Source organism: Lytechinus pictus, chromosome 16 (genome assembly GCF_037042905.1).
Source record: "Lytechinus pictus isolate F3 Inbred chromosome 16, Lp3.0, whole genome shotgun sequence".
NCBI classification, from domain to species: Eukaryota; Metazoa; Echinodermata; class Echinoidea; order Temnopleuroida; family Toxopneustidae; genus Lytechinus; species Lytechinus pictus.
The window spans coordinates 2,189,939-2,407,801 of record NC_087260.1 but is presented as its reverse complement, the minus strand read 5'-3'; the positions used below and the strand labels follow the sequence as shown (position 1 = coordinate 2,407,801).

Sequence of the window (217,863 nt, the reverse complement as noted above, 5' to 3'; positions counted from 1 at the left end):
TCCATCAAAATTATTAGTTTTCAATTCGTAAGCCTAAAAAGGGCGAATTGTAGTATCAGTAATTTTGTCTAATCTTTTATATTGTAACTTTTGCAATTCGAATTACAGGGCTGCGGAAAAGAAAGGTGGGGGCTGAGCCGAAATTGGGTAGATTGACCATGCAAAAAATCACAATCAGATGGTCATTTTTATGTTTTGTACGCGATTTTGAATAAAAATGGGGGGGGGCGTGGCTTCAGCGGCCCCTGGAATATGAGTTATCGAGAAGAATACTCAATCTAGGAATGGCATTATAATATAAGAGGCATTTTGATTGCGTGAAATACATCTATATTATTGAGAATCTGCAACTAATGGAATAGTCTTCCTGAGCTTGTAGTAGAGTCTAAGTATATATATTACAGTTTGAAAAAAAGGATAGATTTTTGTTGGCGGACAATGCAAAATTAAAATTATTTAAATTTGATATTATAAGGCTCCTCCCCCGCGTACCGCGCCAATTCTTCAGACGTCCATGTTTATCACCAGGCCGGAGCAGGACATAGAGGAACAGAAGATCCTGCATCCAGAACTGAACCTTATGTATGTATTTATTTGTATTATTATACAATGAAAGAAGTTATTCCGCTCCGAAGTTTTCAAGATGGGCCTACGATTTTAAAGGCGCCAGCTATTAGGCCTACAGTGTCACAGTGGACCCCCCAAAAAAGTTTCACGACCAAGAAAAACAAGAGGGTAAGGAAAATTAATTCTACTAGGGCTTATGATTCTTTTATCAAAAACGTTTGAAAAATCGCTCGGTTATTTCACTCATCCACTCGCAGGTTTTTTTGTTTTTGAAATTTCGCCCCACACGCCATCTCTGACCCCCTCAAAATGTTGGCTCATCAGGCCACTATATGCTCCTCATATTAAGTGCCAGTTTTGCTGAGATGTTGTAATAAAAACTCAAATATTCTACATCTAATGACTATATATACCAGGTGCGGATCCATGCGGACCGAAGGGGACTTATCAGTCCCCTCCCAACCCCCCCCCCCCCAAAAAAAAAAAAAATTATAATAAAGAGAGAGAGAGAGAGAAGGGAACGCCAAAAGAGAAAGAAATTCAAGTTCCAACAGAGCAAAAGAATATTACAAATCATTTTTATGCATTTATAACAAATATTTTACAATACGAAACACTGACATGATTATACAACAATATTATCATTCAAAGACATAATGTTTATTAACATAAAAAGAAATTTACATTATATTTTGTAGATAATTATTGTTTAAATATAAAAAAAAAAAGTTATCCGTGGAAATAAAGGGAAGGGGCGAGGGGAAAGGAGAGAAATGGGAAAGGGTGAAGAAAAAAAAGAAGGAAAATAAGGGTCCAGAGAAAGAACGGCATTTCCCCTTTTCATTTCCGTTTCCCTTTTTTGAAACTTTCCGTGTGCTTCCTTTTTTGTCTCTCCCATTCATATTCCAATCCTTCTCTAACTCCTTTTTTCCTTTTCTTTTACGTCCCTTTCTTCTCTTTTTTCTACAGCCATCACTCTTTCCAAAATTACCGTTTCTTTTCCTTTCTTTTCTTTCATAATAATAATAATAATTAACATCATTTATATAGCGCTTATCACAAAGAATGTCTCTAAGCGCTTAAGGAAAACACATAGGAAGACAAGAAATTTCAGCTAAAATCAAATTATATATGTTGACAGTTGAAAGTAGACAGTTGAAGCAGCATATGCTAAGGACGATCTATTTAACGAAAAGATGAGTTTTTAACATAGATTTGAATTTGTCAGTGGAGTCTGCTTGTTTTATGCTCTGAGGTAGGTTGTTCCAAAGTTGAGGGGATGCTGAACAAAAAGATCGGGAACCAGGCTGGGTGTTGATGGCAGGAACTTCTAAGAGTGATTTTTTGCATGAGCGCAAGTTGCGGGAGGGTGAGTATTCTGATATTAATTGTTGAAGATAGACTGGAGCTGATTTTATCAAACATTGGAAAGTAAGCAAGAGGATCTTAAAATCAATTCGTTCACGAACCCTTAGCATATGAAGCTCTCTTAGCAGTGGAGTGACAGACTCGCGTGAACGACGTTTAGCAATAAGCCTAGCTGCTGAATTTCATTTTCATTTCATTTTCTCTCTCTCTTCATCCCTCCTTTTCTCTCCCCCTCTTCCAAACCCTCTCTCTCTCTACTTTCCCCTTTTCCTCTTTTCTTTCCTCTCTATACTTTCCCTTCTCCTTTTTTTCGCTTTCCTTCCTCTCTCAATTTCACTTCTTTTTCTTTCTCTTTCTGTCTTTCAACCTTCGCTTCCTTTCCTATCCCCTTTCTTTTACTTCTATTCCTATTATAAATTATGTACCTTTTATATCTTGCATTTCTCCCCCTTCTTTATCTTTCCTCTCTCCATTTCCTTTTCTCTCACTCCGACCTCTCTTATATCCTTTCCCCTTCTTTTCCTTCATTCTTATTCTCTTTTCCCTCTTTTCTTTCCTTTTCTTCTCTTACTTTTTTGATTATTCCTTGTCATTTTCTCTCCCTTTCCCCTTCCTTGAAGAGGGGGAAGAAGAGAAAAGAAACAGAAAGGCGAACAAAAAGAAGAGGGGGGAGAAGGGGAAGCGAGAGAGGGAGAAAATGAAGAAGGAAAGGGAAAAGAGAAGGCAAATAAAGAGGAGGAAACTAGAGGGAGAAATAGATAAAAGGAGTAGAAAGGGATCGACTAAGGGGAAAGGAAGGAGGGGGGGGGGGGCTGAGAAAAGGAAAAAAAGGGGGGAGGGAGAACAGGAAGGGAAATCGAGAGATAAAAAGGGAAAGAAATAAAAGAGATTAAGCTTGAAATAAAAACAAAAAGGAAAAGAAAGAAAAGAAAAGAGAAATTATGGAAAGGGGCGATGTAGATAGATATAGGAAGAAAGTGAATTGAAATAAGTGATACTGGAGAAACACACCAGCAAAAGCAGAGAGATAGAGGGAGAGGGGGAGAGAAGAAAAGAAGGGGAGGGAGAGGGGGAGACGAAAGAAAGGGATATCAAGAGATGGAATTAAGGCAAAAGAGAAATGAAAAAGGAAAGCGTAAATGAAGAGTGGATCGACGTGCCGTGCCGAAACTAGTCTGCATGCAGGCACAGACTCTGATTGAAACTTTGATCAACAAGTAAGTCTTCAGTACACAAAACATGAGTAGGCTGCAATTCAGACCCTTTACTCGAGTGAAGGGTTTGCACAGCAGACTATGCTGAAACGTCCCTGCATCCTTCTCATATAGCATTAGCATATCTTTCCTGTCACTAAAACAAAATGAATATTCCGCTCCTATTTCTCGCCCATAATTATGTTAAAAGGATTAGGCCTAGATGGACCTCAAGATCATGGGCCTACGCAACATGTACAGAGGGGGGGGGGGGCAGAAGAAATTTTTTAAACTTACATTTTCACAAAACTCATCAAAAGTATGCACGAAATCCTTCAATTTCACTTTACAAACCGCAAGAGCCTCAATGACAAGCTTGGTTGCTTTGTTTCCTCGCTTTCAAGTTTTTCCCGGAAAATTTTACGGTGTGCTGCCCGCCCGCTCGCCCCCCCCCCCCCCCCCCCGGAAAAAAAATGCTGCGTATAGTATACGATCATGCTTTTGAGAAAATGTACAAAGTTTTATTATACCGAGGTTTTTTACCTGACTGCTAAGAAAGCATGAATGCCTGTGAACAAGAAACCAGGGGACCAACGGCTTAAGGTCCTCTCCGAGGGACCTGGTAATGAGGATAAATGTGCCCCTTACCAAAGGGCACTAGCGCACCACTTGGGAATCGAACCCGGGTCACCGGAATCCGAAACCCCTGCTCTACCGACTGAACTATCGCACCTCGTTACACTTGGTGTGACGTCAGGAATCACTCAAATTTGACTCTTTCAGATGAGTGAATTAGTATTCACTTGATCTAGATGGACTTCTTATCTAACGTAGAGAAGAATCGTAGAAAGTATTTCATTTTTGATCAGTCATTTTGGGGATACAAGACCTTGAGGTTTAGTTGCTTGCTTCTAATTGCTTATTGGTCGCACACAATAAACATTGAGGTTAATAAACTCTCTGAGGATTTATTATTTGAATGCGCTAAAGCCGCTATGCAGAAGTTTGTGATACGGTCTGCTGCTGTTATTTGTTAAAAAGCTGCTTATGATCCATAGGAAATCCTTATTTCATAGAAATATGACTGATTTTGTGAGCCTCAATGTCGGAGGGACAATATACACAACATCCCGAGCTACCCTGATTCGTTTTCCGGATTCTATGTTGGGATCAATGTTCAGTGATCGCCTCCCATCCACACAAGATGATAAGGGGAACTACCTAATTGACGGTGACGGGCCATTGTTTCGTTATGTGCTGAATTTCCTGCGGCGGTCCATCCTTGTCTTGCCCGAGGACTTCAAAGAGCTGGACATGCTCGCACAGGAGGCCGATTACTACCAGATTAAGGAGTTAATTGATGCTGTGTCTCAGCTCAGAATCACAGTTGCCATGGCTAAGGAGGAGGAGACAAGGGCAAAGGAACGCATCCAGGAGCAAGAGTTTCTTGAGGCCGAGTTTGAATGTGCAAATGGTCGTTGGATTATATTTGGAAGCTCTGACACCCTTCAGAAAATCCCGATAGTCATGGAAGGATTTGGGAACCATCTGCGGCTGGTCCGCAACCAGTTGGACCACATTTTTGGTCCAGAGGAGAATGGGTTGATTGTGCCAAGGGAGCAGCCGTTGTCCCGTGTTAAGCTTTTCAGGCAAATCACTCAGTTGGGTTTCAAACTTGCATCAGTGTCCTCAAGTGGTGGAGATGAGAGGTCAACAGATCGATGGGTTTTTACAAGAGAGGTTAAATCGAGCAGTACTACCTGTACAACTCCGACAAAAGCAAAATAAATTATTAAAGTAAAGACTAATGAATGGCTGGATTTGTTGAACAACTTTCTCTTTGTTCCATTGGGCTATCTTTTTTTTCACCCTGGGCTGGGGTGATTGAGGAATTTTAGGGGCTATTTCTTCCATGTTAAGGGCTATTTTTTAGGGGTAACAAGCAATTATACAGTCAAAGCAATGTCATTATTCTGCCATTTTATTATTACAAATATTGATTTTTTTTTTGGGGGGGGGGTGTCAGATCTTGGGGCAACTCTAGAAAGAATGGCAGCCCAAAAGAATGCATTTGGGAGAATCTTTAGGCCCTGGTGCAGTCATGAGGGCAAAATCGTCTGTCACCGTCAGGTATTTCCTATGGCTACGCTGCATTGTTCCATGATTATTGAATCTTGGACTATGTTCTATCTATGCTGAAAATGTAATGTTTACTCTGGATAATGAAGTTATGTACTGTAATGATGTAAATAATAATTATGATCATGATGATGAACAGAACACATGTTATTTATGAACTTATGAAGACCATGTAATTGCAAAATGATCCATTTTTCAATTTCCAGATTTATTTACAACTACACGTAGACTTAAAAACATTTGTGCTATCATATTAGGGGAAGTATAAAGCTTAAGCATGAGTGGATAACATTTTGGTTATCACCTACATGTAGTTATTAAAACAAGCCCAAAGTGCAATCCTTAATAGCTTAAATTCCCCCACTTTGGAAGTTATGCTATGCTGATGGGGATGGTCGATACTTGATTCTTAATCTCAGAGATGTGTGATTTGGCTATTAAAAATCTTGAGGTTGAACAAAATGAGCAAACTCCAAATAGAGTAAACTCCGGTTTATAGAAGAACCTAACGTTAGTCCTAGAATTCCATTTTTAATTAAAAGCCTACCATATTGTCAGCTATTACAGGACTTAAGTGTGGAGCGTTGTGGCCTAGTGGATTAATCTCCTGACTTTGAAACAGGGTCGTGGGTTCGAATCCCTGCCATAGCGTAGTTTCCTTCAGCAAGAAATTAATCCACATTGTGCTGCACTCAAGCCAGGTGAGGTAAATGGGTACCTGGCAAGAATTTATTCCTTGAAATGCACTGAGCGCTGGAAGGCTGCTAGAGCTACAGCCGGGGTAATAATATCCAAGTGCATAGAGACGTTATTCATAATGTGTTATGCGCTAATACAAGAACTGACTTTTATTATTATTAAGTTCATTACACACCCTTGATTGATATGTGTGACATTGTGTGTTAAACAACAGTGTAGATATTGAAACTGAAGCTTAGAGCTTGCAGAGCAATGGTGTCTTGAGGTAATCGTTTTGAGGGGTTGAGTTTTGGAAATGTGTTGAATCTTGAAGACAAATTCCCGAAATAGGTTTTTTATGCTCATTATGGTGATTAGACAAAAGTCAAATTTACCAGATATCATTTGAATTCTGTGAAGTTTAATTGCAAACATTGATATTCACCCATAGTAGTGAATAGCTAGCTATTCATGTTGAAATTACCAGGGTACTACATGTCAAATAGTCACATACTGATCATTGTGTATTTTAGTCAACTTCTGTACTACTGTTTCTAATATAAATGTGCTTCTTTATGCCGATGCAACAAGTTGATTTGTGGTAATTTTATATTGTCGATTGGTACATTGATGCGCGCTGAAGATGTCCTTATCCTCATTTGAATTTTCATACAGAATTTATAGTGTTATTTGTATTTTGTTATTTTTATATATTGTAGTGTAATGGCAGTTCATTTATTCTATCAATTCATATTTTTTATTTGCATCAAATATTGATGTGTATCACTATTATATACCAAGTTATTTTGATTAGCAAAATCTAAAAGAGTCTAGATGGTGTTATTTCTTGCACAAATTTTACATTGATTTAAAATACTTCATTTATGTTGTTTTGTACAGGTGTACATGTATTGTCATTATACGATTTAATGCCATGATTCATGCCACAATCTTGATAAAATTTTATCCACACCATAGATGTAGCCCCTCTGTACATGTACGTACCTTAACATTTTGTTGATATCCAATACAGGTGTATGTGCCAAACTTATATCTTTTAATCTGCCATATCATGATCAGCTCATAATTTAAATATTTATTCAAAATTAAGTGTGTTTTTATAGCAAGTACAATCATTAACCGATTTCTGCCACATTAGATTGTATTCAGCAGCTATCACCTGTAAAGTTGATCAATAATTTATCTGCTATTCTAAGAAACCCTTTATATTTTTGTACTTCTGTATATATTCCTTCTTTCAGTCTTAAACCTCCAAGTGACATTTATTATTATGTCTGGGTGTTTTTTTTTAGTTATCATTTTCAGTCTAAATTATTACTCTAGTACATGTCATGAGAGAAAAAAAAATGTATACAAATGTGCCTCATTATTTAGTAATGATAATGCAGTATCTGCAATTTTCATTTTATGTAGAAGATATCGCACAAATAGAAGGGACAGGGTTTTGTGTCGAAATGTACATGTGATGACTAGTTTTAATGTTGGAGTGGTCAAAGAATGTGCAATTAGGAAATGTGTGTAAGTTTACAATTTACATGTGTTCATATTTCTTCTGATATTATCCATGATCTAGAAGGTTTAATTTGACTGCATTCCACAATTTTGTTTCTAGTATATAAAGTGCAATAGATCTGTTTGTGTGTTAGTGTTCATGTAGTGAATCCATAATTTGCTAATTTTCTTTTAATTGCTTTTTTGAGAGAGAAATGGTGTTTTTTTTTAAACCATCACTAATTGGATATCTACATGTAGTGAGAAACATGTGAGGATTACTCAGGGCATTTCATGAACAGATTGTGATGTTTGGCATGACAGAAGAATGACTGGATTTTTAAGTGATGGTAAATTTATTATTATGCGAGTCCATAATTTTTTTCATACAATTTATGACTGAATTTCAAATGACTTTTTTTATAGTTTTTACACACCGTATCTTATAAGGATAACAATGTTCTTTACTTTACATGTATAAAGCAACATAATTCAGTTTTTTGGGCTACATTATAACCAAGATTAATTGTTATTGACTTTGGTGTGTTCTGAGTTAAACAGCTCTAGGTCAACAACTCTAGGTGTATGTTTCATAAAGATCAGACTTTGTCAAATTGCCATCTACCATGGTAACATGACTCAACAGCCAATCAAAATCAGGGGTTATCAATACCACCTTACCATGATGGCATAGTTACCAGAACCCATTACCCCCCCCCCCGGCCCCCCTCCCCCCAAAAAGGTATAGAACCAATCATGTGATCAATTGTGATACACAGTAAATGAAAAAATATTACAAATTAAGTTGTTAAAACCTTTCTTTGGTAATTTTGGTAATTTTTATAACTTTTTAAAAAACTTGTTTAAAAATTTCAAACAGTTGTTTAAAAAGTATAAACAACATTTGTTAGAGTGACAGGCTTTAACTACTTGCTTAAAATTTTAAACATTGTTTTTACTGTGTAAATTCTGTAACAAATCATGAAAATATTTTTTGTAAATATCAACTTTGTACAGGGATCGGGTGGGTGTTTCATAAAGCTTTTCACAATTTATGAATGACCTTAATTAACAAATGACTGGTGATCATTTCTTCTAGTAAATTCCCCCAATTCCCATTGGTGTTGATTAAATTCCAAGAAAGGGTCCCCAGTTCATAAAATCGATTGTAACTTGCAAACAGCTTTATGAAACACCCACTAGATGATCTCTGAAATAACACAGCAAGTTATGTGTATTCAGGGTTAGCACTTTTTAACAAAAGCAGGAATTTCAGGGTTTTTTTTCAGTATGTATTTTTGTTCAAATATTTGCTTTAAAGGCCCTTACAGTTTAGATGGTGTCCTATATTTCACATTAATTATGATAATTATTATAATTCTTGTTGATTTGATTTGATATGATCTTACTTGTCTTGTAAAAGTTGCAATTTATAGAAAAAATTCGTTTTGAAATATTCTATGCATCTCGTGAATGAGGATTTCAATCAAGGTTTGATTGTTGATTTATTGATAGAAATGCAATATAACTCCCTTGTGCTTTTGTATTGAGACAATCAAGTACTATTTTATCGATTGTATTCAAGTTTACATACAATATACATGTATCATAGAATTTCTGTCTGATATTTATATATATATGGCTAGTGATGTATGTATTATATTGAAATGACACGTGATCTACAAATCAAATTATACAAATAAACTGCATATAAATTATGTTTATATGCATTTGTAGCTGAGCACTAAATAACTGCTTGCATTGTTGTTATTCATCTCAAGTTTTTATTTCTAATACCAGTATTTAAAAGGATGATAAATCAAACGCTTTGAACAAGGAAGCTTGAATTCAAAACAGAAAAATCAAAGAAACATATCCATGAAAGTCTGAGAAAAAAATGAACAAAATATAAAAAAGTTATGAGCATTTGAATGCTGAGATCACTAATGCTGTGAAGATCCTCCCAGTGGCAATGCGATTATGATGTCTATAAAAGGTGGATCAAATAAGCTCCACCTCTTTATGGGATTGACATGGTATCGTGGATTTTTTTTTCTTTACCATATCTTGATTTCATACTATATTTCTACTGTAACAAAATAAGAAAAATTTGCATTTGACATAACAAAACAAAAAGCGGCAAAAGTATAGTTGAATAATATCAAATCTAAGTAGGCACCGTATAAATCTATAGCAAAATTACGCTCTTCGATCTACTATGAAATTATACAACTTTGTTATTTTTAACGTAAACGTATTTTTCAACTGAGCGTTTAAGTTCAAAATGAATTTAAAAGCGTTTAATCGTAATGCACCATTTTCGCATTTCTTGTATTTAATAACATTGACATATGTTACATTTAAATTCCTATATTTCCATAAAATTCGAATAAAACAATTTTTACTAAAATTAAAGTGGATTTTTATCATGATCATGATTATCATAGCAGATCTCCAGCCACACTGTAAAAAATGAAGTGCTAATTTAGCACTTACAGTGCTTGTATAGTGACTGCACTACGAGTGCTGATTTTCTAGTCTAAATTTGAACTAGAAAATCAGCACTCGTAGTGCAGTCACTAAACCATCACTGTAAGTGCTAAATTAGCACTTCATTTTTTACAGTGCACCAACTCATTATGTGTATACAGTGGCGTAATGAGCCCCAAACTTTGTATTTGATTTTATTTGATTCATGTATTTGTTGACGGTAAAAGAGCTAAAATACTATTTTGTCAATTTACAAAAGGGATGTACAGAAGAACAAAAGCATGAAATATTCGTCAAAATTAAACAATATGCAGAAATTAATGGAATGGAAGTAATGATGATATAATGATAAATTACAGAATTAACTTGTGTACATGAAGAATAAAAACGTTTGTTTTAATCACCCACTATGAGGTACCGTATAGATGATACCCCCCATATATCTTTATGACATAATATTTCGAAATATTATACAAGTTACTTTATATAATACCATGTAATATGCATATATGAAAGAATTTAGGAGAAAATGAATGCGCAATAGGCGATAGAATAAGCATTATATATATGTAGTAATAATTTGCTAGATGAACACCATAAAATAAAACGGAAAGAAATGATAAGAGGAGGAACGATTTAAAAATCAGTTTGCGTTGTAATTATAAAATGAATAATGTATTAAAAAAGCAAAACAAAATAAAATATAAAATAGATAGAACATATTTGAATTTTACATTCAAAATATTTGTCTTAGGTGTACTTACAAGCAAACTATTCAATTCACGTTAGCTATACTAGCTTTACAAGTAATAGAAGAACTTGTTGAAATCCCAGTGTTCGTCGCCCTTATCTATTGCCTCTCTCTCTTGATTCGCTTCGTACCTCTTCAAAGCAGAGAAAGATTTAATGAAGTCCTTTCCCAGGGCATCGCAGATGACCTCATCGTCAAGGAGTGCTTTGAGCGCGTCCTCCATGTTGTCCGGGATAGATGCTGTCTTTGGAGGGATGTTTTCAGGCTTGTAAGCGTTTCGGGTAACCGGTGGTGGTAGCTTCATTTTGTTCACGATACCATCAATACCGGCAGCAACTGTTGCCGCCAGAGAGAGGTATGGGTTACACCCTGAGGCGCCTGCTCGGTTCTCAAGATATGTTCCAGTGTCACCATTGATCTTGACCCGAACAAGGCAGGTGCGATTGTCCAAACCCCATGTGACATTGATGGGAGTGGCCATCGGTTTAACACGTTTAAGGCAATTAACAGTAGGTGCCATCAGGATTTCAGTAGCGCGAGCATGAGCAAGGATTCCTGCAATCCACTGCTGACCAATCTCCGAGAGATGCGTCGGGTTGTCATGGTTGTACAGGAGGGGAAGCTTGCCTTCGACATCCCACAAAGAATGGCAAAAGTGACTAGAGGAGCCAGCTTGCTCTGGGTAGGGTTTACTCATGAACGATGCCACACAGCCGTTGAGCAGGGCTATTTCCTTGATGGATGTTTTGTAGGTGTGGGCATTATCCGCAGCACGCAAACCAAACGCCGGTTTGTAAGATATCTCGACTTGACCAGGCCCCATTTCATTTTCGACACTTTCAACCGAAACTCCAACTTTCGGTAGGTATTCGATGAACTTATCTATCAGGTCCAGGATCGGGGTATTACGAATAGTGGCGAAGATGTTTGAGTCATCTCCGTTCATCGGCTTCAGCGTTTCTTTTTCCACGAGGTAGAACTCGTGCTCGTGAGCCGATAGAAGAGACATCCCCATTTCCTTCAATTTCTCCAATTGCCGCTTCGCAATTACTCGTGGATACCCGGGAACGGACTCGCCATTGTACGTCGGTTCGACCAGGATTCTTCCGGTGCTTTTCAACCACGGTAGCGGATAGAGAGTATCGAAATCCGGAAACGCCACCGCATCGCCGAATGACACCTCTTCTCCGTAGCCAGTATCCTCGACCAGTTCAACCAGCTCACCTTTGACATCCAGAGCTCCTAGTGCGAGCAAAACGAAGTTGACACCTTTGGTTGCTTTCTCCTTGAAGTGACACGCCGGGATTGTCTTACATCGTGCGATGCCATGCATATCGGTCTGTTCGAATCGAATTGCTGTTAGATTGAGGTCTTCAATCAGCTTCAAAGCACCCTCTACTTGTTCTAAGCTCATGGTGACGGCGTACTTATCTATGGTTATGGGAAAAAACGAATTAAAAGTTTTGGTCACCATGGTCACCGAATCATGATAAAGTGAATCCACTCTTTTGAACTATGAAGACTTCTAAACACTGGCTTAAATCCGGTCCGAGGGGAGGGGGTGATTAAGTAGTAATAATAATAATAATAATAACGTCATATTTTACCCAGGGTACACTTCAGTTTCGCCAACTGTTCTCACAGCGGGCCCTGCTTAACATGATTATTGTTATTGTGATTGCACTATATCTGAACATTCAAAATTTTGGGAACACCCCCACACCAAGGCTATGTATTCGGGGGTATATTATCATGTCCATAATAGGTCCATGATAATACCATCTTTCAGGTAAAGGCCTCAAACAATTTTTTTTTTCTAGAAAAGAAGTTTTATTCAGAAAAATTACAATCATATAAAAACGATCTTAAAAATACATGGAAAACAAAAAATGGGGCTCTAAACAAAATTAACAAATCTAGTGCTGTTAATAAATTACGTGTAGATGGAAATAGGGGTTGAAGATAGGCCTATTCATTCTATAGCAAATGAATTTAATACACATTTCTCTCAAATTGGACCAAAGTTAGCTGGAAATATTATGCCTGTAGAAAATTAGTTTAAGGACTTTTTGGATAAACAAAATGATAGTTCAATATTTCTTACTCCAGTTCATAGACAAGACTTGAGATTATATTTAATTTGAAAGCAGAAAAGACTCCTGGTTATGATAGCATTACTAATAGAGATGTGAAAAACCTTATACATTCTCTTGATGATCCTCTGCTTCATATATTTAATTTGTCATTGCATGCAGCTTAGTCAGGTCCCAAAGAAGATGAAAATAACTTAAGTTATACCCATTTTCAAGAAGGGAGATCAATTAATTACTAGTAATTACCGCCCAATATCTTTGTTAACTTCGTTCTCAGCAGTTCTTGAAAGGATAATTTATAAAAGGACAATTGCTTTTCTTCAGAAATATAGTATTATGTGATAATCAATTTGGTTTTGGGGAAAAACGTAATACAACTCATGCTATATTGACATTAATAAATAAAATATCTACTTCTTCTGACAATTCTGATCATACCGTAGGGTTGTTCCTCGGCTTCTCAAAAGCGTTGATACAATAGATCATGAAATACTATAAGCTATCAAATTACGGTATCAGAGGGACAGCTTTACAATGGTTTAGGAGTTATCTTACTGATAGAATTCAGTTTGTTACAGTAAATGAATCAGAATCTCCAACATTGAGGCCAGTTGCCTGTGGAATTCCACAAGGTATAGTATTCCTGGACTTTGCTATGTGTACTTTGTTAATGATATGAAAAATTCATCTCATGTTCTCTCATAATTCTCTTTGCTGATGATTCCAATATTTTCTACACACATCATGATCCTGATTTACTTGTGAGCACTATGAATGCAGAATTTAAAAAAGTAACAAACTGGATTAAAGCCAACAAACTGTCATTGAATCTGCAAAAACTAATGCTTTTTAGTCATACATTGAAACATCTGCCGCATCAAATACTTTTTGCATGTTTAGATGATACTGAAATCAAAGAAGTGCAAACAACAAAATTTCTATATCTTACTATTGATAACAAACTTACATGGAATGCTCATATCAACAATATTTTTGTAAAACAGTGGCAAGAAATATTGGAGTCATCAATATGTTTAAACACGTTCTTCCAGCACAGGCGCTATCCATGTTGTATTCTACCATAACATAATTATGGGATTATGGCATGGGATAATGCCTCTCAAACGAGACTAAACAAATTAAGAGTTGCTACTTCAGAGAAAAGTACTGAGAATAATATGCAATATTTCCTTTAGAGCTCATATGGATGAATTGTTTCGTCAGAAACGTATCCTTAAAGTCAGTGACCTGCACCGCTTACAACTATTTCAATTCATGTATCAGCTAGATAGAAACAGTGTACCTATAAAATGTCCTACAAAAGAAATTTATGAGAAACAATACTTTGCTTTCATATAATACGAGACGGTCAAAGGACTATCACTTACCTAAAAGAAGAACAGTATTTTCTAGCAAAACTGACATTTTCACAGGACCAAAACTCTGGAATTCTCTGGACAGAGTAATAAAAGAGGCTGCTAATCTGAACCGATTTAAATTACTCATCAAAAAGTTTCTTGTGAATTCTTATTGATTCAATCAAATATTTTGTGAACTTCATACTTATCCAGGTAGTGTTGATTATTTTAAAGTAAATATATTATATCGATATAAATTTATAGAATTTTGCTGATTATTTTGACTCTACTTATATCAGATATAAGTAGAGTAAAAATAATCAGCAAAATTCTATAAATTTATATCGATATAATGTATTTACTTTATACAGATTCTGTATAAATTTTGATAAGGGGTCTACATCTTACAAGCTTTGCTTCAGTATAGGCCCATCCACTTTTTTCATTTCATTGGTACGTTTCAATCCTGCTTGTGTTATGCATTTGATCAATATTTTTATTGTTAAAAATGATTTATTACGAAATATACTTTGAGGATTTGTGGAATATGAATATATCAATAAATAAAGTAATGAATTACAGTTAGTATTAATATGCGAGCGAGCGAGCAAATTTTCAGTTGTTGGAAGACAAAATGATGTCCAAAATTATCACACCAGCATGGGCAGTGTTGCGTCCTGTAAATGTGTATCACTTAATTACCGTCTTTAAGTTAAAGTCATATCTTGATTTTTTTTCGATGGCTATATAAAGTAATGAATTACAGTATACCTATACGCGTGCGAGCGACCAAAAATCTTCCTTCACAAGGTGTGTATGGCCAGGGAGAAATGCAGTGAGAGAGCCTCGATCGTGGGCGAGCCTTGACAAAGTTCCTTCAGTCGTTTAAACTGATGTGCATACAAAGGATGATAGAAAAGGAACATGATTATAGGGATAGAGAGTGCTTTATGAAATGAGTATAAGCCTCATTCTCCTTATTCACATTTTCGACATTTTCTTTCTTCATACCTATAGGTTCCAGCTTTAATCAATAGGGAGAGGGGCGAAAATATTTTCATTCACATTTGCCCCGTCACGGCTGCCCAAAGTGATTTTTTTTTAGAGGGGTTAATTCTAACACATTTTTCATTCTTAGAAGCAAGATAAGGTATTCACGTGACCTGAATATATTGTATAAATATATTACCGCGTGCTCCAATTCTTTAAAAAAAATATATATTTAGACCTGAACATTTTGAGCAGATTTTGTATCCATGAATTATAGAATATTGAAATACTGGCCTGCAAAAAGACATCTTAAAGACAGTTCGGAGTGATCCATCATGAATAGAATACATATCTCACACTGATCTAAGAATTGGGAGCGCGAGGCATGAGCTGAACATTTTTATATTTCGACATAAGAAATCGAGTGTAATATATTAGAGGATGGTGCGAGCGCGAAGATTAAGCTGAAAATTAGATATTTTCTATGAATAATATGCTTATATATAACTAAACAATTCATGCAAGAGCTAGCTGAACAAAAATTTGAGACATTCGATCTGAAAACTAAAGATGTTTTTAATAAAGAACCCGGTAAACAAGCGCAAAGCGCGAGCTGAATTTGCTTCAGATTTAGAACTAAAAGCAAGGAATCCGAAGCAAGGTAACCATAAAGAGGGGGGCATAGAACGAAAAGCAACTGTTGCGAGCGCGAGCTGAAATTTTCTTCATTTAAAAACCTGAAAATTTGACATTCTAAACAGTTTTTTCAGTCATGAACACGATAGGTATCTAATCAAACCATTAAGTGCGAGCGCGAAGCGCGAGGTGTTTTTTTTTTATAGATTTGGAATTAGGACAGTACGTCCTTGCAGTTTTTGTAATCATGAAAAGGAAGGGTATCAAGGTATGGCGCGAGCTGAAAACTTGATATTTCAACTTGAAAATTAAATGTGTTACACGTTTCTATATAATAATAATAATAATAGCTGGATATAAAGAACAAACTCGTACACAGACGGCTCGCGATCGTGCAGCCGCATCGTGAAGGGATGGTCCGGGCTGAAAATATTTATATCTAAAAATTCACAAAGCAAAATGCTGAAAATTTCATCAAAATCGGATAACAAATAACGATCGTTCTTGAATTTTGAATTATTTTGTGAAAACAGTTATATGCACATCGTCATGAATATTCATTAGGTGGGCTGATGATGTCACATCCCCACTTTCCTTTTTCTTATGTTATTACATGAAACTGTTTCATTTTTTCGTACATGTGTAAATGTGTCTCCATTATGATTAAATAAGTTGCGGCAATAGATAACTAATGCACTTAACAGTTGGCAATCCAATTGTTTTAGTTCTTGGTAGAAAATGTTTGAATAAACCTAATTTCATATAATAAAATACAAAGGAACAAAGTGGGGATATGACATCATCAGCCCACCTAATTAATATTCATAAAGACATGCCTAGAAGTACTAGAACCGTTTCACCAGAATAATGCAAATTATGATATGGGGATCCATACTGGCCGACGGACACAAAACGTATTCAATAAGGTTCATAGCGGATCACAGACAATCAAAATTTCGGAGTGGCTCCATCCGTTTTCATCCACTCCAGAAAATGAACAAAATGGGCGAACAATGAAATCACAGTGGACGGATGCTCGATTGATAGAGAGCGTACGAAACACGTATGCAAAGAGTATACACAACGGATATATACGTTTTCCAATTAACGGATGGCAAGATTTTTTCCTTCATCCTCTCTGCATCCGTATTAAGTGCAAGCCTTTAACGATGTGTTGGCAGTTCAATTAGCAAGTTGCATGCAAAATATTTTGGCAAGAATATTCGTTTTTCGATTATTACCCTCACATTTTAGATTGGGACATAATAAGGAGCCCTCATGTACTGGCTGCCGTATGACTGTGGTCTCATCTTTTGGTAATCTTATACCCGGAATCTATACAGAAACAATAAGGGTTGAGAAACGAAAATGGACCCTTACCTAAAATTACCCGGTAGTCAATCCTGCATGGCTTCATATAAAAGATAGCGTATTAGTTGTGGAGAGAACTATATACAAGCAGTCCTACATAAACATGATCTGCCGATCCTGGGCATGAATTCAGAAAACATGTGTAGTTCAGCTATAGGGCGCTTATTGTGAAATTAGAGTACAAAGGTTAACTTCCATCGAGGAAATTAGAGCTAACTTTTTCCTAATCATGATCGCCTATGACACCGGCCCCCCATGATAAGGCTATATAAATTCCGAAAACAAAACTGTTCAGGTATGCCATATCATGCTTATAGAATACATCGATCATACATCGGTGGAGAAGAGAGCTAATTATTATATGCATGGGCTCTCCGAGCTATAATACCCACCCACAACTCATCCATTTGTTGTGAGCTCTTGAGTCTTTTGCAGTTCCACAGGGCCCTGGGAAGCGATCGAGGGTGCTTTAATTGCTGGTGCTGCGTATGATGGGCACCATAGCACACGGCTTCCCCTGGCATGCTCAAATTCTTAAAAATACCCTTCAATTCTTAACGAAACCCTTTTCATTTTTTTTGCTTGTCCAATTCTTTCTGACCCAAATTCCCTTAATTTGGAAATGAAAACCATTTTTTTTTTTTGGGGGGGGGGCTTGACAATTGTTTTCTGACCAAAAACATCCTTCATTAATAGGCCTATTTGTTTTGTCCCAGCCCCTTTTTTCTATATAAACATAGCAGCACCCCTTCTTTCGAATCGTTCGCAGGCCCCTGATTCCATATGGGCAGGGGAGGCCTTCTCCGGTCAATGTGACTGGTCTAAACGTGGGCGGATCCAGATTTTTTCAGGCCCCACCCCCCCCCCCCCCCCGTCACCCGCTCCGAAGAGCTTAAAGCAAATACGAACCATATAGCGCCATCTCGAGACGAGTCCTCAACGACCCATACCTGGCCAGTTTTCTGACCCATAATGCTAGTGTAGTCTAGTAAAATAGACCCACTTGACGATAACATGTTAATTAACCACTCAATACACTTATACCGCAATCATTGTGTTACCAAGTTGCAAAACAATTACTTTTCCTCTCAAAACGCGATAGCTCAGTCGGTAGAGCGGGGGTTTCGGATTCCGGTGACCCGGGTTCGATTCCCAAGTGGTGCCTAGTGCCCTTTGGTAAGACATTTATCCTCATTGCCAGGTCCCTCGGAGAGGACCTTAAGCCGTTGGTCCCCTGGTTGATTGCTCACAGGCATTCATGCTTTCTTAGCAGTCAGGTAAAAACGTCGGTATAACAAAACAGTATAGTCTCTCTATATACAAATACAATTATAGGTCAATTTATTCTCTGTAGTATTCTGAAAATGTATCCAGTTTTCAGCCCTTATAATATCAACAAATTTCGCGCTCTCAGTATTAGATTGATTAGAGTAGATTAGTTTCCTGAATTCCTAATAATGAAATCGTCCCTTTTTTCAGAATGGAATATCAACAAGGGGCATCTCGCGCTTAGGAAGAGGAATAGGAAGATATTCGTCATTTTCATGTGATGACAAAATTATGTCCTTACAATGCCCCAGTGCTAGATCTAAATAATAATTCGGCTCGCGCTTCGCGCTCGCATCATTTGTTAAGTACAATCCATATCCATTTTCCTGCACAATTATAGTGCTTGAAATAGTGCTTACATCGACCCTTTTCAGATCGTTGTATCAATTTTCTTCAGTTCGCGCTCGCGCATTGATTTTCATAATAAAAGAAATGTATTTATAATGCCCAGATTCTATGTCTAAATCTCAAAACACGCGCCCACATGTTTATTGAAATAAGCAGTTTGTTCTTTATTGAAAACGTGCTTAAATTATACAGTTTCATATCAGAATATTAAAAAATTTCTTCTCGCGCTTCGCGCTCCTATTATTAATGTAGGAAGATACCCAATCACTCATCTTTTTCATGATTTATAAAACATGAATAGAGTGTCGCGTTTTTAGGTCTAAATATCATTTTTTTTCCCGCTCGCATTGTGTTATACACTTATTCTATGATCATTATTATAAAAAGTGCTGCCAATTTTTAGGTCAGACTGTCCAAAATTTTCATGTCGCGCTTCGCATTAGCATTATTTGATTGCTGAACATATGTATCGTTTTCATGGGTAACTGCAAACAGTCCTTAACAATTCCTTTTCGATCAGGCAGGTCGTATATAAAATTTTGCTCGATTCGCGCTCGCATTAATTATTTTTTACATACACATCTTGTTCACGATCACAAACATTGCTCAGAATGTTCAATTTTTAGGACAAAATACATGAAATATCAAAAATATTCAGCTCGCGCTTCGCGCTCGCACTTTTTAATTAGGGCTTATATGAGATTTTTTTAAATTTATGTTTTGTAAGAATAAAGCTAAGAAGTGGCTGTTAGGACTAACCCTTCAAAGAAACAAAAAAAAAACCAACAACTTTGAGCGGCCGATCGGGGAAGATATGGGTAATTTCTTTGTCGCCCACCCCCCTATTGGCGTAAGCTGGATCCGCCCCTGAAACTCACGCATCCCTTTCATAATTACAAGAGTAATTAAAATGTCAAGTTTTCAGGCCTTTATATTCATACAATTCGTCGAAGGCTTAGGCTAATAGATATATAAGATAATAACATTTTTATGAATTCCCAATAACTAAATTGTCCCCCTTTGCAGTATAGAATATCAAAAAGTTTCACCTCGCGCTTATAAATAAGAGGAGGAATAGGAAGATAGTCATTATTTCATATGATGATGGGATTTCGTCCACGAAAAAAATTGACAAGCAGTAAACAAAAAAAAGGGTCTTCACTTTTAAAGGGGGGGGGGCGGGGCACACTTCTGTTTTAACGGCATTTTTACATAAGGGGGGGGGGGGGCACGGGCCGGCTGCGCCCCCCTGGATCCGCCAGTGGGTCAGTTTAAAGGTCAAGTCCACCCTATAAAAATGTTGATTTGAATCAATATAGAAAAATCAAACGAGCATAACGCTAAAAATTTCATCAAAATTTGATGTAAAATTAAAAATTTATGACATATTAAAGTTTCCCTTATTTTTCACAAACCAATAATGCACTAATCACTGACATGCAAATGAGAGAGTCGATGTCCCCTCACTATTTCTTTTGTTTTTTGTTGTTGAAATATATAGAATATTTCAATTTTTCTGAAGCACAAAATGTTGAGGCAATGTTAATTCCACGTGTACTAGCTGTTCAGGGAGGAATGAAACTTTGTTTCAAGAACAGTTAATTCCACGTGTACTAGCTGTTCAGGGAGGAATGAAACTTTGTTTCAAGTACAGTGAGGAGAAAATTTGAATAAGTCATATTTCATAAAATGAAATACAAAAGAAATAGGGAGTGAGTGATGTCATCAGTCCCCTCATTTGCATACCGGCCGAACAGGATGTGCATACAACTGTTTTGTGAAATTAAGTGAAACTTCAAAATGTCATAACTTTCTTATTTTACAACCGAACGATGAAATTTTCAGTGTTATACTCGTTGGATTTTTCTCTTTTTATTCAAGTCAACTTTTTTTGGGGTGGTTTTGTCCTTTTAGTAGACGGAGTAATCATAGGCCTTCTGAGAATGAACCGGATTTTCTATATAAAAAAAACCAACCTTTTGATATTGATGCAACAAAATTCTGCCTGCCCAGCGATTTGTTTTTGATAGTACGCCATCAACGTTTGATACAGTGTAGTCCGTCAGCTGTATACCCGACCGTCGACAAAAGTGACAAAATTTTCCTGTTGTAAGTGAGAATTTAGTCATAATTTTGTGTTATTATAATTAATTACCCATCTTTTTCGTAGAATGTCATATGTGCTGTTATATTGATCGAACCTGTTACATTTTTTAGTTTGATAAAATGGAAGGAAACTGATTTACCGGCACGTATATTTTTAAGTCTGCTCAAGCTTGTTCCTTGCACTGCGTTCATCACACGTGTAAATGAATCGCGACGTGCAGGATATTGATTGGCCAATATCATTTGCCTGGCTTGGACTTTCATGCAGTAGATCTACGACTACGGTACCCTGTCATATCGAGGCGCCCCTGCTGCCGGCTGCGCTGTTCGTGGGGGCTGGGTCTGAGCCGCGGGCTGGGGGCCGGGGGCTGAGAATCAGAGAACTCTGATTTTCTAAATAATGTTGAGGGCAAAGAGACATACACTTTCTTCAAATTATTATCATGAGAATTTGGTCTAACTTGTTTGTGCCTAGGCCTAGTCAATATTGACTATTATTGTCTTCCGCTTGGCGACAGCACGCAAATCGCGCGATTTGCGCGTTGCGTGCTGTCGCCAAGACAAAGTCAGATTCAGAAATCAAGATGGCGACGTAAACACGGCCGTAAGCTCTTCCCATCTTTTCATAACATTTTTCTCGTTTTTTAATGAATTCTTCTTTAAAAATGAAATCGATATCGCAGAAATGTTGGAAATGAAGTTGAACCCCATGTGATGTAGGCCTAGGCCTACATGATTTAGGGCTAGATCTTTTAGAGGGAAAGTAGAAATCTCGGGGGCGAAAGTTTCAGGTTTTGTGGCCGTACGTGCATGACTACATGCAACGTTCTCGCCAGTGTAGAACACACGCGTCGCATGCGACGCACGTAAATTCCACAAGCTCTATATGCGTCACGTGCAAGACGCGGCGACACAGGCAAAAAAATAAATTAAAAAAAATCATAAAAAGTGGGGAAAAGTCATCGGAAATAATTGTTGCATCATTCATCATCAATCCTCAAAAGTAATGGATGTTTCAGAATCATTTCGGCAACAAACTACGATGTTATTATTGATGACCGGAAAATATCCATGCGTAGAAACTGGCGCATTTCCACTTCCAGCCGGCCGGCGAGCCAGCCAGCCAAGCCTGAGCAGCCACACTAGCGTTGCCAGCGCGCCTAGCTGAGCCGGACATGCATGCTACAGTACGTTAGAACTGAATTGTCCGCGGTGCGACCTGGGTCCGACGTAGCCTTTCATTTTTACATGATACCGTTTTCCGATAGTTTTCAAGAAATTTTTATCATAAAATGAATTGTTCCTCATAATTTTCCCGCTAATTACTTTCTAAGTAATATTCTTAACGTTCATTCTCAATTTCTCATGTCATCTGCTGTCATGTCACAAGTTACTCACAATGAGTGTTGGCTAGCTTGCTGGAAATGGGGCTTAGTTAGGGCGACACGTGTGTGCATGATTTTGTCAAAGGAGAAAAACGAGATCCTGGGCGCGGGAGCGAGATGTAAAGTTAATGTTATTTGTTTGACGGCTAATTGCTTGTTTTTAACGTTTATTTTTCATTCTTTCATCTAAAACAGACTATAATTTCTTGTATTGTTTTTTACATGTGTGTACAGTTTCTTCTATTGATTAATAATCTAGTGGCGGGGGGGGGGGGGGGGGGTTGGCATGAGACCGCATGATCGACACATCGATTAGAAATATCTAAAAATATATTTTTAGGTATTTCTAATCGATATGTCATGCCAATGTGTATTTGGAAAATCTCTTTTTTATGTTGATATTTGACACTGGAAAAAATCAATATGTTGAATTTATTGTAGAAGTTTTTATTCTTAATGCATATTATAATCATCATCAATGTTATTTATAATTATGTATTGGAAGATGTCTGACATTGTGTTTTATTGTAACACTAAAGGGGAAAAAATTGTGTTAAATTTATGAGTTGTCAAGGTATTTATCAATTTGTAAAGACATCAAACTTCTATTTCTTATATGTATTTTATTTTTTATATGAACTGAAGTTGTCAAATAAAAACTACCATACAAAAAAAAAACTCCCCCGCCCCTAGATCCTGCATTGTACAGATCAGAAATATCCCTAAGACTTTGCAACATCTTTCTAAAGGGAATTTGAATTACAAAATGATGAAAATGGTCAAAAATACTTTTTCGAAGTCTCAATTTTCTTTAAAAAATAAACATGGTAGAAATAAACGATAAGTGATTTTGCAATTTCCAAATTTTCCCAACTGAAAACACGTTCATGATACGTAGGTTTCATTTCCAAGTGACCAAACATTAAAGGGGGAGTTCACCCTGACAAAAAGTTTATTGTACAGATAGGAGAAAAAAAATGATAAATATTGGTGAAAGTTTGAGGAAAATCCATCAAAGATTTAAAAAGTTATTAGAATATGTATTATTATTTTTTATTTGTAAAGTCGCTGATTAAAAAAGAAATCAATGAAATGTCCATCACCACCCAAGGCAATTATTGCTCGCGTGGCTCATGTTTTAAAATCACCTCAGTGGCTGCCCAAATGAGTCCCAAGAGAAACAATTTTTATCTCATGTTTACCTGATTTAATGGTTCAGCAAATCTCAACAGATTATCTCAATATGTTGTCGAGTGTCTTGATGACAGACTTGGCCCAGCTTGGTCATCCAAGGTATTACGTAATGTACCTTATGTCGAAGGAGGTATCACTTGCTTTGGCTGTGAGCTTCATTTTGGTTTTCGAAGAATGATTTTATATCATAAATCATGTCGTTATCACATCAAAACTCTTTACAAATATATTATGAATCATCAACAATTTTATTAAAGACTATCATTTATATCCAGGTTTATACCTCCCTATCAAGCCGAGACGCTTCACAATCCAAGTGATCTGTTTAGTGATATGTTTGTGAATTCTGTTCTATTTTATTTACATTTCCGCTGTTGTCAGAATAAATGTGTCATTTATATTTCTTAGAGAGTTCATATAGCGAAAGGTATATAAATATATTTTAACTCGTTAGGACCTCAAAAACAATTTTAAAACATTCCCAGATCGATCATTCATTAATCTGAGATGTTTGTGACTTCTATTTTGTCTTACAGTATTTTCTTTTTCGCCGTTGTAAGAAATTTAAGAATAATGTGTGATTTATATTTCTTCTCGGAGAGCGGGAGTCCGTAACGAAAGGTATATCAAATATATCTTAACTCATTAACACCTCAAAACAATGTTAAAAATGTCCTGATAGATCGTCAATTAATCTGAGATGTTTGTGACTTCTATTCTGTTTTATAATCCTTTCCACCGTTGTCAGAATAGTGCATTTCGTAGAGAGGTCATAGCGAAAGGTATATAAATTTATTTCAACTCGTTAGGACCTCAAAAACAATTTTAAAACATTCCCAAATCGATCGTTCATTAATCTGAGATGTTTATGACTTCTATTTTGTTTTATTTTCTTTTCCGCCGTTGTAAGAAATTTAAGAATAATGCGTGATTTATATTTCTTCTCGGAGAACGGGAGTCCGTAACGAAAGGTATATCAAATATATTTTAACTCATTAACACTTCAAAACAATGTTAAAATGTCCTGATATATCGTTAATTAATCTGAGATGTTTGTGACTTCTATTCTGTTTTATAATCCTTTCCACCGTTGTCAGAATAGTGCATTTCGTAGAGAGGTCATAGCGAAAGGTATATAAATTTATTTCAACTCGTTAGGACCTCAAAAACAATTTTAAAACATTCCCAAATCGATCAGTCATTAATCTGAGATGTTTATGACTTCTATTTTGTTTTATTTTCTTTTCCGCCGTTGTAAGAAATTTAAGAATAATGCGTGATTTATATTTCTTCTCGGAGAGCGGGAGTCCGTAACGAAAGGTATATTAAAAATATTTTAACTCATTAACACTTTAAAACAATGTTAAAATGTCCTGATATATCGTTCATTAATCTGACTTCTATTCTGTTTTATAATCCTTTCCACCGTTGTCAGAATAGTGCATTTCTTAGAGAGGTCATAGCGAAAGGTATATAAATTTATTTCAACTCGTTAGGACCTCAAAAACAATTTAAAAACATTCCCAAATCGATCGTTCATTAATCTGAGATGTTTATGACTTCTATTTTATTTTATTTTCTTTTCCGCCGTTGTAAGAAATTTAAGAATAATGCGTGATTTATATTTCTTCTCGGAGAACGGGAGTCCGTAAAGATGGGTATATCAAATATATTTTAACTCATTAACACTTCAAAACAATGTTAAAATGTCCTGATATATCGTTAATTAATCTGAGATGTTTGTGACTTCTATTCTGTTTTATAATCATTTCCACCGTTGTCAGAATAGTGCATTTCGTAGAGAGGTCATAGCGAAAGGTATAAAAATTTATTTCAACTCGTTAGGACCTCAAAAACAATTTAAAAACATTCCCAAATCGATCGTTCATTAATCTGAGATGTTTATGACTTCTATTTTATTTTATTTTCTTTTCCGCCGTTGTAAGAAATTTAAGAATAATGCGTGATTTATATTTCTTCTCGGAGAACGGGAGTCCGTAAAGATGGGTATATCAAATATATTTTAACTCATTAACACTTCAAAACAATGTTAAAATGTCCTGATATATCGTTAATTAATCTGAGATGTTTGTGACTTCTATTCTGTTTTATAATCATTTCCACCGTTGTCAGAATAGTGCATTTCGTAGAGAGGTCATAGCGAAAGGTATATAAATTTATTTCAACTCGTTAGGACCTCAAAAACAATTTTAAAACATTCCCAAATCGATCGGTCATTAATCTGAGATGTTTATGACTTCTATTTTGTTTTATTTTCTTTTCCGCCGTTGTAAGAAATTTAAGAATAATGCGTGATTTATATTTCTTCTCGGAGAGCGGGAGTCCGTAACGAAAGGTATATTAAAAATATTTTAACTCATTAACACTTCAAAACAATGTTAAAATGTCCTGATATATCGTTCATTAATCTGACTTCTATTCTGTTTTATAATCCTTTCCACCGTTTTCAGAATAGTGCATTTCTTAGAGAGGTCATAGCGAAAGGTATATAAATTTATTTCAACTCGTTAGGACATCAAAAACAATTAAAAAACATTGCCAAATCGATCGTTCATTAATCTGAGATGTTTATGACTTCTATTTTGTTTTATTTTCTTTTCCGCCGTTGTAAGAAATTTAAGAATAATGCGTGATTTATATTTCTTCTCGGAGAACGAAAGTCCGTAACGAAAGGTATATCAAATATATTTTAACTCATTAACACTTCAAAACAATGTTAAAATGTCCTAATATATCGTTCATTAATCTGAGATGTTTGTGACTTCTATTCTGTTTTATAATCCTTCCCGCCGTTGTCAAAATAGTGCATCATTAATATTTTTTAGAGAGGTCATAGCGAAAGGTATATAAATATATTTCATTTCGTTAGGACCTCAAAAACAATTTTAAAACATTCCCAAATCGATCGCTCATTAATCTGAGATGTTTGTGACTTCTATTTTGTTTTATTTTCTTTTCCGCCGTTGTAAGAAATTTACGAATAATGCGTGATATATATTTCTTCTCGGAGAACGGGAGTCCATAATTTGCGTGCTGTCGCCAAGCGGAAGACAATAATAGTCAATATTGACTAGGCACAAACAAGTTAGACCAAAAAGGTATATGAAATATATTTTAACTCATTAACACCTCAAAACAGTTTAAAACATATCCAGACAAAAAAAACCCCCTAAATTTTGAGATAAATAACAACTTAACATTCCAATATTTTCGCCGATATCAGTTTTAGGTTGGTGTCCGCCGCCGATTAAAACAGCATTACATAATCTATTGAACTTCGCGGATCGGCAATGAAACTTGACTTTGGATCGGATCAAAGCGCAGCGCATGTGAAAATCAAAACATCACGTGCAAATTTGGCCACCGCCGAAGCGTCCCAGGCTTCGTGGGGAGTAAGCCTACGTAGAGTAGATGACTTTTACTCCCCAGAAGCCTCCAGTCCAGGCTATCCATGGGCGCTAGCCTAGATTGTGCTGTTGCGTGTTGGGCATGTGCACAAATAGTCATGCGTTAATTTGCTCCAAGTGTTCTTGCATATTTTGAGTGGTTCGTTTAGTTACATTTAGCGGTATCTTCACATTAGCTGGCAGCCGAGTTGATGGTCTATCAATTCAATGTGACATGTTTCCACGGCTCCTCCGGGAAGCTAAACACAGTGGGCCGTATGCATAAAAAGTAGAAATTGCTTGTGCTAGCCTTTTACTTGAATCCGTATGCATAAACATAAGCAATTGCTTGCAAGCAAATGCTTTTGCTAGCAAGCACAAGCAATTGCTTGATGTCCGCAAGCAATTGCTTAAAGATCAAGCAATTGCTTTAAAACGTATGCATAAAACGAACCTTTTGCTTGTTCTTATAAGCAATTGCTTACGTTTTTTCAAGCTCCGTCATAGCAGCTCGAGCTCTTGCTTAATCGGGACGTTCGCGGTTAAGCATCATGTTTATGCTCGTTAGAGAAAAAACAAAGTTGTACAGGAGTAGAATAAATCGAGAAGAAATTGCTCCCGAGACCTATCGGAAACTATTCCGTTTCGACAAAGAGAACGTTGAGTGGTTAGCACACAGGTTCATACCTGAACATGATGAAAATCGGGGAGGATGTCTGACAACGGTGGAGAGCATGGAGGCCACGCTCCACTACTTGGCGGATCCGGGTTACCAAACAACAGTGGGGGAAGTGATGGGGATCAACCAGACCACTGTTTCTCGACATGTGGCTAAAAACATTGACCTCATCGCAGCGCAGCACCCTACCTGGATCAAGTTTCCCACTTCAAACGCAGACGTGACACATGCAAAGGAACGATGGGCTGAAAAACTGGGGTTTCCTTTCACTATCGGGGCGATTGACTGCACCCATGTGCGGATTGACAAACCGCGCGGCCAGTTCGGAGATGAGTTCATCAACCGCAAAAACCACCCTTCCTTCAATGTCCAGGCAACATGCGATGAGAACCATATCTTCACTAGTGTTGACGTTGGCTGGCCCGGATCCGTTCACGACTCCCGGATATTTCAAACGTCGGACCTGCGCGATGTCGTTTCAAGAAATGTTCGCGGCTGCCTTCTGGGGGACTCTGGATATGGGATATCACCATACATGATGACGCCCTTCGCTGATCCAGACACGCCAGTCAAGAGGTCTTTTAACAGGGCTCACACAAGAAACAGTGTCGTCATCGAGCAGGGTTTTGGGCAATTCAAACGGCGATTCCCGATCCTCAGGTATGGGGTTCGCCTGAAGCTCGAGAATATCCCCAAGTGCATCGTAGCATGTTTTGTGCTTCACAACGTGTCACGCTTCCTCCATGACCCGGACGACGACTTGCGTGGCGATGACGAGGATGAAGAAATCGCTGGCGACAATGGCAACCATGGTGGAGTTGTAGAACAAGGACCTCGGATACTGCGGCCGCGAGGTCAACAAAAGCGTGATGAAATCGCCAACCATATCTACGAGAGACGCGACCAATGAATAACAGTCGTAAATAAACTGGAACTACTGGCGAAATAAAGACAAGAAAACAATTCCTTCAACTTGCAGATTAACGTTTATTTTTATTTTTCAACCTGTCTTCGCAGAGTATATTTGCTATGTTTATAGTAAAATAATAAAATCGCTTACGATTGATAACTACAGATGAACTAAAGAAAAACACTTTTAAACGATAAATAACTAATAGCTACTCTTTCTATAGTCTTGTTCGGCTTTGCTTTCTTGCAAGTTACGCATACGTCTTGGCTTCGTTATTCAGCATGTTCAATGGGCTGCTGGCTCTGCTCGAGACGTCTTATTTTCATTCGGGTGTACTTGAGCTACTCGAGGAGAACCAGCCTTTGCAGCTCCGATGTTGACAGGTTGATGGTTTCCTCTGTTTCGCCTGACAACACCTTCCTCTTGGGACCTTTGACAGGAACAGGCATGGGTGATGGCGTGTTCGTTTCAGAGGCTGGCCCACGCCGACGATTCGTCGCATTCTATGAAAAGAAAATAACATTATGATGCATTATGTATGTCTTCATCATATCCATGTTAATCGCAAATAAAGATTCACGATTGGCAACGTTAACTAATTTTTTGTTACATTTGTTATTATTCATGAATGTCAAGAACACTACGTTTATATAGAGACCCTCTCTGGCAATCTGAACTAGATGTCTACAACTGTCTCCCTTGGACACTGACAATTTTCATGAAGCTTGGATGTATGTTGATGTTTAAGTAGTATGAAAATCATAACACCAATGACAAAAGTATCAAAATGCTAAATGTTTTAGGAATTTCATTATGAATTATTGATATGATTTATCATTTGAAATTGTTAATTTGCCTACCCTTGGACAAGGTGCACTGGGTGATGCTTGACTAGAGCACGATGACAGAGAATCAGTGTTGGTGGAAACGCCAGCAGAAATGGAGCAGGGCATTTTTGTTACCACCGGGTTTTCATCCCCATTAATGTAGAGCTCCTTCTCCCATGGGCATAGGGTCATCTTGCGATTCCCTGTTTGATTAGTGTCAGTCTTCTTCTTGTTGGCAATTTTTTTCATGATTTGTTTTTCATCCATCCTCTTGCCAATACTGGCCATGATCGTGTTCTTTGCCTGCTGTAGAGCTAGGGTTTTCTTTTCCTTTGCTTGCGGCAGCTGACATTTCTCCGTCAATATGGGGAATTCTTTGATGATCTTCACCAAATGGGTACTAAGATCTTGGTCAGTTGTATTAATTTCCTCACCATCTGACGCCATGTTCTCACTTGTAGGCCTATCAGATTTAGCGGAAAATTAGACACACGTCTGCCTTACTTGTAAAATCCCTTCAGTACAGTCACGTGTATTATACGTATTTTTCTTCTTTATAGTATATGCATGCCATGTGTGTATGTGTATTTGGGTGTGCGCGTGTGTGTGCATGTATCGGTGTTTTTTTTTTTTCATTTTGTTCTGAAATATGTCATCCTGGAATGTTATACTGCCATGTCAGGAAAGGCTACCCCACACGCATGACATTTGAATACACTACTAGTATGCGAAACCCGCCTTTGTTCTCCCATGAATGATGTTCGCACTGGCGTGACGTCGCTATTGTTGAGATCGTAAGCAATTGCTTGCTAGAGGCAAGCAAAAGGTTTGAGCACAAGCAAAATGTTATGCATATGGATTTAAGCAATTGCTTGAGCTTGATCTTTTGCTTGACAAGCAATTGCTTGTGCTTGAAGCAATTGCTTGCAAGCAATTGCTACTTTTTATGCATACGGCCCAGTGTCAGGGCAGTTAAACTAAGCCTATTTTGGGCCACTGGCCTATAGTAATTAGTGTACAGTGAGGGACCATTTCTTCTGTGTATTTTTTGGCACACAAACACAATCTATTTTGCTATTTTTTCAGAAGTTATAGGGAATTTCTGTAACTTTTAAGTAATTTTTATTATGTTTTAGGACTTAATCATTTTTATGTGTTTTGTTTTTACAAATTAAGAGCTTTCTAAATTTGATGGTCCTTTGCCATCAGCTTGCCTTGCCCTGGACTTGGCAAAGTTGCCTTTGGCTTTGCCTAAAGTTTGGCAGTTGCCTACTTGTTAGGCTTTGCTAGGCGTGGCCTAATTTCAACACAAAAGTCAATGGAATGAATTAACAACTAACAGAAACATTATTAAGTCTAAGTTAACTAAGTTAGATTCTTAGGCTAAAATAGATGATAATACACCGATCAAGATAATAATTTGCAACACATAGGCCTAGATCTACCCACACTAGTGCAAGGTTATTAGTATACTACCTCAAGTGATGTTCGTGTAGGCTCCACTCTATTTCTCTACTGCTACACTAAGCTACACCTATCAAAACATCTGTACAAATGTCGCTCGGGTAGTCCGAGTGACAAAGGTGTCACTTTATGGGTGGGGGGGGGGGAATCTAAAACTCATGCATAAAAATGACCATACAATTCATTTATTACAACTCAACTTACATTTCACAAAGTTACACTTTTCCACACTTCTATCAGTCTCAAAATTGGGGATTTAGAGCCAGTTTCGGTTTCCTCACACGTATGAATTCACACTGCCGATTCCAAAACATCGCAAACCCAAATTGCGCATGCACAGAAATCGCAGCTCAATTCATGAATATTCATGATAGGATTAGACTTGTATATCGGGATCGTTTCGCATTTGCATCAGATGTCAATCTATAGTCCTACTCATGAATATTTAAAAAATTAATAACTTATTGTTTGTTTGATATTGTTCAAACTTTCACCCATCAACTTTTCTGATTTTTCTTTGTCCTTTAAAAACAAGTTTTTATTTGGTTTGGAGTCTAGTTATCTCAATTTTAAAGCAGCCATAACTTTCTTATTTCTTGTCCAATTTTTTTCAAACTTTCACCATTCCGTTTTATTATTTTTCTATCCTTTCCAACACAACAAGTGCCTGTCTGCGTTTTGTTTGCTGCTAAGCTTGTTAATGTTTCGTTTTACATTCAAATCCTAATGTGAATCTTAATGCCGTAACATTCTGTACATACGTTATGCATTTTGTAAATATGTTTATTGTTATTCAGGGCCCCATGGAAGACCACTACTTATTGTTGAATGGGCTACCCTGTCAAAATATCAGAAATAAATAAATAAATAAATAAACAAGTACAATGATACACCAACCTGGTGGGCTGTACTTTAACGGATGATGATGATGATGAGTTATGACCAAGTGTGGATTCCCCTTTACAAATGAGATAATCTTGCCTTATTTCTGTCTCGTCTCTCTCTCTCTCTTCTACAGGGCATGGATAGCTTATTCAAGTTCCTCTTATTACTGTGGTGTGTCCAATGTGCGCTTGGTGCATCAAAGTCCAGGCCTATCACCACAACCCTGGAAGCAAAATGGACAAGGCATTCAGTCGCCATGGAAACCAGTGAATTCATAGCAGAAAAGAGCGATGCAGCCTTCTGGAAATTCCTGGAACAAGTGTCGGCTTATAAAGAAAACTTCAGTGAGTAGATTAAAGGAGAATCGACCACTTGAAACCAGTTAAATAGTTGCATTGTTTTTTTTGTTGTTGTAGATCTATATGATATAATCAAAGATACCAATGAATGAAAGTTGAGAAAACTTAAGAGAGAATAAGTAAGTTATAAGCATCCGAATGATGCGACCACTAAATCCTATGGAGATCCTCTCCTTGGGAATGCCGCGATATGTGTGATATCATACATGAACAACTTTGTCATATATTTGTGTTTGTAAATGTTTCACATAAACAGCATAGGAAATACATGAGGGCGACAGGTGATTTCACCCCCCATGACTGCCCAAATCGCTTTTCTTTTAAAATTCCTCCAAAATGCATGCTTTTGGGCGACAATTCTTTCTAGAGTCGCCCCAAGATATATTCCAAATGACATTCAAGATTATTTAGAAAATCAATATTCTAACTGGCAGACGAATAATATTTGCTTTTACTGCACAATTACTTTTTACCCCTGAAAGTAGCCCTTCAAATGAAAGAAATTGCCCTCAAACTTCTGAAATTGCCCCAATGTGGAAAAGAAAAATAGCCCCTAAAAATTATTTCCTATCCTACATATAGATATTGTCAGTGTCCAAGGGAGACAGTTGTAGACATCTAGTTCAGATTGCCAGAGAGGGTCTCTATATAAACGTAGTGTTCTTGACATTCAAATGTTCATGAATTTATTTTTGCTAAATCAGTAAATCTTATTGTTCTCAAACTCTTGACCTTTTTCTTGTTTTATACCAGCTGCTAGTATCTTTTTCCAAGAGTTTCATTTTCCTTTGTTTATTTGGGATGATGATGTGTCCCGGTATCTGGTTGTGCAAGGAATAAGTTTGCTTACGGGTAACCAAATTGTTTAACATTTTTGGTCATAAGGGAAAAGCTCTGGGCTAATTTCTGTACAGTCCTATGATTTTATCTACTAGACGAAAGACTTTGTGCGTCAGTCTTAAAAAAAGGTGGAGCAAATTGCTGTAGAACAGATCATTCCCTGTTTTATTAAAGATTTTAGATGGTTTCTTGTTATTTGTAACAAGAAGTGGTGTAGAATCTTCTTTGTTAGTTCTAGCCATTACAAAAAATAATATTCTGCTCTTTTTGCCACTGTTTTCTCATAAAAGAAGGAAGAGAAGATAAAATCATGGTGAATTCATGGGGGGGGGGGGCAAAGTGGCTGTGGCCCCCTGTTGGCAGGGTAAGTAAAGAGGAGAACTAAAGAGTAGAGAATCGAAAAAGACAAAACAGTATTTTTACTTGAGAATTCCTTAATGTTGTAACCCGCACCCGTTGCGGTACCTGCCGGTATGCCCCCGATCGCGGGTTGCGGGCCTGGCCGAGTTCATTCTCAAACCCGCAGACCGTCATACGAAAAAAAGGGAGAAGTAACAACGCATAATAAAAACATTAACAATGAAAGTTGAGTTAGGATCATGTGCTTCTTAAGTGGCGGATTCTTTTAGAGACGTAGATATTTCCTTTTAAAAAATGCCGGCGTATTTTTGTCTTGTGAACAGTGAACAGGACTGAGACAGTTCGACATAATACATCGAGTTGCTCTTTCAAAGGAGCGCCAGTGCAGCGCAGTCAGAGAAAGGAATGTTTTACGACTGGGAGAGGGGGAGAGAGAGAGAGAGAGAGAGAGGGGAGGGGATGTGTTCGGAGAATGTAAACAGAAGCCAGAATACATTGCGTAATCATGTCTGGCAAGGAGCGAGTGATAGGCCACGTGGCAGAGAGTGGGGCGAGTCGAGCCTGTTTCCACGGCAACGCTCGCTGTTTGAGCTCGGAGGGATTTGCAGTGCAGGCAGTGAGACAGTTGTTTGCTTATTGGATTACCAAATTAGGTCATGACCTGATAGAGCGTGCCGTCAGGTCAGAGTGTTAGCTGCCCTTTTTTGAAGACATGCTAAGCTGGTCTAGTCTAGTGGCTAACTAACCCTCCTTTTCGTTATTTCATACATTTACTGATGAAAACTGAAGCCCCCGCACCCTGAATGCCCAGATCTCTTAATTTTTCCGATGTACAATTGATTGAAAGTCTTTAAGATTTCTGAAGATGTAAAATTGGATTGCAATGGATTGCAAGTTTCTTGAAAATACCTCTCTCTTGACCGATCGATCGAGAGAGATAAAAAATAAAAAATAAATAAAAGCCTAGCTAAGCTAGCTAAGCACTGTACTAGTAACACGAGCTGTTTACGTAAGTTCATGGGCGCCCTCGTGCACGTTTGTATTAGTTTACAAAGAATTGGAAGAAATACAAAAACAGAAGGAAATAATATGGAGATATACAAGAAGAAAAAATTGACTGTATCATTATCCTGGTATTTATTTCAATTTTGATTACTTTATAGACGAGGTCCCATAGAATTGAATATTGTAATTATGATTGTTGTGAGTCGTCGTGTCGACTGACCTGGACTGAAAAACAACATTGCCGATCTTTGCTGGGCAGCCTGGGCTAGCTAGCGTGCGCTGAGCTGCGGCTCCAATCAGAGGAGTTAATTGCGTAATGCTTTCAATTTCGAGATCAGAGCGGACCCATTTCGTGGTACAAAGTCACCCAAAAAACATTTTCTCTCCGGAATAAAAGGCGAATTTGCAAATTGTAAGTAAATTCACTCTAGGCTAGGTTAGTAGTTGGCATATATTTTCCTGATTTGAGCCTGTATAGTGTGGGGATTGCAGAAATAATATTTTTCATTTTTCAAAGATAAATTGACTTGCGGGTTAAAACCCAACGGGTCAGCGGGTCCCGCTTGCAAATTATTGGATTATACGGGACGGTACGGTTCGGGTCTTCACTTGCGGGTTACAAATTCAATTCCTATATCTGATCATTTATATGTTTGTTTCCTTTGATTAGGTCATGACGAAGCCTTGTATCACTTCACACTCAAGATGGCTAATCGTCACTTGTCAAGCATGGAACTGGACTTGCTGAAATGGGCCCTCTCCATTCATGCCTACGCTCCTAAAATTGAGATGTACCACCAGGTGAGCTATAACAACAGATAGGTGTGTCATAAAGCTATTTGTAAAGTTACGCACAACTTGTTCTTAGGTCATAAATAAATTATACAGGGATATCATTTAGCACAAGAAAGGATCACCAGTCTTGCGTAAAGTCATTTGTATCTTATGAACAGCTTTATGAAACACCTACATGTACCTGTAATTACAGTCAGAGGCGGATCCAGGTAAGGGCACATCCAGCCTGTGCCCCCCCCCCTTTTGAGAGACACCCCCCCAAAAAAAAAAAAATAATTAGAAGGGAATATTTAATGCATACTAAAGTCAGGACTTTTTTTTTGCTTGTCAAATTTTTCTTGGAACAAAATGACCACAATTTGGTAGTGAAAAACTTGATCCCCTTGTTTTTTGCCTGTCAAATTTTTCCTGTACAAAAATGCCCCCCTCCTTTGGAAAATCGTGGATCCGCCTCTGATGACAATAATTGTGACTGTGAGACGAATGAAGTTTGTGGTGGTGGTGTTAATAATAATGATGATGATGATAATACAAGTAATGGTAATTAATCTCATTATTTATAATGTGATTAAGACATTGTATGTATCTGATCGCTTACAGATTTGATATAATTGGCATTTGTGTAATGCAGTCTAATCTACTTTGGGGTGTACCATTGTTACTGTGATGGCGATGATGAGGATAATGGTGATGTTGATGGTGATAATAGTGGTGGTAGTGATGGTGATGATGGTGATGATGATGATGATTATGATGACAATATATGTTGAAGACCTTGGTTTTTATATCTATTTTTTAACATTGTAGATATATTATACCTTTTTTCTGTATTGTCTTTTGTAATGACTTAGTAGGAGGTTCTTCTAGAATCTTAGTTTTTTGTATATTTGTACTATTCTTTTTTATTCTGATGTTTTTGTGATTTCCTAAGCTGTTGATGATGTCTTTGACATCTTTTATGTACGAATGTGGAAATGAACTTTATGAACTTCATGAACCCTGGTGAAGATGTTTTTGATGATTGTATGATGATGATGGTGGTGGTGGTGGTGGTGGTGATGATGATGATGGTGATGATGATGGTGATGGTGGTAATGATGATGATGGTGATGATGATGATGATGGTGGTGATGATGATTATGATGATGATGATGGTGGTGATGATGATGATGATGGTAACAAATTTGATGCTTTGCTTTCTTTTCACCATTTTAAGATCGCAAGGAGCCTCGCGGTACCAGAAAATTGTGATACTTTCATCGATGTGCATGGGAAATTTACCTGCTCACTTGACAGACTGGATGAACTTATAGGAAACGTTGGTGAAAGGTAAAACCGTTTGTATGGAATAATTTTGATATGTGTTATAATTGTGTAATATACTCAATGAAATAATGCAAGAATTAAACAGCTCCAAAAATTATCTGAATTATAGGACAAGGTACAGTGTACCTGATTTGTAAGAAAGCACAAAGGCTTGTAAAACTTTGAGAGAACTCATAGCTTTGAGTCCTTTCTGAGGGACCATATTCCTGATAAGCATTTTTCGTCCTTAATAGGGTCCTGCTTAAAGTTTTAAAGGCAGAAAGTTCTCTGCTTTCGAATGATGTTTTATAATTTCAATGTAGTTTGGCATGAATTGTAATTATTGATGTTAGAATAAATTTGATTGGTTTGAAAGTGAATAATAGGTACTACATGAATGTGAATGATTGGTTTGAAGGTGAATGATAGATATGAATGCGAAAGGAATGCAATTGCAGCAAACAAGGATCTCATGAGAACATTTTCAAAATCCATCATATCATATCATCATCTAGATCTAGTATATTTACATTTATTCTGTGCAATCATGGAAGCTAAGCTGAAAGAAACAGTTCCACTGAAGATTACTAACACAGATAAACATATGTGGGACAGTGTATTGGTGTGCAAGTATTGCTTGGCTAACATCTCGGCCCCGTAACACGAAGGTTAGTGAGTAATCGCTAAAGTGAAATGGCCTAGCTATCAAGATCATCGATGCTCAGTAGACTGACTAGGAACCAATCAGAATTGTCCTTCAAATCCTGGTTTGAATTCATCATTTATACAGTACATACAAACACTTGGGTCATCATTTTATGTGATTCTGTTTGAACTCATTGGTTTTTATTGTCCATTGTTTTTGTTTTTACATCAGGCGTAAACCTGACATCTTTAAAGTTGATCATGAGTATAAGCGATCATCTAATGGATCAGTGGTGGCAGTCTTGTACGGTGACATAAGTGATTACAAGTCAAATGTTGCAGAATTCCACAAAGCCCTCGCAAGTAAAGCTGCCTCTGGAGATATCCAGTATGTTTTTAGACATTACCAAAGGGTAAGAGTCCATTTTTGTCTTGCCTGCATAGCAGGAGCGAGATACAGCGATGCGGCAACAGTGTCATCAACATCAAATCTTAACAAAGTTTAATTTTTTTATGACCTCGAAACTTGGAAAAGGAGGTGGACCTATTTCACAAAACTCACTTATCATTTAGCACAATCTTCAGGTCGCATTATCAAGGTCATTTAGGGTCAATGAAATTTGACCATATCATGGTATCAACACACTGAACCTAGATTAATATTTTTAATTTTTGGAGATCATTTTAAAAATCCTGTGGGCGAGTGTATTTTCAAGTCACATGTTCCAAGCTCATTCGGGGTCAATAAAATGATATCAACTTTCAGAATTCAACCAAAAACAAATAATAATATCCAAGACCTTTTGAAGCGCATAGGGACGTTATGACATGATGTGATATGCGCTATACAAGAACTGCATTATTATATTATTATAACAAAAGTTAAACATTTTTAATTTTTAAGATAATTTTTGAATGGTTGGTCCTTGTTTTGTAAACTTGAATACTTAGTGTTAATATCAGATGCCATAATTGGTAGGCCACTGGGTCGAGGTCAAAAGTAATTTTTAATCAGTTTACTGAAAATGCTTAAGAAGTAGGATAATCAAATTAACTGTAATAACTTACAATATTATGGTTGTTTGATATTACAAACGATATTCCATGAATAATGTCTTTTAAGGTCAAGGTCAAAGTTACTCATCTACGTTGTAAGCCATTTAAAAAACTATTACTCTTTTAATTCAGTGAGTATTATCTAATTATGGGATTGATTATCTTGTTTGTATTGTCAAAGATTCTGCAATTCAGCCTCTGGCAGTGAATTCATTAAAAAAAAACCATATTACCTTTATGAACGTTTACTTGCTAACCTGTGAATTGTCATTTAGGAATCTTCTGGGGTCAAAGTTCGTCTTTCTGGTTATGGTGTGGAACTGGCCATCAAGAGCACGGAATACAAAGCAGTGAATGAAGATGAGAACAAAGACGGCTCTGCCAAGACTGAAGCCAGTGTTGATGATGGGCCGGATGAAATCGAGGGATTTGTCTTCAGTAAACTGAAGTGAGTAAGGCTTTATTTCTGTTTAGTAATTGAGTGCGTTATTGGTCCCATGTTCTGGAGGGCATCTTGATATTGAGGAATTTGACTTTTGTTAGCCATTGTTTAAAACTTACATTCCAAAGATGTTATTTCCAAAAAATATCCCTAATCTTGGTGTGTGTTGTATTTGATATTGTTCATATTAGTGCTGTTATTGGTAAGAAAATTCTCTGTTGATATATTTCACTAAATATATCTTACCGATATCGATAACTATCGACAAAAGATCATAATCAATACGCATTTTTTATGCATTATAGCATGGAGCTACTGCTCCATGAATATAGCATTGTCACAATACTTGCGTTGGTCAAAATTTGTATCTGCCACTATACCAAGAACGCTTTAAAATCCGCGTTCACTGGATTCAAACGATTACATAACATCTTTTAACAAACATATAAATTAGCATAAATACATCTTCACCTTTCACGTTATTAGCCTTATTTTAGGGTTGGATGAAGTTTTCTCGATAATTTGGGTTTTTTTGGACATTGTTCTGAGCAGTCAACGACATTCGCCTATCCGCCATTTTTATATCGTGCTGTACATTTTCGAACGTAGAGGGCAGCAACACACGGCCATGTGCTGCCTTCTAGTTGGTTAGTTGGTACTTCACTAAACTTGAGCTTGCGCTTGTGAATGTTTCGATACATTCCGAATGGAGTCAAGTGCAGTCATGATGTTTGGATTGTCATGATTATAGTGTGGTGAGATCGTGTTTTGTGGCTAGTAATTATTCGTACTTTGTTCAGACTTTAGAGTGATTTCTGTTGCTGTTCTGTGCATTTTGAGGAAAAATATGTTTCGTGATTTTCTGATTAAAAAGCCACTTTCAAAAGGCCGTTTCCGTGAATTCCGTCTGTTTTCCGTAATCACAGTCATGTCCGTACATAATAGCAGGTATTATCGACAACGAGAGAAATGTTATCGATATCGCTAGGTGGCAAAAAACAAGCGATTATCGACAAGACTAGCAATAAAGAGGTGATCGATAACAGCACTAGTTCATTTGGTAAAAATCAGCAAGGAAAAGGTGGAAACAAAATCAAATTTGTGCCCATACCTTCAAGATATATGTGTCTGAAAAGTCACCGTTCAATAAATCTCCCAGGGAGAATGATGTAATTCATGTTATTTTGTGGAATTAAATTGGGATGATGTTTCCGGCCACTTTAATTTTCACTTTTTTGAAGCACTAGATAATAATTTTGGGGAGCATTTTTTTTTAAACGGCTTCATTTGTACAACACATCACAGACACAGGTGAATGAGACCTAGCGTCTCAGAATATTGCAAGTCCAATCAATGTTATTTAATGCCTTTCAGTGTTAAAGATAGGGAAAGAAATACAAAATGCAAAGCATGAGATGAATAGACAAATAAAATGAGAGGTCGAAGGAAACTTATTTAAGATGTCATCAAAACAAAGTCCTACATTATCTTACTTCAGTAAATGACTGTATGGAAAGGAATGTTAATTTTATATTTTCTTTTTGTGCTAGGGAACTCCACCCGGATTTGACCGAGGAGCTTACTCAATTCAAACAGCATTTGGTGGACAACACCAATATAATGGAGCCCCTCAAAGTATGGCAACTACAAGGTGAGATGATCCCAAATGACTTTGTTCTGAATTATGTTTTGCACATTATTTCAATTCTATAACCCTAATTTTAACTGGGTTATTTCACACTTGCAACAGCCATACAGAAACATTGTTGTGAAGCGTCGTGCTGTAGCGGTTCTGACTCTCGCCTTGTATTCAGAGGGTTGTGTGTTCGGATTCCACCACGGCCTAGCATCCTTTGGCAAGGCGTCAATCCACACTTCGCCACTCTTCACCCAGGTGTTAAATGGGTACCGGTATGAGAAAGCCTCTGTAGTATGCCTAGCGATTGAGTCTTGGAACTCTTGTTGGAATGCTCCCCAGGGAGTGGAGAAAGTACATACATTGTGTGCGGGCATGCCAGGATCCGATGACTGGGGTAATAATAATTGCAATGTATAAGCGCTGTATAAATGTAATTATTATTATTCATTATTAACAGAGAACTAACAGTGAGCCTAGTCATATTTTTCAGATTGTGGTATCACACGTTGATCCAAGATGCAGGCCTGCCAACCAGTACGTTTTAGCCGTATTTAGTACGTTTTTGCAACCAAAATACGGCAGTACGTTTTTTCTTTGAAAAATACGTTTTTTGTAAAAAAAGAAAAATAATAATCTCTATATGTCTCTATTTCATAAAACGTACACAAATATGGTTATTAGATCAATGTAATTTCAGGTAACTTTTTTTTTTTTCAATCATTTTGTTAAAACCAGGGTGAAGATGTTTTAATGGTTTTTTTTTCATCTGCAAGAGCAGTGCGCATTTTAGCTTGCATGCAGCTTGAGCGCCGCGATGAGCGAGTGCGCCAAGCATTTTGTTATGAAATACACTTTTTTGGGGGAAAAATACAGTTTTTTTATCACAGAATACAGTTTTTCATTCCCAGAGGTTGGCAGGTCTGACTTTGATGTGTTAAGTTCATTGTGGAGTGTTCAGTCTTCAACACAATTGTTTACGTGTGGGGCGCAAATGTAAGAAGTGATCGAACTTTGCCATTATGCATGCATATTTATCTCACACGGTAAAAATACTGATTTTTTGTCAAAATACTGATTTTGGGGGATAAGAATACTGAAAATGCAAAATACAACTTGGCAGCTCTGAAGATGTAAAATAGACGTGTTACTGTGACATTAGGCATCGCTGCGACATTACTGGTTGTAACAGGGCCTCTGTTAGCACATTGTTAGCACTAACAACGTTTCTGCATGACTGGTCCAGGTTTTTACTCCAGATTTTTGAAATCTAGGAAGTACTTGGTGGTGACATTCAATATCGCCCTTATGACAACCCAAATCAACCCCTAAAATGTGCAAAATGGCATGCTTTGGGACGAATATCTTTTCTAAAGTTTCCCCAAGATCTGCCACAAACAATATTCAAGAATAAAATACAAAATCAATTTTTTTACAGCAGAATAATGAGATAGGCATTTGCAACATCATTGCTCGATGAGAAAACAAGTAGCCCTTGAAATGTAAAAAAAAATAGTTCCTAAAATCCACCAGTCGCTCTGATGAAGCCAAAAAATAACCCCCTAAATATCAAAATTATCTTCTACCCTGATTTTCATGTAATGTTATGTTGTATCATGCAATCATAAGTCATGTTATACTACATTAGGTCATTGTATCTTATTGTCAACAATTTTTGTAATTTGGCTACATGCTGCACTTCAAGTAACTAATTCTGTAGAGGTATTGTGGATCAGTGGATCAGTCTCTGGACTTTGAACCACAAGGTTCGGGGCTCAAATCCAACCGCAGCACTCGTTTCCTTTGGCAAGGCATTTATTTACATTTGCTGCTCTCCACCCAGGTGTAGTACATGGATAGCCATGCTAAACCCAGGGTAATAGTATGCAGCTCTTGGAAATTGTACTAAGCGCTCTATAAATGTTGCCTATTATTATTATCATTATTTCAAATTGAATTGAATTTTTCTTTATCAGACATCGCCTATCAGGCAGCGCAGCGGGTACTGTCCACCCCTTCAGAGAACGCTCTTCAGGTGTTGACGGATATCAGCCAGAACTTTCCTCTTCTAGCTCGTTCCTTGATCAGAACGCCGGTGAAGAATGAGGTCCAGAAGGAAATAAAGGAGAACCAGAAAGTGAGTTGGAATTGGTAGTATGGTAATAGTAATTGTAAATGGTAGTGGTAATTTATTTGTGATTGGTAATGTCAAAATAATGATGAATGGTTATTATGAGTGGTAATGGTGTGTACCAATGAATCTTAAATCGTGGTGATGGTAATGTAATGGTGAATTGTAATTGTGTTTGGTGATGGTAGTGGTATTGTAACGGTAATTGTAAATGGTAGTGTACTGGTGAATTGTAATTTTGTTTGATGATGGTAGTGGTAATGTAACAGTAATTATAAATAGTAGTGAATTAAAATTGTGTTTGGTGATGGTAGTGGTAATGTAACAGTAATTGTAAATGGTAGTGTTGTGGTGAATTGTAATTGTGTTTGGTGATGGTAGTGGTAATGTAACAGTAATTATAAATAGTAGTGAATTAAAATTGTGTTTGGTGATGGTAGTGGTAATGTAACAGTAATTGTAAATGGTAGTGTTGTGGTGAATTGTAATTGTGTTTGGTGATGGTAGTGGTAATGTAACAGTAATTTTAAATAGTAGTGAATTAAAATTGTGTTTGGTGATGGTAGTGGTAATGTAACGGTAATTGTAAATGGTAGTGTTGTGGTGAATTGTAATTGTGTTTGGTGATGGTAGTGGTAATGTTACAGTAATTATAAATGGTGAATTAAAATTGTGTTTGGTGATGGTAGTGGTAATGTAAAGCAGACCTTCATTTTTGAGGAGCGCGATCGCGCCGGCGCTCCTACCGCGCTCCTTAAAAAAAATAAGGAGAGCAAAAAATCGCGCTCCTAAAAAAAAAAAAAAAAAAAAAAAAATGAAAAAAAAAATTGCTAAAATTTCACATTTCACATCTTTAAATCTATGAAATGGTCTTCTTTTTTCCATAATTCCTTGAAATTACTTTGATTTAGTTGAAAACTATCAGAAAAATTAAGAATATTCATCTCTTTCCCGACTCTGATTTTAATTCAAACTCGGTAAATATTTGCAGTCCCATGTAGTCCCATATGTAGATTTTCATGGCAGCACCATGAAAGTCTACATGTGGGACTACAATATTTACCGAGGTAAGTTCAAATCAGAGTCGGGAAAGAGGTGAATATTCTTCATTTTTCTGATAGTTTTCAACTAAATCAAAGTAATTTCAAGGTATTATGGAAAAAAGAAGGCCATTTCAAATATTTAAAGGTGTAAAATGTAAAATTTTAGCAATTTTTTTTTTTTTTTTTTTTTTTTCAATTTTTTTTAAATAATTTTTTTTTAGCAGTAGCGCATACGACATCTTGTAAACGTATTGACGTGACCCAGGCCTAGTTTCACCACAGATTAATTAATAGCTAACATAGCTACTGCATATATACAATGTTAAGAAAAATCTACAATTTATCATACATGTATTGTAATGAATTGATTTGAGCTCCTCACGGAAAGCGATTCTGAGGAGCTCAATTGAGCTCCTCAGAAAAATAAGGAGAGCGATTTATTGAGCTCCACGAAATTATAAACGTGAAGGACTGGTAAAGGTAATTGTAAATGGTAGTGTACTGGTGAATTGTAATTTTGTTTGATGATGGTAGTGGTAATGTTACAGTAATTATAAATAGTAGTGAATTAAAATTGTGTTTGGTGATGGTAGTGGTAATGTAACAGTAATTATAAATAGTAGTGAATTAAAATTTTGTTTGGTGATGGTAGTGGTAATGTAACGGTAATTGTAAATGGTAGTGTACTGGTGAATTGTAATTTTGTTTGATGATGGTAGTGGTAATGTAACAGTAATTATAAATAGTAGTGAATTAAAATTGTGTTTGGTGATGGTAGTGGTAATGTAACAGTAATTATAAATAGTAGTGAATTAAAATTGTGTTTGGTGATGGTAGTAGTAATGTAACGGTAATTGTAAATGGTAGTGTTGTGGTGAATTGTAATTGTGTTTGGTGATGGTAGTGGTAATGTAACAGTAATTATAAATAGCAGTGAATTAAAATTGTGTTTGGTGATGGTAGTGGTAATGTAACGGTAATTGTAAATGGTAGTGTACTGGTGAATTGTAATTTTGTTTGATGATGGTAGTGGTAATGTAACAGTAATTATAAATAGTAGTGAATTAAAATTGTGTTTGGTGATGGTAGTAGTAATGTAACGGTAATTGTAAATGGTAGTGTAGTGGTGAATTGTAATTGTGTTTGGTGATGGTAGTGGTAATGTAACAGTAATTATAAATAGCAGTGAATTAAAATTGTGTTTGGTGATGGTAGTGGTAATGTAAAGGTAATTGTAAATGGTAGTGTACTGGTGAATTGTAATTTTGTTTGATGATGGTAGTGGTAATGTTACAGTAATTATAAATAGTAGTGAATTAAAATTGTGTTTGGTGATGGTAGTGGTAATGTAACAGTAATTATAAATAGTAGTGAATTAAAATTTTGTTTGGTGATGGTAGTGGTAATGTAACGGTAATTGTTAATGGTAGTGTTGTGGTGAATTGTAATTGTGTTTGGTGATGGTAGTGGTAATGTAACGGTAATTGTAAACGGTAATGTAGTGGTGACTGCTAATGGCAAGAATGTATGGTAATGGTAATAGTAAGCATATGAACAAATTTAGGAGAGTTACAAAGTCTCTGCCTTTGTTTTCTTGATATTGGCGTCTGCTTCTATGGGCCATGGATTGTTATTCGCTGACCCTGATCTTTGTGAAAAGCATTGGAAATTCCTGTTTTAGACACTTCTATGGGGGTAAAGCAAAATTGATGTACATGTACCAGCCAGAAATTTTTTCTTCCAAGCCTGCATGGTGTTGGTGAACTGTCTGGCCTGGGAAAGTGGGTTGATGACTTTATCCTTAGGCAATTTCTCAGTGGCCTCACCCTCCACTCAGGATGATTGGTATTTGAATGTTGTCATGCTTCCCATGTGGCTTTAAAACACATTATGTGGTTTAGTGGTTAGAGCATTGGACACATGATCTTAAAGGTTGTGAGTTCAAATCCCTGCTCTTCTATTGCCTCCGATTTGATCAGCCACTGTGTATGATTAACTTGGAAATATGTTTCCTAGTTAATGGTTTATAAAAAAAAGGCTGTCTCGCCGAGTTCCTACTGGAGTTACCATAACAGAAAATGTCTATTTTATACCTCGGTTGTTGAGATGAATCAAATTATCCCCTTTTGAAATGTTTGTTTTTCCTCAGTTATTTGGGATGAATCATAACACAGATCAAGGAGAAGCTATCATCATGGTGAATGGTTTGGTCATTGATACAGAAGTAGCTGATCCTTTTATGTAAGTATATGAGTTTTCCTTTTTTTTCTAACCCATTAATTCACAAAGGTGGTTTTATATCTGTAGTTTCAAATCATGGCATTTTTTTTTGCATTGATAAGGTTTCAAGCTACACTGACTGCCTCCTTCAATCCTGAAGATTCTTGCAGCATTGTAGTACCGGGGACTGGCAGGTGCAATACACCGGGTGAACACCCTACTCTTTGACGAATAGTGTATTGGTTTTAACGTGCATAGGTTGTGACTCTCCTATACATACATGTAGGACCAATATTTGCGTCCTTTCCGATGGACGGAGTGTTTTCCAACTGCATTCACACCCGCACTGAACACAGCGTTGAGGCACGCTAACACACAACGCTAGCATCAGATTTCTTGTTAGACGTCTTCGGGCATGCTGCGGGACTCGAACCCATGCACGTTGAGATCTACGATCTTATCCAGAACAGGCTCTCTAACCCACTGAGCTACGCTGCCTCCCTTACGCCTAGTTTATTGCATATGTTGAGACATTTTCCAATAATAGTGAATGCATTTTTTTTCCACAGTATGCTGAATTGATGCTAATTACTATTAAAGGTTCATGTATTAATTAGGAGTTCATCAACACACACATTGTGACTTTTGATGGTCCTTTTCAGGACAAACATACTTTATGTCCAAGAAAGAATGCATGGCGCTGTACTGTGAAACCACTACACTCTTCTTCGCCATGGATAACACACAATGTTCTCATTATAGTGGGCTCATCAGTACTGTAAATAAATTAACTAGACTAAATTTAATGCACTGTTATAAAAAGTATGTATTCACTATTCAATGTTTTCTCATTATATTTGCTGAATTAAGCAAAATCAATTGATCAAGAAATCTGCATTACCATGGTTTCAAACAACAGATTCAAAACCACCTTTATTAATTTTGGCCATTGAGCCATATCGTTCCTGATATAATTCAGGAGGGGTCTGTGGAAAATGTGTATTATACTGATATAGTTTCAAACCGGTTAATAAATCAACCTGACTTTTAACAAAATTGGATTTTGCAATTTAAAGATGAAAGTTTAAATAGAAGGTGTTTTTAAAGGTTACTGAAATAACGCAAGCCTGATGGTCAGATAATAGTCTAAATTGGCTTCATTTCTCAGCTGATGGCAACACTACTGATGTAATCTGGGATTGAGTTATTTTTTTTTTTTACTACTGGGAGGCTTGCAATAGTATGGAATTCAATTTTGACATTCATACCACTCTTGTGGACATTGATCATTGAGATATACATCTACACAAGATCATTGCAGATTAGACAGTTCAACATTCTTTTTTTTTCGGAAATGGGATCATTGCAAATGGATTAGGTTGTGCCGGGCTTTATAGAGCTAAAGCTTGTAATGCCGATTAAAGTTCCCTTTTTTTCTGTTTCAAACTAAATCATTTAGCCCTATACTGATTATAGCTCTGGCTCAGTTTAAACTTTTCACTGCACAATATTCATATTATTATTATTATTTATTGGTATATACAGTATGCACATAAAAATTGACCAGCAGAACATGCTGAAAGGGTCGATTTATAAAAATTCATGAAATACAATATAACAAAGCAAATGATCAAAATTACAGTATTATATATCAAAACTTAGATCCAATTAAAGGATATATCTCATTAATAGGAGATAGAGGAAGAGATAAATAAGCAAAGGGCTTCGAAGAGGGAGAGAGAGGAAGGGAGAGAGAGAGAAATGAGAGTAATGGAAAGAAAGAGAGGGAGAGAGGGGGTATGATCTCCAAATAGAAAGAGAAAATTGAGTGAGGTAGAGAGAAAACAGAAAGTGGTGAAGAAATATGTTGATAATGAGTGTGAAGGTCATAATGTTCCACATAACACATCCTCACCCCCCCCCCCCCCGATCAGGATCAAATTGCTACATGATTGCAGTTTGTCCCAACAGGCCTAATTAAATATCCGTTGTGATTTTATTATTTTAAATGAGTTATGGAATATTCATAATTTTGTATTTGATAGGCTTCTTGATTTGTTGAAAGCAGAAGGAAAGCTTTTAGAAGGTCTCCATCAGCTTGGTGTACAGGTAATACTTTGAATGATTTTTTACTCTCTGTTCAGGCTAGGTAAATTACTTTCATTTGTCTTTCTCTGTTCCTGTTTATTACTACATTATATTAATGCATCTGTCCAAAAACTGTGTTTGCATGGATGATATGACATCAAGTGACATGTTTAAATGGATGTATTTATGATATTACAGGAACATTTACTTTGAACGGGTCTTTTTATTTTCTTTTATATCAAACCACTTCACAAGTATTGAATGGGTGTGGAACATGCAGCTTTCTCACATTGAATTTTTGAATTCATAAGTATGCAAGTGCTCAAAAAAGCCGCTTTTAAAGAAAAAAATATAAATAATGAACGTAACTGGGAGAAGGCATAAGAAAAAACTAGATCTATTCCAGTCAGTCCGCAAGCCCTGAAAAAGTAGCTTCTTTTATCCAAGTGATATTCATGACAAGAGGGTTTTTGCATAGTTAATGAGCTTGGTGCGAACCAAAACACCTCTTTTTATTCGGCCATTGCTGCTCTAAATATTGACCAAATTTCATGTTTTTGGTATCTTTGTAAAGAAGAAGAATCATTCTTTTAGGTCATGTGTTTGGATTTTTTAAAGAATGTTGTAATATAGGAAAAACTTTTGATCTAAAACATGAAACAAAATATTTTTTTTCATGCAACAAAAGTTGTTGTTTTCACACTTAATTTCTGTTTAGGCACAAATGATTTTTTAATCATGATTAAGCTGAAGATCTAAGCTTTAATATGATATATTTTTTATAAGAAGATGTATTTTAGATAGGTCAGCAGCCAGCTTTTCATAGACCAAGTACATTTTGCAGCTCAAAAACAAGAATACTGCACTCTGATTGGTCATAGACCACACACCCACGCAAATTCCAATGTTCCCCACACTGGGCCTCTGCAAGGTCACACTCACCATGTGGTAATCTCTTCAAATTACCCGCGCCTGTTTGTTTTGAAAATAGTATTCAGCCAATCAGAACTCTGGATTTTATGTTACTCAGAAATTTCAGAAATCTCGTCTTGCATCTTGATGGATATAACTGGCTGCTGACCCATCTAAAAGATGCCACATATCAAGAGTGACATTGTAAGAAAGTATAGAGTTTGAGCTTTCTGATGATATAAATAATGTTGGTGCCTAAAACACAAAATGTTACACAATTTGCAAGTGAAAACAGAGGAAGAAAATTCTGTTTGATGCATCTTTTCAGGTAAAAAATTCACTTATTTATCAAAATATTTCATTCAAAAGAAATGACCAATATAAAAGGGTAACATTTACTCTTGCCCATGGTACAAAAATAATCAATATTACTCAAGGAGAAAGTGGTTAAATTCTTTGAGAAAGAAAGTCTCACAATTCACAAGATTTTGCAGGGACATGAATTCAGCCACGAAAGGACTTGAATAAATCTTGCTCATTTGCTCATTAACACAGTGGCTTGCGGACTGACTGATTCTCCTAGCACAGCAGTGATATTTTAAATATTTTGGATGGAGGTGTACTTGTTCTGTTTGGAATTTAATCATTTCCTCATTTTCTCTTTTCAGGGTAATAGCCTGACAGATGTTATGAAAACCAAGATAGAGTCATTGCAAGACAGTTATGCTGTAGACATCAGAGATAATGCAGTCATTGTGAGTATCATACATACATGTAAACAGGCATGGCAAAACAACTGCACTGTGTGATTTTCAGTTGAAGAATATTAAGAGTGATTCTGGTCAGAATGGTCAAATTTCAGTTTTTATCGTTTTTTGAAAGAGTACTTTTTTGTATGCTCATGAAAAAATGGATGAATTGAATAAACTCAGGGTTTTTATTTGGACCCATATTTTGTCCCTTTTTCTTATGCTACAATTTGTTCTTCCTTAAAACCAACGTATTCTCTTTTATCATGAACAGGATGTATTAGTTTGGTGACTTTGAAGCTAATTTCATGAGATGAAACCAAATTAATATAACACCTCAAATAAAAATAAATGAAATGAATTGAAATGAAATGAAATAAAATTTGAAATTGAAATGAAAATAAGTGAATGAAATTTAGTGCATTACTTTTTTCACGGTACATGACTGATATGGAAAGTGATAACAAGTACACAGCTTGGGCGTCTCGTATTTAAGAATACCTTTGACCTACATCAAAATTGAAACTTGAAATGAAATGAAAATGAATGTAAGATATGAAATGAAAATAAATAGAAATGAATTGAAATTGGAACTGAAATTGAAATTTGAATAAAAAGAAATGAAAGTGAATGTAAGATATGAAATGAAAAGAAATGAAATGATACTATGAAAGTAACGTTGTTCATTACTTTCTTGACAGTACATCAATGATCTTGAGAGTGATACGAAGTACAAAGCATGGCCGTCTCATATCCAGGAATACCTCCGACCGACATTCCCAGGAATGCTCAGACATGTTGCCAAGAATGTCTTCCATATTGTAAGTCTTCCTAAATATTTCAGCTTTTACTACTTGCGATGGTATACAAATAGCGAATAGGCATGAGTGCGATGGTGAGAGACTTCGCATGAGGTGAAAGAAAGATGCTCTATTCAACGAGGCGTTAGCCGAGATGAATAGAGCGTCTCTTTCTTTCACCGAATGCGAAATCTAGCACCATTGCACGAATAAGAATATTCGCTATTTGTGTTGTACAAAGCCTCAGAAGTTAGGGAAAATATGAAAAAACCAAGAGTTTTTTCCTGTAGTAATCTATGAAAAGGAAGCAAAAATACTGAAAGCGAAAAGCAAAATCCCACAAGCGCACATGACCTTGGGCAGCATTGCGCATTTAGCCAGCAAGCTTATACGCGTATTGCATCTTCATTTTTACTGAGCGCAATTAATTAAATCGTATTGTGACGTCACCTCCTAAAGCCGTGCAATGGTACATTTTGGATGGTACGTCTTGTGTTCAACGGTACGAATGTTTGACATTCAGCCTCCCATTTGCTCGCGTACAACAAGCTAAGTAGGCGTTGTACAATAACTACCATTGCTCATCAGTCAGTCAGAATCATGAAGTACAGGAAAGTTTTATGTGACAGACCCATGATTAAAGATGCTTAAATTGGGAAGGGGTTATGTGGTCAAATTGTAACATGTGCAGCTCTTGAAAACTTTCATTACTCTTGTGGATTCTCACACATCTTTTTCAGGATACACAGTTACAAAACTGGACAATGAGCTAATTGCATGAAAAATAGTGATTGTTTGCCAGCTTTTTATACGCTCGTCCTAGATGGGATGTATTATGGTATCACGCTCGATGTCCGTCTCTGTCTGTCCATCCATCCGTTAACTTTTCCTTGTAAACGCGATACATTAAACTTCAGTTTAGAGGGATGCTCCATGCTGAAAATAATATGATTTAAACAGATAAAGAAAAATCAGACAAACAAAGCACTGAAAATTTGATCAAAATCGGACAATGAATAAAAAAGTTATGGCATTTTAAAGATTTGCATTATTCTGGTGAATCTCGGCATGTCTTCATGAATATTCAATGAGCAAATTGATGATGTCATATCCCCACTTGTTTTGTAATTTTATTATATGAAATTAGGTTTATTTAAATTTTTTTCTACCGAGAACTGAACAAATTGGATTGACAACTAATTAAATGCAGAAGATATTCATTGCTGCAACTTATTTTAATATAAAGTAGACACAGTATTCACACATGTATGAAAAAATGAAACAATTATGATTTCATGTAATAACATAAGAAAAGGGAAAGTGGGGATGTGACATCATCAGCCCACCTAATGAATATTCATGATGACATGGATGTAACCATTCTCACAAAATATTGCTAAACCTTACAATTCAATAACTTCGTTATAATTTGTTATCTGATTTTGATTAAATGTTCAGCATTTTGCTCTCACTGTGAATTTTACTTATATTTATTTAGATATAAATATTCTTAGCCCGGAGTAACCCTTTAACGAAACTTAGGCTCATAATTTGGTGTGTATGATACTTGCATGGATCCCAGGAAGCCTATCGATTTTGAGGTCAAAAGTCATGGTTACAGTGACATGATTTCATCTTACCCTTCTAAGTCCTTGTAAACGCAATAACTCCAATTTAACTTAACCTAGGCTCATATAATTTGGTGAGTATGATACTAGCATGGATCCCAGGAATTTTATTGATTTTGAGGTCAAAAGATCAAAGGTCAAGTCGCCACCTTCCACTTTTCTTGCTCTACCAATCACTCAATTTTCTGCGTTACAGGTGGGCGTTTTATATGCTTGCCTCAGCGACACTCTTGTTCTTAAAAAGTGGTCAAAGTGGTTATGTGGCCAAATTCGTAATGGGTGCAGCGCTCGCCATGTTTAATAACTGTCTCGTGCACCATTGGGACCAAATTTGCTGCACATGAATATCTGGTTGAAAAGGTTAGCAATGGACTGAATGCATAAAGATAGTGATTTTGACAAGTGTTTATGTGATTGAGCTAAAAATAAGTGGCAAAAAGGATGGTAGAAAATTTGTGATGACTGAGAAATTGACAATTTGATAAGCATACATGTAACATTCCAGCCAGATGTCAGATTTTGTTTTACAAGCCATAATAGTAATAGACTGTCACACGTGTGCTTATCTGTGTTGGTGATCAGTGTGGCAATTTTTAGCTTAGCTTTAATAATAATAAAATAGGATTTGTACAATGCACATATCAACCTTATAAGGTGCTCAATGCGCTCCTATATTAACTGGCTATTAAAGCTAGTCTTCCGATTCTGGTGCTCACAGCTTTCTTAGGAATTACTTCCTGCTGGTACCCATTTACCTCACCTGGCTCGAGTGCAGCACAATGTGGGTAAATTTCTTGCTGAAGGAAAACACGCTATGGCTAGGATTTGAATCCATGTCCCCCAGATTGAAAGACGAGAGTCTTAACCTCTCGACCATGACATCCTCACATGATTTCACAGAATTAGGAAATGTAGATCTACCTTGGTGCAATGTTAAATGACGTTGATTTTAAATTGTTCCTGCAGCTACCGGTACTAAGCTTCAAAGATTTTGTTCTCTCCGACATAGACGCTCATCTTAGATCCAACCAGCCCTGACTCCATGCTCCTCCTCGACCAAACCGAGATGCTTTACCTCAGCGACGTTCCCTTAAGGTTTGGCTTCGTCTTTGTCGTCAACGATGATGACAACGTGTATGGAAGGGATGATGCCGGTGTTGCCATGGTGAGAGCGTTTAATTTTGCCCTGATGGAAGAGGATGGTGGGAAAGCCATGGATCTTATCACAAAGGTATCGTTACGAGTGTCCTTGCTTTTTTGGGGGGATGGCGTTAGTTGTAAAAACATTATGCTGAAATTATTCTAGGATGAGACTCCTGGGGCAGTTTCATAAAAGCGGTTCTTAAAGTTTGGCACGATTTTAAGCACAACTGGAACATGTTCTTGGGCGCCAATCAGCTCCATAGGATATATCCTGTTTTTTGTGGGGAGCAGTAAAATGTTAGTTTGAAATGATTCTAGGAGAGACACAACTTTTCGCACGATTGACTGTTGACCCTTTCTTCTGCTTGGTGATATATCACTTTGTAGGCTCTGGCTTAGCTTCTAAGTTGGTGTTGCGTGAAACTTGCAATTTGTTGGATTCACAAGACGGTGCGCCACCTATCAGTTGCAGCGGACAAGCCAACATTCGCAGTGCCTCATGGGAAAAAGGTTGACATCTTCTGCGCACACTAGTGCATGCATACGATTATGTTGCGCTGGTTGACACTGCTTGGCCAGCTTGCGTAAAATTATGCTGCTTACCAGGGTCTAGGAGATGGGAGGGAAATTTGCTGCATATTTCTTTGCGAAATTTAGACCCTTTATCGATGAATTCTTCCTCTGCTTTTGCCATATGGTTTCCATATTTGAAGCATCACAGTCACATTACAGTACACTAGCACTGTGCGTTGCCGACCATGAAGTTAGAAATTGGCCTGTCCACTGCAACCGATAGATGGCGCACCGTATTATGAATCCACCGAACTGATCAAAGTCAGTCTTAGGTGTCCAAATTAATGTAAAGTCCTGCATCTCATTCCAGATTTGCGTGTAATTGATAGTCTGTGTCTTGCATAAACAAGTATGAATTGATTTGCTTTAGTTAAAATTGATTGATCACTTGTAAATTTACAACTGAAATTTGCAGTTGATTGCAAATATTTTCCTGCAACACCCCTCTTTAAGTTGTACGTAACTTTCAATCAGTTTTATGAATCACCACCCTAGTATGTAGCCAAGTGTGAAGGTATTGTTAGAACCATTCTGTGCTTTTTAAACAGTCCAAACGCCCTCGGCTGTACCTCTATGGCGTTAAGCCCAGGGCACATCATACGATTTGTTGCAATCTGAATTTCAAAGGAATTATAACAACATTTGACATGAGCATTCCAACCAATAAAATCTAACGATCAGAGTTCAGAATAGTGGACTACTGAAATGGAAATTCAGTCTAGCTGAACCTCCCTGTAGGAAAAAAAATTCAATTCCAAATTGTAATGACGTCATTGACTGCAACTTCAAGTCGATTTTAACTTTATTTTGACCACAGGGCTTGTTGCAAAGCAAAATTATGATTTTATCTATCCTAATATTATGCCGAACCTCAAAATAACTTTGCTTCTTGGAACTTGCACATTTAATGCAAATGTGATTTATTAAAACATCATGTCGTATCACATCACATAGTGTGTGCTTGGCTTTGGAACTGTTGCAAGCGTACATCTACCTTTATATAAAAGCCCTCAATGATATGTGTGAATTATTTTGTACTATCTTATTTATTGTGTATTAGATCCATAGGGAGGCTGATGATGTGGTTCAGCCCGGTGACGTCATAACAGTGATAAAGCAGATGTTCCCTGGCGAGGATGTTGATGACATCATCGGCCCTGATACAGACTACGATGATCACAGACAGGTAAGAAAGCGGAAAAATGCAAGCGCCTCCATGGCTTCTAATTGCCAATATTCCTATTTCATTGTAGACAAAATATTTGAGAATGCATAAAAGCTGCTATGACAAGAGTGTCTTTTATAGAGGACTCCTGCTAGAAGTTATGTCACAGACTTTCTTCCAAGGTACCTTCCAATAATATTGATCTGGGGATAGGCTTTTTAGAATTAGTCCCCAAAAAAAGGAACTATGTGTAAATAAAGGGGAAAATGGTAGCATGTCTATGCAGCAAATTTATTATGAAAAATCATGACAAGATAAATACAGTATTGTTTTTCCCCAAGTCCGATGTTTGAGGACCACGCAAGTCTGGTCATGATAAGATATCAGCAGACCTGATTACATGTATGATGATCACAGACAGGTACATGTAAGAAACAAACACAGGGGATATATATGTATCAATACCAAAGTGTGTGCTACCAATATTAACTTATCATATTTAATCAATGTTGTAAGTTAATCGTTTTATCGATATATATTTTTATTTTCATTTGGTAACACAGGATGGCAAGGCATTCTTGAGAAAGACGGCTCTTCGTGATACGCCTCAAGTTCTAATGAATGGTGTGCCATTGTCCAGAGATGAGGTCAGTATGACAACTGTTCCTTTTTTCTTTCATATTTTTTTTTTTTGGGGGGGAGGGGATCGAATAAGCCATTCCTTTTTTGAGTGGAGCGTTGTGGCCCAGTGGATTAGTCTTCTGACTTTGAAACAGAGGACCGTAGATTCGAATCCCCGCAGTGGCGTAATTTCCTTCAGCAAGAAATTCATCCAAATTGTGCTGCACTCAATCCAGGTGAGGTGAACGGCAGACCTGCCAACCAGTACGTTTTAGCCGTATTTAGTACGTTTTTGCAACCAAAATACGGCAGTACGTTTTTTCTTTAAAAAATACGTTTTTTGTAAAAAAAAAAAAAAAAAAAAAAAAAAAAAAAAATCTTTTTTTTTTTTTTTTACAAAATCGTAATTTATTGAGAAAAATCATCTCTATATGTCTCTATTTCTTAAAACGTACACAAATATGGTTATTAGATCAATGTAATTTCAGGTAACTTGTTTTTTTTTTCAATCATTTTGTAAAAACCAGGCCGAGATATACACATTTTTTTTTTTTTTTTTCATCTGCAAGAGCAGTGCGCATTTTAGCTTGCATGCAGCTTGAGCGCCGTGATGGGCGAGTGCGCCAAGCATTTTATTATGAAATACACTTTTTTGGGGGAAAATACAGTTTTTTGTATCACAGAATACAGTTTTTCATTCCCAGAGGTTGGCAGGTCTGGAACGGGTACCCGGCAGGATGAATTCCTTGAATGCACTGAGCGCTGAAAGGCAGCTCGAGCTAAAGCTGGGGTAATAATAATTATAAACAATGCGCCTCAGAATAGATTATTTCGAGATAGATGGCACTATATAAATGCCTATTAATATCATTATTATTATTATATCTTTTTTTATATAAAATTCATTTGTTTCCTTAATTTGGCAAAGAACAAGGAATACCTTTTCTGTGTTTTTTTTCTGATCATGGAGTATGTGCCATACATGTATGTATTTTGCATAGTCTGCTTTCCATTGACAGAGCCGCACTGCCTATGGTTGGTTCGGGGCCTGCACTATCCTTTAAAGTAATCAGGTGCATTATCACTCTCGCCCCTTGCCATGTCTTCTTAGACAGTTACAGGCTGTCGATGTTACAGTGAGAGGAATTTTATTCAAAAAATCCTCTTTTTGTCAAAATAGTCTTTTCTTTCTAAGAATATATTTTTTTTGTTGGAGACTGTTGGTATCTCTGTTTATAATGCTATATGAAGCAACGCCTCTTTTAATAGGTACATGTAGCTTTGGATTTGCTACTTCTTTGACGCATTTGGCTTGCTTTCTTCTGTCATATCACATCCATTTTGGGGCCAAGATGCTTTAATATAATGATGCTCTGAATGTGGGTGCATAGATGGAAGCAATGCATAACAATTTTCTACAAATCACAAATCTATATATGGTAGACATGTCCCTTGTAAAAAGGTGTAAAAGTACTACAGTATTTTACTGCAGCAATCTATCCAGTTTACCAACCAAAATGGAGGTCTTTTCAATATTATTATTCTATGACATTATACCATTCAATGATAGTTTTATCGCCTGATACTTTATCTTTTGACATAATTTGTTGTATCCATGTTCATCTTGGCATCTATTAAGGGAGAACTTTGCCTTTCAACTTGCTGAATCAGTTTCTAGCTGTGTTCCAACCAAATGTATTTCATCCTATTTTTATAGCTTGATCCAGATGTATTTGAAGAAGCAGTTGTCACAAACATCTTACTGAATACAGCCGACTTTCAAAGAGCAGTTTACAGAGTGAGTATGATTCATTCTTCTGTCGGTCCTCTTATTTGGATATACGGCAGTGAATTTTTTGTGATTAGTGAAGATGATGCTTTGTCTTAGGCTGATTAACAAACTTTTTCAACCAGTCGAATGGTACAAGGTTCTGTTATGAGTTATTGAAGTGCTAAGCTTTTATTGGTTGAGAAAAGATTTTTCACAGAATACTGATGTTATAGATATTTTTTTCATTGAAAAGAAAGTTTATGAAGCAGATTTCGGAAGTATATTCTGATATTGTAAGTTATTTGTTTATGTTTTTCATTGTAACAGAACAAAGTTGGAGAGCACACAGATCTGCTGGAGTATGCGATGACCCAACCTAATGTGATGCCTCGTCTCAATCTCAAAATTCTTAAATCTGACAATCCCATCATTGACCTCACGGGGTCTCCAGGTCAGTACAGGTCATTAACACTATTGTTACAATCATTTTGTTTAATGAAAATATTTTAGTGGCTAGCTGTTGGAGTTAAAGTTAAATATATGAAATGCTCGATTTTGTTGATCAGTCATGCAAAGGGTCTTTGGTAGCGATTCGATAGCTAAGGTGGGGAATCTATGAAAACACATTTGTTTAATGAAATTATGGGAATTCAAGAATTATTATAGAGAAACAGACCTTTTTCATTCGGGTATATTACCATGCCTCCGTCCACCTTAGGTGTCTAGCAGAGGCATTATGTTTTCGGGTAGACCGTCCGTCTGTTTGTCTGCCTGTCCATCTTTCCATCTTCATTATCACGATAACTAAAGAACTGTTTGATATATAAACTTCAAACTTGGTCCACGAATTTGTATAGAAGTGATGTTCAAATAAGTTGTGTGGTCAGGAGGTCAAAGGTCACAGAGTTTGTTTACCTGAAAGTTTCTTGTCCTCGCGATATCTTAACCCTCAATCTCCCGGGGTATTTTTATTCTTGTCATTCCCCGGGGGGGGGGGGGGGGGGGGCATTATGGCCCCCCTTAAGATCTCAGCCGTGGATTGCTCGATCACAACGAAAATTTGCATGATGGTAGAGAATGACGTAATCTACGCAGTTGCAATGGTAAATTTCACTGAATTCATATATTTTTATTTTATATGAATTAATTATGCTAATTTATTCATGAAATCATACTTTTTGTGCTGATTCACTGAATAAAGCTCCTAGAATGCTATTTTTTGGTGAAAATATTCTTTATAGCATTCCTAACAATTGTGAATGAAAAAAATTCTGGTACCAAGACCGATTTCTTATGTATTTTATTTTTTTTTCAATTTCTTACATGTATGTATTTCTTTGTTTTTTTACTTTTTGTTTTTTTATTGTTTTTTCGATGGAAATCGTTCCAGACTTAATTCTGATCATAAATAAGGCAAAATTAATCAAGTTTAATCAGTAAAAGTAGAAATAATGATACATTTATGAATTTTGGCCAAATACACAATTTGCATTGGATTTGTACATGAAATCATGTTTATGAGCAATTGTGGGTCTGACATGCACTTACATAATGTTGCGTAATGTCGTAACCGCGTACCCGGGCGTCACAAATTTGGTCTCAAAATTTGCGCGAGACTTGAAAGTAAAAAGTCAGTGAGCGGCGAGGTCAAAAAATTTTGCGCAGCAGATATATCGCGAAAATTGTCGAGGGGGGGGGGGCCATAATGGCCCCCCCCCCGGGAGAATTAGGGTTAAGAAACGTTTAAGCATTCAACTTAAAACTTGGCTCATGTATGCCTATAGGAATGATGATATTATCAAATTTGGGGGTCATAAGGTCAAAGGTCTCAGATGTCATTACATACATTGAAATATCTTGTTAATGTGATAACTGGCAAACTGAGAGGTCAATTTAAAACTTGCTCGTGTAGGCATATGGGAGTGATGATGATGTTATTAGACTTTGGGTCACATTTTCTCAGGTCAACGGTCACAGACATCACTTATCTGAAAATAATATAACATTCTTGTGACAACTGAAGAATCACTTGGCAGAGTTGTTGTATGTATGAATATTTAATATTTGATAATTTGTCTATTGTATTTGTATTTTTAGAATGTAATTATGATATTTTATTTTTCCCTGGAACTGTATGCACTGTATGTGCACATGAAGAATCATTTGAGAGTTTAACTTCAATCTTGGCAGAGTTGTTATGTATGCATATTTAATATTTGATCATTTGTCTATTGTATTTGTAATGTAATTATGATATTTTATTTTTCCCTGGAACTGTATGCACTGTATCTTTTGTTTCTATACTGTATATTTAGGATATTTTCTCAAAGTTTTCTTGTCGCTTGAAAATGTTGATGATGAATTTTTTTTTTCTCAATCAGGTTCAGCTACCATTGATACTCCCTTAGACACCCATGGACTCTCTTCAAGTCAGTTGACAGGACTTCTAGCAGATTCAATCAAGTATCTTACAAAGAAAGGTACGTATAGTGTCTGAATGTGTCATATCATAGTCCAATTTTTATCAAAGAAAGTTACTCACATTGTGTGAATATGATGCTTACATCAAATAATGATAAACCTGCACATGGCAACCTTCCCTATTAAAGTTTGATACATGCCCAAGTTGAAGCAACTTGTTTGTACAGAATATGCAAAAAAAAATCTACCTCTTCTAAACCAGATTTCTCGTAAGTTGAAGAGATTTCTGTTCCATTTCAAAAGATATGAATTATGCAAAAGTTACCTGTAGATGACAAAGAAATGTATAGAGTATTCCTACGAGCAGACATATTGGATGGCAAGCAATTGAAAACCTGTGAATCATACTCTGATAGATCATAGTTTTGTGGTCTAATGCACAGGTTTGCCATTGTTATATCCTCCAATGTAACATCATCTGAAACTACTGTGGGTGCATCGTGGTCTAGTGGTTCTGACTCTCGCCAGAGGGTCGTGGGTTCGAATCCTAGCCATGGCATGTGTTCCTTCAGCAAGAAATTTATCCACACTGTGCTGCACTCGACCCAAGTGAGATGAAAGGGTACTCGGCAGGATTATTTCCTTGAATGCACTGAGCACCGGTGATGGTAGCTCAAGCTAAAGCCGGGGTAATAATAGCAGCGCTTTGTATCTTCAGGCAAAAAGCGCTTTATAAATCCAGCTATTATCATTATTATTATTATTGTTATTATTATTGTTATTATTATTTTTATCATTATTATTATTATTATTGTTATTATCATCATTATATTGTCTGATTTCATATTCAACTCTTGGAGAGCATGTTGATTTAGATTCTTGAATTGTACTTTTCATCTGTCTCCATCTCTCTCAATCTCTCTGTATCTCTCTCCACCTCTATCCATCTCTCTCCATCTTTCACCATTTCTCTTTATCTTTATCAATCTCTCCCCCTCTATCCCCATCTCTCACTGATCTCAGATGATGATGCAATAAGACCGGTATCCATGTGGGTTGTTTGTGATCTGGAGGCGGAGGAAGGCAGGCAGGTTGCGAGGGATACTCTTCAATATGTGGTGAGACATATCTTCTACCTAAAATTACTTCTGGGACCCCTTACACAAAATTTGATTTAATAACAAATTTGCAATAACATTTTAATCCTAATTTAATTGGGCTATTTCAGACCAGGATATGCCGGGGGGGGGGGTCAATTTGACCCCCTTTAGATCTAGGCTGGTGATTGCGCGATTGCCACAAAAAATTCCATGTGTGTAGAGCTGGATGTAAGACTGTAATAATTGTTTTGATTAATTAATTGTGCAAATAAGCGCACAAAATTTGCGGTACATATTTCAATTCTTTCAAGATAATTGGCTGGTGGTTAAACTCGACATTATGCATTTATTATTATAACACATCATAAAACCAGACCCAAGTTTTGAGCTTGAAATGTGAAAGACACTGTCTCAAAGCAAAATTGAAGCTTTCTCTGAGTGTATCTGAGAATCGTTATTACGCTTAGATTTCGGATTCTTGAAAAGAGAAAAACTACACTTTTATTCAGCTACACTTTTATTCAGAGTCACATGTACTGCACATACTATTACATGTATAGGACTATCCACGATTCCTTAAGACAAATATTTCAGATTCTCTTTGTCATGCTACATGTATGAATGTGAGAGGATTTGAAGAGCAATCCTTGAGATGGTTGATGTCAGTGTCCTCATCAATGTCCTTGCCAATGTCAGTGTACTTTTTCAATGTTCTTGTCCATGTCAATGTCCTTGCTAATGTGACAGATTTTTCAATTTCTTTTTTGTCTATTTCCTTGTCCATTTCCTTTGTTGACAATGTTGATCATCTTCTTTTGGTTACAGTTTACATTATACATATTTCATTATACCATGTGTCATTCATAAAGTGATAATGTATAGGTTTTATATATTTGGTGTGCAGAAAATATCAAACAACGTACGACTAGGGTTGGTCTACAATGCCCCACTTCCAAAGGACGATGCCGCAGCCTTTTGGCTTGTTAGGGCCATCCAAGCTGCTTTGGAGACACAGACGAGGAACTATGCCAAGAATTTCATCTTTAAGCTCCTCAAGGAAGAGAATTTCAAGAGCATTCAAGAAGGAACAAAAACACCCCAGGACTTTGAAGTCAATGTAAGGAATTAGGTGTGGTACTAAAGATGTGATGATGATGGTGATGACAGTGGTGGTGGTGATGATGATAATGGTATTGATTATGACCATGATGATGATGACCATGATGATAATGATGATGATGAAGATGTTGATTATGTATGGTTGTTTTGATGGTGATGGTGCTGCTGCTGCTGATTTTGGTAATGATGATATTGAAGATGATGATCGCAATGATGATGATGACGATCTTGATGCTAGTAATGGAGATGATAATGATGAAGATGATAATGAAGAAGAAGAAGATGATGATGATGATGTTGATGATGATGATGATGAAGATGATGATGAGGATGATGATGATAATGATGATGGTGATGATGATGATGAAGATGATGATGAAGATGATGGATAACGGTGACTATGATGATATTGATGATGATGATTGCGATGACGATGAAGTTGATGATGATGATGACGGTGAAGATCTTGAAATATCTTACATGCCTACTTGTTAATATGTCATTCTCTTTTGTCTATCTATCGTAATGAGACAGAAGTATTGGTTAAATGGAAAATCCTTTTATGCTCTTCCTTTGTAGGGCATGGATATGAAAGCCTTTACTGAAGCTTACAACAAACCTCGCAAGGCATTTCTAGAGAATCATAGGGCCTTTGCTTCCGACGTTCTAAGTCTGGGGCTAGGAGACAGAACCATCGTAGCAAATGGAAGGGTGAGGTCTTGCTATTCATTCATTTTTTTTTACCGATTCCATGACATTTGCTCTGGCGGCAATTGCTCCACTCTGTATAACACACACTATTCGAATAACCATCTTCAACCCTGGGTTTAACACTATACCCTACCCTAAACCCGACATAAAACCTTATTGCAACAATGACCTTAACCCAACATCTTAGATGAAATTAAGCCTTGTAGCAATTGTCGCAGGAGCTAATATTGCGTCACCTTTTACCAGCCACACAAGAACTACATATACCATTGAGTCGCCACTGAGGGTTCTCTGTAAATAGACAAATAGTAATTTGGTCTCAAAATATTTAGAAAATTTGGAAAGGGAATCTTCTCCTTCATGCTGTAAGAATTGAGTTGAATAAAAAATGAGATGCAAGAGTTTTCTTTGACACCAATTTTTTAAATTGAGATTGCACAGTGTGCACATCTCATGCTTGAGTGAACTGCGAACTTCAAACCGTGTTTTCTCCTTATTTCTTAAAGCTCTCGCAGGATTTTTTCTGCATTCAATCAAGTAGCTGTGAGAGTTATTGTTGAGGAATTTTGACAAGTTATATATCATTTTAAAAGCTTGGGATGTGTTCTTATTTCAAGCTTAATGAGAATCTCAAAATCAATTTTTTGCGACTTATTGAAGAATATATTCTCGAGCATGAGTATACCATTCTATAAATTATATATATTTTGCGTGCTCTGGCAAAAAGTGCTACATGCATATGAATCAAACTCATTATTTTTTTTACAGATATTTGGACCATTTTCGCCTGATGAGCCTATAGAAGTAGCTGATTTTGAGCTTATAGAAAAATTGATCATGAGTAATTCTGCTGCCAATGTGAAAAATAAGGTAAGATTTAAAATTTTGTCTGATTTTCACAGTTTTTTTTTCTGATACATATACCTGATTTTTTTTCTCCAGAAAGTAAAGACATAGACTCTTGCAATAGATTTAGCATTTGAATGTTAGTTAGAAACTGTGAATGATGAGTTACTTATAGCTATAAATTGTGCTATCATACTAAATGTAGATGTACACGTAAAGCCATATTTTATTTTATGCATAAATTGAAATAATTCATAGAGAGTAAAATAAAAAGATTTTGTGAAATTTAGAACATAATTTTCTACCATTATCCAAATGTTTTTTCATTGTGATCTGACTGATCTCACAATCTCTGCCTGAGATTTTGTGGACCCATTGCCCCCCTCCCTCCCTCCCTCCTTCCACTGACAAGACACATTCTCCTCCCAAAAGGGGATTATTATAATATTTCTAGTGAAAATTATGACATTTTACATGCAAATCATAGATTCCTTATTTGAATGTTTGACATTTTAAGCTGAAATTAATGAATTTCACTTTTTTTTCCACCAAACAGCTGAAGAACCTAATATCTTCTAAGGACAGGAGGAAAGACTTTGCCAGTGACATGGTGATGAAGACAGACGCTCTACTAGCATCTAGTTCTCAATCAGATTCAAGGAAAGATACTCAATATTGGAACAAAAAACATAGGTTTGTATTAAAGCTGTCATGATTTGTGAGTTTCTTGATAAAAGCGCCGCCAGCGTTCACTATCGTTGGAGGCTTTTTAGTGGTTTATTTTTCTCCTGAAGGCATATAAGATAGCATCGGCTGTGAGTTAGAATAAAAGAAAATCAAAGTATTGATCAGTAGAACCATTTGTTTGATACAAGGAAAACTTTAAAATGAGGATTTTAATCACTTTGAAAGAGAAACACAGATCAATGCATAATGTTGAGTTCACCAGGTAGGTGTTTCATAAAGCTGTTCGTAAGTTAAGAGCGACTTTAAGAACGACTGGTGAACCTTTCTTACGCGCTAAACCATCGCCAATGAACATTTTGATGCATATACCATTTACCACAAGAAAGGATCACCAGTCGTTCTTAAAGTCGCTCTTGACTTACGATCAGCTTTATGAAACTGCCCCCACTACCTCAAGGTTAATTGTATGAGTGATGTCACAAGAACAGCACAACTTGCACGCAGGTATTATGAAATTCATTAGTGGTCAAGGATGGCAATATTTTGGGCAGGTACTCAGATCATAGTCAGATGGGGGATGTGGTTGAGAACTCCTATGTCTAAGAATTTTTTTTTTTTTGGGGGGGAGGAATTAACCCATTTCTAAAGACTTTATACTTTGAGTTTCTGTAGCTGTAATATAATGCAGTGGCCAAATAGGATTTAAAGCATTAATATTACCATGCCACCATTATAGAAGCTGACACTATTGCCTTGCATGCATTGGTTAAACACAGCATCTCTGACAACTCAATTTACACATGTTCCTATGTCCTCTGAGGATTGACATGCATGTAGTTCATTATGACATCATTGAACGTAATGCCATGATTCTGCTCTATGCTGCGCATCTCATTGCTTTCATTGTTAGACGCGTTGTATATTTCGCGCATGCACGCTAGACTGTTGAATACGGTCTCATATCCAATGGCAACTTTCGTACAGGGGCCTATGGGATATTCGTCGGATTTCGGTCCTTTTTAAGGGATACGCTCTGCACGGGCAATTCATGCAGACCAAGATACACGTTTTTAATGTATTGCTAAAATACTCTTAATACATTCTGATAGAATACATTATCGAATACTTGTTCAAACCTATAAATCTCTGTCAACTACACCTCCTTCTTTCATTTCTTCATTATTTCAGCAACAAAATACTCTCTTCGTTCTGCAGCTGCTCCTTCCTATGTCATTCAAAAATCCAGAAAACAGGCCGGTTTCAACTCTTTTCAATCTCTCCCCCCATGTCTTTGGAACAAACTCCCTCCATCTCTTCGAAACCTCTCTTCTCTTGACCTCTTCAAAAAACATCTCAAAATACACTTATATAACCATAAACCTTAACTTGTCTTATGCCATCAACAGCGCTTTGTATCCTCTGGATAAAGCGCTATATAAATCCAATTATTATTTTTAATTATATGTTTTATTTTCTGTTTTGCAGCATGATGAATATTCCACCAAGAAATTCTGACCAGGCTAGCTATGATATTGTGGCCGTCTTGGACCCCTTATCAAGGGCAAGCCAGAAGTGGAGTCAGCTTCTTCATGTGCTTCACCAGGTGTTAAATGTGAATATCAATATCTACATGAACCCAAGGGCACAGCTTTCAGAGCTTCCTCTAAAGAGGTAAGTATCCACCTTGCTCTCGCTGTGTCATCCAAGCCTAATGAGGAGTCATGAGAGCTCAGTTGGTAGAGCAAGAGTTTTGGATTCCAGAGATAATTAGATAATAATAATATAAACATTTATTAAGCGCGTAATACGTATTGTTTCTAAGCACTGGATACATAGACAAATAAGGATAAGTTGAAGATTTGGATAGAATTAATTAAATACAAATTAATATAAAATTCAGAATACCGAAAACTAAAGGAAAAATGCATGGAGGATAATTTAATAATTACGTGGAATAATGTTACAAATAGCAAGAAAAGTAACTATGATTTATTACTGATTAAAGAGGAAGATTTTCAATCTAGTCTTCAAAAAAAGGGTCTGGGCTTGATTCTTACTTTTTTTCACTTGTGCCCTTTGGTAGGGCATTTATCCTCATTACCATGTCGCCGGAGAGGTCCTTAAGCCATGGGTCCTCTGGTTACTTGCTAATGGGCATTCAACTTTTTATAGCAACTTTTTTATATCTTAAATTGTGTCTCAAGAAGAAACATGCTTCGTGTTAAAACATAGAATCCAAAATCAAGCTCAATCAGATGGTCTCTGCCTGATTCAAGAAGATGCAAAGGAACTGCTTGAATTTTGCTTTGGGTAGAGACATGGCATATCAATGCAAGTGGACCTTTCAAATTTTGCTTTGATTCAGAGCTGTGAAAAATTGAGGTATTGACTGGAAAGCATGCATTTTAAAACGGAGTCTTAAAAGATATCCGTAAAGAGATTCATCTGATTGGTAGAACTCTAGTAGAACAAATTTTAGTCTTTCCACAATCAATTTTGTTTTTTCCTTGTGAGCTTTCACCTACTGGTTCTGCAGGCTTCTTCAGACTAGCGATGCTACCCCAACTACGGCGAGTCAGCGCTATTCTGAAGAAGCCTGCAGAACGAGTAGGAGAAAGCTCACAAGATAAAAACAAAATTGATTGTGGAAAGACGAAAAAATTGTATTCTTTAAGTCTTAAAAACTGATGCTGTTTTTCCCCTCTTATACAGCAATTTTTAAAGGCCTGATGAGGATGACAGCAACATTGATATTCATTATGCATTTTCTTTTTTTTTCCACAGTTTTTACCGATATGTTTTGGAACCAGAACTGGTCTTCAGGGTGGATAGCAGGTATGTTTATTCATTTTCTTCTCATTTTGAAGAAGTGTATGCCTTCTCTTTACCGGAGTCGGTATGTTTTTGTGTCGTCTATCTGTCAGTCTGGCCTATTTCTGTTCATTCCGTTTTCGTTCTCACAATAACTTTGGAATCATGATAGACCTTGGGCAGGTTGTAACTGTTTGAGGTCAGCACCTAATGTCATACAATCTGGCAAGAGCCCCGTCCTACAAAGAGCTGCGATTGATCCAATCAATCATAACTATGGACGGCCCGCAACGTCAACATCTAAAATTCAGATTTGTTCAAAATATTTTCTAGATATGATGTCTATTCATACATTCATCATTCCCTTGAAGATTCAGTGTGATTCTCTTTGTTTACTTTTAAGGAGATTGTGCAAATTTCCTGTAGAAAAAACGATGTGTGGATGGATTTCCATACAGTTGAGATTGATTGGATCAATCGTAACTCTTTGTAAGATGGGGCCCAGATATATCTCCATGTTATCTTTCTTTGTCTTCTGTGATTAGTTTCACTGCAGGACCATCGGCTAAGTTCCTAGGCATGCCCTTGGACACCCTACTTACCATGAACTTACTCACCCCAGAGAGCTGGCTTGTTGAATCGGTTAGGACATCTAGTGATCTGGACAACATCAAACTCAGTGAGGTCAGTCACATGTCCATGTCTTTTTAACATAAGGGGTTCAAGTAAACATCTGTTGTAGTGACCATTTCTTTTGCAGAATATATCATTTGAGTTGAATACATTGAGAACAGTTGAGGCCACCACTACGGAAGCTTAATTCTAACTTTGTATAGACTTTATCAGTCCCCTCATTTTTATACCGACCAGGATGTGCATATAACTGTCTTGTGAAATTAAGCGAGTCTTTAAAATGTCATAACTTTCTTATTTTACATCCGATTTTGATGAAATTTTCAGTGTTATGCGTGTTGGATTTTTCTCCTTTTATTCAAATCAACTTTTTGTTAGGGTGGACTTGTCCTTTAAGGCCTGATCTTTTGTCCCATTGCGATATCTTTAATTAGCATTTACTTGTTGGGAATATTGCTTTGGAAAGAAGGCAGCTCAGCCTCCTATAAGCCTTCTGTTCACTCCTGGCACTGTTGCATTCTATGATCACTGTATATGTTTCATTCTCTCTTATCGTTTAGGTACCCGGTGGAATCCTTGCCGAGTATGAGTTAGAGTACTTACTCCTTGAGGGACATTGTTTTGAACAGAACTCTGGACAGCCTCCCAGGGGCCTTCAGTTCACCCTTGGTACCGTCACCCAGCCTGTCATGGTGGACACCATTGTTATGGCAAACTTGGTAAGTTTGGTGGTGCCTCTTCAATAGCAGGCATGATATTCTCCTGATTAAAATCTGAAATCCAATTTGTTTTTAATAATTTTTTTTCCAGATTTTTATTTTTAATTTTTAATTTCTTTTTTTTATTTTATAATTTTTTTTTTTTTACATTTTTTTAATGTGAAATCCTTTGCCCAAGAACATTCTTATGCTGTTTTTACTGCTTTTTAAAGTCAAATGATAAAACTATCGTGCAGACTTACCTTGAAAAATCACTTGGGATTTCTTTGCTTTATTAGATGGGAGTTGCGGTGCTCAATCATCATCATCAATCCATACATTGTACATGTAGTTTTAAATCCGATTATATCCCTGTGAACGCAGGGGTTGCCGGATTCACCTCACACTCACAGCAATCACCCTTACCCCCTTCCTCCACTTTGCATAATTCAGTACATCCTCCATCCTCAAGTTCCCAACCCTCCTGCTCTCCTAAACTTGCCTCTTACATGTCTTCTTTGGCCAACTTATTATTGTTTACAGGGTTATCTTCAGTTGAAGGCCAACCCAGGAGCCTGGTTGTTGCGTCTCAGACATGGACCTTCTTCAGATATCTATGAGATAGCAAGGTTAGCATTATTTGTTCAAGTTGTTGAAATGAAATTGAAAGGTATTGTAGTTATGAGAGAAAGACAAAGAAAGAATAAACAGTAATATCTAACCTTATCGTGGCTAAAAAAAAGGGGAGATACCGGTAGACAAAGAGTTCCTCATATCCTCCTCATCTTTTCTGGGTCACCACACAAGTCCTGTCCACTAAACAGTACAAGATCAGGCTTTGGTGTTTAAAGTCTCAGGCATGAAGCCACTACATAACTTTAGTAGGAGGGGCCAGACCAAAAGGTGTTGCAGGCAGTGTCTTCATTCCTATTATAGCCCATTTCTTTATGCTTACCTTGCATCGCCCTATTCCTCTGGAAAAGCTATTTACTTTGTCTGTTTTCTGCTCTTAATTTTTTTCTAATTCTTAGTCATGAAGGTACGGATTCCTCTGAAGGAAGCGAGGAGGTTCAGGTCGTTATGAGCAGTTTCAAGGCTAAGATTGTCAGGATGAAGGTAAGAATTTTTAGGATTATTGCTTATTAAGCTGATGATGATGATAATGGTAACTATGACAACAGAGCCCCGTCTAACAAAGAGTTGCGATTGATCCGATCAACCATAATTATGGACGGCCGGCAACGTCAACTTCTAAATGCAAATTTGTTCAAAGTGTTTTCTAGATATGATGTATCTTCATACATTCATAATTTCTTTGAGAATTCAGTGTGCTTCTCTTTGTTTACAAAGGACTTTGTGCAAATTTCCTGAAGTAAAAATTATGGTATGGATGGATTTCCAAAGAGTTGAGATTGCTTGGATCAATCGTAACTCTCTGTAAGACGGGGCTCAGCTATGACAGTGGCAAGGATTTTAATAAGGAGTAAAAGTGTTTTCACTGGTGCTTCGATGACAGCTGAATAATATAACTGTTCCGTGAGGTGTTAGTTGTCTGTCCTGCAGATAAATTAAGATTTTTAAGACAAGAATGTACTTGTGTTGATGTACGGATAGAGTATCAGGTCATTGTCATTTCTGCTCAACGCTGATTTGCCCTAAAAATGGTTGTAAAAACTGGAAGACTGACAAACCTCAAGAGTTCACCCATGCATGTTCCTACATAAGTAAAGAAAGAACTTACCTAAAAATAATCGAAACAGAAGATTTTTGGTTCACTACTTTTAATGTGAAAAGTCATTAAATTGAATTCTTTTGTACATTTTCTGTGACGAATTTTCATTTTAGATCATGTTTGAAGTGGAATTAGGGAATTCCATAAATGAAAATGACAATTTTTTTTAAACGTAAAATTACTGTTTGCTAAAAGAGTTCACCGAATGTGGACACTGGCATTGTGACCCTAACAATTCTCTGAAATGGATTTAATGTTGATGAGATGAGATGAGGTAGGTGAGATAGGGTGGGGTTGGGGCAGGTGTGGTTAAAGTGAGGTAGGCGGGATGAGGTGAGGTTGAGTGAGGTAAGGTGATGAGGTGAGGTGACGTAAGGTGGCATGTCGTTAGGTGAGATGAGATGGGGTGAGGTGAGGTAAGATGATGAGGTGAGATAAGATGGGGTGGGGTTAGATGAGATGAGATGGGGTGAGGTGAGGTAAGATGATGAGGTGAGATAAGATGGGGTGGGGTTATGTGAGATGAGATGGGGTGAGGTGAGGTAAGATGATGAGGTGAGATAAGATGGGGTGGGGTTAGATGAGATGAGATGGGGTGAGGTGAGGTAAGATGAGGTGAGATAAGATGGGGTGGGGTTATGTGAGATGAGATGGGGTGAGGTGAGGTAAGATGATGAGGTGAGATAAGATGGGGTGGGGTTATGTGAGATGAGATGGGGTGAGGTGAGGTAAGATGAGGTGAGATAAGATGGGGTGGGGTTATGTGAGATGAGATGAGATGGGGTGAGGTGAGGTAAGATGATGAGGTGAGATAAGATGGGGTGGGGTTAGATGAGATGAGATGGGGTGAGGTGAGGTAAGATGAGGTGAGATAAGATGGGGTGGGGTTATGTGAGATGAGATAGGGTGAGGTGAGGTAAGATGATGAAGTGAGATAAGATGGGGTGGGGTTATGTGAGATGAGATGGGGTGAGGTTGAGTGAGGTAAGGTGAGATGAGGTGGGGTAAGGTGGGATGAGGTGATGCTCTGAGGTGAGACAAGGTGAATATATCATAGTATTTACATCACAATCAATTTAACAGGTGAAGAAGAAGCCTGGTATGCAGGACGTTGACCTCCTCTCGGGTGATGGAGCTAAGGAGGAGAATGGTGGAGCAGGAGGAGGTGGTGGAGGAGGAGGACTCTGGAACTCCATCTCAAATTCTATTTCTGGTCTTACTGGGGGAGGATCAGGAGGAGTAGCTAAAAAGGGTGCAGAGACCGGCAATGGGGACCTGGATAATCAGCTGAATATCTTTTCATTGGCATCGGGTCATCTCTATGAAAGATTGCTTAGGTGAGGGTACTTTGGTGCTCAAAGTATATGTGTGTGTTATTTTGTTTTATGTGGCTGAGAATCCTTGATTGTAAATGAGTCAGTGAATAACATTTATGTTATGTTTTGGGGTTCATCCAGCCGAATAATGACGCATTAAAGTCTCAAGTTTTGCTTCACTCAAAATGTCTGTTAACTCTCTATTGCTCCTTCATTGTACAGTCCCCCTGTGCGTATTGTGCAATGTCCACTTATGCATGTGTATACATAATACAGATTCATACATGTTGCTAGTCTGTACATGCAGACCTTATTACACATTTATGTTATACTTTCTTTCAAACCTTCATATATATATATAACAATTTATTTCATGAAATACTTTACTGATGACTTTCTTCAATCTGCTTTGTACAACAATGTGTTCCCCACTGTTACATTGTGGATATGATTGGGCAGCTACATGTATGTATCATAATCACCATTCTCATTAATACTTTCACTTTCTTTCTTTTTATTCATTCATTTTTAAATTTTGTCTTCAGAATCATGATGTTGAGTGTTCTCAAGCACACAAAGTCTCCTGTCAAATTCTGGTTCCTCAAAAATTACCTTTCACCTTCATTCAAGGTAAATATGTTACAATACAGTGTTATTTTTGTTTGAGCCCACTGCACACTATTTTTTTATGAATGGCATTTTACATTCAAATCAATATGAATATTCAAATGAGCAAAATCATCTTATTTGGAGTTCGGAATAAGGCTTTAGTACGAGCCTTGTATGTTTCCATTGTTATAACTTTGATTTTGATTGACTGTCAAGCCAAACTGTCAAGGTACAGTGGTTTCCATAATGGCAATATTGACAATAGTTGCTACTCTTTATGAAACGTGCCCCAGGTTGGCTGCTGAGCTGATAAAAACTTCATATCTCAAAATTTAAACATATTGAGCTCAGCATTATAGAAAAGGCTGTATCTTAAAATTATAGCAATGGTGGCAGTCTCATGTTGTCTGAAAACAGTCTCCTGATACCTGTGAAGAACCCTTTCAAGGCAAAACCAGGTTGCTACCATTGTTATTACTCTAAAATCTACTTATTCTGAGCTGTCATCAAGGTGTTTACATTTTTACAAGGTTTTATCAGCCCGCCAGCGACATAATTCTACACTGTCTTATACTCCATCCACCTTCATTCATTACTTTGCTCACTCTTTGTCTTCTCTCTCTAACAGGAAATAATACCAGATATGGCTAAGGAATATAATTTTGAATACGAGTTAGTTCAGTATAAGTGGCCTCGGTGGCTCCATCAACAAACAGAAAAACAAAGGATGATATGGGGGTGAGTATCATATCCTATTAACTCTTGATCCTAATCATATGATTGGCTGAAATTGATCACATGACCCCTCAAAAATGTGGTAATGACTGGTAGTATTGATCAGTCCTAGTGACTGGTCGTGGTTTTGAGATTAGGATGGTTTATCAAATAACAAGGATCCACATCTTTATTCTATAAAACAACATAAAACATATCATTTTGATCAGGCATAAAAATACTGTAAGTGTACAACACACTTAACCAAGTTTGAAACGGTCCAAATGCCCTCGGCTGTGCCTCAGGCGTGTTAGGACTGCTCCAAAGGTACCCCTGGTAATTCTTACTTATGCCATCAATGACTCGTATTATTTGTATGATATCTTCAGTTTTGACGTATCCACAAAACGTACCAGTCCAGTGGCCCAGTTCATGAAGAGTTATAACTACATGTATGGTAATTGCTTGGTAACAGGGCGGATGTCAGCCAATCATAATCAAGGTTTACATGGTAGTTACAATAATTATGTGAATTACCATTAATTAGGAACTTTTGTTTGTGAAATGGGTCCTTGTTTTCCATCCAATTTAAGATATTGCAACCACACTGAAGATCACTGACACGAATAAACATATGTGGGACAGTGGACTATTGTTGCTTGGAAAAAGGCCAGACATCTGGCTGGAATAGCATGTTTATTTTGCTCATTTCTCAGCAATATCATAATAATAATAATAGGCATTTATATAGCGCTATCTATCTAGAAGTATTCTATTCCGAGGCGCGTTGTTATTAGTATTACCCCGGCTTTAGCTCGAGCTGCCTTTCAGCGCTCATGCATTCATCCAGATATTTGGCAAATAATTTTGCATATCAACAGGTCATTTCATTGGGATTTGTTGGAACTTCATTTTAAAAATTGTTACATGTACCACAAATACAGTATCATTAGTTTAGTTTAGTTTATTCAAGCTGTCACCAGAAAAAATATTGAACCATTTTGTTTCATTTTACTTTCACAGGTACAAAATTCTTTTCCTTGATGTTTTGTTCCCGCTCAACATCAAGAAGATCATTTTTGTGGATGCTGATCAGATTGTTAGGGCAGACATGCAGGAACTGGCTGACTTTGACCTCAAGGGGGCGCCCTATGGTTATGTGCCGTTTTGTGACAGCAGAAAAGAGATGGATGGTTTCAGATTTTGGAAATCGGGATACTGGGCAAACCATTTAGCAGGAAGAAAATACCACATTAGGTACGCTATCACCTTGTTTTGGCAGTATTATTGTATGACTTCATGTGCATTCAATTCATGCATATTGTTCTCATACTCTCTTATTTCTTGTCTCCTTTAATCAAACTTTCTTTTCAGCTTTATCAATTTTGCTCTTGATTCATCCAGTTGTGTTTGTTTGTGTACTAATACACAATACTTATTCACAATAAATCAAGAGGATTAATAATGATATAAAAAAAATGGTTAATGCTCTGAGATATGCTTTTGCTTATAATGTTATGTACAAACATTTTTACAGCGATTCCAATTTACAATTTCAACCAGGATGATGAGGCACATATTTTTACTGTATTCATACAAACACCTGTGTGGTTATTTTAGTAGAATCTGTTCTAACTCATTTTGATATTGCTACAACAACTGGCATTAATCTTGAATATCTTCTATTGTTTTATCTTTTGTAGTGCCTTATATGTGGTAGATTTAGTGAAGTTCCGTAGAATAGCAGCAGGTGATCGCCTGAGAGGACAGTATCAAGCTCTCAGTCAAGATCCTAACAGTTTATCAAATTTAGATCAGGTAAATACAGTATCATATATCTGCAATCTAATGTAGTCAAGATCCTAACAGTTTATCAAATTTAGATCAGGTAAATACAGTATCATATATCTGCAATCTAATGTAGTCAAGATCCTAACAGTTTATCAAATTTACTGTAGATCAGGTAAATACAGTATCATATATATGCAATCTAATGTAGTCAAGATCCTAACAGTTTATCAAATTTAGATTAGGTAAATACAGTACCATATACATGTATTTGCAATCTAATGTGGTCAAGATCCTAACAGTTAATCAAATTTAGATCAGATAAATATAGTATATTATTACTTGAACAACGTATTTTGGAGACAAGGCACAGAAGTGCATATTTTGTATATATCTAATTTATTAACTCAAGTACATTACAGTGACCCTGCCAGGGTGTAGGTGTATGATTGGAGACTATAATATTCATACACTCCTCCTCTGCAAATATGTCATTTTCCTATATTGCGTCCCTGCAATGAATTGTCGGTCTATAATACCATTTTTGTCATTCATCAAACCCAAATGCAAGTCTTGTGTACGTATTAAATGTATGCATGCCATGCATGGTGCTTGCCTGCGCTGTATACAACTTACATCACAATGATAGACAGGATTACTTCATCAAACTGAAATCAGAAGTACAAGCAGACAAACAGACATAAATTGCCACAAGTAATAGCTTCGTTTACATGTCTTGCAGCTGTAGGCTGTAGGTAATGAGTAATGCGCAGTCAAATATTGAATGCGCATGAGTATGTCAGTGTTAATTATCATTCCCGAAGGTACATTTCATACTCGCCCTTCTATCACCCCGAGGCCTTGGCCGAGGGGTGGTATGAAAAGCATCGAGGGAGTGATGATTTTCACTGTCATCCGAATACAGAGCAGTCCATATTTGTTTTATATACCTCATCGATAATCACATAAATCTATCCCCAATCGATTAAATTTTAGGACCACTAGTGTAACTCTAATCTCAATTTGATTTGCTAAATCACTTGTAATTTAAACGAGCTGCACTCCTGGGGCTGCTCTGCTGCATGCTGGCCTGGCAACAGGACAACCGATAAATCCAGTTGGCCAGCGCCAGCCAGCGCACCGTTGGCTGCACATACATGACCGAGTAGCAGCAGTGCAGCCAGTGAGATCGAGCCAGCTAGATGCGCGCGTAGAAACATAACTTGTGGCCCCGCCCTCAGGGGTTACGAGTACTATCAGAGGGTTTGATAGAAGAAATTTACAGTAAGTCAAACCTCTTAAATGATGATAGACGGAATAGCACCGTGTCACATGATGCAGTTTTTGACCAATCAGAGATAACAATCTTAGTATGAGGTATATGAAATAATAATATTGACTGCCTTTGAGGGAGATACCACATTATATTACATAGGTTATGTAGATTCGAATCAGTGATAGGTCAATACGCCATCACGTGACCATAGCTGCGAGGATCGCATTTGTTATATTCTCGGTTTTGACGTCACCTCAGTGAATATAACTGCGTTGTATTGTCAATTGCGGCGTTATATTCACTAAGGTGACGTCACTCGCAGCTTAAAAGTTGCGTAATCAGGTAGTTTATATGTACACGCGAGTGTTAACGCGTCGATTGCATGAAGAACGCGTTTGATGTATTTTCCAAAATATTTCTATTATGACGTAGATGGATCAGAGCTGCAGCAAGAATTTCGGGTTTATCAGAGAGCGAGAATGATGATGAATGCAATCTCTGATGGCGAATCCACATAGACTATATAATATAACAGATATTGCCTGGTCTATCTTTTTAATAAATAACATTTCAACTCCCCTCCGAAGCTATATTTTTCCCTCGGGAGAATATTTTCCCTCAGCGATGTGCGCTTCGGGCAAAATATAATCCCTTGGGAAAAATATAACTTTGTCGGGGAGAGGAAATGTTATATTAAAACTCTAGGTAGGCAGTATCTGTATAATATTTCCCTCAGTAGACTCATATTTCCCTCAGTAGACTCATATTTCCCTCAGTAGACTCATATTTCCCGCAGTAGACTCATATTTCCCGCAGTAGACTCATATTTCCCGCAGTAGACTCATATTTCCCGCAGTAGACTCATATTTCCCGCAGTAGACTTATATTTCCCGCAGTAGACTCATATTTCCCTCAGTAGACTCATATTTCCCTCAGTAGACTTATATTTCCCTCAGTAGACTCATATTTCCCGCAGTAGACTCATATTTCCCGCAGTAGACTCATATTTCCCGCAGTAGACTCATATTTCCCGCAGTAGACTCATATTTCCCTCAGTAGACTCATATTTCCCGCAGTAGACTCATATTTCCCTCAGTAGACTCATATTTCCCGCAGTAGACTCATATTTCCCTCAGTAGACTCATATTTTCCGCAGTAGACTCATATTTCCCTCAGTAGACTCATATTTCCCTCAGTAGACTCATATTTCCCTCAGTAGACTCATATTTCCCTCAGTAGACTCATATTTCCCTCAGTAGACTCATATTTCCCTCAGTAGACTCATATTTCCCGCAGTAGACTCATATTTCCCGCAGTAGACTCATATTTCCCTCAGTAGACTCATATTTCCCGCAGTAGACTCATATTTCCCGCAGTAGACTCATATTTCCCTCAGTAGACTCATATTTCCCTCAGTAGACTCATATTTCCCTCAGTAGACTCATATTTCCCTCAGTAGACTCATATTTCCCGCAGTAGACTCATATTTCCCTCAGTAGACTCATATTTCCCTCAGTAGACTCATATTTCCCGCAGTAGACTCATATTTCCCTCAGTAGACTCATATTTCCCGCAGTAGACTCATATTTCCCGCAGTAGACTCATATTTCCCGCAGTAGACTCATATTTCCCGCAGTAGACTCATATTTCCCGCAGTAGACTCATATTTCCCGCAGTAGACTCATATTTCCCTCAGTAGACTCATATTTCCCGCAGTAGACTCATATTTCCCTCAGTAGACTCATATTTCCCGCAGTAGACTCATATTTCCCGCAGTAGACTCATATTTCCCTCAGTAGACTCATATTTCCCTCAGTAGACTCATATTTCCCTCAGTAGACTCATATTTCCCGCAGTAGACTCATATTTCCCGCAGTAGACTCATATTTCCCTCAGTAGACTCATATTTCCCGTAGTAGACTCATATTTCCCGCAGTAGACTCATATTTCCCTCAGTAGACTCATATTTCCCGCAGTAGACTCATATTTCCCTCAGTAGACTCATATTTCCCTCAGTAGACTCATATTTCCCTCAGTAGACTTATATTTCCCTCAGTAGACTCCTATTTCCCTCAGTAGACTCATATTTCCCTCAGTAGACTCATATTTCCCGCAGTAGACTCATATTTCCCGCAGTAGACTCATATTTCCCTCAGTAGACTCATATTTCCCGCAGTAGACTCATATTTCCCTCAGTAGACTCATATTTCCCGCAGTAGACTCATATTTCCCTCAGTAGACTCATATTTCCCTCAGTAGACTCATATTTCCCGCAGTAGACTCATATTTCCCTCAGTAGACTCATATTTCCCGCAGTAGACTCATATTTCCCTCAGTAGACTCATATTTCCCTCAGTAGACTCATATTTCCCGCAGTAGACTCATATTTCCCTCAGTAGACTCATATTTCCCTCAGTAGACTCATATTTCCCGCAGTAGACTCATATTTCCCGCAGTAGACTCATATTTCCCTCAGTAGACTTATATTTCCCGCAGTAGACTTATATTTCCCGCAGTAGACTCATATTTCCCTCAGTAGACTCATATTTCCCGCAGTAGACTCATATTTCCCGCAGTAGACTCATATTTCCCGCAGTAGACTCATATTTCCCGCAGTAGACTCATATTTCCCGCAGTAGACTTATATTTCCCGCAGTAGACTCATATTTCCCTCAGTAGACTCATATTTCCCGCAGTAGACTCATATTTCCCTCAGTAGACTCATATTTCCCTCAGTAGACTCATATTTCCCTCAGTAGACTCATATTTCCCGCAGTAGACTCATATTTCCCGCAGTAGACTCATATTTCCCGCAGTAGACTTATATTTCCCGCAGTAGACTTATATTTCCCTCTACAAGACTTTGGCAATATGAGACTGCTTGGGAAATATATACATGTATGGTATCTCTCTCAAAGAAAAAAATTATGACACCTATGGATTCCCTTAGAGTTACGATTGATTGGATCAATCATAACTCTTTGTAAATAGCCCAGTCCTTGTAGGGTTAAATAGGATTAGGCCATTTGATGTTTGACTACCTGAAAAGAAGATCAACTGCTTGTCGACCAAAACCTTTATGATCTCGGTCACATTTCATAAAGGCTTGTTATAATAACAAATGCAAGATTTATATAACTTATTTACTATCAGCCAATCAGAGTGAAGGATTTCAGTGGCTTATAACTGTTATTGTAAATTTGTCATCGTAACAAGTTTTATGAAACAGACCCCTTTACACTTTCTTTGACTCCCACCCCTTCAAGGATGAATATTGATTAATCCTTTCATTTTTTCCCATGTTTCATTTTCAGGATTTACCTAATAACATGATACATCAAGTTGCTATAAGGTCGTTACCTCAGGAATGGCTCTACTGTGAAACGTGGTGCCACGAATCAGAGAAACCTAGAGCTAAGACAATAGACTTGGTGAGTTTATTTTGTATGTTTTACTCTCATTGAAAAAAAAAGTTACTAGCAAGGTAGATTTGTGACCTTTCACCCCTGAACCTTGGCACGGATCGAGCCAGATTAGACCCAATACGGTTTTAGGGGCTGTATAGTTTTTGCAAAAAAGCCGACCTCTCAAAACTATCGTGTCTAATCTGGCTGGATCTGCGCCTGTGAACCAATAATAGGTAGTTTTTACATTTACTATGGGGAAACTTCTTACAATGCGTCGATTCCTTTGAAATCGCAATTAGAATCATAATGGAGAGCTGAGAGGCTTTTGTCGAAAATTAGTGGACTGGGACAGCAGATCATCCAAAGATTTGCACCGGACGAACAATTGCAAATACATGTATGTCATCGAGAGTCATGAGATTCCGATGTCGTCCTGGGGCCCGTTTCATAAAGGACTTGCAACTGTTGTAACTTTGCCATTATGGCAGCTACCATGGAAACCTTGATCCTGATTGGCTGCTGAGCCCTGTTACGATGGTAGTTGCCATTATGGCAAAGTTACAACAGTTGCAAGTCCTTTATGAAATGGGCCTCAGGTCCACCAACTTTCAACAAAAGCCTCTCGGCTCTCCATTGTAATTTGACTCGCATTTTCAAAGGGATTGGTGTGTTGTAGAGAGTTTCCCCGTAGTCAACACGAAAAGTCTGGAGTAAGTCGCCAGGGAAGTTTCGCTGTCAGTAGCACTCCTGGGGGGCGTTTCATGAAAGGACTTGTCGGACGTTTTATCCGACAAGTCCCATTTTATCCGACAGTTACCATAGTAACAGTACCTCTCGGCAAATCAACATCAGAGAAAGATGTCAGATCTGACAACTTGTCGGATGAAAATGTTGATGAAACACTCCCCAGGTCTTCAAAATGTGAGATTTAGAAAATTATACTATTTCAAAGAGTAATTTTCCTTCGTATGCTCAAAATTTGAAGTTTTCAAGTTTAATAAAGAATGAGAAAGAAGATTTACACCATTTTTCCAGAGTACATGGAACTTCACTGAGTATGCATGGTGTGCACATCTATATGCTTGAGTGAACACTGAACATCAAACCTTGTTTTCTTTTTATTGTTAGAAGCTCCCTCTGAATTCAATCAAGTACTTGTATGGTGTGTTGTTGATCAATTTGACAAGTAACATATTGGTTTATAGCTTAGGAGTTGCTTTTTAAAACTTATTATTATTGTTTGGCGTCACCTGTGCCTGGGAGCGAAATTATTTTTCCCACCGAGTTCTGGACCAACATATGAATATTCATGACTTGCGTCTTTAGATTAAGAGTACGCATGCGCGTGGACTTTGCCTCGACCAGTGCCGGTCGTAAGCATTCACGTTGCTCAGAATGAATTAGCATCGTCAAATTACCGGTACCCTTACATAGTTACATAGGCCTTATAGGCTTAGATCTATATATCTATATATATAATATATATATCCAATTCTTAAACACTTATCAAACTAGCTGCCATTAATGACAAGACATGTGCTAGGCTAGGGCTAGCTTAAGCTAGCGAATTAACTTTACCTCAAATCTGGACCTGTCTAATGCCTAATACTAATAGTAATAGCCGACTAATGCCATGGTTAACTTCGAACCGGTAAATTCCGAACTTTACGTTTGATTTTATTTACCATGGTTTAATATGTCTAGTCCGTATACAGAACCAGTCCTAGATCTAAAAAAAAATATCTTAGTTCTAGACTAGTCTCTAGATCTAGACTCTGATCTACGCTGTATCAGCATGGAACAACTAGTGTACCAGGGGGGGGGGGGGCAGACTGCCCCCTGACGATTTACAACTAATCCAGGGGACGTGCCCCCCCCCCCCCTTTGAGAAGCCAAATTAATAATTTGTAATGTCAAAATGCAACAAAAAAAGACCTATGTCCCCTCTTTCGAACGTGAAGATCTTTTTTTTTTTTTTGCTTGTCAAATTTTTTTTCAGCTAAGAAATCCTTAATTTTGGGTGAAGACGGGGATCAAGATCACTGACGTTAGAATACGTTCCATGCACTGCAGTGGCGTAGCTAGGATTTTTTTCCTGGGGGGCACTGGGGGTCCTTGCTTTTTCAGAAGGGGGGTCGCGCACCGGCCATTTTTCCCGATGTGTGTGTATGTGTCACAAGGGCGGATCGGACTTTCGCCAATAAGGGACGGGGCCCGAAATTATCTTCACCTATATTTTCCCCGATCAGTCATTTAGTTTTATTCTTATAAAACAACATAAACATGAAATAATCTCATAAGCCTAATAAAAAGTGTGAGCGCGAAGCGCCAGCGATTTAAAAAAAAATATTATGGGCAATGGTATGTGTGATCCTAAATAAGATTCATATGTAACTAGATGATTGCTGCTAACGCCAAGCGCGAGCGGAAATTTATATTAACTGTTCTAGCATTATCGAAAAGGGACCTGTTAACTAACTGCTTTCAGTTACCACGACGACGGTATATATATTTCAATAATGCGAGCGCGAAGCGCGAGCAATTTTTGACATTCCGACCTAAAAAAAATGGTCATGCATTCTAAGCACTTTTTGTATCAATAAATGTGATAGGTATGTAACTAAACAATGATGCGAGCGCGAAGCGCGAGAGGAAGAAAATTGAGATTTTAGACCTGAAAGCAGGACACTCTATTCATTTTTGTAATCATAAATATGATATAGTTAAGTGGGTATCATTAATAATGCGATTGTGAAGCGTGAGCAGACAATTATTGATATTCTGATGTGAAACTCGATAATTTAAGTACATTTTAAATAAAGAACATGCAGGCTATCGCGCAAGTTTTAGATTTAGACCTCGAATCTGAGCATTCTGAATATATTTGTTTAATGGAACATTATGGAATACACGTAGACATTATGAACTTGGCAAATCAAACAATGTGACCACGCAGCGTGAGCTTAAAATGCTGATAGGTAGACCATAAAACGGACATTTTACAGAGCACTTAAATTTTTAAATGAAAAACAAATAATGAAAGCTCGAACGAAGTCCGAGCTAAAATATGTTTTGTATATTGACTTCGAAACCATATCAGCCTATTGAGCAACATATAAATCTCATCGAACAGGCAATTTTGGCGCGAAGCGCAAGCAAAAATTTTATATAGCAACATGAAAGATTTTTTTTTTCAAGTCTTCCCATCACATTATTTCATTCACTCGCCTTCCGCCCCTTATTTTCCTCTTCTTCTTTTTTCTTCTGTCTTTATTCTTCTTTTCCTCTTTCTCCCACTTTTTTTTGCTCTTGTCAGTTTTCTATTGTCAGTTTTCATATTTTTCTGCTTACAACCACTTTTAAATTTCAATTCTCATGTCTAGTATCTTCTACACTTATTTTACCTTAAAAAAAACATAATAAAGAATACTAACAAAATAAAGTTATATTCAAAAGGATATAAAATAAACAGGGCGTACGCCATACCCTCAGTTGGTAGAGGGTAAATCTTAATTATTTCTTTAAACAGTTAATCAATCATTAATTATTAATACTTATTGATGATATTAATAATTATTAATTATTCAATCATTATCTTTTTATTAATTATTGTTTCTTGAAACCATATTGACACAAAAACAAATACGTTATTTCCTTGAAACTGTAGAGAAATGAAATTCACTGTTGAACGATATATGATTAAAAAGAAGTAAACATTTTTCCCCTTTGTTTTGTCAATCTGACCTAAAACAAATATACAATTTTGAAAAGAGATAGAGAGAAGAATAAGTTCCACCACCAAGAATAATCTTAGACAAGGGGGGGGGGGGGAAGGGATAGAAAAGATTGAGTAAATGTGATATTATTTTTTAAACAATCTATGACAAAATTAGCTCTTCCTATAGAAAGAGGGGGACAAAGTTTGTTCACTCGCTCGCTTCAATCGCTTTCTTCTTTTCTTGACAGAAATTTTGCTCTATATGCCATGCTTGGTCCCGCAAAGTTTCTGGCTCATCATGCCATTGACATAACCCATTTGGATATGACAAAATTGAAGACTGTGTTAAAGTTTACCAAATCTTTTTCAGAATATCATTAAGTCTTAAAACACTCTTGTTGGCCAAAGAAAATAATACAAAGAAAATCCTAATGGAATAGAAATCAACCTTGTTATCGTTCTTTAGAGTTAGCTATGTTTAAAGTATAAAAATTATTGTCAAAATTGCAGTGAGATGTCAAATTTATTCTTGCCATCAAAGGACTATTATCTTGATCATGATCATTATTATTTACTGTCATTATCATCATTAGTCATGATTACAACACATTACCAATACATAACTTATACTAGTTTTCATAATTGATGTATTCTTTGTTTGAAAATTCTTGATAATGGTGACAATTAAAATTGATGGCACTGCTAGTACACTTACTACTGCTGCTGCTAATGTTACTGGTGACTGGTAGTATTGACCACAATTGAAACATTCATAATTTCTTATTTAAAACAAATGAAAGTACAAAATACAAAATGCCTTGAAATTTCAAGGCTCAAAATCCTCAAGGCCAAGGCTTGAATGTTCAAGGCCAAGGCTTTGAAAAAGTAGGCCTTAACCCTAAAAAGACTGGGGGGGGGGCTGATTCAGCCCCCCCCCCTCGACATTTTTCGCGATAAATCCGCCGCTTGAAATTGTTTGACCTCGTCGCTCGCTGACTTTTTATTTACAAGTCTCGCACAACTTTTGAGACCAAAATTGTGACCCCAAGGTACGCGGTTCCGAAATTACGCAACATTTCGTAAGTGCATGCAAACCCAAAATTACTCAAAAACATGAATTTGTGTACAAATCCAATGCAAATAGTGTTTTTAGCCAAAATTCATAAATGTATCATTATTTTTCCTTTTAATGCTTAAAATCAATTAATTCTATTTTTTTTATTGTCAAAATAAAGTCCCCGAAAATTTCCATTGAAAAAACAAAAAAAAACAAAAAGTCGAAAAACAAAGAAATACACAAGAAATTTAGAAAACAATAGAATACATAAGAAAATAAATGTGATGTTGAATTTTTTTTAAATGAATTTGATCAGATGCATATCTAGAGTATGTGGAACAAAAATTTAAGGGGCATTATTTATTAATTAGAGCAAACTTATGATTGTACGCATAAATTAGCATAATTAATGAGCAATGAGATTTTTTGCAGAATTTGATATTATAGTTTTGTAGATAATGCCATGGGTAACGCGCGTGCCAATTTTCATCGCGATCCCGCGGTCGACGGCCGAGATCATAAGGAGGGGGGGGGGTTGATTCAGCCCCCCCCCCCAGTCTTCTTAGGCGTCTAAATAGCCCAGTCTATTTAGGGTTAAGGCCGAGAATCAATGCACGACAACACTGATTAGTACTAGGCATTAGACATGCAGGTCCAGATTTGAGGTAAAGGGGGTAAAGTTAATGCGCTAGCCTAAGCTAGCCCTAGCCTAGCACATGTCTTGCCATTGATGGCAGCTAGTTTGATAAGTGTTTAAGAATTGGATATATTATATATATATTTATATATATATATATATATATAAACAAAAAAGGCCTATGTAACTATATCAGGGTACCGGTAATTTGACGATGCTAATCCATTCTGAGCAACTGAACGTGAATGCTTACGAACGGCACTGGTCGAGGCAAAGTCCACGCGCATGCGTACTCTTAATCCAAAGACGCAAGTCATAAATATTCATATGTTGGTCCAGAACTTGGTGGGAAAAATAATTTCGCTGCCTGGGAGACGAAAAGCCAACTGAATCACTATGACCCGCAGGTCTCTGCTTCCGATATAACTGATTGGGGGGAGTGTAGGTGGACCACTAGACTGGGGTTTCCCCCTACTCTTATACGAATAGTGCAGTGGGTTCTTAACATGCAAAGGTGGTGACTCTCTACACGGGGCCTCAATTTAACGTCCTATCCAAGGGACGGAGTGTTTTCCACTGTAACATAGCCTGCATCTATGGAGCAGGGGAGAGAGACGTTTACACACAATACACTGGCTTCAGTCATCTGCCTGGGGTGGACTCGAATCCAAGATTTTTGGTTTGACAGACAGACGCTGTAATGACTGAGCCAACTTCGCTCTCAATTGAACAGAAATCTCTAAAAAAAAATTCCCACTCCCCACCCAGGTGCAGTAAATGGGTACCCAGTAGAAAGGAAATCTTTGATTGCTTGACTGCCTGATCAGGGTAGTCATGCTAAAGCCTGGGTACTATTAAGCAGCTCTAAGGAACATTGTATTAAGTGCTACATACATATATATATATATGTGTTTATATATATATATATATGTATATGTATATATGTTGCATATTATTGTTATGATAACTATTTTTTTTTTTTCTTTCAGTGCAATAATCCCCTTACAAAAGAACCTAAGCTTACAGCAGCAGTAAGGATAGCACCAGAATGGGTGGACTATGATAATGAAATCAAGAATCTATTAGAGAAAATAGCTAATGCCAGCCAAGAAGAAGAATTAGAAGAAGAAGAAGAAGAAATTTTTGACGAACCAGATACGGAAAAAGGTGAGTGGTCATGAAGAGAGAAAGCCCACCCTGACAAGTTGATTTCAATAAAATAAAGAAAAATCATCAGATATACAGTGTCTGCAGGATTTATATATACACTGTAAATGAACAACACTATAAAAGGGGAAGTTCAACTAAACAGAACATGAAATAACACTTTCAATCCTGGCTATCATAAATTCTAGTGAATTGTAAATCATGTGAAAAAGAGAAGTATTACCTTTTTCACCTTGTTGTTAATTGTGATCATTCATGCATGAATGATAAATTATTTCTCAAATGCAATGCATAGGCCTTTTTTTTAGACCGTGCTGCAATCATTGAAGTGTTACTCTGAATTCTCCGTTGATCATGATTTATGTTTTATATTTTTTTTTAGAGATGAAACCACATCTTGTCTTATACAAACCTTCATATATGTATTTCACTCGGTATCCGTTTTTGTCCAGTGTATCATGTATTATGTGGTATTCAAGTCAATACTTCGCCATACTTTTACTCTGTATTTTGCTGAAGTAAAATATTTACCTACCTTTGGCATTCAATTGTCTTTTTTGGCTAAATATTTTTTGCTTTAATCTAAGTCTGCCCCCTACCTGGCTCAAGTGAGGCTTGTGTGCAGTTTACAAACGTACATACATGAGCATGTACAGTGTATGCCCAGCCATACATAATGCACACAGATGGATACATACATTGCGCATTATTTGGCTTTATATCGTAAAGTGAAATAATTACATGTGATGTAAATATGAGCTTAAGCATGTTGCTTAGCCGAGTAAAATGCTACGTAAAATACCTTCCTAATGAATACATTGACTTGAATAGCGGCCCAGGTGTATTTATATGCAGTATATAACCTTTAACATATGTGTGTATCTCTCTCTCTTTACTATTGTTTTCAGATACACATGAGCACATAGATTTATGATGAAAGCTTTTCTTAGTCAGCATATCTTCTTGGTGGGGGAGTATCTTCTAGGATAACCTTGTAACAGAACTGAGCACAACCTTGTTGCTTCATATGGACTTGTATAGCTCTTCATCTTATTTAATGCAGTCAAACCTGCTTTAGCGACCGTCTGTATAGGACCACTGTCTCTAAGGACCAGGGACCCGTCTTACAAAGAGTTGTGATCAATCCGATCAACCTCAACTACATGGATATCCATCAATGTCATAATTTTTCCTACAGGAAATTTGCATAATGTCCTTTTGAAAACAAAGAAGAGCATTCTGAATTGTTCAAAAAATGATGAATTTGTGCATATTAATTATATCTAGAGAACATTTTGAACAAACTTGCATTTTAAATGTTGACATTGCTGGCTTTCCGTAGTTGTGGTTGATCGGATCAGTCACTGGTCTTAATAAGATGTGGCCCAGAAGATTGATTTTCTTGGTATTGTACTTCCCATTGAAATGTGTATTACAGGAACCTGTTAATAAAGACCATCTACTCATAAAGAATCACTTCCTACTCTCCCTTGATCGGTCTTTATGTACAGGTTTACTTCGTAATAAGAACCTGTCCATAAAGATCACTTTTCCTGTTTCCCTTTAGCGGTCTTAACCCTATCTAGGCCGGGGTATTTTGGGAGTTCATATGGCTGGGGGGGGGGGGGGGGCTTCCCAGGCCCCCCCTTGAGATCTCGGCCGTCGACCGCGCGATCGAGCCGAAAATTGGCACGCAGGTTGTCTGGGATATAATCTACAAAATTGTATAGTAATTTATTTCATGCGAATTGTTATTAAGTAATTAGGCTAATTTATGCGTAATTAGTATGCAAAATCATACTTTTTCCTCTAACTCTATAAATAAAGCTCCAAATGCTCTAATTTTTGGCACAGAAACTCTTTGTGGTGTCCTTAGCAAGTTTACATGAAAAAAATTGTGATATCAGATCAATTTCTTATGTATTATATTGTTTTTTGGACCCTTTGTTTTTCATTTTTTTTCAACAAAATTCTTTGGGGACTCTTCTAAGATCATAAACAGCATAAAAAACATACATTTAGACCAGCAAAACAAAAAATAATCATACATTTATGATTTTTGGTTGAAAACACAATTTACATTGACTTTGTACACGAAATCACGTTTTTGAGCAATTTTTGGTCTGACATGCACTTACATAACGTTGCGTAATTTCGGAACCGCATACCCGGGTGACGCAAAATTGGTCTCAAAAGTTGCGCAAGACTTGAAAGTAAAAAGTCAGCGAGCAGCGCGGTGAAAAAAATTTGCGCGGCGAAAATATCGCGCGACTTGTTGAGGGGGGGCCTCGGAGGCCCCCCCCCCGGCCTAGATAGGGTTAATAGACAGGTTTTACTGTACTAAGTAATTTTTTGTTTGTTTCATTTCCATGCACTTCATGGTAGTGTGTGCATGGGTTTGGATACACTCTGAAGAATGGCTTATTATGCTGAAACACATTGGTTGGTACAGCTTCATGAGTTCTAACAGATATTCATGGAGTAACAGTTGCTACATTGTAACTCATTTTGAGTTGGATAAAAAAAAAATGATGGTCATGATATAAACAACTCAGCTCAACAAAAAAAAAAAAAACAGATTGAGCAAACATAGACCACAGGCTTCAATGTAAAGCCCCAGTTGCTCTTGTGAATGTGACTCCAAACTGACTTCAGCTGCATGTACATGTGTTATGGTATTTCCAATGACATACCATTCGTTGGTTTCGAGTCGGCTTCATCAGTGTCACTAAGGCAGTAGCAGTAGCATAAGGTACATGTATGATGGGATATTTGCGGGATTCGACTCTTTACAACCAATAGACTACCAGGGGTAAACGTACACATGAAAGTGATTATCAAAAGTGGGTGAGGAAAAAAGAAATATCTCATCTAAATATCTTCAGAAATTTTACCTCAAACCATAGAAATGTTATAATGAAATATTGACTGCTTATGAGGGCAATAGTAAAAATTATTGCCCCGAACTGATCTTGAGACTATAGGCCTACTATTTTCCTGAGCCTGAAGATCGACGGGAAAAAGTAGGCTTATTAGTCTCAAGATCATTTATAGATAATGGTTTTTATCATTCCCTGAATATTAGTTTTATACACTAATTATTTTTTGACAGGGCAATAGTAAAAATTATTGCCCTGCTCAAATCATGCCAGTCAGTATATGTATTTATGAATCTTCAGGTAGTATTCTTACTGATCAGGTGCTACATGTATTTATTCATTTTGTGAATAAGAAGAATGAATCACTTACTACCCAAACTCCTTGAAATATGTTCTGAATCAGCACCGTTTTATCACAGAGATAAACATTAAGTCTACTCGAATCAAATCCAGAATATAGTTAAGCCCTAATATCTATATAGTTTCTTTATCAAAGGTGTTGATAAGACTACCAAAATCTTTAAAGAAATATTTATCTCTCTATTTGGAACATGAAAATGATGAGGGGTCAGTAATGTGGAAGATTTACTTCCAGTTGAGTTTGAAATGGGGATAGCTTGATGGCATATTATTTTCAGTGTTCATGAAGAATTTCACACCATTCGTATATATATCACACAGATTAGAACAAGATTTATGACCAAAAGACATGTAATGCCTCTACAAATTGCCTTATGGTTTAAAGTCTTTGTCTCACTAGTTCCCTGGCCCGGCAGTTGCCTATTAAAGGCTATAAGGCAGTCTTGATCGTAGATTCTCACTGATCCGTTGAGTTTTTTCCCCATAAAATAAATCTCTATTGCAGGTATGTCCAATAATATGCTTTGCATGTTTAGTGTGAGAATATATTCCATTCCCCATTAAAACTGGCACCCATATGACTCAGCTAGTTAGCGATCGTAATTATTCTAAGAATTACCCCCTCTCTATTTCTTTTCTTCTTGGGAATTATTCAACGGTGTACATAGAGGGAAATAGATTTATATTGTGTTGGTGAGTGTAGTTACATGTGGAATATAATGATCCAGTTCATGCTTGGTATAATTGAAGGTTTTTTGGTATCTGTCGAAATTGTCAATGTGTAATCAGTATTGTATGTGTCAGAAAAAAAAGAAGAAAATGTGGGATCAGTATTGTCACTATTTTATATCAGAAATATTGCTATATGAAATTCTTTGTCACTAACGACTTGTTATTTCATGACATCAGTAGCTATGGTTGATGTACATTATCAAAGTTTGAAGGAGAAAAAAAAAGGACTGCACAGTATATGTAGTTATCATGGAGTGATAACTTGTATGTGATATCGACCTTTATCAAATAAGGCCTGTTCACATTGATACATTTGGGACTTGTTACACGAAGTGACTATCACATTTATTTTCAATGGTCATTATGATAAAAGGTAGATTGGGATATGAATGTTTCAACATGAATTCCAGTGTATATTTACTTGTAAGATAGTTTCTGTATATGTTTATTTATTCAAAGATATAATAACACTCCTCAGAAATTAAGTTCCAGGTTACACAACAGTAATCAGTGCCTTCCATACGTTCCAGTAGATTTATGAATATATATTTGTATTACGGTTAAGCAGGGAAGTGGGACCTGGTTTAAGTCCAGCTGGGTCTGCATAAGTTGATATTCTGCAAGTTTAGTAATTGCACTTGGTTGAATAGATTTCTGGAGCCCCAAGAGATTCAACTTAAAAAAAAGACAGACTTAGCAGGCTTAAATGATTCATTGCTTGTTTGTGATATGAGCTAATGTTAAAACAGATGATGTAAAATGGTGATATGGATCCGAACAAATGATTGGTTGAAATATATCATGTGACCAGTTAACTAATTTAGTAACGGGGAAATTTGCTAGTGGCTGGTACTAATGACTCGTACTAGTAACTGGCCATGTTTTGAGATATGGACTGTTTCACAAGGATCCACATCGCTATTTATAAAACAAATAATGCACACCATTTGCTCTGGCATGAGTAAAAAATTACACGGTTGTTTGGACTGTTACAAAGATGTCGTTTCTGTTAAGTTTGGACTATTACAAAGATGTTGTTTCTGTGAAGTTTGGACTGTTCCAAAGGAAAAAAAAAAGTTTGGGTAAAGATTCTAATTCATGAGCAAAATTAGATGCATTGGAAAATAGTGATGGGGTCTTCTACATATATTTAAAGGTCAAGTCCATCCCAACAAAACGTTGATTTGAACAAAAAGAAATATCCAACAAGCATAACACTGATATTTACATCAAAATCGGATTTGGAGTAAGAAAGTTATTTCATTTTAAATTTTCACTTAATTTCACAAAACAGTTACATGCACCTCCTGATCAGTATGCAAATGAGGAGACTGATGACATTACTCACTCACTATTCCTTTTGTATTGTATTATATGAAATATGAAATTGTCTAATTTACAAGTGAAATAATGGTTAATTTCTTCCTGAGCATGTGGAATTCTTTAATTCTATATGGTTCATTTAAGTTTTTCCTTATTGTCATATCTGTAGAAGACGAAATATTGTATCATTCAAACAATAAAAAACAAAAGAAATAGTGAGTGAGGGACATCGACTGTCTCATTTTCATGTCACTGAGTTGTGCATATCACTGTTTTGTGAAAAATAATCAACGTTTTTCTGGGGTAGACTTGGCCTTTAATAAACCATCTTTCTGCCAAAACTTAAAGGAAAGATGTGATATGTAACAGAAAGTTAAAGATTTTAATGTGTTAACATTTTATCAACTGTTCCCTTCTTCCAGATAAAAGATTTAAAAGAAAAATACAGCCGGTTAGATATATTGTTGGCCCTAGATGAAAAATATTCAATTAACTTTAAGTTAACAGTTGTAAAACATGATGCAAAGTATAATTTTTGCAACAGTAATTTTTTTATTTGTAAAGTCATGAGGTACTTGACAAAATTGCTTCACAGAATCTACCCAGTGCCAATTTTTTGAAATAATTATCTTTTCATTTTATCTTCACTCATAAACAAGCATAATACTATTTTGAAAGGGTTCTCTTGAGGGTGTTAATTCTATAAATTTGTGTCCTTGGAGCATCAGTCATGTCAAATTGTGCTTGTACATGCAGGCCAAACACCACATCCAATTTCCTGAACAACTACCATAAAATCAGAGAAATCAAGCCCTGATTACAACTGCATTTATGTTGATGAAATGGCTCATTGATATTGATCTTTTATTAAAGAATACTTGTGATATTTTGCATAGTTAATATGCAAAAACGCAAAAAAAACCCAGATTGTGCAGGCAGAGATGTAAATATTCTCTTATTTTATTGAATGCAATCATGTGAATTGTACTATTGTATTTCAAGAAAGTTGTTGGCAATTAAATATGATTATATTTCTCAAAGTCTGTATTGTTTTTTACTATTCCTTTGCAATATCTATATAAATTATATTGCTTATAGTTATTGTATGCAAATTTACATTGAGAAAAGTTAACAAATCTGATGATAGCCAAACAAATAATTATACATAATAATACATATCTATAGCAGACTATTCATGAAATACAATCAATGTGATATAAATTTTAAAATTAAGATTAAGGGGAAGGAAATTTGACATAAAAATTATATATTTATTACAATACTGCTTTGTTGTTTTTTTTGGGGGGGGTATACAAAAGTTGTAGAAAATAATACAATGATATGTGAACTGATTGTATTGACCTTGTTGCTTCTTTAAATCAAATAAAAAGTTTCTCTCAAACCTAAAATATAATTTCTTCCTAATCTTTCAAAGATATGAGAAAGACTCATATTTGAATTAGAATGTAGATGTATTGACTGAAATATATTTTTGACAAAGTACTTAGTTATTGAATTTATATTCATATTTTCTTCTAATTTAATTGTTTTTCAGCTTCACAGATAAACAAAAAAAATGCTCTACTTGATAACAGATGTTCTATAGTCCTGGGGCTTTTAGGGGCCAAGTACTTGCAAGAATTGTACTTTGTAGCCATCAGAGATCTTGTATTTTATGAAAAATTGTCTTCCCCAATCTTCACTTGCAAAGTTTATCCCATGTTTATAAATGTATATACAGTACTTGCGAGCACGCACAGAGCATTAGGCATCCATCCTTGACTAGAGCATCTTGGGAGGAAGTGATTTCAGAGAGGGTGCTCTTCATGTGCTGATTTTCAGAGGTAAACAAAATGAATGCCAATATTTAGTTGAACCAACACCTAAACCCCTCCCACGCTCGACGAGATCCTCGGCGAAGGTTTGGCCATTGTGGATCGACCTCGCATCCATGGACTGTCCCGAATCTCCTTGACCCCTGGCCGTTGACGAGGGTCGTACGTCAAGATGGCACAGAGGAGGCGCTGGACCTCGATGCAGATGAGACGACGTCGAGTGAATTTGAGACGGTTGTTGTGCATGTCTTCAAGAGCCTCTCTGATGTTGCTGTCATCGAATGGCATTCTACCTGTGATCTTTGACACAAGACATGCAAGATCTTTTTAAAAAATCTTTTATTGCTTCATCAAAACAAACACACTTATACAGTATTTATGTCATTCGTGGATGCTAAGATCCATCAAATCCTATACATGCATTATAATCAATACAATATAATCTGCAAGATACATCAACAATAAAAAAGAAAAAGAAGTAAGTAATTTCATTAAAAAATTAGTATAAGGTTTTTTGCAACGTGTGACTTCTGGCTCTTTTCAAATGGAATGAACGTGCCCCAAATTTCAACTCATTTATGAACAAAGTTGATGATAGATGCCCTTGACATTTTATTTTGAAAACAAAGAAAATGAAGGATATACAGTTGAAAAAATTCACTAGCATCTCTATTAAAACAGGATGATTGGACGTAAAGGAATATTCTTTTAAAAAGTATTGAGCCATCGCAAGTCGATCTTCTTCCTCTTTAATAGCTTAGTTTATTGTCTCGCTTGCATAGCAGAGCAAGACTATAGGCGCCGCTTTTCCGACGGAGACGGCCGCAGTGTCGTCAACATTGAAATCTTAACCAAGATTAAGTATTTGAAATGTCATCATAACTTTGGAAGTAAATTAACCCAGTTGATTAAACTTGGACATAAGGTAAATCAAGTAATACTGAATATTCTGCTGGAGTGTCAGGTCACATGACTAAGGTCAAAGGTAATTTATGATCAATGAACTTAGACCATGTTGGGGGAATCAACATCAAAATCTTAACCAAGGTTAAATTTTTGAAATGTCATAACTTTGGATCTAGTTCATGAAACTTGGACATGAGGGTATTGGTATAACACTGGATATCCTGTCTGAGCGTCAAGTCACATGACCAAGGTCAAACGTCATCATGGTTCAACAAACTTTGGCCAAGTTGGGGTATTAGTTGAATTGCCATCATAACTAAAAGTTTATATATATATATTATATATCTCTGCTTAGATGGAAAGTCAGAAATGTATTCCTAGCTGAAATTATGTAATTAGTAAAAAAACTACACAGGGTCAATTACATTTTAGATCAATAATTTCATATACATACATTAATTGGTTATGATATTTCATTTCGATGGGGGAAAAAAGACTTGCCGAAGATTGCTAAGTTCATTTGGTTGGTATTCATTATTCTTAAAAGGAATGGGACAATGAAAGAAAAAAAATCTCACCATGATATAAAGCACAACCCCCAAGCTCCAGATGTCTGCCCAGTGCGGATCGTAAGGAATTGCTTGAAGAACCTCTGGTGAAGCATATGCAGCACTGCCACAGAAAGTCGAGCAGGGTTTAAAAGCCTCGCACCACTCCCTCGCGAACCCGAAATCAGTCAATTTGGCCATGATCCCTGTCGGCCCCCAATCAAGAAGGATATTCTCACATTTCAGATCTCTGTGGAAGACACCATGCAAATGAAGATGCTCTATGGCTGATAAGATCTGACTGAAGACGGTTCTTGCTTCGGAATCCCTTAAGGCGTTCTTCTTCTGGACATACTCCAGAAGATCCCCATGCCTAGCCAACTCCATGATGAGGAAGATGACTCCGTTGCTTTCGAACATCTCCAGGAGTTCAATGATATGCGGGTGCCGCATGGTCCGCACGATCTTCAGCTCTCGAGGAAGGAATTTCTGCTGGAAGCGGGCGTTGAGGCGGGAACGAGAAACGATCTTGATGGCGACCCGGCATCTTTCGTTGTAACTGTATGCTCTTCTGACCTTGGCGTAGGTCCCCTCTCCAAGTTTACCTATCAGAAAATCAAAAATGACGTAACAAGTTAAATCATCGATGTCATTGCTGTATTATCTTTACAATTTTGGGAACGATAAGATCTTTATTATTGAAGCCCCTCTTGTCTTTTGAGTAACATCCCTCAAAAATCAAATCCAATTTTTTCTTTTTTTGTCCTATGTAGCGTAAATCAAAACTTTGGAAAACTTTTTGTTTGGAAGACTCAGTATGTTTTGCAACTGTTTGTGAATTTAGAAAGGGAATCAAAGAAGTTATATGATACAACTGAAATTAAACTCCAATGCTTGATGAAATATCACACATGATCGAATCGAATAGGCAAATATTATCAAAGGTCATAAGGTCAAGTCCATCTTAGAAAAATGTTGTTTTGAATAAATACAGAAAAATCAGACAAGAATAATGCTGGCAATTTCATCAAAATCGGATGTAAAATAAGAAAAATTTGGCATTTTAAAGTTTCGCTTATTTTTCATTAAAAAGTTATATGCACAATCTAGTTACATGCCAATGAGAGAATCGATGATGTCCCTCACTCACTATTTTTTTTTTTTTTTTTTGAATTATACAACATTTCAAATTTTACAAATTTGACAACAAGGACCAACTTGACTGAACCATAAAATGTTAATCAATGGTAATTCCATATGTTCAGGGAGGAATAAAACTTATTTCACATGAAAATGAGGAGAAAATTAGAATATTTTATATATAATACAATGCAAAAGAAATGGTGAGTGAGTGATGTCATCAGTTCCTTCATTTGCATATACCGACCAGGGTGTGCATATAACTGTTTTGTGAAAATAAGCGAAACTTCAAAATGTCATAACTTCCTTATTTTGCATCCGATTTTGATGAAATTTTCAGTGTTATGCATGTTAGATTTTTCTCCTTTTATTCAAATCAACAGTTTGTGAAGGTTGACTTGTCCTTTAATAGTCTATATGACATTGTAAACGAAAATAGTTATATAGGATAATATATTCTGCTACTCTACGAGGAGTGGCCCCTAGGTGAGGGGCAATACGACCTGCAAATTAAATCATTTTAAAATCAAATTAGGGTATTAAAGAGTTGACTATAGGATAAAATGGCAGAGGTTTGGCTGGCGACCTGGTTATTGATATCAACCCTCTTTTTTGTTATGACCTTACTTACGACTGGCGAACTCCTTACTTGAATATGACTAAAGCGACCATTTTCTTCGAAGCGATAGCTTGACCCCCTAATTTGAAAAAAAAAAAAACAACAAAGACTCGCGAAGATAAGGGGAGAACAAAAAAGTCCAAAATACATTAGTCCACCAGTGGCGTAATGTGGTAGAACTTTTGGAGGGGCCCATCATGGCAAATGGGATTTAAAAAAAGGTGCAAGAAGCTGGCGAATTGAACGAACGAGGATTTTTTTCCAATTGAAAATTTATTTCTAATTTTCAACAAACTATTTCTCAGGGAAAGTCAGGTCCGCTTTTTTTGGGGTGATACAACCAGTTTTATTATTGTACAGATGGGGTTGGGGTCATGCCCCCCCAAAAAAAAACCAAATAAACAAAAATACAAATCACGACCTGGAAATCTGGTTGGTGTGCTAAAATGTCGAAATTTGACTAAAATCAGTATTCTGCAGCGAAAATGTCTAATTATTATTATTTATTTATTCATTCATTTAATTTTTTTTTGATGGGGTGTCAATTTTTACTGACCAAAAATCATCATCATTTTTTCGTAAAAACCTTTTTTTGTTTGTTTTTTGCTTATAATTTTTTTTCAAAATTGATTTCCAGGCCCCCATTTTGTCCGCCATATCTGCCCTCTGTAAACGTGGTAAGATTGTGGCTCATCAAGCTACTTCGCAGTATACTATTGGGGTTTAATCAACTGAAACCTAACAATCTTGTTTAATATCAGGTCTACCTTCTAAGATATAACCACGAGCCTTGAGAGTCTTAGCTGTCGAGTTAACGTCATCTTCTGTTGGGAATTGAGGCGGTTTGGAAGGCTTCTTTCGACTGTTCTCGTGCAGTTTGGCTTTAGCATCCTTCTTTACAGTCGAATCTTTATCCGACTTTTCAATTTGGCGGGATTTATTGCGAACGTCTTTCGTTTGACACGACTGACCCGTTTTTCTATCGGCAGCGATCCTTGTAGTTGTACTGTCTCCTTTTGGTTTGTTGACTTGAGGGGTTTTAGAAGGGCGTGTCGCTTTTGGTTTCGTCGAATGCGGCGAAGGACTTGGACGATGTCGGGTAGGAGAATGTACCTCCTCTTGATCACGAGAACGATGACCCTTCCCAGGTACGGATTTGTGCTTCAGGCAATTCGTTCCCGAAGTCGGAAAGACAACATTGGCGACGTGGACGTCTTTATGGTTAGATCGATGTAAACTGAAGTCTAAAGCTTTGGTTGCACTCTGTGTCGATAGTTCCCTTAAATCCTTCGAATTTTGTAAGACTTTTATATTGATGGTTTTACTCTTGTCGTTTGCGCTTTTGCTGAAAGAGCGAATTTTTGTGACGGTTCCACTTTGGTGACGTTTTTGTTTTACTACTGTAATCAAATCAGACTTAGTAGACAACTCCAAGTGGGGCCCAGAATTTTCCATTATGTTACCGAAGTCTTGTTACCCCCTTTGTAATCATGATTATTCGGGATTTCCAAGCTGCTTTTTGAGTTTATGTCTGATGTAATTTTTGTTAAACACTCGAGAAAACCTGGACTACACGTTTGTTTTGTTGCTCAAGAAACATGCGCATGACTTTGCAAATTATTTTAGTGCCTTAATTATTGCGTCATACGCGTCGGCAACGTTAAGTATGATATAACAACTTCGCTCCATGGGTAGGCGCCCTTGAAAAAACAAGAATTTAGAAGAGTTACGAATAAAATGAGTATTATAAACTATAAAACTTCTAGCAAACTTTCAACCAATCACATGCCGTGTTATCGTCATGGTTTCATGACGTACAAAAACACGTGATAAGCAGTTCAAGATCACGTGATTGTGATCGAAAACTTTTTGTTGGATTGCTGTCTGATGGCGTTGCCTGCGTGAGGTCCAACTCAAAATTCCACAAGATGATTTTGATGTTATCTTTGTAAGTAGAGCAAAGTTGTGGTAATTTGAGATATGGTACAGAATGATTGATTTAAAAGTTTGATTAATGTAATTGTATAAATAATAAATAAACCCACGATAAACCCACGCGAATGCTGCACCAGCGCATCGCCATCCATCGGGGCACGGATCGGGCAGTACCGCCCGGTACCGTACTCCGTCCGGACGTGTCTTCCAGCAGTTCCAATCCGCTGCGCTGCCGCCGCTGGTCTTTGCCTTGGAATTGGCTGCAATTACCGACCCGTGTTTGCTGCCCGAACATTTTGGAAACCAGTAGTAAGTTACAGCGGGTGCACACCCTTAATCTGCGAATTGTGATGCCTCTGGCTCTGCTCTGTCGCTCTGACCTCTTTATTCACTAACGTAGATTGAAATAAAGCATTAAAAAAAAAAAAAAAAAAGGATGGGAAATAAGGAAGGTGGGGGGGGGGGGGGGCATTGTCATTGAATATTGATGGCATTCTACCTTTTAAGTCAACTGTCATGTAAGTGTACTAAAATGTATTATCTGTTTTTAAATATCTCTAGTTCACCAACTCTTTCAAATACAAGACTTGTCTTAGCCTGTCTGAAGCCACACTGAAATAAAAAGTGTCAGCATAAAACAGGCTGATTTAGGGGAAAATATGGCACTTTTTTCGAGAAATTCAGGCTGCTAAAAAATGTGATCTGAATTGATTTCTAACTAATGTTTGAGATGTATGGAAAGAAAAAATTCAGGGACTTCTTTTGACAGTAAGGACAAGTTTATATGATCATTTTAAATAAGGATTTAGAGATAAATTGCAAACCCTTATTTTTGTGTGTTTTAATTCCCATGCGTTTACTAATATACCCAGTGGTTGTGTGTCCGGACGGGTTGGGTGTCCGGACACATGACTTTTACTCTCAATTTTGAAAAGTTTACAAGCAATGTCTTTAATTTTTTTTAGCACAAAATATAAGAAAATATTATAAAGAAGAAATATTGATGGTGAAAAAAACTATTCAACCTATATTTTTGGTTTATTCCTGAGATAAAAACAAGGCTTCATTTCTGTTACGTGTCCGGACACCCAAACCCCCATCCTACTATGTGAAAATGAAATTTGTTTGGCACAAATTTTTTCACTTTGTCGCAATTTTTCTTTGTGATCTGATTTCCAAATCTTTTAAAAAATCATATGGCAAGTTCCCCCAAGTCTGGGCAGTCCCCCTTGTCTGCGCAGTCGCGTATCTGCGCGATTCTATTAAAAGAAGATACGCAACAAACACAGACTTAACACATGCAATACATAGACAGGTATTCATAAAAAATTTTGACTCAAAATAGTGGAAAAATAATGAATTTAGGGCATTTCATGTGACGGCCTCAAAATGCAGCCTTTCTCATCAAAATCTCTGAATCGTGTGCAAAGTGAATGAGTGCGCAGACGTGGGGTACCATTTTTTTTTAAATTTGAAAATGACTGCCCGAGGTTTTTTTTTAAAAATCCTATATTTTCTTTCATTTTTCATTGAAAAATTTGGTACACTTACTCATAATAATATAAGGAACATTATTAACTGAAAGATTTTGTGAAATAAGAAATTCATGTTAAATCTTAACTCAAATTGTTAGGTGCGCAGACTTGGGGCCCACCATAATACCATCAGAGAGAGCATCAAAATTCCTATTAGGCACTTTATGGACAAGTTTTTGGCATCAAGAATAAATTTATAACAGCTCTCAGAAGCTAAAAATTTGGATTTGTGTGTGTCCATTTCTTAACTACACAGTCTATGGCAGGAAAATGCTGAAAATTGACCTGATTTCATTCTTCTCTTTTGCAGGCATTAATTGGATTTTTCACAAAATTGTACATTTCTGTCAGTCTGAAGGTTGTTTCTATTCAAATTCACAAAGAAAATGTGATATTTTCTTGAAATAAGAATTTTTTTTCTCCAGACATCGTACTTACAGTCATGACTGTCTTCCCCTAAACTTGTTATGAATTCAAATTAAATTGAATTGAGATTGACCTTGTTTATGAAGATCATTTGTTTACACCTCGCTCTGTTTTTTTCTCATAAAAGTTGATTCTTTGTCATAAAATGCCCCTGGTGAACTGCTATTATTCCAGACTCGGTGTCTCTATAATGAACTTGTGTGAAAACGGGGTAAATGCGCGACCACAGCCACAGGCACAGCTTTTACAAACCCACCCGAAACAAGTTTTATCATTTGGTCAAATCTATACCCTGTTTGAGTATTTTCACGTGTGTTTTGGACAATTTTGCCCCCTAAACAGTACCGTACAACCTGTAAAATATATACATGTTTTCCCCCTCAACTACTTGTATACCGTTTTTGCCCGATACTTGCTTTTATGACACGCTAAATGTGTTATGCACATGATCTCAAAAAGTACCCTTTTACACATTTTTTGGTCGTGCGTGTGTACTCCAATAGGGTATATAGTTGAGGGGGGGGGGGGGAACTGACCTCCACACTCGGTGAGAGACAGCATTTTACTGCTTGATGAAATTTCCAAGATGTGACTGGAGAGATTCTTAGAAATGAGGACAATCCTAGAAAAATGGGGATGGCATTTCTTTTCTGACTGTATTGTGGACCTAGATCTGGGCCTTTTTGCATAAAAATTACCATCAGGGATAACTATGCCATGCAGTGGTAACTTGCATGGAATTCTTTATTCTGATTGGCTGTTGATCATCGTTACCATGGTAGTTACCATTGGATGGCAAAGTTAATCTAATATCTTAATAGTAACTTTTATGCAATGGGGCCCTGGCCTAGTTTGGTCCTACCCTTTCACAATGCTCATACAAATGGAATCTGGAACATCATTGTCCTTAAAAAAAATATATATGAGAATGGGATATTTTTTTTTATACATTACTTCAGAATTCTTCTGGTAAATGTGGTGATCAGAGCTGAAATACTACCACTATGGTCTAGCTCTCTGCTAGATGGAATAAGTGATGAAACAGTTCCTCTCAAGTACCTTGGCCCTACCCCGCGGCTCTTGTCTAATTGTGAAGAGACTGCTCAGATGTTTCTCTTGTGAGTATCCACTTTTGGCCTGTTTCTACAGAGAATTGTTAAAAAATGTTTTATCTTTTCTAGAATAAAAAAAACGTATCGCCCTTAAAACAACCTGTGATTATACAGAGCGAATAATCCGATTAACTCACATTCCGCGTCGCAAATACCGCTTCAATTGGGAATTCAACCTATGACCTTGCCATGTATTGTGGTATTGTGAGTGATTGTATTACCGACTGGCCTTGTATTACCGAACGCGCACATCGTACGCGTCAGAAAATAATTTCATACGCTCAAAATTTTGTAACATCCTTTCAAAGGGAACTTGAATAGAAAGATGATGAAAAATTGTCAAAAACACATTTTCAAAGTCTTAATATTCTAAAAATAATAAAATATGCTCAAAATAGCTCATCAGTAATTTTGTTTTTTTCACAACTTTTCCCATAGAAAACACACGTTCGGTAATACGATACCTTTTTCAAGTAACCAAAATATTTCACATGCAAAGAGGGGTCCGATTGGAAGCTTATATCATAAAAGGGACAAACGATTTTGGCAAAATTTTTACATATTTATATTTTGTAGGTAATTGTGTATTTATGGTGGAAGTTTGGTGAATTTTATGAGAGTAATGTGTTTGATATGATTGAATTCATGAAAAGTGTTCGGTAATACGATCCACGTTACCATATGTCATCTGGCGAGATTGAAAAGGCCAGAACGTGCATATATACAGTGAAATTGCACTTCCGGGTTCATGCACTTCCGCCAGACACGATGTTTTTTCGCCATGTGTTTAAAGTTAAACAGATTAACACGGCAATAATCATCTCCCATAGGCGGTGGCCATGAGAAACCGAATTTGCGCGATGCGGTTTATTAATGAACTGCATCGCGTCTGTTTCTACAGGGAAGTTTTTCCGGAATTCTGGATACTTACGAGGGTAATATAGTTTAACAATTCTCCTAGAAACATGCCGTTTGTCTAAGTACTATCAGATGGTCTAATTCCTCAGATCCTTTGTAACACCATCATGGCTAAACCTAGTTGATCTACTATCAAATGTGACCCACCATCCAAAAATTCACTGAATTTCTAAGACATTCAATAAAATCCTTGTGTGGGTTATTCTTAAAAATAAATTTTGACATGTAACATATCTTTTGAAAGCTTAATATATCCATTTAAGCTCAATAAAATATTTAACTTTCTTTTGGATGATTTTTTGTTGGTTTTGGGGTGGCAGCTAGGTGCCAGATAGTGTGCTAGTAACTCTTGATTCTCAAGTCATTGTCTCATTAAAATGGGCGCCATTTTAGCACACAGCCTGTAATGAATGATCTTTGCAAATAATCTATTGTAAACTCATTGGTTGATAAGAAAACTTAATCAAGAAGAGACAGTGCTAATGGCAAAGTAACTAGGAACATGATATTGCCGAGAAAAATCATGAAAATACCCAAGTTCTTGAAGATGATTAGAAATGAATTATACACACAAGTATAGTCATTAAAATTTTCTTTATGGTTTTTTTTTGCAGTGAGTATGCTTATCTATCCCAGAATGCATTTGTGACACCAATGGCTCCAATGAGAATCCCTGCTAATCTGCTTCATGTAAGTATTGTTAAGCCTGAGCTGCCCTTTGTACAATAGCATATCTAGCATCAACTATGAAAAAGAAATGTATGGGCCCATGCACAAGCATATATAGTAGAGTCACTATTGTTCCAGACAAATGTGCTATGAAATGCTTTGTAGAATCTGATGCTGGATACGTGCCTGTTGTAGGTTGTAATTCCCAGAGGTTTTCTGTTTGGGGATTGCCCTTCCCTTCCTTTCTTACATTAACTTAAGAACCGTTTGAGGATACATCTTCAAACTTAGTGCACTTATGCACAGGAAAAGCGATGATGTCTCTAGAGATATTGGTATCACGAGATCAAAGGTTGCAGAGGTCATATTCTTGAAGATATTAAAGGGGAAGTTCACCCTGAAGAAAACTTTGTTATAAAAATAGTAGAAAAAATAGTAAAAAATATTGGTGAAGGTTTGATGAAAATCCGTTAAAGAGTAAGAAAGTTATTAGAGTTCAAAGTTTTGGATTTGTGACGTCATAAACGAGCAGCTGCCCCATGTGTTATGTAATATAAAATGTATGAATTTCAAATTTTGTATAATTTTGTAAATAATTGAAATTCTAATAACTTTTTAATTATTTGATGAATTTTTCTCAAACCTTCGGCAATATTTTTTATTATTTTTTCTGCTATTTTTACAATAAACTTTTTGTCAGGGTGAACTTCCCCTTTAATCTCATTCTTGAGCAAGAATCGTTTGAGGATGCAACTTCAAACTTAGCTCATGTATGCATGTGAGAAAAGCAATGATCTGTTTAGATTTTGGCATCATCATGAGGTCAAATTTAACACAGATTATATTTGTGAAGATATCGATCTCATTCTTGAGAAATGAAGAGCGGTCTGAGGGTACAACTTCAAAATTAGCTCACGTATATGCATATGGGAGCAGCAGTGATATGATGACATTTGATACCATGAGGTCAAATGTCACGATACCATGAGGTCAAATGTCACTGGTCACAGAAATCATATTTCATAGATATCGATTCCATTCTTGGAATAACTAAAGAATCATTTGAGGGTTCAACTTCAAACTTAAGTCATTTGCATATGAGAGTGACAGTGATCAGGATAGATTTTACGGCCATGAGCCTAAATGTCATTATAAAGTTCTTGCAGTAACTAAAGAACTAATTGAGGGTTCAACTTCAAACTTCATTCTTGCGTGCATATTGGAGTTTATGCTATTGTTTGATTCACAGGTTGATGATCCTTTTGTCCAAAGTGCTGTAATACGATCAGAGAGTATAGCCCTTCTCATCAATGGAACAGTCTTCATATACACTCTTCAAACTGGAGAATATCAAGAAGTAATTATACCAGCTGATTACAGAGTGGCATCACTGGAATTCTCGCAGTACTGCTGCCAACACACTTGGTGTGAGGTATGTAGGTTATATTCGGGGTTGGTCTATAACACTTGGTCTAATTTCCAGATGTGGATAAATTTGAACAATAATAATCACACTGACAACAATGATAACATTTTATTTACCCAGGGCAGCCTCTGCTCTTCCAGCTCTGCATAACATAACATGCTATTATTACCCTTCTCCAATCTAAATGCTGAGCGCCTAGCAAGAATGCAGGAGGCCGATATTGTCTTGCCTGCAAAGCAGAGAGATGCTTTAGGCACCGACGGCGGCAGCATTGTCAACACTGAAATTAACCAATGTTTATGTTTTGAAATAATAATGATAATAAAATAATATAGGATTTGTATAGCTCACGTATCCCCCTTGCTAGGTGCTCAAGGCACTCCTATATTACCCCGGCTAAGCTAGTCTACTGATTCTGGTGTGCACAGCTATGTGAAAAATTATTTCCTGCCGGTACCCATTTACCTCACCTGGGTCAAGTGCAGCACTGTGTGGATAAATTTCTTGCTGAAGGAAAACACGCCATGGCTCGGATTCAAACCTACGACCCTCTGTTTGAAAGGCGAGAGTCAAACCACTAGACCACGATACGCCCTCTAAAATGTCATCAAATTTTTAACAGAAAGTACATGTATATAGACCCAGTTCATGTAACCTGGACAGAAAAATAATCAATTACTACTGATGATATTGCATGAGTTTTAGGTCACATGATCATGGTCAAAGGTCATTTAGGGTAAATTAACTTTACACATGCTTTGGTTATCAACATTGTAATCTTAAACCAGTCATGCATGTAGAAGAACCTTCTTCCAAGCACTCTCTTGAATCTGAACAGTCTTAAAACATTCCAATAAACGTTATCTCTTCTCACAAGCATATTAGAGAAGCCCTTATACTTTCTTGATAAATGTTTATATGATTCTAATTCCCTGTGTATTTGTTTATTGTACATGTAGCCCCTTTATAGATGAATTGTAAGAAAGTGTGCAGTAGAAATACCTTTTTATCATGTCAAAATGAAATGTATCTTTCCAAGGATTGGAGTGATGCTGTGTTTGCCATAGGGAAACGGACTGTACCAGATGATGGCTTGATCAACATATTTGTCATAGAAAGAGGAAAACCTGAACCCGTAGGAACACCACTACCACATGATCTACAGGTAAGCTCTTCCTCTAAAAGATTGTCATTTTTCTACGTGATTCATTAACCACTTGAGGTTCAGTGTCTTCTTAAGGAGGCCCTTTTGCAGGTCCTCTCTATATACCTTGAAATGAATATGTAGAGGTCTTGTGGCTCAGTGGATAATCCCACCACAGCACTGGCTTCCTTGAAAAAAGCATTTATCTACATTTGCCACTCTCCACACAGGAGTAGTAAATGGCCGGATACCCCCTAGGAAGAAATTCCTTAAATGCTCGAGCGTCCGATCAGGTTAACCGTGCTAGGTAATAGTATGCAGCACTTAGATACAATGTATAAGTGATATGTTAAAAAATGTTGCATATTATTATAATTATTAATATTATTACTACAATGTATTATATGGTTAATAAAAAGAGAAACATGTGTGAGAAAATAAAAATTCACAGTACAGTATGGTGTCATTCTTGAGTAAAAGCTGTTTTAACTTGAGCTAATCGTTACATCTCTAAATTGGAAATGTGATGAAAACAAAATTACTATTTGAAATTGCAAATTGGCAAATCTTCTGTATAGTTTTGTTGACTTGTAATATAAAGGTGTGAAAATGAGTAGAAAATTCATTATGATTGGCAATTTGAAGAACAGAAGAAAAGTAAATTCTAACTTGTGAAAGTTTTGTACCTTTGTGTGTTAAACTATTTCTCAGAGTGCTATTACACTCAGTATCAGAATGGAGGGTATTAATTTAAATGAAGTAAATGTAGTTTTGACCCATTCGGTAACCATAAGTACCTGTACTGATAAGTATGATATTTCATGAAAATTGTGTAAATTTTGTAAATTGATGATTAATGGTTAAAGCTCAAGCAGAATACTGACAATTATGCAAGGGCCCTGTGTCCATCAATCTTTGATTTGATTCCGTGGTTTTCCCCAAATATGGAAAAAAAATCATGCGATCCAGGAAGAACGCAGTATTAACATACATTTTTTAAAACACAATTTTCCAGGCCATGTAAAAGATTGCACAAATATGGTGACTGTCATGAAAACAAAAGCAAAACTGCATAATTGAAATATCTGCTCAGCAAACCTTTTATGAGTGTTAAGCATGTTTGCTATCTGCTCTGGGGAGTGTTTCATCAACATTTTCATCCGACAAGTTGTCAGATCTGACATCTTTCTCTGATGTTGATTGGCTGAGAGGTACTGTTACTATGGTAATTGTCGGATAAAATGGGACTTGTCGGATAAAACGTCCGACAAGTCTTTTCATGAAACGCTCCCCCTATCTATCTGATAGAAACTCAATATTTTTCCTAAGATTTTCACCATGTACAGAAGCTTTATCAACATGTTTTTTTTTCATGTCACAGAAGATCACAGAATGTGATGTTTAGAACACCCAAGAACACAGAATGTGGTGCTTAGAACACTGATGAACAAGGTATTGGCATTTTAGAAAATGGAAAACTATGGTTTTAATTGAACTTTGTCTTCTTTGTGTAGGATCATGAACTGTTGGCTGCTGTTCCTCTCTTACCTTGGCATTCTGTGGCTCTTCTTTTAATGACTCAAAACCAGGAAGACCATACTCAAGAAGCTATATTTTACTACTTACATGTACCATTTGAAGGTAAAACAACATTTTCTTTACAATTTTCAGAGTCAATACTCATCGTGATTTCTATGAAGGAGGCTTGGTCAAGGCAGGGACTATTGTACAACTTTAGCTTTTCTTTACCATTACTATTTCTCAAGTTTCTGTAATTTGTGTATTATTTGAAAGACATTAGAAGCTAAAATTCATTGTTTTTGTCTCACCTGCATAGCAGAGTGAGACTATAGGCGCCGCTTTTCCGACGGCGGCGGCGACGGCGGCGGCGGCGTCAACACCAAATCTTAACCTGAGGTTAAGTTTTTGAAATGACAGCATAACTTAGAAAGTATATGGACCTAGTTCATGAAACTTGGCCATAAGGTTAATCAAGTATCACTGAACATCCTGCATGAGTTTCACGTCACATGACCAAGGTCAAAGGTCATTTAGGGTCAATGAACTTTGGCCGAATTGGGGGTATCTGTTGAATTACCATCATAACTTTGAAAGTTTATGGATCTGATTCATGAAACTTGGACATAATAGTAATCAAGTATTACTGAACATCCTGTGCAAGTTTCAGGTCACATGATCAAGGTCAAAGGTCATTTAGGGTCAATGAACTTTGGCCAAATTGGGGTGTTTGTTGAATTACAGCCATAAATTTGAAAGTGTGTTGGTCTAGTTCATAAAACTTGGACATAATAGTAATCAAGTATCACTGAACATCCTGTGCGAGTTTCAGGTCACATGATCAAGGTCAAAGGTCATGTAAGGTCAAAGAACTTTGGCCACGTTGGGGGTATTTGTTGAATTGCCATCATATCTCTATAAGTGTATTGGTCTAGTTCATAAAACGTGGAAATAAGAGTAACCAAGTATCACTGAACATCTTGTGCGAGTTATAGTAGTTTTCAAAATCAGCACTGCTGCTATATTGAATCGCGTGATGCAGGTGAGACGGCCAGAGGCATTCCACTTGTTAATGGTAGAAAATGGTTTGCATATGATTATGTAATGAGTTGTGGTGCTGATCCTTACCTTGCTTTTTGTCTCACCTGCATAGCAGAGTGAGACTATAGGCGTAGCTTTTCCGACGGCGGCGGCATCAACATAAAATCTTAACCAAAGGTTAAGTTTTTTAAATGACAACATAACTTAAAAAGTATATAAACCTAGTTCATAAAACTTGAACATAAAATTATTCAAGTTTTACTAAACATCCTACCTGAGTTTCAGGTCTCATGACTAAGGTCAAAGGTCATTTAGGGTCAATGAACTTCGACCATGTTGGGGGAATCAACATCAAAATCTTAACCTAAGGTTAAGGTTTTGAAATTTTGTCATAACTTCGAAAGTATATAGACCTATTTCATGAAACTTAGCCATAAGGGTAATCAAGTATTACTAAAGCCTACTTGAGTTCCAAGTCACATGACCAAGGTCAAAGGTCATTCAGGGTCAAGGAACTTTGACCAAGATGGGGGTATTTGTTGAATTACCATCATAACTTTGAAAGTTTATGGATCTGATTCTTAAAAAACTTTGACATAAGAGTAATCAAGTATCACTGAACATCCTGTGCGAGTTTCAGGTCACATGAACAAGGTCAAAGGTCAATGAACTTTGGCCTTGTTGGGGGGAATTGTTGAATAGACATGAAACTTAGCCATAAGGGTAATCAAGTATTACTAAAGCCTACTTGAGTTCCAAGTCACATGACCAAGGTCAAAGGTCATTCAGGGTCAAGGAACTTTGACCAAGTTGGGGGTATTTGTTGAATACCATCATAACTCTAAAGTGTATGGATCTAGTTCATGAAACCTACACATAAGAGTAATCAAGTATCACTGAATATCTCATGCAAGTTTTTAGGTCACATGTCCAAAGTCAGATGTCATAAAGGTCAATAAACTTTGGCCATTTTGGAGTTAATTATTAGATTGCTGTTATAACTTTCAAAGTTTATAGATATAGTTTATAAAATGTGGATATACATGTAGGGGTAATGAAGTATCACTGACAACTCTTAGGTCGCATGATCAAGGTCAAATATCATGTCTTTTCAATGAACATAGTATTGTATCATTATATGAATTGTGTTTTTTGTGAATTATTATGTTATAGTAGTTTTCAAAATCAGCACTGCTGCTGAATTGAATCGCATGATGCAGGTGAGACTGCCAGAGGCGCTCCAATTTTTTTTACATGACATCGTAATAATCTAATTTTTGCATTACTACATGTACCTTGAAAATATATCCGTTGTATGGTTATATGAAAGCTAAAATTAATTATTTTTGGATTTTGATTATTTTTTTGGGGGGGTTTCTTTTGATGCTGTTTAGGTAGAAACCCAGAGAGAGAGGAAGATCATACTGAGCAGTCAATGAAGGCTATAGTTTACTCTCACCATGGCGACATCCTCAATATTGTCCATCTCAAAAACAAGTTTGGGGAGTTCTTGATGTGGGGCCCTAAAGAACTATTCATCTCAAAGACTGGAGGTAAGGTCATCTTCAACTTGCAGCATACAAGGCATTACTATCTATATGTCACAATCTTCATAACATACATTTCCACTGACATTTACATTTTTTTAAATTTCACTTTGCATATTACAATTTCTTTCTCACCTGCATAGCAGGGCAAGACTATAGGCGGCGCTTTTCCGACAGCGACAGCGTCAACATCAAATCTTAACCTAAGGTTAAGTTTTATAAATGCCATCATAACTTAGAAAGTATATGAACCCAGTTCATGAAACTTGGACAGAAGGGTAAACAAGTATAACTTAACATCCTGCTTTGGTTTCAGGTCACATGATCAAGTACAAAGGTCATTTAGGGTCAATGAAATTTTGACATGTTTGGGGTATTTGTTGAATTTCCTTTGTAACTTTAAATTTTTATGAACTAGCTTCTTAAAACTTGGGCATAAGTAATCAAGTATCACTAAACATCCTGTGCAAGTTTCAGGTTACATTACCAAGGTCAAAGGTCATTTATGGTCAATGAACTTTGGTCATTTTGGGGGTATAGTTTTTGTCTCGCCTACATAGCAGAGTAAGACTATTAAAAGGCGCCGCTTTTCCGACGGCGGCGTCAACATCAAATCTTAACCTAAGATTAAGTTTTTCAAATGACATCATAACTTAGAAAGTATATGGACCTACATGTAGTTCATGAAACTTGGACATAGGGTAATCAAGTAATACTGAACATCCTGCCTTGGTTTCAGGCCACATGACCAAGGTCAAAGGTCATTTAGGGTCAATGAACTTTGGTCATTTTGGGGGTATAGTTTTTTGAATTGGCATCATAACTTGAAAGTTTATGGATCTAGTTCATAAAACATACTAGACATAAGGGTATTCAAGTATAAATGATTGTTTTGCACACATCTTAGATCACATGATCATGGTCAAAGGTCATTTTGGGTCAATGGACATAGTATTTTATTATTTAAATGTTTTCTTTTGTGAATAATTATTCAATAGCTGTTTTCAATGTCAGCACTGCTGCTATATTGTTTGTGAATAAATCAAAATAATGATTTATGTTTGTACATGTACACTCTGTTTATTCTGAGTCATGCTATTGCAATGAATGCATGCTTTATAGTTATTTTGCATTGCTTTCTGATGTAATGAATAAACAAATTTGAATAGTATGGAAGATGTTGATCATCGTGGTAGTATAGAATTGGTAAAGGAAATAATCTGTTGTCTCACGATGCGACAAACTGAAATTGCGACATTTCGACTGCACCTGCTGGTCTTCGTCAGGTGATGAAGTGGACAATCTCGTCGTGAGACAACTGATTATTTCCTTTACCGAAACAAATTTGAATTTGAACATCATCTTCATAAATGTCAAAATTTGAAGTTGTAGAGTTGAATAAAAGAGAAGAAACAAGAGTTTCTTTGACACCATTCTTTGGACTGCTTGGAAGTTTCACCCAGATTTGATAGTGTGCAAATACCATGCTTGAGTTAACCCAAACTTCAAACCTTGTTTTTCTCCTTATCTTTTGAAGCTTTCACTGAACTACTACTGCATTCAATCAAGTAATTGTGTGGAATTAATATTGACAAGTTATTTATCATTTTAAAGATTAGGATGCGCTTTTCAAGCTAAGTAAAGATCTTAAAATTCATGTTGGGTGACTTGGTTTTGGGGTGGCTGGTCTGTTATAGAACATCTTGCTGATGATGTTATCTGTTGGTTACTCCAGGTCAGTCTGTGTTTAGAGCCAGTGAATATCTAATGGAACATCTTGAAGATGACCATGGTGAATATATCCAAGAACTTATTCCAGGTGAGGAGTTAACCTGACAAAAATACATGTATGTCCAAGGCAGGAAATAGTCAAAATGTATACTATGATAAACTTGCTACACTTATGCAAATATTCTTGATGTCTTCATTGACTATATTTCTATATTTAGCATAAAACCATATTGAACGTATATGGACATGTACAACAGTGGGTGATTTCAAGTATGGAGTTGAAATCTGATGACCTTTTTTTATCACACTTGGTTTAAATGATCGATCGTTGATACCACATATGTGTTGTTGAGGATGATGGGGTCAAAGGTCATCTAAGGGTCAAAAGCTCAAGATTTTGTTCAATTGCTCTCATTTTTATTTCTTCATCAATTATGTTCACACTTGGTACAAACGATCTTTGGGTAATACCACATGTGTGTTGTTGAGGATGATGGGTCAAATGTCATGTAGGGGTCAAAAGGTCAGGTTTTTGTTCAAACTGTGCTTATATTTTTATTTCTGCATCAACTTGCACTTAGTAAAAATTGGGTAATACCACATGTGTGTTCATGATGATGATGGGGTCAAATGTCATTTAGGGGTCAAAAGTTCAAATAATATAAGGTTCTGTCTATCCTTTTTCAAGTTTTTGTTCAACTTACTCTCATTTCTTTATATCTGAATCAATTTTGTTTATAATTGGTACAAATAATCATTGGGTAGTACCACGAGTGTGTTTTTGAGGATGATAAGGTCAAAGGTCATCTTAGGGTCAAAAGATCTTGTTGCATATCTGATCACAAAATCATGCAAGTCTCGTGGTTCATAAAACACCTGGGGTGGAATTCTGAGATCCATTTTATCTCAAATAAAATAAAATATCTTATCTCCGTTAAAATCAGTGAGATAAAATACCCTTAAAATCTCTCCGAATTGGTATTCTGAGAACAATTTTATCTTTGTAAGACACACCTACCTTTAAATCAATATCCAATTAGAAACGCGCTTTTATAGCTCTCTCATATCACTCAACCAATTGAAATCCATTCCGCCAGGAGGTGTGGAAAGGGGTGAGATCGCGTCAATTTATTGACTTCAAATACGCTTGCACTATACGCTTGCGCGTCTTTACAGAGATTTCTTTTTAACAAAAAGGACAATACTCTCATCTTTTTTCGAAGTCTATATCGCATCTTTTCAAACAATATTAGTCAAGACAAGTCTTATGAAATACTTTCTGATTGGACAGTAATAAGGTTAAGGTGTTATTCTCAATAAATATATAATTTTTCTTCATTTTTATGTCAACATTTGGGGTTAATTCACCTAGAAATATTGGTGAAATCAATGTCGCGGAGATAAAATAGCCCCTACCCTTTTTTAAGTTTATTTAATATTTTCTTCAAAGTAACTTGGGCGCAAGCACATCATCCGCGTTGCAATACCCAGATACGCGATGGGTATGTCTACGCAGGCACTGTTCTGTTGCGTATCATCTATAGTTACGCAAGATAAAATTTATATGCAAGATAAAATTGTAAATTTTATCTGAGAGATAAAATGTCATCTCAGAATGCCAATTTCATTGAAAGAGATAAAATAAAATATTTTAGATATAAAATGACCTCAGAATACCACCCCTTGTTATTTAATGGGTCCCAAGTAAATTTTTACCAAATATATCATAGATAAAATTTATGTGGGGCTTTTTCTCTTCAACTTCTTCCGTCCATTCCATACTTCTTTTGTGTGTGTTAATCCAAGCAATTATTCATTGTCCTTGGCTAATTGAGAGGATTTATTTTTTTTGTTTTGTTGATTATAGAGTAACAAATGCTCTCATAATACTTTTGAATTACTAGAGAGATCGCTTGATGCATTTCAATTGTTGAGGGAAATTACATATTGCATCTGTGTAGTTTTGTGGCATACCATAATTCACCTTTGTCATTGATTATCTGATTACCCTAGGTGCCAATGGAGATTTTGCTTTCTTGACATCAGAAGGAAGACTGTTCTATGGGCGTAGTAATCTAGAGACACATTTGGTAGAGGTAAGAAATGCTGTAAAACGGTTCCTTTCTAGAACACTACACTGTAAGCATTTACAACCCCCAAGGAAAATAGCAATAATGTTAATGTTTGGTATATATACTGTGCACATATCCACCTCGACATAGCCGAAGTTGAATAAAGTGTCTCTTTCTTTCACCGAATGCGAAATGTCGCGCCATTTCACAAATATGTTAATCTTTGAAAATGAGAAAGAATTATTGAAAGCGAAATTCCTTAAACATGCATCTGATCTGCGGCAGTAGTGTGCATTTAGCCAGTAACCCTATGCACATTTACTAAGCACAGTTCATTTTAATCTTAATTTTTTTAGTAGTGATATCACCTTTTGGACATTTTGGACAGTGCGTGTGCAACATTACAAAAGTTTGGCATTCAGCCTCCCATTTGCTCCGGTACAACAAGCTAAGTAGGCGTTGTACAACATTTTCAACATCGACGGCAGCATCGTCACCATTGAAATATTAACAAAGGTTAAGTTATTGAAATGTCATCATAACTTAGAAATCATATAGACCAAGTTCATGAAAGGTAGACACAAGGGCAATCAAGTATCACTGATTATTTTGCACAAGTTTGAGGCCAAATAATGAAGGTCGAAGGTCATTTAGGGTCAATGAACTTGGACCATGTTGCGGAAATCCACATCAAAATCTTAACCAAGGTTAAGTTATCAAAAATGTCATCATAACTTTGAAATTATATAGAACTAGTTCATGAAACTTGGACATAAGAGTACTCAAGTATTGCTGATTATTTTTGATGAGCATCAGGTTACACGATTAAGGTCAAAGGTCATTTAAGGTCAATAAACTTTAACCATGTTGGGGGTATTTGTTGAAATGCCATCATAGCTTTGAAACTTTGGGGATCTAGTTAATGCAACATGGACAAAGGGGTAATCAAGTATCCCTGATCATCTATCATGAGTCTTAGGTCACATGATTAAGGTCAGAGGTCATATAGAATCAATGAACCCAGTATTTCATCATCATAGAAATTTTTTTTTTGTGGATAATTAATCATGTTATCAAAGCCAGCACTGTTGCTAAACATGTATTATAAATCACACAATGCAAGCTAGACTGCCAGAGGTGTTCCACTTGATTGTTTATGTATCTAGCACTTTAAAAAACTGTGTATTATATTATATATAAATATATTATTATTATTATTATTATTATCATCATTGTTATTATTATAAGATAATTTAACATACTAGAATGATGAATATTATCATCATAATCATAAATAACGTATATTGCCATACTATTAGTTCAATGCAATAAGCGTTTTTACCTAATGGGTAAAACTTCAGTATATGTAATGATGATAATTTAATGATAGTCATTTTAAGAAAATCAATCTTTTCAAACCAATTAAATCTCCTTCCATTAGCTCCATGCCGATGACTTGGTCAGCCCTAATTCTGCTATCAGCTTTGACAAACAGAGCAATATCTTCATCATGAATGCACAGCATTACGATATGGATTCCCATGGTGCATCAACAGACAGCTTGGTTTATTTGACTTCAGAGCTCATCTATCCATCAGAGGTCCTAGAAGAACAGGACCATGACCTACCCAGTTGTCCAGTAAGACTCAATTCTCATTTAAAGGGGAAGGAAGTACACCCTGACAACAAGTTTTGTGTTGAAATAGCAGAAAAAACAATTTTAGAAATTGGTGAAGGTTTGAGGAAAATCCATGAAAGATTAAGAAAGCTGTTAGAATATATATGCAGCTGCCCAATATGCTATGTGATATAAAATGCATAAAGTTCAAGTTTTGATGGTTCGTGATGACTAAAAATTCTCTTCTTTCAGGAGCGGGTGTGAAATAATTGGCAATGTATTAAGGCCACCGCACACCTTACGACCCGACTGGTCGGCGACTGGCTTGCGACTGAGTGAGGGGAAATGAATCGCAAGGTAGTCATAAGCCTCGACACCGCACACCTTGCGATCCGATCTGCGACTCACGCATGCGCTTTTTGCTTTTTGGCATAGCAACTGAGAAAGTGCGCTTACTACTGCGTATGCGCGTTGTTTATCATATACGCGTCGTGCAATTCTACTGTATGATTGGCTGGAAGTTGGATTGAGCTTGCGATCCAGTCATAAGGATTCGACATGTCAAATCCTTCCGATTTTCCTTGCGACTTGTCTTTGACCGGTCTGCGACGCACTAGCTGACAAGAGCCGTGACGTCACATCTCCCCTCACTCAGTCGCAAGCCAGTCGCCGACCAGTTGGGTCGTAAGGTGTGCGGTGGCCTTTAAAGGTACAATAAAACCCATATTCAACATTTTTGAGAAAATGACAGTTCTATGCATGTCTTCATGAATATTTAATGAGCAAACTGATGATGTCATATCCCCACTTGTACCAGTGTGTTGGCTCAGTTGGTAGAGTATCTGTCTCACAACTGGGAGGTCGGGAGTTCAAACCCCGGCTACGTCAAACCAAACAACGTTAAAAGATGGGAATACTGCTACCCTGTTTGGCGTTTAACGATTTGAGGGATAGAGCAGTGTCAATCTGGTGCTGCACAGTGGCTGCCAGGCCCACAAGTAGTTTGGCAAAAAAGAATTTTCTATTTCAGATATCTATTTCGAACAATAAAATACAGATATTTCTCATCATTTGTACTGTAATAATTGAGAGTTTCCTCTAGAAAGGTGAGTGTGCAGTAAGACATTCAAACCTCTTGCATGACAACCTGTTAAAATAATGCCTATGCAGGGACACTATGCAAATGAATGGTGCTAACTAAGGGACTGGTGTGAAAAATGAAACAAAAAGCATGATACAATTCAGATTTAAGGAATATAGCAACGTCGATCTGGCGCTGCACAGTGGCTGCTGGGACAATGATCAATTGGGGCAAAATGAATTTTTGGAGTATTTCTTTTTCAGATTGTATTTCGAATAATACAATACAGATTTTCCTTTTTTTATTGTATTTTATTACATGAAATTATGTTTATGCAAATTTTGTCCTCTAAGAACTAAAATAATGGATAAAAATATGATTTTATGTGTTAGACATTCATTGCTGCAACTTATATTATTATAAGGGAGACATATCATAAACACATGTATGAACATATACAATGTATAGAGCTGTTATCGTTAAGAAAATTCTCTGTTGAGATATATCACTAAAAATATCTTAACGATATCGATAACTATCGAAAAAAGAACATTATCAATACGCATTTTTTGTGCATTATAGTGATGTCACATACTCGCGTTAGTCAAAATTTGTATCTGCCACTGCACCAAGAATGCTTTAAAATCTGCGCTCATTGGATGTAAACTATTACAAAACATCTTTTAACAAACATTTAGCATAAATACATCCTCGCCTTTCACGTTATTAGCATTATTTTAGGGTTGGATGATGAAGGTTAATCGATAATTTGGGGGTTTTGGGACATTGTTCTGAGCAGTTAACGTTTTTTGCCTATCCGCCATTTTGATATCGTGCTGTACATCTTTGAACGTAGAGGGCAGCAACACACGGTCGTGTGCTGCTTCTACGTTAGTTGGTACTTCACTTAAACTGATCTTGCGATTGTGAATCTATTCCATACAATCGAATGGGGTCGAGTGCAGACACGATGTTTGCATTGTCATGATTATAGCAAGCAAAGTGGGGATGAGATCGTGTTTTGTGCCAGATAGTAAGTATTCATATTTTGTTAAGATTTTGGAGTAATTTCTGTTGCCGTTCTGTGCATTTTAAGGAAAAATATGTTTTCCGCGATTTTCTGTTTGAAAAGCCTCTTTCAAAATGCTGTTTCCATGAATTCCGTGAAATCGCAGAAAATCACTGTCTCGTCCCTACGTAATAGCGGTTATTATTGACAACGAGAGAGAGGTTATCAATATCGCTAAGCGGCAAAAAACAAGCGATTGTCGACAAGACTAGCGATAAAAAGGTTATCGATAACGGCACTAAACATGTGAAATAATTATGATTTCATGTACAGTAATAACACAAGAAAAAAGGAAAGTGGGGATGTGACATCATCAGCCCACCTAATAAAAATAGACCAAAAATAAATTATAGTTCAATTTTTTATTTTGCTTTCCACTCTAGTTTCTGCTATTTACTGCTGATTTTGGAACTGAATTATTTTACATTGATATTGGAGACAGTCTGACGTTACGAGCATCATACATACCAAGTCTGTGGCAGAATAGTAACATTATGGTAAGATACAATATTTGGTCATTTTCATTTTTGTGCTTTGTAGCACTACTTCACACCGTCACTTGAACTGCTCACAGTCAATTTGTGCATTTCATGACACATGTATGCACAGGAGTGAAAGACATTTGCTCCTGTGTAAAACCCAGGATTGAAGTTGGTCATTTGATTCGTGAGTGGATTTGTGTGTGGAATTGGCAACAATTGCTCTACTCTAAAGTGTCACTTTGGTTTCGACTCAGGGTTGGATGGAATGATTTGAAGCAAGCAGTCTGTCAAACTCCATTCATTAAAGGAAAGAAGATTAACCCTCATTTATTCTGAGTTCAACAACTGGAAGTCATAAATCAGTGATCCGCACTGCCCATTATCTACATAAGAATAGAAAATTCCTCACTTAGCAAGAAAGGTGGACTTTGTTTTAACCTATCTTACGCTTGGGACAAATCATTGATTTGTGTTAGACACATATTTTCAACTCCTGCATCCATTGAGGGAGCACCATAGTTGTACTCTACCATAATAACCCAAAATTTGATTTTATTTACATGTATGATTTTTGTCTTGCCTGCATAGCAGAGCGAGACTATAGGTGCTGCTTTTCCGACGGCGTCGGCATTGTCGGCAGCATCGTCGATGAAATCTTAACCAAGGTTAAGTTTTTGAAAATTTGTCATAACTTAAAAAGTATATATAGACCTAGTTCATGAAACATAGACATAAGGGTAATGGTGTATCACTAAAGATCCTACTTGAGTTTCAGGTCACATGAACAAGACCAAAGGTCACTTAGGGTCAACAAACTTTGGCCGTGTTGGGGGTATTTGTGGAGTTGTCACCATAACTTTAAAAGTTTATGGATCTAGTTCATGAAACATGGACATAAGAGCTACCATGTACCCCTGAATATCATGTGCGAGTTTCAGATCACACGATGAAGATCAAAGGTCATTTAAGGTCAATGAGCTCTGGCCATGTTGGGATTATTTGTTGAATTGGCATCATAACTTAGAAAATTTATGGATCTAACTCATGTAACATAGACATAAAGGTAATCAAGTATGAATGATTGTTTTTGCATGCGTCTTAGGTCACATGATCATGGTCAAAGGTCATTTTGGGTCAATGGACATAACATTTCATTATCAGATTAGTGTTTTCTGTTGTGAATAATTATTCAATAGCTGTTTTCAAAGTCTTCACTGCTATATCAAATCGCGTAATGCAGGCGAGTCTGCCAGAGGCGTTCCACTTGTTTTTTGTTGTAATCTTTATTCTGTTTTCATGAGGTCATCAATGAAAAACAGCTTTTTGCTGATCTTTTGTACCTAACTGAATATATTCCAAGAGATAAAAACAAATGAATAAATGTGATAACAGGAAATCTCAAAAGTTTCCCACCCTCGGTCACACAGTTGCCTTCAAAAACCTGGCAGAGAGACTTCTACTAAAGAAGATGGATATCCCAGTCAGAATGTAGTAAGTGCTAGGCCCCATAACACACAGGCTAGCAATTAATCGCTGATTTGAAAGAACAATTCTGATTGGTTACTAGTTATTCTACTGAGCAAAGTGTGCATGCAATGATGCTCTTGATAGGCCATTTCATTAAGCAATTAATTGCTAACCTTTGTGCTACGGGGCCTGGATCTTTGATTCATAAATTTTTCAAGTTGTGCCATTCATTGAAGTTTGTCATTTTTTTGTTGTAGATCTATGCATCTAATCCTAGCATCATTACTGCAAACACCAGCCTGACGGCAGCAGATCCTATCGGCAGTGGACTAAAAAAGATTGAAGTAGTAAGTACATGTAGTTATAGCCTAGCAAGTTAGCAGATGATTACAGTCTATGGAGATACATGGATGGTACATCTTAGATTTTTCCAAAATGCCTTTGTAGCAAAACCAAACTGTGATGAATTTCTGTGATTGAATATAAAATAGTTGATTCAAAATTATTAAAAGAGTAGTGAAATAGGAAAATGTAAATTATAATCAAATAGGAACATTACTTTAGTAAAGCATTCCAAAACAGAATCAGACTTTTTAATTCAATTGGAATTCATGTTTTTATGCAACACTACCGGTTGAGAAAATATTGATTACTTTTGACCTTAATGTCCATTTACAAAGAACCTTTTTACATCTACTAAAAATCATATTTTCTATCAATTTAACAGGTACTAAAGATATTTACTACAATAACATCTGGGAAAAAATCTAATTTACTACAAATTTAATATCTACTAGCGATCAAATTTACAGCAAATGTACTTAAAATCTACTTAAGATCACATTAACTACAAGCTAACTTAACATCTACCATAGATCACATTTACTGCAAACTTAACATCTACTAAAGATCACAGGTACGACAAATTTACTTTACATCTACTAAAGATCACATTTACTGCAAACTTACTGAACATCCACCATAGATCACATTTACTACAAACTTAACATCTACTAAAGATCACATTTACTGCTTACTTACTGAACATCTACATGTACATGTACCATACATCACATTTACTACAAACTTAACATCTACTAAAGATCATATTTATTGTAAACTTACTTATCATCTACCAAAGATCACATTTACTGCAAACTTACTTAACATCTACTAAAGATCATATTTACTACAATTACATCTACAAAAAATCTCATTTACTACAAACTTAATATCCACTAGAGATCAAATTTACAGCAAATGTACTTAAAATCTACTAAAGATCACATGTACTACAAAGTAACTTAACATCTACAAAAGATCAGATTTACTACAAACTTTCTTAACCTCTACCATAGATTGCCTTTACTACAAACTTACTTTACATCTACTTAAGATCACAATTACTGCAAACTTACTAAAAATCTACTAAAGATCATATTTACTACAAACTTACTTAACATCTATTATAGATCACATTTACTACAAACTTACTTAACATCTACAATAGATCATATTTACTACAGAATTACTTAACATCTACTAAAGTTCACATTTACTACAAACATTTACTACAGACTTACTTATCATCTACCATGGATCACATGTACTACAAACTTACTTAACATCTACTAAAGATCATATTTACTACAAACATACTTAACATATACTAAAGATCACATTTACATGTACTACAAACTTTCTTAACATCTACCATAGATCACATTTACTACAAACTTACTTTACATCTACCATAGATCACATTTACTACAAAATTACTTAACATCTACTAAAGATCACATTTACTACAAAATTACTTAACATATACTAAAGATCACATTTACTCCAAACATTTACTACAGACTTACTTGACATCTACCATAGATCACATGTACTACAAACTTACTTAACATCTACTAAAGATCATATTTACTACAAACTTACTTACATGTAACATCCATTATAGATCACATTTACTACAAACTTACTTAACATCTACAATAGATCATATTTACTACAGAATTACTTAACATCTACTAAAGTTCAGATTTACTACAAACATTTACTACAGACTTACTTATCATCTACCATGGATCACATGTACTACAAACTTACTTAACATCTACTAAAGATCACATTTACTCCAATCATTTACTACAGACTTTCTTAACCTCTACCATAGATTGCCTTTACTACAAACTTACTTTACATCTACTAAAGATCACAATTACTGCAAACTTACTAAAAATCTACTAAAGATCATATTTACTACAAACTTACTTAACATCCATTATAGATCACATTTACTACAAACTTACTTAACATCTACAATAGATCATATTTACTACAGAATTACTTAACATCTACTAAAGTTCACATTTACTACAAACATTTACTACAGACTTACTTATCATCTACCATGGATCACATGTACTACAAACTTACTTAACATCTACTAAAGATCATATTTACTACAAACATACTTAACATATACTAAAGATCACATTTACATGTACTACAAACTTTCTTAACATCTACCATAGATCACATTTACTACAAACTTACTTTACATCTACCATAGATCACATTTACTACAAAATTACTTAACATCTACTAAAGATCACATTTACTACAAAATTACTTAACATATACTAAAGATCACATTTACTCCAAACATTTACTACAGACTTACTTAACATCTACCATAGATCACATGTACTACAAACTTACTTAACATCTACTAAAGATCATATTTACTACAAACTTACTTAACATCCATTATAGATCACATTTACTACAAACTTACTTAACATCTACAATATATCATATTTACTACAGAATTACTTAACATCTACTAAAGTTCACATTTACTACAAACATTTACTACAGACTTACTTATCATCTACCATGGATCACATGTACTACAAACTTACTTAACATCTACTAAAGATCATATTTACTACAAACATACTTAACATATACTAAATATCACATTTACATGTACTACAAACTTTCTTAACATCTACCATAGATCACATTTACTACAAACTTACTTTACATCAACCATAGATCACATTTACTACAAAATTACTTAACATCTACTAAAGATCACATTTACTGTACTACAAAATTACTTAACATATACTAAAGATCACATTTACTCCAAACATTTACTACAGACTTACTTAACATCTACCATAGATCACATGTACTACAAACTTACTTAACATCTACTAAAGATCATATTTATTACAAACGTACTTAACTTATATACTAAAGAACATTTACTACAAATTTTCTTAGCATTTACCATAGATCACATTTACTACAAACTTACTTAACATCTACCATAGATCACATTTACTACAAAATTACTTAACATATGGGTCATTCCACGGGGTTGGGGCAACAGCACTTTTTTGTGTTCCCTATGAATTGTTGGCTTTATCCTGAAAATGTGTTTGGCGTTTGGATGTTGCAATGTGGTTTTGTTGGAAGGCAGTTATGTAAGCAATTACTTGATGCAGAAATAAAAATGTTGAACCTCAAATATTTTTGATGGTGAGACTTTAAATGATGATGTCCAGACTCTTTTTTGGGGTACCAAGTGTGACATCCAAAATGGTAATTTTCAGTTGAAGATATCTAATTAAAAGATAAACTTAGTCAAATTCAAATGGCCATAATTGATAAAGCAACATTTGTTTAATAACAAAACAGTAATGGGATAGCAAATGAAAAGAGGCTTCATATCATAAATCATTCCTACAACATCGCATACCACCGTTACATGCGATGTCCGCGTTTATTTTTTTCTGTAACGGCGGTAAAGTGGTAAATAACTAAAAGTCAGAAATCATTCTTTCCAAAGTTATGTGTCAGAAATAAAGGGCAGGCAGTAAGCAACTTTTCATCAAAAGATTAGCTTTGAAAACCAATGTTAATGTCATATAAATTAATCGAGGGTCGCTGATGTTTTGGGCGATGTCCGGGCCAAATTTGTAACGGTGGATCACATTTCATCGCATATGTAAAAAGGAGAGACCGGAGAAGAGACCGTCGTTGTATCAGACGGACGGGATGTTAGCCGAAATCCACGTGCACATGAACGGCTATGATATCGGGTGTTTTGCAGCATTGCAATTGGGAATCTTCCCGCAATGTCCGTGTAACGGTGGATTGGATCTCCACGATGTTTTCCCTTTCAAAGCGACGTAAGTACGGAGATTTATCACGATACTCACATTTTTAAATCAGTTAAACCTTATCTTAAAAATGTGAAACTATATTATCATGCAGAAAGTGTTTTTCAGTTTGAAAAATCTCGCTAATTTTCCATAATCTTTTACTACAGTCCCACATGTATTTTTTCGTGTAAGTGAAATATGTGATTGAGACATCGCCATGTTTGTTCCAGATTTGCTAAACGGCCCCAAAGAAATAATGTTTTTATTACTGTGATTCCGTGCAAACATGTTTTGAATGTTAGCTGACATGATTCAATCGCAATTTAGTTGAATTTTTTTAAACACCGAAATATGTTATTTCAATAGGCCAATGGATACTCAAAACTGCTCCATCACCGTACCGATGATCATGATGACATCTCAGATTTGGTACAAAATCTCGCCTTGTTTAAATTGGCTCCTACTGATTCTACGTATATGGGTATAAAAGACCCGATGATCAAATTTTAATTTCCCCCAAAAATGAGAATTTAGAACCAGTGGCAGCTTGTCAGCTGATCCCAATCCGAAAGAGGGGGGGGGGGGGCAAAATGATTTTTCTGTTACCCCCTACACATAGTACATGTGCTTTGTGTATAATTACTAGTAATTCTTGGCTGTAGGCCTAACCTTCCCAAAACTTTTCATCTTGTTGAATGTTATACTTTTCAGCACATTCTTTTTTTCTCTCAATATTTTTTTAATATTTTGTATTTTGATTTCTATATATTCAATTGTAAGGAGGGGGGGGGGTTCGTTTTATCAGAAAGCAAAAGCCTGTGTGATTGTTTTCAATGTGATTTTTTTTATTGCAATATAATGAGATTTTTAAAACATGTACAAGTGAACAAAAGAAAATGTGACACATTCAAGTTTGTTTCACAAGAGTTTATTTGCTGTATCAGAAGGTAAATTGCAGATTTGAATTCCATTAATTCATTTAATTCCAATAAAACATACATATATTATGTAATTGCTTGAACAATTAAACTTCAGCGATGAAAATTAAATAGGATGGTCATAAAAAACTAAATGGAATTGTCTAGATAACCACCCTTGATTAGAATGCAGAATAAAATTAGATTAAATTAATCCATTGAGAAATGAAATTGAAGTACAGATAATTTATGAAAAGGTAATGGGCAAGTAATTGTATTGTGAAAACAAAGTAGAACACAACAACACAAATACAAAAACCTTCTATAAAACGTAACTTTATATTTAATTTATGAACTATGAAATGATGAATTCTATTTGCTATGAAAAAATACAAAGTGAGGGTTCCTGTGTATTTTGCAAGAACAGATCAGATTCATTGTCCCTAGTACTCCACCCCCTTTAATGAGAAAATGTCAAGACATATAAATAAGTAAATGATTTGATACACAGCAAAAACTGTGGTGTTAACCGGTGTACATAGAGGACCACACCAGTTATTTTACACCGGTGTTAAACTGGTGGTGTTAGTTTTATACCTATAGGTGTTATTACAACACCTATGGTTGTTACATTTACACTCTTTGGTGTTATGTTCAATCTCTAGGGTGTTATTTTAACACCTCAGGGTGTGGTCCTCTATTAACACCAATTGGTGTCAGTTTTAACACCACAGTTTTTACAGTGTATAATATAAAAAATATTTGCTTATTGCTTAAAAATTATAGTCAAACTTCCAAATACTATTTTTCTCAACTACAGGTAGCCTCTGTTCAAGGTGAAAATGTATATCTTCAGTACATGAAGTGTCAATCTGGTGACCTGTACTCCTGGCCCGATGGCGAGGCACAATTCTACCTCCATCCACTTTGTGACATTGACAGAATCCTCTTCCAAACTGAAATTTCTTATTGGGTCACCAGTCTTCTTGAAGTTCATAAACTTGTAACCTGAATGCAGAGAGAAATATTGCATGTTAATTTTAATAGTCAGGTTTAGTGTACAGTGTAATACATTTTTTTGCATTTGCCAGTAAGAAGTTTACCAAAGAGTTCTTGCAGTTTTATTTTTGAACATTAGAATAGCTTAGTACATTTTACTTTCTCGCTTACAACTCTGTTAAAAAAACAGAAGATACAAAGGTGGTGAGTTTTTTAAATTTAATTTGTCCACTAAGTACTTTACAATTGTCCTTTTCGCATGTTGGAACTGAATGTTTTATCTAATGTATGTAAGTTCCAGTGATGACATGATTATATTTTAATTAATGTCACTTCTACACTACCATTTTGAGGACATGATGTCCATGTAACTGAGGTAAAACAAATTAGAGTTAACAAATTGAACAAGTTTATATGTGTAAGGTATAAATGCGTTGTCCATGTCTTCCATGCCAACTTTGTCTTGTTTTGTCTTGAAAAACCATAGCTTAGAAGAACTAAACTAGTACCTTTTACCTACATCTTTTTCACCTGAATATTGTATCAAAGGTATCAAAAAATTTTATAATTGTGTATGAATAAAAAAAACATTTTACCTGTTCATTGATATGCATTTCAGAAGCTTGCTTGTAGATGTTGTATTTGTACACTTGAGTAAGATGAGTTAACTTGCATTTAGTGTGTTGATACTAGAAAAATATGTCAAATATTCAAGTAATGCTATTCAATATGACCATTACAAGGACATGATGTCCGTGTAACAGAGGTATCTACATTTGAAAGTAATATTTTGAAGGAGATATTTCAAAGTAATAAAAGATTTGGAGATCGTAAGATAGCACTGTTTCGTTTTTTCCCCTTTAGACAGAAACATAAATGTTTCCAGAGACAGACGGAAGTGGAACCTTGAGGATTAGTATGATTTAAAATATAATGTCAATAATTTTGTACATTTTTCCTTGTTTTAAACTCTAATTTAAAGTGCTTTTACTTGCAAAGAATTTGACATGCAAAATGTTTTTCTTCTAGTATAATCAATTGATCTTGTGTAAATATTCTAAGGCAGAAAGGGTAATTTGGTATGTAATGACCATTAATGGATTTTAACTTACAATACTTCAAATTATACCTCTGTTACAGAGACATGATGTCCATGTAACGGTGGTAACACCAAACAAAAATAGAAGGTTAGGCCAGAGAGAGTAGTTAAGTTTTTCCAAAAAGAATATTCCATTCTGTTGAGGCATGACTTCTCTCAACTATTTAGTTCTACATGCCATCATAAATTGAATTTTCTTGACTGGTGAGAAAAAAGAACGACACATAATTTGTCAATAATTTTGTACATTTTTCTTTGTTTAAACTCTAATTTAAATTTCTTTTATTTGCAAAGAATTTGACATGCAAAATGTTTTTTTAATAATATAATCAATTGATCTTGTGCAAATGATTTAAGGCAGAAAGTGTAATTTGGTATGTGATGACCATTAATGGACCTTAACTTACAATGCTTCAAATTATACCTCTGTTACAGAGACATGATGTCCATGTAACGGTGGTAACACCAAAAATAGAAGGTTAGGCCAGAAAGAGTAGTTGAGTTTTTCCAAAAAGAATATTCCATTCTGTTGAGGCATGACTTCTGTCAACTATTTAGTTCTACATGCCATCATAAATTGAATTTTCTTGACTGGTGAGAAAAAAGAACGACACAGAACATGGCACTGGTATACACACAGAGCATCAAGTTCCATTTATTGATGCTAAATCTTTCAAAATATATATGCCATGTTGGAAAATGTGGAATAAAGTGACTAAAAATGTTGTTAGCAAAATATTTATAGAGAGGAATTGAGATCAACCCTTTTATTTTGACAGTGGGAGAGTATAGTCTAAGTAAGGATGATAAATGATGTCCGTGTAACGGTGGTATTTTGTCAAATCTTGTTTCTGAATTTACTCAAATATGCAGGGTGGTATGAAATGCCTGTAAGTGGATTTAGTTGAAGAATTGTCCCATGAAACATATAAGAAAAAAAACTTTTCATTTATTACATTTCTATTTTTTGACCCTGATGTCACAATTTTTGCCCCAACCCCATGGAATGACCCATATACTAAAGATCACATTTACTACAAACATTTACTACAGACTTACTTAACATCTACCATAGATCACATGTACTACAAACTGAACATATACTAAAGATCACATTTACTACAAACTTTCTTAACATCTACCATAGATCACATTTACTACAAAATTACTTAACATCTACTAAAGATCACATTTACTAAAAAATTACTTAACATATACTAAAGATCACATTTACTACAAAATTACTTAACATCTACCATAGATCACATTTACCACAAAATTTCTTAACATATACACTAAAGATCATATTTACTACAAACTTACCTAACATCTACCATAGATCACATTTACTACAAACCTAAACATATACTACATGTAAAGATCATATTTACTACAAACTTACTTTACATCTACCAAAAATCACGTTTACTACAAACATTTGCTACAGACTTACTTAACATCTACCATAGATCACATGTACTACAAACTGAACATATACTAAAGATCACATTTACTACAAACTTTCTTAACATCTACCATAGATCACATTTACTACACAATTACTTAACATCTACCATAGATCACATTTACCACAAAATTTCTTAACATCTACCATAGATCACATTTACTACAAACTTACTTAACATCTACCATAGATCACATTTACTACAAAATTACTTAACATCTACTAAAGATCACATTTACTACAAAATTACTTAACATATACTAAAGATCACATTTACTACAAACATTTACTACAGACTTACTTAACATCTACCATAGATCACATGTACTACAAACTGAACATATACTAAAGATCACATTTACTACAAACTTTCTTAACATCTACCATAGATCACATTTACTACAAACTTACTTAACATCTACCATAGATCACATTTACTACAAAATTACTTAACATATACTAAAGATCACATTTACTACAAACATTTACTACAGACTTACTTAACATCTACCATAGATCACATGTACTACAAACTGAACATATACTAAAGATCACATTTACTACAAACTTTCTTAACATCTACCATAGACAGGCCTGATATTCCCCCGATATTTATCGGGTTCCCGATATTTTTTCACCAACATAGGTGGTCTCTGAGATCGATGTAATTCCGGTATAAAATTAAGGGGGGTTAGGGTGTCTATTTTCAATGCCTTATTCGCAAAAATTGATAGAAAATGAAGGGCACATTGCGCCCAAATTCACACAAAGTTATAAGTTCTAGCAACTTGCTGTCGTTACTTTTTATGAAAATTGTCGTCATGCATTCGAAAACTTGATTTTTCGACGGCTATTTGAAGTTTATCGCACACGGTCGGTATTGATCATGGGCGCTGCCATTTTGTATTACCCATCAGACCGTTCGCGCGTTGCAGTGGAGGTGCGCTCGCGATGGCTGCATTCAATTCATGCATGCAGGCGCTAGGCCGGATAACCCGGGGAACTCTGGCCGCGCCCGCGAAGCGGGCGCAGGAGCTCCATAGCTGGGTTAGCTATGCGTGATTACGGTGAATTGTCAATACGGGAGATCTTTCGTACGAGCGATAAAATAAGAAAAGTTTGTGAAAAATTATGGCTTTCCAACGGAAATTTCTTGATCGAGGTGAAGAGGTGAGGGTTAAAGCGATCGACGCTTCAGTTCGTGAGAAATGGACTTGGAAGTGGGTTGAAAAATCAGTGGATGGAAGGGTGGCAAGTGAGTGCATACGGAAAATTGAGGAACCCGGTAAAGCTTACTGTACGTGGTGTAATAAGGAAGTCAAGTACGCGAATGGCGGCTGGAGCATGATCAAGCAGCACATGGTCAGCCAATGCCACAAGGAGAAGATAGAATTGAGGAAAACCAACTATAAGCTTTCAGGTAAGCGCAAGTATATTTAAAGCTTATTTAAAGAAAGATGATAATGATTGAATCTAAAATATGAATTAAAAAATAAATCTAAATAAAAATCATAATCTAGATCTAGATTATAGATAATAAAAACATGTATCAATTTTTTATTTTAGTTTAGACTAGATCTACCGGTATGTAGGCAGATCTAGCCTCACTTATCCAATGATGTACAACTACAAGGTTATGATTATAACCTTGTCCTCAATTAGAAACCACTGTGTGGTGAAATTACATGAATAAGATTGTCAATGTTTGCCTGTTTTTTTCTCTTGATCAATGGATAAATGTTTGATTTTTTTTGGTTCAGTCAGATTTTACTACACAGTTATTTCATTACAAAATATGCCTTAGCCCAAAACTAAATTGAATTCTTGAAATTATTTTTTTCTAATTAAAAAGGGAGTCTGTGGAGATGAAGGTCTGCATCAATTTCAGTTTTCCACCAATAGAGGTCGTCACAGAAATATGCTCAAAATGAAAGTTTTTGAGCGCTCTGGTGGATATAAAAAAATGATTCCTAAGTCTATAGATCTAATGAAAACGAATCATAACTGAATGGAACTGCTAGTTTTTTTTCTTCTCATTAACACTTTTTAAAGTGTTTGTTGTATGTTGCATAGACTCGCCACAGACGGGGTGTAACTTCAATGCAGTAGCGTGTACACAGCGGAAATCAAATAAAGTGTTTGATTAAATTGTGACATTGAGGGAATTTTAACCTGCGTTTCTACACAGTTTTGGTTCTTTTTTAGACCTACTAATCTTTTTTGTTGTTGTCTTTTTTAATGTTTCAGCGGAGTTTGGCCAATCTACATCATCCAATGCTACAACCTATGGTATGCATCCATTTTTCAAGCCCAAAGCAAAGCCAATTGAAGCACCAACACAACCAACAGTTCCATTATGTGACAGGAAGGTGAACCAGGAAGCCATGCTTCTTGGTTTCATGGCTGAGAGATCAATGCCTTTTACAATGGCACCGGACCTTATTGACTTAAGTAAAGCATTGGCAAGTGACCCGAAAGCTTTAAACGAACTCTCAATGGATCGTACAACAGCGTCGTACAAAATGCGCCTTGGCTTGGCCAAAACTATGGAAGATGAAGTTGTTCATGACTTGCAAAATAATAAATTCTCCATGAACATTGATGAAGCCTTATCAGATAATAATAAGAAAGTATTATCTGTGCTTGTTAGTTATTACTCACCTGTTGCTGAAAAAGTAGTGGTCCACCATTTGGCATCGCTCAGTTTACTTGTAGTAAACAGTGAACTCTTGCAAAATGAACTTGATGCTTTGTTCGAAAGACACAACATTCCATGGGCCAATTGCATATCCATTTTGATGGATTCCTGCAACGTAATGCGTGGATCTAAAAGTGGACTTGAAACTAGATTGCGTGAAAAGCAAGCACCACACCTGGTTGATGTGGATGGTGATACATGTCATCATGTTCATAATGCTGCAAAAAGATTTACGAATGAATTTGATGATTATCTTGAAACTCTGTTCTCAGCAGTTTATGTAGACTTTAAATGGTCACCTGATCTGCGAGATAAACTTGAAGAATTGTGTGAGCTAGTGGGAGTTAAGTACACGGTTCCTCAACGGTATGTGGCCACTCGCTGGTTAAGTGTGTACGATGTTGCTGTGGATACTCTGAGAATGCTTGATGCTTTAACTCTCTTTTACTACGCGTTTCTGCCAACAAGTGATCGGACACATTACTCACATGTATGTGGTGAAATTTACATGAGAAGAGCTCTAGAGCAAGAAGCCAGGGATGCCATTAAAGACATTCAGCGCAATCTCAGGTGCAAAAATCTGACCAAAGAAGGAGCGGCAAGAAAGGAACGGATTAATGCCAAGCTATTTGTCAAACGCACATACACAAACATACTACTGGAGTTCTATTGCAGCACCTTGCCACTTCTGAAGAAGTATGTACTTGTGTTCCAAAAGAAGGAAACACAAATACATAAGCTACATGATGAGGTTGTTGACCTAACAAAGTCATTCTTGGCATGCTACTTGAAACCAGAAGCACTCATGAGTGACAGCCAGCTGAAAAAAGTAGATGTTGCCAGTGAAGCAAATTTTCTCAATCTGCAGGACATGTTCATTGGTACAAAGACAGAAACAATACTTTCAAAACATATGAAGAAAGAGGATAGGAAAGACTTTCTCACTCAAGCTCAGAAAGCCTACATCGCAACAGCGAAATGCTTGCAACAGAAACTGCCTTTAACGAACAAGTTTTTGATGCATGTGTCAGCGCTGGACCCCCTTGTCAGAGGTCATACCCAAGCACAACGGTACTTGAAAGTTCTGCCAAGGCACTTGCCCACAGTCTTGGGAGAGGATGAACTGGATGCATATGAATTGGAGGTTCAGCACTACAATTCTAATTCAAAGCTTCCAGATGTAACAGCAGACACAAAAATTGATGACTGGTGGAGACTGAACAGGGAGAAATACCCAACAATTTGGAAATGTGTCCAAGCAGTGTTGGGATGTTTCCATGGTCCTGCTGTGGAAAGTTCCTTCAGCATTATGGGAAATGTAATAACAGCACAAACGTCTAGCATCAAAATCTGCACATTCTCAGCGATACAGACAGTCAAATACAAATTGCAGGCTGGGAATCAGTCTGCTGTGCAGTATTTCAGGAGGAAGGATGTCACCCATGACCCTGTTCCACAAGCCTTGGTGAAAAACATGAAGACTGCGTACAAAAGGTACAAAAATGAACTTGATGAAATACAAACTGCTAAAGAAGCCAAAAGAGCTAAGATGAACTTGAAGAAAAAGTCTGTAGTGGCCAAAAAGAGATCAAGAGAACTCAATATGTTAGCTGCCCAAAAGGCACGTAGAATACATAAGGAAGCAATGACAAAGAAGTATATAGCTAAGCCCAAGTCCAAGACCAACAAAACGTTCAAAAGGCTTCAGATTTAGCCATGCAGGTATGCCAGATAAAGCAATTACTAGTGCTATGATCATCTAATAAATTTCAGTCATGTAATATGTTGTACAGAACTTTCATGTATGCTCAGATTTTCATGATTTTGTACAGTATCTTGAATACTTTGGTCCAAGAACACTACTTTAAGAAATGCACATGTATGATGCTCACAAGTTTTACTATAGAATTATTTAATGTACGTATTGTGCATTTGATTCAGAAATATTGAACTCACAATCTCATAAACCTCTAACATGTATAATTGAGAGGTAGGGGAGACCGGGGTTAGGTGGAACATGGGGTAAGTTGAAACCTTGTAATTTTCTTTAAGCCTGTAAAATAAATTTATGCAATACTGCCCTCAATTTATTGCTATTAATGATAAAAGTGTTGAATTATTGCAAAAAATTGAGGGCAGTATTGCATAAATTCATTTTACAGGCTTTAAAGAAAATTACAATGTTTCAACTTACCCCATGTTCAAACTAACCCCGGTCTCCCCTATTGTTGTATGCACTACCAATGAAAGTATATTTCCTGGTGAATTTAAGCACTTTGTGCCTCAGAAACACAATTCTTTCCCTTTTATACAGCAAAGTCCAGGTACTTCATGGTGTTGAGGAGATGCCTTCTAGATCCTCTGAAACCCCCCAAATCCATGACCTTTGGGGGGCTTCGCCCCCTCGACCCCCTCCGGGGCGTTGCCCCTGGACCCTCGGCAGTTAGGTGCAAGACTCTGGTCACTTTGCTCCCTACGTTCACAAAAAACAGATATTTTTGAAAAGGGCCACTCTCAGGCCTGACCATAGATCACATTTACTACAAAATTACTTAACATCTACTAAAGATCACATTTACTAAAAAATTACTTAACATATACTAAAGATCACATTTACTACAAAATTACTTAACATCTACCATAGATCACATTTACCACAAAATTTCTTAACATATACACTAAAGATCATATTTACTACAAACTTACCTAACATCTACCATAGATCTCATTTACTACAAACCTAAACATATACTACATGTAAAGATCATATTTACTACAAACTTACTTTACATCTACCAAAAATCACGTTTACTAAAAAACATTTGCTACAGACTTACTTAACATCTACCATAGATCACATGTACTACAAACTGAACATATACTAAAGATCACATTTACTACAAACTTTCTTAACATCTACCATAGATCACATTTACTACAAAATTACTTAACATCTACCATAGATCACATTTACCACAAAATTTCTTAACATCTACCATAGATCACATTTACTACAAAATTACTTAACATCTACTAAAGATCACATTTACTACAAAATTACTTAACATATACTAAAGATCACATTTACTACAAACATTTACTACAGACTTACTTAACATCTACCATAGATCACATGTACTACAAACTGAACATATACTAAAGATCACATTTACTACAAACTTTCTTAACATCTACCAAAAATCACATTTACTACAAAATTACTTAACATCTACTTTAGATCACATGTACTACAAAATTACTTAACATCTACCATAGATCACATTTACTACAAAATTACTTAACATCTACCATAGATCACATTTACCACAAAATTTCTTAACATATACACTAAAGATCATATTTACTACAAACTTACCTAACATCTACCATAGGTCACATTTACTACAAACCTAAACATATACTACATGTAAAGATCATATTTACTACAAACTTACTTTACATCTACCAAAAATCACGTTTACTACAAACTTTCTTAACATCTAGTAAAGATCACAACTTACTTAATATCTACTAAAGATCACATTTGTATAGGCTTATTTCATTAGACATCACATTCCTTCATATATTTTAACACCCTGAACAATGCATTTTTGTACGTTTTTTTGATACATTTATGGGAAAGTAAAGTCACAAAACTGCTTACTTGCTTGATTTTTTTTCGGATGATGAATTTAAAGGCCCGTATTCTGAAGTCGGGTCTAACTTAAACTCAGGTTAAAAGTTGTAGTTTAAGTATGGGAAGCCAAAAGTATCAAAATTTTTATCAAGTTGTGTGTTTCTTATGTTTACTGTGCTCTTTCCTGATTCATCGATGGTGAAGACGATAATCTTTTTATACTTCCCAGACAATTATGAATGATTTGAGAGCCAAATTAGCTGAAGTATGTTATCTCTACTGTTAGTGATTTATGTAGCAATTGGTTCTCCATACTTAAACCACAACTTTAAACCTGAGTTTAAGTTAAACCCGACTTCAGAATACGGGCCAAAGTGTCAAACTTCTTATTTGTCATTTGGCTGCTTAAGTTTGTTTACAAATCATTCATGAAATAAAGTATTTGAAAATCAAATTATACAATAAATAAATAGAAAGTGATAACAATAGGTACATGAAGTTATTTAAATTATCAAAAGCTACAATGTTGTGTAAACTGAACTACATGTAAAGGTCATGACCAGTTAATCATAGACCTCTGAAGCTTGAACAAAAAATGCCTCATAGTGCATAAATTTGGCGAGAATGAGTTCATGATTTATTGTCCATTGAATTTGGGGATTTTTTAATTTTGTTTTTGTAGGAGGCCAGTCTTACTTTGACAGGAAATCGGGAGGACACGGAGCAGTAAGTTATGTTAAGAAAATATATGTTATTTCATTCCAAGTGGGAGGGGGGGGGGGTGGGTACATGTAGATGGTGTCTCGCAATTTGTTTTCTCTTCAACTCTTGTAGGATTACGTCTTTACCCTGATTCTCAAAAAGATTTTGCTGTGCTGTCTCTTGACCTTTTTATTAGGTTTAGTGCAAATTTTGAGACCAAATTTCAAATTTGCGATTTGCGGTTCCAAAGTTACTTAACGTTTTGTGAATGCATGTCAGACCTAGAATTGCTCAAACTGCTAGTTCTGTTTCTTGCCAAAATTGTAAATGTATCATCTTTACTGCTAATCACTTAAATCAACTAATTTTGTTTTGTTTATGATCAGAATAAAGTTAGCGAAAATTTCCATCGAAAAAAAACAATAAAATGAAAATTTTAGAAACTAAAAAATAAATAAGAAAAAAAAACAAAAACACAGAAGAAATAAATTTTCATATTAGATTTACAAATTAGGCAACAAAGAGTGTCTGCATGGTCACAAAATTATGTCCTTTACTTTTTTATAGCAGAATTCTTAGTTTATGCATAAATTATGCTTAAATCGGCATACATGTAATGGAATCATATAATAAAAAAAAAAAGAAACGTACTAGCAATTTTGTACATTATGCCGTGGACAACGGCTGAGATCGTAAGGAGGGCCTGGCAGGCCCCTTCCCTATTTTATAACCAACCAAAATAGCCTGGTGTAATTAGACTGAATTGACAACTGGTTGATTGCAGTTATGCCTTAGTTTCAAGCATATCAAAATTTACATCGCAGCAAAGAATACCTACTGATCATCCAAGCATAAACCTATACTGCATGAATATGGAACCAAAAAAGCTTAGGAAGAAAATACTCTCTAAGCCATAGTAATTGTGTACATTACATATTTTTCCCTTAAATTATGTATTTGTAAGGTTTACAGGTTTTCTGACTCACACAGTATATGTATTTTACCCTGTGATGAAGAGTATAGTATTCGGAAGAAAATACTCTTTAAGGCATAATAGTTGTGCTTCCTTGACATATTTTTTTCCTTCAATTGTTGATTTATGAGGTGAGAATTTTTTTCTGACTCACACAGTATGTTTGATTTATCCTGTAGCGGAGAATACATGTTTTGTTAAAGAAAATACTTATTAAGGCATAATCATTATGTGTTTATGGCATATTTTGTCCTTACATGTAAATTGTTGATGTGTAAGGTGTTAAGATTTTCTGACTCACATGGTATATTAATTTATTCCTGTAGTGGAGAGTATAGTGAGGGGTTAACTACAGTGACATTTACTACAGCAGAGCCGAGTCTCACCTGTCTCCCTAACCCTAGCATTGTAAGTCAAATTTCACATTTCTTGTATTTTCAGAATATATTGCTATTCTTTCTATATTCCCCCAATTTTCTGTGAATATTTTTCCATGCGTATTTGTCCACTATTTGTCCATGTAACAAGATAATATTTGTGTATCATTTCTTTATATACATGTATATATATATATATATATAACAGAGTTTGATTGATCTGTTATATTCTCCGCGATGACGAACATCTTCAGAATTATATATATATATGTACATTTAATTTGATTAGTTTAGGTGTGGAATCCATATCAGAAAGACTAGAAAATATGGATTACAAAGTACATGTACATAATCATGCCTGATTTGATTATATTTGTTTTGCTCGGACACTTTCACAATTTACCTGGCAATGCATGTTGCAATTTTGTTTTTGAAATTATTTTTACGTGTGTATTAAAAATTAAAAATTGTTTATATTTTTGAAAGCTGTTTTGTGGAAATTTCCCTATTAAATACCTCTTCACAATCTACGTTTAAAGAGCTATTGTAATAACTTTTCAAAGCAAAATGTGTTGGTGTCTGACGTATTATTTATAATTTTTGTCTCGCCCACCAAAGCTGAAGGCAAGACCGAGGGATCCAAATGTCGTCCGTCACAAACATGACACATTTACTCCGCAACCGTTTTCAACCAAACTTGTATAGTAGATTACTTAGGTGACTTGCATGTTATGCTGCAGTTAGAAATTACATGGTAAGGTCAAAGGTAATTTTCAGGTCAGCTTTAACCCTAAACAGGCCGGGGGGGGGGGGTGAATCAACCCCCCCTCAACATTTTGTGCAATCATTCCGCCGCGCAAAATTTTTTGACCGCGCCACTCGCAGAGTTTATACTTTAAGTCTCGCGCATCTTTTGAGACCAAATTTTTGACGCCCGAGTACGCGGTTCCGAAATTATGCAACATTTTGTAAGTGCATGTCAGACCAAAAATTGTTCCAAAATGTGAATTTGTGTACAAAGTCAATGCAAATTGAGTTTTCTCATCTTATTCATAAAGATATGATTATTTTTACTTTAAACAGCTGAAATCAATTGATTTTAGCATAATGATGCTTCAAAAAGGTTGTGCAATAAATCTGGTGAAAAAAAACAAAGAAAAACAAAAGGTTGAAAAACAGAAATACATAAGAAATTCATAAAACAATAAAATACATAAGAAATTGATATCTAAACCGAAGTTTTTTTCAGTTGCAATTGTTAAGAATGCTACAAAGAATATTTTTACCAAAAATTAGCATTGTAGGAGCTTTATTGAGTGAATTAGAGCAATAAGTATGATTTATGCATAAACTAGCATAATTAATTCATATAAAATAAAATCTCATTATTTTGAAAAATTTTACCATACAGCCTTGTAGATTACATCGCACACTACCAGCGTGCAAATTTTTGCAGCGCTCGCGTTATCGGCGGCCGAGATCTCAGGGGGGTTGAACCACCCCCCCCTCCCCCCCAGCCACAGAACAGCCAAAAAAGCCCGGCCTAGTTAGGGTTAAAGTTTACGTGCAAGACCCTCTAATGACACATAAATCCACAACTGTAAGTCACTTTTCACCCAAACCTGGGTTGCAGATGTACCTAGGAGACCTGCATGTTGTGTACCAGTCAAAGGTCACATAGTAAGTTCAAAGGTCATATTCAGGTCAATGTGAAAGTTTACTTGCAAGGCTCTCTTATGACACCCAACTCTGCAACCGCAAGTCTCTTTTCACCCAAACTTAGGTTGTAGATGTAAGTAGGAGACCTTCATGTTATGGTGCAGTCGTATTGCACATGGTATTAAAGGTCAAAGGTCAATTTGAGGTCAAAATTAATTTTTATGTGCAAGACTCTTATGACAAATGTTATTCCATCCCAGTGATTTACAATGAACTTTTTATACAATTCTGTTGCGAGCCCTCGCAAATCACAATATTTCTGGTTACTTTCACAAGTGGGCGAGGCACAACATCTCTTATGCCTTGTTCTTATTTAAGATTGTCCTTTTATTTGTTTGCATGCTATATTTTTACCAGTGTTCCCATTGCATATTGGTTGGTTTTGGCAGAGGGACCATCAGGTCACAATGATTAAGTTTGCTTTCTTCTTCCCTGGCCGCTAACTGATGCACTGGGCAAACTGCTACCAAATATTGCATTTCTATCAATGATTTTCTATGTAATTCTATGCAATGCTATTGATATTGTATTAATTGATTTTTGAAGTGCCGAATAAAGGATGAATAACTAAAATATAACAAACTTATTTTTTTATTTTTTTTTATTTCAGCATGCGTATGTATCTGCAGGGTGTTCACCAGAGAAAACAATAAAAATAAGAAAGTATGTTCACTTTATTGATACTGTAATATCTCATAAATGCTACTGTATACTAATGGCAAATAGGCATGAGTGATGAGTCAGGTGGTGTGAGGTTGCGCATAAGGTGAAAAAAGGATGCCCTATTTGTGTTGTACAACGCCTTGGGTGTTAGCAAAATTAGGAACAATAATCAAAGTCTTCCTTTTGTTAATCTATGGAAATAAGAAAGAACGATTGAAAGCGAAAAGCAAAATTCCTCAAACGTGCATCTGACCTGTAGCAGCAACGCGCATTCAGCCAGTAAGCCCTACGTGTATTGCACCTGTATTTACTAAGCACAATGCATTGAATCATAATTTTCATAGTAACGACACCTTTTCCTGACCGTGCATTGGTACATTTTTGACGGTACATTTTTGACGGTACTTGTGCAACAGTACCAATGTTTGACATTCAGCCTCCCATTTACTCGCGTACAACAAGCTATAAAGTATGCATTGTACAATTCTAGTTGGTAAGAAGAAATTAATAGTGCAACATCCATATCATATTTTGGATTTAATAAACAGTGATGTGACCAAACCAATTCGATATTAAAGGTATTACTTGAAAATTTGTTGGCATTGACCAACTTATATATATATATATATACAGTATAAACGTTGTAATACTTCACATATTAAATTTATCACAAAAATTACCAAACAATGAATATTTTCATTGCATAGCCTAGTAGTGTTCTACAGGTGTTGTTTATTTCAATGATATATGACCTTCTACTTGTAGTGTGTATCAGACTGTTGTAGAAACTATGGATAATTTCATATAATAATCATATGGACAACTATAATTTTATCTAATGACCTCAAGTGTGTTCTTTCAAATGATAAAAAGCTAGATATATTTTAAAAAGTTAGTATAGAGTCCGCCCTTTTATTTTTGTCTCGCCTGCATAGCAGAGCGAGACTATAGGCGCCGCTTTTCCGACGGCGACGGCGGCGGCGTCAACATCAAATCTTAACCTAAGGTTAAGTTTTTGAAATGACATCATAACTTAGAAATTATATGGACCTAGTTCATGAAACTTAGACATAAGGTTAATCAAGTATTACTAAACATCCTGCCTGAGTTTCAGGTCACATGACCAAGGTCAAAGGTCATTTAGGGTCAATGAACTTAGACCATGTTGGGAGAATTATTTTCAAAATCTTAACCAAAGGTTAAGTTTTTGAAATGACATCATAACTTAGAAAATTTATGAATCTAGTCCATGAAACTTGGACATAAGGTAAATCGAGTATTAGTGAACATCCTGCCTGAGTTTCAGGTCACATCACCAAGGTCAAAGGTCATTTAGGGTCAATGAACTTTGGCCAAGTTGGGGGTATTTGTTGAATTACCATCATAACTTTGAAAATTTATGGATTTAGTTCATGAAACTTTGACATTACATGTAGGTTAATCAAGTACCACTGAATATCCTGTGCGAGTTTCAGGTCACATGACCATGGTCAATGGTCATTTAAGGTCAATGAACTTTGGCCGTGTTGGGGGTATATGTTAAATTACCATCCTAACTCTGAAAGTTTATGGATCTAGTTCATAAAACTTGGACATAAGAGTAATCAAGTATCACTGAACATCCTGTACGAGTTTCAGGTCACATGACCATGGTCAAAGGTCATTAAAGGTCAATGAACTTTGGCCGTGTTGGGGGTATTTGTTGAATTACCATCCTAACTCTGAAAGTTTATGGATCTAGTTCATAAAACTTGGGATATAAGAGTAATCAAGCATCACTGAACATCCCCTGTGAGTTTCAGGTCACAAAACCAAGTCAAAGGTCAGTTAAGGTCAATAAACTTAGGCCATGTTGGGGTAATTGTTGAAGTGCCATCATAACTTTGAAAGTTTATGGATAGAGTGAATGAAATGTGGACATGGGTGTAGTTGACAGTCTTAAGTCTCCGTTCAAATGTCATTTATGGTCAATGAACGTGGTATTATGTCATTATATGAATGATGTTTTTGTGAATGATTATTTTATAGTAGTTTTCAAAGTTAGCACTGCTGCTATATTAAATTGCGTAATGCAGGCGAGACTGCCAGAGGCGTTCCACTTGTTAATATTTGGATTCTAAGTTTGAATATGAGTGAAAATTGACTTGATTCTTTTCTGTGCTTTTCCAGACAGATCAAACGAGATTCATGTGAATATTTAAAGAACTATGTTTACACTTTTGAAAGGTGAGTTTAATATTTTTACAATAATAGATAATAAAATCACATTAAATCTATCTCTAAGTATGCTTCTTTAATAGTGTATATCAATTTGACTATTCATTTAACTTTATTCTATTTTTTGAAATTATTTTATCATCACCAGATCTAGATATATGATAATATGGTAACAATTAACATTGATTTAAGGACGTTCCATTGTTAAAGTGAAATCTATGTCATTTTCAAATGTACAAAAATTAACATGGGTCCATGTGCTTGATTTTTTGCTAAAGACCTTCAAAGTTCACCCAAATGGATGTTTTCAAGAAATGCGCATTCAAAAGAATTTGGTATTTTTAGACGTTATGAGATCACTACAATGCGTTAAAACCTCTATTACTGTGTCAAAATCTTTTAACATTTTATCAAATCTCGCAATGTTTTTAATAATTGTATCCTTAAAAAGGAGAATGTCTTTATATTGCTGTTTGTTTGCTCTTTAACAGCACTGTCAGTTCATAAAAATGGTGTGAAAGATAACAAAAACCCAATCTCAAAAAATTTGAAATTTCGATAACAAACATGAGAAGTACAGTAAATGATGCACTTTATTCAAAACCCATGTCACTTTCACCAAACTTTGAAAAGTTATAGATGAAGGTATAGGTAAGAGGAGTAAACATTACAAAATAGGGTTCATGTGCTTGTTTTCAAACTATCAATGCTTTCATTAGAGCAAAGGGCTTTTAAAACACACAAAAAAAACACGCACAGAATGCTTTGTATCTATGTGAAGAAAAATTCAAAACCACTCTACCATTTATTCAAACTCGGGGTCATATTCGTCATACTTTGCAGCACTGCAGAGTATTTTTATTTTGAAATTGTAGAGGTATCTAAAAAAATAGTCCATGGAATAATTCCACTTGATTAGCTTCTTGAAATAACACATCAGATCTGCAGTTAGAGTGCAGATAAGGAGAAAAATCAGCTTGTACTTACAGCTTATTAATCACCTGTTCGTCCATTGTGACGTCAGCGCGCAGAGTGTAAAATATGCGCAGATCATGATGCCCACAAACATAACTGGAATGTCCTTTAAAAGACTTTCTCATGAAATATTTTTTTTGCAGCAATTACTTTCTTTTACTTTTAATACACCACTGGAACATGTTCTTAAACTTGGGTACTAAGTCATTTACATATAGGGACATATATTTAGCACAAAAAAAGTTCACCAGTCATTCGCTAAGTCATTCTTATCTTATGAGCAGCTTCATGAAATCGCCCCGTGGTATCTGGTAACAAGCAATCAATTAAACATTGAAGCGACTCAAATGATTTCAGGTTGATACCATCACTCTGAAAACAGCAGTATATTTTTATTTGGTCTAATGCCAATTCGTCCAATTGCCAACTGGTCTACTATCATTTGGTCTACCATCAGTTTGTCCAATATACACATGGTCTAATTGCCATTTTGTCCACTTACCGTTTTGTCTTATAACCAGTTGGTCCAATAGCTATTTGGTCCATGTACAAGTACCATTTGGTCCAATTAGACTAAGTGTCAATTGGGCAAAATGGATGGGGGAAAAATGGATATTAGACCAACTGGTTATGAGACAAAATGCTCAAACGATCTGGTGATTAGACAAAGTTATGATTGGACCAAATGTTTATTGGACAAAATTGTTGTTTGACAAAATGTTGATCGACGGAATGGCATTAGACTAAATGAAGGTAGACCATGTGGTGAGTGGATGAGTTTGGCAGTAGACGAATTGGCAATTTACCAAAACGGCTGATACCATGTGTAAGTTATAATGTTTTATAAAGGCAGATCAAGTATTTTTCATGGTTGCATTTTTCTTAGAGATGAATATGATCCTAGTTTTATGGAGGGTACGGAAGGCATCGCTGACGACCAAGGAATCCTCAGCATCCAGTATGACTACGGGAGACATGGATGCCCAGATAGATCATACTATAGTGATGGATATAAACCACAGTTTGATTTGTAAGTTTTAGACATTCAATAGCATTAATGTCGTACATGTACCTTAGAATTGTCCTCACTCTTCTTTCCTTCTCTTCCCTTTTCTTTTCTTCTCTTCTAACCTCTCTTATCTTCTCTCCTCCTCACTTTTCTCTCCCTGTTTAAAGTTCAAAGTTTATTTCCACATTTTTATAAAAAAAATATACAAACAGTTCATGATATAAGCACATATCAAATCATAGCAAATATAATGTATATACAAAGGATAAAAAAGGATAAACATAGAGAATACAAAATGCATTATAAAAATGTGGTGGGTCAAAAGAATTCAATCAAAAACTTAAAAGATTTACCCTTTTCTTAGTAAATTAAAGTGGGAGAAAATACAGTAATATGTAAAATATGAATGATTGAAATGATTAAAATATTGTAAGTAGGTCAAATTATTTTGTGATTTCCGATAATCCAGGAATCATGATTGTTTGAACCTGAACCTCGTATGCCAAATAGGGTATTAGTTCCAGACCTACTTTTAATCTCTTCTTCATTTTCTTTTTCCTTCTCTCCTCTTCCTTTGTCTTTTCTCACTTTTCTTTTTTTTCTTCTCTTCTCTTCTCTTCTCTTCTCTTCTCTTCTCTTCTCTTCTCTTCTCTTCTCTTCTCTTCTCTTCTCTTCTCTTCTCTTCTCTTCTCTTCTCTTCTCTTCTCTTCTCTTCTCTTCTCTTCTCTTCTCTTCTCTTCATTTCTCTTCTTTTCTTTTCTTTACTCAAGTTTTTCCCTTCTTTTTCTCTCCAATAATACTATAGTGAGGAATACAAACCACAATTTTTATTTGTAAGTCCAAGAAACATGATATCCCAGGTGTGCCTATGTCTCTATTATTATTCAAACTGAACCAAGTAAAAGAAATGACATCAATATGAGACATGAAAGGCAAACTGTACTTGCAGCTATCCTGGGGCCCATAATACAAAGCCTTGCAATCATTGTACAACACATGTTTAGGATTGAATTGACTACAATGTACAATCAATCATGAATGTCAATTGTATGGTTAATCACTAATCTTTGTGTTGTGGGGGTCTGGTCTTGCAGACACAAGATATCTCCTTTTTGAGACAGAGACTTAAGTGTAGACTATTTCAAACAAGACACAAAACATATCTTGAGACCAGGATATGTTATAAGACACCCAATGCTTGTTTTTATTACTTAGTAATTATACAACTATACATTCACATTAGATATGATGTTTAATGGAATCACTGTATTTTACACCCTTAATGTAGAAAAACATTATTTTTGAAAAAAAAAGAATATTAATTCAATTTTAAGTTTTGCTCACCATTTATCCTCTCTTGTCTGTTTATTACCTGTAGGTATATGGGTGATGAGTTCATTGAAAAGATGGACACCGACTATGCCATGATTGAGATACACGGTGTACACAACTTTCAATACCTCATGACTGCTCAGCAGGTAACAATGGAAAACACAGTTAATATTTACTTGGTCTACTAGCAGATGGTATAATTCTCAGATCGTTTAACACTGTCATGGCTAAACCAACTTCTTATCAATTTTATCTCATTGCCATTTGGTCCAATAATTACTTAGTCTAATACTCAAGGGCTCTGTCTTTGGTCCAATTTCCAGATACCCTAATTCTATAGAGAAAGAATTGTTCCCCATGGCAATGCATGTATTTTCTGTTTCTGTAAATTGCTGGGGTGGTATTCTGAGATCCATTTTTATCTCAGATAAAATAAACATTTTATCTCCCTTAAAATCAGTGAGATGAATTGGTATTCTGAGAACAAATTTATCTTCATTTTATCTCTGTTAGACACACCTATTTTTTTAATCAATATCCAATTAGAAACGCGCTTTTATAGATCTCTCATATCACTCAACCAATGGAAATCCATTCCGCCAGGAGGTTTGGCAAAGGAGTGAGATTGCATCAATTTATTGACTTCAAATACACTTGCACTACACACTTGCGCGTCTTTACAGATATTTCTTTTTAAAAATGACAATACTCTAATGTTTTTTTGAAGTCTATATCGCATCTTTTCAAGCATCATTTCAAAGACAATATTAGTCAAGGAAAGTCTTGTGAAATACTTCCTGATTGTACAGAAATAACGTTAAGGTGTTAATCTCAATAAGTATATAATTTTTCTTCATTTTCATGTCAACATTTGGAGTTAATTCACCTAGAAATAATTATGAAATCAACGTCACGGAGATAAAATAGCCCCTACCCTCTTTTAAGTTTATTTTATCTGGCTTCAAAGTAATATGGGCGCAAGCACATCATCCGCGTTGCAATGGCCAGATACGCGATGGGTATGTCTACGCAGGCACTGCTCTGTTGCGTATCATCTGTAGATACGCAAGATAAAATTTGAAATTTTATCTGAGAGATAAAATGTCATCTCAGAATACCAATTTTATGTTAAGAGATAAAATAAAATATTATAAAGATAAAATGACCTCAGAATACCGCCCCTGGTCCCTTACACTTGGAGACTTTTTCATTAGGAGGATTAGTTAAGGAAATATAGAATGCTTCACTGTTGATGCTATCTTTGCCAGGGAATGTTCTCTGTAAGTAATGATTTGTTTTTCAAAAGCCAAAATGAAAAAAAAAGCTTATCTGAAAGAATATTTCTTCTTCTTGATACTGTCAAAATTTTAAGTTGTAAAGTTGAATAGAAACTAAGATACATGACTTTCTTTGATACAAGTATTTGCAGACTGCACAGTGCACAGATTGCACAGTGTGCACATCTCATACTTGAGCGAACCCAAAACTTCAAACGTTATTTTTTCCTCTTATACTTTGAAGCTCTCACTTAGTTTCTTCAATCAAGTACTTGTGTGGGTTACTCTGGATCAATAAGCTACATGTAAATATATAGATATTTCATATATGCTTGTGATGTGCATACAATGTATATACTCTCAATAAAAATCTCAAAAATTAATTTTGGGCAATTTATTGTTGGTTTGGAGGGTGGCTGGTCACAAAATATCTAATTTTATCCATGTAACATCTGTGACTCATATATACCCTTTCCATTCCATCTGCAAGTTTTTATTCTTTACTTGGTAGGCTGGATGTAGACAGCCCCCTCAGAGTTGGGTGGATATGTTGAGATTACAGGATACATCTAAGGATCCAAACACAGCTTGGACTAGATATGTGAGTTCCTGTTTTATTTAGCTGGAGAGAAATGTCCTTAAAGGGATGGTCCGGGCTGAAAGTATTTATAGCTTAATGAATAGTTTACAATTCACTGAGCAAAATGCCGAAAATTTCATCAAAATAGGATAACAAATAAAAAAGTTATTGCATTTTAAAGTTTAGCAATATTTTGTGAAAACAGTCGTCATGAATATTCATTAGGTGGGCTGATGATGTCACATCTCCACTTTTTCTTTTGTATTTTATTATATGAAATTAGGTTTATTCAATTTTTTTCCTCCAAGAACTAGAAAAATTGGATTGACAACTGATTTAGTGCATTAGATATTTATTGCTGCAACTTATTTCATTATAAGGGAGACATATTATTCACACAAGTATGAAATAATGAAAAAATTATGATTTTATCTAATAACATAAGAAAACGGGAAGTGGGGATGTGACATCATCAGCCCACCTATTGAATATTCATGACGACTGTTTTCACAAAATATTGCTAAACTTTAAACTTCAATAACTTTATTATTTGTTATCCGATTTTGATAAAATTTTTGGCATTTTGCTCAGTGAATTCTGCTCTATGTATTAAGATAAAAATATTTTCAGCCCGGACCATCCCTTTAAAGGTGCATGCTCACAGGATTCAAGAAGGCACTTTTGAACATACATACGCGCTGCAGTCTGTACTAGCTACTCATTCACATCAGGCTTGTATGATGCTCATGCAGATGCTATGTTCTGAATGCCCAAACTCTCACGCCTGAATTCACAAAGGTGGTTTTGAAAACCCACGATTGAGTCCCTGGTTTATGCAGATTTTCTATATAAATTACACTTATTTACTGCGTATATTAAAAAAATGTCCAATGCTAATGCGCGCTGTTGTTACAGTGTGCCAAATCGACGCCTGTTGCCGTGGTTATCCATGTATGTTATTCATGAGTCCACTGTTTTGAATAATGAGTCCACTCTTCAAACAGTGGACTCATGAATAAAATAGCGTATCTTACCATGGTAACAGGTGTCCATTTGTCGCACTATGACCAAAGCGCGCATCAGCATTGGACATTGTTTATACACGCGCCCGATACGCGGTAAATTAAGCGTAATTTATACAGGAAATCTGCATAAACATGGATTCAACAGTGGGTTTTCAAAACCACCTTTTTGAATTCGTGCCTCAGTGTGCATATGCTTTGGCTGTTGTTTGAAGATCTTGGCAGGTTGGCTCCGCCGCCTACTGCTGTGTGAAATGAGATTAGCAGATGTTTGGGCCAATGTAGCCAATGCAGCGCAGCGTATGTGTGCTGTTCATGTGCTACGCGACTGGCTGATGATTGACAGCTGCATGCAAACTGTGTTCATGATGTTCGTAATAATAATAATAATAATAATAATAATAATAATAATCCGCTTTTTTATAGTGCTTTATACATCGGAACAACGTATCTAAGCGCTTTACAGATATATTATTACCCTGGTCATCGGATTCAATCAGTCATTTGTAATGAGGATGGTGGCAAGAACAGCATGTAACAATCCGTTCTACAGCGCCCTCTTGAGTCCTGTGAATATGCACTCTGAATATATTCCTATATCCAGGGTTGTATGTCATAAAGCTGACAGTAAGATGTGAATGACTGGTTACATCTTTCTTGGTAAATCCAATATTCAGTCTCTTTTTTTTTTAAATATACCATCAGCTCCAGTTGAAATCCAATTTGTGTAGACATTTTGGGCATGATTCATAAAGTCTTACAACTATGATAACTTTGCCATTTATTGTAACTCTTGTGGAACCCTTGATTGTGATTGGTTTCTTAGCTGCATAACCATTGTAGTTGCCGTAATAGCAAAGTTACCATAGTAACAACTCTTAATGAAACGGCCATATTGATTTAAAAAAATATATATCTTTTAAGTCTGATTAAGAGCCTAGAAAATGCACTACCTTTATATTCAAACGGAAAAATATAAGTACATCTATCTCACTTACATGTAGCACAAAAAATGGTCACAGTAAAGTCGCAGCTTTAAGAAGCGCCCCCTTGAATGCAAATCATTCAAGCTGCGCTTCAGATTTTATATTCAATTTTTTTTTCTTAAATTGTCATTTGGGAATCTTTATAGGCAATATAATTATATGGTTATCATCTCCATCTTTCTCCCTATTTATGAGTATTATCATAATGCTGTTGGGTATAGTATACAAATGTTTTTTTTTTTTGAGGATCTAGCAAAAACTATTGGTAATGAATAGATATAAAATAGTAACTTTTTCCTGGGGGCAAGTTTCGCCGAGGGTATAGTAAATTTGATAGAAAGTGGCCCTAAGGGAAACAGTTACTATTTTATCTCTCTTCATTTCCCATTTGCTTGATCCAAGAAATGCATGGTGTGTTTGTTTTATATCCCTTCTATATATTAGAACTGTAGATCTGGATCAAGTTCACCACATAAATATATATAATCTGAACCAATTCAAATTAAGTCTAACCAACGTTAGATGGTCACTAGCTAGACCTAGGCTCTAGTTCCTAAGTTTAATGTTAGCCAGTGTGTAGGCCGCACGTGGCGTCTACCCATCTCCAGTTAATGAGAGGTACATGTCTGGCTAGCTAGCGCGCTGCTGCGATTGCGCCGTGCCGCTGCAGTTTCACTCAAGGTGTAGCGCGAAGGATTATTGGCTGGATCTTGACTCACCCTGTTTTTCTTCTTGAGAAGTATTCCGTTTGAAGGTGCTAAATATTATGATAAAGCGATCGAAACTTGATCATCCAAACAGATGGCCATCATTTGATTAGAATTGTATCTTCAGCATGAGAATTCATAAATGAGAACTAATACTGCCGCGCTGGTAAGTCCCGACTTTTTGCAGCGCATGCAGCGCTGATATGCCGCACTGGGCACAGCCCGGTCGCATGCACTCACTGCCACAGACCGTTATGCTATACCGGCTGCACCCCGCCCGCGCACAGGTGAGTACCACACACAGAGCTCTGTGCTGGCGCGACCGGGAATTTGATGGATAGGATAAATTACTATATCATGGCAAAAGTCACTTTTCTCACGCTCTCAGCTTTTGTAGTGGAAACTATACCTTTAAGATTCGTCAGAATTTTCTTTATTATTTATTTATTCTTAGCACCTATGTTTGTTGCCAACTTTTCTCCAAATTGGCTGATTTTTCTGTCATATATAGAGTCTATCTTAGAGACGACATACTAAGCTTTTCAAGGTCATCTGGTCATGATGACGTCATCTACGCGCCATTTGGTAAAATTCTTAATTTGATCATATCAACATATAACGGATCATCAATAATCAATTATATTTACATCAAATAAACTTTAGGTCAAAGGTCGTCTGTCAATGTCATCAAAGGTCATGTAAAGGTCATGACGCGCGTAGGCGCACGTCAAAGCTAAAAACATTCTCAAAATGGCCTATAAAAATTTTTGGGTACGTTTCAGGTCATTTTAAGCATTTCAACAGTGTTACGCAGCATAAATTTGCTCTTTTTTCTATGCTTATCTATTATTGATATAATTCTGATCAAATTGATACCTCGATCAGCTCTCGACGATCATTAATCAGGGAAAGAGCACCCATTAAAGTTTGCAGCACGCGTGCGCGCGAGCTCTTTCCATAGGCTCTATATGGGCAAAAACATGCCTATTAAAAATTCACTGGAGCTCTTTAAATAGTCTGTTGACCCCCCATTTTTTTTCCATATATTGATTATGAGTTGTAGATTTGATTTCATGTCACCATTGTCCCTCAATTTGCTCATGATGTCATCAAAATCGCGCCTAAACTGAAAATTTCATTTTTTCAAAAAATGACGTCATCAAATTTATGCAAATTTGGCTCTAACTCCTTGAATATTGGTAAAATTTCGCCCAATTTTGGATATGCTGTAGCTTAGGTCTTACTCTTTCTAAATTATTGCCTTTATCTTTCATTTTGATAAACGGATCATCCTGAAAAATTGCAAATAATAAAGGCATGTCATTTTTCCTCATTTTGCGTGTAATCTCTATGGGACATGACTTTTTCTCAAAACTGGATTCTACATTCCTCTATTTCGTGAGCAATATCTCCACAATTTATCGTCAGTTTTGGCTGAGCTTTAAGTATGATGTAGCTGAGCTCCTTGGCTATTAAATGTATATACTCCATTTTTTGATCAGATGCCGGGATCATGCCCGTTTTTTGCTTGCAAAATTGGATTTGTAATTCTCAAATTTGCTTGCGTGTAATCTCTATGGGAACGTGTAATCTCTATGGGGAATATCGTGGCTGAATGGATAACGCACTTGACTTGCGTCTTTGGGGTCCCAGGTTTGAGTCTTGGGGTGAACAAGATTTTTTTTTTTCTTTTTACCACCTCGTACATGATCCTTTATGACAATTTAAACGTATAACAGTTAAAATATAGCAAGATAAAACTGAAAAATGGCAAATTATAAAGGCATGTCATTTTGCGTGTAATCTCTATGGGAGATGACTTTTTCTCAAAACTGGATTCTACATTCCTCTATTTCGTGAGCAATATCTCCACAATTTATAGTCGGTTTTGGCTGAGCTTTGAGTATGATGTAGCTGAGCTCCTGAGCTATCACAAATGTTCCCTCCATTTTTTTATCAGATGCCGGAATCATGCCCGTTTTTCGCTTGCAAAATTGGATTTGTAATTCTCAAATTTGCTTACTTGTAATCTCTATGGGAATGTGTAATTTCTATGGGGAATATCGTGGCTGAATGGATAACGCACTTGACTTGCGTCTTTGGGGTCCCAGGTTCGAGTCTTGGGGTAAACAAGATAAATTTTTTTCTTTTTTTTTCTTCTTTTTACCACCTCGTACATGATCCTTTATGACAATTAAAAGGTACATGTATAAAAGTTTAAATATAGCAAGATAAAACACATTATAATTACTTTTTTTTTCATATCACATGTATTGTCATATATTAAAGAGACCTTTTTCACAGTGCTTTATCATCTCCCTTCTTTCACAAGTATTCTATCCATAATGAACATTCAGTTGTCATCATGATGATCATATTGATCTGCATGAACATGGTGATAGTGATCATGATGGTGAGAATAAAGACAGACCACCTAATTCGTCCGCATGACGAATTAAAATCTAGTTGTTATTATTTTTAGTATTATTCCTGTTAGCCTTCCGTAATTCTAAGAAATAGGATTGATTCAAATCAAAATTAGATAGCGATTGATACAAATTTATGTCCTTAAAAGAAGAGACGTTAAGATCAATCACAATCTACCATAAGGAGAGTTGCAAGAAACTTGCAATTGATCGCAAATCAATTTTAGGTTTAAAAAATAAGTTGAAATTCAAGCATTTCTGTGCAAATTTCGTAATTGATTAACGGTTTGCTTGTAGAATCAGGAAGTGCCTTAGTTAAGATTGATCTATCACTTGTAAATTCACGTCTGAAATATGCAATTGATTTCAAATATTTCATTACAACCCCCCTTAGTGAAATGGGCCTCAGCTTCTGCAAAGAATGTGCATTCTTCTAGGTCAAATTTTCCTCATAAATAATGTATTCCTGTAGTCCCCATAACTTTGACTTAGGAAGAAGCTGGCTATCTATATGAGCTTTTTTTTGCAAAAAACGGATCTGAACAGACTTAAGCTGTTACATTCTCATTTTTTGTTGCTTTCTGAATCAGAATTATCATGACTGTCTTGAAGGGAACGGAACCGAGATCACAGACCGGTCTCCATACCAAGTCTTGAGTTCCAGGTCTCGGAACATGGTCCTATGGATAGAGAAGAAGGCCATCTATGTCTTCAATGTGACTGTACTGGATCCACAATACAGGTTTGCCTCATCTTAATTACTTGAATTTCATGTAATAATAAAAAAAGGATAGTAGTGGTAGTAGTGCTACAGTAGTTGAGTAGTAGTAGTAGTAGCTGTTGGCCATGGTGGTGGTCTTGGCGTTGGTCAAAATAGCAGCAGTTGTAGTAACAACAGAGGACTGTTTCATGAAAGTTATCGAGTTGTCTTTCTCCGACAGTTACCATAGTAACAGTCAGAGGCCAGTGCTTTTCAGCCAATCAAAAGCAGGGATTTCACTAAAATAGTCAGCACTGACAATGTAGTCAGTGCTGACAACTTTTATGAAACACCCACCTGTACTACATGTAGTAGTAGTAGTAGCAGTACATAGTAGTAGAAGTAGTAGTAGTAGTAGTAATAGTAGTAAAAGTAGTAGTAATTTTATTCATAGAATTAGTTGCAGTCGTAGTAGTAGTAGTAGTAGTAGTAGTATAGTAGTAGTAGTAGTAGTAGTAGTAGTAGTAGTAAAAGTAGTAGTAATAGTAGTTATAGTAGTAGTAATATTAGTATGAGAAGTAGAATGCAGACCAAATAAGGAAAAGGCTGTGTATTTCTTCATTGTAACTGTACTGGATCCCCCAAAAGTTCACCTCAAAATCTTAAATATTTGAATTATGATAAAACTTAGTAGTGATGTTAATAGTAGTAATTATAGGAGAAGTAGTAGTAGGAGTAGTAGTAGTAGTAGTAGTAGAAGTAGTAGTAGTAGTAGTAGCAGTAGTAACAGTAGAAGTACATGTAGTAGTGGTTGCAGTGGTAGTTATTAATAACAGAAGTAGTAATGGTAGTAGAAGTTGTATGGTAGTAGTAGTAGTAGGAGTAGTACATGTAGTAGTAGGTAGTAGTAGCTGAAATGATAGCAGTACATGAAGTAGCAGAAGTATTAATAGTAGTAGTTGTTATTGTAGTCATAGGTGAAAATACCGGTATGCAACATGTTTTAAAGTTGGTGTGGGGATGAAAGAAATAGTTCACCATCTGTTCCTACCCCTCCCAATCTGATTGATACTTTTGCAGCTTGAATTTATTCCAGTAGTTTAAGTATAATAAATTTAGTTCTAGTAGTTGTTGTAGTGGTAGTGTTGTAGTGTTGATTCTGTACCTGATTGCTAAGAAAGCATAAATGCGTGTAAGCAAGCAACCAGAGGACTGATGGCTTAGGGTCCTCTCCAAGGGACCTTTGAAAGAGGATTAGTGCCTTTCCAAAGTGCACTAGCGCACCAGATGGGAATCGAACCCGGGTCACAGGAATCCAAATTCCTCGCTGTACCAACTGGGCTATCGTGCCTCCTCTATGTGTATTTGTCGTGATGATGGTATTTGTGTTGGTAATGATATTTATGTTATTAATAATGGTTGTTAATATGAATTTATTTGCCACTCACAGCTTATGTTATTAATTCAATCATTAACATCTTATAATCTTATATTTTTCTCTAGCCCCACCTCTCTCTCTCATCCTCTATCCCACCAATTTCTCTTAAGGGACCGCACACCTTACGATTGGTCTGCGACCCGATTTCAGAATAAAATGTAGTAGAATTTGATGCCAATATTGAGACTTGGAATATCTTATTGTGTAATGCTCTAAATCATCGTACGAATGCGTGTTCAAATCTACGACTATTTCATCATCCTTCTTAGAATAAAAACAAATTTAATATCTAGTCGTAATGACGTCATAGCAGTCGTATGATTGGCTACGATTTGAAACTAATTTGGCCTTTACTCAAAAATAAAGGCTTGCAATCTTTCAAAATGGTTATATTAGTATTCTTTTGATTAATTTTAACCTTACATAAAATGATATGTTCCATTCACATTTTCAGAAAATGAGCAAAATGCGATTTGTTCCAAAATTGGATCGGGAACAGTCGTAAGGTGTGCGGTGGCCTTTAATCTTTTTTCATATACAGTATATATAAAAGAGAGCCTTTATCCTACAAGCTCTGCTTTATACTAGTTAGTCTTTGACTCGGCTTGTCAGATGGCGACCCCCTTTTATAAGTACATTTTATAAATAATGATTTAAAAAAATTACAAAACACCTCATTTTTTTCTCTCCATCTGTACCACTAACAGTTACTGTAACCTTCAAACTCAGTTTGCTGTTGAGGTATACGGCGCCCTCCCCCCATCCGCAGTCTCCGCTATCAAGGTCATGCTTATTACCTGTGCTCTGGGTTTAGCTGGTGTCGCCTTTATCTTCATCTATTACCTCATGCAGCAGAGAGAAGCAGAAGAGGAACAGCGAACGCAGAAGATCCCTCAATTTCCTCATTAACAGATACTTTAATTAAAGCACAATTTTTTATGATGATGGTGGTGATTCACTTGGTCTATACATGTACCTGCTGTTTTTTTCCATCTGGGCCCTGTCTTACAAATAGTTGCAATTGATCCAATCCATCTCAAGTATATGGAATTCCAGTAATGTCATTATTTGTCATTAGGAAATTTGCTCAATGTCCTTTGAAAACAAAGAGAAGCATACTGAATTATCAAGAAAACAGTGAATGTATGAATATACATCATTTCTAGAAAATATTTGGAACAGACATGCATTTTGGATTTTGACGTTGCTGGCTTTCCATAGTTGCGATTAACCGGATCGGTCGCAACTCTTTGTAAGGCCCCCTGGGGTCCGTTGCAGAAAGAGTTGCGTATAAACGCAAGTCAAAAAATCAATCGCAAGTCCCAAATGCGCGCTGTTGATTGGTTGAAAATCAAGTTGCGCTTGATCTTTAGAGTTGCGATTGATTGCAACTCTTTCTGCTACGGGACCCTGGTCACAAATTTGACCCTAAGCACGTCGCTTTGCTAGTGAAAATAGATACCCCTTTTTTCATTATTTTAGTGTTTTTGACACCTTTATTACGTTACGTACGTAACATGCCCTATCTTGAAAAAGCCATCCTTTTTACATGTTTTTTGGGTCGCGCATGGTATCTACTCGTCAATGTAAGTGCCCCCCCCCCCCGTTTAGCAATGATGATGTTTTACAATATGTGACTTGGCTGCTACCCCAAAACCAACAATAAATTGCCGAAAAAGATTCTCGGTAAATGCCAAGATAGTAATTTGGTATTCAGAAAAGCAAATTTAGAAAATTAGCTTATTTGCAAAAGTGATTATTCTTCCTATTTTCAAAACTTGAAGTTGTAGAGTTTAAGTAGAAAACAAAATACAAGAGTTTGCCTGATGCCATTTCCAGTATTCCTACTTGAAAGTCTCAATGAGATCTGTACAGTGTGCACATCTTATGCTTGAGTGAACTCCATATGTCAAACTTTGTTTTCTCCTTATTCTTTAGAGCTCTCACTGAATATCTTCTCCACTCAATCAAGTATTTGCGTAGCTTAATCGATCAAGTTTGACAAGGTATTTATCATTTCAAAGCTTCGGATGTGCTCATTCAAATTCAATAAAATTAATTTTATAATTATTTGATGGTTTTGGGCTGGCAGGTCAAATACAAACCTGCCAACTACTCACTTTTTTCAAGGAGTTACCTCATTTTTAAGATTTGTTATCAACCAAAAAGAAGAGCTCTCTGTTTTCCATTTATTTAAGATAAGTAAACCAGCCCATTATGTGTGATGGGGTATGGGTGTATGAGTAATATAGTTTTTCAACACCTGTAATTTCTCAATGTTTAAATATAAGAATGCTAAACATGTCTTGATAAAAAAAAATGAGACAGACTCGCCTGAAATCGAGCAGAAAAATTGGCACCGCACGATTAGGACTCCTTTTTTTATTATCAAATGTTTGCAGGCCTGAGGTTTAGACCATCTACTAGTACACTGTAGACCAAGTTGATAGACACCAACAATTCACAGCATTTTTATGGTGTCTTATCTCTGTTCACGAGTGAAGACCTTTTTAAAAAAAAAATAGATTTAAATGTCTGGCAGTTATAAGATTCTACATCAGCATGCAATGTATGCACAGTAGCCCACCATAAGCTTACATACTGTAAAATCCCTCAAAGTTTTATGAGGTTATAAGATGATTGTTTATAAAATGCATTTTCTTTTATATTCAAAAGTACATTTCTATTTCTACTTTTTAAAAGCATATTATGTATCCTTTTTTTATATAATGAATAGTTTCTTTATTATTTAGATGTATTGTATACACCAATATCTATCCTAAAGTATGACTGTTTAATTAAATTTGTGTCCAGTTCTTGCCTTGAATTCCATAGAAATTCCAAAGTGTGATCAGTTTTCTATTTGTTTTTAGTAAATTCCTGTTTTTTATTTCTATTTTGGATTATGTATTTTATTAATAAATTTGATAATATTGATTTAACCCTAAAAGCATTGGGCCTCCCCACTTCGCGCGATACATGTATTTCTAAAACGCCAAAAGATAGTGCTGCAAAATTTTATGGCTTTTTTCTTTGAAGGCACAAATTTTAAGACCGACTTTATGACATATAGGTATGTCACAAAACCACTGGAAAACAAAAGATGAAACAAAGAAAGACATAAGAAATTCTAAAAACAAAGAAATACTTAAGGAAACAAAATTGCTTTGCAATTTTTCTTTGTGAAAGTCTTTTAATTGAATTACAAAGATGACATCTGAAAAAGAAGAAAATTTGAAATGAAATTGGGTGTTTTTCACGAATAAATTTGCATATTAAAAAAAAAAAATCAGATTTTTTTAAATACTGGCTAGCAGTTTATGTACTAAAGAGATCAGAAGGGGGGGGGGGTGCATTCATGCCCCTCCCCGTCCTCAATACATCTCAAATAGCCCGGTCCTTATAGGTTTAACAACCAAGATGTAAATACAAAAGTGGTGGAGAGTTGGGTTGAGGGCTGAGGGTTATGATAACAATCCATCTCTTGACAATTTGTAAATGTTATGATTATTTTTAAGTGTACCATTTTTATTTGGAGTGATATTTGTTTAGTAATAAAAATGATAATTCAATTCAAATAAAAATGGTCTTTCATTTCACAAACTTCTACATTTTAAGTAAACAATAAATTCATACAAAATTCAGTTGGTCACGAAGAATACAAATATGTTCATGTTATGTTTGCAGAAGAAGGCGTCAGACTTGTGGCGGGATACGCCTGTATACATAAATTATACCAACGTGCTTATACAGCACATACTGCCAATTGCATCCATATGCGCTCTATGAAGAACAAGGAAAAGAGAGAAAATTGCTGGCAATAGCGGCACAAACTCATTCAAAATTCTATTTAAATAAGTATGATTTCAAAGTGGATTTAAACTTGGGTGAAAAAGAGTTCTTTACAATTATGGTGGGGTGGTGATCCAAAGTGAAGAAGCAGCATGCCGAAGGATCGCTTCATAAAAATTGGTCTGAAAATCAATGTAAAAGATCCTTTTCAGCTGATCTAAATTGCGAGCTGGTACATACTCAACTAAACATTTAATAAGATATTTGAAGGCATTTCATGGAGACACTGATCAGTTAAAAGCATTACTACAGTGAGTGATTGTATTACCGACCGGCCTTGTATTACCGAACACGCGTATCATACACGTCAGAAAATAGTGTCATTGGCTTAAAACTTTGCATAATTCTTCCAAAGGGGACTTGAATAAAAAGGTGATGAAAAATGGTCAAAAACATAATGAGTCTTTATAATCTCAATACAATAAAATATGGTTAACATAGCTCACCAGTGATTTTGTCGTTTCCTCAACTTTTCCCATAGAAAACACACGTTCGGTAATATGATACCATTTTCAAGTGACAAAATATTTCACATGCGAAGAGGGGCCCAATTGGAAGCTTTATGTAAAAAAAAAAAACGATTTCGGCACAATTTTTAGATATTTATATTTTGTAGGTAATTGTGTATTTATGGTGAAAGTTTGGTAAATTCCATGAGAATAATGTGTTTTATATGATTGAATTCATGAAAAGCGTTCGGTAATACGATCTACTACCATACTGAAGATTAATGCCAGAGAAATAATGTTTAAGGCAGTACTTAAAACATTACATTAGTACACTTTAATCTATGATTCATGCCAATGAAATAAACACCATAGTGTTTGTTATGTGAATGCTACATGTACATGTATGCTAGTTAAAAGGGCACTGGGAACGATTTTTTTTTTTAGCTGGGGGTGCTGATAAAGGAAAGTAAAGGTCGTTTTGGTCCGAAGAAATTTTACGAGCAAAAAAAAAGGGGGAGGGGTCGCTCCAAAATGAAGGTGGTTTTGGTCCAAAAAAAATTTGGACAAGCAAGCAAGCAAAAAAAGACTCTAACACAAAGTGTTGGTCATTTTCCATGCATTTCTCCAATTTTACACACCTACCAGAATTCCAGGGGTGCTTTGGAAAATAATACACGCAGCACCCTGGGAAAATCTTTGGGATACTTCAGCACCCCCCTCTTCCCAGGGTCATGCTTGTTAAACAAACGCGAGAACGCATTACCGATGAAGGGGGATCTTCAGTCAGTTCTTCCACCCGTCATTGGGAGTTTCGGCCCGTTATAAACAATACTCCCTCTTGGTGGTAGGCCAGCAGTGAAAAGCACCACCTTCCCCTCTGGTAACAAAAAAGAAAAAAAAAGAAGAAAATATTGATGGTCTGAAAGCAAAGGGAAACATGAAATTAAATCAAGAACGGGGGGGGGGGGCATTGAATGTTGTAAAGTGAAAAGAGGTGGGGGGGGGGCTACTTAGTGCAACACAATGTAAGGTAAGTCTGTCCACCCCTGTCAATTTAGACAAAATCACTTTATAATAATAATGATAATAGTAATAAATAAGGGACGTTATGTTTTTTATGTGAATGCTACTGTATATGGTGTCTTTGGCTCTGTGCCCCGTATCTGGAACTCGCCTCTCAAACCGGTCAAATCTCGTCATCTCTTCAGTCGTTCCAACAAACTTGAAAACTGTATCTCTTATAATGTCCCTTAATAATAATGATAATAATAATAATAGTGATAATACTAATAGTACTAATAATTTTAATCATTATAATAACAATCATAATAATAATGATAGTAAAAATAATACATGTAATAATGATAATGATAATAATATTTTGTAATAGCGCTATATAAATGCAAATATTGTTATTAATATCATTATTACTATTATCATTGAATAATAATAGTGACGATAATAATATTTTCATTGATATAGCACTCTTACAAAATAACAGTGTTACAGTGTTTTTTACACAATGATAGGATAGGGAATATAAAAAGATATCGAAAGATTGGTGATTAAAAAGCAGATTTTTGAATTTTTTCTTAAATACTGAATTACTTTTACTTATATACTTATTATCTTTATCATTATCAAATTCTTATAATTTATACAGGGTAGCCCCATCAATGACACAGACCGTTCTTACTGGGGACCTCTGCTTCAAGTAATACACAAAGATATCGATACAGTTCTTATCAAATTTGGAATATTATCGCATAGAATTGAAAACCATGTACTGATACCGTCTTTCTCTTGGCCAAATGTGGCTGCTTTAAATATTTCAAATGGTTTTTTGACGATATCTTCAGCAAATTTTTAGATGTCATTTTCTAGTAAATTGTTTAATTCTTCTCACAATATCTCGCCATTGTTTGCATGCGGTCATTGTGTGGTTTTTAGTGTACTTTATGACAATGATGGTTCATGCCAATCGGCCGGCCTACTATTACTACTCTTAATTATTTCTAATGGTTTTCTGACAGCATTTCCCCCCCAATTTTTAGATATCTGTTTCAAGCAACTTGATTATTCACTCTCAAAACTACTCGTTATACTCTTAGAATTATTTTTAACCAAACAAAGACTTAGTTAAAATATATGAAACGGCCAACTGTTAGTTAAAATGAATTCCCAAGTTATTCTGCTTGCAATATTGTTTAAAACCCATAATTCTGAGAGATTATTCTTGCATGTAGTCATTGCGTGATCGTGGAGATACCAAGCATATAGCAAATAATATGCCTATTATCATCAAACACACGCGACAATTTGGCTTTATCTCCTAGTTATATTATGATATATCAATAAAATAAACACTCGGCCTTATCTGTTCTAATTCTCTAATAACTCAGATAAACTGTATTCATTTTATCTATTTGGCTATCCATATACAGTGTGTCTCACAAAAAAGGAAACCAAATGTTTTATTTATTTTCTCAGTATGAGCAAATGTTATTTGATTTTTTTTACATCTTCACCAACTACAGCCTTTCTTCTTTATTCTGATGCCTAATACACATAACGTTCAAGCATCGATAAATACATGCGTATGAGTGTCCCGTCCGCGTCAGACCAAAAGACATTAAAAGATGGGAGTTGCTGCTACCCTATTTGGCATTCAACGATTGAAGGGGTAGAGCCTTTCAGTTAAGTTTCAGTTCAGTTTGGTTTAGTTCATTTCAACTCAAGTCAATTTAACAGTAAAAGAAATCATTACAAAGATATAAATGAATATATGACATAGATAACTAAATATTTACAATAGACACAAAAAATATGATAATAATAACTGTAATAACTGCCTCGTCGATCTGGCGCTATACCGTGGCTGCCGGTCACACGATCAATTGGGAAAAACATATTTTCAGAGTATTTCATTTCTGAGGTCTATTTCGAACAATGAAATAGGATGGATGGAAGAGTTTGAAATCCCAATGTAAAATCAAGTGGCACAGAAAATTTGACAATATTTATTTAGAAAACAGTGATCTTAAATAAGAAAAGAATCGTTCAATAGGAATTCTTTTTTGAGGTTTCCTACTCTCAATCTGTAAATGAGAGTAAATGCAGAATAAAAAGTGAATTTCTTTGCAAATTGTTTCTGTCATTCATCAGTTTTGACAAGTTATAGGCCTAACATACCATGCGTAACAGATCAACTAAGGAATGTATCTCAAATTAGATTTCACTTTTTTTATTAGTATTAAAATTTAAACCAAAACAGTTAGGATATTTTGCCATGAAAGTGACTTTTCTTTTTTTCTGGTACACACTGCACTTTATCCCTATTGCAACTGTGACAATAGACATTGGGCTCAGTGGATTAGTCACCAACCTTGAAACAAAGGGTCGTGGGTTTGAATCCCAGCCAAAGCGTAATTTTCTTCAACAAGAAATTGATCCATATTGTGCTGCACTCAACTCAGGTGAGGTGAATGGATACCTGGCAAGAATTAATTCGCGAAATGCTTGTCTTTGATTTGTGGTATAACATACGAGCAGCAGCGACATATGCTGCGCCATAATATAAACTGCATAAATTTCTTTTTTTTTCAATGGTTTATGGTAACTCAAATTGTTTTCTATCAGGAACTGGTGTAAAAATATTTTCTGTTAATATAGTGAAGGGACATAAAAACAATTTTTCATTTCCTCTTTATTTTTTTGTTCAGCTACACGATATATGCTGAAGCTCCTTGCATATTATGTAAAAAAATATATATATATAATTCTGATATTTTTTATAATTCCTGATGGATTTCTCTCAAACCATGTTGAATCTTAAGCTTAATTCTTAGATGTGCAGACATGCCCCCCCCCCCTCGCTCATAATGACATGCTTTCTCGGCGTGACATGAATTAATCTCGGTAAACTTTTGAAAAAAAAAAGATTATCATTTGGCAAATATACCCACGCGACACCGCACCAGGCTTACCGTGTAAATATATTATGTGTTTCCTATCTAAAATGCAAACATCGTCTCTTTCTTATCTGTGCTGTATTGACAAATATTTTGTCAATTTATATATTTTTTGCACGCTACATCTTCCTATTATTTTGCATTTAACCTATATAGTATCCCGTAATTAGTAACCAACTGGAATAAAATTATTGGAAATGGTTTTTTGACTGATTTGAGTAGGTATGGGTGTCAACATTTACCAAAAAAAAGTTAGAAGGAATACGGGTTGGGGAAAGTACTTTTTTTCAAGGTCAAAGGTCAATGACCTTTTTAAATATACTGTATCATGGTATCTCCCAGATAAAATATTACACGTTGGTGATCATGGTGTCAAAATGCACAGATTCGTACAAGAAGATCAAATAAAATCAAATCAAGTACCTACAATGCTCATTCACCCATGAAATTCAAGGTCAAAGCCCTTCAAAGTTCAATGACCTTTATTACATTATATACCATATACGGTATAATGGTATCTCTGAGATGAAAAGGTGCAGGTTGATGATCTAGGTGTCAAAATGCAGAGGTTCTTACAGGAAGATCAAATAAAATCAAATTAATTACCAGAATGCACATTAAACAATAAAATTCAAGGTCAAAGCCTTTCAAAGGTCAATGACCTTTTTTCTACATCATATACCATATACGGTATAATGCTATCTCTCAGATGAAAAGGCGCAGGTTGGTGATCTTGGTGTCAAAGTGCACAGATTCTTACAAGAAGATCAAATGAAATCAAATCAAGTACCTACAATGCTCATTCACCAAATGAATGAAATTCAAGGTCAAAGCCCTTCAAAGTTCAATGACCTTTATTACATTATATACCATATAAGGTATAATGGTATCTCTTAGATGAAATGGTGCAGGTTGATGATCTTGGTGTCAAAATGCAGAGGTCCTTACAGGAAGATCAAATAAAATAGAATTAAGTACCCAGAATGCATATTAAACTATAAAATTCAAGGTAAAAGCCTTTCAAAGGTCAATGACCTTTTTTACATTATGTATCACACTGTATAATAGTATCTCTGAGATGAAACGGCACAGGTTGGTGATCGTTGTATCAAAATTCGCAGATTCTTTCAGGAAGGTCAAATAAGATAAAGTTAATCACCTAGAATGCATACTAACCCATAAAGTTCAAGGTCAAAGGTCAGTGACCTTTTTACATAGGCTATATATCGTATAAAGGTATCTCTGAGATAAAACGCTGCATGTTGATGATTTTGATGTCAAAAAGCAATTTTTGCAAGAAGATAAAAAAGACTCAAAATAATCCAATATCCAAAGTCAAAGGTCAAAGTTGATAAATATTTATATATCCATGCATGATTCCCCCCAAAAAGAAATTTATCCATTATATTCACATTTTATTTGTGAATAATAGAAAGAAAGATAACTATTTGTAATGAACACTTGGAAGTCTAATAATTTCACTCTGAAAGAAATAATTAAGGATAAAAAATGGCCATGGAAAATATATTTAGGAGTTAAAGGTCAATCAACTATGTCAATAGCGTCAGGGAATTTAAGTAAATAGGTCGATATAACGTGATTGTGGCATGTAGGTATAGTGATTCTGATGGGAAAAAGACTGACCTGCGTGGAAAAAGAACACAAATTTAATAGTTGAATCCTTGACCAATGATGATGTCAAAATACAAGTTCGAGGTAAAATTGGATCAAATAGCACTTTTTCTTATAATATACTGTAATGCATTGACAAAAGTGTAAAAAAAAATTAATGTGTGATATAATTTGAAATGGTGACAATTGTGAAGTTACCTTTAGTAGCAGCATTTAGATATGCATTTTATAAATCTAAATCAAGGTGCTAATTTCTCTGTAGCAATAGGTCACTAACCTCAAATGCTACAATCAATACTATAACGCTATAACTTAATCTGTAAATGGAAAGGATAGGCCTAAGTCTTATGGCAAGCATCATCCGAGAACATTTTCATATAGCCAGGGACAATGACGAAGAATTAAAATAAGGCAATCATTAGAGCTGCAGCTTTTTTGTCATAGATGAAGTTAAGTGTCTCAACTTCAGCAAAGAGTAATTGAACTCTTGAAAACGGCTTATTATATTCACTCGCGTTCGTAATCACTCGCGTCGCGGTGGTAATCACACGCGTTTTTGATTTTTGGCGATTTTTTTTCATTTCGGTGCGATTTTTTTTCTAACGGTGTCTTCAATGGGACAAACACGCTGGGAAAATAAAATGAAATTGAAATTCGAGTTTCGTTTTAAGCCGGCAAGTGCCTTAAATAAGATGTACTCGACTACTGTTTTAACATAACAAACAAGCAAATCAGCCATGTGGCTCAACTAACTTAGAATAGATCCGGACTTCTACTGTGTCTTATACGAGGACTCCGAGTCGGAACTTGCCATATCTGGCACATCGATATTACATCGTATCATTCCCATATGCGGACATGCCTGCATGCAATGGCCCCAAGGCGGCCGGATCCGGCCGCGGTCGGACACGACGTGCATCGGTAGCATGGAGCAAGCTAACGTGAGTCGAGCTGAGTTAGATCCCACGTTACATATGAGGCGCCGATTGTACCAATATTATATAGAACAATTATTTGTTACATAATCATTATTCATTAAATAATAACTATTATTTATATATAATTTACATTCTATTTGTAAATAATTAATATTATATAAAAAAGAATTTCTAATTATTTATATATAATTCCAAGTAATACTTCATTATTTGTAAATAATAATAGTTCGACATTCTATTATTTATAAATAATGATTATTTGACCTCTGACCCCTAAATACATTCTCCATGGCCTTCATTATTTCAGACCGAAGTTATGAAACCTCCATGTTTTCATTACAAATTAGTCATGGTTATTAACACTATTCAGATATAAAATATGAACACAAAAGATATTTTTTTTGGTTATTTTTGACATATAGATTATATATTTCCTCTGATCTAGGATTTCAAGGGTGAAAGTTTATTCTTTATACTTATTTTAGTGTTGTTTAATCTTCTTGTACAAGTCTTTGGATTTTGGCACCAAGATCACCAACCTGCGGTGTTTTATCTCAGAGATACCATTATTATTATCTAATGTTAAAAAGGACATTGACCTTTGTCATTGAATTTTATGGGTGAATGTGCATTCTCGATGCTTAATTTCATTTTATCTTCCTGTAAGAATATGCGTGTTTTGACACCAAGAACACCAACCTGCATCGTTTTATCTTAGAGATACAATTATATAATATGGTATATGTAGTATAAAAGGTCATTGACCTTTGGCCTTAAATTTTATGCGTGAATGTGCATTCTAGGTACTTAATTTTATTCCATTTGATCTTCTGGTAAGAATCTGTGCATTTTGACACCATGATCACCAACCTGTGCTTTTTCATCGCAGGGATACCATTATACAGTATGGTATATAATGTAAATAGGTCATTGACCTTTGAAAAGCTTTGACCTTGAATTTTATTGGTGAATGTGCATTCTAGGTACTTAAGTTTATTTTATTTGATCTTCTTGTAAGAATCTGTACATTTTGACACCATGATCACCAGCATGTACCTTATCATCTCAGAGATACCATTATACGGTATGGTATATAATGTAAAAAAGGTCATTGACCTTTTGAAAGGCTTTGACCTTGAATTTGATAGGTGAATGTGCATTCTAGGTCATTAATTTTATTCTATTTGATATTCTGGTAAGAATTTGTGCATTTTGACACCATTATCACCAACCTGCGCCTTTCCATCTCAGAGATACCATTAATACAGTATGTACGAAAAGGTCATTGACCTTTGACCTTGAAAAAAGCACTTTCCCCAACCCGTATTCCTCCTAACTTTTTTTTGGTAAATGTTGACACCCATACCTACTAAAATCAGTCAAAAAACCATTTCCAATAATTTTATTCCAGATTGGCTCTTTTGTGGTCTAATTTAGGGACACTAATATTCTGAATGCATGACCCTGGCAAGCGAGGGTGCTGGGGCAGAGTTTTTTGTTATTTTTTTAATTACGCAATCAAAAGCGAGGGTCTTTAATGACCAATTCCAATGAAATTTTGGAAACTCGAGACTCGAGACTCGAAGTTTAGCAACACACTAGTAGTAGTAGTAGTAATAGTAGTAGTAGTAGTAGTAGTAGTAGTAGTAGTAGTAGTAGTAGTAGTAATCTATCTGTATTAGCACTTTCCCAGAGGATATGAAAATTGCAAAAGTAACTTTTATTCATAAGAAGAAAGATAAAACTGCTGTTGAAAACTACAGACCTATCAGTGTTTTAAGCATAGTATCCAAAATTCTAGAAAAGGCGGTATGTGTTCAGATCAAAAAATATTTTTGAGAAAATGATATGATTTACGAATATCAGTCTGGTTTTCGACATGACTATTCGACTGAGACATGCCTTATTCACTTGACTGATTATCTGAGAACTAATATTTCTAAGGGGCATTTCGTTGGGATGGTACTCCTAGATCTTCAAAAAGCATTTGATAAGTTAATCATGGCATCTTATTGAAAACATTACAAATTATGGGTTTTAACCAGGCTACTGTAGCATGGTTCAAATCATACTTGTCGAATCGACATCAAGTAGTGGCTATTCGCGATATTTGTTCCAAAATTATACCTATAACGTGTGGAGTTCCACAGGGAAGTATTTTAGGCCCAATTCTATTTTCAACTTGTATCAATGACATGTCTATTTGTATAAAAGCTGACTGTAAATTATTATTGTATGCAGATAATAGCGTACTACTTTGTTCAAATTCCAACCCAAAATTTGTTGAGGAAAACTTAGCGAACAGCTGTCTACATGTGTCGATTGGATGACTGATAATAGATTATCGTTACACTTAGGCAAAACCGAGAGCATTCTGTTTTGTTCTTAAAGTAGTTATAAAACGTCATTTGAATTTGAAGTGACATACAATAATAAGATAATTCAGAGGAAAGAATCTGTATTAGGCATTGATCTGACCAGCTCCCTTTCATTTTCATCTTTAGTAGAATCAATCGTAAAAAAGGCGAATGCCCATTTGAAATTTCTGTACAGGTATCAAAGGTGAATAATCGGATGGTCTAATACCACTTGGTCTACTTATCAGTTCGTCCAACTTCACATAGTCTAAACTCATTTCGTCTACAACCAGTTCGGCTAATATCCAATTCGTCTAATTCCCTCTTGGTCTAATATCAAATTCGTCTAATTTCCATTTGGGTTAATAACCAGTTGGGCTAATTCTCACTTGGTCTAATATCCAATTCGTCTAATTCCCACTTGGTCTAATAGCCAAACGATCTAATGACCACTTGGTCTATTATCCTTTTGATCTAATGACCACTTGGTCTTAGCCCAGTTGGGTTAATAGTCACTTGGTCTAATTTTTCATTTGGTCTAATTCACACTTGGTCTAATGTCCATGTATTCTAATGTAACATAATTAATTATTATTTATTTGATCAAGAATTAACAAATATGGTACGTAATGGATAAATATCATGCATCAGTTAATGTCGCCAGGATCCGGAGGGTATATAGACCTGGGGTAGGGCTGCTGGGCGCAAAACCTCACCGTGAAGGACTATCGATGACAAGATAGTTGCTCATCAAATGAATTATTCTAATCAAATATAATTCTTATAATTAGGCCTATATATCAATAATAAAGATAATGATGAAAACTATATCATACTCATCATTGCACATTTACAGAACAATAAGTTATTTTTTTCAGAACACATCTGTTTAAGTTTTTGGTTAAACCATGGTTTATGATTTTTCTTTATTTTTAAAATTCTGGGAGGAAAACATATATTATAAGTCTCAGAAAAAAACTCCATAAATTGTTTATACATACAATTTGGCTCTTCCTGATATCTGCAAAGCAGATTGTCAAAATCAGTTGAAGATAAAACATTCAGAAAACGGTCAATATTGATATCATCAATTTGATGTTTATATGTAACAGGTTCATCTTCATATACCTTTAAAATCAAACATGGCAAATATTGGCAAATGATTAGATATGTCACAGGTTAGTATTCCTGTGGAAATATTGCACATACTATTTGTAAATAAATTGTCTATCAATGAAGCTGTGAAGTTAGTTATTCTTGTTGGTTTTGTAATACAAGGAAAAAAAACAATATGAGTAAAATAATTCAAGCAACTCATTGCAAGAACTCTGTACATCTAATTTCATTAAATTAATATTAAAGTCTCCAAGAAATATACATTCTTTTTTCTCATTATGAACTGTAGACAAAATATTTCCTAAAGTATCAATAAAATGTGCATGTGATTGATCAGGTGGTCTATAGAAGACACCAACAATAATGTTCTTTCCTGGTTTTAAAATTTCAATAAAAAGGCTTTCACAATGACAATTAAATATTGAGATGTCATTTCGCATGATGTATCTTACATCATTTCTAATGGCAAATGCAACTCCTCCTCCTTTTCTATTATTTCGTGATATACTCTCAGTCTTATATCAATCAATATTAATTCATCTTTTTTACCATTGTCCAACCATGTTTCAGTAAATGCTAAAAGACCAAAAGAATTATTAAAATGTGACAGTAGAGACGTTATATCATCATAGTGTTTTGGCAAGCTACGGCAATTTAAATGCAGGAGTGAAAAACCATGTGTTTTACCTAAGTTTTCATTTGGAAAGTCTTCTGGTGTTACATATATACAGTCATTATCAGCCTCTTCCTGTAATATACAGTGCGTCCCAAAAAAAACTATACACTTTTGAAATGGCTGCCAAATAAAAAATATATAACTTTGGGGGAAAACACTTACATACATGGAAGCTAATAAAGTCAACTTTAAAATGACACCAAAAAGTTGGAAAACTTTTCATGCTTGAGCGAGCACTGCCCACTAAAACAAAGGGTATGGAAATTAGGGTGGGCAGGAGTTAGCCTTCCAATTTCTTTCAGTTTTTGAGATGCGAGTCCCTTGGAACTTGCAAAGTTGAGGATGTTTTGATAAATCAATGATCAAGCATTATCAATTTAGGTTTTTAGAGCAAATTTTAAGAATTATTAAATTGAAATTTAATGTATGAGTGAACATGAAATACAATTTTTCACTTTTTAAGTGGATCTCAGCAATGTGTTCTTGGAAGTCAGAATAGGGATAGGACTTAGGTGGGGGAAGTAGGTTGACGGGATATGGGTCAACAGAACACTTAACCCCCCCCCCTCTCTCTCTACCCCTTTCACCCCTCCTGAGAGACTAGCCTTTGCTAGGGTGAGCAGGAATTAGCCTTAATTCCATTTTTTTTTTAGGTGAGTCCTTTGGAACTTGCAAAGTTAAGGGTGTTATGCTAAATTACTGAAAAATGGAGATCCGTTTTGGTTTCTTAAGCAAATTTCACGAGTTACTAAATTGAAATGTAATGCATGAGTAAATAGGAATTGTAATTTTAGTGTAGCATTTTTCGTTTATTATGTGGATCTTAGCAAGTGTGCTTGTGAGAGTCAGAGTAATGTGATGGTACCTGTTACATGCAAGGGGATGAGATAGGGTAAGACTGGGTTAAAGGGGCATTCTTCTTTGTGTTCTCTTACAAATTACATGTCATGTACTCACCCCGCCCTCCACCCCTTTCTTTCTCTTGGTTGGTATTTAAAACTTAAAATGCCAAGTGACTGATGGTTGATGGGTCTTTCTTTTCCATTGAATGATTTATTAAGAACTTGACTAATTATGATAATTTATGAAATCATTTATTGAAAAAGCTGAATGTTTGATTGATAATTTATTGAAAAAGGTGAATATTTTATTGATGACATTGATTGAGTTTATTTACTAACAGATTGTTGATTGAATGTTTGATAGATAAAAGTTGATGATCTAATTTTCAGAATTTATTATCAAATTGACAGTCCGCTTTGCACTTAATGCGTACATGTAATAGCAATCAGTCTCAATCTCAACAGGAGGGGGGAGGGACGGACCTGTAGGAGGGAGGCTAAACGTTCTGTTGACCCTTCTCCCATCAGCTTACTTCACACACTGAAGTCATTTCTTACCCCTATTCTCCTGACTCCAATGAACACACTGCTGAGACCCACATTGTAAGTTAAAATGCTTCACTAAAGATTGCAATTCATGCTCACTCATGCATGGAATTTCAATTTGATAATTCATGAAATTTGCTCTAACAATTTAAATTGATAATGAATGACCATCAATTCATCAGAACACCCTCAAGTTTGCAAGTTCCAAGGGACTCGCCTCTCAAAAACTGAAAGAAACCGAAAGGCTAATTCCTGCCCACCCTTATTTTCATACCCTTTGTTTAAGCGGGTAGTGCTCACTCAAGCATGAATAGTTTTCCAACATTTTGGTGTCATTTGAAAGATGACTTTATCGGCTTTCCATATGTATAAGTCTTTCCCCCCAAAGTGATATACTTTTTATTTGGCAGCCATTTCAAAAGTGTATAGTTTTTTTTGGGACGCACTGTATAACTCTCATCGTTCACAACAGGTAATGACAGAGCAAAAAGTTAGATACAACTAACTTCTAATAGAAGAATAATTTACATAGATATACATGTAAGCAATAATGAATAATAAAAAAAAATGCAGTGGCCAACTATCGTAAGCCAAATGCTTGAGAAATAGCAGCCAGGGGAAGGGAGCTACATGAAAACCATTGTAAAGAAAACTTTACGGGTCTGTAAAAATGATGTTACTTAATTATATAAAATGTTAAGAAAACAGGGGGAGAGGGTATAAGGGTCAAGTGAAGTAAGTGAGTGTGGATGCACGTGCAGGTGAGATTTTACAAATACTTTGATACAAGAAACATCTTTAATAAAGCTTTAAAGAAAAAAAGAGATGTTGCTTGTTTGATGTTATTAGGCAAAGTGTTCCAAACTTCAGGACCGTGATGACGTATTGTTTTGTGAGCAATTATTCGTTTTGGATTAGTTAGGTGAAAGTCAGATGATTGTCGTGTAGGGTATGAATGAATGTCTCTGTTGTTAACAAAAAAATTACGGAAGGATGCTGGTATAGTGTTGTAAAATTTATACATGAAAATAGCAGTTTGATACGTGTGAATATCGTAAATTTTCAATGTTTTTAAATTATGAAATATAGGATCAGTATACATGGGCGAGATAATAAGAGTGATAACAAATACGAAGATTCAAGATTCAAGAAGTTTATTTCATTTCCATGACAAATATAAATCAAATACAGATGCAAATCAAAGTACGAGTACAAGATCAATTTTACCTTAGCATAATTATATGATAAAAGGTTGTATAAAATAGTATTAAGCGTGTATGGAAATGAGGGGATCCACTAAAAAGCATTGCTTGTAGAGCGTGGATCCCCTATAGCGAGTTGAAGAAATAATTTCTATTAAGCAATTGAGAAAAGGCAAAGTAATAACAGTAAATTGAATGTGGAAATTCATTCGATTGTACAAATACAATACGTGTAAACTGAAATAATATAAACTGCGGATACCCAATGGGGAGAGAGAGCAAGTTGCTTTGAAAAAATAGCTAAAACAAGTGTATGGACCTACTTGGCCCGGCATATCTTTATATGCCATTCAAACTGAAATTTTACGGAATGTGATTAGAATTACAATGACATGTACAATCAACGTCCATAAGGTTTATTTTCTTTTCTTTTCCGTTAGGGGGGGGGGGGGGGTATTTACAAAAAAGCGTCTGCCCTTATAGCAGTGGATTCAAGTTAAAAGAATTAACATATGATCATTCAGTTGATGGGGAAAATATAACAATAATTTCCTTTAGATTTTTTAATACATTACACAAGGTGTATTGTAGATGAATTCATGAATTATTTTAGGTTCAATTAATCATTACAATTCTGACAAGCAAATAAAGGGTTTGCTATGGTTTCAACGCAACTTCAATCTATAGTTAGTACTATAAGAACTCAGGGCTAGCGTACTTATGTCACAAAGCACTATCGAGGAATAATGATCACGCCATATATATCATTTGGAACAGAGCTTAATTTGAAACAGTTCTTTGCATTATCACAACATTGAGAGAAAGTTGATTTTCCATGGATTTAGGCTGTGGCAAAGCATGTCTATCGTCCCCTATATACAAATGTGTTGAGAATGATAAATGTTTAATGAAATTTCATTTGTCGTATTGGCAAAAGAAAGTTGTCGCCAAAAGAGCTTTCTTTCGAAGGCGTAATATCGAGTCTATTTTTATTTTGTATACTATTTCCCCATACTATGTTACAGTAAGATATGTGTGATAAAATAAAGGAGTTATAAAGCATTAGTAATGATCTTTGAGATAGATAATATTTCAATTTGTAAAAAAAATACCTATGCCTCTTGCAATCATCATGCTAATATTACGAATGTGACTACTCCACGTTACGTTAGAATCGATCAATACACCTACACATTTTGTTTCCTGTTTTTCGTTAATGGGCACATCATTGATATAAATGATATCGCGAAATACGTGTTTAGAATTAATATGTTTAAAGTACATGAAGTTTGTTTTATTTATGTTAAGGGGGAGTCTGTTTGATTTCAACTATAATTATAATTTCTCTAATTCTTGATTTAGAGTTTCGACAAGAATGTATAAGTTCTGATGTGAATAAAATATGTTAGTGTCATCTGCGAATAAAAACATATGTAAGTAAAGGTGATGCATTTACAATATCATTCATATATATTAAAACTTATAAGAGGCCTAGGATTGAACCCTGAGGTACTCCACATTTAACGGGACATATATTACATGATTTGGATTTAAAATTAACAAATTGACGTCTATTATTGAAATAGTCTTTAAACCAACTCAGTGAGAAAGAACGATTCCTCTAATTCCATATGTCTTTAATTTACACAACAAATTATGATGATTCATGGTATCGAATGCCTTCGATAGATCCATGAAAACCCCAACGGTGTGCTCTTTTTTGGAAAGTGAATCTGTTATTTTGTCATATAATACAAAAAACAGCCATTTCAACTTTTGCTTACCAGAAAGGGTAGGTAGTGTTGGTAACTCCTTTTATTACAATGCTATAAAACATTGGAATTCTCTTCCTGCCAGTGATATAAAGGAAATAGCAAACTTTTTGCATTTTAAGAGGAAATTGAAAGAATATCTTTCACTTGAGAGTCAAAGAGAAGATGCAAATGATATGTTATACGGTTGATTTAGACTGAATACTGACCACGTTCTTTTCTCTTTTCTACCAGGTATTATTATTTATTTTACATAGTTTGATTCAAGTTTCGATATGTCCTTTCTTTATTTTCTTTCTATGTCTTTTCTCTCTTCCGTCTATTCTTCTCTTCGTGTTGTTATTGTTGTCGCTGTTTTTGCTGTTGTTCTTCTCCTTATTCTTTTTCTTCCTCATCCTTTTTCTTGCGTAATTCTTCTTCTCCTCCTCTTCCCCTTTCTTCTTCTATTCCTCATCCTTCTTCTACTTCTTTTCTTCTTCTTCGTTATATTCTTGATTATATATTATCTCTATATCTTAGTTATTGGTAATAGTAAATTCTGATTTTTTTTCTTCATTTTTTTTAAATATGTAAATAGCATAACTTTACCATTTTATTATCTTAATTCTATATGTCGAGGACCCACTGGAAATAAGCTTTCGTGCAAGTCTGTTGTTTTTTAATGCTACTCTATATGTGTTATGGTGCCTTGCCAAATACAATCAATCAATCAATAATAGTAGAAGTAGTAGTAGTAGTTAAAGTAGTAGTAGTAGTAATAGTAGTAGTAAGTATTATTATTATTATTATTATTAGTAGTAGTAGTAGTAATATAGGCTTAATCATCTTCATCCTCTTCATACCATCTGTATCATGGTACATTTTCATTGGCAGAAACAGAATGCTTCGAACTATCACCATGTCTTCTGTTCGTGATTACAAAATTACTTTGTGAGAAGGGGAGGGTCGGAGGGAGAAGAAATTCTGGAATTTTCCATGTCACTCATCTCATATCTATCCAGCATTTTTTTTTACTCCGCCCCCTCTTCTCCCCCTCCTGACTCTTAAGGTTAATGTCCTCTGTCAGATCACTCCTTCTTTCTAGAACATGCTTCAATGATAACATCCACAATATGGATGGCTTGTGAGAAGATTCGTTCTTAAGACACCTGTTGAATGGTATTATCTCCAAAGAAATATTGATATTAATTGATAACGTGTAAGTTTCATAACGAAATGTAAATACAGGTAGACCTTTGGCTTTCAAGGTCTTACAAGTTTTTTCAACCCAAACTGTCATGCAACAACCTATTAGCAGAATTACTAGGCAAAGCGAGATTCTTGATTATATTTTTTTATTTCTCTCTAAATAAAAACTTTGAGTTGGATAGATTTGTGAATGAATAGAATAGGCTTTACGACAACTAGGCATGTCTTAGTAAGAAATTTTGGAACAATTACTTGTATATTTATAATGATTTTCCACTTTATGATTGCTATTGCTGATTGAGATGGGGGTGTTCAGCAAAAAATGTCATCACAACCTTCACCACCATCATTATCATCATTCATCTTCATCATTTTTGTTATCATCATCGCAATTCCCGTCATCATAATTGTCATGATGATGATCATCATCATTAATGATGATCATTATCATCATCATGAACACCACCACCATCATTATCATCATCATTACACCATCATCATCATCATCATCATCATCATCATCATCATCATCATCATCATCATCATCATCATCATGAATCATCAATCTCTGCGAGTCTTACGTCTTCATGCCACATGGTGAAATGAATTATCGCAAAAAAAATATCGATACCGATAGATATCATTTAGATTTCATAACGTAATGTGCATGTAAATAAACAAAAATGCAACCTTTGCCTTCAACAGTAGCGCTTCTATACACGCTTACCACCTTAAACTTTAACATTTTCATGCAAGGGAATTCTTTTCATGAAGTTACCTTCCAAAGATGATTCATCCTCAAAGAAATGAAACAATCAAAGTAAGAATGAAAAGGTACCGAGCTGCACAATGTGCCAAAATAATAGCATTTTAAAGAAAACAGAAATTTTGGGGTCTACTCTGAGATAGATTTATTTCGGTTCACAAATAATTGAGCCATACATATAGAAAAGACGATTATTCTTTTTCATAAACAAGATAATGCACACATTTTGGTTGTGTAGAGTATTCAAATAACCAGTGACTCATCCCTTGATAAAAAATAAAATGGGCCTTTTGGGTTATAAGGGAAATAATTTGGTTAGGAGAGGTTCTTTGGTGAATCCTCCCTATAACATGTGCATGCGGTACATAAAATGAATTTTGCAACATGTATTTGAAAAAAACATGGACACGAATATAAATTGGTCATGAATAGTTATGTATAATGTAAAAAATTTAATTACATTTTCTTAATCACAGCCATAGTAAGTAGATCAGCTGAATATTAAAACGTTCAGTTAATAACAGTGCTGCGCCCCGTTGCAAAATCACTTTGCCATCCAATAGTAACTTTCCTGAAATCCTTGATGATTCTAATTGGCTTATTAGTATTGTTACCAGTGGCCTACCGTGGTTCACGGTATGGGAGGGGGGTCACCAGCAAATTTTTGTTGAGTCACTTAGTGAGCGCGCGAAGTACAACAAGATTATATGTCGCGTTAAACAGACAATGCGAGCACCAGGAACAGTGAAGACATAGGCCCTGAGCAAATTATGTTTCATAATGTTATGAATTTTGTTAAATGTAATATAATATAAAATAATTATAATATAACATTATAATGAAAAATAATTTCTTCTTTGCCTTTACGCTTCTTTCCCTTTCTCCCTCTTTTTCTCCTTTTCCCATTTTTTTGGGGGGAGGGGGAGGGCTCCCCCGTATTTACGCCACTGATTGTAACAATGGTAGTTTCCATTGGATGGCAAAGGTACTATAATTGTAACTTTTATTCAATGGACCTAAGAAACGACCGATTTTCAATCATTTTCAAGCACAGGATAAAAAAACAGGAGTAAAATAATGTATTATAGGCCTATTTATTGCATTGAAATAGAACTCAGGACTCACCTAGGAAGTATGTTAAATGTGACATGTATCATTTGGAGCATTTTATGTTGAACCCTCACCTTTAAGCCTAAACTATTTTTATTCTACTGAATGGGGATACTCCTTAGGTATATACTCGGATTCGCAGCCTTTTATAAAACATTGACCTACAGGTAAAGAATATGGCCAAAAGCGGTCTCTAATATATTTCGGGGGATGGGGGGGGGGGGGGGCACTTGAGTGTTTTTTTTTACCATAAAGTATATTATTGACATACTGTCGATGAATTCTCTTCGTATTCCGAAGTATTGGTTACAAAATTGAAGACTGCTCATTTAGAAAATCACGGTGATCAAATAATAAAAACAAATAACTTAATTCACACAAAAATCCTCTGACTCAGTTGACATTTCAATATATACAAGTGGAGCGCCTCTGGCAGTCTCACCTGCATTACGCGATTCAATATAGCAGCAGAGCTGACTTTGAAAACTACTATAAATAATCATTCACAAAGATACCATTCATATAATGATGCAATACTACGTTCATTGACCCTAAATGATATTTTACCTCCACCATGTGACCCAAGACTTGTCAGTGATACTTGATCACCTCTATGTCCACATTTCATAAACTATATCCATAAACTCTGAAAGTTTTGACAGCAATTTAATAATTACCTCCAACATGGCCAAAGTTCATTGACCTTAAATGACATTTGACTTTGGTCATGTGACCTGTAACTCGCACGTGATGTTTAGTGATACTTGATTACTCTTATGTCCAAGTTTTATGAACTAGATCCATGGTAATTCGACAAATACACCCAACTTGTTCAAGTTCATTGACTCTAAATGACCTTTGACCTTGTTCATGTGACTTGCAACTAAGGCAGGATGTTTAGTAATACTTGAATTTTTCTATGGTCAAGTTTCATGAACTAGGTTTATATACTTTCGAAGTTATGACGAAATTTCAAAAACTTAACCTTATAGGTTAAGATTTTGATGTTGATTCCCCCAACATGGTCATTGACATTTGACCTTTTCCATGTGACCTGAAACTCTAGCATGATATTTAGTAATACTTGACTAACCTATATGGCCAAGTTTCATGACCTAGGTTCATATACTTTTTAAGTTACGCTGTCATTTCAAAAACTTAACCTTTGGTTAAGATTTCATGTTGACGACGCGGCCACCGCCGTCGGAAAAGCGCCGCTTATAGTCTCACTCTGTTCTGCAGGAGAGACAAAAACAAGCATTATTATAAATTTAAAAAAGAATTCCCACCCAACGGTTTGATATCTATGGCAAAATAGGCTGTCACTTTCAGAAGTATATGATTGGAGCAAATTACTTAGATTGAAGTTTGGAAAACTATTTAATGATAAAGTAGTACAATACAATTTCAAATTTTTGCATAGGATTTTGCATTAAAAAAAAAATCTAGTTCGATGAAAGATCCCAATAGTCTTGACTTGTATTCTCTTTATATACACAAATGGAAACTATTGATCGTTATGATGTTATTTTGCCCGCATGTAAATCTATTCTGGCAGAAATTGACCTAATTTAATGGGGGACAATTTAATGTAAATTATTCAAATTAATCAAAAAAAGTTACTGGTTGATCAAAAATGAAAATATGGTCCTTCGGAATGTAATTTAGATTTTTGCACAATATAGATACATAGAGCGTACATGCTGATTCAGTTTACCTCAAAGAAATTCAGTTATTTTTATCCTTATTGTGGGAATTCATAACAGAATTCGTTATTAATGTGAGATTTCTAGAAAAAAAAAGATAAAAATTACAAAAAAACAATATAATGAAATCGAAGGCTTCTAAAATGTAAAACTATTTGTAGGCCTACATATTATTGATTTGTTTTTTTAATTGATTCTAATGGAATAAATACCTCTGATGAGGAATCTACGGAAAACTATTGATGTAGGCGTTGTTCTTCAGGGGAGGGGAGGGGGCTTTGGGACTCAACCCGTTCTCCAAGAAAAGCTGCTCCAGCATCCCCCAAAAGAAAGTATCTGAGACCGCTTTTGACCATACCTGTAGGTTTATGTGTTATAAAGGGTAGCAACCCCGAGTATGTTCTTATGTGTATTACCTAATGCGCATTAAGTAGTTTGAAAATGATATATTTTCTCTTTTTTTCTTTTTTCCCCTTCCACAGGGTTCTTTATTTTTAAAAGCATAGTCACATTGTATAAACATTTACATTTTTCAGACAAACAAATAAACAAGGTATATACATAATTCATAATACATAGACATGTAGTCAAACTGACTTATTATACAATCAAGTTGTCACAGCCAAAGCAAATTTGGCAAGAAAAAAGGGGTCTGATACATATAACTAAGAAATAAACACTGGTAATAATTGTGTTTGTTAATGTGACAGATTGCCAGCTTGTTCGAAAAAGTTTCTGAAATGAAACCATTTCTTTCTGAACTTATTTGCTCTGAAATTTGTTTCATAAATATATTTTTCCATTTCATAATAAAGTTTTAAAGCCGACATAATTGAGGTAAATGAAGGTAACTCTTTTTTTCAATTTGGCTAAGTATATCTCTTTTCTTACGATCATCATGACAAAGTTAAGAGCATTAATACAGTTAAGAGAATTATGATGATATTGGTCTAAAGGCGAAAGTTCAAAATGAAATGTTCCAAATTCTATGTTTCATTTTGAATATTTCCCTCGGTCACCATATTCACTCGTTTCATCCGAAATAATGACTGTTTTATTTTATTGTGAAATTTTTTTGGAAGACAGTGAATGGAGTTGGCTTTGGTGTTCAAAATGACATTTCCTGCAAAACCATGCAATGACTTATATCAAGTTACATGAAAAAAATGAAGAGAAAAAGCTTTTTGTCGTGATGGGCCAATTACATTGCTTTTACTAGTAATGGAAAACTAGAACGATATATTCTACCTCGGTAGATATTGACAATTATGGTATGATATAAAAAACAAGGGGGGAGGGTGTTCTTTTTTATTAGAATACAACCGATCAGGTTATGATATCGTGACCAAAAAACGGAAAACGGGAAGGGCCTATCACCTTTCTTTCTTTTAATCTCAGCCAAATACACACGCCCACCGAGATGTGTCAATCAGTCCATCTTCTTCATTATCGTCATCTCCTCCACACCAACACCAAGCCGACGCCCACAGTCCACCACACTCGTATAGAACACACACACACACCCACACACAACTGTCATGTTTTCACCTTTACCCTCAGCTTATCTCTCTTTCTCGTCGTCTCTCACACGACAGACCACTCCCTCCGCCCAGCCCACACACTACCTTCCATGTTCCTCCATACCTCAATCAATATTTTGTCTTTCTCTTCGTTAGGATAAGTGGAAGGCGTGTCCCTAATACTCAGGCCACCTCATAAAACATCTCCTCATCACCGGATGTATCTCATAACAAGTGCTGCAACTTAGTTTCGACTTAAGATCTGCAACAATCACTGAAGGTAAGAATAAGAACCGCTCCATTCTGTTTAACCTCGGCACTATTTAACCAAATCATGTTTTTATTAAATGTTTTAGGCCCGTTTTCTGAAGTCAGGTTTAATTTAGACCATGGTCTAAATCTGTGCTAAAATTATGGATTGCCAAAAGTGTCAAAAATTTTACTAAGTTGTATGTTTTTTATGTTTGCTGTGCTCTTTCCTGATTCATCGATGGTGAAGACAATCATGTTTTTATATTTCCTAGATAATTATGAATGATTTGAGAGCCAAATGAGCTGAAATATGATATCTAGACTTTTATTGATTTATGTAACAATTGGCTACCCATACTTAAACCACAACTTTAGACCCCGACTTCAGAATACGGGCCTTAGATTAGAGTCTTGTGTTGCACTTTTCTGAAATTAAATTGAAACCCCACTCTAATAGATTTTTTTTTAATTTCAATTTGCTCAAACCACAGCCTTATAATTGGTTTTATTATGACATTCATGTTTACATAGACCTATATTTTCACGTGTATTAAAATATGTATCCATATAAGAATGAATACCATTTTAGTTGAGCTAAGGAAGGTTTACATAAAAACAGACGAATTTATTAGGAATTTAATGTTGTATTATCATTAATGTAATATAATTAATGTTTATGATTTCATATGATAAATTAAATAAAGAAAAATAGAAATCAACTCACTTTTGCGACGTTTCGCCAAATGATGGTTGGTGAAACGTCGCAACAGTGAGTTGACTTTCATTTTTCTTTATTTGATTTGTGATATTGAACACGACTGGGTAAATTAGAAAATATTATATCACTTTATGATTTAATATTCAAAACATTTTCTTACCTTCAACTTAACTCACCATATGCTAAATTATTTTGATGGACTAATGACAGCAAACGTGTTTCCTATTGTTTATAAATCTGCTGTTATTGTTTTAGAAATTTAAGATTTTTTTTAAACCAATCAATTCTCTTTTTTTATTCGACTCAATTCAATAAAAGGTAGGGTCTACAGGCATGGCTTAGTCAACACATATGTGGTTTCATGCTGTTATGGCGCTATAAACTCTTGCTTACAAACATATATTTTCATTAACAGTTTGCCTTTTAAGAACACTGCCCAAAGAGCACTAGAATATAATAAACAAAGAATGGTTCTGCTCTTCTTAGCAATACTTAAACAATATACATCAGAGCGAGATTTTAATCTATTTTTTTTTACTACTAGATGAAAATGATCGCGTGTTGCCCGGGAGACTATTTGAAATACAAGGACCAATCCAATTAGGTGACACGACACTTGCTCCTGTGATATTTGCTCGGGTCTTAATATCTCAGAGTGCACAGGGTTAGAGTTAGGATTGTAATATAATTTTTTTGGGGGGGGCAGAATAATGAAAATATAACGATTAGGGTTATATTTATGGTAGTTTCGGATGTTAGATTCTACCTTTGGCTTAACGTGCAGATTTTCCGTCGGATCAATTGTCGCCGGGGTAAATGTGATGGACCCGTGAAACTTGAGCCATAAGCACACCTTAATTACCACCCGACTAGCCCCTGACTGACTTCATCCCAACCAAGCGTGAGTCAGTGTGATCGTAAGGTTTGCCGAATGCTTTTGGCATAATTATGTTGGTTCCAACATTGTATGTTCATTCATTTTGATTAATTCATCTAATTCATTTCCAATTCTCGTAAAAACCCCCACATAAATAAATCCAAACGTACATTTCTGCATACCAAAAGAAGCAAAGACGCATAAACACAAATAGTATGGAGGAGCCACCAACGACCACTGGCTTTTTACAGGCTGGGATTCAGGGCCCTGGGAACGATTTTTGAAGAGGGGGTGTAGGTTTGGAGAAGAAACTAAAACAATCACGTAAAAGATAAGGTTTTTCCTACAAAATGAAGGCAATTTTGGGAAAATGTCTACTTTCTGCCGCATTACCGACCTGATTTACTTAATACTAGGGTGCTGCATATGGTGTATAACATATTGAGCATCTCCTAGATAAATTTAGGGGGTGCTTCAGGATCCCCTACAACCCCCGCTTACCAGGGTTAATGGTTGGCTCCAATACCATGATAAATTATAAAAATTATAGAGAGAGAGATATAGGTGTCACGCGCGTAAAACATTCCCCATAGACTTGTGTGTTAAAATGGCACTTTTGAAAAATTCATAAAAAAGAAATGTGAATTTAGAGGGTGGAATGTTTACTACCATTGGATAGGATACATATCTGACATTCCATATCTGACCAGGAAAGGGTCCCGTAGCCAGCTCATTTTAAAAATAAATCGCTATTTATGAAGATAATTATGAATGGATCAAATTCATCAACTGAAACAGTAAAATAGCCCTAATTCTTCCGCCAGTCCAAAAATAGTTCCAGGTCACTTATTTATCTTCCCAATTTGGGCGAAGGAAGTTCAGTAGTTACCATCCCAAGAATCAGTGTTAGATTTTCAATCATAATCATGCACTTTTGTCAATCAGCAATATCAAATTGAAAAAATTCGAATGGGTTGGGTCGAATGAATATCTTATGCCATCCTGTTGTAATTAGGCCCATGCAACCAAGAGGAGGGGGGGGGTGGTGTTATAATATTGCGTAAAATTGATACATCATAGAATCAAGATTTCTTCATGAGATAAGTTTTATATTTTCGTTAAAATCACCTGGTATTGAATCCCAAGTGATCTATCAAAATATTTCACTGATTTACGTGAATTCTGATAATCTAACAGTGGTATTTACAAGTCATTAGCATGTCTTGTGTGTTGTGGATGGGCATCCCATGTAATTTGAACATATCATTAAAAAAAATCTTGAATGACAAAAATATTGGACATATACTTAAATGATCAAACTTGCCGTTTACTGCATTTGAAATAAAATACTAATTTATTATTGAAATCTTTTAAAGAAAATAAATGTTCAAAGGGATTATTTGGATAAGTCTTCGTATAAAAGATATTAGAATGTTGTTAAGTAACCAGTCAATCCACACACATACACAGAGTTGCTTTGAATAAAAAGAGAAAAAACAATCATGCATAACACGGAAAATTTCATCAAAATGGGATATAAATAAGAAAGTTAGGATATTTTAAAGTGTTGCTTAATTTCACGAAAAAGGGTATATTTACATCCTGGTCGGTATGAAAATTAGGACAGTTAAGGCATCATCCACTTATTACTTTTTTTAAATTTCATTACATGGAATATGAAATATTCTAATTTTCTCCTCATTGACATGTGAAACAAAGTTTTATTCCTCCCTGAATCATTGTTTTAACATTATGTGGATCAAACAAGAGACTCCTTACCGTCCACTCTGTAAATACTGAATTATTTTACAATTCAAACAATAAAAAACAAAGAAATGGTGTGTGAGGGACATCATCAAAACTCTTATTTGCATATCACTGAGTTATGTATGTAATTGTTGTGTGAAAAGTAATCGAAATGTCAGAATGTCATAACTTTCTTATTTTATATCCGATTTGATGAAATAATTAGTGTTTATGTTTTTTGATGTTTCTGTTTTTATTCTAATCAGCTTTTTTCCTGGGGTGGACTTAACCTTTAATCAAATAATCTCTGCTAATGATAGGCTTCCGTATTTATATTCATACAGAAGGATGAGACTTATCTGCTGCCTCCTGGCGGTCACTGTGGCCTTTGCCTCCGCGCAGACTGTGCCAAATTTCAAAAATGGGCGAAAGGTCATAGTTCACCTGTTTGAATGGAAGTGGACGGACATCGCCGCTGAATGTGAACGGTAGGTGGATCATGCCCATTGAAATTCTCAAGCTGGAGGCCGGCTCGTTGTGCGCTGCTACATGCACGACCTTGGGGCGAAGGGAAGGTACTATACACAATTACTAGTACGTGGGACCATACCAACGCGTAAAGTACGTACAAGCACGCAGAAATGTAATAGAAAAAAGTATAGATTTTTGTGTGCGCTTGACCTTTTGGAGTACCTTTTTTGGTCTCAAAAGAACGCGCTGTAGCTTTATAAACCTATTGATATCAACATGCACATCCCTCCAACCACTGTGGATATTACAATGTTGCCACCAATGGCAAAATATTCCCAGGTTGCCACACTGTGCCCATCAAGTGAATGATCTTCTAAAATTTGGAACATATACAGTGTATAGTTCCGATGTGGCCAAACTATGAAAATGTCTTCCACTCTGACCAACTTGAACTTTCACTTGAACTTTAGATGGGAATGATTAAGTTCTTATGTGTACTATATCTGTGTGTGAGGGATATTTTACAGTAAGAATAAAAAATATACACAGTTGTCACACTGGAAATATTTCCAATGTGACTAAATTTGGGATAACAGATTCCTAATGTGGACAAAGTTCGAGGGATTTTGCAAATTCGGAAAAAAAAAATAAAGTGTTGCCACACTGTGATTGATATGGGAATGATATCTAATATTTGTTATAATATAGTTCTGATGAGGCTAAATTGTGGGTGATTTTTCAAAGTAAGAAAAATATATTCAGTATTGCCACACTGTGGGAATATTTCCACTGTGACTCAACTGGGGATAATTACTTTCTTACGTTTCTTTTTTTTCTTGGTTTTGGCGCGCTGTGTGAAGGCTGCTTTCCAATTTTGCTGCAAAAATTTGCTCATAAATTTGTCATTTTCTGTCATTTAAACTTGACAGTGGTGGTTATTTATAGTCATTTAGGCAAATTTTTTAAACATTTGATCCCTGATTATTCGCAAAGCGCAATTCTGGGCCAGTTTTTTAGCCTTCAAATCTCGGCTTTCTGGATACCTAACCAAGCTCTGTTGTACTCCAGTCCCATACACCTCTTTTGGTGCATGTACTCTATGCTGTGGACTGCCTGGGACTGACAACACAAGCTCCCCGACCCTGTGTCATTCATCAGGTCTCTACTACTTAGTCCTAGATGCCAGTATAGACTCTAGTAGTACTTTTGATGGTCCATGGTCAAAGAAATTAATTTAACCACATGACATAGCTTAGATCCCACAAATTGGAGTTACTTTGGACACAGGATCGCGAGAGGACTGATGCAACACACTGACAGCCCCAGGCGGAATATGAGATTCTGACTTCTGAGTATCTGGACTTCTTGTCTCTGAGAGCTGAGCGAGAGCCTCATCACTTCTTAATCAAGTCAGTATACATGTGCTTGTTGTCATCTGCCTGTCAAATATGTGGCCCTGTTTCCTGTTCTGCATGGTGTAAGGTATACATGTAACTGTCACGTCAGATTTTGTGAGTGTATTGTACTGCATCTGTCAATCCAACGTAACTGTTGCTGTATGTACATGTAATGTATGTAGTCTCCCTTCATCCTGCTTTGTATGTAGCTGTACCTGTGGAGTGTACTGTTCATCCAAGCCTGTTGTGTCTGCTTAAAATAGCCCAGATTCCATCATCTTGATTTGAAGGTGCTATACTGTACTGTCTATCGTCCTTGTTTAGTACTCCACTTACTCATTATCTACGTTAATTTTGTCAGAGATTTTTACAATATCTCTGTGGCAATTTTTCTGTCAAACGCACAACATTCATCATGTCAACTCCATGTACACCCTCAAATTCTGCTGAGCCCATGGACTTTCTAATTTCTTCAGAGGGTCGTACAAAAGGTGGTCATAAATTTGTAAACGTAGCACTCGAAAATGATCTGTACGCAAGAATGAAAAATATTGTTTGTGACTCTCTGGTTAGAAATCCTTCTTTCAACCCAGCACACATGGCCGTTCCATATCGTGGCCAAGTGAGCTGTGGCTTCGAAATCTACAATAAGAAAAAAAGTGGAGATGCAGGAAAGGTAAAGAAGTTATCCATCTTATTCTTTGAGGAGACCCACCACATGTTTGTCAGTGGCAAGCAATTTCACTTGCTCAACGAGCTCAAGTCTTCCCTTCTCCAAGAAGTCGACCTACAAGTTAGCGATGTCACATCTGACTCCTCTATAAGAGTAAGCTTAAATTGCCTCATGGATGAAATCTACAGGATAGCAAGCTCACCACAGAAAATTGGAGTTAATGCTACAGCCAAGGTATGCGAGTGTTCCCCTGACGAGCTGAATCTGTTGTGCCCCATCTGCAAGACACACGCATGCTACTATACGATCCAATGTCATGTATGCAACATATGGATTCACTTTGAGTGTACAGGGCTGCTGGACCAAGATTTAGCACAGCTTATCAATGACAAGAATGCCCCTTTCACTTGTGTGTCGTGTTCTGCTATTACATGTAAGTCTGCCACAAATTCAACCACATCTGTTAACAGCGAGTGTTCCCTGCCAAGCCAGTCCAATACTGAAGAGCAATCAGGCTCAGACCTGGACTTCCTGACATGCTCGAGTGTAGCTCAACCCTTGCCTGCCAGTTTACACCCTCAAGACAAGTCTGCCCATGACAAGCGCAGTGAGTTCTCGCCAAGTCATCCATCCAGAGAAGCCTTTACAGAAGATCAATTTGAAACAGAGTTAGACTTCTTGACGTGCCCGGGAGATGCTCATTCCACAACTCCTAGCCCTCGCTCCTCCATCAATGGTCTGCTACGTCTTTCTATCTCGCCGGAACAGCCTGATGTTACTAACAAATCTAAGGACAGCAGTGGAGAAGCACCTAATGTTCAAGAACATGCCACCCAAACTGAATCCATAATGGCTACTCTTGTCAGCGACCACAATGATTACCCACCAGTTGCTGGTTGTGAATGTGCAGATGGGAAGAAGGATTCTCTGTGCCCGGGAGACAGTAGTCGTGAAGTGGGAGCAAATGATGCTCTACATAATACCAATGATAGCCGACCATCTACTTGCGTGGAGTGTGCTTCTTCTTCCAAACAGTTGAAAGTTCTCAGGGAAGACCTAAAGGAAAAATCAAGTATCAATACGGTCATTCTAATGGAGAATGAGCAACTCCTGAATCAGCTCCGACAGTTGCGTAGGGATTACAAGAGTCTCCAAGACCAGCGTGTTCATGATAAGATCATACTCGGAAATAAGGACAAAGAAGTAGTCTCCTTGAAAAGTGCGCTGGTCAAAAAGGAAGCCGAGCTACGATCCCTCCAACTGCAAGTTGACTTTTTGTCAGCAGTTTGCAAATCCCATGGTCTCCAAGATATATCTCGGTATGATTCTGCCTCATTGGATAGGTCACCTCCACCTAGTCCATCTGGAGTTAATAGATCACATCCTCCAAGATTACAAAGGAGCAGATTCTTTATAAATAGTGCCCAGCGTCAAAAGAGTATGGATAACAATAGTCATGAGAAATACCACCATCGCTCACAACCTGGATCATCAATATATAACCATCATGGTCAACAGGCCCGCACCAACCTTTCTTCCAGACCTATGGGTCAACACCAGGGTGGACATCAACAATCAGCTTGTGGAAAAGATCATGCACCACATCGTGGGAGCAACAGCAAAGACTTGTCGCCTCCTTTTCAAGCTGCATACTCTACACACTACGATAAGACTGGCCTATATAACATTCCAACTAGCAACAAATTTGAGAGTTTAGCTGATGATACTGATGTGGTTCCTGGGTTTTCTCGGGATGAAAACAGCACCCGTCTGCCTAATGAATCAGTGTTCAGCCACAATGCAACATCAAATGGCTCAATGTCCACAAAGCAAAGCTTGGAATTCACTCAGAAGCAACATCACTCTGGTAGAAGCCCGGTGGTCAAAGCAGGGTCAATGAAACCTCTGTCTCGCCAGTGTACCTTTCCTGTTGTCACACCTGGTGTGGATGGTGAAAAAGGCAGGAATCAAGCTGATCATCTTCCTGAAGGTAATCTAGAGATGTCATCTCAACAGCACCCTGGTGAGCCAACACCTCGCACTGGGGAGGAAGTGCGTCCACACCAACAGTTAGGTAGGAACAGCCGACCTGCCCTGGATAACCGGAACACAGATTCTGCTGAGAAGTCAAAGTCAGGGAGAACTGATGGATTTGTTCTCAACCTCTATCCTTACAATGACCAACACTCGACTGTTCCATCATCGAGAAATAACAACGAGCCATCACAGACTCTGTCTTCCCTGTCTGCTGAAGCCCAGAGGTGCAGCAAGGAGGAAGGGCAAAATTGTGCAGGTTTAGGGACTCAAGATCAGTTAAGGACAAGAGACACTACGTTGCAAAGTTCTCCTTTTCGGCATGGCCGCGCATCAGCTGCAACGTACTGCGGGCAAATGGAGAGGGTATACTACCTCACAGCATCTCTACTGAATATGTTGACAGTCCAATCCTTAGGTCCTACCAGCACGATCGATGTCTCAATCAGGGAACTTCACCTCCAAATCATGGACCTCACAAAAAGCAGTCTGCAACTGCTTCCTCCTCTGAGGAGGTAAACGCCACACCAAGCCTACACATATCTTCTCTCAATACTCGTGGGGTAAAGTCCAACAGAGACTTCATTCTTCTACTACTCAAACAGACTGATTTTCTACTACTTCAAGAGCACTGGATTCATGAGGGTGAACTAGGTTTCTTGAATAATCTTCAGTCAGATTTTCATGCCTTCTCCAAAGCCCATGATCAGCTATGCTCTCTCCCAACTAGAAGAGGCAGAGGAGGTGTTGCCACCCTTGTCAAGAAGGTGCTCCCATGCTCACTAAAGGTTATTCCAACAATCTCTCCAAGGGTACTTTGTCTCCATTTGCTCTTTGGAAAACACAATGTGCTGGTTTACAACTGCTACATGCCTTGTGATGCCTCATCTGAAGCCCTCGCCGAATACCAGGCCATCTTAGAAGAAATCCAATGCATCATGCAGCAGAACAGGTCTAGCAGTGTCATCATTGGTGGTGACTTGAATGTGGATCTCCATAACAAGGAACGGAAAAAAAGAGCATTCAACATTCTTGACTCTTTCATGGCCGAGAACGACTTGGTGTGCCTATCAAGGACACTTGGGGACAGCAAGGCCTACACTTATCAAAGTGATGATGGCACCAAACGGTCCAACATTGACACTTTTTTAACCCACAGCAAGTCTGCTGGTGACTTCTCCAACCTCCTGATCTACAATGATGAACCCCTCAACCTGTCTGACCATTCTCCTATCAAGGTAACCTGGTCACCTGCATCATCTAGTGTATCCGAAGCAAGGACTCACCACACAGTTCCCAGCAACCCTCTCCGCCGTCCAAAAGTCAAGTGGAAGGAGTTGACAAAACAGATGATCAAGGAGCTGTATACAGAACCTCTTGATGTAGCTTCGGAGGACATTCTTGTTTCCCTTGCGGACGTTATGCCTGATGAGAATCTCCTTGACTTTGTTACTGCCAGACTACAGTCAGCCCTTGTTCAGACCTCTATGAATCTTCCTCACACAAAAGGGAATGGTAGAGGTAAAGGGAAGACTGAGTGGAGTCCCGAAGTGGAGGAGTGTTATCAAAGGCACATCAACATGTGGAAAGACTGGAAAAGATCTGGAGAGGACAAGAACAGTCCAGTTGGTGTGTTATCTGCCGATTTGAAAAAAGCCTTTCGTGCTAAGCTTAGGCAGGCAAGAGCTGCCTGCAGGAATGGTCTTCTGTCAAGAATTGAGGAAGCCGACGAACACAACGACAGGCTGTTCTATACACTAGTGAAAGAACAAGGCCCTGGCTCTGATGTGCACCAACTCAACCTTGGAGGTCTCACCTACTCTGGGCCCGATATCATCCAGGGATGGACTCGGCATTTCCAGGACCTTGCCACCCCATCTGTCTCCAGTCCTACACAGGTTCTGAATCCAACACATCCTGAGAATATAGACTCCCTTGTTATACACCATCCACAAGGGCTTGACCATCTCTTCACTTCGAAGGAGCTGTCCCTGGCCATCTCTTCCTTGAGGCCTGGCAAAGCTAGTGGTCCGGACAACATCTCTCCTGAGCACCTAATGTACACTGGTTGCACCACTAGGATCCTTATCCTCATCATGATGAACTGGATGATACATCTGAAGCACATTCCTCTCAGTCTTAAAGATGGCCTTGTCATCCCTCTCTTCAAAGGTGGAAACAAGAATCCAACTGACCCAGGAAACTATAGGGGCATCACTCTGACTCCAGTCTTAGGGAAGTTGTTGGAGTTGTTGGTAAAGCCCAAACTTTCCCAACACTTACAAGAACACCAAATTCCAGACCCGTTGCAATTTGGCTTCCAACGAGAGAGGTCCTGTACTCTTACAGGTAAAGCACTCGACCTTGTCATCGAAGTGTACAAGTCCCTCAACCAACCTTTGTACATAGCTATGTTGGATGCCCAGAAAGCATTCGACACGGTCTGGCAAGATGGTCTCCTTTCGAAGATAGCAGTGACTCATCCACCTACAGTGCTGCTCGATACCATTTCTGAATTTTACAACAGCTGTTCAAGCAAGGTTTTCTGGAAACATGAAGTTGGTCCCTCCTTTCCTGTCCTCCAAGGAGTAAGGCAGGGGGGAGTGCTTTCCCCCATGCTGTACACTCTCTACATCAACGACCTCATCAAGCGTCTGAGGGAGTATCATCTTGGCTGCTCAGTCGGCAACCTATATGTTGGGGTCATAGCCTTCGCGGATGACATTGCACTTCTTAGCAATGAGCCCATGGAACTGCAGCAGATGTTGAATGTCACTTTCCATTACACTAAGGAGTGGAAGTACAAGATCAACCCCTCCAAGAGTGCAATCATCGTGCTCAATCAAGACCTTCTGAACAGTGACAACTCTTGGCAGATCAATGGTGAACCGATTGCACAGGTCTCCTCACACAAGCACCTTGGCATCGTCAGGACTGACAATCTTCAGTATGACTATGCTGCTGATGCTATCACAAAGGGATACAGATCATTTTATGCCCTTGTGGGAACCTCACCACTGGGAGCAAGGGTAGTTCCCCATGTCGCTGCAAAACTATGGAAAACTTTTTGTGTTCCCAGGATGATCTTCGGCTGCTCCAGCATTCCCTTCTCAAGGGCAATGTTGAATCGCCTAGATAAGGCACAGATTCACCTATTTAAGCGGATTCTGGGTCTACCAACAACATCAGCCGACGAAGCAGTATATCTTCTCACTGACGTAATCCAAATTAGCCTGTTGGTCACCAAGGAAAAGCTCCTACTTCTGGGACAGATCTTGTGCACCGACATGGACAGGATAGAACGAAGGATGCTTCTTCATGGTATCTGTGCCAACACCAAATCCATACAAGAATGGCGTAATGCACTTCAACAACTTAGCCTTCCCCCACTTGATGAACTTGTAAGGAATCCCCCTAACTACCATCTGTGGAAGCGAATGGTTCAGTCGGCAGTGATTCAGGTGTCTGAGGCCAGGCAGCACAACGCCCTCACCAAGAAGACATCCTTGTCCTTATGGACTAGAACACCTAAACCAAAGGCGAAGGATCTGTACCCTGGGCACATTTCCAATCCAAGTCTGCGGTCAGCCATCACCATCCGTGCCCAGATCTCCTGTCAAGTGTATCTGACCCAAGTCCGGCTCGCCAAGATTGGCAAAGCACCTGATGATTGCTGTCGTCTGTGCATGTCAGCCTGCGAGGATGTGGAACATCTGGTTGCTACCTGTCCAGCCCTAGCACCTGTCCGACAGGACCTTATCCAGCGGGTTAAAGCTAATCCCAACACCAAGCAGTTCGGACCATGCTTTGAATCCACCCCTGCTCTTTTTGTAGAGTCGGTCCTTTTTTTACCTCCTGGGCGTATTAGCTGCAACACAAAAGCCCAATTACATACGCTTATTCTATACTTCTTACGCAACCTCCACACAACTCGTCAAAACTTACTCAGTACTTCATGATTGCAACTTAGAGCCTTAAATGAATTGCGGCCCTTCCAACGGCGCCGTTGATCTCCGACCTTAGCGGAGGAAGAACACAAGAGAGAGAGTTGACGAAATGTTTTCACTGAAGGAAAAAAAAAAGAATTTTAAAGTGTATAAAGTGTTGCCTTATTGTGTAAATATATTTCTTTGAGATGAGATGATATAGGAAAGATATTCCAAATCTGTAATTATATAGTTCTGATGTGGCCATAATGTGGGTGATTTTTTTTCACATTAAGAAAAATATAAGAACTTCAAAGTTTTGCAACACCTTTGAATTGCATTTTGCTGTGACTTGATTGCGAATGATATTACAAAGTATGAATATAGCATTGTATAATGTGCCCGCATTAAGGCTGATTTTTTCCCCAAAATAAAATCACACATTTGTCACAGAATGACTGGCCTATTCCCTAAAATACATGCATGACTAAAGAGGTTCTACAGGGTGGGGACATTGTGGTTGACATTTTACAGTCAACGAAATAAATTAAGTGTGTGGCAAACATCGGGAAATACATAAATGTGACTAATATGTGAATCATATTCCGTAGTGTGGTCATAATTGCAGAGTTCAAGTCACCCAGTGGAAGAACAGTGTGAACGTCTGCTTACAGTTCTGAAAATGTTCAGTTTACCTACCATGTATGTTTGTATTCAACAGTGTGAACGCGATCATTTTACATATCTGCCCCCTTCTAAAACATAGGCCTATATCAATGTGGCCGGCCTGATGATGATTGGTCTATCCTTGCAAGAAAGGACACAATGTCACAGAATGACATCACAATGTGTAAATTCATATAGTGGAATATGTGAATATATTATGTACGCTGTGAAATGCTCGAATTGAACAGTTTGAAGATATTTTTACACTGTTGACGCCTCGACAGTTTGACTGTTCATAGTGTTCTCACACGGTCGACTAAGTGAATATGTGATTCACACTGTTGAAATGCTCAAATGTATCCGTGTGACGGTGATTTCACATTGTCTTCCACACTGTGAACACACTAAGTCCTTTCCAGTAGGGATAGCACAGTGTGAATAATATGATATGAGCTCGTATCACTCTTGTTATGTTCATTATCATTATACCATTGTTATCATTATCATCATTGTTTATTTTCATGAAAATAATAATTGTTGATACATTCAATTTTGTCATTTATTACGGTTTTCGCAATATCGATGTTTTGTTTTGGCCTTAGTTATCTTGGAATGTATGGCTTCGCTGGGGTACAGATTTCTCCTCCCAGTGAGCACAACGAGGTCTGGTCACCGTGGCGCCCGTGGTACGAGCGTTACCAACCCATCGGGTATGGTTTGAACAGCCGAAGCGGGAACGAGGCAGAGTTTGCGGACATGGTTCGACGATGTCGAGATGTCGATGTCCTAATCTACGTCGATGCCGTCATCAATCACATGGCAGCATGTAAGTATTGTGGGCCACGCCCACTTGGTCTACAACCAGTTCGCCTATAACGTGGGCTAATCCCTCTTTGTCTCCTATCAATTTGGTCTAATTACCACTTGGTCTAACCAAGAGATACCAATTTAAAAGCCGAGTTATGCTTAGGTTTTCCGTGATTCGGCGTGAGATCAGAGTCATTAGGGAGTTTTCGCATTTACTAAGGAGACACTCTCGACAACGCAACGATTCCTTTTTAATAAAATGCAATTAAATCACATTGGGCAGCTGGGGGCAGTTGGTGGACTGGGAAAGCAGAAAATCCGAAGATTTGCATCAGACAACAATTGCCAATATGTCGTTGTCCAGAGTCAAGAGATTCCGATGCTGTCCCGGTTCACCCGCATTCGACACAAGCCTATCTCAGCTCTCCAATGTGATTTGACTTGCATTTTAGAGGAATTGGTGCATTTTAAAGAGTGTTTTCCCTCGTATACGCGAAAAGTCCGGATTGTGTAAAACATAGACAACGGAGAGAAAGGCTGTGATCCATGCGTGTGAAAGATAATTGAGGGGAAAGCAAGGGTTCCTAATGCCGGAAACTCACGCATTAAGCGTGAGACTGGGTGTGTGTTTGTTAACCATCACTTGGGCTAACCACCATATTGTCTAATGCAATAAATGCAATATTGAGGTTACGTAACAATGTTGGTACCAGGGGGTGCATTATGTAGAAATTTATCGCAATGTTGGCAATGTTGGCAATACAAGTTGATTTGAAAAAAATCAGAAAGGAATAACACTGGAAATTCTTCCTACAGGGATGAACAATTTATGATTTCGCTCATTATACACTCACTACTTATATTGTATTGTATTTGATAAATAAAACTAGTATTTGATTTGTGTTGAGGAATGACAATGAGGAGACTTTTCGATCAATCCGAATAGGCCCAAGGTTTGTCAATCCATTTTTTCAGATCGGGGGGGGGGGGCAATTCATGAGTCATAATTCAACATTACAATGGTGCTCAATCGCACAAAACAAGCTCACACACACATCCTCCCACACAAACACCCACCCTCACACACATATTATATATATATATCATGATTTTGTACTGTACTATACATGTAAAAACTAAATTTAATATTGTGTTTGGTTAATTTGCTGATTTCTGTGTAACATTACAATTTTATTATATTTTTTCACTTGCGGAATTATGGGGGGGGGGGGGGCAAAACAAAATGCTTTCCACACCAAAATTTTCATTGGTAGGGCGATCGCCCCCTTCCCCCAGGATCGACGCCTCTGGTTAGGCCTACATAAATGACAATGGACATATTTAGGGCAGAATTAAACGTTGTACTATACATTATATGCGTATAATAAAAAAGTTTACTGGGAATTGAAAAATATACAACATGCGGGTAATTTTTTCACATATAATTTTGGGTTTGGGTCTCATCTATCCAATGAAAGTAAATGTTTTGACAGAATGTTACACTTGAATGAGCACTGTCCATTTTTGTAAAGCTCGCAGAAATCTGTTTGCGCAGAACTGCTCGATTTTACGCTGTGTCAAGGGGAAAGGGCGAAATCAAACTTACCCTGCGAAACATTTTTCATACATTTCCCTTGCACTTTTAGTCGATTGAAATTAAACGAATACATTCAAGCATTTTGTAACAATTTTGCCACCCAAACTGAAATTCCAACACTTAGTAAGCACAACCTTTACCCTTTTTTGTGCAGGCTGGATCTGAGGACATAACTGAATCTGAACAAAAGTTTATATCAGACATCTCCAGCATTTTTTCACTAAGTTTTTTATCATTTAAAGTGGGTTTACATTTAATTTTTCATTTAAAACCTGTTTCTCCACACTTTTGCCAAGCTTGACAATGATTAATAAAATGAAAGTCAAGCCTAAGCCACTTCATGTAAATCACAGCTCAGTGTAAAGCAAATATCGTCACGGCGGCCTCGGTGTGTGGGGGAGCGGGGTGGGGCGCAGTGCACTCTTTGAAGAGTTTTGAGCAAGGAAACAAGTTAAAAGGGTAAAAGATATCTTCAAATCAATTTTAATAGCTAAATTCCACGTGCTCTTCATGATTAAGGTCTACTTTTATTCGCATAACTATTTCAAAGTTCTGCGCAAATCATTTTTCAATAACTTTTCAAAAGTAAGTGGTGCTCACTCTTGCGAAAATATTTTTCGACAGTTATATCGTCATTTGCTTAAATGGATCTGTACCAATGTCAAAATGTGGAAAAATCACCAGGATATTACCAATGTCTAATTTTATAGGATTTTTTCTAAGTGTAAACTTTTTTTTTATACGCACTGTATTGTAATACAGTTGTTGGACTTATTGCATTTTAAATCATAATGCTGTCATGTTTTATTTCCTTGCAGTTGATTATTACTTCCCGCTCGTTCCTTACCACAGTACTGACTTCAACGTTCCCAGTGGTAATTGCAAGACCGGAAACGACATGAATTATGGGAACGCAGAAAGCGTAAGAAACTGCGACTTGGTTGGCCTGAACGACCTCCGTTTTGGAGCCCAATGCGACTATTATACCAACGACAAAGTCATCGAGTATCTGAACAAGATGATCGATTACGGTGTTGCCGGTTTCAGGATCGATGCTGCCAAGCACATGTGGCCCGGGGACCTGTGGGATATTGTTGGAGGGTGAGTTAAGCCCGGCGAACAGTACACGACGTCGGCTTCCCGCAAGAAGGGACTAAGGGCGCATGTGCGCGAAACCTACATTTCTCGAGAAATGCAAATGATGTTTTGACCTTATATTTGTGCTTTTAGCAGCCAGTGTATTGTTTTCTGTCTTAATTGTCACACTTTCTTATAAAGCAAGCTTTTTTTCTTAATTGATATTAATTTAAAACACTCTTGCGCTTTGTATAATCTTAAGAATGAATCGGTACGCCCCTTTCCGGGAAGAACAAATACGCAATTCACTGATCAAGTCACGAAAAAAAAGTAGCCAACGCCAAAGCACAATCCAGTTTCCGGAAAAGGGACACATCTATGTGCGTAAAGCACGTTGGAATATTTTTGCTTATTACGTAATATTGACGTCACATTTAGGTTCGAGAATAGTACCAGAAGAAAGTTCATGACTTGTTTTTTTTTTCCATTTCAGCAATTAATAAAACTAAAGAAAATTTCGATAGGTTCCTTCTTGCGGGAAGCCGACGACGATTCGTTCCGACAAGATTATCAAGGATATTGCAATAACATTTTTTGTTGTTGGAATATTTACTAAATATTCCGAAAAAAAACTTAACGATCAGATTTCAGAATAGTAGTAGGACTTCTGAAATTGGAATTCCAGTCTATATATTTCGAGCCTCCCAGTAGGAAAGAACAGAATTCCATTCCAAATCGTAATGACGCACGTTACCCTTGCCTGTGACCTGGAGCCAATTTAGACTTTTTCCCCAACCAAAGGGCTACCAGCAGAGCTGAATTATGATTTTAGTATTTCTTTTCGTACTGATTGCTGGTCCATACCTAGTACTTGCCCTAATATAGTCATCAACGAGACCTTGGGTATTATCCACAATGCCCTCAATAATGTGTCTCGATTTAACTGGAATATATGATTGTCAACCTTACTTCATTATAGGTATTACATTATTAGGTTTGTTGTAAATTGACATGATTATAAAATTGTTGTTAGCATGATTCGACTACCGGTAAATATTAACTTGAAATTACTTAAATTGACGAACTGTAGGTTGTCAATTACTTAAATTGACGAACTGTCAGATTGTTAAGTACTTGACTTCACGAATCATTAAGTTGTTTACAACTTGACATGACTATTGGGTAATTATTTACTTGACTTGACTATTAGGTTGTTGTTTACTTGATTCGATCAGCTGTTTTCAATTATTTGACTTGACTAACAATGAGGCTACATAATTTGACGAACCATTAAGTTTTCAATAAAAAAACTACTTCACTTAACGAACTTTTATTTTAGGTCGTCGATTATTTGACTTCAGTTGACTAACAATTAAGTTGTTGATTACTTGACGAAATGCTAGATTGCCAATAAACAAAACATGACTTGACTACCTATAAGGTTATCAATTACTTGACCCGACTATCGAATTATCAACTCCTTATCTCGACTAGCCGTTAGGTTGTCAATTACTCGACTCCCTGGCGTGGGGGATGCCCTTCCCAACACAAAAAAAATCCACCACCATTACAAAACAGAACAATGGAGTAAAGGAAAGAAAAAGTTAATGTATGTTTTTTCTACCATGTAAAAATCAATTTAAACAAATAAAATTTCATTTTTGAAAGGTCTTTCAAAAAATGCTGTTACACTCGCCATATTGCGTTCCCTTACCATTTTTGGTACATTGACCTGACTTGTATAACCTGAAGGTGAATATTCAGACAGAGAAATTTGTGCAGTACCCTTGTAAAGTTTGACCACTTTCTTTTTTAACTCAGTTTATATACATGCATATGAATTCGTGCTGACACTTTCAAGATATCTGTAATTGAAAAATCATTAATTTAATCATCTCCTGTGCAATTATTTGTGACACATTCAGTGCATGGAACAAAACTGTTTTTTCTGGTCGCTTAATTTTTTACCTTTTCAAAGCAGAAAATAACGATTTTCGGACGCAATTTTAAAGCCTTCTTAAACATATGATTTCAGAGAAACAGGTGGCAAATCAGGACCTCATAGCTGAGATTTTTTACACGTCGATATCAATGATTCCTGTTATCATATGTTCTAATTATCTTTTTTTAATTGCGTCCCTTATCTTTGTGTAATTTCCACAGACTCAAGAACACATGGGATGGCAGCAGACCCTATGTATTCCAGGAGGTTATTGATCGCTCAGGAAGCGAGGCTGTTTCATGCCATGAGTACACCGGCATCGGCGATGTCACCGAATTCAAATATTGCGATAAGATAGTAGGCATCGGTCGTGGCAACAATTTGGCCAAGTATTTCAGTAACTTCGGAGAAGCGTGGGGTATGATGAACACCGACAGCGCCTTCGTGTTCGTTGATAACCATGACAACCAGCGCAGCCACGGAGGCGGTGGCGACATCCTTACCTACAAGGAATCCACACCCTACAAGAAAGCCTTGGCCTTTGGTATGGCGTGGGATTACGGCACCTTCCGCATCATGAGCAGTTTTGAATTTTCCGACCCCGACTCAAGCCCACCGGCTAACAGCGACGGATCTACCCAGTCACCCTACATCAATGCTGATAGTACATGCGGCGGAGGCTGGGTCTGTGAACATCGCTGGCGACAAATCCGCAACATGGCGTGCTTCCGTAATGCAGCTGGTTGGGAGCCTGTGCTGAACTTTGTGGACAACGGTAACAACGCAATCGGCTTCTCCCGAGGGAACCGCGCCTACTTTGCGCTCAACAACGAGGGGTACACAGTAACCGGAGACGTTTACACCGGTCTTCCTGCTGGCGAGTATTGTGACGTCATTAGCGGTGACCCAACGAATTCGGGTTGTACCGGAAGGACTGTCACGGTGAAAAGCGACGGTAGGGCCTGGCTTAGCGTCGACCCAGGCGAAGATTCAATGGTTGCTTTTCACATCGGGGCTATGGCCGGAAGCGGTAGCGGATGCAGGTGGTAGAATCAGGTTTGACTGGGGGAGCGTTTCATGAAAGGACATGTCGGACGTTTTATCCGACAAGTCCAGGTTTATCCGACAGGTATCATAGTAACAGTGGTTCTCAGTCATTTTAATGCAGGGAAAGTTGTCAGATCTGACAACCTGTCGGATGAAAATGTTGATGAATCACTCCCCTGAATGACACTCTTTGATTCGATTACTTTCACATCGGCAGTCCAGTCTGCACTGAATTTTAAAAAGGGTCTTTTAATCGCAAAGCAATTGGGTAACTGGAAGATTAAAAAAAAAATCATGCAAATTGCCAGGAAATGAAACAAAACTAATTGAAAATGATCTAATATACTTGGCTGATTGGGAACATTGACATGCATATTTGAAGAAGAATTTTGGTAAGTACTGAAAACGACTTTCACCTGTTTTAATTTGGCTAGCTTACGAGTAGAATTCGTGGTCTATCATTTCCCATGCCACGCATCAAACTATCAACAACAAAAAATACAAATATGTGATTAAGAACACTATGAATATGAGTAGACAATAATTATTCTCAACTGAATGCAAATATGTACCAGTAAAAACTTTTCTGATTTGAATGCAAGAAATGTATATTATTATCACAGAGATGTCAATGCTACCGATACTAGCAAAACAATTGAATACTTAGGAATGTTAACCTATTGTGTTTTCTTTTCCGTAATTTTTAATCATTCTAATGTCTGTTATTACAAATCCAATGAGCATGTGCTCCTAATCAGGACTGCCCTTGGCATTGGATACACAATACACATGTTAGTATAGAGTGACGGCATCCAGTCGATGATAATGCTATAATTGCTAGGACATTAATGTGGTATAACCAGTTGTGGTAGCTCATTCACAATCTTTGGTTTAAAAAAAAAAAAACACCGAACATCACATTATCAGATAATGGGTCATGCTGTACAATTGAGGAGGGGGTTGGAGGCTATAAGTTTTCATTAGTTTCGTCATTCAATCTTAACAGTACTTATTCGTAAACATGAATATTCACAAATGCGAAAGTAACTTGATTTATAGAGAGTTTTATTGTTGTAACCCACAAGCATATGCTGGATCAAATAAATATGAAAATTGATTACCCTTGCAATTGCCGTTTGTTGTGAGTTTCGTGCGTTCTACATGATTAAATACTACAACTGTTTGAAAAGAAGCATTCGACAATAGATAGTTTTACAGTAAATACATTTACACCTGTGGCGGATCTAGCTCTATGCTAACCGATGACGATGAGCTTAGACTACTGAGTCCTACCCCTCCCCATCCGCAGATCTGCTACTGTTCAGCTATCATCAGTGATCCTCGTCAGCAGGAAAAGAGGTGCTGGAGTTTGACACTCCCTCCTTTTTTTTAAGGGAGCCTGAGGGGGTTAGTGGGTTAGCGATCCCCTCCCTCTCCCGATCCACTTCACACTAACGCTCTCTTCCATGTGGACACGTCGTAGTCTAGTGGTTCCGACCTCCGTCTTTCATACTGAGGGTCGTGGGTTCAAATCTCGGCCATGGGGCTAGAACTATATCAAAACTTTACTGCAATCAAGCCAGGCGAGGTGAGAGAGCGGTTGCGATTTATGTCTTCTGGCAAGGGGCTTTATAAATCCTGCTAATTATAAAACCTACCTAACGTTATTATTTGAGAGAGGTACGGACGCTTTAAAGTGTCATTGACTTGTGGAAATTACGAGATTATTTATCTCGCCAAGTTGACATATATATACATATACTCTCATGTATTTTTGGCGAGATAACGTATCTGACCAAGGTGACATACACTTCATAGGGGAAAGTGGGGGTAAAACGGACTACCTAACTTTGGCTCGTCATATCTCTGTCATACAAAATGCCCAAGTTTCCTAAGGGCAACACATGATAGGATTGGGTAAAACCTATAAAGGCCTTTATTTCATTTTCTTCAATTCCCAATAATTTTCTTGAAAATGGAGCTCAATGAATTTCTGAGTGAAGGTCCGTTTACCTCATGGTCTGTGTAAAAGGGACCCAGGTATATGGACAAAACGGATCACTTTGCATCCGTAGGCCTATCACCTGGATTTCATGAGTTCCTCGTTGATGTCCGTTTATAATCTCTAGACATTTTGTTACCTGCACATAAAGGTCATAGGCTTAAATTTGTTATGCAATGCATTATTCAATCAATACCATATTTCCCCCCAAAAGTACTTTTCATAACACTTTTCTAAGTAAGATAAAGAGGTATAATCGTCTCAAGATCAGGTTTCATTGTCAGGTTTCATCAGGGGTTCTTGCCCAATCTTAATGATCTTTATCTTGCCTATATTGAAATGAATACAAAATAAATTTAATTGTTTTGGAACATTTTGTGTTGAAATCTGCAAACATGAGTGAGCCTTTGAATTTCAAGAAAAAGACAAAGGAAAAAGTAAATTATATTGGAAACTGCTAAATACGATTTAACGGGAAAAGGATGGGTGACTTGTGACAGAGTAATGTTCATTTGATTGGTAATAATTTGAGTAGAGATTATAATGTTTGCCAAATTAGAATATTAATCTGAATCAATAACTCAATGTTACTCCTTTTGCATTGCAAGGCCTATCAATTTTCATTTGTTAAACGAGGCACGGAATGAATTGAAGGACATAGCCTGGCGTTGATCTTTCCTAAGATTATTCCATTCTGTGGTCCCGATGTAATGAAAAGTCCTCTTGCCACTATTATTATAAAGAGGAGCATTATTTACCTGAAGGGAGGCAGTGGACATTGATCTAGTTCTTATAATAATTAGATTTGATAAACCGTTCACATAAATATAAATAAACAAACAATAATAATAGTTACATTTATATAGCGCTTTCCACTAGGGCGCGGACAAGACCAGGAAGGGTTGCGGAAGCAACTTGTCATTTCGGCATGCTGTCCGCAACCAAATTCCGTATAAGATTATGCAAGTGATCTTATCCTAGGACACGAACAGGACTGTCTGCGTGTTGTCCTAGGACATTCCTTGGACTGTCCTAGGACAGGATTATCTGAATAGATTTTTCGTCATTTTGGCGCGGACAGCATGCAGATTGTATTAGGACAGAACCGGACACATTTAGGACAACGTCACGAGTGATAAATTCAAGGACTAGGACAATTAGGATACCTTTCGGACAACCTGCGAATATTCCGAGAAAAAATATCGTTCATATATTTTTTTATAAATCCAGGGGTACTATTTGGGGGTTTGGGTTTTTTTTTCTAAGAAACCTTGATTTTTCTATTAAGTCCGTGTCGGGAGCAGGCGAGAATAAAGAAATCCGTCATGAAAATAATCTTTACACATTTTCGAATGTAAAGACTACATAGTATTTTTTCTTTCAAATCAAATTGCATCCATGATTTGAAATCACAGGGGGACATGGGACGCGTCCCCTCACTTTTTGGAAAGAGGGGGACACAATATCAAATGCACCCCCACACACATGTTTGGAGGGAGCAACAAAAAGGGAAGGAAAGGAAAAAGAAAAAGAAGGGAAGAGAAAAGATCAAAGGAGGAGAAAGACGAGTGAATAAAATAAGATGAGGGGAAAACATGTTTCATGTCACAACATAAAATTTTTGCTCACGCTTCGTGCTCGCATTGCCTAATCTATGAGATACATAACTACATTATATGGAGCTTAAAATTTTTGAAGTAAATATACAAAACATTTCTCGGACATCGAGCTTTCATTATTTGTTTGATTTAGAAATTGATTTTTTTTTAAGTTTTCTGTAAAATGACAGTTTTATGGTCTAAATATCAACAAATACAGCTCGCGCTGCGCGCTAGCATTATTTGATTTGTCTAGTAACCATTTACTTCGTGTAATCCATAAAGTTTTGAAAAATATCCCTTTTCAGGCTGGTCTGATTGTGAATAGTATCAGCTAGCGCTACGCGCTTGCATTTTGAATGGGGAGTTATGTATACCTATATTAATACTAACAAATTATTTTAAATCCCTCTTTCATGACAGTTTATCAAAAGTTCCGGCTCACAATTTGCGCTGGCATTATTTTTGTTAAAAATTAACCCATGCATCCTGTTCATGTTTCCCGGCCTTTATATCAATTTCGCGCTCTCATAAGGCTTTTTAGATTAATAAGTAAGATTTATTTTCAGTAATATATATCAGAAATATATATAATATTTCAGTAAGTAATAAATGATTTCCTAATATTCAAATTGTCCCTTTTTTTCATAATGGGATATCGACAAGTTTCATCTCGCGCTTAGCAAGACGTATAGGAAGATATTTATCATAGCCATATGATGACAAAATATCCTTAAAATATCCCGGTCGAACGTCAAAGCACATGTAATAATATAACTTTTTTTTTTCTTCTATGGTTGAGATGCTCAAAAGCATTGATTTTGACGTTATGCCAAATAATATTTCAATGTACTCCTTAAAAGCTTTTTATGATTTTCATCAACCCCATCTTCATTCCCCTTCACCATCATGTCACTTTTTCACCATTACATTTTCGTTCCATTCTCCTTTCATCTCATGAACATTATCACTATACTATAATGACACAGATTATTTCTTTGCGTAATATTTGTTATGCCTTTAATCACAAAATATTGGTTTTAGTACAAATTTTCTGTGAATACTGACCTCGACTTGTTTTCCATTTACAATACCAACAATTTATCATCTGATAGTAACTATTATTCCGCTTCTGAATTTAACTCTAATTTTCATAAAACTGACCAAAGATTTAGTTTACTTCAAGTGAATTCTAGAAGTCTTATAATTTTTTTTTGATTCTCTCGAAACAATGATTTTTACCCTCAATGATATCCCCTTTTCAGTTATTGGTGTTTCGGAAACGTGGCTTCATAATACCTCGCCTAATCTATTCCACTTGAAAAACTATACATTATTTAGGAAAGATCGTGAAGAAAAGAGAGGAGGGGGCATTGCGTTTTATATTAATGATCAATTGCAATTCAAACTCCGTAAAGAAATATCATTAGAACAATCTGAATCCTTATTTTTAGAAATCATCAATTCCAATAACAAAAACGTAATAATTGGATTAATTTACAGACCACCTCATTGTGCTATTAATTCCTTTTGCGAAGATCTTGATAAATGCCTACATTCTTTTACGGGGGAAGGTAAACAATTATATTTAATGGGTGATTTCAATATTGATTTGTTATCGCAAAGTAATTATCATGATACCCTTCTTCACACTTTATATGCTAATAGCTGTTATCCACATATAAATAAACCAACAAGAATTGATGGTCATTCTTCTACTCTTATTGACAATATTTTTTTCCAATATTTTTGATAAAGAAGTTACCAGTGGACTACTATACTCTGATATATCTGACCATCTTCCAATTTTTGTAATGTGTAATAATGATATATCAATTAAGAAGTCAGACAAATCGAATATGTACAGAAAAGTAACAGCCCAAAATATTGAGTCTTTTAAAAGTGATCTAACGAATGAAGAATGGTTGGATGTTTTTAGTGAATTAGATGCAAATATTTCGTATGAAAATTTTCATAAAAAATTACAGAAGTATTACGAGAAAAATTTCCCTCTTAAAAATAATAAGATTGGTAAAATGCCATGGATAACGAAATCGATATTACGATCTATACATAAAAGGAATAAGCTATATAAAAAATATTTGAGAAACCCAACTGATGATAATAAAAATAAATATAAAACATACCGAAATAGATTAAGTAATATAATTCGCACCTCTCGTAAAAGCTATTATTCTGAAAAAATTGACAGAGTAAAATCGAATATGAAGTCTACATGGGGGGGGGGGGGGTTATAAATGATTTAATTGGTATGAAAAGAAAAGAATCACCCACTGATAATTTTACATTGGATAATATGAATATAAATTCCCAATACATTGATCACTCTTTTAATTTTTTTTTCTCGTAAATATCGGACCTAAATTAGCAAAAAACCTTAGTAAACCAAATGAAAGCTTTACTAAGTTTCTCCCGGAACCTGCAATAGCTTCAATGTTTTTGAATCCCACAAATGCTAATGAAATAATTGAAATAACAAAAACTCTTAAGTCGAGTAAAGCACAGGGCCATGATCGAATTAGTAATTTTCTCCTTAAACAAATTATACATTGTATTGCACCCCCCCCCCCCCCCTGACTCATATTTTTAATCTCTCACTCAATACTGGGAAATGCACAGAGTGCTTAAAAATTGCTAAAGTAAATCCTATTTTTAAGAAAGACAACCCTCATGAAATAAATAATTATAGACCTATATCGATTCTCCCTAGTATATCTAAAATCATTGAAAAGATTATTTACAAGAGGCTATACAAGTTTTTGGATACACATAATTTATTAAATTCAAATCAATATGGTTTCAGAAAAATTCATTCAACTGACCTTGCGCTGATTAGATTATATGATAAAATAACAGATTCTATAGCCAATAAAGAACATGTAATAGGGGTATTTATGGATTTATCAAAGGCCTTTGATACAATTACTTCAAAAACTTTACTCTTATGGAATTCGTGGTGTTGCTCTTTCCTGGTTTCAAAGCGATTTAACCAATAGAAAACAATATGTTGTATTTAATGATGTTTCTTCAACTTTTCTACCAATCCGATGCGGTGTCCCACAAGGATCGATATTAGGCCCATTACTTTTTTAAATTATATATCAATGACTTAACTAATACAACTTCTCTTCTATCGTTTATATCATTTGCAGATGATACTAACATTACTCACATTATAACCTTAACACCCTAGTTGACACACTAAATAATGAGTTAGTGAAATCATCTTTATGGTTTAAATGTAACAAATTGTCTCTCAATATCAACAAAACTAATTTCATGTATTTTAAACACATACAATCTCATATAAATGACGTACATTACAACATATTTATAGATAATGTTTCTCTTGAAAGAAAGCATCAAACGAAGTTTTTGGGTGTCGTCATTGACGAAAATTAAATTGGAACGAACATATACGCCATATAATAACGTCTATATCTAGAAATGTTGGTATACTATATAAATTAAAGAAATGTATTCCTTGCAAAACACTTGCGTTGCTTTATAATTCATTGATTTTACCATATATAACGTATAGTAAACTAGTATGGACCACAACAAACAGAACAAAAATAAATTATATTCACTTATTGCAGAAGAAAGCGCTTCGCATTTGTACCGGTTCACAATATTTATCTCACTCCAAACCATTATTTTACCAATTAAAAACTCTGACAGTATTTGAAATTAATACACTACAAAGTTTATTGTTCATTTTCAAGTATTTAAATGGGATGCTACCAAATTCATTTCAAAATGTTTATACTTTGGATAAAACCATTCATGATTACCCCACCCGTAATTCCTCTAATTTACATTTAGTCAATCCAAAACTACGTATTGCCCAGAGATCCGTAAGACATCATGATCCTGACCTTTGGAATCCTCTCCCAGACTCAATTTAATCCTCTTGCTCCATACACTCATTCAAAGCTAATGTTAAGGTCATGTTACTATCGGAATATGTAAAATAAACTTTCTTGTGTCATAATCATGTTCTAATATTCCTTTTCCATCATCATTATCATTATATCCACCACCACCACCATCGTCACCACTATCACCACCACCACCACCACCATCATCATCATCATCATCACCATCATCGTTATCATCATCATCATCATCATCATCTTCATCATCTTCATTTATCATTATCATTGTTTTTTTACTTGATTATATAAATTATAGCAAGTTTTTGCTTGTTAGATTTTGTTCTTCTCTTTTTTATATTATACTTATTGATACTTTAATAATTTGTTATTGTCCATTCTGCTCATAATATGATTATATGGTTAAAATATGTTTCGGTTTGTCATATTTTTCAAGCATTTTTTTGCTTACTATGGCAATCCATCTTCTGCTATTAATTTTATGCTTAATGATTTATACCTGATTTATTGTCAATATATGTTTGTTATATCTATGTTATATTATATTGTTATGTAGAAGAAAAATAAATTCAAATCAAATCAAATATCAGCTTACGCTTCGCACTCGCATCATTTAATAAGCGCGATCCCTATCCATTTCAGAATTTTCCTACACAGTGCTCGAAATAGCGCTTAAACTCACATTTTTTTCAGATCGGAATATCAAATGTTTTCAGCTCGCGCTTCGCGCTCGCATTATTCATATTATAATAAAAATGTAATTAGAATGTCCAAATTCTAGGTCTAAATCTAAACACGCGCACGCATGTTAATTGAGATACGAATCTTGTTCCAGTTTCAGATCAGATTTTTTTTTTCTGCTTGCGCTTTGCGCTCACATTATTAATATAGGAAGATATCCAATTACCCATCCTTTTCCTGATTTACGTTTTTAGGTGTAAATCTCAATATTTGTTTCTGCTCACGCTTCGCGCTCGCATTAAGTGTATAGTCATACATGTATACCTTTCCTGTTCATGATTAAAAAAGTGCTTAGAATGTCCAGTATTTAGGTTGGAATGTAAAAAAATGTTCAGCTCGCGCTTCGCGCTCGCATTATTTGATTGTTGAAATATGTATCTTCTTTATTGGTAACTGTAATTTTTTTCGATCAGGCCAGAGCGTATATAAAAAAGAAAAAATCTGCTCGCGCTCTGCGCTCGAAGTAACTATTTGTTACATACGCATCTTCTTCAGGATCACAAACATTGCTCAAAATATTAAATTTTCAGGACAAATAGCTCGCGCTTCGCGTTCACGTTTTATTTTTATTAGAAACATGTCCTGCGTGCAAGAATTTTTTCACGAAGGCCTATTCGATTTTGTGAAAGAGCCGTGGTGTAGTGGTTTTGACTCTCGCCTTGTAAACAGAGCACTGGCGTAAATCCCGGGGGGATGGGGGGGATATATCCCCCCACTTTTCGAGGAGGGGGGGATGGCCTGTACAATCATCCCCCCACTTTTTACGAAAGAAATAAAAAAAAAATCACAAGAGATAATTGTTTTATTGGTGAAAATTCTTCCTAAAATACCGCTTAACAAATAAAAAAATATTATTGAATCATAAAATGCAAATAAAGAGCCAGTTCACCATTTCCAAACGAAATACTTATGTCCTTATTATAACATTGACGAGAAACCCCCGTTTCTTCCAATTCATCAATGTTGGGGTCTTTGGGAAGGGATTAAGATGGAATGTCAAAATTTTTGTAATGTAATCTCTAATAAAACCATTAATGGGTAAAAAGATGATAATATTGGAGGGGTATTTGCCATATGGACATACAGTGGCGTAACTACGGGGGAGGGGGGCATGGGAGGCACATGCTCCCCTCATCGGCTGACAAAAAAACCCGGGGAAATGGGGAAAAAGAGAAAAGAGGGAGAAAGGAAAAGAAACGTAGTGGGAAAGAAGAAAGTATCATTCATTATAATGTTAGATTATATTATAATTATGTTATGTTACATTACATAAGAAACATTTTTATCATAACTTTATGAAATATAATTTGCCCAGGGCCTACGTCTTCATTGTTCCTGGTGCTCACATTGTCTGTTCAACGAGATATATAATCCTGTTGTACTAAAACATCAAAAAAGTCAATATAAACCAAATATATTTCCTAGCACTTGAGTTATCATTGTTTTATGTAGTGACATAGGCCTATGCTTCTTTTACATAACTCAAAAAGTGATTGCCCCATGTTAAGGTCTTCGTATATATAAAAACATTTCCTGTCCGTGATTACGTTCGCATTAGTGGATTGGTGAGATATGTCTGCTCTTCATGAATTCCTAAAATCAGTCCTTAAAACGTCCCTTCTTCTGATCTGAATATCAAAAATTTTTAGCTCGCGCTTCGCACTCGCATCATTCGGTTAATGAAATACGTATGGTCCAAATTCCTACAAAGAAACCTTAAAATGCCCCACTTCAGGTCTGAATTATCCAACTTGTCTAAATTTTCTGCTCGCGCTTCACGCTCGCAATATTTGATTAGTGAGATGCGTATGATAATAATGATTGCAATGACTACAAAAAGTGTTTCATGTGTTCAGATGTAATTCTAATAAAATCAGCAAGCGCTTGGTACTCGCATTAGATGACTATGGTGAGATATGCATACTCTTAATGGATTTCTAAAATATATTCCTTAAAATCTCGCTGTTTGGGGTCAAAATATACGAAAATTTCAGCTCGCGCTTCGCGCTCGCATTGTTTAGCGAGACAGGTAACTATCATGATTACGCAAATTTGATTATAATGTCCCTTTTTAGGTATGAATATAAAAAAAAATTCAGCTCGCGCTTCGCGCTCGCATTATTTGATCAGTGAGATACATATCCGTTCAATTACATTGTCCTTAAAATGTCTCTATTACGTCAGAATAACTAGCATCTGAGCGCGCTTCGCGCGCTCACTCAGTGATTCAAAAATTTTGCTGGTGCCCCCACAATGCCGTGACCCACGGTACGCCACTGTGGACATATCAATTACAATTCCTTGCATATCTAAAAACATGATTGCAAAAAAAATGCCAAAATATTTCAGTCATCCTCCCCCCACCCCTCAACACGGATTTACGCCAGTGAAACAGAGAGTCATGTGTTCGAATCCCACCGGGTCTATATAGCGTCCTTTGGCAAGGCGTAATTCACACTTTGCCACTCTCGACCCAGGTGCTAAATGGGTACCCGGCAGGATGCGAAAGTTATTGTATGTTTGAATCTGCCAGCGCCATTTTGAGGCTGCGATGAATGCAAGGAATGCTTCTTAAGGAGTGGAAATTGTGCACTTTTCATGCGGGATTGAAATGAATCCAATGACTTAGGTAATAATATGCTGTAAAACGCTTTGAGCCGTTCTGAGAAAAGCGATATATAAAAACTAGCTATCGTTATTGTTATTATTATCATTAATGACATACGTATCTCATTCACGATCAAATACAGTTCTTAAAATGCAGTAGGAATATAAACTTGAATTTCAGTTTTGAAATATATGCCTGCAGTATTTATTTTGTTAAGATATTTTCACCATTCGCAAAGTCAAGTGCTGCCTAAATTCAGTCGAGTACATTAAAATAATCTAGTTTATAATTAAACGTTGCTTGAAACGTCTTTTTTGTTCAGTATAGAACAAATCTGCTCGCATTATTACCAGCTTAACTTCTGCAAGAAATATTTGAAATGTCTACTTTTCGGATCAGTAGAAATGCTTGAAAAATTCCTCCTTCAAGTCTGTAACCCCCCCCCCAAAAAAAAAAAAAAAAAAAAAATCAGCTCGCGCTTCGCGCTCACGTGATATGTTTAAAACACTGCTTGAAATATTAAGATTTCAGGTTTGTTTAGTGATTTACTTATTAGGCCCCTTGACCCGTTCTTCGTTACTTTTTGTAATTTGCTTGTCCTGTATTATATCGCGTTGCCCCTCTAGCGCACTGACCACAAATGGCTTTTGCTACTTGTGTACCCGTTCCATACATATTTATATTGGATCCACACGTTCCTGATACGTTCCCCTTGCCTTCTTATTCATGTCCGCACGTTCCGGAAACAGTCCGCCTGCCTTCTTATTCCAATCCGCACGTTCCTGAAACAGTTCGCCTGCCTTCTTATTCCAATCCGCACGTTCCTGAAACATTCCGCATGACTTCTTCTTTGCTTCCTGCAGCTGACTTGATTGCGGATGGTTTCCGGAAGACGCTGAAGGGTTTAGGAAGGGCGGGACATCATCAGGACATCGTCAGGACAAGGTCCCGAAGGTGTCAGGAATTCAATATCTGCGTCCAAATTTTGGTCGAGACCAAAATTTGGATGCGGACAAATTTTTATTTCCCGATCGAACACCAGGAAGGGTTTAGGACAGCGTGCGGACACTCCCAGGAATGTCCGGACAGGTTGCGGAAGGGTCGCGGATTACAATTATTACATTCCGCGCCTTGTCCTGACGCTGTCCTGGCCCTAGTGGAAAAGGGGTATTATACATTGGTTTCTAAGCGCTTTACATTGTAATTATAATTACCCCGCATCACTGTTCCACACATAAAGTGCACAATGATTCGCACTCCCTGGGGAGTAACCTAGCCAGGCAACCGTTTACCGGTGCACACGTGCCAATCTAATCACATTGACGTTCACATCATACCGGGGGGGGGGCCGTTTCATAAAGCTGTTCGTAAGTTAAGAGCGACTTTAAGAACGACTGGTGATCCTTTCTTACGCGCAAAACCATCGCTAATGAATATACCATTCGCCATAAGAAAGGATCACCAGTCGTTCTTAAAGTCACTCTTAAGTCTTAACTTACGAACAGCTTTATGAAACACCCACCTCTGGTACCCATTTAACACCAGGGAGGGGAGTGAAAAACGTGGATAAGTAAGTGCCTTGTAAAAGGACATTAGCGCCATGGGCAGGATTTGAACCCTTGGTTTAGGAGTCAAGTGACTTAACCACTACACCACGACACCTCTACATGTGCATGAACAGACATTAAACGTCAGGAAAACGCAATGTATGACCTGGGGCCCGTACCACAAAGCTTTTTATGATTGATTGTATTGACTACATTGAACCAATTTATCGTAAAAATCAAGCGTGTGATCAATTTCTAAACTTTGTGTTACGGGAGAAGCCATCGCACGTATCGCACGATTGGTCTGCGACCCGATTTTGGAATAAACGTAGTAGAATTGGATGCTAATATTGAGACCTGGAATATCTTACTTAATTTTCTCAATCATCGTACGAATACCTATATTCGAATCTGTGACTGTGCTTTCATCCTTCATAGAATGAAAATCGATTTTGATATCTAGTCGTAATGACGTCACAGCAGTCGTACGATTAGATAATATCTAATACTGATGTGGCCAATATACAGGCTTGCAGTTAATATAAAAAACAAATATGAATTAGTATTCTAACATAAAAAGATATTAATCACATTTTCAGAAAATAATATTGGACCAGTCATAAGGTGTGTGATGGCCTTAACATACAGGTGTTGCGAAATATTTGTTAAAGGTCAAGTCCACCCCAGGAAAATGCTGACTTGAATAAATAGAGAAAAATCAAACTAGCATAGTGCTGAAAATTTCATCAAAATCGGATGTAAAATAAGAAAGTTATGACATTTTAAATTTTCACTTATTTTTCACAAAACAGTGATATGCACAACTAGGTGACTCAGTCGATGATGTCCATCACACACTATTTATTTTGTTTTTTATTGTTTGAATTATACAATATTTCATTTTTTTATAGATTTGACAATAAGAACCAACTTGACTGAACCATATAGTATTAAACAATGCTAATTCCATATGTTCAGGGAGGAATTAAAAGTTGTATCACTTGACAATGAGGAGAAAATTAGAATATTTCATATAATAAAATACAAAAGAAATAGTGAGTGGATGACGTCATAGTCTCCTCATTTGCATACCAGCCAGGATGTGCATATAACTCTTTTGTGAAATTAAGCGAAAATTTTTCTTATTTTACATCCGATTTTTATGAAATTTTCAGTGTTATGCTTGTTGGATTTTTCTCTTTTTATTCAAATCAACTTTATGTTGGGATGGACTTGTCCTTTAAATACCCATGACCTATGAAAATCATCGTTGCGTGCTCATTTTGTTAAAAACACTGAGTAAGAACCAACCACAGTAGTTAATTCATATTTCATCGCGAAACTTAAATGTTCTAGGGCCCCGGATAGGTGTGTATGTGATGTGAGGGAGTGTGTGTGTGAGGGGATGTGTGCGTGCGTGGTGTCATGTGTATGGGGGCACTCACCTAAAGTGACGTCGGATATACCACATTCCTGCCATTTTAAAGTGATCGTTATGCAGAACAATACTTAATAAACAAACCATGGTAAAACAATACTATTACCATATACAAACATGATAACTTGGAACAAAATGACATAAACTTTTAAAACCATACTAAATTTACCACTGTAGCTTTATAGTTGGGAAACCATTGTAAATCGGGATTTTACAGGGATTACTGCATTGAAATAATAGTACACGAAAAACAACACCAACAGAATGATTTCACCAAGGTAATACAGTTAAAAACCACAATAAACTTTCAATGGGTTCACGATAATAACAATATTAATATTGCTGCAAAATATATCTCAAAATTACATTTTCATCTTGAAAGCTTTTAAATGTCAAATCTCTTGAGAGGGCGAGATATTAAGCATCGGGCACAATTTTTGAAGAGTTGCAAGAGAGCGTAGCGAGCTAGCAAAGATCTCGACATATTACAAACAAAGAACAATTTTGTGATAGATTTTGACATAACATTCAGAAAATGTTATTATACGTCAAATTGCTCTCTTTCTTTTTCTTTACCTTTTCCTCTCCGTTTTTGGTGGTGAAACATTGATGGCCCTAATCTGTAAGCCACTGCTCGCTCGTTCGCTTTGCTCTCTCGGGAATTTTTTTTCCAAACACCACAGACCCCATAGTGCACCCTCGAATTCCCAAGCTCATGGAACCACTAGGTTAATTGAATTATATTCTAAGATGTTGATATCAATAAGTGTCTTATTCAAACTAATGTATTTGTTTCCATATATATATATGTATATATTTTTTTAATGAAGAACGGCCCTTCATATTTCAATGCGACATGAATGAAAGTGCGCCCTCGTCTGTTGGTGGAGAATAAACCTTGATACAAATAAAATAGTCTTCACTCTCTCTAAAGCCCCTTTCACAATTGACGTACGACCAGTTTACGACCGCCTGCAACAGTTTTTTCTTGCAGTTGCACGATCTATCTCTTGGTGTCTTGCGAGCACTCGCAGTCGTTGCAGACGGTCGCACGAACTCGAGGTGGTCGTGACTGGTCGCATCTGAACTTTGAACATGTTCAAAATCCAAACGCGATCATATACGATCGATTCACTCGCATCAGATCGTACCATCGGTCGGGCGATCATCGTGTGAGCCTTGTTCAACGTTGTACGACTTGGTGCGAGAGTTGGCACAGCTAAGTAGTCGCATTTAGTCGACTGGAGGTCGTACAACACTTGCACATGTGCTTGCGACCTACATGTACAGAGACCAGTCTTGCGACTGGGTGCGATAATACTTATATAGGCCATAAGACTGTTGCAAGACCGATCGCAACACGGCTTACACCATTGCACTCCCGTTGCATTCGCACCTATGCGACCGTTCCTCGGTGTTATAAAATAGGAGTTAAGAATAAATGAAAGAGAGGGCAGAAAGTATAAGAAAAAAGTGTAATATAAACTGCACGAAATTAAAAGGGCAAGATAAGTTTATATTTTTTTCTTTTTTAAAACATAATTATCAAACTTTTCCGAAATAAAACCAAGAGAAAATACGGTAAAGGGCGTTCCTCCCCAAACAAATAGGGCCGCATACTGAATTCGGGTTGAAAGTAAACTCTTCTGTGGTTGTGGTTTTATTATGGATAGCTAATTGATACATAAATCTGTCATGGTGCAGGTTTAATTTATTAGCTCATTCAAACAAAAGGATATGTACATACGCGCAAACATGCGTTCACCTAGCTCATTGCAGATTGGCTGACAGCCCATTGGAAGCCCCAAGCTATGGCAGCTATTACATTGCTCTGAGTTCGAATTGGTCTATACCTCACATCAATCACACGAACACTCGCACTGGTTTCATTCCAACGTACGAGCAATCGCATTGTCTCACGTCGACTCTCACGACTATGCAATCCCTCGTGCAACACTCGCATGTGATCGCACGAGCACAACACGAGCATAAGCGACTTACTCGTGCAACGGGATATACTGGTTGTTTTTGTTGTACGACAGTTGTTGCATTTGTGAAAGCCTCTGTGCGATTGATGCCTGTTGCAGCCTGTCGCACGACCAAAAGGTCGCAAATAGTCGTACGTCAATTGTGGAAGGGGCTATAGCGACTGATCGCAACCGATGCAAGCTTCATGTGAAAGCACACAATGACCACCCATTCATGCCCACGTATAGAGTCTATAGACTATAGTTATTATTCATTTTGATAAAAATATGCCTTCCAAGGAAGCCCTATCGAAAGTAAATGAAAAGAAACATGATTGAAATAATACATTAATCATAGAATGGTGACCAAACGTAAATAACGACAAAGGGTTTCACAGAAAAAAATGAATCCTATAAAATTGTCCGACAGCCTTTCTGCGATCTTATGAGATAGATACCGATTGATGCCTGTTGCAGCCTGCCGTGCGACCAAAAGGTCGAATACCAATTGTGAACTTAAAGGGGCTTTATATAGGTTTGGTTGTATGGAAACCAATCGAAATTACAAAAAAGACGCAGTCTCCCGGGTCATTAAATAGATAAATTTACATTTCGGTGCAGCAGCCATCGATTTTTTTTTTCGCCATGTGCAGTCATGCAGTCGGCATTAGCTTAATTAAATTCTCGACATGTTCGCTTGGTTGGTAATGACATTGCACCAGACGTCTCTGTAATAGCTACCATAAAGAGAAGAAATGATTATCATATCAGCCACAATTGAGATATTGATAACTCCATGTTTTCGTGCGTTCTAGTTGTAGGTCCTACGCTAAATTTCACCTATGAGCAGATAACAATAATAATGATAATAATAATAATAGTAATAATACTAATAATAGTACTACTGATAATAATAATGATGATAATAATAATGATAATAATAACAATGATAATTTATAATATTATTAATGATGATAATAATAATAATAAATAATAATGATAATAATAATAATAATAATAATGATAATAATAATAATAATAATAATTGCGCCATCTATCTAGAAATATTCTATTCCAAGGCCGTTGTTATTATCATTATTTCCCATGCAGCTTTAGCTCAAGCAGCCTTTTAGCGCTCACTGCATTTCAAGGAATTAATCCTGCCGGGTACCCATTCACCTCACCTGGGTTGAGTGCAGCACAACGTGGGTAACTTGTCTTGCTCATGTATTAAATGTTTTACAGGAAAGGTCATCTTTTAATTGATTGTTTGCGGTCTAGGGTCCACCTGCAATAGACGGGTGATCGGGCAAGGCTCAACGAGTCACACGTTTCCCGAGTCCTATAATGCTCAGATCGGACAGGTTTCACGACTAGTTTCGTTTGATATTTTATGTTGCGATCAATTATGTCACTTTCTGAAACATGGCCACCAGGTTCCAACCACTATATACGCCCCATCTCACTAAGAACATAAGTGCATAATCCTATCACGATTAAAAAGCCAGACAATACCCACGAAAAAAACACACGATTGGAAGAGCACATTATTTCATTAATCCATTATGCTGTTGAAATGAAACATGTTGACGAATAAATATAAATTTGATTGAAAATGCGCATGTTAATTTGTGCTGAGGTTCAAGAGAATTAAAATACAAGAGGTATTTGAATCTTTATTAATAATATGGATGGTAACACCAATGAACAACATTCAGCTGTATCTGTTTATTCTTTTTTTATCTATATATTTTTTTTTCTTTTTATTTATTCTTTCATTTATTTATCATTCACTTATTTTTAATCAGTTCATTTATTCACTTATTTCTGATTAATTCATTTATTAATATATACACTTACAAACCCAAATGTTTGTGAATAATTCTTTCATTTGATAATTCATTCCTATAAATTAATTCATTTATATATCTAAACATTCCTCTTTTTATTATAAATGTAGTTTTGTTTTTGGTTTGTTTATCTATCTATTTAATTTTTGTATTGATTTAGTTATGCCTTTTATAAATTTCTATTTTTCTTCATCGATTCATTGAATAATTAATTAAGTTATTATTACCAATGAAATAGCATTGTTGAAAAAAATACCTCATTCACGGGCGAAAATGCCATGCTGCGTATCGAACCCAGGAGTTTCATGTGTCTAATCACGGATACGCACTTGACCACTACCACTAGACCAATGGATTTATATGCACCATCCAAAACATTCATCACCCACGCTCACCAACATCCACCCACCCACATACAAACATCGACCACTCTCTTTACCCTCTAACACACCCAAAACCTAGTCTGCAGGCACAGACCCTGATTGGAACTTTGATCAATAAGTGTGCCTCCACGCAAAGACTAGCACATACAAAAATTGCTGTTCCAATACCCTGAGCGAGAGAGCCTTCAGTACACAAGGCATGAGTAGGCTGCACATTCAGACCCTTAACTCGAGTGAAGGGTTTGCCCAGCAGACTACCCAAAACCCTCCAATACACACTTTTTCATTTCATTTTTCATCTCATTTATTTTTATATTTCTCATTGACATTCTTATTCACATAAAAAAGCACGGCAGCAACAATAATGCATAACTATTAAATTATAAACAATTGAGAAGTAGGCCTATACAATAACATAATAATTATAATGATAAAATCAGTCGAGTTATATAAGGTAAAAGCTTAATTTAAGTCAAAGAAATATGATGGGACCTACATCAAACTTGTAGAAACTGTAGGCCACGGTTAGATAAGTTGTAATTAAAGGGATGCTCCGGGATGAAAATATTTATATCTGAATAAATATAGTAAAACCCACAAAGCAAAATGCCGAAAATTTCATCAAAATCGGATAACAAATAACAAAGTTATTGAATTTAAAAATTTAGCAATATTTTGTGAAAAAAGGGTTATTTGCACGTCATCATGAATATTCATTAGGTAGGCTGATGATGCCACATACCCACTTTCCTTTTTCTTATGTTATTACATGAAGTAATATTTTTCATTATTTCATACATGTGTGAATAGTGTATCCCTTATAATGAAATAAGTTGCAGCAATGAATATCTAATGCACTAAATCAGTTGTCAATTCCTTATTTTTTTTAGTTCTTTAAAGAAAAAAATTTAATAAACCTAACTTCATATAACATAATACAAATGAACAATTTGGGATATAACATCATCAATTTGCTCATTGAATATTCATGAAAACATGCCTAGAACTGTTTCACCGGGAAATGCAAATCTATAAAATGTGATAACTTCGTTATTCCTTGTCCGATATTGATCATTTTTTAGTGTTTTGTTTGCATGTCTGATTTTTCTTATATGTTCAAATCAATTTACCTCAGCTTAAAGTACCCCTTTGATTGTGGAGACCGATAAATTTATGACCTCAAATAAATTATACAGATTGGAATTTTCATTTTAGTACAGAACAAACGAAAGAAAAATGTTTAAAGATATAAAATTGACCGATATGCCTACCCACCGACACACACTCTCTTCACATCCCAACACATACTACCCCTGACAAACACACTAAAACCCACCCACCGACACACACTCAACTGTCTTCACATCCCAACACATACTACCCCTCCTGACAAACACACTAAAACCCACCCACCGACACACACTCAACTGTCTTCACATCCCAACACATACTACCCCTGACAAACACACTAAAACCCACCCACTGACACACACTCAACTGTCTTCACATCCCAACACATACTACCCCTGACAAACACACTAAAACCCACCCACCGACACACACTCAACTGTCTTCACATCCCAACACATACTACCCCTGACAAACACACTAAAACCCACCCACTGACACACACTCAACTGTCTTCACATCCCAACACATACTACCCCTCCTGACAAACACACTAAAACCCACCCACCGACACACACTCAACTGTCTTCACATCCCAACACATACTACCCCTGACAAACACACTAAAACCCACCCACTGACACACACTCAACTGTCTTCACATCCCAACACATACTACCCCTGGCAAACACACTAAACCCCGCCCACCAACACGCACACATCTATCTGCATTTTCCCATTTCACACTCACCCATCCCAGACACTGACATCAACCCTTCCGCCGTGCAAGTGTGCAAGTAGGCGTGTGTCTGTACACACGCCTACTTGCACACTCTAACCCACTAATCTCACCTCTATAGAGCAAACACAACACCTCCCCACTGACACGCTCAATCCATCTGCACCACTCATAACTAAATTATTGATTGGTTTTGGTTTTTTTGGTTTGGTTTATTCACGATAAAAAATATATAAATATAAACAAAATATACATTGTAATATCAAATTAGATCAAACAGAATCATAACATAAATAATGAATATAATACAACATATAAAACTTATACATATCGTAGGGATGACTCGTTTCAGATGGGCTATTAATATAGCCCATCTGTTCTTCCCCGAGGTCCCTGGAAATAAATATCTTAAAATTAACA

The 217,863-nt window shown here is 36.3% G+C and overlaps 8 protein-coding genes across 13 annotated transcripts; 6 read left to right on the top strand and 2 right to left on the bottom strand.

Moving 5' to 3' along the window:
- Positions 1 to 4,083: 4,083 nt before the first annotated feature.
- LOC129279180 (BTB/POZ domain-containing protein KCTD6-like) lies at positions 4,084 to 4,998 on the top strand. The gene has a single exon (XM_064111279.1). It carries the CDS (start codon positions 4,176 to 4,178, stop codon positions 4,914 to 4,916), a length of 741 nt encoding a protein of 246 aa, XP_063967349.1. The 5' UTR covers positions 4,084 to 4,175; the 3' UTR covers positions 4,917 to 4,998.
- Positions 4,999 to 9,218: 4,220 nt separating this feature from the next.
- Positions 9,219 to 17,393, bottom strand: LOC129279181 (lengsin-like). Of its 2 annotated transcripts, XM_064111278.1 has the most exons (3): positions 17,156 to 17,393; positions 14,921 to 15,039; positions 9,219 to 12,129 (listed from the first exon to the last, which is right to left on the bottom strand). In XM_064111278.1, the coding sequence occupies exon 3, from the start codon at positions 12,110 to 12,112 to the stop codon at positions 10,748 to 10,750; it is 1,365 nt and encodes a 454-aa protein (XP_063967348.1). In that variant the 5' UTR covers positions 12,113 to 12,129; positions 14,921 to 15,039; positions 17,156 to 17,393; the 3' UTR covers positions 9,219 to 10,747. The 2 variants fall into 2 exon arrangements, with proteins under 2 accessions (XP_063967348.1, XP_054771259.2); XM_054915284.2 differs by lacking the exon at positions 14,921 to 15,039 and having other exon boundaries at positions 17,156 to 17,315.
- A 10,073-nt stretch (positions 17,394 to 27,466) lies between these two features.
- Positions 27,467 to 28,504, top strand: LOC129283828 (putative nuclease HARBI1). The gene has a single exon (XM_054919446.2). It carries the CDS (start codon positions 27,467 to 27,469, stop codon positions 28,502 to 28,504), a length of 1,038 nt encoding a protein of 345 aa, XP_054775421.2.
- A 3,312-nt stretch (positions 28,505 to 31,816) lies between these two features.
- Positions 31,817 to 91,748, top strand: LOC129279599 (UDP-glucose:glycoprotein glucosyltransferase 1-like). 2 transcript variants are annotated; one of them, XR_010296141.1, is made up of 38 exons: positions 31,817 to 32,024; positions 34,915 to 35,045; positions 36,256 to 36,368; positions 37,222 to 37,402; positions 38,321 to 38,493; positions 40,038 to 40,138; positions 42,100 to 42,260; positions 45,447 to 45,538; positions 47,563 to 47,626; positions 49,186 to 49,272; positions 49,968 to 50,087; positions 52,704 to 52,925; positions 54,471 to 54,596; positions 55,139 to 55,222; positions 56,914 to 56,994; positions 57,295 to 57,418; positions 59,349 to 59,447; positions 60,412 to 60,506; positions 61,393 to 61,605; positions 62,187 to 62,318; positions 63,087 to 63,188; positions 63,721 to 63,857; positions 65,337 to 65,522; positions 66,636 to 66,686; positions 67,208 to 67,346; positions 67,856 to 68,014; positions 68,537 to 68,622; positions 69,025 to 69,109; positions 70,809 to 71,062; positions 71,587 to 71,671; positions 72,279 to 72,388; positions 73,388 to 73,621; positions 74,068 to 74,182; positions 78,743 to 78,859; positions 85,237 to 85,414; positions 86,323 to 86,983; positions 87,731 to 88,344; positions 88,442 to 91,748. XR_010296141.1 is itself a non-coding variant. In XM_064111522.1 (36 exons), exons 1-36 carry the CDS (start codon positions 31,817 to 31,819, stop codon positions 86,346 to 86,348), a joined length of 4,671 nt encoding a protein of 1,556 aa, XP_063967592.1. In that variant the 3' UTR covers positions 86,349 to 91,748. The 2 variants fall into 2 exon arrangements, 1 of the variants encoding a protein (XP_063967592.1); XM_064111522.1 differs by having other exon boundaries at positions 86,323 to 91,748.
- Positions 91,652 to 97,211, bottom strand: LOC129279013 (testis-specific serine/threonine-protein kinase 2-like). Its single transcript, XM_064111568.1, has 3 exons — positions 96,500 to 97,211; positions 94,028 to 94,602; positions 91,652 to 92,843 (listed from the first exon to the last, which is right to left on the bottom strand). Exons 1-3 carry the CDS (start codon positions 97,209 to 97,211, stop codon positions 92,592 to 92,594), a joined length of 1,539 nt encoding a protein of 512 aa, XP_063967638.1. The 3' UTR covers positions 91,652 to 92,591.
- Positions 97,212 to 97,621: 410 nt separating this feature from the next.
- LOC129279600 (uncharacterized) lies at positions 97,622 to 118,927 on the top strand. The gene is made up of 12 exons (XM_064111567.1): positions 97,622 to 97,704; positions 100,612 to 100,770; positions 102,297 to 102,372; positions 103,601 to 103,783; positions 104,817 to 104,942; positions 106,436 to 106,562; positions 108,875 to 109,033; positions 110,763 to 110,846; positions 112,772 to 112,854; positions 114,272 to 114,469; positions 116,982 to 117,095; positions 118,805 to 118,927. Exons 1-12 carry the CDS (start codon positions 97,685 to 97,687, stop codon positions 118,925 to 118,927), a joined length of 1,452 nt encoding a protein of 483 aa, XP_063967637.1. The 5' UTR covers positions 97,622 to 97,684.
- Positions 118,928 to 134,237: 15,310 nt separating this feature from the next.
- On the top strand, positions 134,238 to 156,437 carry LOC135156973 (cation channel sperm-associated auxiliary subunit delta-like). The gene is made up of 9 exons (XM_064111184.1): positions 134,238 to 134,275; positions 135,551 to 135,632; positions 137,931 to 137,983; positions 140,153 to 140,209; positions 142,062 to 142,205; positions 143,563 to 143,662; positions 145,305 to 145,394; positions 151,105 to 151,256; positions 153,360 to 156,437. Exons 5-9 carry the CDS (start codon positions 142,084 to 142,086, stop codon positions 153,559 to 153,561), a joined length of 666 nt encoding a protein of 221 aa, XP_063967254.1. The 5' UTR covers positions 134,238 to 134,275; positions 135,551 to 135,632; positions 137,931 to 137,983; positions 140,153 to 140,209; positions 142,062 to 142,083; the 3' UTR covers positions 153,562 to 156,437.
- Positions 156,438 to 178,302: 21,865 nt separating this feature from the next.
- LOC129279603 (alpha-amylase 2-like) lies at positions 178,303 to 199,943 on the top strand. 4 transcript variants are annotated; one of them, XM_064111336.1, is made up of 6 exons: positions 178,502 to 178,575; positions 180,050 to 180,187; positions 182,233 to 182,376; positions 191,658 to 191,881; positions 194,278 to 194,560; positions 196,700 to 199,931. In XM_064111336.1, exons 3-6 carry the CDS (start codon positions 182,237 to 182,239, stop codon positions 197,526 to 197,528), a joined length of 1,476 nt encoding a protein of 491 aa, XP_063967406.1. In that variant the 5' UTR covers positions 178,502 to 178,575; positions 180,050 to 180,187; positions 182,233 to 182,236; the 3' UTR covers positions 197,529 to 199,931. The 4 variants fall into 4 exon arrangements, with proteins under 4 accessions (XP_054771679.2, XP_063967406.1, XP_063967405.1 ...); XM_064111335.1 differs by having other exon boundaries at positions 178,521 to 178,575; positions 180,050 to 180,166; XM_064111337.1 differs by having other exon boundaries at positions 178,523 to 178,575; positions 180,050 to 180,182.
- The last annotated feature ends 17,920 nt before the right edge of the window (positions 199,944 to 217,863 follow it).

What these genes read in the sequence shown, in the direction of transcription:
- LOC129279180 (XM_064111279.1), top strand. Translation starts at nt 4,176, where the DNA reads ATGATCCATAGGAAATCCTTATTTCATAGAAATATGACTGATTTTGTG.
- LOC129279181 (XM_054915284.2), bottom strand. Translation starts at nt 17,192, where the DNA reads ATGAAGCCATGCAGGATTGACTACCGGGTAATTTTAG. An exon ending in TGACTACCGGGTAATTTTAG is followed by an intron (nt 12,130 to 17,155) that starts GTAAGGGTCCAT and finishes CCATAACCATAG; the next exon opens with ATAAGTACGCCGTCACCATG.
- LOC129283828 (XM_054919446.2), top strand. Translation starts at nt 27,467, where the DNA reads ATGTTTATGCTCGTTAGAGAAAAAACAAAGTTGTACAGGAGTAGAATA.
- LOC129279599 (XM_064111522.1), top strand. Translation starts at nt 31,817, where the DNA reads ATGGATAGCTTATTCAAGTTCCTCTTATTACTGTGGTGTGTCCAATGT. An exon ending in AAATAAAGGAGAACCAGAAA is followed by an intron (nt 42,261 to 45,446) that starts GTGAGTTGGAAT and finishes GTTTTTCCTCAG; the next exon opens with TTATTTGGGATGAATCATAA. An exon ending in CCATGGATCTTATCACAAAG is followed by an intron (nt 52,926 to 54,470) that starts GTATCGTTACGA and finishes ATTGTGTATTAG; the next exon opens with ATCCATAGGGAGGCTGATGA.
- LOC129279013 (XM_064111568.1), bottom strand. Translation starts at nt 97,211, where the DNA reads ATGGAAAATTCTGGGCCCCACTTGGAGTTGTCTACTAAGTCTGATTTG. An exon ending in ACCTGATATTAAACAAGATT is followed by an intron (nt 94,603 to 96,499) that starts GTTAGGTTTCAG and finishes ATTTTCTGATAG; the next exon opens with GTAAACTTGGAGAGGGGACC. An exon ending in GGGTTGTGCTTTATATCATG is followed by an intron (nt 92,844 to 94,027) that starts GTGAGATTTTTT and finishes CTTGTGTCAAAG; the next exon opens with ATCACAGGTAGAATGCCATT.
- LOC129279600 (XM_064111567.1), top strand. Translation starts at nt 97,685, where the DNA reads ATGATTTTGATGTTATCTTT. An exon ending in ATGATTTTGATGTTATCTTT is followed by an intron (nt 97,705 to 100,611) that starts GTAAGTAGAGCA and finishes ACATTACTTCAG; the next exon opens with AATTCTTCTGGTAAATGTGG. An exon ending in ACTGCTCAGATGTTTCTCTT is followed by an intron (nt 100,771 to 102,296) that starts GTGAGTATCCAC and finishes TTTTTTTTGCAG; the next exon opens with TGAGTATGCTTATCTATCCC.
- LOC135156973 (XM_064111184.1), top strand. Translation starts at nt 142,084, where the DNA reads ATGGAGGGTACGGAAGGCATCGCTGACGACCAAGGAATCCTCAGCATC. An exon ending in ACCTCATGACTGCTCAGCAG is followed by an intron (nt 143,663 to 145,304) that starts GTAACAATGGAA and finishes TTTACTTGGTAG; the next exon opens with GCTGGATGTAGACAGCCCCC. An exon ending in GTACTGGATCCACAATACAG is followed by an intron (nt 151,257 to 153,359) that starts GTTTGCCTCATC and finishes TACCACTAACAG; the next exon opens with TTACTGTAACCTTCAAACTC.
- LOC129279603 (XM_054915704.2), top strand. Translation starts at nt 182,237, where the DNA reads ATGAGACTTATCTGCTGCCTCCTGGCGGTCACTGTGGCCTTTGCCTCC. An exon ending in CATCAATCACATGGCAGCAT is followed by an intron (nt 191,882 to 194,277) that starts GTAAGTATTGTG and finishes ATTTCCTTGCAG; the next exon opens with TTGATTATTACTTCCCGCTC. An exon ending in CTGTGGGATATTGTTGGAGG is followed by an intron (nt 194,561 to 196,699) that starts GTGAGTTAAGCC and finishes TAATTTCCACAG; the next exon opens with ACTCAAGAACACATGGGATG.